General features: G+C 36.6%; 1 long non-coding RNA gene across 1 annotated transcript; it reads left to right on the forward strand.

Moving 5' to 3' along the window:
- The first annotated feature begins 242,701 nt into the window (after positions 1-242,701).
- Positions 242,702-247,138, forward strand: LOC137464678 (uncharacterized). Its single transcript, XR_010994351.1, has 2 exons — positions 242,702-243,558; positions 246,993-247,138. It is a non-coding gene; the product is annotated as an uncharacterized lncRNA (long non-coding RNA).
- Positions 247,139-288,358: the final 41,220 nt, after the last annotated feature.

Below are 288,358 nucleotides of genomic sequence, written 5' to 3' on the forward strand. Positions count from 1 at the left end.
ATAGTCTTACTTTCAGCAGAAGTTTGGAATTCCAGTCAGTGTTTCTGTGGTTCTGTGATCTCATGTGAGCTACAAAATCGGCATGATCATATGACAGCAGTGCAGAGCTATTAAAAGTGACCCAAATTCACCAACAAATTTCTATAATGTTATAATAAATCTACTGACACACGGGAACCACTATTATGTCATTCTGAACAGGAGTAAAAGGCAAACAAAAGAGGAAATGTTTTTCTCGCCCTTTCAAACACTTAGATATAGCATCAGCACTGTACTGGAGAAAGACATGCTAAAATTAGGAGGCCATCAACACTGGCAGTTGCACTGGAAAGTGGGCAGCTTTAGTAGCTTATAACCTGTTGAAACGAATCAAGGACAGACTGTCCAGATTCAGTGCACAATGCAATGAACGGTGAAAGGTGGAATTGATTAAATAAATGATGTTGTTTGTCTTCTTGCTTTCTTATTGCACTTAAAAATCAAAGGACCTGATATAATCCAAATCCAAGACCAGGATCTAACAGCAATAATGATGTTTGTTTTCAAATCCCCACTATTGCTTGCACTACACTCCACCGAACAGACTACCATTTGCAGACCTTGAGTGAAAGAGTGGATGTAAATTGAGCAAACCTTTATTGTTTGGCAAGGTGGAAAACCCGTTAGTCTCTTTTGCTTCTGTGCAGGGCAGTTCTGCTCCACTTTCACTATTTAATGCAGTGTGACTAAAAATCTATACCCTGCAGAAAGCTTTCAAGCAGTGGCTGAGCTTGATGCATTTGTGATGCTCTGGAAGCAGTGAAGAGCAGTGAGCAGAAAAAGTGGCAGGGAACAAAGAACTGCTGAGCACACAATACACCATGCCTTTCCTCATGCTATTTTCTGTCTGTACCTAAACTTAAGTTCTTGGCCATCCATCTATACCCGAGAGGAGCAAAGGTTGTCTTTAAAAGTAACATATTCATAATTAGGGACAGAGTGACCAGGCAGATATTTATGAGGTCTATGTCTCATTTCCTTTGCTAAGGTAAGCAAAATATGGAAACTGCTACGAGTATCTGTAGGACGAGAGAGTGGCCCTAGAGACAAAGAAAGATACAACCTTTTTTTCCCTAGATATCACTAAGATCTGTTGCACTCAGGTCTCCTTTCTCCTGTCTCCTGACTAACATGCTAGTGTAGGCGTACTATCTTAGGATCTTATTATGAAGGCTGAAAAATTAATGCTTTGAAGTTAATCAGTATTGCAGAAAAAGATACAGGTCTCTTCCCTTCAAAGCAGCAGATACATATGTACGTGAGTAGAAACACAGTTTAGAGGAGAGGCTATGATGATGGACATGGGACACCTACCTGACCCTGCTCCTTGCTGGGAGCTACTGGCAGCAACTCCTCCTTTCCTTTTTCCTTTACAGTGGGCTGGAGCTGTGTGCTCAGGCTCCTGTCCTGTGAGGCAGACAGCTGGAAGAGGTGGGGGAGTACCTTACAGCAAAAGAGATTCCTAATAGAGGTCAAATTTTGTTTTTAGTTATTTGCATTGTCCTCTCATCCATTGCTTTATCTAAAAGGCTGAAGGGTGCTGTGTTGTGTATCTTGTCAAAGAATAAATAGGAGCTAGATAGCAAATACACTAAGGAATATCTTCCATTTGTTTCACCAGGTGTGTCAGTATACGTAGATGACTTATACTTAACTTCCCAGGCCAAAAGCATTAGTTTTCTATGAATATCTGGCTGGCATCTGCAAAATCTACAGTATGCATCGTTAATCAGAATATCATTGTGAGGTTTGGTAATGAAAGATAGATTGGGTAAATTAACTATATTAATGTAATATAACTTACTAGAATACCACAAAGCTGCAGATTTTAGTGTGTACTTGAAAAAAGCAATTGCTCTAATAACAGCCTAGAGTAAAGTGTGGTATTTGTATTTAACAAAGTCATCTAATGAACATCTGTCTGCTCTGTACAAAGTAGATATCACATTCGTCGTTTCCTGACATAAGCTGTTGCTTGCTATTAATGCCCTAGTAACTCTACATGGATATAATATACTTGTGCATGTGTATATATGTGTATATATGTGTGTGTTCAGGTATGTATGTGTTTATATAGAGAGAGAGACAGAGGGGCACATCAATACCTTTTCCTTTCTTCTGACCCCTCTCATTTCTCTCTTAGCACACTAATTATAAAGAAGGGATCATTTGTGCTTAAATTTCCATCGGAAACAATTTTTAGTTGCATGCAGTTCTTACCCTGTTAATACCACCTACAGATTCTTATGAGAGTTTTCTGCTATATGATTGTATAAGGGAAGATAGTTAATTCTTTCCATATGTATAATAGGATGAATGAAAGTGGTTTTTGCTCTATATCAAGTTATAAAATACGCTTTTGGTGAAATCAGAGCTAGATGGCATTTGCCATATGTTTCACACATGAAAAATCAGTTCATTTTCTGCCATTTACTAAAGCTGCGGGAAAGGTATTTTTGGCACACTTTAAATAAGTAACAATATAAACTGTGCTTGAAATATAATTAGTCCATTTCACACTTTTCACCTGGTAGAACAGCGGCTTATATATTTCTTTGTGTCTTAGCAAGATTTTAAAGATCACATTTTTTTGATAACATCAATTGTTTTCCACAATTAATGTCACAATTTTAAACATAAAATACCCCCTTCTCATGCACAGGCATGCCTCTTATCAGTTAAGGATCCACCCAGAAACATTACAGAATTAGAGGTAAATTGGTGGTGCAATTGTATTTTGTTTTGAGTTTGTCATTGTTTTTTAATGCCAAGAAAAATCAGTTGGGTTATAATTGGCTTTAACTGGCAATCACACAGGATGGAGCTTTTTGTCTTTACCTGAAGCCAAGTAGCTCTCAGACAAAGGAGTTTCTTTTCAGCATTTGAATACATCAAAGAAAATCTAATCTACACCATGCCTGGCAATCTTTGATGAGGAGAAAATAGTTGGTGGTTGGAAGATAAATAAAGACCTTATCTTTTATCCCCAGAAGTAGTCTCCACACTGCTCTTACCTTTGAGCCAGTTTTTTTTCTAAAGAACTTTTTTATCACAAAGCTTATTTAGTACCAAAGCTGAATAGTTCAGGGATCACAATGGTAGAGGACATAGTCCCTGTCACTCCAAAACTCCTAGTGCTATGCTTCCTTTAAGTACACAAGAGACTCTAAAAGCCTGAAAATAACTACCTTCATAAAATCACTCATCCTTCACTAAAGGTGAGCAAAAGAATCTCTGGTGCTATGTAGGAATCTGATAGTGCCATTCCTTCAAAGGAATTATGAAGAGATTGAGCAAAATGCTTGATGGGGCCTCCATATTTCTGTGACAAAGCAAGAAGCATAGTGACTGACATATATGCCAGATAGCAAAGTTGGCCATGAGCTACCAAAGGCAGAGAAATGACGCAACAACACAATGACCAGATAAAACAAAATTACTGTCATTAGCCTGGATAGTACCATACAACCTATCTAAAGTGAAAAGTTGCTCTTAGAAAGATGTTTTATTCTAACTAGTTCCAAAGAAAAGGAGCTCCCTCTTTCCCAGCTCTCTTCTCTCACTATTCTTCCATGCATTAATTCACAAACATTGCTGAAAAATATGTAATGATTCTGTAAGCATGGCTCATAATTACTTTAAAATAGTTTGAAGTTAATTTTTTCTGGATATTTGCTTATTTACATTCCAACTTGTAAACAATCTAATATAAATTTATGTATAGGCCATTGCTGTATGTAAAGTCCTGTGCTGTTGTTTGGCTTTGGGTGTTTAAACTAAGTATCTATGGTGATGCAGAATCATTTATTAGGGGTTCTATGCCTTTATCTCTAGGTGTCAGTTACGTGTCTCAGCTGCCAAATTAATTTAACATGTTCTTTCAAAGGCTTGTTCTGGTTTTCTGATTTATACTGACAATTGTATTAGAGTATTGGACTTAGAAATTACTCCTTTCTTGGACAAGGAATCAAGGGGACAATGGAATGTGGTTAGTGCCTGATTTCAATAAAACAGAGATTTCTAAAAAGAGTCGTATAACTCTATGCCAAGAAGTTCCTTTTCAATAAACTAAGCACAGGTCCTTTTAGTCTTTCCTATCCTCATATTACCGCTTGTTCCACATTTTCTTTGCAAGTCAGTGGTAAAATACACATGTTCTCTACCATGAACTACTACTTTGAGAAGTGAATTTTAAATATATTACATTGGCACTAGCTCTCCCAAAGTTATTATCTTTAAATTTTGTATGTGTAACACAAGTAACAGCAGAATCAGAATCTGCCTCTGAAGAATTATAGCACTTTACAAAGACTAAAATCTAGCACAGAAGGTTCTTAAGGTACAAAGCATGTCAATGTTTAGAGTAATTTCTAACATAAACAATGATAATTAATAATCCTAATTGATACTTGCACCTTGAAAGTTGTCCAATCCAAAATATCCCTAAATCCAAAACCAAACGCGAGGTGGTATAATAAATCAAATAATAGGTATTATAATCTTGATAAAGACTACCAACAGAAGATTGTCATGATTGTCATTAAAATACAGAGCAATGGAAACAGCAGGATAGCAGCCATGTGCCCCCCACCTCTAGAGAGGAAAGGGCTTGTGATGAATCACTCAACCACAGCTTCATGGTACCATTAGTGCTAAAGCTCAAACTTATGCTTTCCTTGAAGCAGATTACCAAAGCTTATGATTCAGACTTTGCAGTCTGAGATGGAAAAGATGACATTTGCTGGTTCTGGAAGACTGATCATCCTGCGTAATGTTCTTTCATATAGTTTTGCCTGCAACTCTAGTATTTATACTGCATTTTGCTCTGCTGTCACTCAAACACTGCTGTGAATGCTCAGTTTAAGTTTCGTTCCAAAACAAAAGTGGTGCACAGCCTTGTTAACCTGGTTTCTGTTCAGAATTAATATTTGTGCGATGACTTGAATTATCTCCTCAGATAATCACAATATGGCATGCAATTCTGAATGTCATGTTTGTCTCACTCCTGGGAAATGGGAATAAAAAATTGCCTGGAGCATAGTGAATGCAAATAAGTTACCTCTTGGCAATGGTCACCTTCTATTATATTATTAGAATTTTATTAAAGGCACATCTATACTGATTAAATATTTCCATAGAATTTCACAGTCTTATTTAAAATGGACATTTTACACAGAGTTGCTGATAGACATTTTCTGGAATGAGGAGAGCGGAAAAAACTAGTTAAATTTTTACAAAAACACTTCAATCTCTTACTAGGTGAAAGAGTTGTGTTGAAATTAATTATGAATTCACTTCTGTGTGTATCCTTTTGATTAAAAGCAAATATTCTAAGAAGAATTCTACTATACCTTGAAACATCATTTATTTGTGAAATTATAGTCATTTAATGATAATTCTAAAGATTAAAATAATATTTTCAAAATGGATTGATATAATTTTATGTTATACTAAATAGATGAAATTCACGGAAGATTTGATGAAAATTTAAATTATTTAAGATTACAACACTTGTATATCATACTTGTGCTAGCTCCTATTAAAATTATATCGTAACATTTTAAAATTACACTGTTTTCACTTGCACATTGCTGGATCAGCATACAATATATCTGAGCACAGGTAGGCAATCTTGCTGCCAAATGTTGTAATAAGCTGGTTTAGTCTTTTATGTAAAACATCTGAATCATTAAAATACTATTTGTTTTGTGGTGGCCACTCAGATTGTTCTGAAATCTTGCTAGGTTTACTAGAAGTGGCATAGTACAGTCAGATGAAATCTAGGCAGATATTAAAATCTTTATGGAATTACTAAGATCTGCACTGATATTTCTAACTTTATCATAAAAATATGTAGTAATAATACGTGCCTGTTGGCTATATGACTGTTCTGAGAGTATAGACAGTTTCCACGGAGCATGTTATGGAAAGAACATAATCCTAAACAGGTGGGGCTGAGAGGAATGTGAAGACCAGAACAGGACAACCTGGAACATCATCCACTTTTATGTGCATAACCCATTGCACAGATTCATCAAACTTTTTGTTAAAATTTTTTAGTGGAAGAAATCCACAATTTCTAGATATGCTGTGAATGTTTCACTGTTTAAGAGTTGGGTATTTGTAAGGCCTAAGCTCAGTCTCTTCTGTAAATCAAGCCTGTATCTTCTATATTTCTTCTCAGAAAACAACTATGGACTCTGGGACCATTTTTTCTGTATTGGAATATTGTCATAACAGACTACCTCATGGGCTTCTCTCTTAGGTTTTATTTTCAGTAAATGATAAAGGGAATCCATCAACAGCTCCTCAAAGGACTTATTTCCTCAGACTCTATCAATATTACATTTTCTGTCTGACTGCATTGCTGGAGTTTTTCAAGATTCCAGGGTGACAGATAATCTCATCTAGGCTCCCTTCCCCATGAAAATTGTACCTGATCTTCTGAAGTCCCTTTCAAGCTGGGCTGTTCTATGATTCCTATCGCCCACTGTTTGTATTCTTGTTAATGTGTAAAGTTGGTCTTCATCATCTCAAGGGTCTCTTATGACTCGTATTCAACTTGCACTCAAAAAGTCCTTTTTTGGGGACTAGAACTCTTTTTCATATCAAAGGTAAATATTTCAAAATAAATGTCCCACAGCTACTTATTAGTGAGAAGAATAAAATCAAGAATATAGAATTAGTTGTCATGAGTGCTTGACACAGGTTTCAAGGATTTAAAAAAAGCAATCATGTGGGCAGTGAGAGTTATAGGTCTTCAAGAAGTCATCGACTTTGATCACTTCCCTTCACCAACAAGCTCATATTGAAAGATGATTCTGGTTAATCAATAAAAAAACAGCCTCTAAATGTGGGATTTCTCTTAATCTCTAAATATACATAAACATTTAGATACAGGGTGAATATCACTGACTGGTGTAAATAATCAGTGCTTTATCAGTTTCAACAAAGTGATGTCCTTTGTACTAGCACAAAGGGTGGATGGATGATTAAGCTTATTTCAGTCATAGTATTCTTTTTGTAGGAAGTCATACTTAGTGTACTGTGGTAGTCCCTGGTACGTGGTACACAGAGGTTGGATCTCTCTTTCATTGCTGCAAGATAGCTCAAAATTTTGAACAAACAAAAACAAACAAACAAACCCAAAACAAATCACAAAACCATAAAAACCCACAAAAAAAAAAAAAAAAAAAAAAAAAAAACAAAAAAACCAAACAAATAAATAAACAAAAAACTGAAGAAAAAAGAAATCATGATGATTATCTCTGAAATCTGTGAAATCATGCTGATTTACAGCTCAGGAACATGGAATCACCTGGAAACTTTAAACACTGTTTCTAAGAACTTAAGGCCTGTAACTCTGCCATTCTAGACAAAATGCAATTTTATCCCTAGCTAATTCTGAACAAGACCCCTACAAGACCAGTTTCAAGAAGTTTAGATACAAAGACATCCTGATGATTTGATGTTAGAGGAAAGAGCTTTCTGAGAGTTGAGGAAATGGAAAGGGCAATTGATAAACCAAAATTCAGAATCTTAGTGAAGAGTTTCTTATTCTTATTTTGAATCAAATTTTTTTACTGATTTTAAGTTTGCTCTCTGTTTTGCTACAGGTATTTTACTATTATATAAAAATAAATAAACTTAAAAGCAATTTATATGGAAATTCAGTTTCAGAGCTAGTACTAGTCAAATTATCTCTTCGTTTAAATGGAGTGACTATGCTCAATTTTTTTCCTTCTGCTTTACTATGAATAATCTTAGCAAGACCTTTCTTCTTAAAGTGCAATGGACATGGACCCTCTGCTGACCAAAAGAACATCTATTCACACTGTTTATTCTGTCCACAAATCTAGTTCTAAAAGCAGTAGTCACTCAGAAAAAATAGAATCAGAGAATGACAGAATGATTTAGGCTGGAAAAGACCTTTAATGATCATGTCGACCTGTTAACCCAGGTGTCGTGGTTTGACATGGAAGTGAATTCTTTCAGGAAGTTGGGTCAAACCAATCAGTGGTCAAGTTTGGATATTGGCACCTGGAGTGACCACTGAAGATAGGGATATGCCTCTGAGAACACAGGGGGTTAAAAGCAGGAACTCCCAAAAGCTCGCTTTCTTTGGTTCCGGTCAGGATGCAGTGCAGACCTCCCCTGCCCAGCCATGGGACTGGGTGGGGGAGGAGAAGCCATGAGGCCTGGTCGAGGTGAGCTGAGGAGTAGAGGGACTGGAACCGAGCCAGCTCCTGTGGACAGAAGGGTGGAGAGAAGCAGAGATGTCTTTGTCATCCACCCACAGAGGGAAGAGACAGAGAGTCCAGACGGCACCTGTAACTTTGCCGGCGCGGAGGAGAAGGACGTGGGGGGAAGGCGCCCAGCCTTGGCCTTGGGAATCGGCTGCTGGGCAGAGACATCAGCTGCCCAGGGAGTCTGAACTTTTAACCCTTTCCTGGGAAATGAAGGCTTTGTAAAATATTACTCCTCCTTGATATGAAGTAGAAGAGAGACAGTCTGGGATCCGAGATGATGGAAGAGAAAATTCTTGAGTTGAGAGGAGATGATGGAGTGGCTTGTGGCTGGACTTTTCTTGTTAGCCATAGACTGAACCAAATTCTCCTGACAGAAGCTGCACTTAGGGGGGTGCGTTGGTGAGCCAAGAGACCTGCTTCAGTGATTACCAGCAGAGGAGTAGAGAGAACAGAGGAGAGTTGAAGAAGGTGGGGAGAAGCCCTCTGTCTTCGAGGAAGAAGAAGAGGAGAAGACGACCTCTGTTCTTGGACCCTCAGCCCCAGGGGGAAATGGGGAGGACTGTAGTCCCGAGATAAGAAACTGAACTGTTGTCTCTTTTGATCCATGGCAAAGCATCCTTAAAGGAGCCCTATGAGCAGTCTGTCCATGCACGGTGGTGAGAGCACTGTGACATGGAAAGGAGAGTGTCACCATGGCAGATTTTCTCCGGGTGGTTGCCATGTGTGACATGGAGACACAAGGGTGGCAGTTGTGTTTCCTGGGGGGTCTGGCACAGGAGAGACTCCTGTCTCCCTTGAAAGATTGAGTATTTGATTATCTGAAGAGTGGCAATTTGATCAGGATCCTGGGTGGTGTTTCACTCTTGGGTTTGTTTGGAAGTTAGGTGGGAGGAGGAGGAGTGTTTTGGAAGGTCTTCATCCAGGATTTAGTGTTTGTAGTTTTTATAGCAGTAGTAGATTAATAAAGTTATTTTCTTTGTTATTAAGCTTGGGCCTGCTCTGCTCTGTTCCTGATCACATCTCACAGCAATTATTTAGAAATGTGCATTTTCATGGAGGTGCTGGCATTGCGCCAGTGTCAAACCATGACACCAGGTTAACCAAGTCCAGCACTAAACTGTGTCCCTCAATGCCATGTCTTAACATCTTTTAAACGCAACCAGAGGTGGTGAATCCACCACTTTCTTGGGCAGACTGTTACAATGCTTGACAGGCCTTCCACTGAAGAAATTTGTACTAAAAGCCAGTCTAAACCTCCCAGGTGCAACTTGAGGCCATTTCCTCTTGTCCTATATCTTGTAATCTGGGAATGCAGACCAACCTCCACTTGGCTAGAACATCCTTTCAGGTAGCTGTAAAGAGTGATAAGATTCCCTCTGAGCCTTCTTTCCTTCCTCCAGACAAAATAACTCCAGTTCCCTATATGTATCCTTGCAATTTTGAGTTACCCAGACACTTCACTTGCCATTTGAAATTGTATTAATTCAATCTGTATCGTATTTTCAAAAATGTGTTTCCGTGCTTCATTTATTCTAAGAATTCATGGTAATTGTGAAGTAGGGTACTTACTTCACTTCTTAAAACAAGAGTAAATTGCAAAAACAATGTTTAGATCCTAAAATTATTTTTAGAATTATTAGTTATGACTCAGTCACCTCCTAGTTGCTGATGGCTACCAGAATAATTGTTCATAGTTTTTATACAACCAAATGGATTTCTTGTTTGATGTTTGAACCACTTCTTTCATTATTCCTTCTGAACTTGAATAGGTGCCAGAGGTATAACACTATATCTGAAAAGCTGAGACAGTTATTATTTTACTTTTTTTGTCTTGAATTGATATGGTTATAATACTGATTCAGACAGTTAAGTCTTAAATCTTACCAATATTAAAAAGGGGGGGAAAAAGTCTTTACAAGAAAAAGAACATTTACTATAGGCCTAAGGAAATGCTTTAACATAATATTTTTTAAGGAGTAGGATTTTACCCTTCATAACTGTTCATCTCTAGTCATTGTATCAAAGAACTAGGAAATGAAATATCATCAACACAAAAAAAATAGTTATATCCCAAAAAAGTACTAAAAAATATAATTTTATTGTCTCATAATATGTTGAATTACAACCAAATGTAACTCTAGGCAAACACATGTACTTTTCGTTTATACATAAGCTTACTGCAGATACATTCTCATTTGGAATCTTCAAAAAGATTCCACATGAATATTTCCTTACTTGATTTATTACACTCATATAACTAAATAATTAGTATGTTTAGAGAACTACAAATAATAGAGTGGCCAGTAACCCTTCAAGGAGACGTGCAAAAATGACCCTACCTAATCTACTAATCTTGTTAGTTGTTTCAATAGCATTTCAGTTAAAAAAACAAAAGTCTCCATATTCAATTTATTCAATATTGAATACAAGCTTGTTGCCTAGTCGCAGATGAGGACTTTATTCTAACTAAGATTGGTAGAGTCTCAAGGCTCCATCACTAATCCAGGAAATGTAATGTCCACGCTACAAAGCCCCATGCCAATGTAGAGAGGATTTCCACTGATCACTAAGTGGTCTGCAAAGAGGAAACTTAGTATCTAACAAGCAAAAATAAAACAATTTAATTCTGGATGGCTGTAACAAATTGATGTATGAGAAGAGATTTTTCTCTTAGAAATTTCATTTTAGTATTGAAACAAAATGATTCTTATCTCCAGCTGCTGGTAGTAGAGATCAACCCTCTGTCAAACTTTGGTGAACCCCTGCAAATTTCTAAAGTGTGTCTTACCTGTCATAATCTTATAAAATATTAGATTTTTTGAGAATTAATTCAAATTCTGGATCCTGTTACTTGGCATTCAAACTGAATGCAATTTGAAAGACAAAAACTAGGGAAAAGCAACTGAATAAGGCTGGAAAGAAATTTGATAGGGTTAACTACAGAAGTGCTGTGTCTGACTTTCAAATAAAGGAAGAAGTTGCTCCTGAATATTTTCTAAAATATGCACTGATGTTTTTGTTGACTCTTTCACTATCCGTCTTCTAGAACACATAATTTCCCCCCAGTGTCTACCCAAATAACAAAAAATAATTTATTCAGCACGATTGCTAAAGTCTACTCTCTATTTTCAAGCCTGCCTTCCTTTGCCCCAGTTTTATGAATTTTCTCATGGCCTATTAGAAGGTGTAATCTTGGCTGTAACCCTTGCCCCTGTTTGTAAGTTATCACTTCATCCTGACTACAGCAAAGCTTGTTTTAAAATCGTACCTGATCATTATCTAAAATGATGAAGAGATTGAAAGTTTCTCTTTGTTTAAATGAAAGAATATTCTTATAACCTGTGCCTGCATAGCACATTTCCCTGGAAAACATTCTTTTGGTATTTATCCCATGACTACTGGTGGAGCTTTACATAAGTGCAGCATAATTCCACATGTAAATCTCTCCAGCATTTCAGAGACTGCAACACAAGTGTCAACAGAGAGCAAAGCTAGTGCAAATTTTTAGTGGTGAATGTGGAGCTGTCCCAAATGATTCTAGCTACTAAGTCTAACCCTCTGGTTTTCTGTTTTCCTACCACACTTGAAAGATAAACAATAAGCACATCCAAGATGTTGCTTTCTACTTACCTTGGGGCCTTTGATAAAATCTAATGATTTACTGCTCTTGAGATTGCAAACTTCACCAAAGCAGAAGTATAACTGCTAAGTGCAATGGGGATCAATATTATCAATCCCTTTACAGATCCAAAAGCTTGAAATTAGGACCTTATAAAATCTTCTTGCTCTTCTCCAGCATGAATGACTTCTAGTTTCTCAGTGTTTTGTTATACCACAAATCAAGGAAGACGAGATGATATGACAGATAACTGCACTCTTGTGAAAAAAACTGTATGACCTTTGTAGGATTTATTATATGAAACTTTTCTCCAACAAATATTCCTGGATGTTTTCTTCATTGAAACTGAAAGCCTGATTTTTTTTTTACTGCGGCTTTTTTCTATATTTTCCTTGAAATCTGTGTCTTTGTTGGCTTATTACATGCGGTGTTATTTTATTCATATCTTATACTCCTTTACTCTAGAATTTCCCAATGTATTTGAGTCTTCAGTGAAGTCCATTTGCAATCTATTATGCAGGTATATAAATGAGTCTAGTCATTTTGAATCTGATTGCGTTTTTAATTATCCTTTATTTTTTAATGAGACTTCCAGTTCAGTATCATTGGCCTTGGCTGTGACATTAGATGCTGGATCTTTGCACTGGTCTGCCTTTTCTGAGCAAATTGTTCAGACTAAGTGTCTTGACAGAGTCAAGAATGTCTTTTCTTACCAGAAATACTCTTCCAAAAAGCAAAGAAAGAAAAAGCAAGTAGAATCCAGCCCTAAACATATGGAAACTAAAAGAAGACAAGTTTGCCTGATCCAAGTTTGGATTGCTGGAAATAACTTATATTGTAAAATCTTAGTGCTTTACTATGAATAAACTGTCCTGGAAATGAACATACTGAATTGTGATAAATAGGACTAGGTAATGAATTTATAAAAAAACACTGTGAGCATTCTCTGTTTTGTGCAGATGTGGTAGAAGACCTAGGGTTAAGTGTCAAAGGATTGTTCCTTCTTTCAGAGGCTTGATGCTGCTTTCTCATTTCTCTGTTGGCATGTTATGCTTAGAGCTAACTGTCTTCAGTTAAATTTTCAAGTGGCAATTGTTAGGAAGGAGAAGGAGAGTGGCAAGAGAGAGATAGAGAGAAGGAGGAAAGCTTTGTAGAACTACATGATCTAAGGTAACAAGTTAATTTCTGTGAAATTTCAGTTATTGCTATGTGTCAAAAATTTGCCAATTAATGTTATCACAATACAAAGTATTGTGTTCCTATATTACTCAGATGCTTCACAGTTTTTCAGTTTTCCCTTAGCAAGGTTGCTGAGTACCTGAATTGCTGACAAATGGTCTATCTTATTTCTCACAATGATTGACAAACAAGTTTGCTGATCTGATTCTCAAATTTCCTTCCCCAGTAAACCTGAAAAGAACCAGAAGTCATCAGAACTGGTGTGCGAGAGAGTGTCCCTCCTCTCTCTGCCAAAGGCAGCAGGAGCACACTTGTATAAACAGTGGGTGTATTTGTTGGATTGTGCCAACTTTTTCTGACAAATGTTGCTTTTGTAAGATTCCAGACACAAATACCCTTTTTGACTTTTTTTCTTTTTTAATGTGAGATTTCAGTAGAGCTACCATGAGGGCTTTTTTTATTCAAGATTTCCTGTCTAGGAAATGAGACATCCTGGATGGGAGAGTATTTGTACCTTTAATGGGAAAGGAGTTATGTTGACTTCATACCCTCATTGACTTGAATTTTTTTCTGAGAACTAAAACTGCTTCAACTGTAGGAGCAAATTCAAAATATGGCAGCCTTTCTCTTACTTCCTTTGTACTCCATGAGTTGCTGAGTTCATCTGTGTAAATTTTAATATTTTTTCATTCCAAATGCACTCATGCATTGAAAACTTGCTGTTAGTTCTTGTGTAAGGCAAATAGTTTAATCAGCTGGAAAACAGCACTTCCTACCAAAAAGATTGTGCAAGACAAAGGCAATGCTTTCTTAGAGTAGTGCTGTTCAGTTTTGCACTTACCCTTCAAGACGTTTAAGCCACGTAGATTGAAAATATCAAAAATTACTGGTCTTGGGAACCTTAGAAGCAGCTTTTCTTTTTCTTTACTTCTCTCCTTACTAACAAAATGTCAGATGACAGTGTCAAATTACTTAAGTGAGAAATATTAACCAATAAAACTAAATGCTTGCTCACACCCTATGGGCTATAGTAGTATTTAGTAGCATGATTTAAGCTAAATATACATTTTTAAAATAAATATTCATGAAAGTAAGGCTATTGTAATAATTATGCACACTTTTAAGAGAAAAATATTCATGGCTCAGGGGAAAAACTTCATGCTGGACTTAAACTCTTCTAACACTAGTTTATTCTGATTACTATAGAGGTCTTTAACCCCTTCTTGGTATAGATTGATGGCAATATTGTTGATGTCTAGGCACAGATGCTATTTTATTTCTTGTATTTCCTCAACTATGCTGTAATTGCATTCAAATTATACTGCATGTTTTACAGCTGAAACTAGCATATGATGGACTTTTTCTACTTAAAGTAAAATTATATCAATTATATTTAAGAATGTATTTTTGAAAAAAAAAACAATATGGATACTGAATTATTAGTTATATAGTTCAAAAGAGAAACTATAATGTGATGTTTGAAAATTAATTTTGACAGCTTGAAAAGCTTCAACAACACTGTTTATTAAGCTTTTTCATCCAAAGTACACAACAACATAGCCCATGAGTCTTATGGAATTCTCCCTTCCCCTCACTCTCTTCAAGCAAGAGGTGACTTTTAGTCAACAGAAATAATCTCTGTATCATCTAATCAGGCAAACAAAGTAGTAATTGTGGCTTATTCACACCTTCTTCTCTGTCTTGGTGGCAAAATGACCTGTGGGGAAAAGGCACACTGATATGCTCATCTCTTGCTTAATCTGTCTTGTTTCATGGGAACAACTCTTTCAGCTATATGTAATATAAAAAAGGAATGATTATATTTGTAGAAATTGTACTTATCAATGAAATTTGAGATTGTGAACTTGTAAGAAGCATGACCAAAATGCACTGTGGATTTGAAAGGCTGCTTTCAAAATATCTGGAAAATGTAAAAGACATTTTTAGGCTTCAAAAAATGAGAATGTTTATATTTTCTGCTGAAAAAAAAGGAAGGAATTAGAAAACACTGATTTTTCAATTTGTTGAAAATTCTTGAATTTCTTGAAACAAATTAAAAAAGTGAATAGCAGATCTAAAAATCAGAGTATTTTTAAAAGAAAAAAATATGTCTGAGAATACTGGTGATGGTATTTCTTTGGGAAAAAAATGCTGACAATTTACATTGATTATTCTGGGTTCATTTTTCAGCCTGGTATTTTAACCAGTTGTGTTTGGAAAGAACCTCAGACACCCAACTCTCTCAACCAGCTCATGAACAAACAACATTGCAGCGGCTGATCCAGCAGAAAGGAGGAATTCTGTAAATTTTCACTGTAGAAGCAGAGGCCAAACCGACCAGCACACCCACATTGCCAAGGACCCCAGGTGTTGCCTGTCTCCTGTGCTCCAGGGCAAGCCCTGCACCTGGCAGAGGACAGGTGGTCCTGCGGATCTGGTAGTCCCAGGGACATGCTGAGGTGCTCTCCTTACTCTCTCAGTGCAGGAAGGAGCCACAGCTCGGGCAGGGTGTTTGGGAGGTTGTGGCTTGTGCCACAGTGCTGGCAGCCAGCCTGGAGCCTCGGGGTTTAGCAAAGGGGTTCCTGATCCCACAGGATGAAAAGGCCTTTGAGTCCCAGTTTCTCTCAGTTGCAGAGATTGTATTGGGAAACTGAGAAAGGTAGTGGAGTCTTGCAAATACAAGTCAGACTGCCCAAATTTTACAAAGCAGCAAAGAATGATATTTCTTTGTACAGTTTTTCCAGTCCCATTATTTTTATTCTTTTATTTTTCCTCATATTGAAATGATGTCCATGCCAGTCTTAAAAAAGAAATAAATTAAAATATAATAATGTGTAACAGTATAATTCTGAGATATGTTAAATCCAAAAATTAAGCTACAAAGTGATTTATGTATCTTTTTTCCTTTTTTACCATACCTGAATTTTTTCCAATATCCACTCTGAAAAAACCAACCAAACCACTCTGTTTTTTCAGGGAGAATGTTCAGAGCCTTGAAACACTCACAACAAAATTTCATGCAAACTATCCCCTAAGTTTTTTTGCACCATGTAGCTGCAAAACCATGACAACAGCTCCTGCAACAAAAGCACGGGGAGAGATGGAACCCTGGAACTCCTTATAAAGGAATCTACTGACCTAGACTACTCAAATATGCTGAAAAAAACTCCACATAATGCCTATATCTTGACTTCAAAATATTTTTGAAATTTTGGCCTTAATTTATGTATTAAGCTTTTAGTAGAGGTCTTAAAACTATTTAGAAATAGATACAATTCCTTCTTGTAGGAAAGTAAATTAAGTTATCAAATCCAGGGGTCAAACTTTGGTGTTATTTTAAATGACAAAAAAATCCTCCTGTCCCCCAGTGGTTAAATGGCTCAAAAGGAACTCCATAAAAATACGATGACAACTGTCTTCATGAGGACAGGATAATTACTGAAAAAATCAACAACTCTTTTAAGTATGAGAAATTTGTGCTGAACAGTGTTATGAACTAAGATATATGTTGATGGTGAGCCTGTTACCAAACCTTCTGTTATTTGATTTCCTTATATCGACATCCTTGTGTGACATTAGTAGATATTTTCCCCCCCTCATAACTATGGCTGCTTAGAAAAGGTGACTGTGTCCCATTTCAGCAGACACTTAGACACCTTAGCAATTATACAAGCAGCTCTTCCTAGAATTTGGATCAGCTCTTGTTGATACCTTTGGTCATCTGTTAAACATTTTAACAGTTAAGTTTAGGAGGGGTAGACAAAGTGATTTTCAAAGACAGCTTTTTTTATAAAGATGATCCCAAAAGATATATCTGAATGGAAAACACTGCTTTCTCTTCTCACATTTTCATATTTTGCCAGATTTTATCTTCAATAGTTGTGCAATGTCTTAAGCAGATCCATGCTGCAAGGGAAGTTGGGCTTTGATTTAATTAGTAACCTGAAGTCACCCACTACCACTACAGCCAATGCTCTTACAGTTAAATCAATTGGATGAGATCATAGCTCAAATAACTGCAACTGGACTGAGACTAAAATCAGACAATGTTGTAGCATTCATCAGCGCTATTAGTTTAAGGAAAAGTCCTCTACAAGAATAGATAAGCACTTTTCACTTTGGAGGAATAGTATTAATGGTTTGCCGTTTGTTTTAGTTAGGATGTTTTCTCTGTGAACTTCTCTATAGCAAATTAAAAGGTAAGATTGTTATACTGTGAGTTTCCTGTTTTTCACACAATATTTTGAAATAATGAATTACAGTCCCCCTGCTCCTGACTTTTGAGTTGAACACATGCCAGTCATTTCTAGCAGAGTTTAACAATGGAGAAGTCTGACAAAGATCTCAACTGCATTTGAGTGGTCTAACTGGATTTTGTGGTCAGTATGGTCTACCATATGCACATGGTGAAAAGAGCATGCACATTCTTCCATGTGCAGCCACTCTTATTTGTGTACTGGAGCTCAGATATGAAAGCAATGAAAGTATCATTCTCAGGGTCTCAAGCCTGAGAGAGTGGGAATTGTTAAGCTGATTCCTTAGCCCACCTCCTATCCCACTTTTTTAATGTTGTATTCTGTGGGCCATTAGAGTGACTAGTGTTTAGAAGCTGCACCTTTACCATGTGAGCTGAAAGCTAATAACAGACTGGGGATATGAAACCCAGCCTCAGAGAGCTCATCCTGCTGCAGAACATGTGAGACTGCCACTGCTGCACAACTTGTTCTACATCATTTGTAATCACAGAAACAAGAAATTGCTTCTTATTAAAATTATAAGGGAAAAAATAAAATCACATTAAAAAAAAGAGCACATATATGATGAAATCTCACTGGTGAGATTGAATAACACATGACAGAATCAAATCTCTATCCTTGTATAAATGAAAGTACAAGAATTGAAATGCTTTTCAATGTTCTCATGCTGTGGCGTTCTTACTGCACACAGATGAAACTAATAAACTGTCCTGGATAATATTTTCCTTTCAAAAGATGCCCCAAACTTGCTCCTTGAAAAGATAGTCATATATTCATTGCTACTATAGATCCATAATCGTCACTGTCAATAGAAAAAGGAACAAACATATCTTTTCAGACATGGAGAAAGATGACGTGGCCCAAGACTACCAAGAGTTAATATTTCAATTTTTGACTCAAAAGTAAAGACCAGCTGTTGTCTGTCATACAGTTAATTACATATACAAAAGTATTACCTGAGATTTTGAAAGTTTCTAAAACTTTGCATGCATTTATTTGTAGAGAAATTATTTATTTTTTAATGTTAAAACCATCTATGGATGATAAATATAAAAATACTTGGAAGCCAACATATGATATTTTTCTTAATGCAGTAACAAAACATCAGAAAAAAAGTTAATAGAAGAAAAAAGTAAAAATGTTGAATGCAATTGTTTTCTTTTGTTTAATAAAGACTATGGTTCAAATTTTGAAGTATCTCTTTTTGATTCTTTTCCTTTGTTTCAGTGCAGAGTTCTACAAGGATATGGGGAGCAATTACTGTTTGCACATGCAGCAACAGAGGAATAGTATTTTCTTGTCAGAAACACCTTTTGATTATATAAATCTATTTCTCTTTGCTTGTTCTTGTGTTTATAGACTTGGTGATTAATATCCCTCTACCAGTGGTCATTTAGGCAGTACAGTTAGCAGCAGTGGTAGATATACAGATTTAGGGATTTAATTTATCTGTGTGAACAAGGTTTATATCAATTCTCCAAAACCGTTTCCACTTTCTTGGAAATAAGATGTGGGGAAGAGAGAAGAAACATCTGCTGCATTTAAACGCCTCAATGAAACCAGCCCCACAGTTAATCAGCTCTGCCCTCACCAACAGATGTCACTGCAAGCAAAAGGAATTAATTTGTGAGGTTATTGGGCTCAAGGAGCAACAAAACTCTCTGAAATACAAACGTGAAAGATCCACTCTTTCAGAGCATATGTTCATGTCTCTGTTCCTCTGCCACAAGCTGAGAATTAGCAGCAGGCAGACTGGTAAAAATAACAAAAAAGAGGAAGTGGTAAAAAAAGTAAGAAAGTATTCAAACTTTCAGCCATGTGAAACAACTGAAACACACCAAAAGAAAATTCAGTACCCTGCTTTTAATTTTATGAATGATTTACCTGAGAAAACAAAATCTGTCAATTCACTGTGTATATTTCTATAAGGCATACTCAGAAAATTAGACATGGCTGTCACCTGATTCTGTGGGTAAAGATGAGAAAAGGAATGTGTTCATGTAGCAGTTAAAGCAGTTCTACAAATTTTTCTGATTTAAAAATACATATATACCAGAGCACATAAAACTATAAATAAAAATATTAAAGCTACAAAGTAGAGATATTTCAAGTTAAATACTCTTACCATTAGGATTACTCACATGCAATCTTAATTTTCTATTTTTGCATGCATGCTCTGGTACATCTTCTAATTGTACAGTCATTGCTATTTTGTGTTTCTGAAGACAGCTTTAGATTAGAAGAAAATATTAGAATTCCACCACAAAAAATTTTGCCTCGTATGTCAGCAGGTATTAAAATAAAGGCAAGTCACAACTCTCTCTTACGTGTCCTACCATCAACACTGGCCGCAAGTGCAACTGACATCTAAGGAGGTCTGATATGTGTTTTCCATACCTACTCGAGAGCCATAAAGGAATAAGGAAATCCCTGGATTTTGGGATGTTACCCAAGGCTTAGTGGGTACAAAGAAACATTTTGTCACAGCACAAATTCTGCCCTGGCTCCTCACAGCTTGCTACAGTTGTGGTGCCCTTGCCTCTCTGGACCGCCTGCTCCCAGTTCCTCTGTTTCTTTCTCAGTCTGCTTTCATTTCATTACCGTTTGTTTGTCTTTCTCTCTCTGCTTCAATTTGCGTTTTCCTGCTCCATGCTCCTACTTGTTAGCAAGGAAGACTGTGAAGGTTGAGGTTTTTTTCCTGTTCACAATTAATCTATCTGGGGTGCCAGTAGGAAGAATTGCAAAGTTGTCTTGCTAAGCCCCAGTGTTCTTCTCTCTCTCACTTAGCTTTGTTGCAGCAGGAATCTCTGGCAAATTTAGCTGCTGACCCTTGACAAACTTCTGCTAAGCACTTAGAATTTGAGGTTTGTTACTTGCAAACTCAGATGATATTTAGTTCACTTTGTTATTATTAGTAGTAGTATTAGTAGTAGTATTATTACTATTATTATTATTTTCCAAGGGAAAACTAGATACAAAATGTCAGTCTTTGCTTGAAATTAGAGTAACACTACAGGTTTTTCATAAAAGCAATAAAGTAATTAAGATCCACAGGCAAATATTTTTTTTCTCTGTTTCATCAGATATGAGATTATCTTGTTGATGGTGTGAGCTTTCAGGACAGGGACACAGTCATTATGGAACACATGCACCTATGTGGAGAAAATACACAGTGTTTTTTATGGTATATAAACAGTCTCACTACATGTGCTAAATGGAACATGCCAGAAAGATAATTTTTAAAACTGGAAATCAAAATGTGACTACTTAGGGAACCACAGGCTTTGAAAATTATCATTAATTCCCACTGGCTTAGTGAACTATTTTATGTTTTTGAAAATGTGATCACCACCCACAAATTATTAAAATTTTTAAGATGAGACCCTTTTGGTTTAATGAGATTACATGCAGAATAGTTGTGCAAGTCCTGTGTTAGGTTCATCTGCACCAAACCCTGATGTCTGCCTTCTCATGCACTCTTTCTGCTTTGTTCAAGACACAGCAAAGGATTGCCTTCTTACTAAACAGCTGTTTTGTATCTTGTGATATGACAAAATAATTCAATGAGGGTGTGGGGGCATGGGGTGGTGTGTGATCTCCATTTCATAGTCCTACATATTTCCCAGACTGCAGTCAGTGGGCTTTGGCAGGAAGCTGAACAATTCTTTGCATATTTGATTTTTTATTTCTTTATTTTTCTTTCTCTCTCATTCTTCTTTCCCATTGCATTTTTCCTCCTACATGAAAGCTAAAAGCCAGTCTGAAACAGGGCAGCCTTTGCTTTCTCCTTTCTGACTTGTTTTTATCTTCCAAGTTACATGGAAAAAAAAACTGTAACCATTTCAGCTAGATCTCAGAAATATATTCAGTTAGTTATCTTTTAGCAAGATACTCTTTTCTCATATCTGCAAATATAAAGTAGTAGTTCAGTAAAAGAAAACCATATTAATATTGTAGCCAGCATAAAGAAGTAATTTAAATACAGGTCTGTACCCATTAACAAAAGAATGGGAGTTTCTGTTCACATAAAGAAAATTTCTCCTCCCCTGTGTACTGTATGAGGAAATGCAGCAGAAATAGTAGACAGAAATCAGCAATACAAACAAGACTGCAGCATTCCTGGAGTTCAAAGGAAATCATAACAAATCAAAGATTCCAGCCATTTTGAAAGATCCATGAAAATATATAAGCAATTGGCCATCAGCAGAGCTGTACTCCAGTATCTTTGTTCTCCCATGGAGGTGGGGAAATGTTGCATCTATTTCAGCATACTTGCCTTCTACTTAACATGGGAAATCTGGCTGCACTCAACAGAGGCCAGTCTTTTCAAAAGTTCAGCATTGACATTAGCAGTTTGCGTGACTAGTGCGTGCTGTGGTAGACTGGATTTTTGCCATTCTGTGCTGAGTTTGATTTTTACAGTGGCACATTAGAGGAAGAAATTCCCTTCATCATCGAGTGAGGCTCCAGACTTCTCAAAGTTAAAAAACTCTTCTTATCTCTCTTCCAATCCAAAAGTGCAAGCAAGAGAGGAAGCATATTCTCCCAATTCTCTATTAAAACTCAGTATTTTGACAAAGAGATCTGGGGAAAATCTAGACATAATTTACAGGTAGCATGGAAATAACTGCTGCTGCTCAGGATATGAAGTAGTATCAGTAAACTTAACACAAATAAATTAACAGGCAGAGTGAATTTGAAGTAATAAAAGATGTTCCATATATTACATTGTTATTGAAGTGCTAGTATTCTAAACTTTTGCTCACATTTCTCATTTTAATCAATCCCTCTGAAGTCAGATAAGACAAATCTTTAAAAACGCAGCTTGAAAAGTCTGGGAGCTAACCAAGTAGACTGATGCTGATTTTAATTTTTCATATTTAACAATAATATCCTGAAGTATGTTAACCAAGCACACGTTGACATTGAATGTTGTGCTTATCAGAATATTAATGTTATTGTCTGCACAGTTGATACATGCTGCATGGAAATATTTAAAAACAAAGGAATCTGAACTGTCTAGAAAAGCCATTTATTTCTTACAAAAAATGCACTTACTCATAATTTAGTTTAAACTTTCCTCCTTATTTATCAGTATGCAATAGGCACAAAATGGCCAAGTGTGAGCGAGCACTTTTTAATACTTAAGTCATGGTTACAGCATTCTGATGAGTGATATTATCAAGGTTTTTAATAAATATAATTTCACAATATTATATACAGTTTATATAATCCCCCATAAAGCCAAAAATAAAGGGAAAAAAATTAAAACAACCAAAACACACAAAAAACCCTACAAACAAATGAACAAGAAAAACACAAAATGAAACGAAACAAAACAAAAGAAGAAAATAACCACCACCAGCCAAAAATCCCAAAAAACAAAGAAAGGTAATGCGGGATACATTCATCTCTTATTCATATGGGAAATAGAGCTGACATTTCTGACCTCCATGAATGGAAAGATTTGCAAATGTTCAGTTTCCTTATGTGAATTCATCATTTCTAGTAACACCAGCTGCTTGTGTCAGTGTTTATACATACACTACACAGTGAAATGTCCCTCCAAAAAAGTCAATAGCCATTATCATTGTTATTTACCATCATCATAACCCATCATCTGCTGTTGTTTCACACCATGTTTTCCATGCCAATTGTGGGTGTGCACTACCATGTTTATGAATAGCTGAAAATTACTGTCACAATTTGCTGAGTTTCTGCTGAGTTTCTGCTGGCTGGCACAGTAAAAATGGAATGATTTTTCACAGCAATATGCTATTAATATGTGCTACAAAGTTCATCTCTCAGTTGAGAGTTTTCCAATTCTGTTGTGTTCTCATTGTAAAATGCTAGTGTAGTTAGCCTCTAGGTAAAGTAAAGGAAAAGTTTATATTACAAATAACAATTTGGAATAGCATAGTAGTATCTTTTTATGAGTAGCATGAATATGTCTTAACATTTTGGTTTGTTTACTATAACAGACAGTAAATCAGAAAAATTAATATACAAGAAACAACACATTGACTAAGGAAAAAAAAATTAAATTCAGGGTAATCTTTAGCCTTTCCTGAACTTTTCTTTCGCATGGTTGCTGCAAACACTGTGAAATCACCTTACCAGCACTTATCTGTAACCAGTATATTGCTCTACTTTACAATCTCTACTCCATTATGGAAATCTTCCAGAGGCTGCAGAGAGTTTCCCATCTCCACAGCTAAATGGGCTAGATGTATGTGTTAAGGAACTCCTAAAAAATTAATAACTATATAATTGTTTTGCTACTTCCTTAGATTGTTATCTGGTTTTGTTTTATAAAATATTGAAGCATGTATGCTCTAGATCAGTATGGAAAAACTCTTCATGAAAACCTGTAAGCCTAGAATTGCTCAGAATATCCTGAAAATACTTTCTATTGAAAAGTAAGGATCCTTCTACATTTATAGTTTCACTTCACTTCACTTCACTTTTTCACTTCCTATATTACTTTCTCTCTGGCCTCAACAATTAAAAACCTAGTCTTTCCTGAGCCTCCTGACGAGAAGGCTAGGTACTCAAATACACTTGATTTATCTAGTGCACAGACATGAATATAAACCAAGAGGTCAAGCTAATTTGAACACTCTCCTCTTGCAGAGGAGAATGTTGATTTTTAGAGAAAATATGTCTTGGCTTGGTAGGGCTGAGTATTCCAGCAGTGTTGTAGCTTTGTGGTAGGATAGTTTATCTCAAAAGCAGACAGGTTGTACCTTTTTCTCATCTCAGAAAAGGTTCAGACTCAGCATTCCACAGCAGCCAGAAGGTAAAAACCTGATTTCTTTTTCTGTATCTCAAAAGATGAACCTGGGACTTTTACATGGCGTAGTCAGAGTCTTTGTCTGCTGGGTAGAGGAGCTTCAGAGGAGCAGTTTTCTGGGCAGGACATCTCCTAGGCATGGGGACTGCTAGACTGTGTCTCCTGCATTCTCTGTTGCTGAAGTCTCCCTAAACCATTTCCCTGCTTGCTGTGTAAAAGGCTTGCCTGGTATCTCTGAAGTCCGTGACTTTATCCATGCATTATAGAAGAAAGGAAGAAAGGAGTCAAATCCCAATTTGTGTGAGTGCAGACTCTGGCAAAGGAAGGTATATGAATTTTTAGCTAATTTTTAGGTATATTTTATTTTTAGCAAACATGACTTGGAAAACAATACCTTTCAGTGTTTCATACATGGTGTTGAATTTGCACAAACATTTAAAGGCTTTCTTCATTAAAAACGTAAATTATAGCCTGGTTCATAAATGAAAACTGTACAGTGAGATTCCTGCCACACTTAGACAAAAAAGAAACATTATAAAATTTTCCAAGGAATATATTATAGCCACAAAATATATATTTTATTAGCTTGCTATAATTCATTGTTAATCAGAATACAAAGTGCTTTTTAGAGAATCCTAAGAAAACCGGTGTGGAAGAAAAATGTAAAGACAACAGCATCAGTGTTCTTTTTTTAGTATGGTCACACTCCACTATGCATATCATTTCTTTAAAACATATAACAGGCCATATTCATGATCTCAGGACTGCTTTCTGGGAAATACTCACTTTTTCCCCAAAACACTATGTCTGTGACTGTATAAGCAATGAATGTCTTGAGTTCATAACATGAACTTTAAGAAACAATTTTTGAAGTTTGGAGTCAATCATCATTTTCCCCATTGTAAATGGAATAAGAGATGACTAACAGAGTAACTGTAAATATAAAGATTTTATATCTTCAATATGAATGACAACTTAATCCCTGCTAGTCAGCCATTCAGAGCAGAGCAGACCTAGTGTAGCACAAATAAATGGTTTTAATCACTTTTCAATGAAGATAGAAAATTTTCCTTCTAATATGATGCTCACATGAATTATGCTAACATGGTATACTGACATTATGAAAATAATTTTTATCTGTTATTTTTAGGTGTTGGGCTGATTTGTGCTGAAAAATAAAGCCGTAACACAGGACCTTTGTGGCTTATGGATCCTTGGCTTTTGTCTTCTTCATCAAGATTTCCAAAGATGAAATTATAATGAATTTTCAGTTCGTGAACATATGAATTGGAAATAATAATTAGGATAATTAATAGAACCATAGTTATGAGAATGTAATCAACATATTTCAATCAAATCTGAACTAAAGCATGTATAGTCTGACATCCATCTTCACATAGTTCTAAGCCTACAAGCTCTTGTGTCTCCTCTTTTGCCTCCTCTTGTACCTCCTCTTCCTCAGACCAGGGTGATTTCACACTCCTTGCATGCCCAGATTTCTTTAAAAAAAAAAATAATTTAAATTTTAAATAAAAATAAAAAAAAAAAATCCAACTAAAAACCCTAACCAACCAAGTAAAATAAAAAACTAAAACAAAAACAACAACAACAAAAAAACAACCCCAAACTGAGATATGAAAAAGAATAATGGGTTCCAAAGGTTCAGTGTGTAACTGAGAAGTAAAAGAGCCAGGCAAGACCAACCAGGGCACACTGTAGCTGCTCTGCTGTGCAGATATTTTATCACTCTACAGCTGGACAGCTAAGCAGATTGACGTTGCAGCCAGCTTATGGAAGAGAGGTTTAGTGTCCTTTTTTCACCTCTGTCCCAGCTATCATCCATGTGTTTTAGTTTTCCATCAGGAAAATCTGACCTCTTCTCAGAACCTGTGTGACTTTGAACAGGACTACAGAGGAGGGTAAAGAGAACCATCAGTGCTGCTCTTGGAAGGAAAAAGTCACCTAATTGCAGCCTGTTGCTATATCTAATCTGGTTCTGCTACTGGTTTCATTTGTCTTTCATGGCTTTTAACTGGTAAGGACTGAAATTGACCTGTAGTGTGAATATTTCACTCTGCACTGCACTGCACCTTACCACTGAAGTCCCATCTCAAGTAGTTTGAGCAGCTTCAGGTGTCACAATTGTCGTGGTTTGACATGGAAGTGAATTCTTTCAGGAAGTTGGGTCAAACCAATCAGTGGTCAAGTTTGGATATTGGCACCTGAAGTGATCACTGAAGATAGGGATACACCTCTGAGAACACAGGGGGTTAAAAGCAGGAACTCCCAGGAGCTCGCTCTCTTTGGTTCCAGTCAGGGTGCAGTGCAGATCTCCCCTGCCCAGCCATGGGCCTGGGTGGGGGAGGGGAAGCCATGCGGCCTGGTCGAGGTGAGCTGAGGAGTAGAGGGACTGGAACCGACGGCACCTGTAACTTTGCCAGCACGGAGGAGAAGGAGTGGGGGGAAGGCGCCCAGCCTTAGCCTTGGGAATCAGCTGCTGGGCAGAGATATCAGCTGCCCAGGGAGTCTGAACTTTTAACCCTTTCCTGGGAAACGAAGGCTTTGTAAAATATTACTCCTCCTTGATTTGAAGTAGAAGAGAGACAGTCTGGGATCCGAGATGATGGAAGAGGAAATTCTTGAGTTGGAAGGAGATGATGGAGTGGCTTGTGGCTGGACTTTTCTTGTTAGCCATAGACTGAACCAAATTCTCCTGACAGAAGCTGCACTTAGGGGGGTGCGTTGGTGAGCCAAGAGACCTGCTTCAGTGATTACCAGCAGAGGAGTAGAGAGAACAGAGGAGAGTTGAAGAAGGTGGGGAGAAGCCCTCTGTCTTCGAGGAAGAAGAAGAGGAGAAGACGACCTCTGTTCTTGGACCCTCAGCCCCAGGGGGAAATGGGGAGGACTGTAGTCCCGAGATAAGAAACTGAACTGTTGTCTCTTTTGATCCATGGCAAAGCATCCTTAAAGGAGCCCTATGAGCAGTCTGTCCATGCACGGTGGTGAGAGCACTGTGACATGGAAAGGAGAGTGTCACCATGGCAGATTTTCTCCGGGTGGTTGCCATGTTTGACATGGAGACACAAGGGTGGCAGTTGTGTTTCCTGGGGGGTCTGGCACAGGAGAGACTCCTGTCTCCCTTGAAAGATTGAGTATTTGATTATCTGAAGGGTGGCAACTTGATTAGGAATCCTGGGTGATGTCTCACTGTGGGTTGGTTTGGAAATTGGGTGGGAGGAGGAGGAGTGTTTTGGAAGGTCTTCATCCAGGATTTAGAGTTTGTTTTTTTATAGTAGTAGTAGATTAATAAAGGTCTTTTCCTTTGTTATTAAGCTTGGGCCTGCTCTGCTCTGTTCCTGATCACATCTCACAGCAATTATTTAGAAAAGTGCATTTTCATGGGGTGCTGGCATCGCGCCAGTGTCAAACCATGACAACAATATATAGGCACATCAAACTAATAAAGTGTGTCCAGCGAAGGAAAATAAATATGGTGGAAAATGTTGAGGGCAAGACTTACAGTGAGGGGCTGAGGTCACTTGGCATGTTCAGTGGACAGAAGAGATGGCTGACAGACTTCGTCATGGTTTACAACTTCCTCAAGTGGGGTAGCAGAGAATACACTGATCTCAGTCTGGGGATCAGCAATGGAACTTGAGGAAATGGAATGAAATCGCATCAGGGGTAGTTCAGACTAGACTTTTGGAAAAGGTTCTTCACACAGTGTGTTTAGTCAGTGAAACAGGCTCCCCAGGGAAGTGGTGAACACACCAAGCTTGGCACGTTTCAGGGAGCATCTGATCAAATGTCTTAGTCATGTGGTTTAGTTTTATGTAGTCCTGTGAGAAGCTGGATTTGCTGGTCCTGTCGATTCCTTCCAGCTTAAGATTTTCTATGATCCTATGATTGTACTTAAACAACTCTTGTTTGAAGAAGTATCTTCTACTTAAAGTGTTCATTCCCTTTGTTGCAGTTTGAATCACACATGTATTAAAAACGGCCTGGCTTCAAATGAAGGTGTCTAACAAGGAAAAAAACTGTCATTTAATGTACTTAGAAGAATAAAGAAGAATGTCCACCAATTTTAGTGAGAGTGTTGATCTGCTGGAGGGTAGGAAGGCTCTGTGGAGGGATCTTCACAGGCTGGATAAATGGACTGAGGCCAATGGCAAGTTCAACAAGGTCAAATGCTTCCTCTGGAAGACTTTGGACCTTCCAAAGTCCTTCCCTTGGACCACATCAACCCCAGGCAGTGTTACAGACAGGGGCAAGAGCTCCTAGAAAGCTACCCAGAGGTATAATAGCTGGGGCTGTTGTTTAATAGGTGGCTGAACACATGCCACTATGTGCCCAGGTGGCCAAAGAAGGGGAGTGGCCAGTGGCCTCCTGGCCTGTAACAGAAATAGTGTGGAGGACATGATGAGTAGGAACTGTATTGCCTTCTATAACTGCCTGAAAGGAGGTTGTAGTGAGGGGAGGATCAGCCTCTTTTCCCAGGTAACAAGTGACAGGTTGACAAGACATAGCCCCAAGTTGTGCCAGGGGTGGTTTAGATTAGATATTATGAAAAATTTATTCACAAGAAGGGTGGTCAGGCATTCAAACAGGATGTCCAGGGAAGCAGTAAAGTCACCATCCCCAGGAGAGTTCAAAAAATGATATGTGGATATGGCATTTGAAGACATTGTTAGAAGTGCACCTGATGATCATAACAGGTTGACAGTTTTTTGAGTTTTTTTTCTATTATTCTAACAACATGTCCTGGTTCTGGTCAGGAGAGAGTTAACATTTTTTTAGTAGATGGGAGGAGCATGACCAGATCTGGAGGTTATTCTATACCACCTCACATGACTGCTGGGGATGTGGGAAAGGGACTTTCAACTTTCTTCAGGGGAAAAAGGGTTACTTCCAGTTCAGAAAACGTGGCAGGAAGAGCCACCTGGTACTGTCTATTGTCAGTGAGGGTGTGTGGGGTGCGCTCAGTTACTGTTAATGTTCATTTTCTTATGCCATTTGAGGTTTCCAGTAATTTTTTTTTTTAATTTCAATGAGTGATCTTTGCTTTTTGTGCCTCCCATTTGTCACTCCATCTCATAACAAAGGAGAGGGGGAAGGCAAAACTGGGGAAGGGATAGAGACCAGCAGCCTGGTTTTGGAGTCTTGGCAGGTCTCTGAATTGGTGAGTACCATTCCCCAAATCCAACACAACGGAAAAAAATAAATATATTGCATAGTGATATCCTACAAAGCCATGGTAAAATTCTAATTTTTAAAATGTATATTCTAAAGACAGAAACATGTTCTGATCACAAACTAAGCAGAATTCTCTCTCTTAATTGCTCTACAACTGGTTTGTAGACTGTCACTATTCATACTTGGCCACGTAGCTCTTTGGACAGGGGAAAACAGAGAAGGGTCTGCTGTCTCAGACTGAAGTTAATTAGAAGGCCATATGTGAAAAGGTTAAATGATTTTTCTTGTCAAAGTGGCTGTTGGCTTAGCATAATGAACTACCTCCTTAATGGCTGTAAATCCATCAACCTCACTAGGACTACCATGTTTATTTTATCTGTCAAACTGACTCTAATGCAGTCATAGGAAAAGAAAGTTTGATGTCTGCTAATGTATTTACTACTTTTGTTCAGGTCAGCAAATTAAATTCACAACATGTATTCCACAATATGCTTAATTGCTGCTTTTTTCAAGTTACACTGGGCATTCCACTTACTTATCTACATTTTCAAACAAAGCTGTCAAGATGAATGGAAAAGACAAAAAAAAGGGCCATTCTGAAAGGAAAACTTCAGTGGTTAGGCATTCACACATGCATGTTTGGATACACTTGTTGAGCATGTAAATATTTTTCTTTTATCATCCAAACAGCTTTTAATTTTTTTACAGAAGGACGGAGTAAGGCAATTGGAAGAGGCTGGCAACATGAAAAATGGAGGCAAAGATGATTTCTCTTGGAAAGGGCAGTATGGAAACTTTGTAACTATCAATAATTCAAATAGTTTTACTTCCTTTGAATGTTTTCCTTCATTCCTTCTGCTGAACCTATTTGAAAGAAATATTATTTCCCTCTTAGACATACTGAAATTATTTAGCTCTAGTACCATTCCATTCTGTTATGTTTTCTTAAAGCTTCTATACATTTTTTTTCCAAACTTGCATAACAAAATTACTAAATAGAATATGTCATCTTCATTACTTTCTACTCTGTTTGCAAAATTGAGGGGTTTTTACTGCCGCATTGCTCATTAAAGTAAAGACAAGCTTAGTATTCTCGGTGCTTGGTGAACAAGTTGTTTATTCCAGAGAAAATGCAGGTTGCAAAAAATACATTATCTGCCATATAGAAAAGTAAATAAATGAAAAAATCCCAAGAAAAACAATAACAACAACAAAAGCAAAAATCCCCCAATGCCACCAAAAACCAAGCCAAGCCAAACCAAACCAAACCAAAGCAAACCAAATCAACCAAAGCAAACCAAGACCAGAAAATAAATGACAGTACAGAGAAAGGTACAATCACATGAAACGTAGAACATATAGCTGCAATAGTGTAATAATGCTCTCCTGGTAGAAGAAAGTATATGAGATGGATCCTCCACTTAAACGTTTCTTTCTGTGTTGAGCCTGATGAACACTGGATTTTTACATAGAGCTACACTATTTTAGGAGACTGAGCTGACAATTATCATCTTCTACAGAATTTAGGCTCTTACTTTCTGTGATGATACAACATGTTCTATGAATAAAATAATAAGTTAGACCCTTAGTTAACATATAGTTACAACTAGTAATATTGAGCGAGAAATCACAGATTGATTTTTCTTCATGAATATCTACACTTCTTACCTCTTGCATCCCAGGTTTGGGTTCACATTATGGGTTTTTTCTTTGTTAGTTTTCCAGTTCTCTGTACCCTCGTGCATCCCCCGGGTTTTTCCCTACTCCTGTGGTTTCCGTGCCCGTCTCCCCGTTCTCGCGGTCCCACTCACCCCAAAGTCTCGTGCCCACCCCTGCCGTGTTCCCATTGGTCGCTGTAGTGCACGTCATCACCGCGATGTCTGTACCCATTGGGCGGGAGGGCTCCCCGTCCGCCCTGTCCCTTCCCTATATCACCCCACTCCTCGGCATGCTCGAGGCCATTTGCGTCCATGCGAAGCTGGGAGTGGCTGCAGCCTTTCCATCGCAGCTCTCGCAGCCAATAAAGCATCCAGCCACCACGCGGACGGATTTGGACGAATTCCCTGCCTCTTTGTTTCTTCCCTCGCGCCAATGGCAAAGCGTGGCCAACAGCCCACCCCAGAGCGCGACAGCAACAGCGCCCGGAAACTGCGGCGAGCCCCGGCCCCGACAAAAAGCTGAGATGCCCAAGCCGGGCATTTGGGAGCTGACCGGGGCAGACAAAAGTAAAGAGCAGCCGTGCTTACCTTAACCAACAACAATAAAATCCAGTTATTTAATAAAATATTATTCCATCTAGCTTGAATTAAAATATACTATGTTATATATTTATGAAAAATATGAATGCAATGAGTTTATAGTCTTAGTGCGTTAATAAATAAAGAGTATTAGTACATTTCCCGTACAGAAATAGCACCCACTAAAAGTTTTTAAGTGATACTGGGCAGAAGTAAAGATTTCTCTGGGTTTTGACAATCAGAATTTATTTAAAAAATCAATATGGCTATCAATTCAGAAATCGTGTCCTATGTAGACAACATACAGCGCAAAGCTTGTACTATTAGAAAAGGGAGTAAGTGTGGGTGACAGCCAGTGGAACACAGCACAGACACTGCCAATTTTGGCAACAATATTATCTGAATTTCATTGATCTAATGAAAAGAGAAATGAACATCACAGAACTAAACACCAACAGTGCTAGGGAAGATGAAACAAGAAGGCCTTATAGGTATGATTGCCTAGTGGGGGATTGGAAAAGTGCAGAGAATGTGAGCCAGATTGAGATGAAAACAAGCTTTGAGATGACAGACCTTGGTTGCTTAGTAGCTAGTGGGCAGTGGTGTAGCTGGAGGAAGATAACTTTCTTTTTTCACCCACAGACAAAGCAAAGGGTCAGACAAAGTATTCTGTCTCATTCCTCAAAAATGTAGAGTTTATCTCTTTTTCTTTTTCTCCATCTTCTTCTTCTCTATCTTTTGCCTCCCTCTCTCTTGGAACTCTTTTGCTATCTCGCCCTGCCCCCACTCCTTGGGGCCTGCTTCGGGCTGCACCTGGCAGCTCAGAGCAGGACCCCCAGAATAAACCATATATCCTAAGACCGGGCTCTAGAGATCTCTCATCTCCGTCTGTCCTGACCGTCCTGGACCAACCCTTGCCACACAACACTCTTTCTTACATTTTTTTATTACAACAACAAGAAATGAAATGAGAGAAAGAAGCTTGTATCATATGAGAATAACATGGCTCATTTGACCACGTGATAATTCTGGGTTAAAACTTCTTGATCACATCAAACTATACAAATTGTTCAAGGGCAATATTCTACATTTTGTCTGTGTATATATGTAAATTATGAAACTTGCAACCTTTGTGACTATTCCTTTTTGAAGTGTCACTGATCTCCCCAGGTTTATGTGAATTGCATGCATAGTTTTCTTTAGTGTTAGTTTTTGCACTCCTCTGATTCTAATGTCCTTCCATTCCTACGAACTTCCAGTAGCAACAAAGATTCAGAAAAGCAGAAGGAAGACTACACAAAGAGAGTGATAGACTAAATAGAGAAGGCTGAGATTTAGTTTTTTTATTTTCCCTGAAAAGCATAGAATTATTTCCTGCCAGGCCAACATTTTGTCTCTTCTTAGGGCACAATCTATGTGAGGGAAGTCTAAGGTTTTAAATCTTCAGATGAAGTCATCACAAGCTGATGTGCAAAAATGTGATTATTAATGTCTGACACTGAAAGTCACTGCACCTAACTAACCTAGTGGGTCATTCATTCTGTAATATATGTAATTTATTTCAAGAGAGGTCTTTTATTTTCATACAAGCAGTAATACTGTATACCTTATACAAGTGGATAAATGGGACCTTGTATGTGTCTTAAGAAAAATAAAGAAGCACAATATTATTTAGTCTGTTGCACAAAGATTCTGATCACTTGAATATCTGACCTAGAAATAGACAATGCCAATAAATTATTCAATAATGTCAAACATACGATGTGTCTGATAAGGGGGATTCTGAAGTGGTAATATAGGTTAAGTTCAAAAGGGCTTTAGTCTATTGACAGACAAAGAAAAAAATAAATTATATTTCAAAATTCCTTCAATTCCTAGTCCAATCTAAGGCTGTCCTAGGAAGACTCAAACCAGGAAATGTTGCTGTTCTAAGAGAATAAAGGAAAAGACAGCATTCAGATGAGAAAAATGAAGGGAACAAAGCACCTATTAAACTCACTTTGTTAGGAGCAAAAAGTGCATTGTACTGTCATGTCTTTGTCTATGCCTGAAACTATTTTTTATAGCATATCATTCTTGAAAACCATCACTCTGTGCAAGCAGGGAAACATCACTCATTTTATAGAGGGAGGCTTGAGAAAGACAGTACAGATGGGTGATGTGCAATGGGGCCACAAATAGAGGCCAGCTGTTTCTGTTCTCTTCTTTATGCCTTACTTAATCAAGGCCGTCAGTAAGGCCATCAGAGGAAGTTTTTTTTTTCCACTGGAAAGTCAGGAATGTATTCTAGGAGCTTTTTCATTGATCTTAGCCAGGTGTGTAGATAAGAAGGTGGAAACAGCAGTGCTATTTCATCCAGAAATAGGTCTGTGGCAGGTCTAGCGAACTGATACATCACACATTTCTATGTGCCCTGGAATAATACCATTTTTTTCATCAATTCTGTTGAAATGAGTGTATGAATCCAACATCACCCATAATTTATGTTGCTTTTGCAATTGCATCTAGGCATTTTTTGAGCTTGAACTGTTTAGAGTTCCTTGTGCTTCACTTTCCAATATCTCTAGACTATTCTGTGAGCTGTAGACACTTCTGTTAGAGAAAATTTTTGTTCATGTGCTGAAGGACAAACAGTAAAGTAGTTTTGAGAGACACAGCAAAACATACTCTGAAACAGACTGAAGTGAGAGGCCTAGCTGGGATCTCATATCATCAAAGTGGAAAGCAATACATGTATGCTAATTGTGAAAACAGAGCAAGGCTGGGCCTTCTCAGTGCAAGAAAAACCCATATTTTTAGAAAGAATAAATCACTTCACTCAATTGAATCAATTTTAAATCATCTCATGGTTACTGGAGATAAAATACTGAGTTGGAAACTATTCACCTTTCATTTCACTGGTATCTATTAGGCATAGCTGTATGCCGTTACATGCTGAAGTATGTATCCTAAGTGATAAAACATTTAAAAATAAAAGAATAAAATATATCCAGTTCCTGTTCAACTTGCTAATACTCAAGATAAAATTAACCACTTTTATTAAGAGAGGAGATGAATCAACACTGTTGTACTAAATTTTGCCTAGTGGTTTAAGTATTTGGTTTTGTTTCTTTTCTTTAAAATTATTTAGCTACAATTGGCCATAGCTCAGAATAAAATTCTAAGAACAAGAAAATGAGGTAAATGTTATGCAATGACTGTTGGTTTACTGCACATTTTTTGTTGTAAGCAACCACAGGAAAATTATTTTTTTTTCCTTCAGTGTAGCATTTCCATTCCTGGACTGTTATTGGTGTTTAGTATCTCTTTACTTTTTCACTGTAGAAAGCAGCCTAACATCATAAATGAAGTCAAGCATATATTAGAGAAAGAAAACATGCTGAGATTCAGATTCTTGCCAAGGTAAGACTATGCATATTGCTGAAGTGTAGATTTTACAAAAAGAGCTCATTTTAATATTTCCCAGAATGAAATTTCCTTTCCAGTCCTTCCACAACTTTTGACTTCAAGTGAATGAAAATCTATCAGTCCTTCTGTACCAAGAAGACTAGGAAAAAAAGCTTGAAGGTTTGGTGAAATTTAATTTTGAAGTGCTAGCTTTGTTTGCATTTTCTTCACTAATATCCTCTAATATCCATTTTGATCCTTATTTTCATCTCCCTATTTTTCTCTAAAAATTAGTCTATTTTCTTTCCCCATAAAATGAATTGTAAGAAAGATGTAACAATATAGTTTTTAGACCCAAAAGTGAGAAAGTTATCTACTCTATTTGTCTTTCTTCATTGACTTATTTTCTTAGTAATTTATCCACTCATGATGACTAAAGTAATTTCAAGAGAAAATGTCAGATCACTGTAAAAGTTTAATCTTACTTACATGGCTATGAAATAAAATTTTCTTCTCCTTATACTTTTCCTCTTTTTTGTCTGAATTGAAAGCAGAATCAAGTTAAACAGCTGTCATTACTTTCCTTTTGCTAGCAGTGTCCTCTACCATTGTCTCACAAATTTGAAGCTCTCCAATGTATTTCTCTTTTAGTAAATTTATCACTTTTTTCATTCTCCATCTCTCTCTCTTTCTTCTAACTGATTACCAATCAGTAATATCCTGGAATGCATCAAAATGAGCATGGCAAGCAGGGCGAGGGAGAGGACTGTATTCTGTCCCTCTGATCTGCTCTGGTGAAACCCCACTGCAGTGCTGCTTCCAGCTCTGGGGTTCCAGCACAGGGAGGAGAGAGAGCTGTTGGATCCAGCGCAGAGGAGGGACAACACAATGATTGGAGGGATAGACCATCTCTCATATGAAGAAAGGCTGAGACAATGGAGTCTGTTCAACCTGAAGAACAGAAGGCTTTGAAGTGATTTGATTGTGAAATTCCAATACCTAAAGGGAGCTGACAACAAAGAGAGAGGCATGATTTATAAGGACATGACAGGATAAGGGGGAATGAATTTAAACTAAGAGAGAGTAGTTTTAGATTAGATGTTAGGAGGAAGTTCTCTATTGTGAGGGTGGTAAGGCACTGGAACAAATTGCCCAGAGAAGCTGTGGATGTCTCATCCCTGAAGGTGTTCAAGGCCAGACTGAAAGGGCTGAGCAACCTGGTATACTGGGAGGTGCCCCCATCCATGGCAGGGTATTTGTAACTAGATGATCTTCAACGTCCCTTTCAATCCAAATCCTTATATAATTCTATGATTTGTTTCAGATGAAAACAAAAATGATGCTTGAAACATGGATCCACAAAAAGAAAATAACCTTCCATCTCTCCTATTTTTTCTTTCACTCAGAAGATAATTCCAGAAAAAGTAAGATATCACTCTACCTGCCTTTTAATACTCCACCAAGGCAAAAAAACTTTCACCTTGAACATCATCCTCTCCATTATGAGTTCAAATGATAGTGTAAAATGTAAAGTGACCATTAGTTATTTCCTGGTAGCTAGTCTTAATGCTATATCTTTCCATCACTGAAATTATACTGAAAGAATTCCCTCTATATCAGGAACTACAAATCACTGCATTTTATTTTGGTGAATGAAATCTTTATCTGTGCTTTTACCTTTTGTTTTAGATGCAAAAAAATGTAGAGATGCAGATAAATTTTATTAACTAGTTGCAGTATTCTAGCTTCTGTCCCCCAAATCGATAACAACCCCTTCACCTAACAATGTTCTCCTTCTCTTTCTCAGCATATTCCGCAAGGAGTGCTGAGCTGAAGAGTCTTATGATAAAAATGTTTCTCTCATTTACCAAAGAATTCCCATTTTCTGAAAACATAAGACAGTCTTCTAAAAAAACCTTTAGATAGTCTTTGGAACATTTTTCTAGGATTATTAAAAGAAAATTAAAAATAACTTGCAGTCAAACTCTTGTTTTTGAAACAACTTTCGCAGACACTCAGTATTTTCTTACCCTACTGAATCTATCTCTACCTTATAAAAAACATTTAAAAATGCTAGTACATCTAGCGCTAGTACATCTACATGTAAATGCGCTAATGCTCTAGTGCGCTAGTACATCTACATGTAAAATCTTACTTGTTGGCCATTTCTTCATTAATTTTTCTCTTCCTTCAATGAAACTGACCATGGAAATCAACAGGAGACTGCCTTTTGTTTAAGGACCAGTGGGAATGTGTTTACCTTAACATGAGAAACAGACAGCTGGTGGGAGACATGTATAAAGAAGGCAATAGATGTATCATTGTGAATTAGAAGAATCTTCCTTCTCTGTCAACTCCTTCCACAGCACAAAATTCTAGCCCTCTGCATTTAAAGAAAAATTAAATCCTTTTAATTTTTGCTCATCTTTGCCTATTTTAGTCCACCTCTGAATTTTAGTTTTATGTCAAAAAGTACTCTAGATGTTTTACTTTAGTTGTTAATTTTGCCAGCTGGCTCAACCTGGTAAATGTATTTATTAATGAAGCAGATAAAGAGGCTAGGAATGTTGGAATTTGACTTCAATAAAATTCTTCCAGTATAGGTAGCTATTTATGAGCTTTTCTTTCTTTGTGTTTACTGTGGCCAAGACGACCACTTCACTCAGGAGACTCTGTTAAACAGCAACAAATCAGGGAGGACATCATTCCTAGTTGACTTCCTTAATATCTGTATCATGAAGTACATCCAGGTGTTTTAAGAATCCTCTGGACCTGAAGAATCCTCTGTGCCAGCTGTGTGATGTTCCCAGCTAGCCTCTGGCAAGTTGAAATGCCTGATAACAGGAGAAGTTGATTTGGAGCTGTTCCTTTGTTCCTTGAAAAAAATTCATTGGCGCTATCATCTTCCATTCACATTATTTGTTTGTCCCTTAACGCTTATCCAGACACTCTCAATCACACCAATCCTGGCTGTGAGTTTCATACACTACAGCCCCCGCTTCAAACACAGTGCCTCCCCATCTGCCCTGCCTGTCCCTCCTGAGGATTCTGTAACCAATCCCTCATCCAGACCAGTCTCAGCACTCGCTCTTCCCACCAGGTTTTGCTTGTGCCAATGGCGTCACTTGTCTGGGCCAAATCTTTGAGCTCATCTTGTGTGTTTCTCAGGCTGCATGTGCTGGTTTCAGTTGTGGTTTGTTGTTACCAATACCTCATCGCAGATCAGATTGAGGGCTTGCACTCTCATTCAGTTCCTCACAATTTGGTGCGCCTCCCACTACTTATCCCTGGCAATACTGTTTTTGAGCCTTTCCACTTTCCAATTTAGTTTTAAGATCAATCAATGAGTCCTTCTAGGTCCTGTGCAAACTTCCACCAAGTACTAGTAGCCCTGGTGGTGTAGAGACCATTGTCATGGTTTGACACTGGTGCGATGCCAGCACCCCCATGAAAATGCACTTTTCTAAATAATTGCTGTGAGATGTGATCAGGAACAGAGCAGAGCAGGCCCAAGCTTAATAACAAAGAGGAAAACTTTATTAAACTACTACTACTATAAAAACCAGACTCTAAATCCTGGATGAAGACCTTCCAAAACACTCCTCCTCCTCCCACCTAACTTCCAAACCAACCCACAGTGAGACATCACCCAGGATTCCTAATCAAGTTGCCACCCTTCAGATAATCAAATACTCAATCTTTCAAGGGAGACAGGAGTCTCTCCTGTGCCAGACCCCCCAGGAAACACAACTGCCACCCTTGTGTCTCCATGTCAAACATGGCAACCACCCGGAGAAAATCTGCCATGGTGACACTCTCCTTTCCATGTCACAGTGCTCTCACCACCGTGCATGGACAGACTGCTCATAGGGCTCCTTTAAGGATGCTTTGCCATGGATCAAAAGAGACAACAGTTCAGTTTCTTATCTCGGGACTACAGTCCTCCCCATTTCCCCCTGGGGCTGAGGGTCCAAGAACAGAGGTCGTCTTCTCCTCTTCTTCTTCCTCGAAGACAGAGGGCTTCTCCCCACCTTCTTCAACTCTCCTCTGTTCTCTCTACTCCTCTGCTGGTAATCACTGAAGCAGGTCTCTTGGCTCACCAACGCACCCCCCTAAGTGCAGCTTCTGTCAGGAGAATTTGGTTCAGTCTATGGCTAACAAGAAAAGTCCAGCCACAAGCCACTCCATCATCTCCTTCCAACTCAAGAATTTCCTCTTCCATCATCTCGGATCCCAGACTGTCTCTCTTCTACTTCAAATCAAGGAGGAGTAATATTTTACAAAGCCTTCGTTTCCCAGGAAAGGGTTAAAAGTTCAGACTCCCTGGGCAGCTGATATCTCTGCCCAGCAGCCGATTCCCAAGGCTAAGGCTGGGCGCCTTCCCCCCACTCCTTCTCCTCCGTGCTGGCAAAGTTACAGGTGCCGTCCGGACTTTCTGTCTCTTCCCTCTGGTAGGGGGGAATGACAGAAACCTCTCCGCTTCTCTCCACCCTTCCGTCTACAAGAGCTGACTTGGTTCCAGTCCTTCTACCCCTCAGCTCACCTTGACCAGGCCGCATGGCTTCCCCTCCCCCACCCAGGCCCATGGCTGGGCAGGGGAGATCTGCACAGCACCTTGACCGGAACCAAAGAGAGCGAGCTCTTGGGAGTTCCTGCTTTTAACCCCCTGTGTTCTCAGAGGCGTATCCATACCTTCAGTGGTCACTCCAGGTGGCAATATCCAAACCTGACCACTGATTGGTTTGACCCAACTTCCTGGAAAAACTCTCTTCCATGTCAAACCACGACAACCATCTTCTGGTTAAAACCTCCCAAAATTCTACCAACTGCTCCAGCCTTAAAATCCAGTCTTGATTTGGTACACAGCCTGCCTATTCCTTTCAATATTCTTCAAATAGATGACAGTCCTCATAATATTTGATGGCAATGAAGTCTAATATTCAAGAAAAACATAGCTGTATTTTCAGGTGATGCATCTGTTCAAGGTCTGTTCACAAACAGTCAGATTTGATTAAACAGAAAGTAGAGCCAGTTTCCATGTTATGGAGGAACAGTATTCCACCTGAAAAAACTCAGGCTTTTAACTTAGCAAAAATGCTGGATTGGTCCAGAAAATATTTTTACAAATTCCACTTATAACTCTGTCTGGGCTATAACATTAAGTTTAAAAGACTAATAATTTGTCACCAGAATTAATAGCACTACAGTGAAAAGATTTATATATATTTTTTGCCAGTTCTAAGAGGATGTTTCCTCCTTTCTGAGAAGGTTTCTGATGATAGCAACATATTGATTAATTACAAGTTCTTATATAGGTTATAAATCAAATTACAAATTTGTATGCAATTCAAGTTGAGAATCGTGTAAATCAAAATCTGTTATTTTGTCTCCAACTGCAGAGCAATGCTTTTTCCTTAAAACACCAGCATTGACAACAGCAGCCTCAGGTCTGCCTAAGCCCAGGTAAGCTTGGTGCCACTCTGATTTTCTAGCGTGCTTGGGCTCTCAACTCGCCCTGAATATGTTAATAACGTGACATGGAAAAGAACTGCTCAGTTTAATCTCACATTCTAGTTTAAACAAAGCCCCCTTTTACATCTGCTAATTGGAAGAAGGCTACTTAATATTGTTCCTCATCATATTGCAGAATCTGTGTATTTTCAGGCCTATAGAGTTCTTTACTGGGTCACACATTTAGGTCAACAGCAAAATAAACTAGGTGAGATTGTGGTAGTTTTCAATAGACTACAAGAAAGACATTTCTCAGTCCAGTGTGATCAAAGAAATGTGGAAAAGTTCAATTTAATTTGTTCTGTGCAGTTTAAATGCCTATTTTCACTAGTCATCAAATTTGTTGATATTATAACAGGAGACAACCTCAATTTTTATTGAATCAATCATGGTAAAATTTTCTTTGTAAGGCTTAAGCAATTATTTGAAAAAATTATTCAATGCTATGTGGACTAAAAAGGCATGCCAACAAAATAGAATGGTTTCAGTGAAGAAAAACAGTAAGAAATTATTTTCTGCCAAGCACTATTTCCTCTGCATAAAGCCCTTGTGGGAGGATCTTGCCAGAATAAATATTTCCCCCACATGAGGAATAGATTGAGTAACTGATGCTGCTGAATCAGAGTTACTGGGCTCAATGCTCCAAAACAAAAATCCTCCCTCTCTCCCTTGACATTTTGTATTTATCACAGACTCTGAATTTTATTGAATTCATGGCCTCCATGTTCAAATGCCCAGTTCATAATTTTCATTGAATGAAACTGCTGCCAATGCCACTTACCCTTGAAGATGTTCAATGTTCCAGGTGCTTGAAAAGCCTTTCTGTGATGTTTTGCATTGGCTGTTGCAAGCATCTCTTAACACTTCAAAATCTAATCAGGAAAAAAAAAACCCTGATGATATTTGGCCTTCCTGCTTTTGAATATGCTCAGTTATAAAGCTTTGAAATAGTCCTCACAGTATGTCAAGAGACATGAATTAGGTCTTTACACTTCATTGTAATCTAGTCTTTCCAATTTTTGCTTGTTTTTCCAAAATGGATATAGGCTGTGATCATTGAAGCCAAACTCCAGCATTCTATTGCTTCCAGTTTTGAAAGACCCTGAATAAATACTCACAGAAAAAGTCAAAACTGTGTACATTAAGAATATAGAGCCCTAATAATATTTTTGGAGTTATTATGAAGCTGATGATCAGTTTAGCATGCAATTGCTAAATTTAACTGCCTCTTTGAATGGTACTGCTTCTATGCATTTACACCTTACAAATACTTTTCTCTTGTTATTGGAGCAACTGAAAGTGTTAGAGCTGCCCTTCATACTCCCTATTCTTTGTCCCTGAAGCATATGGATTTGGTGTCTTATTTTGCTTTGGGTTTGTTTGGGTTTTTTTGAAGGTTACTTTTGTGCAACAGGTTAATAGTGGTTCTGTGTGCTAAAAGGGGTTTTGTGGGCTTGTGGTTTTTGAAGATGAAAATTTCTATTTATGAAAATTTATTTATAGATGCTCCACAGTGTTTTTTAACTCTCTTATCAGAGCATCTTGCCATGTTTATTGATCAGATTAAATGACTAATAACTGCATTGGGTAAAGAAATAAGAAAAAAGATAAGGAGTTGGGAATTTGCTTATTGTGTCAGCTAACCGGTTCATAACCAAGCCAAAGTTGGTTTATTTTTTAAATTTAAAGCAACACAGAAAATATGGTGAATTGGAGGAGCAAGGGATTCGTGTTTTGAAAAATATTCTCAAACAGACTGGTAGGGATCATTGTTTCCTTCCTGGTTGCATAATCACCTAGGGCTTCACATCAGGGTCTTTTTCACAAATGTATCTACTAAATTACCACTATTTTCAGATAACAGGACCCATGATGTGTTCTAGAAGCTAAATCTAATGAATTATATTGTGACTTGGCCTATGCCTAAGATCTCTGTTCTTACTAATTAGTCTTCACATGAAGGTCACATGGAAGGAAGTGTGGCTTTTTGCTCCATTTTCTTCCAGGGATCCTGAAGAAAAAGGAGTCAAGAGAGGCAGAACAGAGCAGATGGTAACTCCATGCCTGCTCCTGGACCATAACATGCAGGATATCCTGGAGAAGGAAAGATAGTGCTTTACTCTTAGTACAGGAGACCAATAAATTACAAACTTCTTTGGGCAAGGAGTGAGGATTGTAATTCAAAAATGGTGTCTGACACTCTGCCTCCAGAGTCTAATCTAAATACCGAGTAAACATAACTTCTACTCAGCAATGCTCCAAAAAATTGACAGACCCTCCCAAATGTTTAATTAAAACTAATAAAATATAATGCTTTTAATTTTTTCTTATGTTTTCCTTAATGTTTTTTTTTAATGTCCAGCATTACTGATAACAAACTGCAAGAATTTCTGCTCATTTCATTAAAGGAAATGCTTTTTTTTTATTTTAACAATTTGTTTCTGTCTTATTTCCTGTCTATAACATCTCAACTTTGGGACAATTTGAAATAACATGTCAGTGAAACAACTGCTGCTCATTTCAAACACTTCAGCAGTTCATAGATTTTTATGTTTCTTGAATGTTGCACAAAACAATTTATACCAGCACTTACAGATAAGCTGCTTGGCTCTGCAATTCTGTTTAAGTGGAGATCTTGGTAGCCTCTGACTACTGTTCCAGTCAAGCACATTATATAGTGCATTAATACCTCTACTATTGTCACATTACACCTTGAGAGAATCTTTATGTGCATTTATACATGCATATACGCTTGTAAGTACTGTTTAAATTAGTAACAAATTGCCAAAAAGTCTCTCTTTGCTTCTACTAAAGAATGTTGTGTCAGTATTAATATTTTATTTAATGACCTTTCTAAATTACTTGTTCTATTTAGGAAAACAGAGATAGCTGCCCACAAAAAAGTGGGAAAAAGTATCATTAAAAAATACTGGAAAACTTGTGCAAAATAAAGGAAAATGGTACACATTGAGAACTGTGTAATTTTTTATCTTTATCCTCTATGTTGTACAGAACATTTTTTTGTAACAGCCATGTCTGGGAAAAGATATTCAGTATATTTATGTTAATGACAAAACTACAAGCTCCTTAGCTACAGCATGATTTTCATTTTACCTCCTTCTATAAGTCCTTAGCTTATGGAGTGGAGTGTTTAGTACAATCTATTTGCCAAGCAGTTCTTGGATGTGTCAAACCCAGCTGAAACGCTCTCCTTCCCTCTGATTCTTACATGATGTTGGACCACATTTCAGCTCCAATGCTCTCTTAACAAGTTTCCTCTGCAGCCCTTGCTCTCCTGAACAATGATTACTAGCCTTTGGTAGGGAAGACCTGGGAGATCTCATAAAGTCTGTGCTGAGACAAATCTTCAGCATTCATAAATCAGACTAATCCCACCAAAGCAGTGAAGGAAGCTACATGGGTTTACACACGTGCAAAATCCTGCCCTGTAAATCTGTAGGGCCTGACATTTCAAGGGCTTTTGTACTCAATCTCTAGGACTAATTTAGTGCTGAAAGTTAAGAGCTTTGCTGGAGCAGAGCCAGGCTGCTCCTCAGGAGCAAGAACCCACATATATTTCCCATTAATTCATGATTTCTCTCTATATTCAGGATGCTAAAGCAAAATAAATAGTGCAGTAAAATGTAAGTAACTCTTTGAAATCTATATAGTTTTTGAAAGAATATGTTACTGCTGAACTTGTTTTGTCATAGCACCAGCAGTGCACTTCATATTGAACATTATCAATGTTTAATTTAGAAAATTTATTTTTGTTGTAGCATAATTTGTAGACGGGAAGGGCAGAACTAAAATAAATAAGAAACGGTATTGCAAAATATTAACTTTTTTTACAGACACCTTCTTCTGTCAAATGTTCATGGATGTTTTCCTCCACTTAGCACATCTTGCACATGGAATTTATTCTCAGCTACTACATCTGAGATGCTAAGACTGACCTTTGAAAAAACCAAGGAACACCTGTAGAGGAACTGAATAGATGCATTTTGATGAATTATTTTTCCCTCAAAAATAAAACCATTTTTTCTTCGTCTAGCCTGTTAGAACCCAGAGTATTTCCTTTAACTCAGTTATACTTAATACAGTTTAAAGGGTTGTTTTCAGGGTCTATTGGTTCATGTTGGTATTACCAGAAAGGAAATCACACATTATTTTCTTCTGACTCAGTTGTAGCAATATGTGGTTGTACTCTTGGCCAGTTAATAAAAAAAGAATGCTTTTATGAAGGCCACTAAATTAACATTACTCCAGAGCTTTGGCCCGTAACTATTTGGCCGAGGTCCATGAATGACTTTTTTGTGTACACATCTGCACCCCTGCACACACCTCATTAACAGAGCAGGCATTAGATCATGCCAATTAATGCTTCACACTGTGTAAGAAAGCCAGAAGTAGGATCTAGCACTTGAGATTTCAGGACTTTCCAGTTCAAACTCCTGCCTTACAAAATCAGAGGAGTAGAACCTGAATCAAGGGCTATGTTCTCACCTCTTCTACCTCCCAGCCTTGGGGGGTTTCTCCTTCCAGCTAGAAAAAAAAAAGGGAAAAGCAAAGTTAAATACTTTAATCTTTACACTATCTGGTACTCCTCACATCACTCGCAGCCCTGTATGGTATTTTAAAGTGAAAAAGCCATTTTATAGGCTAAATCCTGTATCTAATGGCTTTATTAAATGTCTATGAAAAGTACCATTGAGTAACAGAAAAAAAATAGGAAAAAAAAAATCTGAATTTATAACCAAACTCTAAATGAAACCTTCAGTGAAGGTTTCCTGCAAATTTATGTGCAGAATCACTTCGGGTTTTTGATGCATCTCTGCAGTTGCTTTCTCATTGACAGCAATATTTTTCATTTGTTGCTACTTTGATAACTTTTAAAACTTTTTAATCTACAGATCATATGAACCATGAAGCATGAAGTGGGTGGAGCATTACTAAACACACAGCCAATACATTATTTTGGTCCTTACCTGACACCACTAAGGTAAACCAAAATGATGCCTAAAGATGAATGAAAAATTACCAGACTGCATATAACACAGCTACTTTACAAGAATTATAGGACATGGAGTTCCAAAAATGTATTACTTTAAAATAAAAAGTAAATCAAACCAAAGAAATAAACTTTCATGTTCTATTAAAGACATCATTGTAAACTAAATTTCCATGCAGAAATTAGTTTTTTTTTTTTTTGTTAAAGTGCTTGACTTAAAAGCCTAATTTAAATTACTTTTAGTAGGTTTTTTTTTTTTTTTTAATAATCTTGATTTCTGGAACTGCAATTTCCTGTTAAGGCTTTCTGTAAATATTTGCCCAAGTTTTCCATAAAATCTGCAATCTTGTTCATAGCAAGTCAGTCTTGGTAACCTAGATAAGTCCTCAGGAACTGCGGTACCACTACAGAGTATCTGATATACAATTCTGACATGTTGGGCAAACCTGATATAATTAAAAGCCATTTCCACAAAGGGCACTTTAGCCTTACCAAAAACAGAGAATGGAAAATTAAATTGCTTTAACTAAAAAAAAAAAAAAAAAAAAAAAAAAAAAAAAAAAAAAAAAAAAAAAAACCAAAACAAACATAACTGATTTTTATTGTCAATGTTCTGGGATGAAAATCAATAAAATCTATTTTTTTTTCATCAGTAGCTGGAGTGAGGCAGGCCCACTAGTGTTGGGTTGAAAATATAGCATGAAATCTAACCAGCCACATGGGAATAGAACAAGAGTTTGGAGAACTCATAAACAGTTTGAACTTGAATAGGAGAAACACATAGTGATTAATTAACAAAAAGTAAACAAATTCTTTGGTTTAGTCAAACTTTTAATAGGCAGATGTCTACTTCAAACAAACCACCTCCATACCTGGCACTGATGGACATCCCTGATGTCACTTCCAACAGAGAGGTCCGTGATTTCTATGGGCCTAAAGGACTGAACCCATATGCTTAATTGTGACAGTTGCTGTGTCTTATGATAAAAGAGTCATATTTACAACAATGTCCTGCACCCAGCACAATAGGAATGGTTTTCAACTCTGTGAGCACAGTGTTGCTCCACAAGATAGAGCGTAGCACTCATGCACAAGTAGAACAGTGTTATCACTCATTCTAGCAGGGGAATGGTGTCCTCGTGGCTATGAGTCAGAGGATTTTGCTTTGAAGACTGAATATGACAATATAGTTAGATGGGCTTAGGTCTTTACATCTATGTGTTTGGAAGACAAGGTAGTGTTGACACCACTACACTTTATTGTCTGACTTTCTGTAGCAGTAAAACAATTATGGTATTCAACGGAGGAGTTCTGAATTTCCTATTGTATATAATGAGTGCAGAGCTGAAAAAATAAAATTAAGACAGAAGACTGAAGAGAAACACTAATTTATATTTTTTCCTAACATATTTTTTGTTCTTCAAAAACTTAGACTTTACTGGTAAATGTATCATTTGCTCATATTCCTCAACAGTCATGTTATTGTGCATTTGTTAATGTATACACAGCCTTCATTACTTGACTCCTACTTTCCTAGGCAAGTAATTTTTGTTCTGGTTTACTTGATAGTACAATTTTAAACCCTATGGGTTTTTGTAAGCTGACAGTGCTGTTTCACATGGATATTATTTTATTCATGGAGATTTTATTTCATTCTTTAAAGTTTTTTTCTTTCAAATAACCTTCAAATTTAGGAAAGTTATTCAACAGAAGTTAATGTCTGAGATAGTGTAATGACAGAATGATCACTTGAACATTCAGCAATGGTTCACATATGAGTCTGAAGAAATTGTCAGCATTCATTAATAAAAAGCAGCAGATCATTTATAATACATCAGATAGAGCCCTTCAGGAATGGAATGGGGTGGGGAAGATTTGCTTTATTTTTCATGAAATGAGATAGTGAAAGCCAAGTGTTTTTCTCTTAAACAGGATTTCATTTTGATCAGTCTTTCTTTAGTTGCAGTCTAAAATCAATTTTACATGGATTGCTAATGAAATTGCAAATAAATTCTACATAATACTTATCTGTAAACTATATTGAACAAAATGAGTAAGAAATAATAAATAATCAAAGAATAATTTTATGTTGCTGGGAATAGTGTTTCACTGTAAAGTACATATTAGAATGCACCAAAAATAACTAGAAGCTGGCAGAGCTTGCTTTTCAGTCCTCTGATTGCAAACAGCAGCTTGTAGTTGCTGTACATCAGTTGCACAAAGGATTAATTCAACTTTGAACATTAAGACCACATTAACTTGATGTTGTGTAAATTTAATAACTTATTGGGCTATAGGGAGTTGTAGACTGGAATGGCTCTGCTTTGGTGCTGCTGCTTTGTTGTTAATAGCTTCAGATCTCACTAGGACTTTGAGAGGAACATTGCATCCATCAGGTCAGGAAGGGGAGAATCTCCAAATGCTATGATTGCCTCACCTCTGCATAAGAAATCATCTCTGCAATTCTAGCCCTACACTCTGCCAAATAAAACTGAGATATAAAACGACTGAAGAGATGACCAAGGCTACCAGTTCTGAACACAGCATATTCATTTGAAATAATTTACTTCTTTTGGGCTGCCACTGTAAACATGCAGTACTAGAACACTGCTTTAATTAACCAGTTCCTAATTTCCAGCTAACATAGAATTGTAAATGTTAAAATTATGACCACTTCTATGTAGAGCTCTCCAGTGAAAATGCAATAAGTATTTAAAATAATGCCCTTTTCAAACGCTTTCTTACAAATTTGAAAACAAAAAACCCCTTGATCAGCTGTTGGTACCTGGCTGAACCCATGTTTTTAGTAATTCAAACTATAATCAGAATCCAAACATTAACTTCAAACCAATATTAAACATTAACCTCTCCCTAAGGTACTTTTATTCATGCATTATGTAGCATTATGTGGCTTCTTATTTTTAGCCTTTAAAACCTAATTCAGCTATCCAAGACCATAAAAGTAATAATTTCTGCTATCACATTAATCTGACAACAAGGATAGTAAAGCCAAAACTAAATCTTGATGTGATTATTTTGAAAAATTAATGGAACTGAGAGCTTTACCCAAACCATACAGGTAAATTGAACTGACAAGCCCCTTAAATTTGGTATGTCTGTACCTGAATTTACTAGAGCCATCTCCACACCATATCCTGTGGCCTCCAGCAGAGGTATGGCTGCCTGAGTGAGGACTGCTACTGCTTCTTTCCCTGTGTGTTTTTCCTGGGTTTTGAGCAATTTGGTCTGGAAGTCTTCATTTTCTGGTTTGTTTCTCAGTGAGGGGTGTCACTATAGGTTGCTATCAGGTGCTTTTGGGATATGGCAGCTCAAAAGAAGTTTGGACTCAGAGCTGGTATGGGATGAAGGCAAGACCCATGTGGTATAGCAACACCTTAATCTTACCCTGGCCACTTCCAATTGTGCCACAGGAGCGAGCAGGTGGTAAAATAGCAGATAACTTTGAATAAGGGATACAGCCACAACACTGAGGGGGATGCATGCCAAAACAACACTGGAAAACAATGTCTTAATAATAATCTTTAGCAGTAGTCTCTAAAAATAATCAAGATACTATGCCTTCTGGGGTAGCTTTTAACTCTCTCAGCTGCTGTTGTTTATTTCAGTATCCCATGTTTCTGCAGTCCTTTCCTTTAACAGATAACTACAGCCTTTATAAACAGGCCAGACAAGGAAACAGCAATAAACACTCTTTTCTAATCCACACAAGAGTCAATGTCTTTCCATAAATGGATCAATTAGTAGGAAATATCTTTAGGTCATGTACAGTCACCTCTAACAATAAGGAAGGCAACTGCATGCCCTTTTGCATCAGAATCACTGTATTCCATCAGTATGTTTTTTTGTTAGAGAGTATGTTCTTGAGGCATCAGAGTAGGGAATTTATTCTATAGGTGAAGTTCATTCTTTATCATTCTGAAAGCATGATTTTACTATGAAAGGGCTTATAGTTTCTAGGCTGCAACTTCTAAAGCAAATTACTGCAGTCCTGCTGGACAAAGGAGAGCTATGCCAGAGAGGCAGAGAGGGTCAATCAGCAGACAACATTCTTAAAAACATTTTTATAGAATATGCAGAATTCAATTAAATGCAGTACTTCAATTAAAAGTGTGAGCGGGAAGGAACAGTGATACTCAATACCTTCTGTCAGCCTAGGATAGTCTATATGTCCCAAACCCAAAGAAACAAAACTAGATTACTTATTACAATACCATGTATTTTTCCCATATCCTTTCTGCCACACTGAGAATATTCAACCATGGAGGAATTGTGTTCTTCTGTGTACTGTATTTATATATATTAACGTACCTAATTTCTTTTCTTTAAGCTCTGACAGAAATCGAGAAACTTATTCTCAAGGTTTATATCAGTTTTCTTAACCCCTAATTGGAGATCAGAAAAGAAGGGGAAATATTTGGCATTTTTGTCAGATCATTCTATAGACTAATGGAAAAGAAAATTATTATCAAACTGTCAAGAGAAATTGTTTCTTATATTTTTAGGTGAATTTTATATTTTCACATTTTGATTTTAAAATATACTTTTAATAAGAAGCCTTTAGATTCGTTATTGTTTTAGTAATCTGTTTTTCATTGACATGTTTTATCTCTCTACCGATATTTAGCTAGCAGCAAGAAGAGATTATTTTTGCTAGATTAAGACACAAAATAAAATGCTGAAAACAAGCCCCAAAGCCCCTAACATTACAGTTAGAAGAATCACTCCTCTAAATCACTAACTGTCTATAAATGGTTATTCTAGCTCCTTCACAGATACTCATATTCACATAAGGCATTAACTTTGCAATCCAAATCTAAATTCAAGATGATTATGTGGATTATGATTAATTTTTAATGTGACAACACAGCTGAACATGTAGAGAAAAAGTAGAGCATGTAGCTTGGCCAAGCACTGAATTATCACCTTCTTTAAAAGAAAGAACAATCCTGAAATTTTCTGCAGGGTTTAAGAAGCACTTGTCATCACATTTATAAAACAAAAACTTTTGTAGAAAGTTTTTGTAAAAAAAAAGGCAAAAATAATTCTAGATGTTGAGGAGTATTGATACAAAAGTATTTCTTTTAAGAGGTATTCCTAAAGCAAGAAGGTACCACCTTCCTATTTAATTCTTAAATTATTCTATCAGCCTCATATCTGAGGGCTGGTTTTCAGTTGGCTGTTTTGGATTTTTATCTGTCTATGTGAAGTGATAGTGGCAGCACAATTTGGGCTGATATGAGCAGAAAAGATTTGCAGACAGAACTAAGCCCATCTGTTAGACAAGCAGGGTAACTTTCTGAGCATAGAGACTTGTGTCTGAAATTATAGGAGTATATTCTACCCAGTTTCTGTTTCAGACCTGAAAAAGAGCTTTTGCATCCCAAGCCTTGTTCTGGTTTTTTACCCATATTCTCTGGACTAAGAAAATTAAATTACCTTTCCCTTCAAGTTGTGCTTGTGAACAAGTCTGTTTTTCTATGTCAGTTAGGTTTTCGTAATATATTGTTTCCTTCTACTGAATTAATGCAATAGATTCTCTGCAGATTTATAAGTACAGCTATTCATATAGGCACTATTCCATAAGATCTTGACCTCACTTACTTCAATCTCTGTCCAAACAAAATTTAGATGAGTTTTCAAGGAGTATTTTTCTAATTAAATATGTAGAAATATGCATCAGAGGGAAAATACATCAACTAAACACTACTTTCTCTGAAAAGTCATCATAGTGTTCTTTTTCCTGTTGTTTTTTGTCTAGAATTAGTAAATATATGTGGGTTTTTTTCCTTTCGAGGGATTTAAAATAGAAAATATGGAAACAAAACATGACTGAATTAGAGACTTGCACAGGCTGTAGTAACTAAGATATTGCTGATATAAGAACTACTTAGTGAGCAGTGGACCAGTGAAGATTACCCCTTAGAGTAAATCTGAGTCCACACATTTTGTGTGTGGGAAAAACAAGAGATAATTAGAACATATTCTTCATCATGTTACAAGTAGTAGAAAAGGACAGTGGATCTTCAACTCACCAGCCAACCTGTTTGATGTTTCTCCAGTTTTGCTTTGCCCTCCTTGGCAGGTCTTTGGGCTCTGAGACTTTCATGTGAATTTGGAAATGGGAAACGGTGGCTGTGCTTGTGGGAGCAGCCCGCCTCACATTTCTCCTTGCCCCATGGGCCCTTAAGGGTGACGAAAGCATTGATTCGCTCGTGTCCCTCTCCTTATGAAATAAAAGGCAATTAAGGAAAGTACTATGGAGTGGGCTGGGTTTAGACAGTGTGAGCATGAACAGATGCAGGTGCTCTACCATGGTGAGGTTCACGCTGTACTTGCAGTGCAGCATGGCTAGACTGCACTAATTCACAGGACAAGGATCATTTAGGAAAAAAGTATGGCAAGAGATGGTTCACCTCTTTCTTAGGACATCCGCTTGGTACCTCATCAAAGCATGGCTTATGAAATGATGAGTCTTTTAGCTGTCTTTGCAAAGTACTGCAGTGCGGGCTTCCCATCTTGTTGTGGTTTGGGTTGGTTTAGTCAGGAGTTTAATTAATGTTAGTTAGGTACATTCCTTGTACACCCCTACTTTTCCCTCACAGTGGTTTGCTCCAAGTTGTTCACCCCAAGATTTCCCACCACTCAGATCCACAGTTACCTGTCAATCTTCTCACGTCTCCTGGTTTTCTCCTTATTTGGTTCCATCAGTCAAGGTTTGTTCACTCCCTGCCAGGTGTCAATCTTGTAACCACTCCCAGCTTCTTCATGAAAGTCCTGTATCAATCACCCCACCTTAGCCTTTCTATTTGTCCCAGAATGCTGTACCCACCTCTGTTATGTCACCATCTGTTGTGAAACCCTATCTCATTTGTCCCCATTGAGTGAGATGGGCTTCTACTCCTGTCCGTCCACCCCCTGTTTAATCTGCTGTAACCCTTTGTTCTCTGGCATTTCGAATTGCATCTCGCTCAGAGAGCATTTCCTTCCAACCCCGCATGGGAGAATAAAAGTTCTTTGGGCTCACAAACAAAGTATCCTTCTCTTGTCCCTTCATCTCCCTCTCAGCGTGAAACTACCTAAGCTGCGTTACCCACGCCACAGTGATCAGCATTACCAGGGAGGCAGACGCCAAACCCCTGGAGTGCCGGCACTCACGTATCAGCTACCCGGCCTCATGCGGGCAGTGCTAGCCAGTGCATTTTGACTTCTTGAGGTCGTGGCAGGTAGCCGATGCACCATCTAACTGTGGATTTTAGCCTATATTCATTTAGGCTCTATTACATGACAGCAAGTTAGATTTCAGACCTCCTTTTGCCAGGAATGACTGATCTGTTTGGCATATTATCCAGATAAATTTTAGAAAGGTTGATTAGTGTGGAAGTAATCTCATCAGTGAGTTTTATTTGGATAATGATGCATCTTATGATGCCTCAGTTCTAAGAAAGTCCTTTTTATGGCTGGTTTGTGTGCATAAACCCTTATTCATTATTTCTGTCTTTTTGCAGACCTGTACAGTTTGCTAGTGCTGAAACCTTTGCGTTATTCGCTTTTTTTAACCTCTTGAAAGCCTCTACTAATTCTTTGAATCAATAGTTTTCATACAGTCATTGTATGTCTGCCTGTACAGAAAAGCATCAAGCACAAAGTTATTTATGGCTTGTTCAGAAACATGGACTCAGCAAGCTAGAATACAGAGTATTTTATCAATATAAAATCTGAAGAAAGTCCAGCTCTTTCTAAGACTCTTTAGTCTCATTTCATTGTGCAAAAGAAGCCACCATGGAATTAATCTGTACTTTTGTAAAGTTATCTTATGTATGCAGTAAATCTTTTTAGAAATTTTGCAGAGAAAAGTTTCCTCTGCAGTTTCCTCTATTGAAGAGATCACATTTTTTCTTTAGAATATAAATAAATACAAAATAAATGAACATTAAACATCAAATAATTTTAACATTTTTTTCAGAATTTTTCGAAGTATATTTGTTGGATATTTTCACTTTCAGATTTTGTCATCTGAAAATGACTGCAAGAAGTCAGTATCCCAGTGTATAAGGATTCAGCATGGAGCCAATAAACAAGCCAAAATGAGTTTTTCCACCTGATTTTCCAAAGTAGTTTAGGACCACTTATGGGTAATCAAGACTCTCCTAATGCCCTAGATATACATGTGAGCTTATATCATCAATACAAGAGGTCCTATCCTTCTTTTGCCCTGATTCCTAGTGTGAAAGTGAGTGGTCTTCAAATCAAAGAGCACAGACATTTCCTGGAAATAGTCCAGATGAACTAAATAGGAGAGCTGGCATAGTGAAGCAACATAAAGAAAAAAAAAAAAACCTAATTATGTTGTAAGAAAAAATTGACTCTGCCTGTCAATTTCTTTCTTAACCTGTGAGAAGTACTGATCCATTTATACCATGCTTTATGCTTTACAGCACTATTATCTGCACTATTTCAGCTGTCAATAAGTAGACAATTGCTGGAAATCCATCAAGTTATGAATGAGAGGCAAAGAAAAATGGGCAGACAAACTCTAGACTTGAATCATGCATATTGTTGATCAGCCTTAAAGTCAGAAAGAAAAAATCTATGAATGGCTTTCTATATTATCATCACTTCATTTCTGAAAAAAAGTTTACATTTCATATGTAACCAGAGATTGAAAATTAAAAGTTTTGAATTGAATCAGCCAATGCATTTTCTTAATTTTTATTTGTTTCATTTTGACTGTTTTTCTTCAGATTGTTTTTTGTACTTTTTGCACTCTTTGTGACTCCTGGGGCCAAAGAAAATTCTGTTCCAGTGAGAGTCCTTTAGCTATAGAATATGTTAAAACAGAAATGTTATGTGAAATAAGCCAAATTAATTTTTTTCTGATGCAGAGTACCAGAATTTTCTGATGACAAAGAACAAACAAAACCAAAAATTTCTTAAGAATCTAGACTTTCTTGTAATTTATTTATCTGATTAGTTCATATTAGCCTCATCACATTTAATTAACAATTACTAGAATTACAGAGGAGTCTCTGCAGGATATCTGATAAAAAGCTGGACACTTTATTTTGAAATGCTGCCTAAATCTATACATAAATCTGATCTGCATTATTGAAGTGAATTAATGTAACCATAAGGAGTTAATGAAATATAGCACTACAAAGGCCTGATTTAAGGTGAAGGTTTTCCAGGATGTGTGCCACTGGAATGTAGAAAATGTCATAAATATTTGAGTTCTGAAATAAAGAAAATATTTTTTGCAGTGATGATAATTGCACATTGGAATGGATTGCCCAGAAAGGCTGTCCAACCTCCATCCTGGGACAGTTGCTCTGAGCAATGCTGTCTAATTTCAATATTGGTACTGCTGTGAGCAGCAGGTCAGACAACACTACCCCTTGAGATCCCATCTGCATTATTCTGCAATTTTAAGTTGTAAGAGATATTAAAAATTTATTATGTTGCTGTGATCTAGGTGCAAGTTCATCTATCCAACTACCACTGACAACTTCGTCCTATTTTGTGTAATACATGACAAATTTTAGACTGTCTACTCAAGAAATCAAAGAGCTAAATCATGTTTTCTTTTCTAAACAGCCTCCAAGGAAACTTAATTGGGAGAATCTGGGAAAAAGTCAATTTTCTGTTGAAAGTGGTGTTTTGTGTGGATCTATCCTTAGATTATTTCTGCTCCTAATAATTTTTCTCATAGAGGAAGAGTGTCCATCTTCATATTTAATACTTGAAGCAGATGATTCAGTAATTCTTTAGCTACCAAGGATAATTCTCTTTTCAAGATCATAACTGTAATTAGAGAAAATGTCTTGTTTTTAAAATAATACAAAATAAATTTTAAAAAGAGAGAGAGAGAAAAATAGACTTTTCCAAATAACCCATATTACCCATATTATGATCTTGCCTCTTGCTATTTGTGACCCTCTGGGTACCATGACTCTAAAAGTGCAGGTGGAAATATTCTGATGGCATCAAATACTGAGAGACATTAAGACACAAAAGAAAAAAAGGAAGAATTTTCTATTAAGGAATAAAATAACTGCCGCAAGATTACTTATTAATCAAAGCTAGTAATTTTGTTGCAAAACAAATGGCAACTAAGAGAGCAGTAAGAAATTCAAGCAAGAAATACGTAGCTGAGCAGCTTTATATATGCTTTGCAAATTACTGCTTAAAGATCATTCACAAAACCTTCTTGCAAAATACGTTTTTTTTCTTTAAATATATGCCTTTTTAGCCAGAAAAAAAAAGCATAAGATTCTTCCTTTCTTTTCCTTCTCCTTTTCCTATTGGTGAACTGGAAGATAAAAATTCTGAGAATTGATAAACCACTCCACAACTTAATGAAGTTCCAGTAAGAAATAAATTTTATAAAAATAAGACAGGAAAAGAGCAAATTAAAAAAAAATTAAAAAATCACTGGTAAAGATATCTTTTTATCTCATTTGGTATTCAGCTAAGATTGTTTCTTTAAAAAAAATTCAGACTGCAGTCTGGTCGTGTTAGAAAAAAATCAGCATCCAACTGCTTGTCAGAGAAAGAACAGGTCCACCAGGTTGCCTCCCCAAAATTCAAGAAAAAAAAGAGGAAGTAATCCCCCCGTAAAAAATACCTCCCAACCAAAACAAAAAAAAAAAAAAAAAACAACCACAACCACCGCAAAGAGAGTAAAGAAAGGAGGGATACAGAAATAAAGGCTGTTTGTCAGTCTTACTTTGTAATAGCAAAGAAACAGCAGTTTATGGGTTCCATAGCCTTTTGTGGTTAGGTAGCCCAACAACTTCAACAGGCTGTAGGAGTGCAGCAGCTGCCCCATGACAGCACAGTCTTGGGACAGTGAACTTGTTTTTTTCTTAAAAGGACTGACCACATTATTATTATTATTATTGTTATTATTATTATTATTATTATTATTATTATTATTATTATTTGTTGCATCCTGGGTTTGGGTTCAAATTATGGGTTTTTTCTTTGTTAATTTTCCAGTTCTCTGTACCCTCGTGCATGCCCCAGGTTTTCCCCTAGTGCGGTTTCCGTGCCCATCTCCCCATTCTCACGGTCCCACTCACCCCAAAGCCCTGTGTCCGCCCCTGCCGTGTTCCCATTGGTCGCTGTAGTACACGTCATCACCACGATGTCTGTACACATTGGGCGGGAGGACTCCCTGTCCGCCCTGTCCCTTCCCTATTTCATCCCACTCCTCGGCATGCTCGAGGCCATTTGCGTCCGTGCGAAGTTGGGAGCAGGCTGCAGCTTTTCCACCACAGCTCTCGCAGCCAATAAAGCATCCAGCCGCCACGCGGACGGATTTGGACGAATTTCCTGCCTCTTTGTTTCTTCCCTCACGCTGACGGCAAAGCGTGGCCAACAGCCCACCCCGGAGCGCGGCAGCAAAACCACCTGGGAACTGCGGCGAGCCCCGGCCCCGACAAAAAGCTGAGACGCCCAAGCCAGGCGCTCAAGAGCTGACCAGAGCCGAGAAAAGTAACGTGAAACCGCTATTATTATTATTATTATTATTATTATTATGTGTTTTCTTATTGGAGGTCAGCACAATATTTTTCCTGCATGCATAACACAGCAGATTTACAGCAGGAATATTAATTCTCTCAAGAGGACTATCTCACCAACAACAGAATTAGAATGAAAAGTGGAAATACATCGGCAAATTAAAATGTAATTAAACCCCCAAACTCTTCTTTTGTTTGCTTGTAAGCACTGGTTAGAGTAGACAAGAGTCCAGTTATGTTAGGAAATCCAGGAGCTGCGGTAGCCTCCGCATAGTCAGGTGCCCTCTTCTGTGAGGTGCAGGTCCCAGGGCTCCATGCCAGGTAAGTGACTACCTGCATTGCCCAGAAGGCAGGAAAGAGTGCAAAGCCATTATTGACCAACATCCTGCTATTTCCATTTGGGGAGACTTGTTCCGTCTTAGCTTGCTGCCATGATAAACCCCAATGAGGTTCCTTGGAATAGATTGCACTTTGGTCTAACATATGTCAGAAAAGCCAGTCCCTATCTATTAAGTGAAAGAGAATCTGTAGCCTGAGGCATTTTCAGATAAGTTCTCAGTGTTTATTTCCTGTCTCAGAACAACTTAATCTCTTAGCTGATGAAATAGGTGCCATTCACTTGTGAAACAAAATTACTTCCCTGAAAGTGTGTATTTTCACTTCTAAGGAAATCACAATGTCATAAACTGCTCTTTTTAACTTATTAAGGACTTTGAGGTCATCTGTACCCTAACTTGCAAAGAAACACTGAGAACAAGGCTTCCAGATACATGCAATTTGATACATTTTTGTGTGCATTTCTGTGTATACACACATTAGATCAGCACCTACATACCTGCAAGATATACCCTACCTGCTATATGTCCCAGAAATGATAGATAGATTGCAACTAAATATACAACCAAAGACTCAGTTCCATCTGAAACTAAGATGATTGTAAAATATTAAGCAACTTAATACAATTAAGACACCTTGATATTCTCAAGAAGCACCAGGCTAAGAACTAATGACCTTTATCTGAAAATAACTAGGAGTAGCTAAGTATGCTGTCACTGTAAAGATGTTCAGGATGATTCCCTTCACTGGAATAACACCTAGTTGTCATTACATCCCCAGGGGATATAGGCACATACACCTGAATATTGTTATCGTGCTGCCTCATTGACCAGGATTTTCAGTGAATGCAGATAAACGCAGCAGGGGGAGCAAACAGCTTCATGCTGATTAAGCAAACAGGAGAGAACAAATAGCTCAGTGCTGATACTGAACTTCCCTGACTTTTGAAACTAAAGAAGCTTTTTTTAGATTAGATATAAGGAAGAAGTCTTTTGCAATGGGGTTGGTGAAACATGAGAATAGTGGGTTTTTCAAAGACATGGTAGGTACCTCATGCCTAGAAACACTCAAGGTACTACTCAGCACTGCTGAGGCCATGTTTGCCGTATTGTATCCAGTAGTCTGCTCCTAAGCATAAGAAAAAAATGGACATACTGAAGAGAAAGCCTAACCAATGTCACAAAAAATGAGTAAGGGAATAGAGCTTACCTAATACAAAGAAAGGCTGAGAGATCTGGGACTATTTTGTGTGGCAAACAGAGCATTCAGAGAGAGTCTAACTCTGAATAAACCTGAATACCTGAAGGGAGGGTGTGAAGAGGACAGAGACAGGCTCTTTCCAGTGGTGCCCAGTGACAGGACCAGAGGCAAGCTCTTTTTTTTTTTTCTTATCATATAAAGACATCCAATCAACAAGATTGAGTGTAACTTTCCCTCAGCAGCTAAATGCAATTCTCTCTGAAGATTTTGCTTGCCTGAAAACTCCTGAAACTATCTATGTTCTAAGCCATGTAAAACTGTGCATTAGAACAAAAAAAAAAAAAAATTTAGAGGAGCATTTATTTATGAAAATATTAACAGTAAAATCACTATACCAGCACTTTGAAAGCACATTTTTCAATAAACTACCAACCTGTTACATGTGAGATTCAAGCTAGAAAGAAAAGGAAAAAAAAACAGTTTTAGCCCAGGACTGATGGAACAGACCAAAATACAGAACCAGTCACTTCAATTAGAATGAGAACTACCAGCTAGACTTTAATTTCATCTCTAAATACCATATCTCTTCAGCCCATTGTTGTTGTCTTTTTGATACAAGAGCTCTTTAAATTCTAAAACCTGAACTAACATTATTTCAAAATTATTATAAAGGCAAAAAGCTGACATACTGTATCTATATTTCTAAAAAGTTTGACAGACCTGCTGCACAAGTTCTTAAAATCAGGACAACTTTTGAAGGTACTACTAAAGAAACAATGTCTACTGTACAGAATCAGATTTTTGGCCCCAGTAAAAGAACTCAGAACTAAAATTTGCTGCAAAAATTAAAGACAGAAAAAGTCAAGCCAAAATTCTACAGTATGCAGGTGTCTGTGAGTCACCTTTTCTCTATGAGGCAAAGTTTAAGGTTGGAAGTAGAAAAAATTATTAAAGCAATCATGACTTGTGCTTATACTGAGCCCATCTGTGTAGTTGACAAGAAGTTCCCCAGGTGATTCACATGAAAAGAATCCTATCAGAAGCATCTTCTGTGTATACTAATCCAAAGACCTATTATCTTGTGCTTTTGAGCATTTTTTTGGAAACCAAATATTTTTTTGAAACCAAATAAAAACTTTCGACTTGAAAATAAACTTTATTGATACTACTTAATCTCTAGTTAGTTGTCAAAACTCAGATGTCTCACAAACAAACACCCTGTACCCTTTTCTTTACCTCTGTGACCATCTCCATCTGAAATAACATATGCAGCAAGCACAGGTGTTTCTTTTTTTTCACTCCATCTCCTTTGTAAAGATTAAAATAGCTGTAAACAACCTAATCTTGTCATAATATTTTGTTACCTTTTCAGTTATTAGAAACTTCTGCGAGAGCATATTCATTGGCGGATTTTTTTTACCTTTATTATACATCAAAATTGAGCATGGTATATGCTTATGGTTATTGCAGGCATTTTGCATTAGGTGTAGAGATTTTGGGACTAATGAAAATGGCATATGCTTACAGTATGTCTTTATGTTAACTTTCACTACTTCCATATCTGATTTTTATGTGTTACTCAAGAGACTCAGTGAGTAAGTTTTAGCTTCTTTGCAATGGCAGAGAAATGCTGGGCAATGATTTGGCAAACATTTGAGAGATAACCAGAGAAAAAGAGAGAGGTGACAGTGTGGCTGGCTTGGCTGGATAAAAAACAGCTGCTGTCTGTGGAGGGCCTCAGGGGACAGGCAGCATTCAGAGGAGGTATCAGGTTTTGCAAATTACCAATATCACATTATAGTCTAACCTCAGGTCTCCAAAACATACAGTCAGCTATTACTTTTATTGGGAGACTACTACTGTGGTAACATGAAATTATGCAACTGCAGGGAGTATTTGCATTTACCTACATAGCTTCAGGACATCGATGGTATTTCAATCTAAACAAAAAGAAAACATTTATTTTTCTCTGCCAGAATTCATTTTTCCCTCTTTCTAAACATGAGGAATACTTGAACGTTTTTATTATTTTTACTAGAAAATAAATTGTGACTCCAGTTGAAAAGTAAAGTAAAAAAATTAAACCAGCATCTGTTAATTTGAGTGCTATCATTTCCTTTTCTGTTTATCGTTCAAACCATATCTCCCAACTGTTCCGACTGTCACACCTCTAGGTATCTGATGACTGATGTAGTCATCGTGCAATCAGTGGAAACTCCCTGGCAATTAACTAACTCTCTGGAGCAGTTTCTATGATCATGTAGTGAAGTAGTTTAGCTATTTCTCTTTACAATGACATTTAAAATCCCCCACTGTATTTCTGAGAACTGACAACAGTTCTAGGCCTGGATCTTCCCAATCTCAGTAAAGGCTTGCACAGAAAAGCAGCATTTTAATCTGCTTTCATCACCCTCCAGAAACCCTAAACATTTTATGATTTTTATGGGTAAAATTTAAAGTATATTTTTTTTGTCAGTTCTGTCAGAGAGAAACTTTTTATTATGGTGCTTGCAACCAAAGAGGAGTAACATAGGTATCTGTGTGTGTGTGTGTGTGTGTGTGTGTGTGTGTGTTTGTGTGTGTGTGTATAAATATATATATACAGAGAGGTATGTATATATGTAAACGAATGTATGTATTTCCTGGTCAAAAAAATTGTTGATGCTCCAAAATTCTGTCTCAAGTCTGACTAATATGAAAATCTCCATTTTATTTTAGACAAAATATCTGGTGGATTTATTGTACACACTGGCATCCTATTCAAATTTTTTTATATATAAAAGTTTTTTTTGACCCTTTCTAAACCAGTGTGCCATATTGGACTGAAATTTGAAATGTTAACACATTTTTATCTGATAAAATGAACTGATTAAAAAATTGGAGAGATAATGCATCTTAGACACTATGCATATTAATTTAGCAAGGGATCTGTAAGTGAGCTCTCTATAAAGATGACTTCTGATAGCTTCTGGTGGATTGAAGGGTCCACACTACAAGAGCTCTGACACTATACACAGCATACTAAGAATTAAAGGGGGAACTTCTGCAAATCAGTTGCCTAAATCAAAAACATTCTGCATTTTTGTACTTTCTCTTGATTTGATGTTAGTACCAGAATTTACAAATTTCTTTTTCTGAACTTATCACTGCACTTAAACTAGCCAGCAAAATTAACTTTTCTATCTCTTTGCTGGTTATCTTAATTTTGTTAACTGCCATTCTATTGTTCCCCATATCTGTTTTCTTGAAGGCTTTTAAATTGCTGCCATCCTAGCCTGATACAAAATTTCAAGGAATGGAAAATTCATCAAGGTCAGACAAGCAATTTGTAATAGGAAAACCACTTAAATGATGATTGAAACTCCTGATTCCTGTTCTCAAGACACTTTACAACTATTTTAATTTTACACACAAACAGTATATGGTTATTTGTGCACTACTGCAATTTTGAAATACTTATTTTCTTTTTCTCTTTTCAAAGTCTTATTGCTTCACTCTAATTTATTTCCACTAACCAAGTGATCTGAGCTCAGTGTGAGAATATTCTCTTGACGGAAAGCAAAAATTAAAATCAGATTATCCAGGGCCTCATTTAATGCCATACTTGGTGAGCTACAGGGGTATCTACCACCTGGAGGTCAAGAATATGCACAAAAACCTAAAAAAAGGAATTGCATGTTGCATATACCTGTGACCTTCTCTGTGGCAGGACCACCAAGCTTTCTTCACCACAAGGTTTCACTCTTCAGTTGTGAAGCCAGCTCTGAGAAGTCTCCTGATAAGATCTTTTGGACTCCTGACTCTGAAGAAACAAGTACAAAGCAAACAATATCTCCAGGAATAGAGATTTCTAAAGCATTCTGGCAGCGGTCAGATTATTTTGACAATTAGATATTTTGCAACATTTTTTCTTAACCAGCTTCCTAAAGGCCCGTGAAAACTGCCCCAAAACTAAAAACCCTTCACTTTTAAACAAACTCTTATATGTAGTGTGAGCCTGTGCAAGTCTGTCTTTCAACTAGCTCACAAGCCAATATATGGATTACTCTAGCAGAAAGTGCTATAATGAGAAACTTAGGCACCAAGTTTTTGTGGGTTTATTTGTTTTTGGGGTTATTTTTTTTATTAAGCACTTAACAATTCTGATTTTCTCTTTCGTAAAAAATAATTTAAAAATAATGTGCTAGCAGTAAAAAGTAATACTGAATGAATTCTTCAGGTAATTTACAGTATTCTCAAGAAGAGAGTTCATTTTTTCTATTACTACAGACAGCTAATTAGCTCTAATTACCTCTGATTAGTGCTATGAACAGAAGGTACATGTTTTTATTTTTCATAAGCACTGACTGCAGACAACCCCAGTACAGAGTCAGGCAGCTTCTTCTGACTTCTCTTTATTTCTGTTCCAAACCAAACTGCCTTTGGGATTGTCAAATCTGGGAGCAAAGACTTCTGAAGCAGTAATGAGCAGGAATATAAAGCTGTGGTAAAGATTCAAAAGGTCTGTAAGCCTTCCATTTTACTACAAAGTGGTCACAGAGGACAAAGTGGTTTTATTATGCTTTGAGATTTGCATTGAATATATCTCAAAAAAAAATTAGTTACAAATCTTGGGAGAAGAACTAAGACTAGCATAAGGTATTGATATTAAACCAAGTACTGTCTAATTTTTTATTTGGGTAAAAATAACCCAGAATTTATGCACCTGATAAATACAATGAAGCAAGTCTGGTTAATTGGCTTTAGATTGTGAATATCTCTGTGTCTTCCTGCAAACACTTAACATGAGAGAGTTTAGGGATTAGAATAATAAAAACAAATTATATATGGGAAGGCAATGGGGACATTTTGCCTTTATCCTACACTGATCTATAACACCTGATGAAATACGGGAACTCAAGTTTGTACTCTGAAGAGGAAAGTCGAACAATAATTTTATATTTTTTCCTTTTCTGCTCCTTTTAAACTGCAAAGCCAGCTAAGACAAAAAAAAATTGTGACAAGTAAATTCCTTATGTAGATTTCTCATCTATAGTCATAGAATTTCTTAAGAATACCTAACAAACTTGAAAATACATCTATGAAGAAATCAATTCTACGTCACCATAAAACACTGTTTTAGAGTGGTTTGAGCTTAATTGAAGTTGAAGAGTTGAATGGGTTGACTATATTTCTAAATTCAACACGTATGTGTGCCCCTGACTTTCAGTTGAACAGTTAGCTTTAAAAACTTCAATCCTCATTTAGGCCTCAAAGAAAGTACTGTGGAGGTATGCAATCTTTTGGAGTTTCCCTCCATTTATTTATAATAATAATAATAATCCCTCCATTTAAAATCTTAGTTCACCTGTGCTCTAAGAATCACTGTAAATTAGCTTCCCTGCTGGAACTAAAACAAAGCCAGTATTTAGGAGATATCTGTGGGAGTTTTTTAGGGCCCTTTTTTTCCACTAGATGAATATGGTGATTTTAGTGGAAAACTTTGTATTTGGAAACCTCAGCAGGAGACTTTTTTTTCCTTATGCACTCCCCTTGAACTCCTGCACTCCTACTGCTCACTCTTCTACTGTTTCTTACAGGATTCTCTTGCATACTCCTATATTCAAGGAGTGGTGCAGGCTGTTAATTTGCGGGACTCAGGGATGTTAAGAGACTCCTAACAGTTTTAAAATGGCATATGCTTCAGAATAAACCATGAAGGACTATGTGCAAGGGAGAAGGCTTGGCAGGTTTTGCACATTTTTGTTTTTCATTGTATCGATTTCAGCCTTTCTGCCACTTAAAATGACAAAAATTTATGGAGCCTGGGAGTAAATACAATGGGAAATGTTCAACTTTCAGCCTAACATCCCTGCAAGTGTTTGGACTAAATTGTGAGGTTTTTAAAGCAATAGGTAACAACAATTGTTTCACCCCTTTTGAATAGCCATCATTTTGAGACATTTCTGAATTGCTTGTTTCACTAAAATGGCCTTGTCTATATTCTGTAGGGCATACTGGATGATGAACGTTTTCAGATTACATGGTTTGCAGTTCCTAGTGCCACTGAATTTACTGCTGCTTTCAGACTCAGTGAACTGCATTTGATAAGGCTGTATTCAGTCCAGAACCTTTCTTTAGGTACATAATTGAAACTATTCTACCAAATCTGTTTCACTTAGACTACAATCATGTTCTGCCAGCCACTCAAAAGTCCCCATTCTGCCATAAGCAGTTAGTTAGTGGTGGGTATATGCTATCATTTATTCATTTCCTTCTAAAGCTCTGGCATGCAAGAACAATACTGCAATGATGATCAGGTATGTGTCCAAGTAGTGTCTCAGGCTATTCCAGTGTGTGATCTTGTGGTGTGGCAGCTATAAATACAGAGAGACACAAATGTCCCATTAAGGGATGGTCCAGACTTCGTGCTGTCATTTAGAGGCTGGCATGTGGCTGGTAAAGGACTCAGTGGAGTTTTCCATCTGTTTGACCAGCTACAACCTGCATAGGGAACACCTCCCCCCTTCTTGTTGTCATATTACAGCTCGGAGGCCATCTCTTTTTTTCAGTCTGTGTTGTAATAAAAGGGCTCTGAGAACACGTTTTTCTTATACATTCTCAAAGTGATTTGTTTACTAATTTCTTCCTTCTGTCACCGCAGAATTAATCTTGCTTTACAGATTAATGCATCACCGTGTCCAGACATTTCTATGATAGGAGATTTCCAGTTCTTTCAGCAATCAGTGTGAACTGAAAGAAGAAAAAAAATAACCGTGCTATTCACTGTATTCCAGAAAACTTTCAAAGCAAAAGAAAAAAAAAAGTTGAAGTTTCTTTTTGTTTGTTTATTTGTGTAACCTGCTAATTAGGATACTTAAAGAAATGGGATTATGACTTTATAGAAAGGGGATTATGACTTTATAGGCAGAAAAGGAAATGAATGAAGAAAGTATAAACCACTTTCTTTAGATAAGGATTTTCAGAGATATAGAAGAAAAAGGAGCAATCTTCTGAGTTGTAAATGAGAATCCTAGAAGTCTAAATCTGCTTTCTATTTTAAGAATATTGATATTTCTTTAATTCAAATTTAAAATTATATTTTTGTTAATAAATGTGTTAAAGCAGCTCAGTTTATGTTTTATTTGAAAGACAAGTATAAGAGATATTCTTGCAAGACCACTAATTTTATATTTTTCCAAGCTGTCATAACCATACATTTATTATTTAATCCAAAGTTAGTTCAGTTTATTACTTTGTGTGGAGCAGAGGGATTTGTAACAATTTCCAACTCACTTTAAAACCAGCTGTTAAGTGACAGAGAGACTTGCTGCCATTAGCAGCCACACTGACAGTGACTTTCTCTTGTCTCCCCCAAGGAAAGGTTTACCTATTTCCTGAAAAAGGACAAGGGATGAATTTTGGGATAGATGAAGGTGCCTTGCTTCCACAGGAGGCACTGCACTTCTGCTGGGGAACAAAGACAAGGGGTCATAATCTACATGGTGGGGTCTACTGCATGAACTCTACAGGAAGTCTGGACTCTTCATCTTGGGCAACAATGACATTTTCAGGAATCAGGCACTCAAAAGTTGGATTTTAAGGAACAAATTTCCTTTTCTGAAGGTATAATTTTCATTAGTGATTTTATTCAGTAATATTCCATCAGCATTTCATGTGTATATTCCTTGTTGTTTGGCATTCTTTCTGCTCCTTGGCTGTTGTAAGTAAATGGAGTAAGGAGAAGAGGAAATGGTCTAACCAAAGGGATAACTTTAATTTCCCTATCAGGAAATATCAAAATATTGCATCTTAAAAACCCATTGGAATAACAAATAAATAATATTAAATTTTTGTATTGTTTGCATCAGAAAAGTCTGAAAATTAATTATAATGGAAACAAAAATATATGCGTATAGATGTCTGATAGAGCCATCCTACTGGTGGCTCTCAGTCTATGGTCAACAAACAAATAATTGTCTGCAGAACATTTAATTCCTTTGACAACAAGATGTTTTGAGGAAAGTTAGAATATTAAATGAATTTTATCAAACTTCCCACAAAATAAAAGGTAGAAATGCCTCATATGTTTAGCATACTATTTTTCTCAAGAGTTGTACATAGTGAGTAAAGACCCATCAAAGCCCTTACCAGGCCTGTAGATCCCATTTCAAACAAAGGCATGGCTCAACATAATTCCTGCTCTAAAGAGGATATGGTTTAGGGCACAAGAGAATGTATCAGGCCTCATAAACGTGCACCAAACAAAATAAGGTGCACCAAACAAAACGTTTCTGCACTCCCATTGCACTGTAGAGAAGCAAAGACAGGATGAACACTTCCAAAAACATCAGTATTTCCTGTGGCTAATCTTAGCTTGGATCATTGCTGTACCCATCAATTAATGGATTAGACATAAAAAGCAGATACAGATAGAAAGATATATACATCTGCACACTTAATATATGTGCAGTACTAAGGTGAGTTTTCCAGACTTTTTTGACAGTCTTTTATTCTGAAAGTAGACAAAACAAATTTGTCAAATTCTTCTTTTACAGCAGGCGGAAAATCAGTACCTTTTATATAAATTTTTTAACTCTCAGACATTCATTAGATATATGAAAGGAATGGCCTCTGCAAACTATGGAGCAAGGGTAAAGAGGGTAGCAAAGGGCAAGGGAGACTGAGCAGTTGGAAAGTTGAAAGTAGGATTTGATTGTTTTATTAGAGAGAAGGTTGGGGGTTATAATACAAGGAGAAAAGATAGCTCCTCTGACAGGGAATTTAAGAGACTCACAAAGCCAATTAAGAGTGTGGAAGACTTTCCAGGGGCAGAAAATGCTGAGTGGCACTGCAGGTTGGCACTAGGAATGTGGAATAGAGGAGGAGGAGGGAAAGAATGTGTAGTAGCTCAGCAACCAGAACAGGGAAGGCAGTGCTGTAAATCACATTAACTGCCTTGCTCCTACATGGGAAGAAAAGGGGAGGTCAGTTGGATTTGCTTGGGGTTTCCCATGGTGTATTACCTTGGGTTATCAAATGGATCTAGAAACAAAGTGCCTGTTAGATAGAGCAATTAGAGATGGGATTGTAAAGTCAACTGTTACCCTGAAGTTTACAGAGTATAGGTTGAGGCTAAAAGGAAGCTGAGTCAAGCAAACATATCTGGAGGCACTCTGAAAGTAGATGCACCTGTTTGGGTTTTTTAAGTAATCAGAAAATCCTCAAAACCCCCTCCCTGCTCAGATTCCTTTCTAATCTAGTGTATATCTTGACTCACCAGCTTTGAAAGATTCATCCTTAGGTGTTTATATAGTCTTCCTTGTATCTTTCAATGGAGCTACAGGATACAGTGGGGAGCTGAAACAATTCTAAATAACCAAATAAATACAACTGTATAGCCATGATTATCTGTGTGTGTAACTGTCCCATAGGGAGAATGTGTATTTCTGGCAGAGTGCCTTGTGTCTGACTGTTCCCTCTGTGAAACAATGATGTGTTCAGGTAGTCATGCCTATATCTAACAAAAACTACAAATTAACAACTCTATTCCTGAAAAGTTAATCCTGGGTCAAAAACTGCATCAGAAAAAAACCTTGCCAACACACAAAAGCCATACCACTATTAAGTGCCCATTGCATTTTACATGAATACAAAATACTTAGGAAAAGAAACCACAAGATTAGATATGCTTAAGACATTAGTATTATTTTGGAAAGATCATAACCTGTGAAAGACTTTCATAACCTGAAAGTGCTTAACCCCAAGACTTTGTGCACCTCAGCTCTGACCATGAGCTTCTCAACATGAATAAACTAGCCACGAAGTCCCACCTTTAGGTAATTTAAATTAAAAAGATATAGGCAGACACTATGTGACAATCTTGATAAGAAAATGCTTATAAATCAAAGAATACATCATTTATTTAGGTTAAAAGACAGAACGTAAAGCTAAAATTGATGAATCACAGAATGATTTAGAATTAAAAGGGCTTCTTGCATTCTTCCAGTCCAGTCTCTCTGCTCAAACAGAATCAGCTAGACTAGGTGGTGCAGGACCATGTCCAGCTGGGTTTTGAGTATCTTAAACAAAAAAACTCTACAACCTCTCTAGAAAATCTATGCCAGTGTTTGACTGCCTGCACAGTGAAAAAGATATCTTCTCATGTTCACATATAGTTTAACATGTTTTAACTGTCCTGTTAGAGTGTGCTTCTGGGAAGAGTTTGGCCCCCTCTTCTCCTTTCCTTCCCATCCAGTACTTATACATGCAAAGCTTTTGACTGCCTTTCATATAGTACTCTCAAATCCAAGGAAGAATTTTATTGTCTGCATGTGTGTGCTACCAGATGGAGGAAACCCTGGCTGGATGTTGAACTCAGGTTAATGCCATTGTCAAGGGGACTACTGTAGAGATCTGTACTGGGATATGTCCTGATTGTGATTATGTAACCTGGAGGAGCAGAGGCGCTGTAGTCATATCAAGCTTGAAGCTGATGCTGAATTAGGAGAAGGAATTCAATGAGGAAATTCAACGAGGAAAAATGGAAATTCTGCCCCTGAGCGGGATAATCCTTCCAGCAGACTGCTTGGTTGGGAGGAGCTCTGGCAGAAGGATTTGGGATCTGAGAGTGCTAGCGTTCAGAAACACGCATAATCACGGAATATGATAAATGTCCTTAGTTATTTCATTTATTGCTCTCAAATCCTGCACTAGTCTATACTCACCATTGGGTTTCCTCACTGGAAATATAGGTGTATTATATTCTGATTCACATTCTTCTAAAATTTGGTATTTCAAGAATTTATCAATAATTTTTACTATTCCCTGCTGTACTTCTGATTTTATAGGATACTGTTTGACCTGTACTGCTTTTGCCCCTTCCTTTAATTCAACATGTATTGGTTGTGCTAATTTAGGTTTTCCAGGTATATCTGTTTCCCATACTGAAGGAATTACTGCATCTTCTACTTCCCTAGGAATAGAGGGATCTGTTTTTTTCTTTAATCATTAAAATTTGTCCCGTCTTTGATTCAGGTATTTTCATCAAAAGTTCCCCATTCTCAAAGGTTATTACCGCATCAAGTTTTGTCAATAAATCTCTCCCTAAAAGGGGAGCTGGACACTAAGGGATATATAAGAATTCATGCGTTAAGACTTTATTTCCAAAACACAAATTTAGGGGTTGTAGGAATGGCCAATTCTCCTCCTTCCCTGTGGCCCCAACTATTGTTGTTTGTTTGTCCCCAATTTGTCCTTGCAAATCATTTAGTACAGAATACATGGCCCCTGTATCCACCAGGAATTTTACTGCTCTATCACCTATCTGTATGGTCTCTACAGGTTCCTTTGTATATCCCGTTTCTAGTCAGCTACTGCATTCCCCCAGCATCATTAATTTTGAAATATCCTGATCCTGGCTTGGCTGGTTGCCCTGGTAAAACCGGTTCGAGCATTCATTCTTCCAGTGACCTTCCTGCTTGCAATAAGCACACTGGTTAAATCCCAGTCTTGGCACAATAGTTCCCCCGTGTCCCCTGCCAAGTCCACCTCCCCTCCCCAGTCCACAGCCACCCCTACCCCTCCATCTGATGCCTGGGTTTCCTTTCCCTTGTATTAATGCCAGGAGATTTTGCTGTTGCCTTTTACTGGTCTCTTTTTCCCTGTTATTATATACCTTCCAGGCTACTTTGACCAATTTATCCAGATTTCTTAATTCCTCCCCTTCTAGTTTTTGTAATTTCCTCCTAATATCATCCTGTGACTGCCCCAGGAAAATGAGAGTGAGCTGAATCTTCGCTTGTGGTGCATCTGTTTGGAGATCTGTGTATTTTCTCGCTGCTTCCTTAAGCCTTTCCAAAAATGCAGTAGGGGATTCTTTCTTTTCCTGCCTTATCTCATACAATTTAGACCCATTTATAGTCTTAGGCACAGCATTCTGAATCCATGTCTGGACCCACTCTTGATACTTCTTCAGCCTCCGCATATGCCTAGGTGCATTAGGATCCGACCCTGGATCCTCGGTTGGAAAATTATCATCTAGATTTTCCATTACAAGCCTGTTTCCGATATCCTCCCTTGCCCTTTCCTTGGCTGCTTTAAGTACCATCTCTTTCTCTGTAGAATCCATTAGGGTATCTAATATTACTTGTATATCATCCCAATCTGGATTCTGAGTTTTCATAATCATTTTTACCACCCTTGCCACTTTATCAGGATTTTCCCTGTAAGTTCCAGCCAATTGTTTCCAAATTCTAAATCCGCAGGCGAAAAGGGTATTTTTACAAACACTGGCCCCTCCGCTCCTATTCCCTGTCGTAAGGGGGCAATCACAGTCCGCTTCTGTCTACCCACATATTTTCTGGCCAAAACCGGGGCAGGCTCTGACTGACTTCGAGTCCTATGAGATACCGGTATCTCAGATTCACTTTCATCTCCATTATTGCTATCTCCTTCACTTTCATCCTCCCCGATTCTTTGTATCACAGTTAAATTTAGACCATCTCCCAGGGAAGAGGGGTCAGGTGATGGTGGGAGAGGAGGATTGGGAGAGAGGGGTTGAGTGGGTGAAATAGGACTAGGCAAAATAGGATTGGGTGAAGCAGGTGATGAAGTAGGGGCAGGGGCAGGCAGGATAGGATTAGGTTCTCTTGGTCTTGCAGGGCTACCTGTAAATCAACATCTGTATCATTCCTCTGACTCAAATTTTCTTTCAACGCAAGACATTCTAAACAATGTTTCTCCTTCACACAAGCCCCACGCTTATCACTTGCAGATGCCCCAACCACCATCAATCCACATTTAACCTGCCATTCTGGCTTATCTCCCAAGTAGAAAAACAAATCAATATACAGCACCTCATCCCATTTTCCTTCGTGCTTACAAAACTACATCAATTGCAAAATAGTGTTATGTTGCAAAGTCCCATTCATTGGTCACTTGTCACCACCCTCCAAGACATATTCTGGCCACCATGTATTGCAGTAATCAAGTAACTTACCCCTACATAAGTCTTGCCCAAAACTACCCTGTTTCCAATCTGCTAACAAGCACCACAAAGTAGAAATACGCAGCATGGGGGCATTGCCGCCCAAAAGGCCTTTAAGCTTCTCCATATTACAGCTACAAGACACCACAGAATGCCGAACCTGCAACGTTTTTGCGATGTCTAATGGACGGCGCCTAGGCAATACCACAGTAATTCCTTTAACCCAACCGAGCGTAGCTTTTGCTGCATCTTATTGGCAGGTACCAGACCAGAGTAAAAGCACCTTACCTTTCTCCAGGGGACGTTGTGGGCGGCGGAGAGTCACAGTGCCAATGGGCCCCGCGAGAATCCCTTGTTGCCAGCTGGAGCATGATCGGGTCGCGGGGTCCTCAGCAACACTCGCAGGGTCCCATCTGGGGTGCCAAAATGTTAGTGTTCAGGAACACACATAATCACGGAATATGATTATATGCAGGTGCTTTTATTGCAGAGCTCTGGGAATCAGGAGTACAGACCCAAATCTGACTCCGACATGGCTTTTGAGCTGAACGTATTTTATATTCTATCGTTATATAACTTACATATTAATTATTAAACTTATATTTTTCTATTGTGTACATTGACTTTATCCAAGCATGAATTTCTCATGATCTTTCTCAAGCTCCTGACCACGGTTTCCCATGATTATTCTTACAATTAAACAGTAATTATATTTATTTACTAAACAATCGTCACATCTAACAATTCCATCATTTATCATATACCAGCTACACAGATGCAGTTCTAGCAAGTACAAGGCCTATACTTTCCCAGGGTATTTTCCCAGGGCCTACTAAGCTTAGTTTTCCTTCTAACTCCCCAAATCCCCATGATTTTAAACCCTTTTACTATCAAGTGGGCAGGAAGCTGAGCAGAAAGCAGCAATATGCTCTGGCAGCTGTTAAGGCCAACTGGACTCTGAACTAGCCAGTGAATTAGGGTGTTGCATCGCGGTTTGGGATTTAGGTTAGAGGTTCTGATCTGTTACCTAGCCGTGTTCTGTGTACCCCCGCTCACCCCCTGTGTCCGTTCCCCTTTCCCTCCCCTCGCAGCTGTTCACTCTGGGTCCCTGGCTGTTAGAGCCAATCCTGTGACCACTCCCCGTCCTGCCCGGAGGGTTCAGTGCCCCTCACTCCGAATTTCCATCCCCCCGTCTGCCCCAGTGCCTGCGGTCCACCCCTGTCGTGTCCCCATTGGGCGCCGTGGTCCACGTCATCGCCATGGCACCTGCCCCCATTGGGCGGGAAGGCCCCTGCTCGCCTCACCCTGCCCCAGATATAATCCCGTGTTTCGGGGTGCCCGAGGCCGTGTTTTCTCACGCACAAGCTGGGAGCGGGTTGCAGTGCCTCAGCACAGCTCCCCACGGCAATAAAGGACTTTCAGCCTTGCAAGCGTGGGAAAGGCGGACGTTCCTTCACTCTTTACTGGTGTCTCTCACTCGCAGTGGCGAGAATCCTCTGGCACACCCCCCCAGACTGCAGCACGGAGCCAAGCCCGGAAACACGCGGCGATCCCGGGTCCTGGAGGGAGGCGGCGCCGCTCTAGGTGCCGGAGATGCTCGGGGACTGGGAAAACACGGAGAGACGATGCATTAGGGATAGGATTTTCTCCACTGGTTTGGCTCTCACTAGTCAACACCAAGATACCGCACACAATTTATGACCCCCAACACCAGAAAGAGATCGATAAAATCAAGCCAGATCAGCAGAGGGACACTTTGGTTATTAGAACAAAACAATTTCAGCAAATTCCCAGAAGACAATATCTAGGGGAAAAAAAAACATACCACTCTCTTATACAGAATGGTCATGTATATTCTTGAAAGCAGTGATCTGGAAGAATTAAAGGTCATAGGAGACAAATAATTTTGTGTGGACTTCAATGACTTAAATTCTGGGGTGATATTTACATGTATACAAGCAGGGAAATAAAGAGTCAGGAGAGAAAAGAAGGCACAGAAACCTCTAGGTGTGAAATATTATATCACTGTCCATAAATATTATGTAGAGGACTTTTTCCCCATAGCTTTAAAAATCGGTGGAAAATCAGAGAAAGCAAATAATCACACTCAAGAGCAAGAGAAGTTGTTTTTTTGGTGAGAAACATACAGAGCTTAATCAATTTACTTCATCATATCAGTGAAGAGACAGCTTGATTATCATGTGCAAGTGCTTTAGGGGGACAAGTTACCTGAAACTAAAGAGCCTTTTAAACTACCTGTGAAGTGCATAACAAGAGTGAATTGCTGCAAGTTAGAGCCAGTCACATTCAAATGACTAATACAGCACATTTTTAAATGATGCAGATTATTCAGGAAAACAACCTACCAATAAAAGTGAGGGATTGTCTATATTTTCCTTTCTGGAAAATGCTTTTTTTGGCTTTTGCATATAATTGCAGGTGTGAGACACAGGACATTTAGAGAAATTATGAGCTATTGGCTGGAAGTTGTAATGACATAGAAACTAATCCTGAATTCAGACGCATTTATTGTAAATATGCTACAAAGTGGCAAACCCAAAGTATTGCAATGGACTAGTATCAGCATGTTGACTGGGATGTGATGGCTTTTTCAAACACGGTAATTCAAATATTTGTAACTATATGAGCTTACTCTTAGTTACAAAAAACTGTAATAGATTCTGTTGAGTGAGAAATGGATGAAATATGATGGATAAACAGACAGATGGTATAATGATCCTTTCTGGTCTTAAAACTTCTGAATCTGAAAAAAGCAAAAATTCTATTTTACCTGTGCTTTAGCGTACCCAGATGTATGATATGCCTAATAAGAGCAATATGATTTACTTTGATGATTTTTAAGTAATCTCAAAGCCTTAGATAAAATTTGGGCCATAATTGTCATATTTATTACAAATGATCAATCTGCATCAAACAAATCTGGGATAACATGGAGTCACAGTGGGAGTTTGTCAGGTTTTTGAGGAGGGTGATTTTGTCTGTGTATCCTAAAAATCACCTTTGCTGTGCCATTTTCAAGGCAGGCTCAGGTGAAATCTCTGCAAGGAGGAGACAAAACAACCACGCAGCCCAAGGAGGCTGTGTGCCCGCAGCCATCCCTGACAGCTGCGGATGCACACCATGTCAGCGTTGGTGCTGCTGGGCTCCAGGGGGAGTGCTGTCACCTCCCTCTGGCTTCGGGGTCTGGCATCTAAAACTTGCAGTGAGAAGGTCATGACAGAAAAATTTTTGGGAGAAAATGTCTTCACAGATTACACATATTAATCTGAGAGCTCTAAGACAATTTGTCAACACTGAACGTTATTTGCACTAGTTGAACAATTTGGGGCCTATATCAATTCACAGAAACATCCTTGTAATTTTACAAGTAAAAAGGGCTGTGATAGAAGAGGTAAGGAGTGGAGGGGAAAAGCAACAGTTACACAGATACAAAACCATGTTCAGCCCTCAGTAAATCAGAGTCTAACATGCAGGAAGAGCCCTCAGGTGCCCTCCCAACAGCTAATATATTGATGGCTTTGCCTTCTTTTAAATACATTAATTTCCTTTCTACTGTGACTGTTTTGAACAGAGGTAGTTTTTGTTCTTTGGAATACTGATGCTTTTCTGTTTCCACCCTGTGTTTAACAGAGTCCAACATTATTCACTGCAAGTAGCCCTCACACCAGCATTGCAGGGGCACACATCCAATGGGCAGGACAGTGCCTGGTGCTCTCACAGCTTTGGACAGAGCTGGACATGGTCGCTTTGAAGACCACTGCTTGATTTACAGCTTGTGCACAAAACTGAAATTCATTCTGGCTGAAAGAGTCTGCCCCTCCTCTCTAATAGTGCCTGAGAGGCTTGAAACTAATTTCTGTTTCTAACCTTTGAATTTTAGACATAACTTTACACACTTGATGGGTAGATACTTTCATATTTTATGGGGCATTTCGTGTCTGTGGCATTTAAATTTCTTTTTTATGTGTTGAAATATGCCCACAAAAATATATATTTTATATGAATACATGAACAGGTACATAGGTCCTCATTATACATAGAACTAGAACCAGCAAAATTCCACTTACATATTACCTAAGAGAAGACCTTAATCAGAATTGTATCATAGTGACTCTTTCTATCTCTATACTAAAAAGATATTTCAGAAATACTGGGAAGCAAACATGTAATTAAAAAATAAATTATAAACACTACATTTTAAACAACAGTGACTTTATTTTTCCCTTTGATTTCTGTTTTTCAGACCATTGTTACTAATGCAAATTTACAAAATTTAGGGTTGCATCTTTTACTATCAGCAGAGTGACTTTACCACTTTGGCTAAACAAAAAGAATCTGTCAGGAGGTAAGTCACCATTGCAATTTTAAGAAATTTGGACTCACATTTTTACCTTTTGGGTATTTTAATGACTGCTAATTGTTCAATAGTGATTATTCAAAAAGGTTATGTAGATGGGGCTTTTTAAAGCAATCTTGTGTGCAGTAACCAGAATATCCAACATTTTAATAAACTTCAGGCTGTCTAATGGAAGTGTAACCATGCCTGTCCCTTCAGTTCCCTGAATTATCAGGAGAAAGGGGAAAAGTGCTAGAAACATTTTACCATTCAGCTGTTAGCTTCCCTCTATTCTCTGCTAATGCACTTGAAGCCTTTCCTACAGTAAATGCAGGAAGACCACTGAGAAGGTAATGGAGTTTATCTCTACTCGAGGTCACTGCTCAGCACTTGTGCTACCTGACACGACCTGGTCTTTCAGAGGTGCACAGCTGTAGAAAGCAAGATGAGGATGAGATGGATTTATTCACTGGGGGAATATTTATTGCTAAAAAACTAAGTTGTGAATACAATAGTATACATTTTAATTTAATCACAAAACATTTAAACAAATTGAACTGCTTTGGGGATGTGAGAAGTATAAGCTTTCTGGTCCTTAGAGGTAGCTGGAGGAGTTTAGAGGAAGAGAGTAGGTCAGAGTCCTGCATCTGCGGAGAATACATTACATGTTTCATATGTATGTAACAGTCTCCCCTTGGCAGCTACTCGGAGCTGCAGCTCTCTCAGCAGAACCACAACAGAAAGAAGAAACAATCAACCAATCAAACAAACAAACAAACAAAAAACCCAAATAACTCCAACCCCCCCCCCCAAGAAAACACCCCCCAAAACCAAAAACCAACAATCAAACAAACAAACAAAAAAAAAGGCCCTAGACCAGCACCATTCACTTTTACAAAAAAGACATAAGATACAGATGAAATATAACTGCTAAGAAAACAGATTACATTTATTTACAAACATGCAAAGGAAATTTCATATTTCTCCTCCTCCTTCTTATTTTATTTCTAGAGCATATCACAGCTTGAAGCAGCTCCATCCTGAAAATGGCACAAAGAGTTTTAGCAGTAGCATTTTAACAAGCCTAAATGATTTAGAGTCTGTAGTGATCTTGTTATTTAATTGTATGCAATTAGAATGAGAGACACATGCCTGAATGCGCTGAGTTGTGCACTCTAATGGTCTGACCCATTAAGGGACTTCACTGTGAACTGTACCCTGTTGTACTTCAGGCAAGTAGGGCAGTCAATGATTTCAGTTTTATCACTGAAAAAGGCAAGAGGTGAGAGGTACTCAGGTGATGCTGGCTTTCCCTTTCCCCACCGTAACTTGACCTTTTCTGACTGTTCATGTAAAATTTGTGAACAGGGAGCCAGCAAATAACATGCCTGCAGTCAGAATCAGAAGTAGGGAGAAATATCAATAGAGAGAGATTATAGAAAACTGTAAGATAAGTAAGAATAAATAAACTGTAAGAATATGAAGCCAGCTCGCTCCTACTAGTAGGAATCTTAGCCCTAGATATCATCGTAGCCAGTGACAGTCAATGCTTTATTTTGTCTTTTTTTTTTTTTTTTTAATTTTGAAAGCACAAAACTGAAAATGTTAAACATTTTAGGAGAGCATAAGTTCTTTGCATTCCACTTTAAGTTCCAGAAAATCAGACCCATTGAAAAAAATTAATCCAGTGAAATTTCCCAGCTCATTTTGCTGGGTTTCAGTGCATTTGCTTCAATTCATGTGTGCTTTGAGCATTGAAATAAAAGTTGGCTGCTCACTTAGAGCAGTGCTTCTCATTGTCTGTATCAAGTTATTGCCTCATATGATGATGATTTGGGTAACAGTATATTTTCATTATTCACAGAGTCTAGGCAAGAGCAGATTCTGTCCTATGAATATAATTTCTATTCTCTGTCTTAAAACATGATATAAACAATGAATAAACTTTAGGCTAAACAAATTAATCCACTAAAATTGTATGGATATTACCCCAAGATGAAAAGTAGCATTTGCTAGTATAGTTATTGATCTCCTATGGTCTCAAAATAAAAACACACAAAAAGGATGCTCATAATTCTACAGTTCTTAAGCAAACTGCAAGAAGTTACAGGTTGGGTCATAAAGATTCTTCTCCAGTTTGTACCACAGAGACTCTGGTGAACAACTGAAATTACATGTAGCTTATGTTGTTTAGAGTGTGAATAGAATTTACTGCCTCAGTTATCCTTGGAGCTGGCATACGTGCTCTGTGTGTGTATATTAAGAGCATTGACTGTATCTTCCCCAAAATATCTGACCAAAACATCCACAATGCCTCCATGGACATGTAGAAACATTCAACACCATGACTGTGTTCAATTACTAACTCAAGTACAAAGCTCGAGGCTGTTCCTTAAAGAGAAAGGATCGGCAAGCCAGAATGTGCAGAGAGGGTGGGAAAAGGCAGGAGGGAAACAGAGCCTTTTACCTGAGCTGATTTCATGATAGTCTTAAAAATGAGGCCACACAGTTGGAAATACTTAGTTCTGCAAGATTCAGAATTTAACCTCAACAAAGATATTAATTTCCCAGTCAAAAATCACTCAGCACAAACAGAAGTTTCTGTAAGAAAGCATTGATCAAGGTGCCATACCAAAATGCTGCAAGACAACTCACTTTAGAAAGCAGACAGATTGAGTTTCAGGTTGAAATTTACATTTTCCCTTGGAAAAAAAAAAAATAAACAACTTTACTTTTACTAGGGAAAGGAAAAAAAAAAAAAAAAAAGAAAAGGTGTTCTAAGGGATTAGGGCAATTTGCAAGCATTTGCTGAAGCTAAAAAAATAGGCAGGGCATGGGCAGTAGCAAGCTGATATGAGTTCTCTGTAGACCACTGGACAAGATTACAAGCAAAGGAAATCAGACAGGTAGCCTGAAAAGCAAAACGGAGCATATTGATTTTTAGCTGGAGACAAATCAGTGTGTTGCTGCTGACAGTTATTGGTACTAGAGTGAAAGATATTATGGTGTGGAAAAAACGTGAAGCTAAGTAGGAGACAAATTTATGTTAAAAAATATGTTCAAGAACTAGAAAAAAGGGTGGAATGGATGGGAAATATTCATTTGGAGCTTAAAAACTCTTTTGTCTCCTTCTTGTAAGACAGCACTTCTAGGAAGAATAAGGAATGAAGAGTACTCAACAAAGGTTGGAAAATACCCTCTGGCTATGGGATGGTCGTCAGGTAAGCTCTGCTGGTTCATTCTGTTTTCCACGTAGTACAGGATACTTGTGGGTGTGGGTTGTATTTATACCATTCATTTACATTGTGTTAATAAATTTTGTCTTGGAAAGTATGGTAACAGGGACTGTTACATGAATGACCTCTGGAGATGATAGACAGAGCAGCAGGAAAATATCCATTAGAGACTAGTGAAATGAGGCAAAATGAAAGGAAATCTGTAGAAATCAATATACCATGGGAGATAAATAGTATTGGGAAAGCTTACCAAAATCTGAAAGAGGTAATTGAGAAACAAGTGAGAAACTGATTTTACTGATTTCTGAACCTGATGAGCTTTAAAATATTAACATATTTCCCTTTCATTTGTAGGATTCTTCTGAATCAAACTGATCAAATAATATCTGTAAGGGATTGCCCAAGAGAGAATGATATAATTTAGGAATTTGCTTTAGCAGAACTATAGTTATTGCTTAGAGAATTTCTCTGAGAGAACTGGAGGGGAATTAGTTTTAATAAGATATTCTAATTACCACAAACATATTGTGAGAATCTGGTCTGGTGGGTAAGCAGACCTGTACACCCTGCAGTTCTTAATGTTTACCATTATTTGTGAGGAAAAAAAATTGCTTTGCTTTTGTTAAATTATGTAATTACTTAAATAGCTTCTCAATGAGCAACCTTTATGGCTGGTAACTTATTTGGATCCAGAAAGTCTTCCTTGGGTTCTTAATGTTTACCATTATTTGTGAGGAAAAAAAAATTGCTTTTTTGTTAAATTATGTAATTACTTAAATAGCTTCTCAATGCTTCTTAAATGCTTCTCAATGAGCAACCTTTATGGCTGGTAACTTATTTGGATCCAGAAAGTCTTCCTTGGGTACTGTGAAACTCCTAAGGGAGCATCAGGATTTCATCAACTGTGTTATTAATACTTGATTTTTCTCTATAAAACTGGTAATTCTGCCTTGGGTGATACCAATATGCAAGTCCTCAAAAGAGCAGATATAAAGTGATAAACTTGGGTGGGTAGCTATATTTAAATTAGAAGATATTTTCTCATTTAAAACCAGGAGTACATCAAATAGTTTACTGCAAAAGCAATCTACTAGCCTGCCTGTAATTGTTTCCACATTACCCCTAAAAGAACTCTCTTTATAATCGATAACAAATAGTAAAAAGAAAATGCATTTCAGTGAAGTTCCCATCAAAATCAAAGAAATCACCTTGGTTTTGACTCTAGTTGTTGGCATTTATTCCCAATTAAAAAAAAAAATCCTAGATGCAGAAATTGGTATATTTTGCAATAGTTTTGTGATGAATACTTGGTTCATTTCTGTTGATGTAGAAACCAGTTACTTGTTACTTTTTTACATATTGCCTGTAAGTTCTTTTCAGGTAATTTTTATCTCTCTTGTACAGGTGATATGTTATCAAGGAAAAATGGTAGTCTATGATTTTATAAGTTGGAAATGGAATGGAAATCATCATGTAACAGGGTGTCTTGTTATCCCAAGAAGTTGGCAAGATACTGATAACAAGTGAAAATTTCCCTCTGCTTATGTTCCTGTGTACCTCATGCCTGCCTTTATAGAACATTTGTATTGGTGTTGTGCCAGTGGAGCTACACTACTGAAAGGGACATTTTCACCAAAATATTCATTCAATGAAGTATTATTTTCTGCAGCAGTTTTGAAAAGCCCTGGAGCAATTATAATGTGCTGTCACCATAGTGTACATAAAAACACTTTTAAACTTGATAAAATATATCCCAGACATGTGCAAGGGCACAACAATGTTGTTACAACAAGAAAAATTATATAATAGATTACCTTTTAAACAGCCACTGTGTTGACCTATTAATTTGCCCTTTGGAAAGGAAATGAAGTTTTATATGGTCACAGCTTGAATGTATCTTAGAGATACATTCTTTAAGAAGTCAATGTCAGAACCTCTTTAAGTGGGCTAAGATTTGATACATAACATCAGTAGATGCCATCTAGAACCATCCCAATTGAAGTAAAAGTCATGAAAATCACACAATATGAGAGATTATGGTTGTCTTCTGTCATGCACCTTTATTTCATGCATGTTTTGACTGCTTGTAGAGTTTATTGCCAACTATTTTTTTAAACGTCTTTAGGTAGTAAATACAGGCTGCTGTGTCCACCACAATTTTCTTCTGTTTGGCAATACTTTGATAAACATAAGAGAGAAAGTAACAACTGTTAATTTTTAGAGATGTCTAAACACCCCTGTTTAGATAGGAAAATCACTATGATGTTAAACTCTAAAAAATTTCCTGTAGAAGGAGTTTAGTCTGTGTGTGCTAAAGCAACATATGGTTGGCTGAAATATTGGGAATTCTGTTTCAAAACTACATTGCTACTTTAAAATGATATTCAATGACAACACAATCCAGGAGGACTCATGACACCCAAGTTCAAATGCAGCCAAAGGATGAAAAATGGAAATCGCTCTGAAAGTTTTTTATCTGCCTCCCAGATTTTGCATTCAACACAATAGTTTTCAAATGCTTTTTTACTCATTTGGCCATGTCATGGTTTGACACTGGTGCAATGCCAGCGCCCCCATGAAAATGCACTTTCTAAATAATTGCTGTGAGATGTGATCAGGAACAGAGCAGAGCAGGCCCAAGCTTGATAACAAAGGAAAAGACCTTTAATAAACTACTACTACTGCTATAAAAACACAAACACTAAATCCCAGATGAAGACCTTCCAAAACACTCCTCCTCCTCCCACCCAATTTCCAAACCAACCCACAGTGAGACATCACCCAGGATCCTGATCAAGTTGCCACCCTTCAGATGATCAATACTCAGTCCATCAAGGGAGACAGGAGTCTCTCCTGTGCCACAGACCCCCCAGGAAACACAACTGCCACCCTTGTGTCTCCATGTCACACATGGCAACCACCCGGAGAAAATCTGCCATGGTGACACTCTCCTTTCCATGTCACAGTGCTCTCACCACCATGCATGGACAGACTGCTCATAGGGTTTCTTTTCAAGGATGCTTTGCCAAGGACCAAAGAAAAACAGCAGTTCAGTTTCTCCTCTTGGGACTACAGTCCCCTCAATTCCCCCTGGGGCCGAGGGTCCAAGAACAGAGATCTTCCTCTTCTCTTCTTCTTCTCTGAAGACAGAGGGCCTCTCCACACCCTCTTCAGCTTTCCTCTGTTCTCTCCATTCCTCTGTTGGTAGTCACTGAAACAGGTCTCTTGGCCCACCACTGCATCCCCCTAAATGCAGTCTCGGTTGCAGGAGAATTTGGTTCAGTCTATGGCTAACAAGAAAAATCCAGCCACAAGCCACTCCATTATCTCCTCCCACCTAAAAAATTCTTCTTCTAACATCTCAGGTCCCGGACTGTCTCTCTTCCACTATAAATCAAGGAGGAGTAATATTTTACAAAGCCTTCATTTCTCAGGAAAGGGTTAAAAGTTCAGACTCCCTGGATGGCTGAAATCTCTGCCCAGAAGCCAATTCCCAAGGCCAAGGCTGGGCACCTTCCCCCCCGCCCCCCCTTCTCCTCCGCACTGGCAAAGTTACAGGTGCTGTCCGGACTCTCTCTTCCCTCTAGGGGGGAATGACAAAAGCAGCTTCGCTTCTCTCCACCCTTCCGTCCGCAGGAGCTGACTTGGTTCCAGTCCTTCAGCCCCCTCGGCTCACCTCAACCAGGCCGCATGGCTTCCCCTCTCCCACCCAGCCCATGGCTGGGCAGGGAAGGTCTGCACTGCACTCCAACCAGAACCAAAGAGAGAGTGAGCTCCTGGGAGTTCTCGCTTTTAACCCCCTGTGTTCTCAGAGGCGTATCCATACCTTCAGTGGTCACTCCAGGTGCCAATATCCAAACTTGACCACTGATTGGTTTGACCCAACTTCCTGAAAGAATTCACTTCCATGTCAAACCACGACAGGCCAGGACAGAATTTTTGTTAATATGGAGCAATATTACTGGAAACAGTAATTTAAGTGTCCAGGAAGCAAAGGCAGAAAAAAAAATGGTGTGAAACGTACTTTACAGTGTATACTGCAGATGTATTGCAGCTATGAATTAGCTCCCACCAGAGCAGTTTCTGGCAATCAGGAGACAGGTCAGCAGTCTGTTCAGCAGCCTATCCACAGCCTGTTTTGCAAATGGGCATCAAATACAGAGGAAAACTCTTCCCTGACTTTTTGTCAATCTAGACCCCTAAGCCAGTTTCACAAAAAAATTGAATCTACTCTATCATTTACACCCCAGCTACACAGTTCTGCACACCTGTGTTCTGCACAGTCATCTGAAATTATACAGAAATACCCTGCAGAAATTTTGATTCAAAAACCCAATAATCTGATCACATGACATCACAATCTTCTCATGATTAGTGAGAGAGTTTTAGGAGCTGATGCTATTTACCTACTGTGTTTTAGGTAATAAAATATAATGGTGTCTCTATGTGCTGAGAATATTTACTGAATTTAAAGAATATCTCAGATGTTTTCTTATCAACTCCTGATGTAGTTTAGCACACCTTCTGCAAAATTTACTGAAAGGTCATGTCTCAAATAAGCCTGTCCAGCTTCCAGGGTTTTTGAGTTTTGGATGAGTTTTGAATGTTTTTGAGTTTTGGATGCAATATGCTGTGGAACACAACTGGATGTTACAGCATTTGTTGCCCCATTCCATTGAAAGGTATAATAATTTTCCAAGATGTCTCTGCCTTGATATCCTTTTATTGGAAAAAGGCAGCTTTTTGATTTTAATGTAAAGAATTTTCCAGAGCTTGTCTGCAGAACCCTGAAAGTCAGCACAAGTAACAATGACTAAGAAAAAATACTAGTTCCTCTTCTGGGGTTAATTTGATTTGAATTATTTAGTGTTTAATGAAAATTTGAAGTAGGTACATGGGCAATTTCTATGGATCAAGCAAAATGCAATAGCTTCTCACTCTACAATAAGCAGTTTGTATGTATTAAACAATTATTGCTTGCTTTGCATGGCATCCAAACATTCTGTTTTCCTTGGGTTTAGTATAGAATACTGAAGAGCTGGTGTTCTATTATCTCCCTAGCTAGTTTCAAATAAATTTGTACTGCTTATGAAATTTTTATTTGCCCTCTGCTTTTTGCTTTCTGGAAACCTGAAGGAAAAAATATTTTCTGTTTCATGGAAACATGGAAACCTAGAAGGTTTGAAAAGACCTCTAAGAACATCAAGTTCAATCATTAAGCTAGCACCACTGTCTTCACCACAAAAACATGTCCCCAGGCTCCACAACTTTTGAACTCTTCCAAGGATGGTGATTCAACTACTTCCCAAGAAAATTATTCCAATGTTTTACAATTCTTCCAGTAAAGAAAATTTTCCTACTATATAACCTAAACGTCCCCTAGTACAACTTGGGGATATTTCCATTTCTCCCAAAAATTTTTACTTGGGAGAAGATGCTGACCCTCACCTGGCTACAGCCTCCTTTCAAGTAGTTTGATGAGAGTGATAAGTTCTCCCCTGAACCTCCTTTTCTCCAAGCTAAACAACCCCAACTCCCTGAGTGTCCTCACAGGGCTTGCTCCAGACTCTTCACCAGCTCCATTGCCCTTCTCTGATCATTCTCCAACACCTCAAGTATCTTTCTTGTAATGAACGACAAGAACTGGACACAGGACCCCCTGGCACTGGCCTTACCAGTGCCCAGTACAGGTCGTTGCCCTGGTCCTCCTGGCCACACTGTTGCTGACGCACAGTAAGGTGCCATTGGCCTTCCTGGCCAGCTGGGCACATGCTGGCTCATGTTAAGCTGCTGTTGACCAGTACCTCCAGGTTCTTTTCCATCAGTGTCTTTACAGACCCTCTTTCCCAAGCCTTTAGAACTGTGGTTGTTGTGACATGAACTTCTGATACAGCACTTCACCTTGTTGAACCTCATCTAAGTGGCTTTGGTCCACAAATCCAGCCTGTCCAGATCCCTCTGCAGGGCCTTCTGACCCTCCAGCAGATCAACACTTGCCCAACACTGCAAATGAGAGGTCACTCAATCCTCTCATCCAAATCATTGATAAGGGTATTGAACAGGACTTTCCCCAACCCAGAGCCCTGGGGAACCCCAGTTGTGACTGGACACAGGTTAGATTTGACTCTGTTCATCACACACTCTGGGACCAGCCATCCAGCAGGTCTTTAACTCAGCCAGCAATGCACCCATCCAAACTATGAGCAGCCAGTTTCTGAGGGAAAATAAGAGTGAGAGTATTGTAAATGCAGGTGAACCCGGTGGGAAGAAACTATGATGTCTGACTCTAGTTCAGAAGGCTGAATGATTTATTATAACTATACTATAATACATTAATATACTATTTAAAGGAGATACCAAAAATACATACCTACTTTTTCTAACTACCATATCTAACTCACTCACAACTTGTGACCCTCTCGAGTGAGTCCAGACACAGGTGGATTTGATTGGCCATCAGGCTTAAACAATCCTCACCAGAATCCAATCAAGCAATCACCCCAGGTAAACCATTCTCCTAACACATTCCACATGGGAAACACAAGGAGCAGAAATAGAAATTGTTTTCTCTTTCTTCTCTCTGTGCTCCTCTATGAAAAATCCCGAGAGAGAGAAGAATGTGCCTGCCACATGAGAGAGTGTCAAAAGCTTTGATGAAGGCAGCAGACACATCTACAGCCTTTCCCTCTTCCAACAAGCAGGTTAGCTTGTCACAGAAGGACACGAGGTTGGTCAAGCAGGACCTGCCTTTCATAAAACCATGTTGCCTGAGCCTGATCCCATGGTCATGCTGTATGTGCTACATGATGACAATCAAGATGATCTTCTCCATTGCCTTCCGTCACTGAGGTCAGACTGGAAAGTCTGTAGTTTTCTGGATCTTCCTTCCTGTCCTTCTTGTCAGTGGGCATCACATTTGCTAACTTTCAGCCACTTCTATCCTCTCTGTTTGACAGGCCTGCAGGTAAATGATTGAAAATTGTTTGGCAAGCTTTTCTTCTTCCTGAAGACTGGTAGCTGGGTATTTATCACATTCATCATATTCCATTCCATTTTTAACCAGAACAATGAAGACACATGTGTATGTAATACCATAAAGACACATATGCATGTAATAAAAATTAATCAAAGGAGGATTTCTGAGGCAACTTAACATTTCTGTAACTACAGAAGACGTGAATAAAAGTTTACCAGATTTTCAAGTAAAGATACTGTATGGAAAATTGTCATCACAATTAACTTCATCTTAAGGTGGGGTTATGATGAACCCATATCTAAAGTATATCTTTAGCTCTTGGTACTTGGCTCAGAAATTAATACAGCTGACATTGGCAATATTAAGGTTTTGATATTTTAAAACACATCTTTATGAATGACTAATTTGAACAATTTAATTGAAATTCTAAATAGATAAAATATAAATTGAAACAATTACTCCTTCATAATTACTATTTTTTTTTCATATTTACATCAAGAGATGCATGAATATTATGCATGTTAAAAACATGATTTCACCAAGAACTAAGCTTAAGAGCAAAGCAAATATAATTCATAAATCTTGACTAACCTGTTGAGGTTCAAAGCCATTCTTTCTCTTCAAGGCCCTCTGAGAGCTTTTAGCAAACAATAAAAAAGGGTGCAAATCTTGCTTTATGGAGCTAAGCTTGTCATCACCATGTGGACATTTTCATGAAAACCACACATGATCAGGGTGTGAAAAAATAGATAAAGAGGACAAGAAATTCCTCAGTGCTTTGGTTAGGGAGCTGCTATTGTCCTGTCATATTGTGAGAAGCATGTGGGTACTGTGGACAGCAAACAGACCTTCTAGAAGGCCTACAATGCTCTCTTTCACTATGGCTTTGCAGAGAATTGTACCACCCATGAAAAAGAAACAGGGTAAAGAGAGAAAGGTGTTGTAGGTACTTCCCTTAATCTATGTTTTCTCTGACTACATCTGCAAAAAACACAAAGGCTTAGTAACATCCACTCACTTGACTAAATTCATTCTAATTCCATCACAGAAATACTTGTAATCTGCTCGACTTCTATACATGTGAAGTCTTAGCTGACCAGGCCATCATCTGCACAATATACAAACATGATACGAAATATCTTTTTTCTTTAAAAATAAAATATTTGTACACCTGAAAAACTTCCAAGACGCAAGAAAGCCAATGAAAATATACTTGAGTGTTTTTTGACAAGAGAAGGTACAGCTGATTTGGTTTTCATTGTTTTCTTGATAATACAGCGTACCTTGCTTCCAAATTCCAATAAGCAAATTCTGCTTTCTCAAATTATCTTCTTCATCTCCTATAGTTTGGATAACTTCTGTCCTACAAAAAAACCCCACTGTATGGATCTGTGAATTCATATCATTCTCTCCTTCCCTTGGCACTAGTGGCCCTTTTGGATTAGTGTATTTGAGTACAGGTGCATTAATGTTATTAGATCCAAACCAATTTCCAGCCATTAAGGAGACAGTCCTTCCTCCTCTCTCTCAATGCAAGTCACATTATTTGGCCATTCAATAAGAGAAGTAGAAGAGCTATCACCCAAAAAACATAACTAGGTATTTGATGTGGATGATTATGCTAGGAAATCCAAATTAGAAACCCATTTTCTCTTGATATGTGTGCACAAAATCAGAGTCATTTCCCTACATTAAAACTTTGAAAGGTCCTTTAGAGAATTTAATTCCTGAATGAACCAAACTTTAGGTTTTCCACTAATGCTTACATTTGTATTTTATTAGCAATAAATAGGCACACTAAAAAAGGAGGATAATTTTTAGAGTCCTCTCTAATTCATAATATCAAGCAACAACCAGCTCAAGGCATAGCCTGTTTTGAAATAAAAACACATAGTCTCTTAGTGTGACAAAATCTTATAGTTAAGGGAAAAGTAGATACTGACAGTTTTATCAATCCTATTTGCCTAGGGATTATACGCCTTTCAATTTAATTTGGGTTGAAAGACAGTTTGTGATGATTTGCAAGTCGGTTATAAATACAGATTTAAAAATGTAGGGGTAGTAACTGTTGCAGTGGCCAAGTGCTAAAGCCTCAAAGAGAATTTGAAGAGCTTTGAGGAGTCTGAGCAATGCTGATCCCAGGTCAAAAGGTAACGTCAGACATCAGATCCACTTCCACTGTACTATAGACCTTAATCTTGTGGAAGAAAAGGCTACATCCCTATGTGTACCCCTGCGAAGTTCCTGCAAAGACTGCAAATCTCTGCATGGCAGAAAAGATTTTGTAGGAATCAATGTAACCGTGCAGGAGAAAGCAGGTAAGGGAAAGGGCCTCACATCGAGAGAGGAACAAAGTCTCTGCTGGGGCTGCATTATACTGACCTCAGGCATGGGATAAATCACTCATCAGCCAAACACAAACATGATGGCCACTAGGCTGTTGAAACAAAAGAAATATAAGGCAGAAAAGTAAGGGGAAGGGGAGCTGTGATAGCTTCTTTTAAACACTGCACATTCCTGAAATACATACATCCATTTGTGTGAATGTTTTTCATAAATATGTTCTAAGTGTATGGAGAGATAGAACTTAGTAATTACTGATCTCACAGAGATGATATATACTTTGTGACTTTTCTCAATGTTAATTTCATAGGATGTTTAATACCTATTGTTTGTATTGGCTGTGCCTTGACAATGCTACTATGAAGAAATCTGTTTACATTATGGACAAGCATGGCCTTACTTATGATCTATATTTGAAAATCTTACTGAGATGTACATTTTTGCAGCCAATGAAGCTGGTATGGTCTTCTGGGAAAAGCAGTGAGAAAAGTCCTCATTACTCAAAAGTAAAGAAATGCGGACTTCCTTTTCACAGACACATCAATAATATATTTTTTAGTACAGAATTTAGTTCCTCTATAAAAGTCTCAAAAGAATACATTTATTTTGCTTGTGCAAAAGATCCAAGGAAGAAGATTAATATTCCAATGGGTCAGATTGTATTTTCTGAGTTACTATAACAGTTTATCATAAGATATAAGGGCTTTGGTATGAGGATAGTGGATTTTATTCCAAGTTATTCTCTCAATTTTTACATGACCAAATATCCTGAATTACACTAGTTGTTTTACAATCCCAGTAATTTATAGGAGTGTATTTGGTTTCAGGACTTTTTTGATTGAAATGGTTTCTGATTAAACATCTGTAGGTTGGAACCTTACTTAGACAATCAACTTTTTGGAGGCCTGTTTTGGGATTTTTTGAATTTTGTTTTGTGTCTCCTTAATAAAGAAAGGAAATATACCATTAGTTGGTATACTGTCGACTGTCAACTTCAGAGATCTTGGATTCTAATACCACCGCTCTGCTGTGAAATAACATTAAGGTAAATGTAGCTGTTTCTTGAAAAACTTAGCTTTATGTTTAGATAGAAAAGTGTGGAAGTTCCTTTTAGGGAAGTGAAATCAAACAGCGGTAACAGTACCTGTTTTCTAGCAGGAGCTTCAACACTTCAGTGATACTGCAGAGCGATCAAGTCTAATGATAAAGTCAGCAGAAACAGCAAGTTTTTTCATTGTGGTTTAGAAAAAATAAAGGAAGTGTGTCCAGCCAGGCCAGGGTAAATTTTTTGCAGTAGCCAGGAGAGGGTATGTCCAGGACCACAAGGTTATTCTATACCACCTCACAAGATTTTCTGGGAATGGGGGAGAAGGCTGTCTTCCAGGCAGCATGGCAGCAGAAAGTAGTTGGGTCTTTTCAGGAGTATTGCATGTGAATCATTTGCCTCTTTCCTGTACCCCCTACCATTAGTATTGTTGTTGCTACTCTTTGTTTGGTCATCTCACTGCTTTTTCCAGTAAATTGTTCTTATCTCAACTCATGATCTTTACCTTTTGTGCCTCTAATTCTCCTCTCCAGCTTGCCCCAGTGGAGGTCAGGGAAAGAGGTGAACTAGTGAGCAACACATGGTTTGGAGTGGTTTCAGTGGGAACACTAAATTGGAGAATACTATTCTGAAGTACAGCAGCCTTACTGTTTACCCATGGTTGCAAGCAAATTGACATCCACTTTGAAATACTGAATGTGACAAAATACAAGGACTTGACTAGTAGCAGACAGTTAGTTCGTTATGTGAAATATTTGGGGCTCTCAATTTATTCTACTGAGAGTTATACAGAGGAAACTGCTAATAATAATGATTCAGACAAAGAAGCAATGTCTAGTCCAACTGTAGATAATGTATACACTTTTTAAGAATATATTAATTCAATCTGTTCAGTTAAAAAAATGTACAGCAGACTTATTTATTGAAATATAAAGCCATTTACAAAACACTATATCATAATATTTATCTCTGCCTGAAGCTCAGTTTAAGATCCCAAAACTCTGCCAATTTTTGAACTTTATTTAAAACAGTATCCTTCAATACCCTGTATATTTTAATAAAGCATGTTTCCATCAATTTTCTAAGATTAAAGACCCAGATGGGGGTTTATCCATATATTAATAAAGTGCCTGAAAGGCTATATTACCAAACAAAAAGTTTTTCTTAAAAGTGTTTTATCATTTTAGAGATCACATTGTTTTTAAAATGTCATTTTTCCAGCTATTGGAAAGTCCAGGAAGCTATTGCTTTAATTATCTGATTTAAAAATAAAATATAGCCCTTATTATGACCTTGCTTTCTCTTGAGACTTTCAACTGCAGTTCAAGCAAATCAAAAATATCTCGGTTATAAGGGGACTAGTCAATTATACTGAACTCAGACAGTTATACTTTTTCTCCTTCAAGAACTATTCCTGTCTGTCTGAAACACTGTTCTCATTCTCTTGCATAAAACTGTGTAAGGCCTGAACAGTTCTTCTCACTAGCCAAACGAGCCAGCTGAGGCTCAGCCTGTGGAATCTGGGGTCCCAAACACATGGTTGTGTTAACTGCTGCTTCTGTACAAGCCTGTATAATTGGGCATGGACAAGTTTCACAGTCTTGTGGAGGCTGCTTCACTGATGAAAACAGGAGAAATTAATACCTTATCAAGAATAATCCAACTTTGACATTAATCATGCTCTTTTTTTTTTTTTGCCTTTTGGATGACAGTAAAGACAACATCCATTTTCTTGCTTTTTAAATGGATATATGCATCTGCAGGGTTCATCCAGTGTTGTTGAAAGGGATCCCCTAGTCACTGAAAGGCTATTCCTTATCAACTTTGAAGAGTAATTTCATCAGCATATGAGTGGAAAACAGAAAATGATAAAGGAAGATCTTAGAAAACTCAGGCCCGGTAGCTTCAGTTTAACCTTTGTTCCTAGGAAAATCAAGAAATAAATCCTCACAGAAGCCATCTCCAAACACAAAAGGACAAGGAGGCAATTAGGAACAGCTGGGCTGGATTTTCCAATACTAAAAATAGATCCAATAGCTGGATCTATATTGCTCGGTTTACCTGGTTTAGAGACAAATCGGTTACAGTTTAAGAAAAAATATGGTGAACAAAGAATGCTTTTTACATTGATGTCACAAAGGGTTTCAGTAAAGTAATAAAATAGTTATTTCAAAGAGATACACTGTTCAAAGTAGGCAAAATAAGTGAGTTTTTGAGTCTAGAGAATAGCATAGCTGGAAGATTTTTGTGATATTGCTCAAGGTTTCAAAATGTGAACAACTTCTTCAATGATTTTGTAGGAATATTATCAAGTTGGATGCCAGATTTTGGGGAGTAACTGATAACACAGGACATAAAAGCAATTTCCCTGCAATAAATTGGAGGAATGGCCTAACAGGAGCTGTGTGAAATTTGTGATCATGGTGAAATTATGGATCTAGGCTGGAGCAAACCTGGGATGAGTTGAGACAGGTTGGGGAAGTGATTATTTCCCTTTATTTGACACTAATGAGGTTACCTCTGAAATATTTGTGTCCAATTTTAGACTTCCTGGTGCAAAGAAATTGGGGTGAAACCAGTAAAGGGCCATAGGGTTGATTAGGAGTCTGGGACAGAAGACATCTGAGGACAAGGACGAAAGGACAAGGAAACTGGGTTTGTTTGGCAGAGAAGCCAGCTAATTACAGCCTTCCTCTGCACAATGCTGGGTTAAGATAGAGCCAGACTGTACTCAGAGCTACAAAGCTAAAGGACCAGAGGCACCACAAATGGTTTACAGCAGGGAACGTTCTGTTTGGTTTTAAGTAAATCTGTGGACAATGACAGTAGTTAAGCACTGATTGTCCAGAGAGGCTAAAGCATCTCAATCCATGAAGACTTTTTAAACTTGATATGACACAGCCCTGAGCAGCTTGATATAACTGTCACATTAACTTGCTTTTGAGACTGATTAGCTGAATTCCAGAGGCCTTTTTCAACCTAAATTTTTCTGTGGTCCTATTGAATCAATGGTAATACAAACTAGTAGTCTAGCTATGAAGAGTGAGCAATGATTTTCTCCTAATGATCAGGATCAAAGGCAGCTGATCAGTGTGGGTGGGATGCATCCAGAGATGGGGCAAGGATGCACTGAGAAATCTAATGTACACAGAAGTCTGTGTAATCAATAGAACAGATTTAATCTTACTTGCTGACACTGCCTAGGAGGCTAAAATGGTTCTTCTGTGAATCATGGGATATTGACAGCTACAGTTCTCTCCAGAACACCCAGAATCGGGTAAACTACCTTTTTGTTGTTATTACTGTAACAAGTGATAACAAGCACTTTTGAACACCAATCTTTTGCTGAGGTGCACTTCACTAATGACTAAATAGGGCAGGGGAAATTACATAATGTATCTGGACTAAATTCTGACAAAAGATTACCTTTCAATAGACTAAGAAGTTTCTAGATGGATTTTTGGTTTAACTACTTTAACAAATAGAGACTTTGTTACAGTTTCCTTCTTTTCTAATGCAGATACCTGACTGTTAGATTATATACTACCTTGATGCACATTTCCACCAGAAATGACAGTGAGCAACATGAGTACATTTTTGATTGTAGTTCAAAACTATAAATTGAATCACACAGTATAACATGCCTTTGATACTCTGAACTTCAATAAAGTGCTTAAATAGCTTACATCTTCATTTCATAATGATTAAAAAAATGCTGTGTTTAAAAGGTTGAAAGTGAGAAAGATAATATTTTAAGTTTCAGTGCTTAGGGAATAAACAAGTAATACAGTTCTGGTCATAATGAAGCAGGTCAACAAACCAAGACAGTCTATGACAAAGAAGTTATGACCTCTAAAGTCATTAAATCTTATTTCTTGCTGTTTAAGATTGAGATGAGAAACCCAAGCTGAAATTAACTAATGAGCTTTGAAAGTTTCTCTGGAGGCTTAATGAACTGAAGGAGAGAAAAGGACATTTTAAAGTTGTTATAGCTCAATATTAAAGTTTATATTTCATACACTTACTCTTTAACCAGAAAGCCCAATAAAGAGTCTTGATGCACAGTAGAATTGTAATTCTTTAAAATAGATAACCTCAAATAATACATAATTTCAATGATAAATTGGCACTTCATGGGACTAGCCATTCTAGAGAATCCCCTCATGGAGAAAAGAGATGCTACAAAATACTTATCTGAACTGCAACTTAAAGGATTGTGGTCACATCCCAAACTCGCACTGAGTAATCCCCAATGTCAAAGGACCCATTCAGCCTGTACTAGACCCCAGACTAAAGGTCTAGATGGAGACCAGACTGCTCCCTACATCTAGGGTTAGGGCACAGGATGTGTGAAGAAGTCCTTAACAATTGCATTTTCATTCCTTGCAGCTTTTGACCTTATGTCTTCCAAGCTCACATAAATACAATCAATATTAATCATCAGAATAGACAATCTTATGTCTGCCCTGAGCTTCCAGGGTACCACACAAGGATTAGACCCTGTAAAACAGCCTAGGGTTGATCCAGTACAGATTCAAAATTATTTTTCTTCTCCAGTTTTTGAGTTTTCCAGAAGTCTCTTAATGTAAAAGTGAGGCATGACTAACCCAAGGTTAAAATATGGAAAACTTATTGCAGCACTGAACTTAAAGGATTTTGTTATGGTTGGATCTTTTGTTCTTCAAAATCTATTTAATCCATACACAAAAAAAAATCTGTTTGATTTCAGAGGCTTTTGGATAATACAGATATGGCTTATTGCAGTCACTGTAGCTGGTTTCTCATGATACCACACACTCTTGCAGGTAGCATTTAGATTATACACTTCCCATGAGTTATGTGGTTCTCTAAGCAGTAGAAGGACTTACAAATGCAATAGAAAAGATCCTGTTTCTACATTTTTTAGCAAGACTGATGCTTTCTCCCTGCTTCTTTTGTTCTTTCACCTTGATCATGATGGCAATGACTGTTTTTGCTTCAATTTATTGCAACAGCAATATCTGCAGATTTTTTTTTCTTGATAACATTTGCTTTTGCCCCTGTTGTGGTAATATTGTGCTAGCTTTATCATTCTGTTTACCTGCTTCCGCTCCAATTGAAGCACTGACCTCTTTTGTTCTTTTACCACATCTGATGGTTGAGGTGCCCTATTCACCCTCTGCTGTTACACTTCCCCGTGTCTTCATCAGTCTGATCACATTTTTTTACTCAAGCAAAACATATTTGAATAAAATTAGGAGAATGGAAAACAGGTGGGAGATTTTTTCCATTCTTCACCTTGCTTTTTTATATGAGCATCCTCTATCTAGAGCAACAACTTACTATTTTAAAGTGGAAAATGAAATAAACAGGAGCAAGCCCAGTCCTGTTTGTTTTTTAGACTTGTAATATCAGCTTTTGCTTCAGAATATCAGGAAGTAGTGCTAATATTTTGATGAAAATTGAGGAGTTTAGGCTTTTGCAAGAAGTTTTTTCTTACAGTCCATCCAAAATTTTGGAGAAAAATGGCAAGAAACATTAGTTTTAATTATATTTCTTTATTTTCTAATAGTGTAATTGTTGCTTATTTTAAATTGCAAGATGCAACAGAATTATGCAATTGAGTACTCATATATGACAACAAAATTGACCCATAATCAATTTAGATAAAGCAAGCAAGTGAAAATTCACCTGTTCCTGGCCTTTTTTATTTATGTCCAGAAAAATTCTACAGATTAATAGAACATATATAAGAACAAGAATTGCCCAACAATATCTAATTTTAATTTACCATATTTTTATCTGTCATTATGCTGGGAAACGTGAATTAACTGAGTAGAACAATCTGTAGGGTTACCATCTCTTACAGATTTATTTAGCCTTCACAATCATTTCGTATCACAAGGAAAAATAAAAAGAAATAACATGCTAGAAAACCATTATTTATAAAACAAATATCTGTGCCATGGATTTGTGTCGGAGTGCTCTATCCTTCCTGAAACAGTTGTTTAAAAATATGACTTGTATAAAATAGGTTTACAAGAGAAAATTTTAATTTTGCTTATAATGTAGTTTCCCCAGAATTGAAGTTAATTGAGTCTCAGAAGTACCAAAACTATTAAATGTAGGAAAGAAGAAACATTGAGGGCTTCTCGACATAAACAATGGCCTGAACTTTCAGAGAATACAGTTTACAAATGCCAGCATTTTAACTTGAAATATTAAAAAAAAAAAAGAAAAAAAAAAAAAAAAAAGGACAAATGGTTTGGCCAGCATCTTGCTTAAAGATTTTACAGCCACTAGATGCATTAAGATTTAAATTATTAACAATGTTTCTGTCTATTGCTGACTAAAGCCTAAAAGAAAGCATTTTTTAGTACAAAAATTAAAATTGAAAAAACTACTTCTAAAACAAAACCTAATCTTATTAAACCCTACAGAATTCTGTGAACATTGTTGTTCTATTAAATAACAAGTATGGCTAGATATGAGACAAGAGATATCTAAGCCAGAACGAGATAACATATTTTTTTGTCTGAATTGTGAATCATTTTGATTTCCTGTTATCAAAATACATATTTTACAGAAGAAAGTATCCACCATATACAGCATTTAGTGTTTAAAAAAATGCATAATTTTAAAACAAGGAAAGCTAACAGTAATGTTTACAATTCCATTTCTATAATTTATATTCCTCCATGAATCATATTTTGCAATAGAACCATATTACCCTAGCTTAAAAACCTAAATCTCAACTATTTTCCTAGTATCTGAATCTCAGAAGACATTGTTAAAAACCTGCCAAGTCATTCCCTATGAGTTATTTTCACAACCATAACTGGAATAGGTCAGAATCTTTGTGAGGCAAAAAGCCTCTGGCTTATCTGAAAAATGTGAAGTTTATTTTTTCATCAGATCTGAGGGAAAAAATATTGTAAGATGAGAAGTGTTTTAAACCCCTAAAGATAGATTAAAGTGATTGAACAGCACTTGAAATTTTTTTCTAACTTTCAAGTCACATAAATCTGACTATTATTTTATCTTTTGTTACTTTCAGTTTTGATGTAATTTTTAAATTTTGATTAAACCGGACTAATTTTGCAAGGAGTGGTATAGCACTGCCACCTCCCACCTTACCCACCTGAGAGAAAGAAATTGCTCTCATTCCTGCACATAGAGGTTGAGAAACTAATTATTACTGTGTTCATTAAGCAATTCTCTGAAAATTTTTGTAAAAAGATACCTAAAGACAGGAAATGATGTTTCCTTTCAGATAAATTGAATATACATATCTATATAAAGCCAAGAGTAAAAGACTGCCTTGCTCTGGAAAGACAAGATCAAATGGGCTTAGATTAATTGCTGAAACAAATATTTCACACAACTTTAATATATATTAGAATTGTGGCAGTAGTTATCTAGTGATGAAGGCCATAAATGTGAGAGCACCTGACCTTGGCTCCCATCATTCGTGAACTAATCAGATGCATTCCTGCCCTTGCATGTATCCTTGAATCCCGACTGAATGGTTCAGCTAGTTCTGTGCTTACACAGCTATTTCCAGCTGGTTACTCAATGATACATGAGCCTAGAGGAGGCACAGGAGGAAGAGCAGCTATGCATTTCAAATTTGACCTAGTATATAATAAAAATCTCTTTTCCAGGTGGAAAAAATAATTATCTGTGTGCATCTATTTAGGACAAGAATCCCAGTTAAAGTATGGAAACTGTGACAGTCTGCAGACCTGAAAGTATCCACCAAGCATTTGGTCAAGCACCTCTTCTCAAGAGCTGACTGGGATGCAAAGGGACTTGCATAAAATTGTGACTGTTTAGGGACTTTTGGACCCAGACTATACCTGTGATATTTATAATGACTGTAAAAGTTTACCAAGTCTTCTCTAGAAAATAACAGCACTTGAAAATATCTTTGACCTAACCTGAGAGGCTTTAATCTGGCAACATAATGAGACCTGTCCCGGTTAATACTGCCGTTTAAATCCTGTGAAAAATGACTACCACACTTACAACATGATCCTCTGTTGTTAAAGATTGAGGATGATTTTGAATCTCAACTTTTATGGGAGTTTTTTATGCTGAAAGACAGAGAAGATTCCTTGTTAAATCATTCCCTTCTCTGTAATGGGCAATAACTACAAATTCTTGAGAAGGGGCTACTATGCAACAAAACTCTCTTATTAGTAAATTATGAATAGAAAGTGTCTACTCTGTGTGTGAACCTCAACATATTTTGTAGAAATATCTTCTCCATTCACAACATTTGAAGTATTAGATTTGGAATTTGCACTGGTACAGATTACCAACAGCTGGTAATCATTGCAAATTATCTTTAGTATATATCTTAAGAGTTTATAAATAACCATTGTGGTCTAGACATTTAAAATATATAAGGACAGCACAAGTGATCTTAAGCATCTGGCCATAGCCTACATTACTTTACGAAATTCCTTTTTGGAATACTCTTAGAAGTGTTTGTGGAGGTGCATGGCTCAATTGTTAACAGCTTCTGCTCTGACACCTGAAAAAACTTTATTTTGTGTATATAATTAGCCTTCTTACTGTTGCATGGCAGTAGTTTGAAATGGACTGCCTGTTCCAACATCTGGAAATTGAGAACATATATCTGATAGTTCATAAATTAAGAATAACAAAACCATGGAATAGAACACTCAGGGTTTTTCAAGCAACCACACAAATCAAGACAAAGATTAATCATTTCAACCAGTTTTGCATGACCTCTGATACGCCTCATTACAGTTAACAAGGATGCATATTAACTGAAAGATACTGAAAAAATAGCTAATCAAGAACAACTGTACTAAACCAACCTCTAGCTCATTAAAAATGATAGTCCTTTGACTATTCTCAATGCTTTAAAGTAAAAGAAGCTATGAGAAGATTGTTTTTTTGGGGAAATATATGCAATGATTTGAGAAACTTCACATGTGAGCACTGCTTATTTTCTGATCATTTGTTGAAGAAAACATCTTGGAATTTTAATATTCCCTTTATAAAGACAAAACATTTTGTTCAAACCTTTGGTAAGTTCATTAAAAAACAGGCTCCAAATTTTTACCAGCTTTTCTCTAATAATAAACTACAGCCAGTTTACAGAAGAGTGGAAATATTCAGACTTAGCTGCTGAGGAGCAAATTTTTACCCAGTTCCCAATGCTTCTTTGCTGGCAAATATGAGTTCCTAAATCTCACTACAACTCACCCTGTTATTCTCCTCTAAATAATCAAAGTTAATGTGTTGCTGTTTTTGCTGACAATCAAGACAATATTATGAATTCATTAAGTTGAAAAGAGCAGCTCTGGAAAACTGCTTTTAACTGAGTTAACCTACCTTTTTCCTGCATGACTATCATGTCCCTTTAAGAGAGGACTTTCTTAGTTTAAGGGTTATGCATTCATTTACTGTCCCTTTGAGAAACTGTGCTGGTTTTGCCTTACAGGTGCGTTCTCAGCAGGGTGAATGTTGACTGCCATTTGCTAGTTCTACATGGCACAGACGGCCCATCAAGCAAGAGATGGAAGCAATGGATGCCAAAGCGGGCAAACCCAGCACGCATTGTTTTGTACCAAGCTCCTTTCCAGCAGTTCAGTAGAAGCTGAGCCTTGCACAGGTTCCATCATCTTCTCTGACCATTGATCCCAGTATGACTTTTGCATCCAGACTTGCATCTTGGATCACAGGAAGGAGTTTGACAGCTGATGTGATCATGGAACAAGGTCAAATCAGGCTACTTCCTGAAGACCTCTAAAACTTTCCAGATGATGCATAGAAGAATAATGTTAGAACAAGTGTTCAATGTATATTCCTTAATTTTTGTGTGATATGTATCACCTAAGTAGTCAGATCTGTTAACAGACCCCTGAACATTTAGTTAAATGAGGTCACCTCTTTAAATCTCTGTGTACAAAATATGCTTTGTCAGACATGCCAATAATCCAAATCCCTTAACCGCAGCAAGTTTAGGTTCATTTCAAATACAAGAATGAAAAAACAAAACTTGATTTTTCTAGACATTAGCATTAAAGAGTAGAGAAAAAATGAAATTTGTTTGAAGTTTGTGTGATAATAATTACAGCACCAGCATCAAGTTTAATCTTCTTTTAAAGCCCATTTACATGGAAAATGAATTTATAACAAGCAGTTGAGTCCCAGAGGATATAATAAATTATTGCTTTCCTTACAGTTTTTGGATGTTTTCTCACCCTTCATTGCCTTCAATATATAACACTCATAACACAAAGTCTCTAATAAGTTACAGAAAGTGTAATTTAATGAAAGAATATATTAAATGTTGTGCCTTACAAGGATATCAAAGGAAACCATTTTTCTTTAAAAATGTCTTCCTGTTTTACAAAAAAAAAAAAAAAAAAAAAAAAAAAAAAAAAAAAAAAAAAAGTCCTAATAATTACTGGAAATGTGCCCTCAAAGCACAAACTCCTTTTAGTTGCCCAAATAGATGCTGAGATCAAAAGGTGAGTTGCACACATTAAGGGCAGATGTCGAGTCAGCAGCTCTTGTTTAGTTTAACAAAGATGTATTCATGAGCATGAGTTGAAAAGACCATTTTGTATATGATTACAATCAGTGGTGAAGAGTTCTTCTCATAAATAAGGACTTCGCCTCAGGCTGCATGGTCAACAGCTGGACTTGTACAAAAACAATTATTAAAATCTTTCCAAGATGCTGGAATGCTACCCAGAATAAAATTTTCTGTAGATACTGCCTTTCACTCCTTGTTTTCTGTTTAATTAGCCCTGCTGAGATATAGAGATCATTAACACAGTCAGAGAACAATGTTAGTATGCTGGTTTGTAATATGAGGGCATATAATTGAGGAAATAAAAAGCTTCCTGTTCCCCTCTAAAACTGAATTCAATGAGTTATTCTTGTTACACCACGAATTATAACTAGGAAAAAGAAAATAACGTGATCAGAAGAGTTAATCCTTTTGGCAGAAGCAGCGACAGAAACATTGCCCTTTCCCTACATCCAAAAGGAGGTTTAAAGGGGAAAAAGGAGACTGTACAGTTCATTTCATTGAAAGAGCATATTTATGGGGTTTTTTTTTACTTCTATTTGTGCTTGAAACTGCTGATTTATAGACATTTATTAAACAAGAAAATATTTATTTATCTATATATGGCAGGTGTAAGGAGCAGAGCAGGTCAAAGCTAAGCACTATTTAAACTGATAGCAAATGACATTCCCCTCCCTGAAGTCATTAGAGTTTTAAAATAAATGTTCATAGAATAACCTTCTAAATACAATTTATGTGCAGCATAAAGCATTCTATTTTAAGAGAGACATATGGGAAGAAGACTGCTAATAAGGTTACATCTACACACAAGGTTACAGGAAGAGATGTCTTTTCTCTGCTCATGGTCTTGGATGGATGTTAGCCAGCTCTGGCCTGGAGTGACCAGGCTCTGTCAGCATAATACTGTTGTGGTGGCAAAATACTCAGTCTCTTAGCAGGACCTGATGGCCCTGAAACTATTGGGTTTTTACTAGGCAAGGACTGGATCAAGGCCACACAGTGCATCAAAGAGAACTGAAACAGGAGGTATTAATGTAAGGGTAGTTGATAGTTAAAAGATTACCTCAACACTGCTTTAATAGAAACCTTGAACCTGTAACTAGCACTGTCTTCTTGGTACTCTTTGGTAGAAAGGCATAATTACTCTGGATGTCAAAAAGGATGTCCAAAGGGTGTCAAAATAAGTCTTTCCTACTTTGGCTTAATTGAGTGATTTTGGACTAGGACCTGTCTCTACCCTTACTTCCATTTATTAAGAGTAGATGCACTCGAAGTGTTGTAAGTGTGATAAATCTCAGAATAACCAAGCTTGGAACTGTGCAGCAATATTTTCTTCGTTTCAGAGATGTGAGAATGGATCTGTTGGTCATTAAGGACAAGTTGTAGCACCTTAGCTCTCCATTACTGTTCACCCTCTACAAATTCTGATTACAGACGAGATTAAAAAAAAAGCCACAAAAGTACAGGAAATGCTCAGCAGGAAGGAATTGCATTCACACCAGATGAAAGTAAAGTAGCCTGTAAAGATCAATTACTCAAGACACTTAGTACAAAGAAATATGTTCACCTGGGGTCAGTAGTGCAATACTATCAAACAATTATTATTGAGGTATATAGTGAACTGAAATCTAAGCTATACTCAGCTATCTTTGCTTGGTTAAAAACATGTTTGCCTAAGATCAAAGTTAATTCTAGTCTTGCAATTTGCTGAATCTGAATCCGGATCATGGATCTATTACCCAGCCCTGGAGGGAGTGTTGAGCCCTGAGGAGCAGCTGATGGCCACTTACCAGCCTGTTGGCCAAACCCCACAGCCTTGCTATGCAGTGTCTCCCTACCCAGTGCTCCACCGGCCCACACTGCCACAGCTGGGCAACTGCTACAGAAGGGTGCTGTGAAGGACAGTGAGAAAAGCACCAGTAAATGCCAAAAAACCTATATCCTCTGCATCTCTCAATTCACTGAGCAGGTGACCTTATCCTGGAGGAGATATGGTTGGTTAAACAGGACTTTCTCTTTGTGAACACATGTTGACTGTGCCTGATGGCTATGTTGTCCTTTAAACAACTTTTGATGGCACCCAGTCTCTATCTGTCTCCTCCATAATTTTTCTAGGTCTTGAGGTTAGACTCACAGGTCTGTATGTTTCTGGATCGTCCCTTATATCCTTCTTGTTGATTGAAATTACATGGGCCAGCATTCAGACAGCAGGGAATACCCCAGATTCCTCAACCTTTGGTAGCTGATGGAGAAAATTCCATAAGATCTCCTAGCTCCTTTAGCTCTCTGGGTTGCATCTGATCAGGCCCCATGTACACGTGAACCTTCCCCTAATGTAGATGGTATCTGGCATGCTCAGTGTCAAAACAAATGGGAAGTCCCTGCTCCCACCTCATGGTCTTTTGTCTCAAAGGATTGGGCAGTCCTTGCTCTATCAGGATTTTTTGCAAATGAGGAAAAAAAGCACTGTTTCTGTTTTTGTCTAAACTTACTTCAGTGGATGTGGAACATCCTCGACTGAAAAGAAGAGAGGAATCTGGAAAAGAAAGCAAAAACAGATGCAAAAACAGATGGATTGCTCACCTCTTTTCCAAGTTCCTCCTCTACTGAATCCATCATTCTTGTCTGAAATTCTTTCAGAAAACAGTAAACCTCATTATTGCTTTGTGGAGTAGATCTGTCTTTTTCCTATCATTTATTCACTTCCTATCTTCTTAACCACCCTTTTACTCTCGTGATATCTTTGAAGTAGAGAAGTCTTTAGATGCTGACTCTCAGCATTAACATCGAGTCAAAGTTACGTTGGAGATATTTTACATCTGCCCAAAAGTGACAGACTGTTACTTGCCACCTGAGTGTCCCTGCTCTCTTGAGCTGAAAGTAAAGAGGGGTCTGGTAAGGATACTACTGGTTGCATATCAAAAGCAAGCATTTACGAGCAGACAAGCAGATGGTTGTATTTCAATTAGGCTAGCAGTATAAAGTTAAGCTCTTTGGCATAAATAAAGGATCTGCATTGCCTTTCCTTGTCAGTGGTAACCACTCTTCTGGGAAGTCTTCTAATCTCATCTGAAGTCTTGGGGAAACATCACCAGTGACTTTGGCAAATTTGCATCAGGCAACTTAATTTAGATATATTTTTTACATTCTAAAATATATTGTTGTTTTTCAGACATTGCCTTGTCCCATACACCTCCAAATCTTAGGAGAATTATTGAAACAAATAGTCTGGGTTCACCAAGGATAGAAAAAAAGAGAGAAGGCCTAGTGTGTTTTCACTGTTGTGTGGACCCACCACTGACATCACTATCTCAGAGAGAGTTTGCAGGTGGAAAGATGCCTGTGTGCTACTGCTGAGGCAGATCTGCCTATATACAAATTCTATATTAACTCTGATTTTCTTCTTCTTGGACTTAGCTAAGATGGGATGTAGGTTTTTCTGTATTTCAAAAATTTGTAGTCAGACCTAGAAAATAATTTATTATCACTTAATTTGGTCTAATAATCATACTTTTTCTCATACACAAAATTATCAGGGATCTAGGGCAGCAATTTCAGTTAAACAAATGATGTCATGCTGTCACAGAGTATATTCATGATTAACAAGAACATATCCTCTTTCAGAATTACATTGTGACTTAAAACTTTCATATGATTACATGAGTAAGGAGTTCAAAGAAGCTACAAAGCCTTTTAGGCATTGCTAACATTTTAGTAGCCCAGTCACTCTTTTTTGTCACAACAGATTCAATTTAATTTTGCATATTTCAGCCTGCCAGAAAACTCTACTTCTAGTCATCATGAATACTAAACCAGATTAAAGCTATAACATAAAGAATATAACTATTTATAATTACTTAAAACGCCCCTATTCAGTGGGAGTAATTCACAGTGACAATTTGAAATCAAATACTTCAATTAAACTGTTATGCAAAGTTTTGAGTTCCAGCATGTTACAGAAAAATGAAACAACAAAGCAGCAAGACATCCTTAACAAGGTAAACAATTACCTAGCTACTTCAAATCTATGTTTAAAAAAAAAATAAATAAATAAACCAAAATAAACAAACACCAAAAAAAGCTTAATGCTGATTCCTTGTAGTAACTACATACCTAGGCAAAGAAAAGACAAATCAACAACACAATAGCAGAATACAGAAAATAATTCAAGTTAATTTGGCTCCATTTCTTCAAAACAGTGGAATACCTGGATATTCAAGATGACACATCTGACTTAGTATAATTTGCTTCTTGTGAATGTAACCCTCGGGAACATACCTACTTTGTTTTACATGAGCACTTTCAAATAAATAACCCTGAAATATCTTTACCAGAACCTCTGTTTTTCAGGATAATTTCATGCTCCACATAATAAAACATCTTATCGCTTTTCTACTGCAGAGTGGAGAAAACTATGTATTTGTGGCTTAAAGCAATCAGTCTTTAGTATCCTACACACAACATTTAGGTCCCCTGTGCAAAAACATTATTTTGCTGACTTGCTAATCTGCCCCATTACCTAAATTTTGATGCTTTCAACTGTTTTGTGCAATAAGTATGGAAACAGGCATTTCCAAGGCCAGTTAGATTAGTTAGAAAAACTTACTCCTTTCTGGTGGTACACGTGTCACTTTTTTTTTTTTTTTTGTTATAATATAATATTTTTAATTCTTTAAGGCAGTAATGATAGAAGACTTGCTCTCGACATCAAGCATAGAAAGACAGAGTTGGGTTTATTATACCCATAAGAATAGATTCTGACATCCCAGAATACACATACACATTTATCTCATGTAAATCAGATTCTGTTCTATCTCCTCCTGTGCATCCAGGGCTTGAGTTAGTCTAATTGTGATCTAATTTTTACATGAACAGGGATGATACAAAAAGGTGAGAGTTCTTGACATTGCGTTCTCACTACATAAGTTAAGCATACAAACATATTTTTTACTCAAGCTAAGACTGCAGCTTTGATTAAATGTCTTTTCTTTGAATGATTCAGAGTTGAGTACAAAGCTAAAAACCATTAAACATTTTTGAAAGGATTTTGGGGTATCTCAGTTTTCCTTTTATATAACATTAAATTTAAAAAATGCTCTCCATGTTTTGCAAGATTCCACTGAACCTTGATTGTCAGTTTGCAAGGCAGATAAATCAGTATCCTTATCTAAAATATAGAACAGTCCAATGAAGATTTGAGAACAAATGTATGCCATACAGCACAGAACAAAGTTAGGTAGCTAATGTTTTTCTTTGTTATCCATGCTTTTGAGACATAAAATATTTCTAGCAACACTCAAAGATACAGTCAGAAGAGAACACCATACAGAAGCAGCTCAGGTCCCACCACAACAGATTTTCTCTTCTCTCTAACAAAGAGAATTGCAGCGACTTACCCATTTTGAATTCCAAAAAAGAAAAATGAATGTATGTCAGGAAGTCAAACACAAGTGAATATTTTAGGGGCCGTGTCTGTGATGAAAAACCTTTAATAATTTTCAGCCAGATATACATGCAGTGAGAAAGCCATCTCCAGGAAAGATAGTTTGTAGTTTACATAAAACCTTGTCAATTTTTACACTGTGAAATTTAAATGTTTTCTCTTTCCCACTAGCTTACTTTTCTCCAGCTTGTTCTTGTTCTTTTTTTATACAGAAATTATATTAAAATCAATAGGCAATGGTATTTCCAGTCTCACGTTACAGAGAATATGTTTTAAGCCTACACAAAAAAAGTTCACAGCACATCAGGATTGTAAATACATCAAAATAGTAAATATAGGCTGAATTATTACATCTGTTATAAGGATTTTTGGAAATGAAATACCAAGCTACTGGGTTGCCAAAGTTTTCAAGGTTTTTCTGTGAGACTGCCCACCTGTCTTAGAAACCGAGCAACTCCAGGCTTGCCCCTCTCAGCATCCACTGTACAGCTCTGGAAATGACCATCTATGGCTGTAGTTTGCCAGCTACTCCAAACTTTTAAACAGGCTTGTTTAACAGCCTTCTCCTTGGAGGAGAAGACATTCAAGAAATAAATTTCTCTGACATAAGGCATCAAGCATCCTTATTCATCTTGGTATTTTTGCTCTGCTTTGTCCTTACGTTCCACATGAGCTCAAGCAGACTTGAAAACCAGGAGCTATATCCCAATTTTAAACATCTTAAAATAGAAGGGACTTCCTTACTTCAGCTGTGATCTGACAATGATATAGAACTCCAATTACAAAGATAACAAACATGGTTTTTAAAGTGATTTGACCTTAAGTCTATGAGGGAAGGAAATGTTCTTAAAAGGAAGTTTTTAAACTCTCCTCTTCCATTGTGGTGTTTCAGCACGAGAAAAAGATGGATTAGTATTTATGCAATTCTCTTTAACCAAGTATTTCAAGACGCATGAAACTTATACTATGAATCTATTAATCTTAATTAATAGGCAGATTAAGAAATTTTCCAGTGAGAATGTAGAGACCTGGTGTTTTTTTCAGTTCCATCTCTATGAGTAAAATATATTCTGTGCTCATAGGGGCATCTAGAGGTAATGCTGCAGGTTTCACAACATTGCACCTCCATTCTTTGTATGAATTCAGGGTTCATCCAACCCCTGACCTTTTCATTGGTGCCTATGCACATAGCACCAGCATGGCGCATCCCTGCTGGAGTCTGTACAGAAACAGGACATTTCTCCCTGACAATTCAGCATTATGTGTCAGTGACAAAAGGGAAAGTGAAGTGAACCTTACTGAGAAATGGTCTATCTATAGCCCCTGTAGCCAGTGGGATTAATAAGACCCCTGTGTGAATCTAGTCCTAGCCCAGAGTTTCATCATTGCTATTAACGTCAAACAGATTTTTCATGTCCTTGTGTTCTAGCCAGGTAATAAAATTCCATTTTAATTGGTGCATTTATTCCATGAGAAGTGACATTAAATAAAATACTACCAGTTTCTTTGGTTGTTTCTTTGGGGGGGGGTTTAAATCTGTGGAAAAGTAAGTTTCTTTTATTTTCTTATTATCACTGAAAAAAATGCCAGCTAACAGGAAGAAATTTAACATTGCAAAGCTTTCAAACTAATAAAAGCTGAGATTTCTTAAGTGCCTTTGAGGGCACACTTGCAAAGTAACAGGATTGCATAAGTCAAAACTACAAGAAAACAACCACACATTTTTTCCATTCCAAAAGGATCTCTAGATGGACAATAATGAGCATTTATGTGAAAGCTAATTATCTATCACCTGGAAGTAACAGACCATTATTGAGTTTCATACTATACTTGCAAGATTCTGTTTCCTAACACCAATGAAAGATATTTGGGTTTAGGTCTGGTTTTCGTCTACTTTGTTTTCCTGAGAATTGTCCTAGATACATTTCTCTGAGTTTTCCCTTATTTAAAGAGTTGTTCCTTGAAGAATACTAGTTTCATACTTTTCCTGCTTCTTGTTATGAAATATTCGAAAAGTTTGGATACCTATAACTCTTTTATTGGAAAGCTAGTACTGCTAGCTCAGTAGCAGTACTAGTAGTAGTCTCAGCAATCTTTTTCTTTTTTGTTATTGGGCATGCTGTCCCTGGCCGGGGAAGTTATCTGACCCTTAGCAGAAAGGATGAATCATCAGGACACAAAGACAGTTGAAAAAAGCAAGAACAATTCTTTCAGTTTTAGAGAAGGTTACGACCACATGTATGTACATTCACAGGCAGAGGAACCCACCTGAAATCTCTCAGAATTATAACTGCCATCCACACAAAACAATTTTAATGGAACTTAAGAACAAGAAAACTGGTTTGATATTTGTCATTTTTCACCTCCTCCCACACAAAGCTAGGAGGATTTGAAGCCTGTGTCAGCCCTGCATCCCTAATTTCATCTTCTGGTGATGCAGTGGAGTGACAATCCAAGCATAATTCCTGAGTTTTTACAGAGTGACTTTCAGGGCACAGCAACAGATCCATTAAAGTTCTCATGGCATTATCATGAGGAGAATTTCCCTAACTGGAAATGTTACTGGGGAGTCCCTGAAAACGGCTTTTTTTTTCTGGCAGCAGAGGCGGCCCTCCTGATCTTTCAGTTCAAACCCTGATAAGCACTGACCTCTGAGCTGCTGATTGGTTTGGTTGAGTGCAATCATAAATCAGATCTGAAAACAGGACCCAGTTCAGTGAGATTTAAACGAGATTCACTACAGCAAATGATAATGATAAATAGATGGAAGAGAAATATAATAAGTTTTTCCCAACAATGTTACAAAAGGACTTAAAAAACATTACATTGATTGTCCATAAAGAGGTTTGCAGAAAGCCCTTATCTGTGTTACATCTGCTCATTGCAACACAAATTGCTTATAAAGCTAATACTTTGCATTTTGATAACTTGCTAATTGAAGAATCCCTTCATCCTTTAAGAATATAAATTATATCTTGATTTTACATGCCTCGTTAGATAACAGGTGTTTGGAGGACAGCTGCTTTACAGAAACACTCATCTAACTCTTACATAAGAAATCTTGCAGTCTTGAGGTACTCAATTGCTAACATTGTATAAAAGTCCTTCATCTGCTAGTCTGATAAATTGTTCATCAGCACATAAAGAATGATTTTAGACTAAGCATAAGCTGAGCAAGCTTGTTGACTGCTTTGACTCAGTATGTCTAATCACAATATTTCTTTGCTTTCAGGTTTCATGATTTGGCACTAATTGTTCTGAAATTGCTTCATTTTAATTGCTGCTATTTCTGATTTAGTGTTAAATCAAACTGTATTTACATTAGTACAAATAGCAGTTGAGTGAAAGATAATGGAACACCTCACCTCAATTAGGTGAGAAAATTTATTCCAGAGAAAATTAGATAATTATAACTAAACAAATTTTATGAGGTACTTTAATTTCATATACTATTGTATCATGCAAGTTGTTCCTGTGGGTCAGCTAAGCTTTTATTGTCAGTCTTAAATATAATACATCAATGACAAAAATAGGATAAAATGCTACATGCATGTCCTCTCTTACAAACCTGCATGACAGGCTAAACAAAATATATGATCAAATACCATCATTTTAACAACAAAAGAACATTCTAATAAATCTGAATTCTGTGTTGTAGTCCAACTAAATTAAGATTTCTCCCTGCAGGTATTGGGGAAGTGAAACCGTATTTCCCACCTATCTTGTAATGAGGAATAACATAACAAAGAAAGTGAGGTAAGATCCCAAACACAGACAAGTTTTAACCTTGATTTTTTGGAGTAGAAATTTTGAGTATTGGCTGTGTAGTGTGAAGTCCCCATAAGATCTCTATTTTGGCTATATTAGATTAGTGTAATGTCACATAATTTTTATAGTATATTATGTTTTAGTTGTTTATATTTACTTACCACATGTATTTCATTTGGATGAAAATTTTAGGTATTTCCCCATCAGATTGTACCTTCCTATCAGAAGAAAAGCTTTCTACTGCTTCTTATTATTCAGATTAAACATATTACAGAAGGAACAAAAAAAAAAAAATCAAAACCAAGACAATTCAGTGAAATATTTTTTTTTTTTAATCTTAATGGAATTAAATGCTTTGGCTGTTTTTCCAATTTCTGCAATCACCTCAATGTTTTTACATTACATTATTTCAAATAAGTTGATATTGATGATTTATAACATCAAAATGGACTTATTGTAAAGTCCATTTAAATGAAAATTAATATAATTTTGGAATGGTTCTCATGTACATGAGAACCATTTCATGTACATGTTTCATATACATGAAAGTCACATTTGTGCTTTAAAATAATCTGAAATCAGAAATGAGAGCTTTAGCTAATGTTTACAGAGTACAAAGCATGGATCTAGTTAAAAGGTGTCAGCATTGCAAAAATCATTGAAATTAATTATATTTCATAGGGCAAGAAATCAAAAGAAGCATTCTAGAAGGAATGGATATCTGACTTTTCATTTAGAAGGCAGAGTGATAACCTCGTTACACACCCAGTTTTCTTTTAAGAACAGCCTCCAGTTGTACTGTTGTAATTCATACCAATTTAGTTGGAACTGGTTTTTCTTAGCATAAAAGAAATGAGGTCTTATTTCCTTTCTAATATAGTCTTCTATATTCCAGTCACACTTCAGACACCTGCACCTGAGACAGTGCAGAGAGGTCTCCTGGAAACAGTACACAGAAAAACATCAACAGTTCCCTTTCCAGAAGTTCAGGGCTTTTCTAGCCATTTTATTCCTCTCCATACCACATACTGGTATGTGAGGGGGTGTTCAGTGTGGGGTGTTCAGTGTACCTAAATGCAGAATTTGTTGTTGGGCATTGGATATAGTCTATTATGTGTGTGATGAAGGGAGAAAAAATCAATCCGGTGTGTAAAAAAGTTGTGTTGTTCCACCAGTATAAATCAGGATACATTAACTGAAATGCCAGAGGAGTATTAGAAAGGAAAAATTTCCCCATTTTAGAGCTAAGAAAAAATGAATTTTAAACATTTGTCTGATTTAAGTTTTATAAATTTGAAATGGATTACATACAGATCTGAAAGCAGAATTCACAGGCTCATTTGTTCATTTTTTGTCCCTCAGAAATTCAAAACCACCCTTCCCATGGTTGATTCTCTGTTTCCTTCAATTAAAAATTAATTCTCTCTCACTTTAGGGGCCAAGGGGATAAATCAAAGATATTATTTTAACACTATGCATAAACAGATTCCTAACCTCCACTTCGAAAGTGGCTCCCTGTGTAGAGGGAAACTAAAGAAATGTCAAACTTTAATATACACATGCTGATGCCTTTCAGAAAAGGTGCAGGTGGAAGCTGACTTGCTAAAAATAATGGAAGGATGAGTATTCAGAGGTCATATTTAATCAAAATTAATGTTAGCATATGCTTTTACACACAGGACATCTGAAAGATGGGACTTCAAAATTCAAATTATATCTGTTCTAATTGAGGGAGCAGAAAATGACAGCACATAAAGGCATAAGAAGGAAGGCATAAAAAAAGTTTTACAGGTTTTTGTTTATCTAATGAACACACACAACAGCCCAAACCATGTTAACCTCATGCAACACTTTCCAAAAAGTGAGTCCATCAAAACACTACAATTAAAAAGCTGGAAGAGTCGCTGGAAATGCAATATATATATATATATATATATATATATATACTTATATCAATACTACAGTGCTTAATGATGTTACATAATTTTTCTTTCTTTAAAATACTGATTTAAAAATATGAATTCATTAACAAAGTAGAAAATATTTTTTTTTAAATCACCGCTTTCTTAATTATAGCAAATGTCATTGCAGAGCTGAGTGAAATAATTTTGTGTATTCTTAGGTTCCACTGAGGTACAGTATTTTGATAAGAACGTTCCCTTTGTCATTCCGAATTAAGGACTCAAACAGTTTATGGGCATCCAAGCAATTTTTCAGATTGTTGCATTCTTACCATTGGAAAGGAAAACTTTATTAACATGCTTAACTCTATCATTTTTCACTTGCTTACCTATTAAATAATGGAAAATAAAAACTTCAGTCACAGTAATTTGCACACCTCCCTGGTTTCATAAACAAATTTTCCTATTATTGTTGTTTGGCCTGTGGTCCTATGGAAGTATTTGATGACTGATATTAGATTTTATTTTTCTGAACTAGTGAAATAAATCCAGGAGTAGGACCCAACACTACTGATGGGAGGCATAGAATTTTTCAGATTTAATTTCAGATATCTAAAATGGTGGCCCCTCTTTTCAGTCATATGATGCAATTGTTATTTAATCTTTAGTAATTTGAGCTGTGGTTACATAACAGAGCAGCTGTCCTATTTCAGTGCAGAGGTTCACATTATTGTGCTCTCCCTCCAGCTGCATCTGTGGACAAATGACTTAGAAAAAGTGAGAAGGGGCAAACCATGGTGCTCCTCTTTCTAAGACCACTTGCTTCATACTTAACTATATTTTGCACAGAGGCCGCCTGAGTTATTAGTACATTTATTTGGTAACCATATGTTTTTCACAAGCCTTTAAATAAATTGCTCTTCCAAGAACTTGTGAACTTGTGAACTTTACAATAAAACAAAATTGACAGAGAGCACAGCTTGCTATTTTTCTTATTAGGAGACACCTTTGGTTGTTTTGAACCAGGCTCCTACTAGTATGTTCTGGAGGTGGTGAGAAAATCAATTTGCTTCCCACATAGAATGATGATTTGTGGACCTGCGTTCCAAAATTCTTCTAATCCCAACTGGAGAGTACCGTTTTACTCACAGACATACTACAGAAGTTGCTTGGTGCCTTTTATCACCCTTGTTGTCCCTTTCTGAAGATTCTCCTTTTCTACTAGGTTTTCTACTGTTTTATTTTAAGATGGGGAGCTCATAACAATGCAGACTGTTGAAGAGAGAACTGGCAAAATCAAGCCCTCTTGTTGCACTTCATTATTTTCTAACAGTTTTCAATTTTATATTTGTTTAGATCTGAAAATTGTTTGGATCATGACTTTTATTTTTCATGGAACTATATGGCAAATACACATTTTGAAAATCACCCCGTGCTACAGTCAAGTCTTAGATTTGTTTTGAACATTCCATTATTCTATATTAAACAGCATGCTCTACAACTGTCACAACATTTGTGCACCTCTCTATAACTGTACCTATCCTTACTAATCCTTCTTAGATGGAGAACAAAAGCATACAGGCAGTAGGCGAGACACACAGTACTGACAATGATGTGCATGCACGATGAGCGTCAGATCTCTATTCTGCTGTTAAGTAACTTGGATTAGGCATCGTCTTTCTTAGCCCATCTAGAACCTCACCAGGCTTAACTAGGTTTAGCAGTGAAATGTTTATACTGTTTCTAGGTTTTCATTGTTGGAAGGGGACATCAATGATCATGTGGCCCAGCCTTCCTTGGCAGAAGCCCAGTTTAGACAGGATGGTCCAGCACCTGGTTCAGCCAAATCTTAAAAATGTCCAACGTTAGGGAATCCACTGCTTCCCTGTGATCATTCCAGTGGATGATTATTCTCACTGAGAAAAATTTTCCTATTGTGTCCAAATGAGATCTCCACAGGAATCAACCCATCACTCCTCAACTTTTATGACTCCTGTAAAAAGAGAAACTCTATCATCTTTGCAGCCAACCTTTTAAATACTGTAACATAGTGATTAGTTTTCTATTAAGCCTTCTTTCCCAAGGCAGAAACCCCCTGTTTTACAAGCCTCTTCCCATATGGCAGGTTTTCTGGTCCTTTGGTCATCTTTTTGACCCTTCCGTGGACCCTTGCTAGCCAGCCCACATTTTTTTTGCAGAGGCCAAAACTGAACACAGTGTTCCAGGTGTAGCCTGAAGAGTGCTGAGTAGACTAAGACAATGATTCCTCTATCTCTGCTAGTGGTGTCCTTGATGGAGTCTGGCATCCCACTGGTTTTCTCTGCCATAGCAGGTCTGATCACTGAGCTTGCTGCCCAAGGACATCCAGGTCTCTTTCCACAGAGCTGCTCCCCAGACAAGTAGATGTTGCCTATGCTTATGTTTTCCCAGGCATATTACCTTGCACTTGTCCTTGTTGAATCTCCTAAGGTTCTTGTTACTCTTCCAACTTATTCAGGTGTTTCTGTATGATGCCTGTCCCTTACGAAGTGCCCACATCCCCACTCAGATTGGAATCAGTAGCAAACTTCATTACTGTACACTTGATCCCATTCTCCAAATCACTTATTTTTGTGACAGGCTGGGAATTTTTAAAGGAGCTTTATACCACCACATCCTGGGTGCAACCAGGCAGCCAGTTCCCCACCCACCTCACTGACCACATGTCTATGTGGTCAGTGAGGTGGATGATCTATCTAGGAGATGCTCTGAGAAACTGTATTGAAAGCCTTGGAGAAATCCACATGGACAATGCCCACTTCTCGCCCCACACTGAAAAAGCAGGTTACTTTGTCGTACAGGGAAATCAGTTTGTCAAGCATGATCTGCTGTTGGTAAATCCATGGTGACCTTTCCCAGAAATGTACTTCTTCTCACTTGTAAGACCTCCCAGGAGAAACTGTTCCATAATTTTTCCAGGGAGAGAAGCAAAACTGATGGAACTAAAATTGCTGGATTTAAGCCCTTCCTGCACATAGGGGTGTCTTTAGCTTTCTCACAGGTTTCTGGCTGTCCCCTGACCTCCAGAACTTCCCAAAGATTATGGAGTGTAACCTCACAGCTATGTCAACCTGCTCTCTTAACACCCTGAGGTGGATATTGTCAGGGCCCATTGATTTATAGAGGTCAAGTTTCTGTAATAGCTCAAATACCAATGTTTACATTTCTACTGTTAGATCTACGTTTGCAACAACCCAGAATATTCTTCCCAGAATATTCTTCTTCTCAGAATGTCTGAGACCCTAGAGTACTAGCAAAGACAGAGGTGAAGGAAGTATTGATAATCTCACACTTTTCAGCATTGCTGCAGACTAATTCACATCTCTTGTTTAACAGTAGACCAATATTTTCTTCTGTTTCTGTTTGTCTTTTGAGTACCAGAAGAACCCTTTCATAGGGCAAATTTTGATTCAAGTTGAGCTTTTTCTTTTCTAACTGCGTCTCTGCATACTCTGGCAATGACCTTGTAGTTCTTAAATAGTATTTGTTTATATTTCCATCTTGGTACCTGTCCAAAGAAGAATGTGCCACTGTTCAAGGTTGGACCAATTAGAAATGATGGTGTTATACCACAACCTCTGTGATAAAGAAGAAGAAGAAGAAGAAGAAGAAGAAGAAGAAGAAGAAGAAGAAGAAGAAGAAGAAGAAGAAAGAAGAAAGAAGAAGAAAGAAGAAGAAGAAGAAAGAAGAAGAAGAAGAAAGAAGAAGAAGAAGAAATCTGTGCACTTGTAATCGCAGCCAGAGAAGATTAGGTTGGAAATATGTGACAGGAACAACTCTGAAGATGCCAAGGTCAGTGGAGAAAGAAGGGCAGGAGGTGCTCCAGGCACCAGAGCCAAGATTCCTCCGCAGCCTACGGTGCAGATAATGGTGAAACAGCTGTGCCCCTGCAGCCCTTGGAGGATCTCAAGGATGCAGAGATCCATCTGCAGCCCATATATTGGAGCAGGGGTATGCCTGAAGGGAGGTTCTGACTCCATGGGAGACCTGTAGAGAGAGGAGCCCACACTGGAGCACCCTGTCTTTGAAGGACTGCAACCCATGGAAGAGTGACCCATGTTGCAGCAGTTTGGCAAGGACTGTAGATGGAGGCACATTGGAGAAGTTAATGGAGGAACTGTATCCCCTGGGAGGGGCCCCACAGTGAGCAAGAGAAGGACTCCTCTCCCTCAGCAGCCAGAGAATCCCCAGGTGATGAAATGACCATAACCCTCATTTGCTGTCTCCTTGCACTGCTGGGGTATGAGGTAGAGCTGGAAGGGAGGGAGGGGTGGGGGAAAGGTGTTTTTAAGGTCACATTCTCATTATCCTTCTCTGATTTTTTTTTGTAAAAAAATCAATTATATCCCTAATTCTAACCGGTTTTGCCTGTGACAGTGTTTGGTGAGTTGTCTCTCCCAATCCCCACCTCACCTCATGAACCTTTTGTTATATTTTCTCTCCCACATCCAGGCTGCAGAAGGGAGAGAGAGATGAGCTTGGCAGGCACCTGCTGTCTAGACAACGTCAACCTATTACAACATTCAAGGTTTTCCTTAACATAAAGTGCTACTCCTACGCCAATTCCTCCTAGCCTATATTTACAAAACAACTTATAGCCATCCAGTCATGTGAGTTGTCTCACTATGTTTCAGATATTTCTACAATGCAACTCTCTCGCTGTGTCTGATGTTCCAGTTGCTCCTGTTTCTTCCCTAGCCTGATTGTTTCACTGTGAATACTCTTGAGGTAGCTGGTCTAATTCTCATCCTGGGGTGCAGCTAAGTAGCACTTTTCTGCAGCTCTGGTTGGCCTGATCTATTCATCAGTCTGTTGCAATATGAGTGTTGCTACTCTGGATCCTGTACCCTAAGTCCTTCAGTTTAAAGCCTGCCTCATGAAGTTCGTCAGTGTGTTGTTAAAGGTTCCTTTGCATCTTTGAGACAGGTGGATGCCATCCTGCCCTGACAGTCTACAGTCATGATAGAATGCCCCATTTTCATAAAGACCAAAACCCTCAAAAGAGCACCAGCCCCTTCTGGAAGTTGGTTTCCATTATATGTCTATTTCTGACTGCAGGGTCTGTTGTTGTTGTTGGGCCTCACTCCCTGATTGGGGTGGCCCGGAAAGGTGGAAAAGTCTCTCCTCCAACCCAAGCTTCCAAAGAAAGACTCAGTAGTCTTCAGCCGTCCGGTCTCAAGGTAGTTTATTGTATGTTATCTAAAAGATTTTCTCCCTGAGCTGCTGCGGTCCGTTCAGCAGTCAGGCAAGGGCACACTCCAACGTCCAGGGGGCTGGTGCCCTCTTTTATATCATACATTACGTGTTAAATGTTTATGGTTTTTCTCCAATGCCCATCACCTATATTGAACAGTGACTTTCTACTCTAAACCAATCTGTGAGTGCCAGTATCACAAAGAACATGAAGGTTAGGAAGAAGAAAGAAGGAGGACAGGGCACGCCCAAGTCCCTCCATCTTAGAACCTCTGACCCCCATGTACAAAACTCAGACCCCTCTGTACAAGGCCTAAAACCTCCCTGTACAGCACTCAAAAGTTCTTCCTTTCACTTTGTGACTACTTCTACTATAATATCTAAACTTTTGTGATTTCTTGTTCTTCCTGCAAGGTTGGTAAATTGTTCCATGGATCAAGTTCAAAGCCACAGGGGTCTGTGGCTGCATTCCAGGGTCTCAAATTCTTTTGACCTGGGCCCGGAACATCCAAGAATGTCCAAGGGACATTCTGGGTTTCGACATCTGACTACACCCTCTCCTGTAACTCACAAAACAGAAGAAAAGGTAGCTTGGACACCAGCACTTCTCACTTGCACTCCCTGGGGTCTGAAGCTTTCCCTCATCTGCCCAAACTCCAGATTGCAGTAGCATTTGTGAAAAAGTAACAAAGAATAGCAGGCTGTACTCTGAAGAAGTTGTGGCAGCTTCCCAGCACCTTCTCAAACCTTAGCTCCCAGAAGGCAGAATACCTCTCCTGGCTGCCTGTCAGGCCAGCAGGTATGGGTGCCTTGGTAACCCTTAACAGAGAGTCACCCATGAGTATTCTTCATCTCTTTGTGCAGTTTTCACTGTGTGCTGCTGTACAGTTTATCCTTGCAGATCTTGTTTGTGAGTGTCTATAGCTGTTAAAGCTGCAAATCTATTTTTGATTGTAATGCTGGAGGGTTAGGAATAATGCAGAGTCCTGATTTTGTGGTTATTTTTTCTAATAGTTTAATGGAACTATGCAAATTATATGCTGCTTTGCCAACTCCTATCAAGACACCTAAATAGTCCCAAGAAACCTGAAGAGGCCTGAAAAAGGTAATCAGATTGCAAATGCCTGTACCAAGTATTTCAGAAATGGCAACAGCATCCACTCATCATGTGAAAAATTGGAGATTTTCTTCATCCAGCATCACAGACTGCCTTCACTTCCACCCTTAGACCCAGAGTCAAATTAAAGAGATGTGATAGACACAATATCCTTCACAGATTTCATATGAGCAAATCTCACCAATATATTTTTGGCACAATATTAGCCTGGCCTCATACAGATTACTTATCACTGTATCCTCACACTTCATGTCAGAAGCTAAAAACTGATGAAACATTGAGATACAGCCAGCTTTTGAGGATTTACAGGAAGTCTCTTTGCTGAAGACATGAACTCTTTAATGAAAGACTTTTCCAACTCCATAAATTTCAGAGTCACATTGTCAGAAAAATGTGGGTTTAAGTTCTAGGTAAATTAATAACTTTATCCTTTCTAAATAAGATATCTCACTCATACTTCTCATAAATACAACACTTGCAGTTGTCTCAGAGTTTTCCACATAATATTTAGTAAAAGTGTGTACTCCCTGTTTATTTGCTTTTCTCTGTCAGCCCCTCTTTTGCCTTGTGGGGACAAAGGACAGTCCAGAAGGGGATTTTCTCTCTGCAAATTCAAGCAGGGACTTCCTCTATTGAGCAAAGGGGCATGGCTCCAGAAGGGTGTGAATTTAGAATAGTTTTTTTCCATTCAGCAGATTCTGTGCTAATTTAAAAGATTTCCCTAATGTGTTGCCAAAGTGACATAATTCTAAGTTTTAACCTTTCCCATACTAGTTTTCTTGGCTTGATGACTCTTGATTCCAGCAGACATTGTGGTGGCCAACCCTGTAAGACTTCACATTAAATCAGCACCAGTTTTTCTCTCAGTCTAGCATAACACACTTCAATGGTTGGAGCATCTCTTTTCTGCTCTAATTATGAGCTTTCTAGGACAAGGACCATCTTTCTGTCCATGATGTATGGCACTCTGCACAGGCAGCTTTGGGCTCAGTTGCCAAGGCAAAATGCAGATTAAAGAGGTACAGGACTCATCGAGGCACCTATCTGCCAAGTCATACTTTAAAACACATTTTCCCATCATTTCTTACTTGTACTGTGATTTCTGAGGTACATATTCAAAATATGTTTTCAGTTAGCTGAAAGTTTATGTTTTAGAGCATAGCATGGTAGTCTTTTTCCCTGGTTTCCATGTGGTTACTCACTTTTACAGCAAGTTTTATTTCATAATAATACTACTTTAAGACAAACACTCTTTCTGAGATTTCATACTGTGTTCATTTTTCAAGTTTCTAATGCTAAAGACTAACTGACAGTGCTAAAGCCTCTCCAACACTATGGTTTTATTTGAAGTGTTGAAGCAAAAAAATCTTAATCTACTTTTAATCACCTATTGTTCTTGTAAGTAATCACAATTTATTTAGTCTTGATTTCAAAAAGGGATGTTACCACATGGAATTCTATGACTACATTTCCAATTAATAACATTCAGAAGCTCTGAAATGCAGCATTTCACTATTCACTACTTTAAACTCTAAAGTGTTTCAGTCTCTCTCTAGAGTTATAGTGAAGATAATTTAATAATTCCTCATGTAAATTTTATTAATCATCATCCATTTCATTTCTTTGCAATTGCATCTTAAGCAATGATTCAAGTGCAAAGATAGATGTAGAGTTTCATATATTATTTTTTCATAAAAAAAGTTTTTTTATGACGAGACAGTGATTTCTGACTCAGATTCTTTTTATTTTATGTAACTTTTAATTCCCCTGTAGCACTTTCTTATGCAAATTTTTTATTCCTAATCTACTGAACTGTCATTTATTATTAATTTTAAAGTAATTTTCTTACATGCATCTCATACCCTTGATAGAAGAGCAGTAGTGTTTCACAGAGTCATTGACAGTTTATACTCAGATATATATCTCCCCCTAATTGAGACTTCTTTAAATGGGGACACAAAATTTTAAAAAGTTCTCTGTTAATTGGATTTTAATTCCTATTTAAAGTTTTTTATGTTCTGTCTGCTTGCTTAAAAATTCAAACTCTTAGCTGAGCAAGCAAGTGAACTCAAATTTCATATTCTTAACATATATGATATAACAGCTCAAGTCACTCATGCAATGAAGCAAAAGGAGTTGAAAAGATGGAGATAAAAAATGGATGTGCAACACTTTGGTCTTGCAGATCACATTTGGGCAGTAGCAACTCAGGGACCTGAAAATCAAGGGCAGAAAACCTAATTTGCTTCTTGAGAGCTGAGGCAGCACTCCACACCAGACAGAGTTCCTCTACCTCTGAGAGAGCCTTCAGAAGCCAAGATAGTTATCTTGCTACTCCTGGGATCCAACAGGATCAAATTATCCTATCTGCAGAGTAGATTCTTATTAATTTCCTATCAAATAATCATTTTTCAATCTTTGAAAAAATTCACCTTTTTGAAAAATTAAAATGGATGTTTCTATTTTTTACATTTTAAATACTTTTTCCAGGCTAAATAATATAGTATGCTAATAGGATAGGAAATACTCCGAAAGAAGGGGGAAAAAAGCCTCTGAAAGTATTTACCTTTGCATATGGGTCCCTCTGGTTAAAAGAAGCCAAGTACACACCACCTCAGGTAATTTTAGTTATAAAAGCCAGAATCCACAAGTCAGTGATTTCCTTAATGGAAGAGTTTTAATATTTCTTTTGGGAATATCAGACACTCAAGCACTGTTGAAGCAGAATGCCACTTACAGTTTAAGAAAAATTACTGTCAAGTGAATAATGGCTTCTCAAGGCATATGTTATCTATTTCTGCAATTAGTAGAGAAATCCTGTTGTAAAACTCATTTAAAACATCAGTTTTACTGCCAGGGGAAAGCAGCAATGTGTGTTGCATTTGGCAGCACCACTGTGCTATAGTTAAAGGTCTGTCAGGCTTACTGTTACAAGGTTTTATTTTGAGAACTGTGCAACTATGACATATAAAATTTTCTCCAAACAAAGTCTGCATTCAAGATTTCCCTTGAGAAGGAGTTTCCTCTAACAAAAAATGAGCCAGTCAAGGGGGATTATTTATTTTTTCAATGTTGTCAAAGGTAATTTTTTTTTCAGTGTTAAAAATATTAAAACCTTAAGCCTAAATTGCAATAAATTAAGCAGATATTCATATTCTTCATGAAGCAGTGGATATGAGACATGCCAAACCCTATTTCTCTCAGAGCTAATCCTGCAAACCCAGTGCACTGTTTCCCACCAAGTCACATGCTATATATATATATATTAAGAATCAGATGAGAAGTTTGAATAAAGGCTCAGTGAGTATAGCTGTATTCTGCGCTCGAATGAGGACACATGTCCCTGAAAATAGAGTAATTCCAGAACTATCTCCTTCCGAAGTAGTGGTAAAAAAATCTCACTCTATATACATGTAAAAACTCTGATTAACAGGGAATCTGCTCTATCATGATAGTTTTAACCTAGAAATGGTAATTGCAAGCATATATTCACAACATTTCCGTGCTGACTATTCCAACATTTATTGTGCTATACATAATTCATCAGGGTTGAAAACCTTCAGCCTGCTACTTGCCTATGTGTAAAAAAACCAGAAAACTTTGAATAAATGGACCTCACAACAGAATTAGAGTGCAAAGAGAAAAGAATGTCGAGATGGGGACATGACACAGCTCTTAATGCAGTTTCTACTCCAACATCCCACATCTATATGTAGTGCTGTGTCAAGGCTTCTGAATCCTTATATGAGCTACACCATTTTCTTCCCTTCCTCCTCCTTGGTGCTGCTCAGATCCAGGCCCATAGGACAAATGTCATGACAAGTTCTCCCACCACATTCCTCATATGGATGACACAAAGAGAAGAGAGCGAGGACATTCTCCTATCACATCAAGTCAAAGCCATGAGGGGATCTACTGTTCCAGAAGTTCAACCTGAAATACAGTTTCCACTGAAAGAAAAGTTTGGAAGATCCTGCTATATTCTGTGCATATTTATTTAGCTACTTTGTGAGAAAAAGAGGTCTGTGGCTTTTACCATAAGCTGAGATGCAGATGTTAGCTTTGCAAACACGACATTTTGCACTTTTAATGATATTTACTATCTGTCTACAACATACATGGCAAATAATACCAAACACTTTGCACTATCAAGAAACACCATGAAAACTGCAATGTCTCCTGTGTGACAGTCATGATGGAAAGAAAAAATTGTATGTACTAGCACAAGTATAATAAATAAGCCTTAATAATGTACAGAGAACAAAAAATTATAGTACATAAAATTTTCCGGCTGTCTGGGACAGGAGACTTTCTCTGAAGCAGATTGTCTCCACACTCCATTTTTTTGTAATTTGGCCGGCTCTTTTCTTTGGAGCCTGCACTCAGCAAATTATGTGTACTTCAGGTTTCTTACTGTGGTGATTGATTTGGTGCTAAATAGCACACACTGTGCAAGCAGATTGGTGGAAGGAACATTTTTCTGGGATGTAAAATGTGGCCTGGGCATAGAAGAGTGTGCAGTTCAGAGTTGTGCAACATCTTTTAGACATTAGCAAGATGTGATATGACTTTCCCTGGAAGAAAGTCTAACACAATGCAATGTTCCCATCTAATTTACTGGCATTACATAGTCTTAGATTTTCATACAATGATGTTCACTGGTCTGGCATCTGCAAACATTGTCTCATGTTAACTTCAATACAAATCAGATATACTTCAAGAAGAAAATCTCAAACAGTACATTTTGCTCTCTTATTGTATTTCTAGTATTACACATCAAGTTTTGTTTTTAAGGTTATTACATCATAATCAACACAAACAGTTCCAATCAATGACAAACATTTTTTTTGTCGTAATCCAAGCCCTCATTCTAGTGGAATTCTTTCTTGGCCCATTAAAAAAAAAAAAAAAAAAAAAAAAAAAAAAAAAAAAAAAAAAAAAAAAAAAAAAAAAAAAAAAGTTGCTTGCTGTTATATTAGTTTCACATAGAAACTCATGCTTGCAGGGTTAAAAATAATTTTTAAATTAAAATATTTTGTCACTTATTCCAAGGCCCTGTATACAAATATTCATGCTTCCTTTGAGAAGGTCAAAGCATTAGAGCTTTGACATGAAAGCAAGGTCTGAGAGGGTTTTTGACAGAAAGATTGACAGCTCTCTACTGGCCCCAGCTGATTTGTGGCAATTTCTTGACTGTGTATAGCTGCAGAAGTCGCTTTAACCTTGGGAGGTGTTATGGGCTAATAACCATGGGTGTCTGTTGCTGCAATTTTGGTTTTTTATTTTGTATTTCTTCCTTATATGATTTTTTAACACCTCCTTTCCCTGGCAGTAAGTTGATATATGTTGACAGGTTTAGCTTCACAGTCAATCAAAAGAATAAATTACTAAATTGATCATGCTCTTGTTTCAAAGATATTGAATTTTTTTTATCATTGAAGAAACTAAAATTCACTGTTGCATTTGAGACATTAGTCAACAATATGATTCTGAGCCTAGCTTTTTATTTATTAGGGTCACAGGCTTATCAGAAAAACAAGGTTACTGAAGTGTGAGTTTGAAGACATATGAAAGTGAAACCTGTTTGTGTTACACCCCTCCTAGGCTTCCCATTTTCTTGCTTTGTGAAGCCTTTCCAGTCCAGCAACTTCTAAGAGCATTTCAAAATGTATTCTTCCTCGACAAGTGCTTCTGTTTACAGTAGAGCTTTCAAGAGATGACAGGTATGCCTTAGTGCACTAATTTATTTATCCTATTCACATGCAGAGCTGCACACAGCTTCTTAATGCTGTCTCAGGCTGAGAACTGAAAGCACACTATAGCCCGTTAGATATTGAATTTGACATGGAGCTATCCATGTCAACTCAGCTTACAGATCAGGGTCTCCAAGGGAATAGGGCCTGTGATTTGTAGACTCTTTTTCCAAGAGCAGGTTACCAATAAACCCTGTTTCTTGCAAAATCAAATTTCAGAACACATCCTGAAATACTAGTTTTGATTAAAAAGCAAATTGACTTGCTTGAAGTGTATGAAGCTGCTCAAAGATTATTTATAAAGCCTTTGTAAAAGTATTATAACATTACAACAGTGATTATTAACATCATCACTGACCACAAAGATATCAATCTTTCTATAAAAAGCAGAGAAAGCAGAGTGTGTGCTTTTCTTTATTTAAAACTATAAGATGGAATTAAGTTCTCTCAGGGTCCTAGGTGTAACTAGTTTACCATTTGTGATAAAATTATCCGGCCATTTGTTGTCTTCATTTCTCTTTCAATTGAATGTTCACAGCATTACCTGATATTTATTATGACAGACTCTGAGTTAATGATAAAATTCTCAAAAATGTTAGTAATCCTGATTGACACATAAAAATGTAAATTTCAGATTATATTGACCATGTTTTAGGGCTCACAGTCCAGATATTTCAGTCTACTTCTGAAAAACAAAGAAATTCCAAACAACCACTTGTTATAATACCTCCTCAGGAAGGCTGCAAACAAAACATTCATAAATCAGAATACATTGTTTTGATTTTTTTCTCTCCCTTGTTTTTGTCTGTGATAGTTTTTGCACACACTTCCTCTTTAGAGGATAATGTTAGAAGAAGCTTAAAAACTCTGCAGAAAGCTAGTAAGACCCCCTGCCAAGACCTAAAACAATGCTCATGGAAACTAAAACCATTTATTTTATCCTCATTCTTTCCCCACCCCATTTCACCCAGTAAAAGCAAGTGAAATGAAACAGGAGACAGCGAGAGCAAGACACCCAGTGCAGTGAACAAAGAAAAGCAAGCAGAAAAACATTTGAAGGAAGAGCCAATTAAAAAAATAGCATACCTTTCTTGAAATACCCCTGTCCAATTATTTCTAGTGTTTTCTATTATCTGGTTGGTTATATTATTTTCTTTTTAATGCTTTAGTTATGGTTTTGTGCTGTAACCTGCATAACAATGGACACATTGTTATTTCCTTGTACTGATCATGATTTCAGCATATCCAGTGTATTAGGAATCCATCTTCAAGTGAATCTGGAGCTGCAGTATGTTTTTGTATAGCAGATTAATGGTGTGCCACATAAACCAGAGAATGAGGTAGGTTTGCAGTGGTAATAGTGTAGTGAGGTAATGTGCTGTAGTAACTAAATCTGCTGAAATAAAAGCTCATCTGATTCTTACTTACAATTGTGAGCAGTCAAAACAAACCCTGCTAAATCTATTTCCTTTTCCCACTACTCCTAATAACAGAAAGTCTAGAAAATAATTGTAGAATTTAATATTAACATGAAATGTTTTGTTCAAAATGAAACAAAATATAATGAGGTCTATTTATGAGTAAGACAGAAAAGCCTGCTTACTACTGTATTTTTTAACTTTTAGTGTCACATGGACATGCCACAAGTCAAACTAAAATTTATTCAGCTGTGGTTTGTTCTTTTGATTTTTTTTTTGGTTGGTTGGTTGTGGTTTTTTCTTTTTTTTTTTTTTAATTTAGGTTACTTTTAGTTTTTTAGTTTAGGGTGGTTTTTTTTGGGTTAACAGTATATTTTTTTAGGAAGTAAAAAAAGTTTTATTCTGCTGTAAAACCAGAGTTTGGGAGAGCTAATATGGGAAGTTTCCTGCCTTTATTTCCAAGCAAGCTGAACAGGCATCCTCAGGGTGTGCAGAACACCTATTTTGCTGTTTTGCTTTTTCCTGTTGTGTCTGCCTGTTACACTGAAGGACAACCAGTCAAACTCAACTCAGCAGTAAGGTAGGCAACGTAAGTCCCCATTCAGTGTATACAGTCTGCTGAATTAATTTACCATTGCTGCAGCCCTTAATATTTGCATTCTTTCTTAGCAGGCCCTGGAAATGGAGGACATAGAGCACAGGGTATTTCTGGTATGTTCTGTTTTTCCAAAAGATGATCACACCTTTGGTGCAATAGTTCACCTTATCAAACACAGGCAAGTTTGTTCACCAACTCTGCTCTGGTTCAGCAGCTTCCTGTTGCAGTAGGTGTGGCATGGACCCAATGTCACAGTGAGGCTGATGTTTGATGCACATAACTCAGAAGTAGGACACTGGTTTTTGTTTAGGGTAAACCATTTACCACCCCTGTGGGAATTCATAGCCACCATGAAATGAAAGGTTAATCTTTGAGAATAACTGACGTTACCAATATGATCTTTTCACTCTTCATTTTTTGAATTTCATGGTCTTCTTTATAATCTTCAATGTATTTGTACCTGCCCTTTCTCCTCCTGTTCTGCTTTCTCTGCTTTTTTCAAACACTAAGCAAGGTTTTTCAAACACTGAGCGAGATATTGAGAAAGCACATTTTACTGCTAGAAAGGAATTTTGTACCTCATCCGCTTCTAACCCCCCAAATACATGTTCATCTGTTCTGCACATCCTGGCCTGAGAGGCACTGTGTAAAAGTAAACAACAGTGTGAGACATATGACCAGACCACCAGGCACTCACAGAGGAGCAGTACCACCCCCTGGCACACCATTCCTTCCTTTTTTTTCCAAAGGCAATCAATCATTTGTCAATGAAAAACCTCCCACCCTTGCTGATTTTTTCCTTTGCAGAATATATTAGTTAAATCTTCTACTTTGCAGCCAAAGTAAAGTCTCTGCCTGAAATGGTGTCCCCAATTGAAACACAAATTTGTCATGCCCATTTAATCCTATAATGCTTATCTACTTTACCACCTTTGGGGTGTACAGACTTCTACTATCATCAAAGTCCCAAGCCCTCTCTCCTCCGTTTCCCTATTATAATCCTATAAATAAACATTTGAAGAACAAAGAGAACTACTTTCTGTATGGGTGGGGGAAGGGGCTCCTAGGTGATTTTTGAAAGGACACCACTAAGCTAATCACTCGCCTTGCAGATGTGTGCCCATCTTTTCAGGCTTGCCAAAAGTTGCTTTCATTTGTCTGCTTTCATTTTGTGTCAGATTAACCCAACAAAGTGATTTGACAGCCAGATTCAGATCCAAAATGGGATTGTTTCATAGCCTGCAAACTCAAATTATTCCCAGGCCTTTCATATGTCAGCTGCTGTACACATGCATCGAGATAACGGCAAATATCAGAGGTTTGACTGAGCTGGCATTGCAGCTCTCAGCATCACCCTTTGAAATATTTGAAGGTATATTTGAAGATATCTTAGTAACACAACTTCATCTTTTTCCTAAAGAAAAAAAAAAGGCTGAATGCCTTGCAGACTGTTAAAAATCAAAAAGACTCTCCAATGTGATCACTTATGTGAAGCTGCTTTAGAGACAAAATTCTGATGGAGGATATTTAACAAATGTGGAACATAAGAAATTTTGAAAAGCAGTATATATTTTCAAACATTTCTGTACACTTCATTTTTCACATAGATTTCTTCCAAAATCCTGGTTCAAATTTAGTAATTTCAGACATTATATGGAGGTGTAATGTATGAGTGGGAATACTGTGAAATCTAAACATGGGCCTAGACAAGATGTTAGAATTTATGAGATCACTTATTCCTGTTCACAAGGAATACTGCTGTGTTTCGGACCAAAATTAACATATTTTTGTGTTCTAAACCTGGAAAAAAAACCAGGAAAGTTCATTCACTAAATTAAAAAATTAAAATCTCTCATTCACTTCAATGATCTCTGGATTAGATTTTTTTTCTCAAGACACTAATCATCTGTCAAAGACAATCCTACACACACAGTTAAACTGACACAAGAAAGCTGAATCAAACTCTACCATTTTTAGACTCTGTGAAGAAGCAGGTGCGAGAAAAGAGCTAAAATAATGGTGCCAACTTCTTCTTTAATATGCCTGTTTGTGTTAATTTGAAAAGTCTGTGTCTGGAAAGTCTTACTTAACAAGTAATAAAACTAACTTTAAATACAAGCTGAGTTCTTCATAAACTGCTCACTTCCACACAAATATACATACCTGTACCGTGTAATCTCAGGTTATTTGCAGCCTGAGCCTGATTATGAGTCAGGGAAACCAGGACTATAATACCAGGTGACACTGTGCCACACTAACCTGCACTAAATTCCAGGAAGAAGTAAAATCTAAAGCCTTGAGTTTGAATATCTCACAATTTTGTATTTCCCTTTATTATAAATTGTAAGGTAAACTGATCCCAAAACACAAAAGAAACAACATGCCTTTTATTATACAATCTATCAAATTTCCAACCCTATTCGTTTCCAACTAACCTAATTATTTACCACTAATTATTAGTGAAGAAAGTTATGTCAGTCAGACCAAATAGAACTTCATATACATTTTTCATTGACTGAATGGAAAGAAGCTAGAGATAGTATAAAGCCTGCATTTAGTACTTTTCTACAGAAACCTAAAAAGGCACTCCAACAAGGTCACTGATCTATGACGTATAATCCACAAACTTCGAAGGAAAGCATTTAAGTTGTGAAAGTTTTTGGTGTTCCTGAACATATTTAAATACCTTTCAAATTGTCAAACCAAGAGGAGTTACACATTTTTACTATAAAATTCCATGCCACATGTGATGCGGTTTTTCTCTGTTAATATCTTTAGTACCCCATCAAATGCTGAAGCATCAGCCTGAAATGCCAGAAAGAATGCCATAGTCAACCTCTGCTTGATTAAGGGTGCTTCAGCTGCAATGTCAGTTTAAATTGATGTATAAATAGGATGGGGAGGGCAAGTTCTAAATTAATCTCTAACTTCAAAAGTGTTTATTCTCAGTAAAGTTAAATCTATTTGAAATAAAGGTGGCACTTCTGAATAGTCAAGGGATATAATTAATTATTTGTTCCAGGTTTTATATACAGAAGCAGATGTATATATAGGAAAGCTGAATTTGTATTTTTGCTCTAAACACTTCTGTTTGCAGCACTTATCTCCATTTGAATGACATTAAATTGAAATCTGGTATGTCAGACCAGATGTGTTTGGTGATTCCTTTATTTTGAAGGGAGATGATTGGAAGAGGTTTTGAAAAGGTTGTGCTTTTTCATTTAAGAAAGCAAAGCCCATAAATGGGTAAAATTCTTGCAAATGCAAGAGTAGTGAGCGAGAACACTAGACTTAAAAATTTTTCATTCTTAAACAGGTTTAACATGATCTTTTTGAAATGCTGCCATCTGAAAAAGTTAAAATGTATGAAGTGGAAAAATTAGTATCATGAGGATTTATAGTTATCATTAGTTAAGCTTGTGATTACTAATTTCCAGCTCACTTTAATGAAAATGAACAGCATCACAACAAACCCAAAATACACCCCTACAAAGCTAAGGGCGACAGAATATGTTAGTGTCCACAGGACACCTTGATAGTCTGAGGCTCTTGTGACAGCAAAGTGCAAATATTATTGAGAAATTTCAAAAATTCCTCTCTTGAGAGAGAATTTTGCAATAGTTTGGGTATATAGCCTTAGAGGCTGTATCATAATTTTCATATTTATTTTTTACTGAGCCTAGATGGCCTTGTGATATCAGACTTATGGTAAAGCGTCTTCTGAGCTTTACGTCTTTTGGTAAACTTCTCATTTATGTTGTTATGAAACATAGACGAGGACATTTGTTCTCATCAAAGCTGATGCTTCAGTACTACCTGAAGAAAGCTGACTGTAACACATAAATATATGAACTCAAAAAATGGTAGATGAGTGCCCTGCAAAGTGAATCCATCATGGTTCTTAGGGCATTCCATGGAGAGACTTTCTTTACCATATCCAGATCATCTGGGGACCCAGAGTGTTGATTCATATACTTTCTAGTGTTTCCAGTGCTTTCTTTCAGGAAGCACTTTCTTTAGGGACTACAGAGTCCTCCCATTTTTAACATGGAGGACACTTCAGCATCTCAGCTCAGTCTCCAGGGGCTATGTACCTCTTCAGTCGCTGCAGCCCTGAACAAAAGAAAGTGTTTACCATCAACATGAATATTCATGCACGTGTCTAGTTACATGGTTAACCCTTTCAATACTTTAATACTATCCAAACCAATACTAAGCTTTAAAATTTTCAAGTGCTTCCTTCCATAGTCTTTTTTCCCAGAAATGAGGAAGAGAGCAGATGAAGATCTTACATTTGTTATTTGGAAGTTCAATTTTACTTTTAGGGTTGTTTGGAAGTTCAATTTTACTTTTCACAGTGCCTCACATAATAATTATGTAATAAAGTCATGGCTGGACTTACATGTTCAAGGGACAGAGATATAGATACTGCAAACATAAGGAAAACATTGACAGCCTGGATATTACATTGTTGTCACCAAAATTTGTATTTTAAGGGAAATTTATTAAACAGCCTAAACTGTATGTTCTTCATTACAGAAAGTTAAATTTGAGTCTGGAATTGTTTTCCTTAATTCAAATATTTCCAAAAATTACATTCTTTTTAATTGATTGAAAATGCAATTTTTTAGTTTTTTATTAATTGAAGAACAGGTGTTGCTTTTTTCATCTGTGCAGAGATTTTTTTCCCTTACAGTAAACTGTGACACAGAGACACACAGCAAACCCACAAAGTCAGGACCAAAGTATGGCTTTTAGGAATTTCTCTGCCTTAGCCACACCTTGCAATTATTTACAAGATTACATCTCTTGTAGTCTACTTTTCATTAGTGATGTATACAAAGTTGAATTTATATTCTTGCCCTAGACAACTCTGTTGTCAGAACCTGCTCCCATTTGAACAACATTACATTAGTGTGGTAATTCAGTTGAAACAAAACCTTAATAGATGGTTAATTTATCCTTTCCAGGACCAAAAATACCAAGAGGGTCTTTGCAAAAATTTCTGGCACACAAGTTGGTCCTACTGTCTGGACTGCATGTTACAGACTGAGAGGTAATATCAGCAAGGCTAAATTATTAGGTTTTATTCTGTTGTGTATTTAACACATTTTGTGCTTCTTAATCTACCTATATCCTAGTTTATAGGAGCATTACCTTGATGCAGATGATTTGACCTTCTATCAGTTATTTGTGTCTGCTATACACGTTCTCAAGTTTCTAAATACTCTCTCAGAAGCCATCACTTCCAAGTGGTTAGCTTACTCTCCAGCAACTCCAACAAAAAGGTAGTCTGGAAGAACACAAGTGTCTCTTGCTTCTTGCAAAAATTATATTTAAAAAGTCTTAATGTTTGCAGTATTATTAGAGGATCCTTTCTAGCAATAATACAAAGGTCCTATCACTGCTTCTTGAACTAGTCAGTGAAGTTATTTTTTACTTTAATATATTTGTGAATTATCTGTTCTTTTTCTAAATATATATTTTACAATTATTAATCGTCATTACTGGTGCAACAATAATCTTTTGTATTTATTGCACTTTCATACTCAAAAATTAATAATATGGCATCTTAAATCAACAGCAGCCTATCCCAGTGCTTAGAATCCAGGACAGGTGAGAGAAAGCGAGTAGTCCTGCTTCACAACCTTTTTCCCCAAAGGTAATGAGAGTAAAGAGAAGAGTTGGATTGACTCCTTCCAGAATGTGTTGTTGGAGTGTTTTGGCAGATGGAAGAGGGTTGGAATGGGTTTCATTGTTCAATTAATTTCAGTGGCTACTTAAAAATAATTTGACTACTTAATTAACTAAAACCTAAAGAATCAGTTTGTCCCCCTAGTACACAATGCATGACGGGACACACCAAATTCAAGCCAGTCTCTTGGAATTACATCAGGTAGTAATTCGCAGTTCCACACATCAGTACATCTTTACTCAAAAGAATGCAAAGAGCCTTATTTGGATTGATTGGACTCGCGGCTGCTCTTTACTTTGTCTGCCCCGATCAGCTCCCGAATGCCCGGCTTGGGCTTCTCAGCTTTTCGTCGGGACCGGGGCTCGCCGCAGTTTCCGGGTGCTTTTGCTGTCGCGCTCTGGGGTGGGCTGTTGGCCGCGCTTTGCCATCGGCGCGAGGGAAGAAACAGAGAGGCAGGGAATTCGTCCAAATCCGTCCGCGTGGCGGCTGGATGCTTTATTGGCTGCGAGAGCTGCGATGGAAAGGCTGCAGCCGCTCCCAGCTTCGCACGGACGCAAATGGCCTCGAGCATGCCGAGGAGTGGGATCAAATAGGGAAGGGACAGGGTGGACGGGGAGTCCTCCCGCCCAATGGGTAGAGACATCGCGGTGATGACGTGTACTACAGCGACCAATGGGAACACGGCAGGGGCGGACACGAGACTTTGGGGTGAGTGGGACCGTGAGAACGGGGAGACGGGCACGGAAACCACAGGAGTAGGGGAAAACTCGGGGGATGCACGAGGGTACAGAGAACTGGAAAACTAACAAAGAAAAAACCAGTAATTTGAACCCAAACCTGGGATGCAACAGATTGGTCCTACTTAGACCATTTTATATGCTGAATTAGAAAAGGTCTCCACATTTTGTTTTAAATTTGGGGAATAAAACATCATTCTATTACCAATTCCCAGAAAGAACTTTAAAACCATGATAAGCATTAATTTTCTAATACTCTTTAGCTTAAGATGTTAAAATATATTTCTTTGAATAAATCAAATATTACAAACCATGTTAAACCTGGCTGTGGTGTATTAAAATCATAAAATTTTGAGCTGAAAAACAGATCTTCAGACTAAGGTCTGACTGTCCAACCCAGCAACCCATCCTACCTCCCTACCCCTGTCTAGAATACAAGCAATTACAAAGAGATAGCATTCTACCTTCGTCAGCTTTTCCTGGGGAGATAATTTTCAGCTTTGTTTTGATAAGAACTTCTCCAAATGGTTCATATTAACACCAGAATTGCTCTGAACTCTGTGTGTATTTGTACAAGCCCAAGACAATTTGTTCACTGAGAGCACTGACTGAAAGACAGCTTTGCTAGTGGGTTTGAAGTAAAGCAGTTACATGAAAGAACCTATTCCTCTCTTTTTGTGTTAGAGATCCTCCACTGCATCCTCAGAAGCAAAAAAAAAATCCTCACATTTGAATAAGGGAACTAGAACTAAGCCACAATAGCCAGCACTTTAAAAGCAAGCTCACTTTGCTGCGTTCTGCAGACTGACAGGTGTGCTAAGATTTACCCAAAGCAAGAGACACATTTGTTCATCTCTTGCCTTCTTAGCCTTTCCTCCTTACCTTAACCTTATTTCACACGTAGATATACCATCAGCAGCTATAAAAGATTTTACAGTCTGTTTGTCTGTATTCTCCAAGGAACCTGCTGTACAAAGCACTTCATATACAGTGTATAGATTGTCTTCCCTTACAGAGGAACAAAACTAAGAGAATAAAGTTTATCTTGTGATCAAGACACAAGACCATTCATGCAGTAACTTAGGACAGGTGTGTTGAAAAAAGCAGCAGAAATTGTAGAAGTTATATCCAAATATCACTGAATAAGCAAGGCCTGCCCAAAATATAGACTGTGAAAAACAGATGGAGAAAATTATTTAAGATTTTCTGCCTCTCTTTCCATAGACTGCCAGCTAGAAATCACCTTTGAAATTACCTTCCTATCAGAGAAAGGAAGAAGCCAAGACTAATAGATTTTATTTTGGTTTTTTGATAAAGATTTGTGTCATTTTATGTATTCATATAAGTAGGTAATAATGTATAAATTTGGTAATATATTAAAGGAAATAAAAATAAAGACATTATTCTTCAGCTACAAGAATGATGCAATTTCAAGTATTCCCTCATACAAGTAGAAGCTCAAAGGATTGTAGAAACAGGACAGCTGTTTCTAGGATTCACTATTAATTGCATCCTCATCAGCTCTCTTCTGAGAAATCACTGAAGCTAGACTGAAAATTAACACATGGAGTCACAAATTTCATCTTCATGTACAGCAAAGTCAGATACATGTGGGCTTTGTCTGCAGGATTGCACTCAGAGTAACCCAGATCCAAAGAACAAGATTTAGGAGAATCCAAAACACAAACTGTGACAAATAAGCAAGCAGAAACAAGCCTACACCACTCCTCTGGAAAGCCTTCTTACAGCACAGCTGCAGTAACACAAGCTATTCATGACCCTCATTGTATGTGCTGCAGTTGTCAAGGGAATATGATGGCGAATCATATAGTCATCCAAGTCATAGCAATGTAAAATCACCTTTTTTGTCTTTCCCAGGGGTTATCTCTTCCCTGCAAACCATCTTTTTGAATCCCTACTGGCTGCAGGAGAGCTGACATGAATACTTTCAGCTGTGTACAAATTGTTAGGAATGGCTCACGCTCCTGAAAACTTCCGAATTCATATTACTTGTATATTTGATAATTTTAAATATTGTCATTATTTCCAGTTCATTTCATTCTGAGCTACTATATATAAATTGAGTACCTAGAGCATTAGAGAGATCACATCTAAAAACTTACTGGTAAAGAAAACATATATATATATATTTAAGGTAGGTTGACCACAGAAATGTACAGTTTTTCAGCACTGGTGAACTGTGAGTAGAGTGCCATGTGAAGAACAGCGAAAGGCTTTTTTTCATATTACAAAGCAATTCCAAAAATATGAAGCAGGTTTTGATCTATAATTAAAATTTATGGCATAAGCAGAATTTTCAAAATGTCAATACAAGATATTTAAAATATTTCTGCCAGGTTTTGCTTGAAGAAAGGATTTGGTTCCAACAAACTGATTTTTATGCATCCAGGGCACAATCAACCCTAATATAAAATTAAGAACATTCAGTAAATAACAATGGAACAACAAGAAATATAAGCAAATAAAAATACAGAATTTTCTTTCAGGCTCATCTCAGGTGTTCAGTCACCATCGAAGAAGTGATAAGTAAAATACATTATTTCAGTGAGGATCTGTCCAACAAAGAAAATAAGACCAGAATATCAACTGAAGAAAATTCCATTCCCAGATAATTATATTAAGAAATGCTAAGCCATTGTAAGGAAGCGGCACCACTAAATTTTATAGAGTTTTATTCTGCTATCACACTTTAAAGCTCTTTTAAACTGCGAAGATTTTAAAGTTTCTTTGGTTTTCATCTAAATTAAATACTTTGCTAATTTTTTTCTAAATTTCTTGTCTTTTGTTTCAGAACTCTTGAAGAGCTTACTAAAATTTCTATCAGGATAATAATAATGAATGTTTTTTCATGTTATTGCTTGGTATGTCAATGGAATTAAACAATTTCTGCAATCTCACCTTGAAACGCAGAGACATATTAAAATATTAAGCTAATGGAACAAACATCCTGGTCTGTAAAGTTTTCAAACTGAGGGGTTAATCCTATTATTATGTGCTACAGCATGTTCTCCCACTAGAAGGATATAAAGCCCTGTAATTTGTCTTTTACTGAAACTGTTCAAAACACATTATGCCTTTTATATATTTATAGCTGACAATGAACTGGAAATGGTGTAGAAAATGAAATTCTCATATACTAATCACAGGTAATGGACAGTTCTGAATGTGGCTGTATTCCTGATTACAGTTTTGTAAGCTCAGAAATGATACTACATCACCCATGCTGCTCAGATGTGTCAGCTACTGAACAGATTTTAACTAGGAACAAAAACCAAAGAATGTTTTGAAATGCAAATTCAGAGCTCATATTTTCCTTCTCTACTTACTATTTAATCTTTCCAAAATGTCTGAATAAAACCACAAAGCATCACAATCCTACTTAATTTCGAAGCATCAACATCCTTTAATTTGAAAAGGGGCTCTATTGTTATTTGTTTATGGGAAAGCTACAAAAATATCCATGATAACCACTCACTGAATAAGTTCCAAGCATATAATTTTGCTTCTGTACTTTTAAATGATGAGCAGTCCTTTCTGACTATGAAGAATAAAGTACTATTTAGTGAATTTTCTCCTTGTTCAGTTTTCTCTCTTCTAGCATTTACTTCAAAATAGCTATTTAGATTCAGCTTTGTTGTGGTTGTATTTTTTATGGTTATTGTTGTTCAATTCCATGCCAACTTGCAGCAAATGTGCTCATATAGCATAGATAATTATGTGTGATTTTCTCCTTTAATGAAAGATAAATAATTTGGCAGCTTTACCTCATGTATTTTTTCCATTTTGATACAACTCATTATTTGGATTAGGTCTTATTTGATACAGCTTTGCAAGCAGAATGAAACGTGTTTCTTAGATCTATTATGTAGCTTTTAATGCAAGCTACTGCTAACTGTATTAGAGATCTGCATATGATCATTAATTTCTAATACTAATTATTATTTAATCATAATTATATAGTTCTTTTGTCTACAAACTAAATAATTTCTGTTATACAGGCAGAACAATTTCAAAAGGAACAGCAGAAGGCACATTTATAGCAACTAAATAGAATGAAAGGCAGTAGTCAGTTCTAATTTCCATTAGACCCTATTTTTTCTTGTCAAAAACCCTTAATGCAAAGAGACACAAGTCAGGACAGGACAGGACTGAACAAAGACAGAAATATTTATGTAATAATTTCCATTTCCAAATCAGATTGTACTTCAAGGTGTTAGACTTACAAATCTCAGGCAGTTGTTACAGTTTCACACCTTAGAAACAAGTGCTTGATAAAACTGTTTTTTCATGAAAAATCTTTGCTTCTATTTTTTTTAATTGTTAGAAGGAAGCTTAATAATCTGCCAGAAAAGTCAAAAGCTCTGCTTCAGTGCTCTCCAGTGACCATGAATGATGCACAAAGATGTTCAGTGCCACCCAGAACAACCAGACAAAAAAGATAACAATCAGCTTGGCAGTTTTGGTCTTGTGCTCTAGCAATTTTTCTGCAAAAGTGGGACACCACAAAATGAGGAAACAAAGGGGGTAGAGTGGTTTATGTAGATCAGAGGGCTGGTTTATCATACTACATTTATTTAGCTGCCAGTAAAGAAAGTTAGACAGGAAAAATAAATACTGGAAGAGGTGGAAGGAGGAAGAAATTAAATAAATGAGCTTCCAGTTCATAATTTTCTTAATAATCCTTGCAAAGATAAATTCATTAATAACATTGGGTTCCAATCAAAAGAGAAGTTGTTACAGTTAAGGAGCAATATGAGGAAATCATAAAACTAAACCCAAGAAATAAATTATTTGCAAGCAAAATATATTTATGGAGAAATGGCAAATTTTAAAATACAATAATAACCAATGTATAAACATCCATGTGACCACTATACCTGGTTTTGATGGTGTGCTTTTCTTTTGTCTCAACAAACTGAAGCAGATATCAGCATAATTCTGGCAGCAAAAGAAACAAATCTGCAGGTGACAGAGTGGATATGCAGCTGAATAAACCATTGGATTAGAGCACTGCTGTGCAACAGTTTTTATACGTTAAGTCAAGCTGTGTTGCTCTGGCTGGGAAAAGGAAATTCCGCATGTATCTGCTTGGGACCACCACTGGAGTAAAATATTTAGGGATGACAAGGTCAAGAAAGATTCAGGGAAAAAAAAAAAAAAAAAAAAAAGCAGGAATAACAGTTAAGTACTTGACCAACTAAAGGTTAAAACGTCTTTTTCCTGGTAGCTAAGTTTAAGGTAGGATTTCCCACAGTGGAAATGAATAAGATCATCATGGATGAGGGAGAAAAGTATAAAGCCTACAATCCAATTAGAATTAAACCCAGCATTCCATTGCTAACAGCCAAAATTATCTGCCTTTGAAAGAACCCATATCTATTCTACATATTTTTTGTAAGCATGACATGGTTGTAGAACATATCCAGGAGAAGGAAGGTAGAAGAAATGATTAATAGTTCCAGCATCAGGCACCCAGCACAGTAAGGCAGAGTGTATTTCAGATGGAGCTGTAGGCTTAGTCCATGTAGGGTATTCTCTGTTCCAACTCTTCAGTAACTTCCTTAAAAAGTGAGGTAAATAGAGACTATGTTATCTAATCTGGATGATTATTTACATCCAGAATAGCAGATATGATAAATTCATTGTTCAAATACAATAGGACATTTTACATGGGAGACCTTGGCAGACCATGTATTGACTTCATACATGGCCTTACAGAAAAGTCTCCTGAATACCCAGAAGAACCCTAAAGCATCAGGTCATTGCAGAACACACTGATATTAGTGAAGCTCAGGAAGAGCAGATAGGCAATAGATGAACCAAGTGGCTGAGAAAAAAAAAAGGATGTTCTGAGATGGAGAGGAGAAAGTCAGAATGGGCTTACATTTTGAGTCCTACTTTCTCCAGCAATTTTGTTTCTTTACTGTTAGGAGCTGAAACTCTTTATAATCACAACTGCTACCTTCTTGTGATATATGTAACACCTTCAAAGAAAAAGCCATTATATGCATACCATTGGCCTTCTGCAAGACTGATGTTATGTCTGTCTGCCCACTGAACTTCATGAAGGACAAGCCCTAGTTTTGCATGACCTATTGGTGTCCACATAAGAGGTTTCATTATTATTAAAAAAATTCTTATAAAGTCATCATTCTGTTTGTATAAAAGAAGTTTATGACCACTTTTCCTTTTGCTGCATAATTGAGATCTTTCAAAATTATTGCCAATTTTTTTAATATCTGAGACTGAAGTGAGCACTGAGGATTGTGGTAAAACAACTGTGTTCAATAATTTTTTTATTTGGTATCATAATGCCTTGGGATATTCAAAAGCAATATGTGTTTTCACTATAAACCAGAAAGCATAGATGAGTATAGACTGTTTCTGACACTTCAATGAATTGAGCAGATGGTTTCACTGCTTTCAAAGGTGGTATTGTTGAACGCCTATAACATGTGATGTGTTCCAGTGTCACCACTTGTTCTGTCTAGCCTATGTGTCTCATACAATCTCTTGCAGATCTCCAATCCCAATACTTTTTGGGAAAGCCTTCCCACCTGCCGATCTCCTTTGTCTTTTATCCAGCATACCAGAAAGCAACATGTTTCTGCAATATTTCACTACAGTAGCTTTTAAGGACTCTTTGCCACAGCTGCCAAAATCTTCATGGCGCCTCAAGCAGCTGAGCACTGATTTTGATTGAAGCATCACTCTGCAACAGCAGCTGCTTGGACTCCTTTACCTCCAGTCGTGACCTGACATTAACCCTAAGACAAGAACAGCAGTAAGGCCACTCACATTTTCTGTGACGCATTAAAGACACAGCAGACTGTAGGAGGCAATAACCAGGCCAGAACACAATGCTTTCAGGCAACATTTAAGGAATCCTTGGATCTTGTGCCAGTTCTCTGCACAATAGCAAATTTCACCTGCAATGACTGTAAAAAGCATTGTGAACTGGGCAGGAATGTGAATTTCCTGTTATCACTGTGAAGCGCAGTTTTTCATTTAGCTTAAAAAAAAAAAAGGAAAAATGAAGATTAAAAAAAAAAAAAGTTAATTGATTCTGTTTCTGAGATACAACTTTTCACACTTAAAAGCAGAAGAATATGAAATGGTGTTCATTGTAACAGAATGAATCCTTTATCCTCTGCAAGTCTTAAATATTTAGGCCATCTTTTCTTAAACTTAGAAACATTTTTGCACATTGTGGGTTATAATCTACCTTACAATAAAGAGGAGTTCTACCCCTATTCACAGGCAGCTTTTATGCTACAGAGGAAGACAGATAGGGGAAGAAAAACAAAAGCAAACCAGAAGTGGCATATCATCTGTAGGATTAAAATTAAAGCTGGCCTGTTCTGTTCCATCTACTAACCAAGAGGATTTAAAGAGAAGAGATTCTGGCTTTCAAGATGAAACAGATATGTTTCTTAAGAATGACACTGCAGGAAATGCATCAGGAAAATCACGGCTTGACATTCTGTTCCTTGTCTATTACTGTAGGAAGATTTACTCTCCTCTTATTTTACACAGAAAATCAGGCTTCAATTTTAGACACACTGGACGCAGGAGGACAAGGTGGGGCACATTTTTGAGTCAGAGCTTTGAACTAATAATTTTTGTAACATTGGAAACAGGTCAATTGATTTTCATTTCAGGGAAAACCTTGCTCCAAACTGCCATCTTTGAACAAGTTTGTCGCTATTATTTTTATATTGTACAACTTTTTTTCTTTTTTTTTTTTTTTAATGCAATTTTCCACCTACTACTCAGAAGTCTTTGTATTACTGAGAAGCCCTTGTTCTTAGAGTGCATTTCACGTTCAAAGGCTTTCCAGAAAGTTTTACTGTACTGAAATGTCTTTAAAGATCACCATGTCATTGTTAGCAATATGACCTTGGGAACTTTTCTATGGAAGAAAAAAAGGTTCTTGAAAGATTGGAATGGAATTCCTGCACAGATATCCATAATGTTTTCAGACTCCCAGACATGGAAAAAACAAAACTTTGACAAAGACATGCTTTCCACAGACCCAAACTTTATCATCACATAATTTTTCTGGGTTTTCAAAATATACCTGAGTTTATATGTGGCAAGTGGTTTTAAACCTCTGTGTCTTATGCAAAGAACTTGTGAAAGAAAGGCAAAGTCTCAGCACTTGTGCTTGACAGAAACAATGATCATTTCTTGGTGCATTTGCATGACTGCTAACTACTCCTTGTGAGGGCAAAAATATTCAAATATTCAGGAGGAAGACATCCAACATTATAGGACAAAGTCAGCAAATCCCACTCTGAGTGTGAGTCTTCCCACAACGATTCTTCATAGCCCAAATACATTGAAAATGTCAGGAAGAATGCCTTTTCATAAGCCAGAGAAAAAAAAAAAGAAATTTTAGCTTCTAAAGACTGCAGAAATTCTTTCTGTAAAAATATAATGGTACTCTAACTGAGGCACAATACTTTATTACTTTATAGTGTGCTACTAATTAATTACGTGGTCTACCCCATGCTTTTCCTCATGTATTTAATCTATATTTCAAGAGTTTAGCCCCCTTGATTTTTCTTATTTAATAATGAAGTCATATATATATATATATATATATATATATATATATATATAATATATATATAAACATATATGTAACCTTCTTGAAAACTCCAGAGGAATATTCTCACATATCCACTTAAAATATAGATTTTCAATTAAATAATTCAAATTCAAATTAAACTTCCTTACAGCAGTGCAATAAATAATTTGTCATTAATTTCTATTTCCCTACCAGACCATATTTTTCAGACTAAGTTGTTTTATCTGAATGAGGATTTGCAAAAAAAATTCTCAGAAGCAAACAGAAACAAAATAAATTTCACATACACACATATTGTCTCACCATTTCTAGACTCAGCAAAAAACCCAAACGGAATTTGCTCAAACAGATAAAAAGGGTTTTTCACAGAATCTTAAGATTCTTAGAGAATATACACAGCAATCAAATAAAAATACTGCTAACAAAATTGTGCCTTTATCACATATCATTATAACAGTGTTCCCAGTAAGCTATAAAGACAGGATTTAGTTGAATGAATCTTTCTATTTATTGCAGCCATCATGTGCAACTGTGATTGCTTTCCTTCTGTGTCTTAAACCAGTAGTTTTACCTTTTCAATTTGGCCTTCTAGCTGTTGAAAATATAACACAAATAAACTAGATAACAAGCAAGATAGATAAATAATGCACTCAAAATGAGATGGAACACAAAAGTTGCAGGAAGGAAATGTAGCTGGCAAGACTCAAAAAGCTCTGACAATACATTTTTTTTGAGGCAGGAAGACAAAATGTTCCTTTTCCATTCCTTTCAAGAAAATGCAATTTTAATGTACTGAGTTGCAATGGAGTACAAAACCTCAATAAATTATAGTTTCCCATGAATTTGGTATATTCAGAAGCTAAATTATATAAACTGATTTTGCAGGTGGTTGTTTACAGATGGATGATTTTTTTCTTTTGTCACATCTAGAATATCTCAGTCTCAAAGAAAACTGTTGTTTCTCTTCTCTGACTAGTCTTTATCCTTTAAGATGAGTTATCCCACATAAACTAGAGTTTTCCAGTAGAAGGAAAAACCTGTCTCTCTCCTGCCAACTGCAGTCTCCAAATGGCAGAGCAATGTAGTGGTGGATCTGCACAGACCCTACAAAAGGTCTTTTTGGAGGAAACACATTAGAGTTGGAAAAAGACAGAAAGGATATGCTAAGCTCTGGCATTTCCCAAGCAATGATTAACAGTAAATTTTTGTTATTAAAAAAAAAAAAAAAAACAACTTAAGCTACACTAAACCAAGAAATTCTCTGTGGAAATCTTCCCCTAACACTCACGTGGCTCCTCTTCCCACTATTCAATGAAACCTACTCCTCTGAACTTAAGAGATGCAGTTCAAGACAGACCTCAGGGAAATTCTCTATTGTTTAAATTATGTGTTCAAATAACGCTACCACTCTTCATGATATAAGTAAACATAGCAGTTTCCCTCAATACATTTCATTGTAACATTTAGTGGATGGAAACAAGTTTTTTGTGGGGCTTAGTGCAGGTTACACTTGAGGAAATCATGTCATATTATCATGATATTATTATCAGTGCATGCACTTCATTTGTTTACATGTGCAATGGAGTACAATGGAAGCACATTTCTGATTCATTACATCTTCTCCCATCCCCATCAAGAGCAGAAATAATTTTACAGGCCTAATTGCGTGACTCCTCCTCAGCAAAGACAAGAGAGACAGAGACATGCAGAGAGACAGAGAAAAGCAAGAGTCAGAAGAGTCAGCCAACTTCTCAAAAATAATATTAATTTTGAGGCTGCTCAGCTGTAGGAATCAATTTCATTTATGTGACTTTCTCTTGAAAGTCACATAAAAATGTCATATAAAAGTAATATATAAATATTTTATATTCTTTATAATTCCTTGAGAAATTATGTATTTTTTATACATGTGTTCATATATAACTCTCTCTCTCTCTATATATATATACACTATATGAATTACACAAACATATTGAAATATTTTGAGCAAATTTCTTCATATAATTTTCTACCTCAGGAATGTCATGATAACAAGCTTTAATTAGGATAGGAACATTAGTAAATAATCTATTTCCTTGACAAAATCCATGAGATCAGCGCTTCACAGGCAAAGATCTTCAATATTTAGACAGTGACAGATTTACACAAAGCTAAGATAATTGCCATTGTTAGTGTTATTTGTACTTGTACTGTGAATATTTCTAACCACTTTCTGTGCATACAGGTCCTTTGGGTTTTCAGCAGAATAACCTCCAAACTTTAAAAATGTGTTTTTTCACTGAATAGTTAAGGAGTTTGATTTTATAGGACTCCTTTTCCTTCTAATTTCATAGAATCATAAAATCATTAAGGTTGGAAAAGACCTTCAAGATCATCAAGTCCAACCACAACCAAACATCATCATGCCAAAAATCCATGTCACTAAGCCCCTCATCCAGTCATTTCTTGAACACCTGGTGTTCAATATGGTGACTGCACCACCTCCCTTGGCAGCCCATTCCAATGCTTAACCACCCTTCCAGTGAAAAAAGCCCTTCTGATATTCAAACTGAACCTCTCCTGGCACACAGCCTAAGACTGTCCTCCTGTCCTGTTACTGATTACCTGGGAGAAGAGACCAACCCCCACCTGGCTACAGCCTACTTTCAGGCAGTTGTACAGAGTGGTAAGGTCTCCCCTGAGCATCCTTTGTTCCAGACTGGATAACCCCATCTCCTGCAGCTGCTCCTCATAGGTCTTGTACTCCAAACCCTTTCCTAGCTCCATTGCCCTTCACTGGACACTCTCCAGCACCTCAATGTCCTCCTTTCCAGGGCCCCACATCCCTGGTACTGGAAGGGAACTGGACACAACACCCTAGCTGTGGCCTCACCTGTGCCGAGTGCAGAGGGACAGTCACTGCCTGCTCCTGCTGGCCACACTATTGTTGATACAGGCCAGGATGCCACTGGCCTTCTTGCCCACCTGGGCATATGACTGTTCATGTTCACCTGCCATTGACCAGCATCCCCAGGTTCTTTCCCATTAATATCTTTACAGTCCCTCTTTCTCAAGACTTTAGCACTGCCTGGGGTTCTTGTGACCCAGACTTCTGACCCAGCACTTCACCTTGTTGAATCTCACATAACTGGCCTTGGCCTATCAATCCAGCCTGTCCAGATCCCTCTGCAGATCCTTCCTACCTTCCAGCAGATCAACACTCCCACTTGTGTCATCTGAAAATTTACTTAGGGGACACTCAAACCCCTCATCCAGGTCACTGATAAAGATATTAACGAGGCCTGGCCCCTGTACTGGGCCATGGGGAACATCATTGCTGACCAGCCTCCAGCTGGATGCAACTCCATTCACCTTGACTCTCTGTGCCTGGCCATCCAGACGGATTCTAACCCAGGGCAAAGTGACCCTATCCAAGCCATAAGCTGCCAACAGGACTTCACCTGCTTTCAAAAAACCCATTTTCCTCAAACAGTCAGTTATAATCTAAATAAAGACTTTTCTCATCTAACTAATAAACTGTTTCAGTAAAGGAAATTTTGTAGTACAATATATTATTGAACACACTAATAGAAATCCAAGAAAATCTCTGCAGTTTTAATTTTTCTAATCAATGTTTCTTGCCTAGAAAACCATTTATATTATAACATAAAGATTAATCAATAAAAGAAAAACTTAGGGTGCTCTTTCCATACATGACTCTTAAAATCCGAACTGCATGTACTAAAGAAATATACAGTTTCCAGCTGGTCATATAAAAGACAATAGTGCGGGTTCTTGTCACAGTGTATAGTATTAATTGTCTTATTTATTGTAATTATTTCAATCTGGAAAAAAGTTTTCTTCCTGTCTAAATAGAGATCAATGGGAGGTGAAGTTGTGCAGGCTACTCGTCAGTTATTTTTTGGGGACTCTGACAATCGTAACACAAACATGGTAGACATATTTTGATTTCGTTTTTGTAGTAACCTTAATAAAGAATTTTATCGATGGTCTCTTTTTGTTGAGAGCAAAAGCAAGCCCATTTCCATGCACCAAGTTTTATAGTATTCATAATACTTCTCATCCATTCACACATCACAAAACAAAGTAATAAAAGTCCTGGCATACTGTACAGGCATAAAATAATATACTGTGATGAAAAAGTAGCTGATAGTTTTTGACACCACTAACTCCACATAGATAATGCAAAGATGGAAAAATCATGACAGGAAATAGGCATAAGAATGTATAACACTGTGCCTTGAAAGAATAGCTGTTTAAAAATTAAAAGAACAGTAACATGCTTATGTAGATCTTTATACTTCTTTCATATTACTGAACAGTGACCAAACCTGCCTGGTACCTTTGCAAGAAAAAAAAAATCAAAATTCAATATAGATTGCTACTACTATAAAGAATACGGAATTTTCTATATTTGAGCTCTTTTCTTATATTCACCTCTAATTTCCTACATTTTAAAGCTCCTTTTGCTTTGCAAGTTATTCATGGCACATATATTTTATAAGAATGATGTTTCTCACAGGAATTAAAAGATGTAATTTTCTTTAGTCATTTATATTGGTTCTTGAATAAACACAAACGGACTTAAAGGAGTTTCTGCGTCCAACAGACACTTGGTCTCTACTCAAATCGTCACTTATCTTTCATATCATACAAAAGCAGAAGGACATCAAACATAGTCTAATTATATGACAGTTTTTTTTTTCCTTAAGAGGGTTGGTTAGTAAAGTTGTAGCTCCTGTTATCAGACAAAAATCTAATAACTCTGAAAATAAATAATAACCCTAAAATAAATCTACAAACTTGGAAGTATCTATAGAAATAAAACCTTTATAGTGCAATAAAAGATAAGACATGAAAATAGCTGTCACTGTTTTGTGGAGTATTATCATTGATGATTTATATCCAGATACATATTTCAAGACTGAGAGTATTTCACAAGTATGATTTTGAAATATACATAATAAATACATCTAAAAATTAGTATCTGCATTACCAACAATATGTACTGCTGAATCTGTTCACTTTCTATATATGTAAATATACGTAGGTATACACAATTGTGCCTCTGTGTAGGGTTAAAAATCTTCCTACTTTGGAACATCAACACTTTTTTACAATGAAGACTTCATAAACTGAATTAGCTTTGACCTCAGTATCTGGAGTAAGGACAACTACACAGACATAGAGATAAAGGTTGCAAAACCTTCCTCAGGAGGTGAAAATAGTTTTTGTCTCCATTTAACTTCAGGCATAATACTTGTAATATCAAGTCTAGCAATGGAAGGATGGCCTTGCGTGGTTCTTTTAAAAGCCGGTTCACACACAGATTTCTCAGAAAAAATGCTACACAATAATTGTTCTGTTTTGCTGACTTGCAGCATCTATCTGTGCTTGTGAAAAGCAAAGAGAACTGAAATGGTATATGGGAAATCTTTCCTTATTTTCAACTTCCCTCATGCCTTCTGCTGACTTTATAAAGTCTGAAAACCTCTTCACAAAACGGCTTGGTGTGAGCACAAACTGCTTGATTAAACCAGGATTGCTTAAATGTCTGAAAAGCTGAGAGCTCATTCCAAAACAAGAGTAACACTGACAGTTTCTTTACAAAGGTGTCCACTATCCAGCATGGTATAATAATAATATTTGTTGCAATACCTGCTGCTCCAGAATTACTGGTAAATATTGAATCTCTGATCAGTTTTATATACTATATATTTTGTCTTGGCTTTGATATTTAAGCCTGATAACGAAAGATTGGTAATTTCTAGGCTATGCTTGTAGGCAGATGTGAGTCATTACAATAGGTTAGCAGAAATATAAACCAAATATACAGTAGCAAAGTGCAGGTTAATATAACTGCACTATTTTCACTATAATTGTTTTTGTTGTTATAGTAAAATATGATATTTTAATTAAAAAAAAATAAAAGATAAAATTTCTGCTTTGAGAAGATTAAAGAAGGAATAAAAAGTCAAAATATAAAAAGAGGAAAACCGGAAATTTTTATGAAGAACAGCGAGTAAGGACCAAGCCCTTCTTGAAAGTGGCTTCTGTGCCTTCCTACAGACATGTTTTTCTATCTTTCATCATTCACATTAGAAATTATAAATTTCTATACTTACAAAAAAGCAATTTTACAAAAATGGATAAAAAAATATATGGCTTGCCTGCTGCAGGACCACACCATGGCCTTCCCTGGTGAAGCACCTTAAAATAGGGAAGCCTGACTTGAATAATTTTCTAACTATAAACTGAATGGGATTGAGACTTAAGGGGTGGGGCATTTCCCTGCAACATAGGAAGATACCAGCTTAAGTAGATCCTGTGTGAATCTATTGCAGTTTTAATTTTCCACCTTCAACTGAAAAGAAACGTTGATAATGACTTGATAAATTTCTTATTCTGGCTGTATTAGAAATCTCAAAAGTCACTGAAGAATTTTTACTCCCTTCCTACCTCTCCAGTATTAACATAATTACTGCCTTTTACCACAGCTTTTTATTATGATTATGGAAAAATTTCTTTTTAAAGAATGGATTAAATTATTCAATATTCTAGATTAACAGTATTTTTGATGATATTTCAAGATCATGTTTCTCTTGAAATGCTGTGGTGAAGGTTTTCTCTTGGACATACCATGGAATCACTTTGAGACAACAGAAAAAATAAAGCAGCAAAAAGTGGAAAAGCAGCAAAAGGGTCACTGGGGTTGACAAGACAACTTAAGCTCTTGTACTCAGTTGTACCCTCCAGTAAGGATATGTCTCATCTTCTTAACCTTTCAGTATATATATCAGTTAATGAAGTAGACACAATATGCTTTTGGCAGTTTTGAGTCCTGGAAAGCAAAGGAAAAATGCTAAGAGAACTTGTGCTTGTGACCCCTGTCACTATTAAACTCAGCTCAATATGTCTGGGGAAGGTAAGAGAACTGTTGACTGAGCATTGCAGAAAAGGGGCTGACATGTTGTAAGGTGCAGTCTGAAAGGATTCTTCAAACGTAAAGCAAAGAACCATTCACTGATGTCTATGATCCTCTATGACTAAGTGAAAAACAATCAGAGAGGTACTAGAGCCTGTATTTGCTAGCTACATGCATTTAATAATGCTCAGGAAACAAGTGTTCTGCCTGATGTTTTCTAATGTCAAACTGATCTCCCTAGAGTTTTCTGCTAATGGCAAACAATGAACAAAATCCTCCCTACTGCAAATGACATAATGAAGTGTATTCATGGAGTTAAAAGACCAGCAGTCCTGGTGTCATAGGTTGACAAGGAAGTGAGATTTCTCGAGAAGCTGTAATCAAACCAATCAATGGTCAGATTTGAATACTGACACCAGTGTAACCACTGACGATATGGATACGCCTCTGAGAACACAGGGGTTAAAAGCAAAGAATTCCCAGGGGAACTCTCTCTTTTGTTCCAGACAGTGAAGAGTTCAGACCTTCCCTGCCCAGCCACAGGCTGGGTGTGGGAGGGGAAGCCATGCGGCCTAGGCTGAGGTAGGCCAGGAGCCCCGGGCAGAGAAGGGGAGTGAAGGGAATGGAACTGGGCCAGCCCCTGAAGAACAGAAGGGTGGAGAAACACTGAGACATCTTTTGTTCCCCCTGCAGAAGGGGAGAGAGAGAGAGAGCCTGTGCCACCTGGAAATTTGATATCATGTGCCAGCAGAGGAGAAAGAGAAGGCAGCAGGGGAAGGTGCCCAGCCGTGGGAGCCCTGGGCAGCCTGCTGTGAGATTTTAGTCCTCCTGAGGCCAGAGGTCCCAAGACTTTAACCCGTTCTTGGACAAAGAAAACCTTGTGAAACACTAATCCTCCTTGATCTGAAAGAGAAGAAAGCCTGGTGCCTGAGATGTCAGAAGATGGGAAAGAATCCTAGGTGGGAGGAGAGGATGGAGTGGCTTTTGGCTGGACTTTTTCTTGTGTAGCCATAGACTGAATCAATTTTCCTGTAACACAGAGACTGCATTTAGGGGGATGCAATGGCTTGAGCCAAGAGAGTGACAGGAGTGAGAGTGACTGGCTGCAGTGATGTCACGTGCAGGAGTGAAGTGAACAGAGAAAGATGAGGAGGGTGGGGTGGTGCCCTCTGTCTTCAAGGAAGAAGAAGATCTCTGTTCTCAAGATTCTCAGCCCCAGGGGAGGAGAAAATGGGGGGACTGTTGTCCCAAAATAAGAAATTGTTGTTTTTTGGTACTTGGCAAAGCATCCTTAAAAGGAACCCTATAAGCAGTTTTGGTCCATGGATGGTGGTGAGAGCACTGTACATGGAAGGAGGATGTCACCATGGCAGATTTGCTCTGGGTGGTGCCATGTGTGACATGGAAACATAAGAGGTTTCAACTGTGTTTTCTGTGGAAGCCTATGGTACAAGAGAGACTCCTCTCTCCCTTGATGAACTGAGAATTGATTTTTCCGAGAGGTGGTAAATTGATTGGGAATCCAGGGTTTTGTCTCACTGTGCTTTTGTGGAAACTGGGTGGGAGGAGGAGGAATGTTTTGGAAGGTTTTCATTCTGAATGTTGTGTGTTCCTTTTATTATAGTGTGGGTTAATAAACTTTTTTTCTTTATTTCTAAGCTTGTTTCTCTGCTCTGCTCTGTTTCTGGTCACATCTCACAGTCGCCATTTGAGAAAAATATATTTTCATGGGTGCACTGGCACTGCGCCAGCACCAGCCCATGACACCTTGTAAATCTGTTCCTTGACTACCTGAACAGAACACAACAGATGTGCAATGAATAGACAGTGCAGAGAACCGAAGTGGAGCACTGGTAATATGACGGCTGGGGGAAAAAAACAGGAAGTCCTCCAGATTTCTCAAAAACTGAAATTCCAGTGTTCTCTCTTGAAACATTATCTAGGGACTGCGATTCCCATCTGTGTCTCATTATTGATAAAGATATGCAACCCCTTCATCACTGAGGTCTGACAGTTTGGGAACACAGCACAACAAAAGAGAATGTAACCACAAGTGACACTCTCAGCTACAAGGAAAGAACCACTCAGCACTTCCCATTATTCAGGAAGAAAACCCCAGTGACACTAGAAATACCCAGATACTATGAACAAAAATTATTAATAACAGCTTCTCTTTTTATTACAGTATAATTCTCAGCTGACTGTAGGCTAAAATTTTAAATCAGCCTCCTCTTTTGTACATTATTATATCTTTCTAAAGACTTTAGAGAAATTCAAATTAGCACGCTAGACAACTCAATACGCATAAATACACCATATGCTAGGAAACATTTCCAGCTGTTGGAAAAATGATTTGCTTAAAAGTGAAAAATCCTGAATATTGCTATTTAGCAAATAGTTTGAAATACTATAGAATTGTATTCCTATTCAAATTCCTATTATAATCACTTTTTCAGAGGTGTCAAGGCAGCTATATACTAAGGGATTTTCCGGTCTTCCAATACTTGACACAAATTTTGAAAGCAGCCTCCACAAATAAGCATTTAAGATGTATAATATAATTCTTTTTAAAAAATGCTGTATCTGTTCCAAAGTGAAATATAAACAGATTCTTCTCAGCATCTATGCACATTAAAACACTGGTGGCCAGTGAAGTAGAGGTGTCAGCCTATTTGGCTTAGTTATAGTCACAGAGTAAAAAGATGAACTGATGACATATATTACAGCTCAAAATAACACTTGCAGGACAAAAGCCAATACTTTGCTGGAAGCAATATCTTATAATTTCCAGTAAATGAACACATGATTAGAGCAGAATAAGTGAGAGTTGTCCGTTGCCTCCATTGTTTTGGAATGACATAATTACAACCAATTAAAGGAAATGCATGCAACAGTCAAACAGAGCTTTGTCAGAAACCCTGCCCTAATTATGGAAACACCATTGCCACACAGTCTCTAGATAAAACACATTTCTCTGATCCCTTCTTCTGTAGTACAGTCAATATTAAATTGTTACTGCATAAATGCAATGTTTAGCTTGATTTAAGGATACTGAGGAGTCATAATAACATGAGCAATGTAAGAATTCTAAGAACAGAAAATAGCCCTATGGAAACTACGGTCACTTTGGCACTATTCTTCATAAACAATACTGATACTGGCAAACAACGTAATATTTCTACATGCAAATAAGTGCATAATACAAGTCGTAAGGAGCACTTTCTACCTCTTTGTAAAGAATATTAAATTTAGGAATAAATAAATTAATTATGTATACAATATTTTATCAGATTGATATACTAAACTAATACAAAGATATCTCTTGTGGTGCAGTCATCATCAATTGATTGATACATACTTTTCATTTAACAAAATAATATATGTAATTAATGAAAGTAAAATGCAAGATGGTTTTAACAAGAGAAGATTTCAACTGGTTTTAGAGGTAAACGTAGTTGGTATACAGTACCTCTAATACATCAAGATTGCACACAAATTGGGGTAGTATTTGGCCATGAGATCTTCCCAGCACAGTTAAGAACATGGCACTGACAAAATATACATTTCAAGGCTCCCTCCAAGTTTGTGATAGGTGGATTTGTCACAATATCTTCTGAAAAAAAGTTAATTAACAATGTACTGAGATGTGGAGGATGAACATATAAACAATAGCCAACCACTAACATGAGTAATAAAGGTGTAATAACAATTTTCATTAATAAAGAAAAAAAAAAAGATTACATCATGTGGAGCATGTCTGATGAACTATTCAGCAGACAAAATCTGCATTTATACCTGGGTCATGGATCTTACAATAGACAAAGGAAGTTTAGAAAGATAAGCTTTTTATGGTATTTATATTAATTATTGTTAAAAATCTAGTTAAGAACAAGAACATAACAGAATATTCTGAATGGTAGCAGCAAGGGTTTTCACTTAAGCTCTTTAGTATATGTTAGAAAGTCTTATCATTGAATATTAGAAGACATGAAAGAACTACTGTTCTTTAGATTCAGACCTGGAAAAAGTATGAAGTAGAAAAATACTTGCATAGAAAAACTTGCTAAAATCATGCTTTCAATATTTTACTGTCAGACTTCTGATAGCAAGAAATAAATAAAGAGACAGTAGTCTGGAACACAAAAACAATCTGAAGCAAAGGTAAGGACAGAAGCAGGGCACCCTGTTAAGGCTCTCTGGACAGCATATTATTAAACAGGGAATCAAGGAATTCAGCTGGGCTTGGGTTGGAAGAGACATTAAACATCATATGATTCCAATTGCAATGCCATGGATAGAAACACATTTTACTAGACCAGATTGCTCATCCAGTTGTCTCGAGCTTTTGTCACATTACTATTCTTAAAGAAACTAAAAGTAAGAGGATATCCTGAAAGAAAATTCTTCAATGCATGAAGAAACTCAATTATCAGATAGTGAACAAGTTTAGGTGTTATTGATCTCCAATACTATACAACACTCAGAGGAGTAACTAAAATATAAGAAAATTATTTTTGACAGGGTTAACTATGAAAAAAATCTCTTCATCATTCAACACACCTGCACTAAGATTTGGCAACAAAGCACAAAAAAATATTCAGGAAATATATGGCTTAATTGCCAGCTATTCGCCTCCTAATTTTTTTTTATTGCAAGGAAACCCACGAAGCTGTATTTATCATAGGATCATAAAATGTTAAGGCATTGTAATAGACCTCAAATATCATCTAACTCCAACCCTTCCTGCCATGGGAAACAACACCTCCCACTAGATCCCATCCAGCCTGGCTTGAACACTTCCAGGGCTGGGGCATCCACAGGTCCTCTGGGCAACCTGGGCCAGTTTCTCACCACCCGTACAGTAAAAAAATTCCTTCCAATATATAACCTAAATACAACTTGAACAAATGGAAAACCAAGAAATATTTTTACTGGGGTTTTAGCTTTGAGCTGCCATGAGTTAGTTTCAAATTTTTCTCCCATTACATTTTTTCCATCTAGCTCTATGTGTTAGCCACAGCTGTGGTATTTTGTAACTTCTTTACAAACCTTACTGTAGTGCACTTTTCTATATTGGCCCTGTTTCTGTCTCTCTGTTCCTCTGCAAGTACTACAGCTGTCAAAACCAGCCAAATTAACAATTGCTAGCATTGTTATGACATGCAGTGTAAACCAAAGCTGCAGGCATGCAAGCCACTGATCAAAAAAAATAGCTACCCCTTTTATCTTTAGGTCTGCATTCAGCAGTTTTATTGTGACCTAACTTTCTGGCTGGCTTTGTTTAATGATGGACAGCATCTGTTCATCACACATTTGGACTGTATAATCCTTCAATATATTTTTCCTGATGAGGTTTGTAAAGAGTGATAATCCAACAGGTAAATTACATGGGTAAGGAGTTACTTCTATAACTCAGATAAATGTAAAGGATTTATCAAGCTGATGTAGTTAATACCATAAAAGTCACTGTATTCATATGAATTTCAGAGAAAGTTTTTCGACAAAATTAGAAAACTCTCCAGTTTCTTACCAATCTTTTCTTTATAGCTTAAATACATGTATAAGTAGCTTAGAGACACCATAGATCTTCCAATTTGGTTAAATTCATATCTGTCTAGTTCAGCCCCTTTTTCAACTAATGATTTAAACCTACCTTTGTCATCACTGTCAGAATCCAGATGAAAAACTGTTACATACCCTAAAGAGTTAAGAACTTTAAAAGCAAAAGTTTTCACACACAAATCCTACCCCATGTCACATAAACAAGTAATTTTTAATATACACCAGCATATCAACATGGCTAAAAGTTCTGTTGAATATCACAGAATCACAGAATATCTGAGACTGGAAGGGACCTCCAGAGCTCATCTAGTCCAACTCACTTGCAAAAGCGGGACAACCTGGAGCAAGTGGTCTGAGACCATCTGCAGCTTACGGATGACTCTTGCAGTCAGTAAATATTTCCTGATTTTCAGAGGGAAATCTATGCATTTTGGTTCATGCCCATTGCCTCTTGTCCCATGACTGGGGACACTCAGATCAGAAAGATCCTGGCTCCATCTTCTTTGTACCCTTCCTCCCGGAATTTATACACATTAATAAAGCCCTCCCCGAGTCTTCTCTTCTCCAGGTGAAACAGCCCTAGATCTCTCATAGCAGAGATTCTTAAGATCTACATTGTCTTCACAACCCTTTGTTGGAATTTGAAACTCATCCACTTGAATTTCTCTCCAGCTGAGTGGCCGTAATATATGCTGTTGCATGGAGTGTTTTTTCCCTGATGCAAGACGCTACATTTTCCCTTGTTGAACTTTAGGGTGTTCCTGTCCGTCCACTTCTTCAGGGCGACACTCCAGCCTGTTGAGGTACATCTGGAAGACAGCATGACCTTTGGGTGATTCATCCACTCTTTCCAGTTTTATGTCTGATGCAAAGTTACTGATAGTACACTCTGCAATATTGTCCAATATTGTCCAAATCATTAATAAAAATGTTAAAGAGGACTGGATCCAGGACTGTCCCTTGGGGTACACCACTATTTTAATCGCACTTCTACCTTCCCCCAGATTCTGGAACTCCTCCTTCATTCAGCTCACATCACTGCAGCAAGGCTGCCTCTGGTGTTTACATACTCCTTGTTGATGAGGTGCTGTGCTGTGGTCCAGCATAGCATCTGTCCTTGCTGACCTCTCTATCACTTGGCAGAGGAAGTTATCTTCAAAGTAGTGCAAAATCCTCCTGGATTGTTTATGTGCTGATGTGTTGTCCCTCTGACATTTATCAAGGTGGTTAAAGACACCCATGAAGACCAAAACCTTCAAACCTGAGGTCTGTATAGAGTCTGAACCACTAGTTCTTCATGGTCGGGTGGCCTATTGTAGACACACACTATAATCCTAGTGTAATCCTAATCCTAACATGTAAAATATCCGTTGACTGCTCATCCACCACTAGGTAGATTTCCAAGACCTTAAGCTGTGTTACATAAAAGGATCTTTGTCTCCTCATCACACTTTCCTGTCTTTCGGAAAGAGCCTGTGTCATTCCTTTGCAACATTCTAGTCACAGGAGGCAACTCCCTATAATTCCATCATCCCAACAGAAATATAGTCCTGCAACTGCAATGTAAGTGAACATACGCACACAACATGAGTATTTGTAATAGGAATGTTCTTCATTTTTGATATTCTGCTATCACTGGTGTTCACCTTATGACCCTCTCTGGAAATCTTGTCAGGTAAGACTTATTTCAAACAGATTCCCTCCTGTCCTGTCTCTAATGGGAGAGAATAGCAAGGGAACTACTGAGAAATCAGTGCAAGGGGAAACGCAAAAAATTATAATTAACAGCTAAGAAATAAATAAACAAAATGGCAAATTCCTCCCCCACACTCCCCCCACCCGCAGCCCAACATTCAAAAGCAACTTAATTGTAGCTCAAAAAACTACCCCCAGCTATGCCCAGGAGCAAAAGTCTAGTCAAGAAAATGAGGATGAGTCTGCTGATTTGGAAAAGGTACTGGCACAAAATGTGCAGGAGATTTGGGAAATGCCTGCTGATCCAATCAAGAAAGGAATCAGGAAGTATTTTCCTTTCCTGCACTTGTTTCCAGATCTTTAAAAATTATGTTTTAAAGCCTAACAAATATTTACGGTAAATAATGCAATATTGATATTTGCTCAATGATGACAAATATGTTACATACAGCGCACAACAAATAAAAAGAGATAGAAAAGTGAATGGCCTATACATTACAGAATCCACTTTAAACAGGATGGATTTAGCAATAACTGAAAGGAATGTGGTGATGCCAATAGGGCAGAGATGGCAAAGATTTGGTGAGATTGCAGGAGATAAGACTATACTGTAGTAGAAATATAGGCAGTCATCCTAAGCAGTTGTATTTTTCATTGAGTTTAATTTTACTGTAAAAGAGATTTCTTCCACTTTCATGTATATGCTTTAAAGTTTAAATCATTTGTAAATCTAGCTTCAAAGATTGTTAGCTAATTTGTCATGTCCTATAAAGTTCAGATCTTTAGAATTGCCAAAAGTACCAGAAGTATTAAAATGTAAAGTTAAAAAAAGTTAGCTGGAGATGTTGTTTGTCATTTGAAATCAATACTAGTATTAAGTTTCACCGAGAAATTAAAGTACATTGTTCTAATAGCTGTATTAAGCCCAGAAGCCAATCTCATTTACAGGTAACTCCTAGTGCACGTCAGAAAACATTGGTTTAGATTGCTGCATTCCTTTGTGTTTCACTGCGTTCAGAATTTCCTTGTTTCTTTTAGCAACGTATGAGTTATTTTTGGACAGAAGGAATAGTGTACACCCGGCTTTAGGTGTACACCCTTATCAGGGTCAGGTCTTATTGCAGCACTTTCCTTTTGAAAATAAACAATCCCATGTAGAAAAGGAGCTGGGAAGGGCATTCTTCAGGTGTAGATATCTCCAAATGCATCTCCAACACTTGTTGCCTATATACACTTGATAATTTTCTCCTGTTTAAATATGACAGTAAGAAGCTATTTTACACAGTAATAGTGGCTAGAGCACATTTACACTGTTTTACACAGATTAGTTGGGAATCTAAAGTGGACGAGAGCTAAGTGTAAGGCACTGGCATAAGGTTGAGTAGAAACCATCTCCTTCTATTCTGGTAATTCATAACATAAAGCATTACATCACTTTAATTCTTAAAGCACTAGATGTTTTAATAAAAACAAAGATAAAATGTATCCTGTCTTCCTATGAGCCCTGGTAGACTTGCATACTATGGCTGTGACCTGACTTACTGTGATAAGAGACCTGTTTTATATATAATTTTAAATAATTAGGCATTGAATTAACTTTTGAATAGGTGAAATTGCAGTGTCTGCCTTTTCTAGACTAAGAGCTGATAGTACTGCTGGAGGGAGAAAGTCTTTACCAATCCCAGTAGAAATGGCCTTGAACTCAGGAAATCATTAAGTGAAACAGTAAATGGAAATTACTCAGTAGCTGAGCTGCTGAAAAAAGGACATTAAAGAGGAACAGCAATTTCTTTTCCCCCCATCTTTCTTGCCTTGCCTTTTGAGGGTCGCTGAGCAAGATACTGTTTAGGCAAAGACGTCAGTCAAGGGTTATCCTGAGAGAGAAGTGAGCTCCTTACTCATCAAATACATTTTCTAGAGCAGTGTAAAAAGAACATTAGATTGGTGTTTATGTAAACATATATATATATATATGTATATATATATATATATATGTGTGTGTGTGTGTGTGTGTGTGTGTTTGTGTGTGTATGTGTGTATTTTTATTGACATATAAATATATATTATACAAGATATATAAGATATATAATATAATATATATATTCTTCATTGATAACAGAGACAAGAGAGAGAACATTAAAGCCCTAATATGAGAATTTTAGGTAATTTTTCATGCTCTGAGATTAAGTTTCTTCCAAATTTGTCATATCTTACTACTATCAGAGTACTTTTCTTTATATATTCTTTGGGAAAGAAATTGCTTAATATCGACACAGCCTGGCCTGATTTTTTACCTTTATTAAGGTCTGTATCAACCAAGCCTTAAGGTTAACTCAAGTAAATTTTCTTTGTTACTCTGCCTTACTCTGTTACTCCCTGCCAAATCCAGGGAGAAAAGAGCTGCCCTTTTCTCCCTGGATTTTGTTATGTTTGGATTTTTGGAGGTTTTTTTCCCTTTTATTACCATTACATCAGATCAAAATTAATGATTTATCTTCTGTGGGAAGAGATGATTGGAGCTGTGTATTGACTGGCCAAAGATGCAAAGGAAAACAGCTACTGGCACCCATCAAGGAGTTTAAAAGATGAGGGAGAATAGAGGGAGAACAAAAACCTTTCTGAGTAGTTGCCTTACTGTATTCTGTGATTTCCTTTTTATTATTCATGTGTGTTAGATTTGTCTCCCTTGTAATGTTAATATAAATGTTGTATTTTAGAACATGACCATTGATTTCAAGATGGATCCATTAATTTTCCTTAGCTGAGAATCAATAGATTTAATTATTTTCCAGTGAGATAATTCAGGATGGTATTCAGAGTATGATCTTTATCCAGTATAAATATCAAAGATGTTGACAAAATGAAATTTAATTTTGTTTACTTTCAGCAGACATTTTACTCAAAAACTGTGGTTTTTTTCGGTTTTAGGGTGGCTTTTCAAATGATAGAAATACTTATGGGGTTAAAAAGACATTCTTTTACAAAAAAGGAACATATTTCATTGTAATCACTATGAGCACTTAGAATATGGTCAAGTTGTGGTGGTCACAGATCACTGATATTTTATAATTCTGAAAATATTTTCAAAATATAGCAATTGCAAAAGTATTTTAGATAATGTGTTCCTTATCCATTAAAAATTTTCAGGATGTATCTGTAATTTAATTATGGTGCTTGGGAAACTGTGCAGAGTAGGACCAAGTGACTTAGAGAAAGCCCTATTATTGCTCAGTTTTTTTTGTCACATATGATAAATTAGGTATATGTATATTTAACTTCACTGTGATGCAGCTCTAGAAAAAGTTTAATGTAAAGCTCCACAATAGCTATTTTCCTGGGGAAAATGTCCTTCCTTATCTTGGACACATTTTTTAAGTAATATTTATTCTTCCCCAGTGTGGAGATACCATGCACACATCCATCCTCATGCTTCTGACCATAAGCCAACACAGTGTTTATGCAGAGATCTCTTGCTTTTCTACAGGAGGGATCATGTAATAAACAGCAATTAACAGCCAACCAAAGGAGGTTCTTCTGATTTTTTAATTCGTTTATTGCAGTAAATCTTCATGACTTTGCTGGATTCTGTGACAAATTAATTCATTCACTGTTACTCCTTACAGATTTAAGTGTTTCTCCCATATGCACTCCAACCAAGCTCACAATTGCCCTAAAAGTTTTCATTCTTTCTATATGTAGTCTGTCAGTTTCTGTTATTTGTATAAAATATATATATTATATGATTTCTTAACAAGAAATGGTTTTTGTGGTCCCAGTTAAATATCTTGTTATGTAATACAGAGATTTTCCTAATGCCTCCTGTCCTCTCAAAATGTCCCCAGAGGAGTGATCAGTGAAGGATCCTGTTTTCACAGCCCTGAGTTGGAATTCAAAACACAGAAAAAAACCTTTCTATCAATGTCTTTACAGTCCTATCTTTATAACTGTCTGGTGCCTGGCATAGGGATATTCCTGAAAATGGGGTTCTAGCCCTTTCTACCTTCCCAGACAATTGTGTTCTTATGGAAGCAGTTTAAGTAAAACTTTGGAGCATCAATTGAAAAATTTACTAGTCCCTTGGGAAAATAAGTCTTAAAAAAAAAAAAAAAAAAACAAAAAACTTATGCATTTTAGAGGGTGTCCTAAAGAACTGTTTGGACATGAGCATGGCAGAGCAAGTGCCAGGGTAGAGCTGACTTGGAAGTCTGGTGCCATGGGACCTGTCCAGTGGCACAGGAACAGCTCAAACTGTGCAGACCTGCCAAGGAACTGCTGCTCTGTCTTACATGGCACAGAGCTCACTTCTTCTCTCCCAATTCTGATTCCATTAGTCATGCCTCAGCTTAAGTAACAGGAAAAACAGAGGAAATCATGCTCTAGTTAAACAAATGAAAATATATGCTGAATAATAAGAAATTAATAAAAAATAAAAATCAAATAAAAAGGAATATAAAATGAAGCAATATGTGCCTAGAAAGCAAAATATTACATATTTTATGATGTTTTTCAAAATATCAAGCTGTCTTATGATCTTTAAATTGTTTAAAAAGATATATGTGAACATGAAATAAATAAAAAGTAACTGCTGAATATACAAGTGTTGGAAGAGTTACAGTAATATTGCTCAAAATTCATGGACTCCTACATTTTTTAAAATTCATATATGTCTATATTTATACCTATACCTGCAGTCACACATACACATAGGTATGTGTATATTTCAAAGGCAAATTTTCAGATACAAAGTCTACAACAAAGCAAATTCATACTAGAATCTGTTTGTGTCAGGTACAAAATTACTGTTAGACAAAATTCATCAATTATCTAAAATTAAGTTGTCTACAATGAAATATATCAGGAATTAAATACAGCAGTAGAAGTGTTTAGTTAGGAACTTATCTCCTAAAACAAAACTCTGACAAAGTATCTAATAATAATTAATTATAATTTCATAATTTTAAAGGAAAGTATAACTGGCACTATTATCCTACTGTGTGAAAAAAATAATTATACCTTATGAGCATCCCTTTTAACAAGTTCTTATGAGGAGCACAGAATACAGTTACAAAAGACTGCAAAAATGCTATTTTATGCCATATTCAAATATAAGTCCTGAACTTTTCATTTGCCAGAGACACAGGGAAGAGTCTCCTAATGCTCTTTTTCCTACTTCCCCTGATTAGCATCAGTTTTTATATAAAATCAGACAAATTAAATGCTCTGTGGAAGTGTTTTTTATTGAATATTGAAAGGGACTAGATTTCATATATGCAGCAACGGATTGAATCTGCCTGAAGAAAAACATGAAATCAATAAACTACTAGCTTATAGTTTATGGTACCATATGTTGTCATCAAGGCGGGTGAACAGGAGCCTCTGAAATTCAGAGTCTCAGTGCTGTAAAAGCACTATGTGCTCAAGAATGAATGCTGGCTTTAGAATTCAGCATGAGGTAAAATAAAATTAGAATTCAGCACTTTCCAACCTAAAATCAGGCTCATTAACATATTCTAATTAAATGAACAAAAAAAAAAAAGATGTATTAACATAAGTTTTCCTAGTTATTTTGTGTAAAAGTCATTAAGATAAAAATGGAAGGACCTTAGAAAGAATGAAGAGTATGGCTAAATAACAAATATTTTACTTCGGATGAAAACAACTTTTCCATTGACCAGTAACTAAAAAGAATACAGAAGTTCCAACAAACTCTCCTAAGCTGTGGGCAGTTCAATAAGTTTGAGGAAACACCTCAGCCCCAAAACAGAAATAAGTATATTTTCACTACTTTTTCCACAAACAACAGTATCTTGTCATTTAACACATTCCAAACAACTTCGTTATATCTGCCAGCTGTGGTTCCTTATGACACATACACACATGAGAATTGTGTTCTGCATGCAACTGTTTATTCTGTGAATTTGTAATAGACAGGCAATAGACAGGTGTTTTAGACACTGTAATATTGGAGAATGAAACAACAAAAACTTGTGTGAACGAACTGCATTAAAATATTCATAGCTTTTGCAATAAAGCTGAAATCACTCTTTCGCTCCCTTTTTGCAGCACATTTATTAGTTACTACTAATGTTATGAAATGGTTTTCTTCTGAGCAAAAAGGTCACTTTTTAATTTTTTTTAAAGTGTTTTAAGTACAAGATTGACCTACATATTCCCTTTTTCTGTTAGCTTAGCTAATATCTCTAAATACTGCACCACAAGCACATCAAAGGCAGGATTATGTTTATCCAGCCTAAACCTGAACTTCTCATTCCAGTGAATAGAAGGCCAACACATACATGTGGATTTAACATAATTATCCTTTCTGCAATCCATTTAGTCATTTGCTTACGCTTTTCCTTTATATTTCCCAAATATGTTGTTATTCCCTCTGTCATTCCAAGTCACATAAAAAATTTAAATGCAGAACTTAAAGGAGCAGAATATTTATATCTGGGAAAACTGGTCCTAATCTTTCTCTTATATTTTTTTACTCTCCTAGTAGTGACAAGCCTACAGCAGCACTTCAGATTACTTTCTCATAGGACATTAGACAAAATGACAAAAGACAAAAGATAGGAGATGCAATTATAATTTTGGCATAATCAGTTTCTGAACTATTTTCTTAAAACTTTAGTGTAGGAATTTAGAATTAATATGTCACAACATTATTGCTGGGCAATGATCCTCTAATCTGAATGGCTATTCACTACACAAATAATAAATATTAAGTACTGAATATATTAAAAAGTCTTACATCTTGATAATTATTGACATGTAACTGTATTTTATTTGCTTAATAGTGAGAAAACTATGTAGATAAAACTGGGCATAGTGTATATTATTTGCTTTATAGTGAGAAAACCCTTAAATTATTATCACATCTTTTTATATTATTATAAGTATTTTTATTACCACCTAAAATTAAGAAGAGTAAGTCATCTCAGAGAAATTACTGAAACATATAATTAGATTATTTCCATGGTTAAGTGGTAAAATAAATGCTAAGCACTGATGCTAAGCAATGGGGAATTAATCAAATGTCATACCCTTCTTAAAATATGTCCGAAGTAACAGCTCAAGTACAACAGATGATAGATCAAAACCTATGCAGAAACAAGTGTTCCATGTTGCTCACCAAATTATTAAAACATAGCTGCATCACCTGAGAGAGGTGAAATCTTCATTGGATATTATTTTTACAACAATTTTCTCCTCTGTTATCAAATGCTGGTTGAAGTACTTCTTGCCTACTTGCCTACCTTAATTATATTCAGTAACAGTAATACTTCAAACATTTCATGATAAGGCTGTCTTGCGCTATGATAGTGTCAACACCTCAATTTTCTAAGTGTTAAAATAATACAGTTTGTAAAGAACAAGATATAAAAGAGGAAAACACTGAAAACAGCATTTCATAATATTACTGAGGATTTATTTTGGAAAACACAGAGATTTTGCTCAAGTTGAAAATGATATTTAATTATTTAACCAAGTAATTTTTCCCCTTATATAAAAGATAAATTGTTTTCCCCATTAGCAAAGCTGATCTTGAACATAACTTCTGAAATACTAAAGCAGATGTTCACAATGGCTCTATTTCTCTCATAAGAATATTGAAAGTGAATTTTTGAGGATTATGCTGGCATAATTTCTTTGCATCAAATGAAAAATATCTTTTTCCATAGCTTTGTTTACCAGAAGTCAGAACACTATCAAGGTGACAGAGTTCACTCAAGTTCTATTAGAAACACTCAGTCTCTTTATGGAAATCATCATCAGGTTGCCAAATTATCAAAACATCTTTAAATATGAGCTACCTTTTTGGTTTCTTATGACAATCATGGAAGATCTGTTTCCATAATAACAATGACCCATCAAGCATGGAAGAAAGTATGTGGGAGGTCCTTCAGATCACTTGGTTTAGACTTGCTAACAGCAAATTCTTGTGTTGCAATACTAGTAGGGTTTTACTTAAAATGCTCTATAACTTTTCTTTTTCCTAAAATGAAAATTTAGCCCAATTGGGAAAATTTCTGGAATTTTTGACAGACAAACCTAAAGCATAGTCCTATATAAATATGTAAAATATTATTCACCAAAAATATTATTCAAATATTTTTATTGGTTTTGATTGAACTACAGTAACTGTTGCTTATTGTTGAGATGCAGCAGAAAAGTAGGGAAGCCTACTTTATTGTCCCCATCGAAGTCAGACCTGGCCTGTCTTCATGACAGAAAACTCCTGCCTATCGAACCTGAATTCATTGCATGACAAGGTTACCCACCTAGTTGATCAAGGGTAGCCAGCAGGTGTAACATTTTTGAATTTCAGCAAAGTTTTTGATACAGTCTCTCCCAGTATCCTTCTGGATGAAACATAGCTCACAGCTGGATAAACATATCATGGGGTGGGTCCGGTGCAAAGGGTGACATCAGTGAATGGGGTGACATCAGACTGGGGACACTTCACTAGAGGGCTTCTGCAGGGCTCCATCCTTGGCCCTGTGCCCTTCAACATCTCCATTAATATCCTGGGCAAAGGGGTGGATGGGATACTCTCCTGGGGTGATTTTATGATGCTGAATTGTATCTCCATTAATTTATCTAACCAAGAAATAAGTTTTGTGTCTTTAACACTAGTTCCGAGAGCAAAGGGGCAGAGAGGGAAGAGTAGTGGAATATTTTTGCATTCAAAAACATAGAGATAAGAGCTTCAGCTTTCTGTCTGGGTGTTGCATCCCAGGTTTGGGTTCACATTATGGGTTTTTCCTTTGTTAGTTTTCCAGTTCTCTGTACCCTCGTGCATCCCCCGGGTTTTCCCCTACGCCTGTGATTTCCATGCCCGTCTTCCCGTTCTCGTGGTCCCACTCACCCCAAAGTCTTGTGTCCGCCCCTGCCGTGTTCCCACTGGTCGCTGTAGTACACGTCATCACCACGATGTCTGTACCCATTGGGCGGGAGGACTCCACGTCCGCCTTGTCCCTTCCCTATATCACCCCACTCCTCGGCATGCTCGAGGCCATTTGCGTCCGTGCGAAGGTGGGATCAGCTGCAGCCTTTCCATCGCAGCTCTTGCAGCCAATAAAGCATCCAGCCGCCACGCGGACGGATTTGGACGAATTCCCTGCCTCTTTGTTTCTTCCCTCGCGCCAACGGCAAAGCGCGGCCAACAGCCCACCCCAGAGCGCGACAGCAAAAGCGCCCGGAAACTGCGGCGAGCCCCGGCCCCGACGAAAAGCTGAGAAGCCCAAGCCGGGCATTCAGGAGCTGATCGGGGCAGACAAAGTAAAGAGCAGCCGCATCTGGGCACATGTTGTCTGTAGCGTGGACAGGGAGCGGGAGAGAGCTCTCCTTGCTTTTAGTTAGTTTATTTTAGTTAGCTGAGGTCAGAAGTTTTTTGGAACTGTTCAGCAACGGTTCAGTCTAGGAACACCAGGACTATCATCCAGGGGCTGCAATTCAGCCAGGACATTCGACCTGAGCCCCCAAGAGACTGAGAGACGGCTGAGGACACATCCACAAAAAGGACCCTGAACTACAAGAAGGCTCTCTGAATTGGGCCTCTCTGAATTGGGCCTCTCCTCAGAACAAGAGGTTCCATTGTTTAATATTATTCACTTTCTCAGGTTTTTGAATATTTTGCTTGCCAAATAAACAGGTTTTTTCCACTTTTCTTGAAGGAGAATTATGTCTTTCAAACCAGCTGGGGGAGGGGCAGCTTGGTTTTGCTTTATAGAGGAGACCACTTCAAAAGTTTCCTCCCAAATTTACCCTAAACTAGGACAGATAGTTATTGATAGACAGATAGCTGTTGATCCCTCAGAGGCAGAGAGGCCCTGAAGAGAGACCTCAACGTTTTAGAGGGTTGGGCAGTCACCAAATTTATGGACTTCAACAAGGGAATATGCCAGATTCTGTGCCTGGGGTGGGGTAATCCTGGATGTACGGATAGACTGGGGAATGAGAGACTGGAGAGCAGTGCCATGGAAAGGGAACTGGAGGTCCTGGTTGATGGCAAGATAAACATGAGCCAGCAGTGTCCTGGTAGCCAGGAGGGCCACCATGTCCTGGGGGGCATTAGGGACAGCATCACCAGCTGGGCAAGGAAGGGATTGTCCCACTCTGCTCCACACTGGGGCAGCCTCACCTTGAGAGCTGGGGGCAGTTTAGAGTGCCACAATGAAAGAAGGGTCTAAAGTTATTAGAAAGTGTCCAACGGAGGGCAGTGAAGAAATGAAGATGGTGAAGGGCCTTGAGGGGAAACCATACAGGGAGCAGCTGAGGTCACTTGGTCTGTTGAGCCTGGAGAAGAACAGACCAAGGGGAGACTTCACTGCAGTTACAACTTCCTCGTGAGGGGAAGAGGAGGGGCAGACACTGGTCTCTTCCCTGTGGTGACAGTGACAGGAGCCAAGGGAATAGCCTGAAGTTGTGTCAGGGGATGTTTAAGTTGGATATCAAGGTAAGGTGTCTCACCCAGGGGATGGCTGGTTCACTGGAACAGAGAAGTGGTCACAGCCCAGCCTGACAGAGTTCAAAGAGCACTTGGACAATGTTCTCAGACACATGACATGGTGTGACTCTTGAGGTGGCCTGTGCAGGGCCAGCAGTTGGACTCAATGATCCTTGTGAGTCCCTTCCAACTCAGCATATTCTGTGATTCTGTGAAAATTCTGTAAAAATGTATTTTGTAATAATGATAATAGACAGAAAATACAATGCAGTTACATTTCCTCTGGGCATTCCTAACAACAAGTTTAGTCTGAAGTGTGTCCAGACTTGATTCTTTCTGATTTAGTGATGAAACCATAGCATCTGAAATGAAGCCAAAAGACAAATGCCATTATCTTGCAGAGATTGCAAAGATGATTTCTATTTCCCTACCAAAAAAAAAAAAAAAAAAAAAAAAAAAAAAAAAAAAAAAGTAAGTATCTCTAATATTTCTCACAAAAATAGAACATTGAATTTATCATTTAATCTTCTTTTCTTTGTGTCAATTTATGGAAGTAAAAATCAAAAGAAAAAATGTGTGAGATAAATAAGTGCAGATTTGGAAAATGGAAAAGTAGAAGTATTCATTTCAGAGAAGGGAGAAAAGTACTTTGTCCACCGGTGCAACATTATAACAATGGAAATAAGGTGCAATAACAAGTCTGAAAGTGTGATTGTCCTTGTGAGGGACTCAACAGATTCAAGATAATCCATGGCCCAGTAATAATGTAGAAAAATATATTTAAATATTTTTTTTTTCAATATCATCTATATGGGGTTTGGTCTTTTGGGAAAACTAAGAAATCTATGAACTAGATAAATGATTTGTATATGAGCTTTTTGCCTTTAACTAGTTAAAGTAATAATAAGCAACACTTCTTAATTTTATTATCTATGACAACACTGTAAGGGTAAAATGCATTCCTCATTGCAGCTTCCAAATTACACTGTATTTATCTGTCAGAATGGGAAGGCTGCATCTCCTAATCTCTTTTCCCTCCCTGAGTACCTCTACTGAATAAATATTAAGCAACTGTTGATTAAAGATGTATCTTTTCTCCTCTTGTAAAAGACTGAATGAGAGTGCACAGGTCTTATGTCAACATTCAGTGCTAGCTATTTTTCTTCCTTATTTCTACTGAGAGCTTTCATTTAAAGTGAAAACTATAAATGTATGAAAACTTCACAGAGATATTTTATATTAATTAAGTATCTGCTGTTTAGAAAGATAATAACACATTGACTTTCTCCACCACAATGCTGTTGATTTCAACATTCCTGTTACTTTGTATTTGCTCTTCTAATACAGTAGCTACCAAAGTGATACTACATAGATAAGAAAGATTAAGAACATCTCAGTGCATCTTTTTCAGAAAAAAAAAACCACCTTTCTTTTACCAGAATTTTCCATTAGCAATTATTTCTTGAAAAGATATTCCATATAAAATTTTAATATAGGCACAGATCCAGAGGAGGAGTTAAACACTTCCAAGAAGCTGTGCTTAGCTTTCAGTGTCAATCGTAAACTGGCATATGATTTTAAGATCTTTCTATCATATTAAAATGGAAGAAAGATTCTGAGTAGAGAGGAATGATCACCACTCCTGACCTTCTGGTTATACTTTCCCAGTGCAGACCAGGAGACTGCGATCTCCTTTTCACTACAAGGGCATACTGCTGATCCATCTTCAGTCTGAGTGAGATAATATTGTCTTTCTTTTTCAATTCATCTATGCCTGATCTATTTACAGATTTCTGTGACCTGAGAACTTTGTGTAAGAGAAGAGATTATACACAAGTTTCACAGGTTTCAAAATGTAAACAAAGAATAGAGACAGGCAAAGGAAGAATAAGTGATGACAAGATGAAAATTAATTAAATTTGTCAAAACATCACATCTGTTGATTAAAAGCACAAGTTAAAGGATTAAAAGCACAATCAGATTTTCAATGTATGCTGTGACCAGTGTTGTTTTGCATATGCTTGCATAAAAAGACAAAGATTTCAAAAAGAGCATATTTATAAATAGGTATATTTTCATGTGAATGACAAATCATGTGTAATGCACTCCTTCAGTTATCATTTGATATTTCTAGCACTGTTGGTATGATTTGATAACTGGAACTGCTAAGTGGTAGCTCATAGTGGCACTTGTCAGCACTTTCAGTCCATCAGCTAGTGCATTTAGGCACTTTTGCAAAAACTGGAACTTCACTATGTATATATCAGTACAGCACAAGAGCTCAGAAAATCCTATTAATTAAATGTGCACATGATTTTCACAAGGTATATTTGGTAACTGTAGTAAGAAAATACCCTATGACCATAATTATCCAGCAGAAATAAGAAACCTCTCCCCATGTCTTCTTTACTACCTTCAGAAATAAGAAAAGCATGAAACTTGTTTCTTTAAATTCACAACAAACTTTTTGGCTGTTTCAGTTTTGTCTCTCCAGTAAGAAAGATTCATACTTGTACTTTTTATTATTGGTTTTGCAAATCAGATAACATCTGTTTTCCTCTATGTCATGGTTTGACACTGGCGCGATGCCAGCGCCCCCATGAAAATATACTTTTTAAAATAATTGCTGTGAGATGTGATCAGGAACAGAGCAGAGCAGGCCCAAACTTAGTAACTAAGGAAAGAACTTTATTAGACTACTACTACTACTAGGAAAACTACAAACACTAAATCCTGGATGAAGACTTTCCAAAACACCCCTCCTCTTCCTCCCTAATTTCTAAACAAACCTAACAGTGAGACACCACCCAGGATCCTGATCAAGTTGCTTCCCTTCAGATAATCAAATACTCAATCTTTCAAGGGAGACAGGAGTCTCTCCTGTGCCACAGACCCCCCCCAGGAAACACAATTGCCACCCTTGTGTTTCCATGTCACACATGGCAACTGCCCGGAGGAAATTTGCCATGGTGACACTCTCCTTTCCATGTCACAGTGCTCTCACCACCGTGCATGGACAGACTGCTCATAGGGCTCCTTTAAGGATGCTTTGCCGTGGACCAAAAGAGACAACAGTTCAGTTTTTCATTTTGGGACTACAGTCCCCCCCATTTTCCCCTGGGGCTGAGGGTCCAAGAACAGAGGTCTTCTTCTCCTCTTCTTCTTCCTTGAAGATAGAGGGCTTCTCCACACCTTCTCTCTACTCCTCTGCTGGTAATCACTGAAACAGGTCTCCTGGCACACCAACGCACCACCCTAATTGCAGCTTCTGTTAGGAGAATTTGGTTCAGTCTATGGCTAACAAGAGAAGTCCAGCCACAAGCCACTCCATCATCTCCTTCCAACTCGAGAATTTCTTCTTCCATCATCTCGGATCCCAGACTGTCTCTCTTCTACTTCAAATCAAGGAGGAGCAATATTTTACAAAGCCTTCATTTCTCAGGAAAGGGTTAAAAGCTCAGACTCCCTGGACGGCTGATATCTCTGCCCAGCAGCCGACTCCCAAGGCCAAGGCTGGGCGCCTTCCCCCCCGCTTCCTTCTCCTCCGCGCCGGCAAAGTTACAGGTACCGTCCGGACTCTCTATCTCTTCCCTCTGAGGGGGGGGAATGACAAAGACATCTCCGCTTCTCTCCACCCTTCCGTCCACAGGAGCTGGCTCGGTTCCAGTCCTTCTACCCCTCGGCTCACCTCGACCAGGCCTCATGGCTTCCCCTCCCCCACCCAGGCCCATGGCTGGGCAGGGGAGGTCCGCACAGCACCTTGACCGGAACCAAAGAGAGCGAGCTCTTGGGAGTTCTTGCTTTTAACCCCCTGTGTTCTCAGAGGCGTATCCCTATCTTCAGTGGTCACTTCAGGTGCCAATATCCAAACTTGACCACTGATTGGTTTGACCCAACTTCCTGAAGGAAAAAAAAAAAAAAAATCACTTCCATGTCAAACCACGACACTCTAAAATTTTCTTCTAAGAAAATCTGTGGGTAATTTGGGGGTTTTCTTTGGATTTTGCACAGTGAAGTAATTCCACCTATCCCCACACCATAATATCAGAGCAATTACATTTTAACTTTTCAAGACACCGACCAACAAAATTCCCTCCATTTTGGAAAATGAGAGTCTATGAATACCAGTGCAATACTGCCTTCAAAATCAAATGTATTTGGGGGTTAGGTGCTGTTCCCAGAGTGTTGATTTGCAAGTCTAGCGATTTTAACAAAAGTGGATGCAGAAGTTATGGGTCCTGAATGACTTCACCTTATACCTTTCTTTGTCATATCAGTATAATTTTCAGAGAGACTGAAATAAAGAAAACAGATTAATTAAAGAAAGTCAAATAATACACTACATTCTTGGGTTATCTTCTCCTACTTGTTTGATGATGCAGCCCCACACCCAAATGGTTGTGCTGACAAGCATGTGGTGTTACTGCATAGGAACAGTTCCAGAAGTTCCAGGAAGCATTAAAATAGCTTACCCACTGAAGCCAGCATCTCATGATGCATTCCTCTAGCCTACAAGCCCTTTTTTCCCAATTACCCCATTAATTCTAATGAGCTTTCTCAGCAAGACCATGAGTTGCCAAAGCCGGTTTGAAATATATTCTCAGCAAAAGACTACATGTTCCAGCAATATCATTTTTAATAAGGGCAGCAATCAGTATAATTTTCCTTAAAATTTTTTTCATAAACTAAATAACACTGTAAACCAGTAATTGTTTGTCTTTGTTCAGGTATAGTCATGTCTCTGTGAACAACAGTTTATGCATTCACAGGTTTATATGGACATAGAGTATAAATATAAACATGCATCCTTATTTAAGGATAATGTACAAACAAGAATATCTCTTGTGATACCCAACAGTCCTGCATCTTAGTAATAATGGCTTTCAGGGATAACTTCAAAAAGCAGAACCTTGAAATACCATAACAAAGTCATAATTTCTAGCCTGTTGCACTTGTAGTCCAGGAAAGCATACTCAACATACATAATTTCTGAATAAATTGTGTGATATGTGTATCGGCTGCACTGCAGAAACGGCAAAGGCCCAGGTTACTGATTCTCTGCTTCACTGCTTTTAATACAAGTCATCTAACAAGGTAATGAGGTAGACAACAGGAAATTTAATATTAATTTTCCATGGCCTATTCAAACCTCTTTCTTATAAGTCTTTTTGATTTTCCTTAACTAATATCATCTAGTTAGAGACATCATTATTTGGATCTATTTAAACAGAACACTATAACTTAATGCAACACAGAATTTGAATTACCTTGCCTACAGCAAGACAATAAAATCTTGGCTTTCCAAAGCAAAAGCATTTTTATGCAATGCTGCAGTTGATTTCCTTTCTACAACTGATTTTTATTATATTCCATTGCAAGCACTTTCAGCAAATTTAAAGATTATCTGCAATATGTATTCTTGGAATAAAGGTGCTGTAGTTATACAAGGATTTCTATAAACTATTCCTGTAGATGCATCTTACAGTTTAATATCCTTAGATTAAAGAAATTATCACAGCATTTTATATGCTGATGTACGCAAAACATTTACAGTGGGACAAATATTTGGTAAATATTACTTCGAGGCTTGAGCATCTATTCTACATATAACTTCAGGATATAGTACTGAATCAAATAAACTTTTTATTTTTAGAAACATCTTCATTTGGATCTAGTCTCTATCATAAAAATGATCTTTCCAATGACATCTTTTTCTATGAACATTAATTAGGCAATATGTGTTAATGAATAAACAGACAGTATTCTCAGTACAAAGTTTCTCATCTCCCAGCACCATAACAGATAGAAAAACAGTCATCAAAACCTCTTTTTGAGCAATGGGATATTGGCTGAAGTTTATTTCAGGTTTCCATTCAGTCTTTGAAACAATGACGATTCCAAAGAAATGTCCCCTGATCTAGAACAGCTATTATTTGCCACATGAATGAGTTGCACCATTGATTGAAAATACACAAAAGTTGAAAGGACTTGGACAATGATACAAAGAGCTTGTTCACTGTAATGTAACTAGCTTGTAGCATACTGCCTTGTGATGTTGGAGTTAGAAATGTCAAGGGTGGCCTCTTAGCCACAGACAAATCCTGCATTCTCAGATGGCCTGCTCGGCACAGAAGGAGCAAGGATCTGCTCTTGGACAGACTGTGAGAGGATTATACCCAGAGATCATCAGAGTCCCAAACACACCTTTATCAGAAGAATGTGGGCATCCTCAGCTGACAAAGTTCCTGCCTTTGTGCAGGGATAAGAGCAACAAGTTGCCTCACCATCATTTACTAGCCCATCATAGCCTGTGGTGCCTTTTGATATCTTGCATCAGGCAAGGTTTCCGTCGGTGGTTTTGAGTTAGGACAGGTTATTTTTCTTGGGTATTTTCTGAGCCAGAGGACATATGTGTACTTTAAATGCTTTCTTCAAACATATCTTCTAAGGAAGCAAATTTTTTTTTTATATATAATTCTTGGCAGTGAAGATGGCTTCTTTGCTGGACTTAGGAAATAGATCCTTTAGGACTAATAATTTAAAAACATTCCCTCTTTGTTCTCTGTTTTGCCAGGTAGCTGTGCTTTTGCATTTTGTTCATTGCAGAAGTGCTATCTTTTCAGTTACTCAGTTCATTAGCAGAGAAAAAGACCGGAGGCTCTGGTGGTATAATTTTTAAAGAGACATTCACCTTTCTCAAGGATCAACAGAAAAAGCAAAGTCATGACATAATTTCTCATTTTATAAAGGGGAATTTATTCAAACATGTTTTGATTACCATTTATCACTGATGACACTTCAGAATTAAATGCCTTCATTTGCACATAAGTATCCCTGAAACCTTTTAAATTCCTGTGAAAATTTTTCTGGATTTTCTTTCCTTTTTTTTTTCATTTTTACTTAGTCTCTCAGCTCTGTCCTGCAACAAGATAGAGACATGCTGACATAATTAACAGTTTTTTTCTTGCATGTTTGAAGAATCAGTATTTAATTAATAACAAGAGGTTTGTGAAAATTAAAAAAGGTTTGTTTCGAAGGTTTTTTTGAGAACACAGGGACAAAGTAAGTTTTCAGGATGGAAACTATCCTTTTTCTCTTTCTTTTGAATTATCACTGTATGAAATAATTGAAACAGTTGCCATCTTTTGCATAGCAGCCAGAAAATCAGACACTGCTTAGAATCATGAAGAAGACTTATTATTAAGTGATACAAAACATTTTCAGATGAACATGACAAGTTAATTCCCAGGAGTCCAAACAAAATATAGAGTCCAAATTCCCATATTTATACAAACTTACTTTCACATTACTGGCTGCCTTTTTAAATCATTCTCATAATGGTGTTTCATTACACCACTATCATTAAAATGGTCACATGAAAGTATTAGTCACACTTTTATCTGTTATTTCTCTGCTTATAGATTGGGGTTTTTTATAATTATGACATTAATAAAATAGAGAGAGAGAGAGAAACTGAAATCTATCCCTCTAGTGATTATTTCCTTTGGACAGTGGTTTGGCTGCACAGCAGTATCCATGCTGAGAACTGAACTACTGACACATTAATTACAGTGTGAAGAGCACAGATGCATTTTCTTTGAGTTACCAGAGAAGTATGTAAGGACTCAGCTATATAGGAGCATCTCAGCTAGGAGCACAGTGAAAAAAGCAATATTACCAGTGTCAACATTATTGCAGTTCCTGGCAGCCAGTTAGACAAAAGTTCATTTGAAATACAGTTCAGAAAAAGAAATGTGGGGATCTAACAGCTAACAATAGATTTCTCCCCTCCCCACCACCACCCTCACCGTGCACTTAAATCCTTCTCTCTTTTTCTCTTGAATGACTTTTCTCCACACTAACCCTTCTGTATAATATTGCAGACCACATTTTTTTGCAACAATTCCTACCACCTCCCATCTCCCTTCACTTTGAAACTGAAGCTCCATGTTGTTAATATGTGCAATCTCCTAGTTTTACCCCAGGAACTGAGGAAGTGGCATTGCTCTGTGCTCTCTAGTAATGCCAGGAGATGCCACAACCCATAACGACCCTGGACAGCACTGGAGAGAGATCATTTGCAGACACTTGACAGCATTGTGCATATCAGACCACTGTTGATAGATCTCAGGGTTATTGGCTCAAGAAGATGAGATGGCTGACAATATAAAAAGACGTATTTATTGATTTTGGCTAATCTACCTCAATTGTCAATATATAGTATATTTCAGTTTGTTCAGATTTGTGTGCTATTTCACAAAACCATATCATATCATATAAATCATACTAATATTTATTCTACACTCTCAGTAAGGTAAAACATCTAATGAATAAAAATAGAGATAGAAGTGTGATTAACAAGACAATTTTCCAAAGGAAAGCCAAGCCAGGTAGATTGTCAGGAGTGTGTCTTTGCACCCTGAGAAGTAGCAAAGGCATTGGAGGTTCACTCCACAAAGCAGGAATGTTTTTTCTAGGAAAGCAGAGGGATTTGATAACCAAATTTCCTGGCCATCTGTGTGTTATTTCACATACCTCAACCCCTCCTGCTACCCAGCCACTGCCCTAGAGCAGTAGGATGCTGCACACCCTGCTTGGTCTGCAGCTGCAAGCACAGAAAGCCACCATGACCCAGCAAAACCAGAGTCATGTGGGGGAACTTGCTCCAGATGCTTCTCCCAGGGAAACCAATGGGAAAAAAAATTTAGAAGTCACCTCTGCTTGCCCTCCTGTTTCCTTTGTGTTGTCGTCTCACAGACCTATTTCCTGACTTTCTCCCATGCTGTTCCCCTGCCAGAAACAGGATTTCCACTCTCATACCTATTTCATATTAAACCTGTCTTCAATACGCTTTCAGGGCCCCTGAAAGACATTTCAAGACATTTCCATAAACAAAACTCTGCAGAGTGCAGCTTTTTAACAAATTACGACAGCCTGGCATTTGTGTCATATGCATATGATGCAACTTACAGAAGATTTTATTACCTTTATTTTTCTATCACATAAAGATGTGTTTCTTTGATTTCATCCCTGCTTCTGTTAATTGCAGAGTACTTTCAGGATGGGCCTGCCTTTTACATTCATGTGTTAAAATATTTTGCACAAAAACAATATCTTTTTGTCTCCAGTAAGGTAAAAATTGAACCATTAGCTTTTTAAAAAAATATTTCTCATTTCAGCTGACACAATTCAGTTAATGTTCTTTTTAGGTGGAACATTCATTTTGAAGGTACAGATTCATTCCTTTTCATCTATTTTGCTGTGATCAACAGGAATCTTTACCCTTTCTCTGTTCTTGTGGTTTGCTGTTCTTTTGGTCTTAATACAAATAAAACAGCACTAACTTGACTGAATAGTCAACTGATCCTCACCATTTGCTTCTAGAGACCCAGAATAAAGCAAACATTCTCGTTTATTTTTCTTGTGTACCTTAAATTATGGAGGCATCTTGCCAGTCTTTGTGAAGTTTATTCTTTTGTCTGAGCAATACTTCAGGTTATCCTGATAAATAAACAAAGTGAAATTTTTAATACACTTTTCCTATATCTTTACTTTTCCGTAAATAAAGACACTTTTTTTTAACACTGTGAAAGGAAAAGCAGAAAGTAAAAGAAAAACATCAGTAAGGAAAATAAATTTTGACAAGGAGCACAGAGTTTTCAGCTGCAGACTGTAATGTAATATTTTAGTTCAAACAAAAGCAAAGGAATTTCTATGTAGGTGTAAACAGTAGCAATGCTGTGACCTGTCATTTTTTGTTTCACATGGGAAAGGAATATCAGTAGAGCATATACATACATCTGATTCTACTTACTAACATAAATAAACACGAGCTATAGAGAAAAAAAATCTCTTCACTAGATTACTTTTCACTGAAAACAGTAACTGCTCTGTTAATGTTTTCTTTGAAAATTCTGTTTCATGCTTGACACTCTAAGAACAAGTAAAGTATTTTGTCACATATTTCATTAATAACACTAGAAAGGGATCTGTTCTGAATTAACATTTATCTGAATACAAAGATCCAAACAGGAGAGACTTTTATATACAAGTCATTTTAATGCCTTTCAGAAAGACAGCCAGCTGTAAATGAGCTTATTATATTAATTCTGGGCCAAAACTGAAGTTGGCCTAATCAAGGAAAAAACCTTTATCTTGTGAAAGGTTTAAAAATGTTTAAAAAAGAAAAAAATACGCTCAAAAAATGCTTCATGCAAAAATCTATTAGATCTAGATTGGAATTTAAAAAAAAGACAATAAATAGTAGTTGTATGAGTTGTCTGGGTCTTATTTCAGGTCCTCATGTGCAAAATCTTTCTGTAGAAAAGCCTTTTATACATCTTTGTTTGACAAAAAACAACAAACAAATAAACTATAAGTATTCAATGCTGATGATGTGCTAGGTACTGTATTTTGTTGTGAAAATTATACATGCTTCTTTTTTATTTTCTTCCCCTTCTATCATATAACTATTTCTAAGGAAAGTTAATGCCTTCTTACAAAAAGAAAAAAAAAATATTAAAAAAGTCTATAATTTAAGTACATTGGTTTTAGTACTTTGATCCTGTTTCTCTCTTTTGTAAGGAAAATGCGGTGTTTCTCGTTACGGCCTCAAGCAGCTAAAGCGCTGGCTAGCACTTCATTGTGAGGTCGTAGCCGCTACGTTTACGGGCACTCCAGGGTTGCGGAGTATCCCGGCATGGGTTAGCAGCTTTGGTGGCTTGACGCAGAGAGGAAACGAAGGGAAGAGAGAAGGACACTTTGCCTGCGAAACTGAGAACCTTTATTCCCCCATGCATGTTCTGAGAGAATGGCTCTCAGATCGGTGTAATGCAAAATGGCCCCAAACAAAAGATTACAGCAGATTAAATAGAGAGTGGTCGGACAGGGTGGAAACCTGCCTCGCCCTATGGGGTTAAACTGAGGTAGGGTTTCACAACCAATGGAGACATAACTGAGGTGGGTACAGCGTTCTGGGACAAATAGGAATGCAAAGGTGGGGTGATTGACACAGAACTTTCATGAAGAAGCAGGGAGTGGTTACATGCTTGACACCCCAACAGGGAACAACAACCCCTGATTGACAGAACCATGTAAGGAGAAACCCTGGGAGGAGTGAGATGATTGACAGGTGAGCTCTCATGGTAACCAACCTGGAGCAAACCATTGTGAGGGAAAATAGGGGTACAAGGAACATGTCTAACTAACATTAATGAGATCCCTGACTAAACCAACCCAACCCACAACAGGAAAACATTAAAATTATGATAAAGCATTTTTGGTTTTTTTATTGCATTATTTTATTAACTCAATTTTTCAAATGTGGGGGAAGGATATGACAAAAGAGAGAAATTTAAAGTTCAAGTCAGATTTTTTTAGCAATTTAAATAACTGCTTTTAAAATAACATATTTGATAAATTGATTTAAATGTATAATAAAGTAGGAAAAAACCCAAATCTTTCTAATATTTTGACTTGCACCATGATGTCAGAAAATAGACACACTAGAGGAACACATATAAAAGTGCACTCCAAGCAGGTTTCCTGTTAAATACCTGCTTTTTCTGTCCTCTAATGAGGAAATTACAGTTTTGCCTACAAAGTTACTGTTTATTTCAGCATAGTGAGAGGGTTTGGCAATGCATCTGTTATAATAAAATACCATAGCAGAGGTGTTTCCTTTTCTTCTCCATGGTAAGATTTTCCACAGGATGACAAAACATTTAGTCTGTTGCTTTTGAGCAGGTAATTACCCTCTTCAATAACAGCAGGAAAATTTTCAATTTCTTTGCATGCGATACTATATCTCAGCATTAAAATTCTGTGGATGCATTGTCCCTCAGAGCTTAATGCAGCCTGTCAATCATCACTTCAAAGTCACCAGAGCACTTGGACTTTCCTATGTCCAGAGATACCCAACCTTTGTTTTTGCAGGATAACCTATTGCATCTCACTCAAGACCAAATAATAACAATATCATCTGATAACCATAGAAGAAAGTAACTGCTTATGCAAAACAATCCACGCACAATTGTTCATTTTTGTCTTTGTCTCATTTTCAGTTATTTTAAACAGACTTCTTCATTCAGGCACACACCTTCCTTTACCAATTTAGCATTCATATTCACAGTATACAAGCAATACTCTGAGACTACTGCTGGAGCTTCGCCATCCTCTTCAGTTACAGAGCCACAGTCAAGGTCACCTGTAGCAAGGTCTAAAACTGACATTTCTGAAATGACACTGCATGTATAAGTACAATGAAAAAATAAACAGAAAAGGCAGAATGGACAGAAAGAGAGGAGCTAGTAAAGGAATGAGAACAGCAAAGGAAATTAAAAGAGGGGATACACAGCTTATCAATACCTCTCCACACAGTGGGGAAGATTGCTTGCTCATTTGGTTCTCAGGTTCTCATGCACAGATTTCTTTCAAATTAGCTGTTCCTACCTGTCAATTCCCATTCTGCTAAACTGAAAATATGTGGGGGTTTTTTTAATTATTGTTTTTTCTCTTTATTTTATGATATCTCAGTCACTTCTCATCAGTCTTTGACTAGCATTTTAAATGTTGTGGCTACTTCAGTTCATGGCAGAGAATTTAGTTATCAAGGGATAATGAAAGCATTAAAGATCTTTCTATACCTAACAAAGATTTAAGCATCAAGCAGTAATGGCTGATGGTGCAATATTTTATGCATATGTTTACTTTACTAGAAAAAAAGAGTTATTCAACCTTTACATTCAAGGTAGGGATTGTAACTTATTAAAAGACTTAATTTTAAAACTAGGACAAAATAAAGCTCATGCTGTGATGAGTGATGTTATATTTCTTCTACTTCCAACTTTCATCCTCAAGAAGCATGCAGAACTGCATATTTGCTTCTGAAGCATTTGCCAGGTTGTACTTGTAGCAATATGAAAAAATGTACTACTCTTGGAAAGTGTGTGAAGCTGAAATTATGTAAGATGGATTTAGAACTGGTGTCTAGCACCCAAGTGTAACTTGAAGAAGGACATGATTACTTCCTTGTGCCACAATTTCTACTTCTTATTTACTCCTAGGATGGTTCATTTTTTTTTCCCTAGAAAAAACTTCTGCAGCACACATGATGCAGAAGCACCATATCCGCAAATGATAGCATTTCATCCTTGAATATAGCAATTTGGGCTGGTATTGACATGTTCTTTATATTCCACAACTCTTTTTTGAGTTCAGTGAGCCAGGGAACACTACCCTGGGTTTTTGACTGTATGTTTTGCATAAAGACGTGTAAATATGTACATATACACATATGACATGTGTAAATATGTTATCTGAATGGGCTAATACACTTACTGAGCCTTCTCTGAACATAAAATATGTGCATAATCCCTCATGGCTCGAAAGCAACAATACAGTTTCTTGATTTTTTTTTTCACCATTTCATTAAATTGACAGGAACTTGCAATCTTCTCTTTCTCAGCTTAGTTTAAACTGACCTATGATTAGAAGGTTTTAGAGGATAAACAAGAAAAAACTTTTGAATAATCTTTTTTTACTCAGGAAACTGAGATCTTTGGTGTCCCATTTTGTATTACACCTAGCAGATGGGAGTTCCTTTATGGAAATTCAGTGCAAGAAGTAATAATAATTGTAAATATGCCGATTATTTACTACTACAGTAAAAAAGTAAAGGAGTACTCCTCTTATGTATTTAATATATTACTTGGAAAGAGATATAAATTAAGCTTTAAACAACTATATGCTTCTTAGATACAGCTTTCAGTTCTCTTGTACTTTCTAATTTTCATTTCATTTTCTGTAGAAGAGAAAATTTCTTATATGCAAAAATATGCTAGTTCAGAAATTCTATACTTTTTTTCTGTGAAAAACTTAAACTGTTTTATAAAACACTATTTGTGTTAGAATTCACAAGGAAACAAAGGAGATAGATATAAGTAGAGAAAAAAGCTAGTGGAACAAAAGTTGTTTTCATAATATTTTTTAACACTCTTTACAGAGTGATATGAAATACTGGACATTCCCCTGAGAAAGTGTAAGATTATTGCTAAGTAACAGTATATCTATGAAGCAGTCATGCATGTTTTGGAACAGATGTAAAGTCTATGTATGAAGAGAAAGGGAAAAGGAGTACTTTCCATGCTTCCATGCTTTCCGTGCTTCTGAGCCCTGGGATTTTTCTTGAGAGACAGAGATATGTAGCATGGCAGCTGCCCATTTAACCTTTTCTGAGCTATGCTAACAGTAGTAGAGAGGTGGCAGCTTCATCATGTTATTCCATTTACACTGAATAATGAAGCATCATAGAGAGCTATCAGTGTAGAGGTAAAGCTAGCTCTGAGATGGCAGAAGTCCTCTGATGCATAATTTTCCCCTTCCACTCTGATGTCTAAAAATGTTATATTCTTGTACAATACATCCATGTAGTGTGGGGACCTTGCCAGGTTTTCCATCCCAGCAAAACTTTGGCCATCTCTGCAACATACCTCTAGGTGGATACACTGAGTCCTACTGCACTCAGGAGAACTACTCACGTGAATAAAGGCCATGGCATCATGTTAGTGCTATACAAGATTCAGAGCTCTTAGTCTTCATTGTCCTTCTAAGCCACCAGTCAGTAAAAGATCTCTCTCAAATTCTCAGAATGAGAAACCTCTTTTGAAGGAAAACATGATTGTTCTGGCACCATCTGAAATACAAAAAATGAATGCTACTCATTGACTTCTGCGTAAAATTAATTTTTATTCTGGGTACCAAATAAGTCACTCTAAACCACTGTCCTACATGTTCAGTGTGTGTTAAAATAACACCTAAAATGATAAGATAGCTGACAAGAGCACATCTTTATCAAAAATAGAGGAATGGATCTCCAGGACTGAAAGTAATATAATTGAATTCTTTGTAAAGGGAGTAGTCCAAGCTCATATTACTCATTTTTAGTGACTTTAAAAGAATATGCAAATAAAGTCAGCTCTTTAAAGTAATTTGAATGCTTAAAGATTTGTACTATTACTAAATTGGTATTTTGGCAGCACCTGATGTCTGAATCTTATTTAAACTTCTGAAAAACTCTCTGCCGGCATCCATCATCATTCTGTTTAAAAGTCTGGTCCCAGTTCCGCATTTCAAAGATTTAACAGAGACCTAGGATAAATTTTAAATCCTTTCTTTGTGATTTGAGCCCACTTTATGAGTAAGCTTCTAAAGGCATTGCTTACATGTGTTTTTCTTTCTCAAGTAATCTACTGTTTCTGAAGCCTGAGAAAAGCTGTGATAGTAGTTTTCCTTAACTACACAATTGTTTTCCCTTTTAAAACAACAGGGAATGAAATATCACTATTTCAAACTGAAACCTAATTACAAGAGCAGCCATAACTGAAGAAAAAATATAAAAGCCTCATGACCTCCACCACCAAAGCCATCATCTACTAACATTACTTTTGTCACCAATTCTGGATGCAAGTATACCAAATTGCCTGGCCTTCTTTTCCCCTTTCTTCACTCCTGACTCCGAGCAGATATCAATACTGTATGAATGTTCTCTTCCAAGCTTGTTGCAGACAGAGGTACCCTAAAGGAAACCATGGAGTGACTTATGCTTTCTAAAGTCAGTGCTGTCCCAACAACAGCCATATGACTTCATGGAGTTTCACAGATATGGCTCTGCCCCTTATGTCTAATTTTACACTGAGGTAATTCAGTGCAAAAAATACTGTTCTTTATGATTTCTACATTGATCAAACTTATCTGTCTCCTGACAGAAAAACCTATAGAATACTTTTCTAGTAATTTTTGTGATATAAATAGTTACTATAAATAGAAGTTAATTTCTTTAATTTCTATGCCAAGCTACATATAGAGTTTCAGTTTTATTTCTATTTGTGCTGAAGTGTTGAAATCATTAAAACATTACAAAACAGTGAGAGGACACAGAATAAGGTATTTTATTTGTGCAGTATCTCAGAGATGTGATACCTTTCACTGGATCCTCAGCCAAATATACTTTAGACACATTGAATGAATTATTTGATTTCAAAGCAAATTATTTGAACATCATTACTACTGAATACTCCTGCAGTGTTCCAGTAGGTTTAACACGTGTGGTTATGTCATCACTCTCTTTTAAGAGCTGGCTTCCTAGTCTAGACTACAAATCCCATGAGGCCTCACAGAAACTCAGGGAAATGTAAGTTTATGTCCAAAAGATAGACATAAATACTTCATATTTGACCAGGAAACCTCACTGAAACCTCTGATTTTGCAAATGTCAAGTCTTTTGCTGATTTGTTTGTTTCTATAAAAAGTTCATTTAGAGTTTCATAATAATTTATTCTATGAAAACATTATTTCAGATCACCAAAAAACAAATAATAAACCCATGTCAAACAATCAGAAAGAAACTTCAACTTCAGTGCAATCCTTTCTAAATCAGTTACACTTCATCTTCTCAATTTAACAAGAAGATATTCAAACACAGGCTGCAGTTTTTGAGAACATACCGCACTTCACTCATTTCTCACACACCAAATATAACATGGAGAATTTTTGCTTGTTCAGCTCAGTTCTCATGGAACACTTCAACACTGCAAAACTCCTTTTCATCTTCTTATTTCTGTATGAAAGAAAAAAAAAAAGTGCTGTAGAAATATGTCTCCAGTATCAGTAAGCACCTCTTCAGTGGTATGGCCATATTCTAGAATGACAGATTCTGTTATTCCCTCCAATTTAGAAGCATTTTGCAGACTATCAGCGAATCTTCCTTGTTTGTTAATGCTGATTATGATTTCTTCTAGTGCTACAGCCTCACATCTTTCAGATCATGTCAAGATTCCTTTCAAGTGTGATGAAGAATATTAGGAATTAGGTATTTGTTATCTTCTCCAAAAGACTTAATTTGCAGAACAGTTATTTTTGTTCTTGTTCTTGTCTAGTTGTTTTGAAAATTGGTCAGCTGTGCTGGTTTTGGCTGGGGTAGAGTTACTTTTCCTCATAGTGGTTTAATATGAACCCTCAAAACAATGTGTTTTGGATTTGTGCTGGACACAGAGTTGATAACACAGAGATGATTTGTTACTGCTGAGCAGAGCTTACACAGAGCTGAGGCCTGTTCTGCTGTTTGTGCTGCCACACTGGCAAGAGGGCTGGTTGTGCATGGGAGGAGACATAACCAGGACAGGTGACCCCAACTGACCAAAGGGATATTCCAGACCTTGTGACATCATGGTCAGCTCTTAAACTGGGGGGAAGAAGAAGGGAGAGATGTTTGGAGTGGTGGTGTTTGTCTTCCCAAGTCACTGTCATGTCTGATGGGCCCTGCTCTCCTAGAGATGGGTGAACATTTGCTTGTCATGAGAAGCAGTGAATTTATTCCTTGTTTTACCTTTGTGTGTGTGGCCTTTGTTGTAACTGCCTTTATCTTAATCAATAAGTTTTCTGGCTTTGAGTAGGATTTGAGTCCAATCCTACTGGTGAGGGACTGAACGAGCAACTGCTTAGGACTTGGTGTCAGCTGGGGTTAAACCACACCAGCAGTGCAATTGAGATTAAGGTAAAGTACATGGAGAAATTCAGTTATGGAACACAGAATACACCACAAAGTTACAGACAGAGCTTGCTTACAAGTGCCAAACAGTTTTTTTCCATTCCATAAGGGTCCTCACAAAAGAGGAAACATTGATTCTGATTTTGGAATTTGCATACTCGTTTGCTGAAACAATTTCCACAGTCTCCCATTTCCATCATTTTGACAGGATATTCTTTTATTCTAGTCTGAATGTTCCTTTCTCCCACTTGAGCTCACTTAGCTATGACTGGAGAAAGTTAAAGAAAGATGTATTTTGTACAGGCAGGTAAAATAACTACTACCCTTGTTGCAAACTTATCTATATTTTCCACATTCTTTGGGAAGTACTATTTGCTTATCAGTAGTTCTTATTTGCCAGAAACACTGTAACTATGTTATGAGTTCATGAAAAAGTACCTTTCTGACACAGGAAACCAATGCAGTGGGAGATTGAAATTCTGCAAATTTTAAAAGTCTGTTTTCATTTTGACAGTATCAAAATGCACAAACACATGCCGGCTTTATAATATGATAGTCAGTAAATTATTTTCACCAAACTCATAGAAACAGCTGTGATTTGCAGAGAACATCCCCAAAATTGTCTGTGTTTTTATTTCATATAGCATTTACTTTCTGTATTAATTATAAAACTATAAAGGTTCAGGAAATGAGAGTTCCTAGGGTTAGATAGCTCGTACATAAAAATATAAATCCTCCACTAATGAAAAAAAACAATAAATCTACTCAACCTGTTACTGCATCTTCAAGTCATATTGTCATATTAAGCATATGGGCAAAATACAGAACACAGTAAGAAAACCACATTTTTATTCATTTATTTAAAAAATGAATTAATGAGCAGCTTTCTTGTCCAGATTAGATCCCTTCTAACCTACATATTCTTTTTCATTCCATTTAGCTTTAGGTGTGGAAGAGAAACAGGATTCTTAAAAAAAAAAATCATAGACATTTCTTAAAAAAATGTGAATACATGGCATTACATTTTGAGAGAAAATTTATGCCTGAACTTCCAGATAAACTAAAATATTACTATTCCAAAAGTGTACTGTATCAGCTAACAAATGTCAAAAAATTCCAAAAAGTGAAACAGGAAAGCAGACTGTACAGATACAATAGCTTCACCTCAAAGCAGAAATAGAAACAGGAAAAATCCCATTCCTTCCCACTGCCTATGGATTTAATAACAGATGGGCCTCTATGCTGGAAAGCATATTCTCTGAGGAGAGGCTAAGGACTCTGGGCTTGCCTAATGTAGAAAAAGGGAGATTGAGGGGTGACCTCATTGCTCTCTGCAGCTTCCTGGTGATAAGGATGTAGAGAGGGAGGTACTGATTTCTTCTCTGTGGGATCTAGTAACAAGGCATTTGGAAATGGCTCAAAGCTGCTGTAGAGCAGCATCTCTAATGGGAGATTCAGACTGGGCATCTGGAAGCATCTCTTTACTGAGATGGTGATCAGACACTGGAACAGGCTCCCTTGAGAAGTGATTGATACTCCAAGCCTCTCTGTGTTTAAGAGGCATTTGAACTGTGTTCTTAACAGTGTGTTTAGTCAGCCCTGAAGCTGGGGCTCTTGCCTTTTTCTTATCTTTTGTTTTCCTCCTTTAGCAGAATAACTCTTTGTGGCCCTCAAGAGCTGCAGGCAGTAGTAATGCATCTGCTGTAGGGGACAGAAGATCTGGGACAAGGACAGTGCTCGGGGTGTGTCAGTGTGTGAGGTGAGAGGCTGAGTAGCAGCAGCAGCACTGGGGGCTGTGTCACACCACGCTGAGCTATCAGGACTGTGGCTGTCTGGGCTGCAGAGAAGCTCTCACCACCCCAGCTGCATGACTGGGACTGCCATAAAGATTGGGCTGCATCACTGGGATTGCCATAAAGATGGTGTAGGTGGTCTGAGTTTGGAGTAGACCAGCTCCTCGGGCAGCAAGAGTGAGGAGATGGGGATTGCTGCACTGGGGATGGCACCCCAGCACCATCAAGGTCCTAGGCCTGGGGCCACTGCCAAAACCATCTTGGCTGATCCCTACCACCTCTGCATTGCAAGAACTTAGGCTCTCTTTGGAAGGCACCTCTTGGGGCACTGCAGGCTTACCTGCTGAGTTCCTGAGGAATGTCATTTCCTGGGAATGCCCCTAAGGGGATCGCTCTGACAGATGTCATCATCACTGTCCCATATCTGCTGGTGCCAGCAGTGCCCCCAGCACAGAGATGCTGCTGGCACCCTCCTGTCTGACACTCACCACGTCCAAGGAGCAATAAAAGAGCCTTAGGGCTGCATGGAGAAGCATCACCTCCGATATCCCTGTTATGGGTGCAGCAGAGGTGCAGGGGGACTATGTTGCTGGTGTCAGGCATATGGACTAGATCAATGGTCTGGATCCCTTCCAACTAAAATATCCTATTCTATTGTACTCTAGTCTAGTCTAAAGTATTCATGACATCATTGCAGCTAGCTGTAAAACACCTGAAAATTCACACAGCATTTTGAATTTTCAAGAAAATGCACAATATTGTTGCTGATTTTTTTAAGCGTCACCTGTAGGGGGACAAGTTAGAAGGCAGAAAACAGCTTTAATACAGTTTATTTTGAAAGAGAATGTACTTCAAAACTGTGCCAAAACTGTGCCAAAGTGATAACGTGCCATAGAAGTTAAGTCATTCAGAGCTTCAGACTTTACACAAGAAAACATACACTGTAGGTATTAAAAGCAGCATTTAATTTAATTCTTTATTTTATCACCATATTAAACCAGTCAAATCATAACTTTCTTTTTGAAACAGCAGTTCATCTTCAGATAATGAACAAAAGTTTATAGTTATGTATACTCCTAGTTAAGACATCCATAAATATATAGCACAAGAAGTTCTTACAAACTTATTTTTATAAGAAAAGCCATCAGATAAGGAGCTGCACAACACCAAAGTGAGTAATTTAAATTAAACTGTTTTGTCTGAAAGACAAACCAAATTCGTATCTGAACTTTGAAACTACACTACATGTGTCTAATTGTTTAATAATTTCAGGACTTTATCCCATCAATAAACAATTAAAGAAAGTACTTACAAATTTAAACTTAAGTATTTAATATCTCAAAATGTTAATTAGTTTATATAAAATTTAAAATCAATATTGAAAAGCTAAAATGAAAGATTTCTTGTGTACAGCTGACAAAATAAGAAAAAGTTTTCAAAGCTTCCTGATCTAGTCTGCTTGCTTTAACTCACAGAAAAAAAACTCATGTAAAGTATTTCTTGAATATGAATAACTTAAATCTACCTTAATTAGTCTGAATAGATTGATACAGTGTCCCATCCACAGAAGTGTTCAAAGCCACCATGGGTGGGGCTCTGAGCAACTTGGTCTGCTGGAAGGTGTCTGTGGCAGAGGGTTTGGAACCAGATGATCTTTAAGATCCCTTACAACCGAGGCCATTTTATGATATGGAGGAAAAAAATAATAAATTAGCAAGTGGTGTTTAATCCAGTTCAAAAATACCTTGCAGATAAAATACAAGTTCCATTTCTCTTTTAAACATCTTTGTGAATTAACTATTGTCTAGACAAACTATAAATATACAAATATGAAAGGAGAATATACTGAGACTAATATGAAAGCAATTACTTAAAGTCTTTGGCTCAAAGACCTTACTGAACTGTCATTCTAATTCTGCATGCAGCTTAGACAAAAAGTGGTAAATAGACTGCAACATACTCTAGTCTAATCGCTTACACTGAAGCAAATAGCTGAATCTCAATTTTAAAATTCTTTACCACAACAGGAAAATAAATCTTAGTTATTTATTTTACTATGTTACACAATTGATTTTAAAACAGAATGCATGGGACACTTTGTCCAGGTTGACTGACTACCGATAGAAAAGTATTGTTATGTGTTGAATGGAAAAAATAATGTAAATAGGATTATCTATGAATCAAACCAGACACATATGACCATAGGTGGAAATCAAGAGTAATATGAAATCTAATCAAGAATTTAGAAGAACTGCTCAAAAAAGTTTCATATGCTTTTGATTCATATACTTGTTCCATATACCTTTGGTGCAAAGGACCATATACTGTTGGAAAAAGTATCTGGAACAAAGAGAAAAAACCAGAAGTTCATTAGTAAAATGACAAATTAATTGGCATAAAAAAGACTAAATTCAGGCCATTATTCAGATGATTATGGTGCAGATAAAGAAGGATATATCTCATAGAAGATTTTAAAAATTGCAAAAAAATCAAAGAAGTATAAATCTGCTTCACTATTCAAAATGCTGACGGTCTCTGAATATAGAAAAGACAACAAAGAAGGCATTGTTGTGGTAGGGATCTGTTGAAGAAAACCAGATTCAGAAAGACTAGTAGACTAAGGCTTTCTTTGTACAACAAACAGAGTTTCAAGGTCATCTAGAATTAGAGCTCACTAACTGCTTCATTAGGAAAGGAATATTGTAGAATACAGGTTGTCCAGTGAAATCTTGGAATGAGTATTCCACTCAAAGCAGAATGTTTTTAAAAGACTGTTACTATAAAGGAATGAAAAGCAGCAGCCTCTTTAGAACACAAGAGGATAAAATTCTTGGTTTCACCTATCTTCTCATTTAAAGACAAATAAGTAATCAAAAAACATGGGAAAAAAACTCCCTTGGGGTTGTTTGACGAATATGGTGGAGAGGAAAAAAAATAGCAGAATTCCAGTTGTAAATTTTTATTATGCTTAATCACTCAATACACATAATGCATGTATTAAAAATCTAATGAGAAGTTGAATTTACCTCACTACAGGCACTGTTAATTGTAGGTGAATTATTTTCACACCTGACATACTGTGAAATGGAACACATTGTATTTTCATTTTCTAATTGGGAACTGGCTACATTGAGTGCTGTTCTTCTAAAAAAGTGAGACACAATGTGTTCAATATGCTTAGAAAGAATTTGGAAGAGGCACACCATACATTACCTACTCCAAGCCATTCATTGAACAGACTAGTAAAGCACAGAACAAGAATGCTCTTATAGAAGTTAGGGTTGCCACACTAATTATTGAGATAAATAACCTGAGTTTTATTTCCTTCATTCCAAGATAAGAATTACTTATATTCTGTTAGTGTAATGGAAGTTGATGTGCTAGGTTCCTATGTGGACACTGGCTAAACTTACAAGTGAAAACATGTGAGTACTTTCTAGTCTGCAAATACAGACACAAAGATATAACACTGATTTGTGATATTGACTCATAATCACTTCAGTGAAAAATTGAATGAAATTTTACTTTTAAGTAATTTAAACACAATTGCTGTGGCCAACAGAATCACTTGATTTTTTTCCCTTGTAAGCCACATAAATGCTGTGGTTGTCATCACTGTCTTACTTTTGTATGCTATTTACAAACTTTTGGATCGAGGTATTTTCTGCTCTTCACACCAGAGTCCTTCATTACTAGAACAAATCCCACACAAAATACACTTCAAGACATCTGTTCCATGCATTCGCTGGCCTGGTATTGTTTTTCTGCTTTTAGGAGACTACTTGTTGCTGGACATAGATGTGATTAAAGTGTACGGTTGTGGTAAGCATCGTTCCATCAGGTTAAGTGGGAGGAATAGTCAAATATACCTTAGTGTGGTGAAAAGTGGAGGCTATTGCCATAGGGATTGAGCACGTGGTACAGCTAATGGGTACCTAAGCCATATAAAGAAAAGTGTTTCCCTGGTAACAGACTCTTAACAATATGGGGGTTATGGAATGGATGTGTGTACCTCTGTAAGAGTCACAGGAGAAAGTCAAACAAGCAGTAGTCCTGGGGTGAAGTCATGAAACAAAGCAACCTTTGAGCAGAGTTCTTACAGGCGAAAAAGATTCTGATTTCTAAGTAGGACACACTCCTTTATACATAGTTTTTCCTGAATGCAGAAAAACAGAACTTTGTTTAGTCTCAATCATGAACAGGATATCAACAAACCAGTATATATTCACTGTCAGTTCTTCTTCCGAAGAGAAACAGATCAGCAAAAGGAAAAAACAACCCTGTTATTTATTTAGCTAACTAAAAGCACTTAATATGCAGTAGATGTTACCGAAGAGGATAGCAAGGGTGTTTTCCTTGAAGGCAATGTGGGTTTTGTAAATGGCAGTTGTAACATAAATAAGTCAAAAGAAAAGCAGATGGTTATTCTAATTCTTTCCAGCATGTAGTTCTTATTATTAATAAATCATAGAGAATTCATGAAGACACCGTTACAGATGTTAACAGAACCTACTTGAATGGTGGAACTATTAATATAGTTAATAAATTTGATTTATCCAGATAATTTACTGCGGTAAAGCATGTACTGACTAAAGGGTTAACAGAAATAATAATTTATTTTTACAATTCATTTTAGTGTGGCAGTTCAACGAGATTAGTAACAACAAAAATCATCCTTAGAAACAGTGCTTTGGGGCTCTTCATAATACAGCTCTGAAACTTGTAAAATGGGTAAGTTCAAATACTCAGCTTCGCAGGTTTTACTGAAGGTTTTCTGTAATATGCTCAAAATAAAGGAAAAGAATAAAGATTATGCTCAAGGAGCCCTAACTATGGGAAAGAGATGGCACTTCAGAGACACAGCTTAAGAGTGCCTAATAACAGGCTATCTAAAGTATTTCTTCAGCAACCCCAAGGCATTTTGTCATCTGAGCAAAATTCATCACTAACATAGTTACAGCAGAAGCAGTTGGATAGAAGATTTAGATAAAAGAGTACAGAATAAGGAACCTTAGTACTCCTGGGCTTTTGACCTATGGAATGTATGAAGTCAATAGAATCTTCAAACAGTCAAGGAGTCCTACAAGCCACTGGACATGAGAACTAAAGAGGTCAAAGAGGTGATTTAATCTATTTTCCTTGTCCATTTGTTAAGAAAGTGCATTGTATTTTCAAGTCTATACAGTTTTAAAATGATAGAATAATAGAGTTCCTTGTATGATAGGATGAAGGAAGTTATGTGGTAAACTTAATGACAACATATTTGAATTCTTTTTTCTCTATTTTTCCTATCAAGTACTTGGATGTGTAGCTTAAGCATCACTAGAGCTAGTATTTTCAGCATTTGTATTTGCACTTTATTATGAGATCCCTGACTGAATATTAAAAACAGGACTGCTTGCTGAAAAGAATCCAGAAACCTAAAGAAAAGTATAAATGCAAACATAAATATTACCCAAAAAATTGATTTAACAAGACTTATCTCAAACAATCCCTAATATTCTTCAAGATTTTAGCTTTTGCATATCCCTCCTGTTCCCAGTGCTTTCTGCCATATGACCCACATAAAAAATATACAGTCAAAAGGTGGAAAGATATAGAGGTTTTGAATTTTTTTATTCAGTAATATAGTAGAGTCATTAATGTTAATTTCTGCAAGCTGTTTCTATAGGTATGAAATATTTTATTCAGAACTGGTCAAATATGCAGGAAGATATTAATGCCCTATCTATAAGGAATTCAGCCCATTATTTTGAGATTGAGGGATAAAAAGCAGAATATTGTAAAGTGGGTACAATGTGCTTCCATCCACCTGTGCCCACATTTGTGACTGTCTGACGGCAAATCTTCCCTTGGGAGGTAAGACTTATGAAAGTCCTGGTAGACATCCTCAGTGAGAAATAAATATCAGGGAAAGTGCACACACACACTCAGCATACATGGAATTATCCTTTTTTTAAAATCCAAATAAGAATTGGACTAATTATTTCTAACTAAGAAAATTGATTTGCTGCCAGGTATCAGTAGTTGCCTCTGGACATAGACTTTAACAAAAACTAAATGTACGTATATGTGACAGAAGAGATCTACAGAAAAACTGAAAATTTAAACATTTGTGATAGATCTTTTATTTAGAGCATAGTATAAACTGCTCTGATAATCATAGGAAAGTCAAATTGTGTGGAAAATCTTGAAATTAGGTGCCAGATGTTATTTCATAAATATCATCTATTTCTCTTTAAATGTGTTGCTTGTTTCACCTGGCCACATTCTATACCTAAGACCTCCTCCTTATATTGCTTTTATTGACACTTTTTTTTTTTTAATTAACACTATAGTTAATTATAAAAGGTGTCAGACTATATCCTTTGAAGATACCTCTTTCTCTGTTATAACTCTAAGCTTTTCAACTCAAAAGATAGGTCTCTGCCTATCACTTAAAGCTAGTTAGCATGAAGGCAAAGGGCTGTATTCAGGATTAGATCTTGTCAATTATAAATGAGACAAGTGACAAAATCCCATTAAACTTGAACAATTTTCAGTGGCTTTTATTTACCTAGTGCCTTATCACCTATCAGATTACAGGTTTTTCTTTCTTATTGATTTCGATCTCATTGTTTGTTGAACTAATTTCTAATATCTGCCATATTGACTACTGCATTTTGATAAGCCATAAATTTGTCTTTTAATTCCCACATTTATGATTGCCTTATTACTTGTCTTAATGTTATCTCTAATGTTATTTAATATTGTCTTTCTATAGATTTTCCTATTCCTCTTAAGGCAGTTATCTGTCTGACTCTATAACCTCCCCTTTTTGCCTTTCCACTTATCTCTAATCTTTTTTTCTCTTTCATCTTCAAATTATTCAAGTTTTCTTTAGTTAGTGACAATAGATACTGAGCTATTGATTTTTTCAAGCTTATAATAGAGTCATAGAATGATACCTTTTTCCACTGTCCAGCTAAGTGTCTGATGTATTTTCTCATTTGACTTGTACAATCCACCCTTCACCCTACACCCTTGCTTCCGGAGAGGGAATGGCATCTTCCCCATCTTAAACAGCAGTGTGTGAGGAGGAAAAAAAAAAAAAAAAAAAAAGGAAAAGCTTTTCAGTATATGATGTAGTCTTGTTTGAAGCATTTTATCTATCTTGCTGAGGACAGGAAAAAATGTTATGACTCAGGTGGCCATTTATTTATGTATGAATAGCAAAAATCTCAAATGGGAAAGACTTCATATTCCATCCATTCACTAAAATATATTTGAACAAACTGCTCAGAGTACAAATTAAAAATGTATTCTTTCAAAACAACACCCAGGAAAAAATTACAAAACTGAAAAGGAATAGGTTATATTCATCAGATAAAAACTGTCAGATGAAAGCTCTACTAATTACTGTCATTGTCTGTGCCTCTCATGCTTCACAGCTAAATTCTTGGTAGTGGAATATATAAGACCACAGCATTTGATGGTCTTATATATTGATGTATCTTGAGATTTGTGGGTTTGTTTTTTTTTTTGGTTGGGGTTTTTTCTTTGTTTGTTTTTGTTGGTATTTTTCTTTTAGCTCTTGGAAAGCATATTTTGGAAGTAAGCTGGTTGCTGTCTTTTGAAAAATGATGTGTTCTTTGGGCTTATGAAAACTCAGAAGATCAGTCTCTCTGCCATGAAAAATATTCATAAATTAAACAAATTACCCAGTGTACTTTCACAAGTTGCTTTAGAAGCTTCTTATGTTTGTGAGATTAGTTAATTTTCTTTTCTCTTTTAAATTTTTCAATTCCTTTCTATTATTAAATATATTTTCAACTGTTGGCCTGGAAGTATTTATTTTGATTTCAGCTGAGAAGTTTGAAACTGTCACTTAGAAGCCTGAACATTTTGGGGTCACCTCGTGCACAATGTAGAATGGAGTAGGAACACATCTCTAGCTTGATGCACATGGCTTTCTGCCATTGTTTTTCATCTTTTTGGATGCTGTCTCACAAGTTTGACAAATACTTGGTTGTATAGTAAGACTTTATTGCTGTACCTTTATACACTAAGTTTTGGAAACCCTGGCAGTACCGACATCATATGTTCTGATTCAGAACACAAAGGCAGTGAGTGGATATTAAATTAAATATTTAATTTAAAATGCATTTGAACTTGTCTTTCTTCTTCATTCATGCCTTATGCCCTCAAACTTGAGAAAATTTTATTTTAAGGTTGTTTCTTCTCTTTGGGTCTGTGAGAATTTTTCCTGTGTCTCTGACTGCCCCCATTCATCTTTTTTTCTCACATTCACTATAAAGTTCAAAGATCTATTCTTGCTATTGAAAGTACCACTCACTTCCTTTTCTTCTTGAAATAGTTTCTGGCTTTTATTCTCCCAAGTTATCTTTAACTACTATTGATGCATTCTCCCATTCTAATAATTTTTATAGTGTGGGTTTTTTCTCTGTGTGCGCCAAATGTTCTTTATCTGGGTTTATCTTTTTATCAACAGTAATCAGATGTCCTAGTTCTCTTTTTAGTACATGTAATATGTTGTTTTTGATACCATGAGGAAGATGTACTGTAAAATACACAATTATTAAAATGAAATGGAAATACTGGAAATTGAGTTAATAATTATATATCTGTATCTTCTTTGTATGGGAATCAATTTCCTCTTTCGTTAGGAAAATATTTTTCAGTAATTTTATGGAGGACCAACTCTGTTTCATGCTTCATAACTTTCTGCCATGTGTGCAGACTGTTTAAATTTACTCTTAAAAAATAGAGTCTGTCATTTCCAAGGTAATGAAAAATATAGGATGCATGTTATGAGCAAAATTACTCCATTCATATATGAAGATGCCCTGAGCATTAAATTGTTTCTTTGGGTTTTTTAAGCTTTATATATTCTATAATAAATGTGGTTTCCTCTCTATGTTAATCTGGGCCCTAATCTCATACACACTGGAATATTTTATTTTGGTCAGTCACAAACATATGCATCAAATATCAATGAATTGTGCTGTTTGTACAATTTTTTAATAAAATTATGTCTTCCAAGCAACTTTTTAGTAAAAATTTTAACAAGTATGATTGCACATATTTTTTAAAACACCTATAGTGTACTTAAGCTTAGTCAGATATTTTTCCTGTTTCTGTACTCCCTCTACATATGTTATTCTTGCTTTCTGGAAAAAAATCCTTTAATTTGTTGTAATTTTAGAAATTCTAGGCACTTTTTTCTGATAGAAACCAATAAGACCTATACAACATATACCATAGCTCACTAGGCTGGTAGATGAAATTTAAGTTAAAGATTAGGAAGTCTGGTTCAGAGCAAGTTTGCAGTTATTTTACTGACTTATTACACTAGGCATTGGACCCCTGGTTCACCACTAAAAATACAAAATTCTTCATACTCACCTTTCATGACTAGTTGAAATGCCTCATCCTAAAACATGAATGTTGCAAAGATTAATTTTTGTAAATGGTCCTGAACATGAAGACTCTTTACTATAATAATGTAGCTCTTAAATTGTAATGGGCATTAGAAATGCATATCCCATTTTAACATTTTTTTTTTCTTTGACAGTGTTTTTGTGTATAAGTTTCTGCTGCCTTGTGCTGTGATAACTTTATTCTTCCTGCCTTATTCTTTTGAGTTTCAACTAAAGTAATTCTCACAGAAAAGGATTATTAGTATGTGTAGCACTTAAGTTATTACATTCAATTAGTCATTTGTGTCATCTCAGTCAGGGTAAAACATGTTTAGTAGCAAACAAAACCTAGAAAAATGACAGCTCTTTTGCCTTTCAGAAGTTATATAGTAAAGCCACAGCAGTGAAATCTCATACAATAAAATAAATTATTTTCATTATAGAATACCAAAGGTTTTCTACCAGTTTCATCCCAGGTAATGACAAACAAACCATGACAGGATAATTGGCATTGCAAGCTGACAAAGATCAATGATTCTCTTTTATTATGGCAGATAAATAGCCAGACTCTTGCTTTCAGAGATTCTACCACAAAAAAAAATTCTATTGGTCAAATCATTTTCACAAAAAACATCACTGAAGACTTGTAGTCATCAAAATAATTTTGCTTTGGAAAAAAAATAACATGTAAATTTACACCAAAAAAAATACATTTCCTTATTGTATTCTCAGGCTGGCAGTCAGAGGCTTAACTTGAGCCTTAATCCCTTCTAGCTGAAAGCTCCTTTAGCTGGAAGTTCATCTGTCAGCAGTCTTTCAGTCCAGATATTTCTCATGTCAGGCGCTGATGAACAATTACTGACACATTAATCCTGTATCACTTCCTCACAGACTGGGCTTTGTCTGAGTATGAACAGAATGAGATGAGATATAGCAACTATTTTGGACTACCTAGGGGTAGTGGGGTGGAAAGGAAAAATAAAGTTTAAGGAATGTAAATCAATGAAAAGGACTCTGACCTATTTGAGCATGAATTATTAAGATCTTAAGAAATAATCAAAACATTTTCAAGTTTATAGTGAAAGTATGGGAATGAGTTCTGAAAAATTAAAAAGCTCTACTTTTTAAATAGGCTGCTGCAACCAAGTAGGAAGAGTCATTCACAGAGGCAATAATTTCAGATTTTTTTTCTGTAATGTTACTGTAATTCAGTTCCCACTTTGCCATAGGGTTTTGTTTGTTATTAACTATATGAATTTATAGCAAATTAAGAAGTATTTGTGAACCTCAGATAAAAAACACAGCTCAACACGTGGCAAACTGGATCTTCCACTGGATTTTCCCTCATTCTAAATCTTTGTTTTTCAGAAGGGATTCATTTAAGGTGTAGATAATAAAACTGTTATAAGTGCATCAATTTTATTTTTATTTTTATTTAAGTGATTAGCCAAATAGATTATTGTTTTGCTGGTTATTAAAATAACATTTCAAAAATTATAGTGCACATATGTTTTATAAAGTAAAAGTGCAGTATACTGCTCTGATCTTTCCAATATTCTGAATCATGATTGTTGCTCTACTTGTCTTCTTCTATTGGTGAGCTCTAAACATAGAAAACTGGTTATAAGAGCAGTCAACCCAATTAATAGCTCTAGAAAAAAAATTCTAAGCTTCTAGTCTGACCCAAAGATAAATATGAAGGTGAGGGGCGAAAAAAGTAAATCCATCTTTTCCAGAGGAAAATGCTTATAACCATGTGTTTCAGAGTATTTTGACACATATAAAAATGAGGTATTTAGCAATCTTTCTTTCACACTCTCTTGTTATCACTCAGTTCCAGCCACAGCTGATTTGTAGCTGGCTTGAATTTTAGCATTGCATCATCTTAAGAACTGATTGTTCATTTCCAATAGTCAAGTTATAAACCTAAAATTTTAAGATTTCGGTTTCGGTAGCTGTAGACCCAAAGGTATCAAAACAGCCACTTACATTGTCACGTCTGACCCAGTCAATGTTTCAACTACAAATGCCCATGGAGAGGTCTGTCATTTTATAGATTTTCATGCCCTATCAATGGGTTCTTTTGTTTACAGATACTTCCTTTTATGCTGAGTATTTTGTTGCACCCATAATAGCTTTTTGATACCTGAGGAAAATGCCTCACAAAAATTATTTAGTTAACTATTGCGAACGCATAATTAGTAAATGGCACTGTCATAGGATCTTCTTTCACAGGGTAGAAAAAATAATGCCTTTGGCTTTAAAAAAACCCCATATTTCTGTTTTTCTTGGAAAAACATGCCTGTATCTGGTTTATAATACAGAACAAGTTATAATATTATAAGAATCTTACAGCGGCCTAATAATTTTATAGACTTATAATATTTCAAAGAGTTTATTTTAAATAATTGCCAACAAGCTGGAAGAGTTTTCAAGACTTTGGCTTTAATTGTTTTCAAACACAAACTGTTTTCCATTACTTTGTGATACTTTCAGTCACACTATGTGTAAATGAATAAGAGTGGGTGGCTGGTTTCCCAACCATTCCTCTTTCTCCCACTCTATTACAGCCTGTAGATAACTCAGACAAACAAGGAGTGAACTGAGTAGTAACTCTTAAAAAAGCTATAAAAGATTAAACTTAGAACGTAGAATGCTAAACAATCAATGACATACATAAATATAAGAGTCAAGTTTAAAATTTTTATGGCATCATAAAAATCTTCATCATAGCTAAGAATGAGAACCTTAATAATGGTGTTGTGCATTAGTTCAGTATCAAGTACAAAGAGGGATAGTGGGAGCAGAGAAAATAGTTTGTGATCTACATCTCAAAGAGATGATTTATTCCTCTTGGAATAAATTTTTCATCATACAACCTCCACAAGGAGGATGCAACTATATATAGCCTGTAACTTTTTACTTTTCTGGGAATACATGGGCTTTTGATTTGACAATTGGGAGTTCTAGAATTAACAATGAAACTACTTTGCTAAAATATCTCATTAATTTAGTCCTTTCAGTTCATTGTTTTTAATTTAAATAAATTATTAATTTCTGCAAAATGAGGAGAATTATACACATCAGTTGCTTTTCTGTTTTATCTCAAAGTTGTCTCTTTTTAATATAAAAGAACACACAGGATGAAACATTCTAGTGTACTTCTTTTAAAATGTATTATGGAGCAGTTTATCATATGGACTACTGTATTAGTTTAATGATGAAAAAGCTGCAAGCTGTGAAATTGTAAATTAATCAGTATATCAATATAAATTGTAAATTAATCAGCATAATGAGTATGTGAAAGTGGGGAAAACATTTTCTTTTTCTTGCATATGATTAAGCACAACTTTCTAACCAGGCTCTATTTTCAATTTCACATCATTTATTAGTCAGGAATTTACCAATCATAAGCATCTCAAAAGCATTCAGATCCCTACATAAGGACGACTGTCTGTTTCCTTGCATGAAAATGACATTACACAGTGCCATAAGAGCCCATGACCAGAATCTGAACCCATCCTATGCATACCCAAGTATGCATAAGATATTCACCCTAATAGTGACTCACCCTATTAGTGACTTTGCCTTCAAGAGGATCTATCTGGTAAGTAGCTGACAAAGGTCATTAACATCATCTTTAATCAAATTTACTTTTCCATTTCTGTGGATAATTCAGTGGAGGATAATACAGGTTTTAAAAAAATAGAAAAAAAGAAAAAAAATTATGATACAAAAAAGGTACTTGGAGGACTTCTACTCACAGCAGAAATTCCATCATTTTTTGGCAGTCATCTTTAAACAGACTTAGACATGATGTGGTGGCTATGAGATTATACTGCCTGAAATATTTCTGTGACAGTCATGCTGTCTTGGATGCAAAATGAAATGCGCAGTTTGAAGACTTAATTCTGCATAATCCATTTTCCTGTAAGGAGAGCCCTCAGTTCTTAACCTGAATGTATGACTTTCTGTATGACTCTCGGAACACAACGGTATTTTAACTCAGATTGTGTAATAACCAGTATCCCAGTTTGCTGACAAACTTTCCATTTCTTGTGTAATTTAACTTCAATGAAAAACCAGTAAATTTTCACATATCTATAAATAGAATTCTCAGGGTAATAGAGCCTTGCAAAAAGATATTGCTGTATTTTGAGAGTCAGCACAGTGAAAAGTCAGCCAAGTTTATTAAATATGCCTTTGACATACATAAGAATCTCTTATAGAAGAATAGATTCTTTAGAAAATTCACAAGATGCTTTTAATGGAGTTCATGAACTCTAAGTCTCCTAGCTCTGCTCAGACCTTGATGCTGTGCAAGTACTGCTCAGCAACATCTAAAAGTGGTGATGACATTATTAGGAGTGTTTTGGCCACAAATCTGAAGCACAGTACCATAGAGGATGCTATGAAAAAAGTTCACCCCCTCCCACTCAGACTCAGAATTGCTGTAAATTTCGCTCATACTAAGCCAGAGACATGGGTTTGACAGCTGTAGCACTCAGTGGATAAGGAATTTGATAGATGGTTGCGCTCAAAAAGCTGCAGTCAAGGTCTCCAAGTCCAAGTGGAGGTTACTGAGAAACATTCCTCAGGGGTTGGTGTTGGGACCGACGATGCAATGACATCTTTGTCAGCATCAGAGACGGTGGGATCAGAGCACCCTTAGCAACTTCACCAACAACATCAAGCTGTGGGGTGCAGCCAACATGCTGGAGGGAAGGAATGCAATCAAGAGGGACCTTGATAAGCTTGAGGTGTGGGTTCATGGGAAACTTATTAATTTCAGAAGACCAGTTTAAGATCCTGCAGCTGTGTGGGAGCCATTCCAAGCACAAGTACAGCCTGAATCTAGAATGGATAGAGAGCAGCTCTATGGAGAAGGACTTGTGGTTATTAGTGGATGAAACATAGTAGGGACATGGATCTGCTATAGCAAGTCCAGAGGAGGAACAGGAAGGTGATCTGAGGTCTAGAGCACTTCTATGAAGACAGACAGAGAGAGCTTAGCCCAAAGAAGGCTCTGGGGAGGTCGTGTAGCACCTCCCAGTACCTGAAATAAACAGCTGGAGAATGACTTTTACAAGGGCATGTAGTAATAGGAAATGGGGAATGGGATTAAAGGGAAAAAGTCTAGGTTTCAATTAGTTTTTTGGAAGAAATTCCTTACTGTGAGGGTGGTGAGGCACTAGGACAAGTTGCTCAGAGAAGTTGCAGATGCTTATCCCTGGAATTGTTCAAGACCAGGCTGAATAGGACTTTGAGCAACCCTGTCTATTGGGAGAAGTCCCTACTTATGAGGCTGAGGAGTTGAAACTAGATGATCTTTACGGTCCCTTCCAACCCAAATTATTCTGTGATTCTATGATAAAAATTAGCAAAACAACAATCACTAGCTTTTCAGCAGCTCATTTATCAACTGTTTTCAAGGTGCATAGTAAAGTCAGACTGCATAGAGCATCCTACTTTCCACAGAGTTTGTCTCAGAAAATAGTTTCTGTGTGTGATCAGACCACTGGAGAAAAACAAAAACTTAGAAATCTGGGAGCCAGGAAGTTAAAAAAATGCTTCTGAACTGTTAAAAGATGAGTGGTTTTCAGTTTTCGAGACGAGGTTGAGAGCAATGGCTGCAGATACAATATGCAGGATCAATCTGGAAAATGCAAAAGCAAGTTAACTATGAGTGTACAAATAACAACAAAAGTAAATGGGTTAAGGCCTACAAGCATTTAATTCCTCTCTCTATTTTTTTTTCTTTACTGTTAGCTCTCTATATGAACTGTGAATGCTGCACTACAGGGATGTCCTGTTAGTTCTGACCCCATTTCAATGACAATAATTATTTAATAACATCACAGATAACATAATTAGCTCCTCAAATCTGGGTTAGTTGCATGACATATTTAACAGAGAGACCCAGAGTAACTCTCCCTTGTGAGATGCTGTGCCTTAGCAAAAGGAGAAAATAATATCAGAATAAGTGCATGAATAACACTCTGCAATATTAACACATCTGTTACACTGCAAGCAAGTAACATGTTCTGGAATTATAAAGTGTTTATATACTGGATTTTTGTTGAATAAAGATAATTAATTAGACCAGAAATATCTATCAAGAGGAATTAATTAATGGTATAGTTAATGTCCTTGTTATATTAATTTTGTACTCATTTCCCTCTGCCTTTTTTTTTCATGATTTATTATTATTATTATTTATTTTTATTTTTATTTTTATTTTTATTATTATTATTATTATTATTATTATTATTTGGTTTATGAATGTTTACTAAGTCCTTTACTGTTGCATCCCAGGTTTGGGTGCAGATTAGGGGTTCTGATATATGTAAGTTAGTTGGTTCTGTGTACCCCTGCGTACCTCCATGCTCCCCCCATGGTGGCCTGCTCCGGGTCACTTACCATTGGAGCATCACCGTGCCAGTCCTGTAACCACCCCCCCCGTCCACCCCTGAGAGTTCTGTGCTGTTACCCTGCCCCTGCATTCCCATTCATCCCAGAACCCAGCACACACCCCTGTCGTGTTCCCATCGGTTGCCATGTTCCACGTCACTCCCCCGTTGTCTGTCCCCATTGGGCAAGAGGGGGCTTCTGCCCCCGTCGGCCTGCCCCCTATAAAATCCCACATGCCCCTTTGTTTGGGGCCACTCCTGCCCATGCTGGCGTGGGAACAGCTGCACTATCCACCGCTGTAGCCATGAGGGAATAAAGAGTTCTCAACCATGTGAGCAGGGTGTGCCATCTTCTCTCACCCTTGGTCTCGCCTCAGCGTCTGGCTATGGCGCGGCAGACCCACGCGGAGGCTCAGCCCTAGAGCTCCATACCCACGCAGCAGCCCCGGTCTGGCGGAGAAGCAGCGCTCTAGCTGGACACCCCCGCTGCTTGGGACCAGGGGGAAGAAAAGTGAAACACAGCACTTTACATTACTGACTTTTTCCCCTCTCATTAACAAAGGTGTAGGCAAAATTTGGCTGACTGAAGTCCATCATTGCTGCAGCAATGCCATTGAGCCCTTAGTACAGGCAGATTTGTCACTGCTGGGGTCCTGCAAGGATGGATGCTCCATCATGTGTCAGGCAGGAGCAGGAGAAGCAACAGAGTAGTGAGGAGATAGAAGGCTTTATGTCTGTACATCTGCAGTTGGAAAGTTAGGAAGCATGCCATGAAGAGATAGAGGATCAAGAGCATGTGTTTGTGTGTGCTGTATTTGCAGTTTTTATACTTTTCACAGAGGAAATCAAGGCCTCAGCATGGTTCTTTGAGGCATTCATAAGGTACAAGACAATTGCAAAGAAGGGACAACAGCTGTAGCAGCGTGTGGCTACCGTGATGATTGTGATCCAGGGAGGCCACTAGCAGCAGCAGGGAAAACTGACAAGATAAGTCTCTGTTTTTAGCAGGGGAGTCCATTTTATTCCCCACTCCTGCCCCCCCGGGCCGGGGGGAGTAGGGGGGCAGAAGCCTGGGAGCCTGAGCAAAGCCCAGAGAGCTCAGAGCCGAGAGCAGAGCTGAGAGCAGAGAGAACAGACCCAGGGCCATGGGGGGAATAAAATTGACTCCCCTGCTAAACAGCAGAGACTTGTCTCATCTGTTTTCCCTGTCACCATTGTGGCCTCCCTGGATCTCGATCGTCACAGTAGCCACACGCTGCTACAAACAGTAATGCAAATGCTACACAGAAGATGAAAAAAGCTTCAACATGTCCATATTAACGTCTGAGCAAAAATTGCTTCGCACAAATTTAATAGGCCACAGTGAACCAATGCAGCAAATGAAAGCAGTCACATTTCCCATAAACCACTTTTGACAAAGTTATATTTCCTCAGGAGAATACATAAATGAGTTAAAAAATGCTTTTTCCTAAATGTGTTATAAGAAATAAACCTAACTGTACCAAATAAAATGTAAAATATGTTTGATCTCCATTATCTGTATGAAAACACAAAGTGCTCTCCGGTGGAAGATGTTCAAAAAACAAAGCAATCCAAAAAAGGAAAGAGGCAGCAAGAGCAATTTGGAAATCACTCCGTTATTTGATTTTACTTTTTATATTAAAAAGTTCAAAATATTTTTGCAGGGATACATACTGCTCATGGCTACAAGGAAGTAACTGCACAGTGTATAATATTCATCCAGAGCAAGCAGTTAACCAAAGCCGAAAGGCTCTTTGGACTGCTCACATTTGAGCCTGACTAGCAACAAAAGTATTATTTAATTTCTGGCTCCTTTTCATATAAATGCATATATAAATATATATATAAATATATATATAAATATATATATATATATATATATATATATACATATACACACTAAATACTTTCAGAGAGTGTATTAACTACACATTCTGAATAAATGAACATATATGAAGCCAAAATTTTGCCTCCACCAAACAAATCAATTTTAAAAAATTGAAATAGAACATTATATCACAACAAAAACATTCATCATATTGATTTCTACTACTCAGGCGACTATTCTGAGCATGGAGAGGAAATAAGGAAAGTTGTAGAAATGTGCAACAGAAATATGTGATAAGATAAAAATCATAACAGTTTGTTCTAGTCAATTTTTTATTTTAAGAAAAAAGTGTCAAATTCCAAAAATTTCTTCAGAGACTAGCGATTACTATTGATTTTACACAGCAAACATTCAGATATTGTAGCAATAACTCAAATTTTAAAAAGCCCTTAGAGATAAAATTTATTTGTGGCTAATCAGCCAAATATTTGACCACAAAGAGAACATGAAACCTTGAAACCTTAAGCACATGTGCGGGTTTGGTTCTTCTGTTTCAAAATTACCTGAGTGATGAAGTACTTGTGTCCAGAGACATCTTGTTAACGTGACAATTTTTATTGCTGAAAGAGCAATATCTCCTACTTATATTTAAGAAAAATTCAATTTTTTCACAAAACAAACCAGACTTACAGGACTTAGTATAAGATTCTCTCCTCCACTTGTGTTCAAAAAGGCCAGACAAAGGGCAATTGCAAAACATAATTTCAACAGTTTCATTATGTATGTAAACATATAACATCTGATTCGTACTTATCTATAGTATCAATTAGGTAAACACAAAATAACAAACAACATTGACATTTTCTTCATAAAAATTTTAATGGAGTTGTTATGCAGAACAGATTTTGAAGGAAGTGACAGCTGGTTTCCACGAGAAAAGAATTTATTCTTGGATGTCTTTTTTCCCAGAGAAACTTATAGGTAAAAAAAAAAAAATCTGTAATTTTTCTAACATATTGCACTCCTCCTAAACTAACATGATTTAAAATTACAGTCAGTCTGAGAAGCTGTTAACAAACTAGACAGGATGTGAGACATTTTAGAAAATTATAATTTTTTTAATGCTCCACTCATTTTAGAGAATAATTATCATCCAGACACAATGTTTCAATCATAACTAGCTCAGCATATTTATTTTGAATCTCATATCATGTTTTTCAAATTAAATTTGAAACTAAGAATAGAACAGGACCTGCATCTGTAGATGGGTAGAAATTGTCACATTTTGTTACTCTTCCTGACAGAAACAAAAAGAAAAAAATATCACGTAAGTCATGATTGTTAATTCAATCTGAGGTGGCATCCATTAGCAAAGTTAGGAATCCTGAAGAAAAGATGGTCTGCAGATTTCAGGTCATTCAGGGTTTCAGAAAACAAAAAGCAGGTTCATCCCTGAAGGACCGGATTACAAACAAGACAGATGTTTCCAAAATAAAACTAGAACTGAAGCTTTTTCCCCTAAACGTTTTAGAGCATATAAGTACAAATAATTTAGCAAATTTTAACTTCCCTCTGCACCCAATCTAAAGAGATCCTTATTAGTACAGACCAACTGTCCATTTAATGCATTTACCATAATTCATTTTGTCTTTGACAATAGCTTTAGGTGCCAAAAGGTGTAGACAATTATATGTGAGAATAAGGACTGGATGCAGAAGTTGGCATTTTGAAAAATATAAAAAAGACTGCAGCAGAGTTAACTATACTCATGCGTTTTGCTTTTTTTTGCCAATGGCTGATGATTAAGTTACTCTCAATTCTGTACATTTGACAATTGATGTCAAGTAGATGCTACAAGAAGTAAAACCCACAGGGACATTTCCATTCATGTCACCCCATATTTTGTGATTTTCCTTTTTTTTTTCTTTTTTCCAGGTCCATTACTTAATTTAGGTTATCCCATGCAGTGCCACTGTCAATTGAAAACTTACCCTCACCTGCATCCACATGAAGGCATGAAGTGACTGTCTTCCTTAACATGAGATCTATGGGCTAATGAGGCTTGGGACCACACAGCTTTTTCTCAAGGTTAAACGTCCAGATGACTAAGAAGGTCTTTCAATATCTGCCTTCTATCTGAAGGACAACTGGGTAATCTCTAATGTTTTGGGGTTTCTTTATATTAAAGCTGCTAAAATTAAATTTCATTACATTTGTTGTATAATTATTTATGTTAAGTAATCTGGAGCTCTGATTAAGATTGTCTGTTATTTGAAAGCTTAATGGATACCCAAAATGTGCATTTCCTTCACTGCAGGACTTCACTACAGTTTGTATAGTATACTTTAAATTCTTAATAGCTTAATAAAAAATAGCACACTGTAAAAAGTCTGTGGAAACTAGAAAAATATTTGGATATGATATGCCTATTTGTATAGCAGCATCCCATGCCTCGATTTATGCTGTGACACCACTGAGTTAACTGTATATATTTACTAAAAATGCATGTCATTAGAGATTGTACATATCTACAAAGATAATTCCTTTGTGAAAGCAGGTATTTAAAGTGAAATATAAAACTCTATTCTTCCAGTTCTTATATCATATGTTTGGAAGTACTATTTCTTATGTACTGTAACATCTGTTACAGCCCAGCAGATGTAACACACCATGTTTTATTATTGTTCATTCCTCTTGGAACACTGCATTTGCTTCCTTTGGTTTTAGTAGAGATTGCTACATAAGAGAAAGTTAATTATAATAATTAACTTAAATAATCCAGAAATTATTTAGAGCAGTCAAAAAAGTCAGATCAACTTTAGAAAAATCAAAACAACTTCTTGGAAAAATTAATTTCATGAATTTTTACATGAGACTTTCAAAATTCCATCTTACAAATTATTCCAAAAAGCAGAATAATTGTAGTTTGCCATTAACACTAATAATTATATACACTAAATAGCAGAATATTATTATAATCAGATATTATAAACCACACTCACTCTAATAAAATCTAATTATATAATAATTATAGGGCAATGCAATACATGAAAATTACATCATGTAATGCCACAAGAATTTAAATATTTAGATTTTCTTTCAAATAAGCAGAAAAGATGTGTACCAATATTAACTTCCAGTAAATTCTGGTGTGCATGTCTGTGAAGATTCAAAACATTTTCTGGATAGGCTAAGGGAAGGTACTGTTTTGGGGCCTTAGTGGCATGTTCCACAGGCTAACATACATGAGGTTAAATTTCTAGCAGTACCTGCTTTACATTTATGTTACGCAGTAGAATATCAACCACATCAAAATGACTAGGGTGGGATTTTATGTTTTCTTTTATGTTATTTTCTTAGAAATGACTGTCTATTTGAACACTGTTATTGGAGTTTTCTCTGGATACAGAACTTCTGGTTGTAAAACTAGCTATGCTGCAACCTGCCTACCAAACTTCTAGCTGCTTTTGTCTTCCCTTCACAGAAGGGCGAGCACATGTTGCAACCGTCTTAGATCAGTCCAACGAACAGCGTATTACAGAGAAGCATTAACACTTGCAGTGTTATTTGTAGCCTACAGAGATTTATAGCCTTTGTGGAACACAGAGCAAGCTATTACTTTTTTCAAAATAACAACAAAAATAATTGATACCACTCTTTTATTTGTAAAGGCAAATATAGTGGTCTTAATCTCTCAGTTAATATCAATCATATGAGTAACATCAGCTCAAAAATATGGGCATTTTACATATACAACATAATAATTTGGCAATCTTGGCCTCAACAGACAAGACAATTGCAGTTTCTAGACTATCTGGTTTCAAAAAACATAGCATGGTTTGCTTTTTAATCTTTTAAGGGGCAGTATTCTAAAAGACATTTAAGCATGGACTTGTTTTAGAAATATAAAAACCTTACAAATTCATAAACCAGAGAGAATTAAAAATAGGTCAGTGTCAGTAATAGATTAATTTTTCAACACAAGAATTCAGTTCTCCAGCATACTCTTTTCAGGACCCTTTGAAGTAAACAGAAGTAAAATTGGAACATGTTTGAGTTCAGAATTTGCGTATTACATTTTTTAATGGAGCTGCTTTTGAGTACAAAGGAAATTAATGAGTTCTTTAAAACTACATCATTTTATGTTTTGCTTTGAACATATAGTTACACTGAGTGGCAAGGTTTGTGAAGACTGGAATAAACAAGAAAGAGTAAGTGTCTACGTCTCAGCAGTTCAAAGAAATACCATGGGGAGCCTTCCTCAAACCGCGAAGTCCCTATCCTTCATTACCATCATCTTCAAGAAGATATTTGGGGTGTGTAATTGCAAAGGGGGGTGGGGGGATTAGCTTTTAATTTTTTGATTATTTGGCTCTTCTTGAAACTCTAACTGCATGAAGATTATGCATATGTATAAAACCAAATTTAACATCAACCATGAATCATTTATAGGAAGTCTGTCCTTCAAAAAGTCATACAAACTTCAACAAATCAAACTATATGGAGATTCATGAATTAAAGACCACTACATTTAGCACTGTGATTCTTTTAAATCAATTTTGCAAGAAGGTTACTGGTACTAAGTTTCTTTTAACTGTACAAATCATGGTCTTGTTTTCAAAAACAATTAAATAATATGGTAGTAATTGTAATTGTAAACTGCAATTGTAGTAATATTGCAGTGCACACCACAAAATAACCAATTGACCCCATGTGGAGTTGGATAAGCCAATTTACAATTTGTTGCATTGTTTTTCTGACCTGTTCTCAGAATATTTGTTATAAAATTAATTCAATATCATAATGTATAGAAATTTGACCAATTTAAAAATCAAAGCAAAAATAAATACTAAAAAAAAGGTATTTCAGGAAAGCCTGTTATACCTGTTCATCAACCACAAAACAACTAGAGACAGTAGCAAATTTCAAATGAAATAAAATATCTTACCTCAAAATTCATAACTCTAATTAAAAATGTTCAAGAAAGCATCCTATTATGAAAGTCATAGCCATGAGTAGATTAATATCTAGACCTATATTTATAATTATTTATTGACAATATTTACATGCAGTTAACAGTAAATAATGGTAAATTAATTTTACATATATTTTTTTTTCTAACAAGTAAAAAAATATAGCTTCATCATATTCTGGATTTCTCTTTTCTCATTGATGCTTGGTTTCTCTTTTACGTGATAACTTTTTCAGAAATACCTACTCTAAAATCCATGTTGGTGTACTCAAAAATGTTATGAGATCAAAACGGGACTAATAGTTTTTCCTGTCTTTTTTTTTATTATTCTTTTTGAATATGCACACAGAGTAGACAAAGCTTTGAAATGGGCACAAGGCAATGATCTGCTTTTTCATTGTCACACTGGATAAAAGGATTATGGGTAGATTTGAGATCTCAGCCAGAACACTGTCAAGACAATTTTCCATACATACATGCAAACATAAAAAGTAGAAATATGTCTGTGCTTCACTAAAGAGTATGCTAAAAGCAACTAATCTCTCCTACACACTCAGTTTGCATAGCTTAAAGATTACTTATTATTATTTTTCATTCTGCAACATTTTCCTCTAAAAAATTAAGAAATTATTTCATCATATTTTTGTATGTAAGGCTTTGAGTATAATTGAATCACAAAATCAATTTGCATGTTCTTTTACCCACCTGAGGCAACTGGTCCTGGCATAATTTAGCACTAAGTTTTGCTCTGGCCATGATTTTGATGAAAAGATTGCCAGCTTGTAACTAAATAATTGCCTAAGAGATTTCATACCCATCAGCCATCACTTCTATTGATTTGAGTTCACTGTGAACATAAATCTGACTCAAAAGTTCATCTATGGGTGATGAACACCATATATCAGTGCCAATCTCCTAACTTTTCTCTTTTTTTCACTGAAGTAATTTCTCAGGGCATATCTCTTTAGACCAAAGCTTGGAATGAAACTTTATTATTTACAACAGCACTTCTTCATGGCCTAATAGTGATTACATCATTTAGCTGTATTATCAGCAAATTAATTACATAATACTGAAATATTTTTGCACTTTATGCAAACCCTCCTATAGAAGAAATCTTGAATCACATGTCCTGTTTAATTGTATTGTTAATAACTTCACTGAAATCAATGAAATATGTTATTTTTAATAATGTTGCAAATTATTTTTTCACAGTGAAAGATGGAATATATAAAATAAATTAATAATATATTACTCATAAATAATACATCTAAAAACAAAGTGTATAAATAAAAATATATAAAGCTACAGCATAACCAGCAGAAGAAAACAAAGCAATATCAATTTTTGTTTTCTGTTTTTTCTTTCCCTGCCTACAAAGAAAAACTTCTTGCCCTTCATTTTAAATATCTTTGAAACTTGTTTATCCATGGTAATGTCCCTGTGGGCTGTACATATTCTGTTCTATACAATAATTAAATATATGTTTATCCATATGCTGCTAATGAAACTGGAAGTAAATGGCTTTGTACAGAAAAAGGAAACATAATTCATTCATAAGGCACACCTTATGCTCAAATCAGCATGGTCCAAATAGCCTCCTAAATGGAAATGGAGAGCATACTCAGCTAAAGTGTGGCTCTGCCTCACCAGACTGGGAAAGCCTGAGCCTGTGTGGCATTTCTTTAAGTCTCTTTCACTGTATGAGTTAATGTTGAGCCTCATGTAGCAAACCTTGCTCGAGCTGGAGGATGAGTTCCCCCATGATGTTGCTGGCCTTTGGATGAAACTTTAGTTAGACTGCTACTCTAATCAGTATAAAAATAAACAAAATGCTTATGAGCTGATTACATTTCATAGGCATGTTATGCTTAGACAACATCATATAAATCAGTATAAACTCCCACCTGGCCATTATTTACACTTATTACACCTTTACCATGCTTCTATTACTCTTTTCCTTATGGATGATTCACCTTTTCTTTAGCTCTGTTCCAAATCCTTCACGCCCAAAGCTATTTACTGGTTCAAGGTCAAAATTATATCACATTATATATGTGTGTGTGTATATATATATATATATATATATATATATATATATATATATATAGTGAGTGCGCGGGTCTCCAGGACGGTTTGGATGGATGAGAGATCTCTGAAGTCAGGTCTTAGAAAATGTGGTTTATTAAAAGGGGGAAAGGCCCTGCTTGGAGTTGCCAGGTGCAACTCGTGGCAGGCCCAGGGAGAGAGGGAGAGGGAGAGAGAGGGAGGGTTCCAGGTGAGGGTCCCAGGGGAAGATGCAAGAGAGCGTCCGGTCCCTTGGGCACACCTTATCAGGGGGCTTCAAGGTGGGCTGGAACAGGACTTGGGCCAATGGGGTCACAGATACCTGATACTTCAGGGGAGGGTCACAGGTGTGGGATGAACCATACATTGGGGGTGAGACAGAGCATTCCATTTGACCTTTGGACCTATCTGCAGGTAAAGGGCATTGTTTAATCAGAAAGGGGGATTGCTTTTAACCTGGCTATACTATTGTTTTCTAGTTATTCAGTAGTCAAGGTTTGCTATTTCAAATCTAGTTCTCATCTCAATGTCTGTATTTTCCAAATCTTTTGCCAGGCAATCATATTTATAAGGTTTTCCTATTTCATCTTCCCCAACAATATATATCTATATATATCTATATCTATATCTATATAGATATAGATATAGATATAGATATAGATATAGATATAGATATAGATATATATACACATGTATATATATATGTACATGGTATGAAATACTGTATTGTTTGTTAGATTTATTCTCTCTTACAGAGCCAGTATCTGTCACAAGAACTAAGGATCTGACAGATACTTTTAGTTGCTTTAAGTTTGGCTTCTTCTTACACCAAGAGGTAAACACCTACAGTTACCCTCAACTCCACAGTTTCAACAATAATGAGTGGCAACTCAGGGAGTCAGCTTCAGATATATAGTATTTTACAGCAGAAATTTCTTCTTAATATACAATGAGATATCTTTTTCTAAAATCCCTTTTATTCTCTCAGTATTTGAAATCCATATCAACTCAACACAAGAAGAGTGTGGATCTGGTAAAGGTGGTCCAAGGGATGGCATGAATGTGATCTGAGGCACAGAGCATCTCTTCTATGAAAACAGGCTGAAAGACCTAGAGCCCTTGAGCCTGGAGAAAAGAAGGCTCCAGGGAGTCTTCACTACATCTTTCCAGTGCTTGAAGGGGGCTTGTAAAAGGCAAGGAGAGGGAGTTTTTATACAGGCAGGACAAGAAGTAATGGTAAACTGAAAGAAGACAGGTTTAGATTAGATGTTAGTGGGAAATTCCTTACTCAGAGAGTGGTGATGTGCAGGCACAGTTTGCCCAGAGAAGCTGTGGATGCCCCAGCTCTGGAAGGGCTCAAGGCCAGGCTGGATCAGACCATGAGCAACTTGATCTAGTGAACAGCAGGGTGGCTGGAACCAAATGATCTTTAAGATCCCTTCCAGACCAAACCGTTTTGCACTTCAGTGATTCTTTGATGCTATGTATTTTCAAGGCTGTTTGACTTTTACCAGCAAACCTATTTTCAAAGATGTATAACTTACCATAAGTGATAAAATGAAATCTAATACCAGGCAAAATCTTTTTGCAATTGACTTGTTGTAGAAAATGAAATAAGATAAAAATGTTTTCAGTTTTTCCTTTATGATGCAAAAACACCTATTCTTACTAAATTATACTTAGGTAAAATAAACAGCTTTGCAAGAAACATACATCAGAAGGGGGTCACAATATTTTATAAATTGTCTGTCCCTTCAACAGCCAGGTGAAATATCATACTAATCCATAAATCTAAGTAATTTCATACTAATCCATAAATCTAAATCCCATAGGATTACTGTTTCCAGCTCTCAAGAAATCCACATATCTTCTTTTTAGATCTTGATGAGATATAAAGAGGCAAAAAATTCCTTTAACAATTGACATATTTAAAAAATAATAAAAGAAGAGCCTTGTGTGCAAGTCAGGAAAGGAACCAGACATCCAATATATAATGAAGTTCATGCAGCCAAATGCAGGAAAACCTGAAAGTTTCAGCTACAAAATCAACTTTTAGGAAATAAAATCCTTCAAGTAAACGTGATGCAACCACTCAGATTGCTGTTTACTCAAGCCAGTTCAAGTATCTGGTGATGTCCACCAGTATGAACTACAATATGAATGCTCACTTGCACTTTTTTCTCCCACTGTCATACTTGAAAAATCTCATGTCTAATGCCCTAATGCTTATATATATATATTTATTTATTTATATATATATATATATATGTACTTTTATATATACATATATATGCACATATATATACATATATGTATACATATATACACATAACATATACATACACACACACTCTCATATATATATGTATTTATATATATATAGTTTTTATATATATATGTTTATATGTACTTTTAGTTCAATATAATTCCACTTCACTAGTACAAAATTACTGTCTTAGGTTGAAATGCAAGATGTGGCTGGCGGTGTGTATTCTATTATCATCTGTTAGAGGTGGGGCAGTTATCTTCTGTTAATTGGGCCATTGACTACTCTCACTGCATGACTGATAAAATTACATCTTCCCATTGGGAGATGCTCCGCCCAGAGGGAGGAGCCAAACATTCTTACCTGGTTATAATCTGACTTTTGGAACGCCACAGGCAGCTTTTTCCCACTGGATTCCCAGAAAGGCAGCTTTCTTTTCCACTGGATTCCCAGAGGAGGACCAGGCCCATCTACATCACCACTGGACCTTCAGAGGAAAACTCTATCCTTCTACAGGATCACTGCTTCAACAGAACCACAGCTGTCACTGCAGGAGGACTGAAGCCATAATCCAATCAGACTGCTACCAACACCCTGACCAACAGGGTATCGTGTCTTATTCTGATTCTGCCAGTGTTGTTTGTATTACTGCATTTTTATTTTTCCTAATAAAGAACTGTTATTCCTACTACCATATCTTTGCCTGAGAGCCCCCTTAATTTCAAAATTATAATAATTTGGAGGGAGGGGATTTACATTTTTCATTTCAAGGGAGGTTCCTTCCTTCATTAGCAGACACATGTCTTTTCAAACCAAGACAATGACAGTTTAAAAAGTGCTTATGTTTTAGGTCTGTTGATGTAGTGCAGAATGCTGCCATTTTGAGGCACTCTGTTTGTTGAACCCAGGAGGGCACAGCACTGAATTCAGTTCTGCAATCTTCTCTAAATTGTTGCCTTAAGTTAATATTTTAGTAACGGAATAAGAATTAGTCTTCTGCTTATCTGAAGAAGCAGTTATGCTCATTGCCGCATGATCCCGTAGCAGTTCCTGAGTCAGCAAAGCCAGGGTGGAACTTCCCTTTACCTTCACTGGGTCAAGATTAGTACTTTGTCATGTTTAGCTGAATGAAGTGTAGTGGTACATTAACACACCAATTTCTTATGACAACAAAAATTAATTAAGCCAATGTAGCAGAAGGTCAGATGAAGATCCTGTCTGACTCTACAGACAGAAAGTACATTTAGACTATTTTGGCAGAATCCACAACTGTAATATAAAAGATGCTGGATATACTTAGAAAATAATGCACTTGGTTTTTGAAAAAACAGCCTCTCCAGTCCATTAAATGGAAATCTTAATCTCATTTTTTTTGTACTTCAGGCTCTGATGAAATACTTGTCGTTCTAAAAAGTTAAAAACACAGTCCTAATATTTTTTTTCTATAAGCAAAAATTTGCTTAAAATAAACATGGATCAAAGAACAAGACCATGAAAACAGATACGTTTCTTGTCAGGATTTTGTATATCTTTTCCCTCAGAAACACCAGTTTCAAAAAACAAGGTTTTCAGGTTTTGTGCTTGTTATTAACTTAGTTGAGATTCATCCCACAGAAAAGACACCATTAATTTGCAAGTAATTTTCTTTCTTTTTTATATAAGACAAAAGGCTGAGTTCTCTACTGGCCACAAGGAGTTAATTTTAATTTATGTAATGAGTGAAAAGTATATTTTATGATCTCTGCAGAATTGGAAAATTCTTGAATCATAATTTTTTTATATTGAAGCCTGCCAAATATTGTTTTATAGTCTCAAATGCTGTTCATATTTTTATACACTTAAGGAATTAACAAAAACATTACCACTCAATGATAAATAATTCATGGTCTTTTTCTGTACCTTCCAATACACTGAATAATTCTTCTGGGTTTTCTTAAGGTGTTTTGCAACCAAATATTTCTTACATGTCACAAAGAATAAAAGAAAACATGTTATAGGATATAGGAAAATAAGAGAGACGGTAACCTCAGAAAGTCCAATGGAGGATTAATGAGGTCTGTTGCAACTCTGGTGAAGTATTTTCCAAAAACTTTGGTGGACCATATTCAAATACTTGCTTCAACCAAGTATTTTAGTGTAAAACCCTTTACGATGTGAATGGTGACTACTCCATCAAAATCTTTCTTTCTGTAATTTTACTTTTTTTTTTCTCGTCTTAATCTCAATGGTCATGAAGCACATTATACACCATTCATCTCTCAAGCTTCTATTTAGTCTTTGGAGACAGATAAGACTTCTTCAACTTTTCTTCAGCTATTCTGTTATTCCATGAGTGTTCTCTGGAGCCAGTTGGCTAACATCTTTCTTGAACTGCAGTTATCAGGAAAAAGCAGAAATACCAAGACAAAAATCTTTAGCTCTCACAATTTTTTTAACAACATGACAGGTCTGAGTCATGTTCTGCTTGTTATTCATGATAAACTGCAAGTTTCCTGCACTGCTTTCCTATTTGTGTTGCAGATTGTCTGAGCTAACTTTAGAAATTTGCTCCTGTTCTTATTTCTCTTCTGCATAAATTAGATTGATTTATCAAATTATTTTGAATAGTAAACCTTCTCTATGGTTCTGGTTTTGAGCCTTAATGGTTTGATAGAATCTGCAAAACCAGTAAATGGACTATATATACTGTGGATTATTGCTAAGGAGAGTAAAGATATGCTTTATATTTGCATTGAAATATGTACTTTATTGGAGCATATATTTATATGTTGGTCTGTAGTTCATAGCAAACTCCCATGGAACCCTATTTACTACTCCCATTTACCCTATTTACCCTTTTGACAATGAATTAAAATCAATCTTAGATACTATCTCTTTATACAGGTTTCATCTAAACAGTGTTTTCCTTCAGACTTCCAGGTGGGAAGACAATTTCTCTCCTGGAATGGAGCAGAAGTGTAATTTTCCTCAAACAAGCACAGGGCTGTTGAATGTGAATCAACTAAGTTGATTCTGTGAATACATTCCCTGACTAGATTATATCTCTCCTAATGTAAACAGCTGCCAAAAGGGATGGAGGAGAAATAACTAGTGAGGGAAGTGGAAATAGCTCAAGCTCCCTTACTGTTAAATTCATACATATTTTTATATGATATGTATTCATCTGACAGATTCATCAAATATATATTTTGTTAGAAAATCATTATACATTTTATAGTCTTTAAAAAGAATATTTGGGAATTAGATATATGAGTGTGGAGAGTTCATACACAGAGATCTAGCAGAGTCCAAAGTGTCTCTTTTTTTATATCCAACCAAACCAAAAAACAGGCAACAAAAACAACAAAGAACTTTATTAAAAATATTTATCAATAATACACATAAAGAGGAGGAATGTTAAGGACAGAAATTTTTCCTTTTTCACCTGCAAGGTGAAATGTGTTCAGACTTCAATAGAATGACATTTTCATCTGAGCTACAGTGGCCATTAAGTAAAGAACACTCAACTAAGAGTATGTGATAAAAGGCAAAAACGTGGGATCTGAAAACAACTGAATCTAGTGGTTAGGGGGTATCATAACATATGTCCTAAAGCAAAAGCTGCTGCTGTGTCCAAAATACGTTGATTTTCTGATTTTGCTACCATAGTGTCACTTCGTATTTCAGAAAGGTAAATTTTCACACAACCTTCTTCTCAAGATCAGAGAGATGCAGCCCTGCTGCTTCGAGAGATTGGCTGTTGAAGCTGGCATTTAATTAACTCTCAATTCAAAAATTTTAGTTTAGTAATCTTTCATTTCTTATCCTCTTCCTTACCATTTTGTGAGACTACTAAGTGCAAGAAATGAGTGGAGCTATACCATCTATACCCCCTGAATATCTGACAGCACATTTCAAATACATTTAATTCTGCTCTTTTAGGGTCCATTCCTGTGAAAGAATTTAAATGCTCATATTTTCATGCAGAAATATATTGCAGCATTTATAAAAATAGTAGATTCTACTCAGAGGAAGTAAAGCAGTTTCCAAGATTTTATCTTTCAAATATATATGGTTTGATTTTTTTCTCCAACTGTTTTTTTGTTTCTGCATTTTCAGTGATTGTTGCTTGGTTGGTATTCTAGAGTATGAGAATAATCACAACATTTCATCAGTGTCATAGCTGACATGCTGCCTAGTGGAACAGTAGGAGAGAATGCCAGCTGAATGCAAATTGACATAAAGTTCAGGAAATAATTAAATTTTTAATCTTAAAGGTCTTCAGAATGTTTCTGGAGCTCCTACACAACTGATTTCTCCTTAAGAAGCAGCAAGGCAAAAAACAGGCAATGGTATTCAGGGTGGGAGGAGAAAAAACTGGAAAAAAACCCCACAAACTGTGGATATTTAAAGGAACAGGAGCCAATGAATTCCTAAGATGCATGCCATCACCCAGACCTGCTTGGTCACGGGAGTGGAAAATACTTTTTTTCATTAATATCCTGATCATAGACCTGAGAATATTTATCTATCTGAGAGAGAATTTTACAGCTGACAAAGGACTGACATATTGAGTGGAGTACTGAAAAGAAGTTTGCACTGTATCCTTATAAAATAGTAACTACTTTAGGATCGTGATAACACCCTGCCTCTTTTATTAAGGCTAAATCTATTCACTTTATAAAATGAATCTTTTTTTTATTTGAAATGTGAAAACATGCCTTTTTGGTATGTAAAAACATGGTGTGTGCTGAAACAACTTTCTGTTAACACACATGGTTCAAAACAGCATAGGTCTCCTGGCTTAACACAGCAAGAGCACATTATCCATAGCTGACTTAATACCACTCATACTGTACTAACTCTAATTTTTTAAAACTAACCTCATCTTAATTTTTTATACTGTAAGCATATTTAGATCCAGAATTCTTTGTCTTGATTTCTTAATTGTATGTGTCAAACTACACTTTGCAAAAAAAAAAATCACTATATTTGTGCTAATCTTCTTTCCAATCTGCTTATATTGATTATATAATATACTGCATCGGTTTGAGACAGGACACATACAGTTCTTAAAGAGTGGACTGGCCATGCTTTCTCTGGTTGTCCTTAAAATTTTCATAGAATTAAGAGAAATTTCATGTATTAAGGGGATATTTCAGCATATAATTTGGCATTTATATAAATAAAACAGAAAATGTACTCACATTCCCACATTAAAAATTGATGGAATTAATGTTTCACAATGGTAAATTAGTTACAAAGCATATGCTTTTCCCTATGACTTGGTGTCTCATGGTTCTTTGGAGCAGACAAGAGAGTGTGGTTTTGAATGGGGAATCCACTTCAAATGATGAGTTAATAAACAGAGCTTGTGTCAATAACTAGAAAAAGAATAACTAGGGCAGGGGAAGGTAGAGGTAAGTGGTCTATCTGTCAAGTCATAATTTTAAATTTTTAATCTGAGTTCTTACCAGACTTTGATCAGAATTCTCTCATGCATAATGGCTTGCACTCATGTCGAGCACACAGGAAACTTAATTTGTCTCATCAAACAAAGAGGGACACAAAAATGTCAACATACTAGCATTATTTTTAATCTCCATTACTATCTTTAATTGAGATGTAAGAAGTTACTGAGAAGACAGAATTCATAAATGCTGTATTAAGCAATAACTATATATATATGTGAGCACAGATTGACTAACGTCTGTATTCATATGACTTGAAATTATGATTTTTCAGCATTAAGAATGCTTTGTTGTTGCTCCATACTCTTGATCTTTTGAAGTGGGATGATTTCTGGTTGTAGCTTGTGTTAATTTTGAAGGTAATCAGCTTACCAATTTACCACCAAATCGAAACACCTGCTCTTCATCCATTTAAAATCCCTTAGGAGGGATATTTCTGTTGCATAAAAAAGAAATATCAGCCCAACACTATCTTACAATAGGTATTTCTGTTTAAAACTATGAAAGCTCAGTCCAGAAATATAGTTACTACAGAACTCAGGTTAAGTCATTAAAGTTTCCACAAATTATTTTAGCATTGCCTAAAGTAATTTATATTCAGAAGAGAGGTCAGTCCTTGCTTTGAAAAGGATATACCTTATTCTCAAAAAGAAATAACATGCAATATTTGGGAATGAGTAAATTAATGCTTTGAGAGCAGAAGCAGAGTTCTTTTTGTTATTTATCTTTGCTATTCAGTAGCTTACACATTTAAATGCACACATACTCACATGCATCTCTCACCCCCAGACATGTCTGGAGAATTTTAATACTGGAATGAAAATTCATTTCTGATTGAGTGTAACATTTTTCTTTTTGTCACTTTTCCTTTTTCTGCATGGCAGGGAACAGAGAAATTAAAAGCTTTCTGCACAGTGTCTTGCAATCTGATAGAGATTGATAGCTTCTGCAGAGAGACATAAGATAAGGAAAGCAGACTTAGAAAACTAACACATGAGGAGTGCTGCCTAGCATCTTTTAAGTCAAAACAACTCCAACAAGCTAATGCTAGGACAAGGAGATGAATTCTAACGAAAGCAATAATGTTTCACTATACTATACAAGCATTACACAGAAACCCTCAATGCCTGGAATATTCTAGGACATGAAAGGATTTGGCTATAATGAGGAGAATACAATTAGAGCTTTTACACTCAGCCCCATATTGTTTTCCCAGTTATCACTCATGAGACACCTTTTCCAAAACTAGTAGACCTCCTATAATATTTCTGCTGATTTCAAAAGCTTCTGCATCAAGCCCCACATCACCTATCTAAATTCTTTTTTTTGAAATTCATATAAGCCTTGGAAATAAATAGTCACAAATATTGCCAAAACCTATTTTGTGTGTTCTCCTAAGTAAAGACATTGAAGCTCTGATTAAGTAAAAAAACTTTGTTCCTTCTTATTAGAAAGAAGGGGGGAATGACAGAACTGGTAGCAAAATACATCCATTTTTTCACTAAATATGTGGCTGAGGAATGTTTGAATACAACAGATGGAGTTGAAATTTTAGGGAAACTTTCTTTTATTTAGAAATGCATTATTGCTTAATTGCACTTTGTTAAAACTGTTTATAGTTTATCTCATTTTCAGGTCACTAAACTAGGCTATAAGCTATTTTATATTTTTTTTCATTTCATCTTGAGAAGGAAGCCATTACAGATGGTAAGCTGTGAAAGTACAAGGTGAAAAGTCAAAACTTAACCTGACTGGGGGTTCCATTTTTATTTATGGCATTAAGACAGAGATGCTTTTTGACAAAATTGGTTCCATTGCTAAAATGTGAAAAGTTTCAAAAGAGCAACTGAAGGGATATTTGGGATTCAGCAGCAGGAAAACATATAGAAGAACTACTACTTTATAATGTATCAAAATGTAAAAAAAGTGTTAAAGAAAAATAAAATTGCAGTTTCCATGTTCTTATTCCTTCTGCTCAGATGTCCTTGTCTCATATTTACTATCTACCTGATCTTTCCTACTGATGAACTGACACTCCCTTGTCTTCCTTTGAAATTCCTCTTTCCAATATCTTTGGCCTCCATCTGCTCTCATTTGCTTTTGACTTGACATCTGAAGGGCTTTGCACTCTCAGAAGGCCAATGCTATTGATGCCTGAGCCTCTGTACCTTCATGGATCTTCTCTTTTACTAGTATCAGAATATAATTTTCAGTCTCCCTGCAAGTGACCTTTATTTATTCTCACATACCAGCTTTGATGATATTCAAGTTTTTAATGAAAACCAATTTGCAGTTTAACCTCTCTCAAAATGCTTTCTATAAATTATTGCTTATTTTTACATAGAAATTAATCAACTGTATATTTTTCCTTCTAGATTGTCATGATATGTAAGAGTTGGGCTCAATACATTTGTTATGAAGTGGGCAGTTAACTTATGTATAAAACATACATCCCTAAAAAGGATCAATAATCTCTCTATGGTTAATGTTTGCATATGGATTCAGTAAATTTTGGAATATAAAATAAGTCTTTGGAAGCTGATAAGCTGTTTTTAGGCAGAAACTCTTCTGTGTCTGAGTTTCGTTTTCAGAGAACTACCTTAAAACACCTTGAATCCCACTCCTTTGAAGTAGGTCAACAAAGTAATTTCGTAAAAGGGAAAAAATTCCTAAATGTAGGTGGAAATATGGATGCCTCATGGGCAGACTGCGCAAATCTTGAATTTATTTTTTTTTTTTTTATATATACTGGAAGAAAAATATGAGCTTCAAGGTCTCCTGTAAACCTCAGGGTTTCTGTGATTTTTGGAGTAGACTGCAGATGATGATGGAAAAGGGACTATTTCATTAATAGGTAGGTGAGCAGCATTTCAGGTCACTGTCACAGAGTTGCATTCAGCTGTGGTGGAGCAGAGTGTGGCCAAGAGGGTCAGCACTGTGTGGTATACAAACGACAGCGGGAGCAGTGATGCTGTATGAAGTCCACTCAAATCAGCATATTGTCAGATACCCTTTTTCAGCCTGATCTACCTCTCCTTCTGCAAATTCAGAGGAAGTCTACTCTGAAACCTGGTCTGGTTTCTGGGCTACATGAGTAAATAATAAGAAGTGGCAGACTTACTGCTCAGATCTTTCCAATGATGAGAGGGTTGCAACTGGCTGAATTTGAAGCTTACTGGAAGGCACACTCTAATTCAAAACCTGCCAAGAAATGCACCGAGAAGAGAAGCCTCATTTTTGAAAGAAGGCTTTTTTCAAGTGTATCACTGGTGGTTTCTTCATAATACAAATTTTCTTGGTGCCCACAAAATCATTGGAGTGCTTTCAAAAAGCTCAAGACAAATAGTGTTGACAAGTAAGGACAGTGCTGAGAAGGGGTTGGAATTAACACTGGGAAAATGGATATTTGGCAGGTCTAGCATAAATTGCCACATGAACCAAATATTAAATTAACTTCCTAAGGTGTACACAGTTCTCAGTAACCTTTAAGATCAGGTAGAGCAGGAGTATGATCAAAAGGGAAATAATCTGAGCAGATAAAGCACAAAGAAGGGTCAACAGGAAGGCTATGCCTGTTAGCACATATGATTGAAACATGATATTAGTAAAAGATCCAATGGTCAGTCTGAGGAATGGGAAAGAAATTGAAAACATGCTTCTATTTTTTTTAAGAATATCTGATCAGCTGTGGTCACTTAGGGATGGATGTTGATGTATTTGATATTTTGTAAAAAATCTTTTCTGTATCCCCTTGCAGGGCTTGCACTGCAGACAGCCTGCTATTAGAGTTAGAGTCTAAGCATCACTGAAACCAAATCTTTATTTTTCAACAACACACAGATATCTCTGTGTGGAAAATGCTGGTAGTTTGCTGTTATACCCCAGGGAGCTAGATCCAAGAACTTTTGATGATCATTCTGCTACATACCTTTTATTTTTCACCGAGAACTCTCAGGGCTGCAAATTGAATTCTCAGCTGAAATCCACAAATATTGACTGTAGACTTGGTTTGCCAACATAAACCAAACCAGATTGTTACAGCAGATTTAAGATGTTCTCTTTTATAGTAATCATTGCAAGTATCTGACTTAAAATATCAAACCACTCAACAGTTTGGAGATATGCATGTACAGAAATAGTGTGATATGTGTACCTTTTATGATTGCTTAATAAATCCTTATAATATTACATTTGCATAATACTCTTCTGTATTTTAATTTTCGATTGGTGAATTTTCTTTACAAGATACTACTTTTTGCTATAGTCAAAAACACAAGCAAGATTTCAGACTTAAAACTGAACTTAGAAAAGTCTATTTTATGAATCTTATCATAACACAGTTGCAGGTAACCTTAGGTCAGAATTTCTCCTGGAGTGCAGTTGGAAAATAAGTATAAACTTTTCACAGTTCACTTAAGACTTTATAAAGTATTCTACACAACACAGCATGGGATATTAGGCCTTTTAAACCAGTTTTCTGTTCTGTTTTATTATTCGGCTATATGTTTTAGGTCAAAACTATAACATCATGCAGTTGATTTTACTTTTTAATAAAGTTGAGAATGTAGATTTTTTTATTGTTCACTTGTAAAATGTGTTGTATAAACAACATGCTATAAGCACAACTGACCTACAATTAATCTTTTGGAGCTCTGTGTGGAACACAGTAACTGCATCATTACCATTCTCTACTTTGTATTGGTCCAAAGCCATTCAGAAGGTCATTTCAAATATTGTCTCCCACTGCGCCTGACATACCTTACTGAAAAATAGTCTTTGGTTCCCACCATTGCTATGAAGTTTTCTGCTTCAGACTTCACTAAGTTATGATGTCACAGAAATGTAGAAGTGTGACTATCTCCCTGCCTAGGATATTTTGGTATACTACCTTCTCTGAAATAGGGGTTTGGAACCCAGCTCAATACTAAAGGAAAGTTCAAACTTTCTAAGCATGAAACAAGATAGCAAAATTCTACTGGTCAACCTCACTTCAGCTTCATCCAAAAGCTGTTGTCCTAGATGCATATCTTGGCTGCAGGGTCCAGTCCAGTCCACTGGATGACCATGGCATCAATGCCAAGACTCTCGTTTATACCCTGGATTCTGTACCAGATGACAAAGTTCCAAGCTGAAGTACATTGGTGAAATCTGCATTGTGCCATGGGTGAGGTGTCAGCTAAATTAATTTCAATCTAGATGAGATCAAGGACTCTGATAGCATTCCAGATATAGTTAATCATGCTCTCTTGACTCAGAACTCAGTACATTGCAAACCTGCCTACTTCATCCTCTATCTGTTCTCACAAGCTCCATAGATTCCTGGTTCCTATTCCAAAGAGGATTTTGTAGCAGCTTCACACAAGATGATCCAACAAGATAATTTCTACTTTTCAGAACTTATGGATGATTAAGAGATAAAGATATAATGTTTCAAAAATACAAGAGAAGAAGGAAAAATATCACAAGATTATGCAAGACTGATAGAGCAGATTTGATGGAAACTCTGTGTCTAGCCAGGGTCAACATATCACAGTACTTTTCAATACTCAGCATGAGGCTCAAGTAATATGAGGTAACTCAGAGACATAAAGGGCAGAACATGGATGGAACGTTGTTACAGAGCAAAATGATGGTGAGGAATTTTGGTTGTTCCAATTTTGAAGGGACAAGGAGTGTATTTTGTGTAAATTGTCCACTTCTTTCAGTGTTATGAAGATGTTATTTTGATTTTGATCTGCCAAACTCTTTTTTGTTGATTGTGAAGATTGTGCGATAAATATGACTTAAAAGTTTTAAAAGTGCTGTTCAAAGAGACTAGACATGGAATATATCGAGTTTGCATGGCAAGGTTTTGGTGGCAGAAGGGTTGCAGGGGTGGCTTATATGAGAAGCCACAAGAAGCTTCCCTTGTTTCTCATAAAAGCAGTACCAGCTGACTCCAAGATGGACCCACCAATGGCCAAACAGCAATAGTGATAGTGCCTCTCAGATAACATAGTTAATATGTAGGGATGGATATAGGCCCCTACAGTGCAAGAAAAATGCCATAGCACTCAGCAAAAGTGTACCAGAATGTCTTCTTCTGAAAGAATATGAAGCTTGGAAGTTGTTTCACATTTATTTCTTTATTTTATCTCAAAATAAACATCAAAACTAGATTACACTGAACTGGTCCAATACAGCAATCTATAAACTCTCATGTTCTGTGCCTTCGTTGTGGACAAAATTTTCCAGGAACATGACACTCAGGAAATGCCATCTATGAAAAAAATAATAGATCACTCTGATTTTTTATTTTAGTCCAACTATAATAGAAGAGCTAAATGTCATCTAGTCCAAACCATTTGCAATGGGCAGGGACATCTTTGACTAGCCCAGGTTTTTCAGAGTGCCATTTGACCTGACCTTGAAAACACAGGGAATCTACCACCTCTCTGAAAAACCTGTTACAATGTTTCACCACTCACATTGTAAAAAGTTTTACTTTTTATTTAATCCAAATCTGCTATCTTTTAACTTAAAGACATTGCCCCTTGTCCTGTTGTTTCAGGCCCTGTTAAAATATCTGTTTCCATCTTTCTTTCTAGCCCCCATTAATTCTTGAGAGGCCACAAAAATGCGTGTCTGGAGCCTTCTGTTGTCTGAAAATCCACAACTCTGGGTCTTTTCCTCATAGGAGATATGTTTCTGATAATTCTCATTGCCCTCCTCTGGACTCCATTCAATTGGTCCATGTCTTGAGAGGAGGAACCCAGAGCAGCACACAGTACTCCAGGTGACGTCTCATCAAAGTGGAACAGGCGGGGAATGTCACATCCCTTGACTATGGAGGCAGTAATTTCTTCTCAGTATTTTACATGCCAAAAGTTGATCCTGTGACAAACCTGGAAAAAAATTGGGAGAACAAGGACATTCCACTTCTCATCACATATTTTTTTCAGTGTGATAAAATAAGTACTTGAATAAATAGCAGTGTTGTGATTCAGACGGGGTTTTAAAACAAAAATTTTACTTTTGCACATATATTTCAAAACATAAGACTGAGTTTCATTTTTGTTTGGCAGAGAAAAGAATATTAATAGATAACTGTAGGATTGAATCTAGTTGTACTGAACCTAGAGGTTTTTCTGGTGTTGTAAACTATTTAAACTGCAGGTTTGTACCTTAGGACATAAAACAGAGACTCTTAAGGAACACAGACTTCTGTGTTCAATCTGAATTTGTAATGCATATTGTTAACATTGTCTCTTATAATCAAATTTTGGAGAACTGTACAGAAGAATGCTTAATCATTGGTTGGATTTTTGGAAGTGGTGGTGGAGGAATGAGGTATACATTGCCAACACTTCTCTTGGCACTATTACTGCTTCCCCATTTTCATGATCACAGACTGGGAGTTCATTGCAAGCTACTTCAGAATTGCTCACATTGTTCATGCAGTTTATTGAAAGGTGTTGACACCATTGCGTAAGGAAATTGAACTCATATGTTTAAGTAGGCAAGTTTATAATGGCCTAAATCTTCTTGGGGTACCAAAACAAAAACAAACAAACAAACAAACAAACAAAAAACCACCCCAAACAACTTACAGTGACCAATACCTACTTGCTGGTACCAAGGGTCATTGACCCCTGTTTCCTTCAGAAATCTTAAGACAACCAATAGTATTAAACATGCAGCAGCAAAGTGCTTACTTCTGTTTTGGTCCTAAGCAAGGCTGAGACATGTAAGACCATAAGACCCTTTAAGTTACACAAGTATTCATAATCCCTCACATATCATTCAAATAAAGTCTTTAGAACCACCTGACACTCCCTGGTCATCTGTCACTACAAATAAATTGACTGTAACCATAAAAAAACTAAAACTAAATCAAATTAAATTTTTATTATGAGAAGACTGCATAATTCTACAGTGTAGCAAATAAATAATTACACCTTCACTCTCCTGAAAGGCAGCAGAGACTAAATGAAACAGTGGATAAAATATTACAGTTGTGGATAAAATAACAACAAACCTAATGCTGTAAATACTGCACTTCTTAAGTTACTCTGTAAAATTCAGAACATGATGAATATTATTTGTACTCAGTACCATGAAAACAACACTTATTAAATCAAAGCAAATAGATTTGGATCCTAATGTAAGAGAGTACATTCAGAGAAAGTTGACTTCCTCAGCTGTTTTCTAAATAATTAAATTAACAAAACAAAGTTGTGATGAAAGGAAAAATCTGTGATTAAAGGAAAGAAAAATTTTCTTTCTTATAAAAGAATATCCAAGGCATAAGAGAAGGCATTTCTTTAAAGAGAAGAAAAATTAAATTGTATTTATTTTCTGATTCCAGTGTTTTAGAACACATATTACAATAACTTAATTTTAATTTATTAAATTTAAAGGAATTACCTTACTGTTTCAATCATAGTTCAATAAATGTGGATTTAAATCCAATCTAAATCTGAACTGCAGACACTATGAAACAAAATAATACCTGGGGCTTAGAATTCATTTATATTTCCAACTGTTTCTATCTAATTAAAGTGAAATTTCAATCCTGAGAGGATTCACTAGGATCAGAAACCATTGTCAAGAACATTCATGAACCAAACTAATTAGACAGGTACTCTACAATTTTTAGTGCCCTGCAAAGAACATCAAATGCCTATATTTATTACTAGAAGAAAAACCAAACAGTATCAGATCATCAAAGGTCTTTCTTACTGAGTAAGCTCTTTCTGAGAGTGTCCCAAGTCAGAAATGTAAATGACGGACAAGCACTAGAACAGGGCAAACTGGATGTGATTCTTCGCAAAAAAAAAACCAGCAGCTCCACCATTTTCAGTTAAGAAACTTGCTGGGCTAGAGTTAATTTTTCTATTTATGGATTACTTTCCATAAATTAAACTTCTCTCCTCTTGAGTCCATATAGAATTCTAGAGTCTATAATAGACCCTCTTGCAGTAAGAAGAGTCGATTTCTCTTCACAGTTTTGAACTACTCCCCTACTATGTTTATCAAGTGCATCATGGGGTTTCTTTTCAGCAGAAGTACTAGTAGACAATAAATTACTTTTTTCATTTTCTATGCCATCCAAGAGTTTAATCGTCTTTCAGGTTTTCCCTTCTGGACAGACAGCTGCTTGCTTATCTTCATTGTAACGCCTGAGGAAGCTACCCTTGATCTACCCTTGACCTACCCTTGATCACCTTCTACTACATCTATAGCATTTTGATGCCAACAGTAAAGGGAGATTTGAAGAAAGTCCCCTGTTTGTAGCACTCACTCCACACTGAACAATTTTGACACATAAGAACTAGATTCTTTCCAGACAAAAAAAATCAACCTGACAAGGTTTGCAACAAGCAGAAAGCTTTGAACTGTGTGCATAGCAGAAATATATGGCTGTAAGGAAAACTCTCAAGCTATCCAGCATGTAGGTGTAGAGTCCTTAGCATTAGCTGCTCTGCTCAGTCCACTTGTGTGTCTCATCTCCTCACTCTGAAACTTTTTTAATTCTTATACAATGTCTTGGAGATGTAAGAAGATGCATTATAGTCAGTGTTGAAGAAATTGGTGTGCATTTTAGCAGCTTAATAACTTCCACTGTCCATTTGTTAATAATTTGTAAGATGCTGACTTTTTGACCGCTACTAAGCTTTAGGTTGACCTTTCCATGTAGCTATCTCCTAACAGCCTGTATTCTGGTTGAAATCTACTACTTCTTACAATAATTAAGACTTCCTCTGAAAATTTTACTCAAGGGAAGAGCATCAATATGTGCTACAACAGAACCAAACACACTAAGTTAATAATGACTCTAATCCCCAGAAAAAATGTCAGATGACTATGAATATGTGGAATATGCTTTTTTCAGTCACACCTTAACTTCCTCCTTCTGCTATAAAATGAGGATCTAACATCCCACAGAAAAGGCCTTCCTTGCTCTCTGCACTAATCCACAGGTTCTCCTGCTAAGGAACATTTTAATTGTCTTTCTGTATTAGATTTACAGGCCACTTTGCATCAAAGAAATAAAAGAAAGAGATAGAACACCATGCCATCAGATATCCAATGTGAGTATGTTACAGATCACCACCTTTGGCAGGGTTGGCGAAGCAACAGCATACATAAAAATATGGCTACATTTTATGTTTCTAGTTATATATTCTTTCTACCAATTAATAATAAATCCAATCTAATCAATGCACTTAGGCAGTATTAAGGGGAAGAAAATAAAAGAGTTTTTTAATCTCTTCCTATTTTTTCCTTAAAGCAAGTACTTTTTGAACTATGATCATGAAATTCCTGGGATTAATCAGTGGTGGCAGCTGTCTGGTGGCTGTGCAGGCTCCAACTCCCTTCAGGGGTCTCAGGTCCCAGAAGGACAGAGCCCTGAGCAAGCTGGCAAGACCCATGCTTGACTCTGCTGCCTGCAACTCCCTTGCATCAGACAATACTTCATTTTTCAAGCATATAATATTATGCATATTAAAAGCAAGTTGAGATGGGATTGTGACACCCTGTTCCTCCACATCCAGAGAAATGAGTTCAAGAGTATAATTCCTGATTGCAAAGTAGGTAGGATTTCAGCAACTCTTTTAACAATCATTGAATCACAGAACAGCTTTTGTTGGAAGGGATGCCTTCAATCATCTTCCTGTCCCTCCTCTGGACCTGCTTCAGCAAGTCTGTGTCCTTCCCATACCTAGGGCACCAGAGCTAAGTGGTGAGATCCCACCAGAGCAGCACAGAGGGGCAGAATCCCCTCCCTTACCCAGATGGACAGACTGCTTTGGATGCATCCCAGGATGTGGTTGGCTTTATGGGCTGCCAGTTCACATTGCTAGGTCATGCCAAACTTTTCATCCATCATCACCCACAAAGTTCTTCTCCCTAGAGCTGCTTCCAATCACATTCTCCATCTAGCCTGTATTTGCATGTGGAGGTGCCCCAAACCATATACAGAGCCTCACACTTGGCCTTGTTGAATTTCATTAAGTTTGCACAGTGCCATCTCTCAATACTGTCAAGCTCCCTGTGGACAGCAATTCTTCCTGCACCGCCCAGCTTTGTCTTGTTGGCAAACTTGGTGAGAGTGTTCTCAATCTCACTCTCCCCATCAGTGACAAAGATGTTAAGCAGTACTGGTCCCAGTACTGACCCCTGAGAAACGCCACTCTTTACTGTTCTACTCTTGGACACCTAGCTGCTGACCACATCTCTTTGAGTGCAAACATCCAGCCAAGTCCTTATCCATAAAATGTGTGTCTCTCCAGTCTGGAGAGAAGATTGATGTGTGGGATAGTGTCAAACTCTTTACACAAGTCCCAGCAGCTGATACCACTCTCTCTTGCCTCATTCAATGCCTCTGTAACCCCATCATAGAAGGCTACCAAATTTGTCAGGCACAATTTGCCCTTTAGGAAAGAGTGTTGATTACCACCAGTTGCATGTTGTGAATCAGTACTTTGACATATGCCCTGTAAATATGTCACAAAAGAAAAATCAGCTTTTTTAGACTTATCTTTTTATCCTTTGATCATCTTAGAGTTCACTATAGCTCAGCTCTTCTGTCTTCTTTCTCAGTAACTGTTTCTCACATTCATTCAGTAGAGGATGAACTTAAAAAAAAACATTCAGCATGGGCTAACAGTGCCAGTTTGAAACAACAAAACAGTGAATTAATTTAATACCAAAAGCAAAATAAAATATTTTCTTTGCATTGATTATGTTCCTTTCTACCTTAATTCTGCCCTAACAATATGGAATTTATAGTGTTGTCATGGGCACTTCTATTACCAAGTTACATTTTCCTTTCATTAACAATCACGTATTCATCTTATCTCAAAAAAGAGATCAATTCTCCTTTATGCTTTACCATTATCCTTTCATTTCCACAGTCATAAATGTATCGAGCTGTAAGTATTCCTAGCTGATTTCTAACTTTTCTCCAAACTCAGGCGTTTCAATTTTTTTTTTTAATTAGCTGTTTGCTGTTTCTCTTTTTCAGTATACAGTTTGGAGTGAATAAGAGTGAGTGAGGAGGCAGAGGTGCACTGAAGATCAAACCCTTTTCTTGCTGATTGTGTTTCTTTTCTGACCATGATCAAAATTACACTACAAAATCAGGACTAAGTTGAAGTGACAATGCAAGTGGGTTTGGTTTTAGCTTTTACTGCACTTTTGTAGGGCAGAAAATGAAGATAATGGGCACCTAAATAAGCCACATAGGAGCAGAATTAAATTCTCTGTAATGTAGTTCTAACATTTCTATGTCACTATAATAAGATTAGCCTTGACTGTGTAGCTTATCTAACGTGGTTTAAAAGCCTTTGGTGTACAATTAATTTGTGCTAGATGTTTTAAAAATTGTGTCCCAAATTCCTCCCTAGCATTACTTCATACTTCATTACTGATTTCAGCAGAGGGACACAAGGGATTAATTTGGTACTAGAAATTTACTTTATAAAGTTCCTATTACCTTTGATATTTTCAGGTGTTATGGCATTTAAAATGCTCCTGATAATTAGAAGACAAAAGTATTATAAGTATAGTGCTACACATATTTTTGCTGTTACATTCAGAACAAGGTCAACAGCTAAGTGACAGGTGGGGAACTAGAGTTTTCTTAGGTTCATAGTCACTTGCTATGAGAATGAGGAAATTTACTTCATCTATTGTCTCAGTGCAGGACTTCTTTACACAACACTGAAATAAATTGAGGTAGTCACTAAACAGAGACCAAGAGCATAAAATATCTTCAAAAAGTCATAAGCCAAATTCATTAAGGACAACTTTTCCACAACTGAATATACTATCCAGCTTACAAAATATCTTCAAATATCTTCAGCTTACAAAATATCTTCAAAAAGTCATAAGCCAAATTCATTAAGGACAACTTTTCCACAACTGAATATACTATCCAGCTTACAAAATCCTGAACTTGCTGCCTGTCACAAAATATGATGAGGGAAAAGTTTTTCCATGTGTGCTGTTTCTTATATTCCTTTTTACACTGTTCACTATTAGAGATATTATAGCAAGACAGACAAAATATCTCTTTCTTGCCTCAGGTACAACGGGTGTCTATGTATTACATATGTAACAATGCATTATATGCTTGCATATGAATTCAAAAGCAATAAATATACCATTTTAAGAGAGTCATTAAAGCACTTACTCCTATGTTTGGCCATATCTAACCAGTTTGCGGGCTGAGGTGAATGATGGTAACTATACAGTTCTTATTTTTCAGCTGGCTTTTAGATATGGAAGTAGGAGAGCACAGTATTTTTTACTCAGCCCAGTTATATGTTGTCAACTAATCAAAATGCAAAGAAATGTGAAACCTCAATATTGCTTACTTGTTCTTGCAGCAGGGAATATCTTGTCAATCCCACTTGCACTGCTTTTTAAATAGTTCACTGACAGTGAATTTTATCATACAGAGCAGTGTTGGTTTCCATGTCATTAAGGCCCTCATATCCAAAAAGTTCTATTTAGTGGTGTCAAAGCCAGTAGAATTATTTTCTTTTGCCTTGCTTTTATTAGGGAGCTGTAGCTGGTTGAAATTTAATGAAAATATAATAAAGTCGTGACCTAATAATGTTACATGGACACTTGGGAAGAATAAAATAAAATTAAAATAGTTCATTTATTCTTAGTGTAACCTGCAAGAAAAGTTTCAAGAGAACCCAGCTTTCTTGGTTTGGAAAGACAGGTGTCTGCTAAGGAAGGCAGGAGCGTCCCCTGAAATGGAAAAATGTTGACCCCTTCCCTCCTAATTGCTATAATGGGGGCTCTCAGGAAAAAATGTGGGAGTAGGAATAGCAGTTCTTTATTAGGGCAGAAAATAAAAAGATAAAATAAACAATGCAGTGAACCAAAACAACACTGACAGAGTCAGAATACAACCTGACACCCTATTGGACAGGGTGTTGGTAGCAGTCCAATTGGGAATTATGTCTGCAGTCCTCCTGAAGTGTCAGGTGTGGTTCTGTTGGAGTAGTGATTTTGTAGAAAAGGGTGTAGTCTTCCTCTGAAGGTCCAGTAGAAGAGGCAGCTGTTCCTCTGAGAAATACATGGCAGAAAAAGCCATGCTGGTTTCAAGATTATATTCAGGTACAAATGCTTGGCTCCTCCCTCTGGGCGGAGCATCTCACAATGGGAGGACATGACTTTTATCAGTCATGCAGTGACATTCAATAGGCCATTAACAGCAGATGTCTCCCCGGGGGGAGGATTGGTTTGTGGAAGAAATAAAGAAAACTGCACAATTAACAGAAGATAACTGCCACACCTTCAACAGATGGCAAATAGAATACATCTTGCCTTGCAATCTAGGACACCAGCAAGGTGTTTTCAGTGCAGCAGTTTCAGAGAAATGTCAACAGTATGGAGACAAAACAGTATGGAGAGAAATTATCAACAGTAAGGAGTTGCATGGTTCAGCTTGCCCACGGCCAGAAGAACAGTGAAACTAGCATGGGAGGAGAAACAAAAGTATCAATCAGGATTCCCAGTCACAAAGTTAAAGCACTTAATAGACTCTTTGGCCATTGAATAAATCTCTCATCTTCTCCACAACAGCTCAAACACAGCACAAGTAGATGTTGCACTTGGGTGTTAGACTGAACCTCACTTGGATCCTACACTACATTTATTTTTTTATTATTTCCTTCATAACATTTTTTATGATTTCCTTATTTTTTATTATTTCCTTCAGATGGTTACACTTGCCCACCAAATCCAACAAAGGTTTTTATTTCAAATGTCATGGTAGGTGCCATTGTGATTGCCTCCAAATCATGAGGCTCAGAAGTTCTGCAAGTATTCAATTTTTGTTGAAGCCAATATATTTTTACTTTTATTGCTTATACCATGTGTGGCTGGGCATCAGAACAGTAATGATCATCATATAACATGTTAAATTTTACCCATAATATGATTTACAATGCACAAAAATACAAACAAGACCAAAGAATTGTTTTGTTTTTCTCCTATCCTTCACAAAGAGGACCCATTTATACTCTGATTTCTTTGTGGTAGTGCTAAGCCAGGAAACACTATATACCTTTAATCAGGAAAATTTACAGTTAATATCCAGGACTCCCACTGAAAAGTATGCTGTATTTTTTGTTGCTCAAAATAAAATATTTTACACAGATGATATATAGAAATGTTCTTGTTGATGCAGTCAGTAGCAGAAATGGAAAGTGAGCTTCTTGAGCTTGTTCTTGTTGTTTGAAATTAGAAGCACAGGTCATTAAATTTTTATTGGTGTCTTTCATAGCGTACCCCTTATACAAAAGGTTTTCAAAGAACCTGGATATCAAAGCTGGCTGGCCTCCCAATTTAACAGTACTAAGCAGGTGTTTCCTGCATAAAAATGTATTAGTGCTGCACAAGATGACAGGATCTAAAATTCCAGACAGTGTGAGACAGCTGAAGAAACAAAGTCCCAGGGCTGTTATTGATGAAAATGACATAATAAAAAAATGTATGCTCACAGCAGGAGTTTTTCCTGTTGAATATAATCCCTGTTTCACACTTTAAAAGAATAATTTCAGATTTCTCTGAGCACAAATCTATAAATTTTTGCAATAATTAGTGGCATATATTTTTCTTTACTTCCTTGTTTAGCCTTATCTGAACACATTTTGCCACTGGGATAACATTAAAAAGGCTGTATAAAAACCTGTAGTCAAGCAAACATCTATTGAGACAATTTCATAGCATTTGGTTGGCAGTAGGATTTTAAACTATGCCTTTTGGTCTCAAGCAGGAGCAGTCCGATTACTCACAGCTCCATTTGAAGAGATATAGTGGTTACTGACTCCCCTTGACTTCCTCTATTGGCAAGCAGGTCTGTGGAGGAGTAGGATTTTGCCTAATTTTCATTATTTAGAGTCATGAGGCTTGAATCAAGATGTATAAATTGTCATAGGTCCCTTGTATTCCACAAATTGTCTTGTTCCTACATCTTGTGCAGAATTCCCTCCTGTTCTCCAATTATAAAGTCTTTAGTATCAACATAAACAAGATGCACTGCATTACATAACATTACAATAAAAGGGTCCTGTATGATATTATATAAAAGGGATTTGGAAAGAGACCTTAATTACCTTAGAATTTTTTTTTTTAAACAGTTAAGGTCGATAACAATTAAGATCTACAATTTTTTTAAATTATTGTTCATTTTATCTATATAGAAAAGAGACAGTTAGCTTTTTGATGTAGCAAAAATGTGTGCAATGAGAAAACCAGCCTAGCTAACATTAGAGTCCATCAATTGCTTTTGTATTTATTATTTATTGAACAACTTTTAATTTTTCTGGTGCTTCAGAGAATCAAACTTTCTGATTTATAAAGAAGCAAAATAGTAGTGAAAAAGCTTTACTCCACCTTTCTAGCTCTGTTATACAATAGAGATACCTGTTTCTCCTCAGCAGTATTTCCTTAGGTCCTTCTAAATCTGCAGGGCTAGAAACAAGTCCAAATAACAGGACCTACTCATTAGCTAATTATGAAATCCCTCAGTTTTTCACAGACAACTGAGCATTGTCCAAAAACATCGACCTTCATTTGAAAAACATTTTTAATATATTTCTTTGGAAACCTGGCCCCCAGCTACAAACGGGGTTAGGTACTTGACTGCTGGAGCATAATCCATGACATCATGTTAGATGCTGTTTGCCATACCCTGCACCCAAAGGGATCTGACTACAACCAAGTGGTAGATGTAAAACTACAGTGCACAGTCCAGTTTAAATATGTCTGCCTAAATTCAGAACTTCCTATATTAGACCATGACAAATACACAAGACAACTATGCAAATCAAAATTCATTTTTTCCTGTGGCTCAGATACTTCGTTCATTGTAACTGGAAAGCACGGCTTGCACAGAAGATTCACAGCTCTGTTTTCTGTCCAAAACAAGCAGTAATAGTGTTTTTAGAAAAATACACTTGTGGTTCCTCCAAGCTTTTTCCTGAGTCCCAGTACTGCCGCACTTGGTTACAGTCAATATTGAGTAGAGTAGGCATGAAATAAAAATTTAATTTCTTTATATGTCAATACTTTCCACTTTTCTCAAAATGTAAACAATAACATGTCTAACTTATGTGAAAGAGTTTTCCACCCATTTTCTTCTTTCATTTAGCAGAGAGATTTTAAGCATTTGCTGACTTAAGTACAAGAGATGTCTGATCCCGTTGACATTTGGCTGTTAGTAGATTGACATATCTTCCAAAACCTTCTCTGAGGACTGTTCAAGGATTCTAGGCTACTGTTTCAGGTAAAATATACTCTTGAACATCACCATTTCATAAAAGCCCCAGTTGCTGAGATATTAAAAAAGAGGAGCTCTATTTACTCCTCTGGCTGTGATTTGTTGGTTTTTTTTAAGTAAGGGCCACAGAATTCTCATCTTGATTACTAGTTTTAATTCTGTTACCTGGAGTAAGAATCATGGAGACTTAGTACGAAGAGAGAGTTATTTGTATAAACTTTGCTAGGTCAGGATGATATGTTATGATAAAGAGACAAGAGCATTATGTGTACTTGACTTGAATAATCATCAGAATCTTTGATCACTTCCAAAATAACCAAAAAAAAAAAAAAAAAAAAAAAAAAAAAAAAAAAAAAAAAAAAAAGAAAACAAATCCAAAACTATTTTTTTAATCCCTATCATATTGAAAAATTAGGCAATTCCATATAAGGGCTTCTGGAGGAGAGACCTTATAGAGTGAATCTGGCTTTCTGAGCTTTTTTTGAGTTTGCTTTTTATGCTTTTCTCATTTGGCTTGTAGAACATTGCCATTTCTGGCATGCACACCAGATGGGCAGTAGGAAATAAGTGGATAAATAAAATCTTAAATGTCTGGAGCCTATAAATTGATTAGTATGTTAGTTAAATACCAAATGACTAATTTGCATGTGCACATTTCATCTGAGCAGAATTTATTTTATTTAAAGGTCTGACATATAATTGAGTTTTGTTTGCCATACCCTTTGACGCCCAGCTCTTTACATAAACCTAGCTTTAAATAACACATGCAGCTGGTGAAAACAATCTGTGGTAATAACATAGTTACCTTGTATTCCTTCCCAATGCAGAAATAGCTCATGCTGCCTGCATGATTAACAGATATGCTGGGATATTAGATGTCACAAGGAAAAATATCTGCTCTGTCAAAATTCATAGTAGAATTAGAGTTCTAGATAATTTCCTACTCTGCAGTATAGCACAAGTGAGGCAGGTTGTGAATATATGTGTGGGAGGATGTGCTAAAACCCTGTCACCTAAATATCAGGTCCTTTCCCTGTCAATCTCTTTTTATTTCTGAACAACCTCTGAGTTTAGAACTAACTTGTTTATCACATGGATATAAACTTACACTCAGGGGGAAATGCAGGGGTTTTCTGCATCCACCATCACACATGACTAGTTGCAGTGGTCCAATAAGCACCTTGTTTTACAGCTGACTTCCTTCTGGAAGCAGGATACAGTGACTCAGAGGATTCAGGATACAGCGACTTGGTTTAGAGGTGGAGTGTTGTAGCAGCACAGTGATGCATTATACCTCTATTTAACTCAGCTTAATCTTTGACCAGAGCAAACAGGCACTAATCTACAGCAGCAAAGGAAAAGTCACAACTGATATGTTTTCAATATTCTGATGCTACAATGCCGAGTGGTGAGTACCTGTAGCACCCATGTTGGCAGCAGTTAAAGATTTGCCAGAAGAACCTGTATGTGCCTGCTTCTGCATCCTCAGACCCAGCGCCATGCTCTCCACAACTGCTGAGGTTTGCAGTGGGTTTTAACTTATAATAAGGCCTTCTCAGGCAGTTGGATTAAATGATCATTATAAGTTCCATAAGTTCCTCCATACTGAAATAGTCTTTCCTCTTTTCTTTCCCCTTTCCTCTCCCTTTTCCTCTTTCCTCTCCTCTTTCCTTTTCCCCTCCCCACCCTTCTCTCCCCTCCCCTTCTCTCTCCCCTTCCCTTTTTCTTTTTTCTTCTTTTTCTCTTTTTTCTTTTTCTTTCTTTTTATTTTTTCTTTTTCTTTCTTTTTATTTTTTCTTTTTCTTTTCTTTTTATTTTTCTTTTTCTTTTTTCCTCTTTTTCTTTTGCTTTTGCTTTTTCTTCTTTTTCTTTTTCTCTTTTCTTTTTCTTTTTTTTCTTTTTCTTTTTTTTCTTTTTTTTTTTCTTCTTTTTCTTTTTCTTTTGCTTTTGCTTTTTCTTCTTTTTCTTTTTTTCTCCTCCATTCCATTCCATTTCATTCTATTCCATTCCATTCCATTCTCCTGTTTGCAGGGTTGGCAGTCCATCAATATCACTATTCAATTTTACAGGAGTAAGTTGGTGAGCTGTGGTGATATCCTACTAGCAATCAGAAAAGAAATTCTGTGGTGAGAGATGCCATTCAAGACTTGGCCCTAGGCCCCACAAAACTTTCTGATTAGTCCAGGTTTCATGTAGGCTCCTGCACCTGGCAGGAGCACTGTAACAGCATTCCTAAAGACACTATTTTTACACTTGATTTATTGACATTTTTTCATTCAGAAACAGTGTAGTTTATAGTCAAGCAAAATATATTCTTTGTTGTGGAGTTCTTCCATTGTTTACCTTGTTTTCCTCTTTTTCAGTCAAACCAAAAAAATAAATGGTTTACTGTATTTCCAGTTTGTAGATTGCTGCTGTCATTTTTCTTTCCTTTCCATTATAAATTAATTTTTTTCATTTATTCAAGGGCTAACAACAGCCACTTTTCACTTCTTATATTCTTGTGTTTACATTAAAGAAAAAATACACACTTCAACACTGTAAGTTCCATATAACTGCTACTGTGCAGCTATATACCACTCATTTAAAATAAAGAGCAGAGCCAAAACCATTATTCTGAAAGGTTACAAAGATCTTTTATCTTTCCAGTTATTTACAACTTTTTTCAAAGTAACAAATGTTCAGCTATAAATTCTTGAGTTCAGTTGTGAACGAATGTGTAAATTTTCCCATTTGAAAGTCCAGAAGGAAAAATATGTGAATGAACTGAAGTTCTAAAATTGAAAGTTTATTTTAGCTGGAGTGAGTGTACCAAGATTCATCAGTCTTGACAAAGTACTGGGAGAGAGGAAGAAACAACTCATAGAAGGAAGTTTTAAAAGTTTTATAGCAGGATAACATCATTCTAATTTTGAAGCTTTTCTGTCCAATATAAATAAGTACTACAGATTATCTTGTCTCTTTTCCATAAGACCACTCCTACGTCTTCCTGTCTTATTTTTCATCCACAGAATTGTAAAGTACCTCTATTTGTATTTAATTAATTTTCTTGGCTTCTCTATGCTTTTCACTAACTGCTTTCCTTTTAGTCCATGCACAGTTACATGCTTTTAGTTGGGACTCTGTCTTGTCTAGTCTTTGGCCAATCTCCATAAAATTAGCAAAGGTCGGAAAGCTCTGCAGATGCCAAAAAAGCTGTTCTATGTACTTCAGATCGTTGTGGGGTTCTGATCTTTAATAATGGGGGAGGGAAAGGTGCCGGAGTCAATTTTCATTGTCAGCTCCTGACACATTTAAACAGAATCACAGGAAGGATATGAAGACCATTTCTGAGCTATGGTTATGCTCTCCTGCCTGTAGCTTTGGAAAGCAATTTTTTTCATTTCAGTTAATGTAATATTTAAACCTCAGACAAGTACATTGGAAAACTCAAAGGTGGAAGTGGGAGGAGAGGGGACGGAATGCCTCAAACACAAACACCCCCAAAATAAAAAAAGCTATGATTTTGATTCAAAATTACTCCTAATCTGTTCGGTGTTATGTAATAAATTAGGACTAGGTGAGAGACAATAAAAAATATACAAGTCTCCAAAAAAGATCAAGAAACTGCATGAAGAACATTTGATATTCAACTACCTGTCCTGGGGTGACTTTATGATGCTCGTATCCCCATTAGTCTGTTTAGCCCAGAAATAAGTTTTGAACCTTTAAGACTGGTTCTGAGAATGAAGGGTGCCAGAGAAGAAAAGCAGAGTTTGTTTTCAGAAACTGCACTCACTCCTCCACATTCCTGCTGCTGGACTGTGTTGTCTGTGAATGGACAGACAGCGAGACAGCTCTCCTTTGCTTTTTAGCTAGTTTTAGCTAGCTGAGGCAAAGAAGTTCCCTGGATTGTGGTTTTTCTTTTTCTTGGACCTGCTCAAACCTGCTCTGGACTGAACACCCAGAAGAGCAGCGGCAGCTCACACCTGTGGCCCAGCGGGCCGGGCCTGGGCCGCGGCATTTCCAGCGCCGGAGGGACTGAGAAGAGACTGAGAGAGCCGAGCTGCAGCCTTGGGGGGGACAGTCTGAGTTTGTCATCTCTTCAGAGTGGCAAGAGGTTTTATTGTTTAATATTTCTCATTTTCTGTACTGGTCAATGCTTTGCCTGTTAAATTAACAGATTTTTTCCGCTTTTCTCCAAGGAAATGCTTTTTTCCCGAACCAGTTGGGGGAGGGGCTGCTTGAATCTGCTTTCTAGAGCAACCCCTTTAGGGGTTTTCTCCCTGATTTGCCCTAAACCAGGACAAATAGATTTTTTAGTGTCCCACATGGGGCCTCTGGGCCAGTCACAATAGGGTGTTTCATTACCAGTCAAGCTCATATCGGTTTCCACCAAGGTAAACTCCTGCGATGCCAGCAATGGAGACAGATTCTGCCGCCACATGTCTCGATGGGAATAATGTGCATTGTGCACCAGTGTTGACCAAGGCCTCATATTTTTGTGGTTCTAATATGCCAGGTCAACAAATTCACACAGTCCAAAAACACAGTTTTCCCAAGCTTCTACCTGGCCAGAGGTAAGGTTCCTCTAAGCCTGGTTATCCTTCTTTCCCTGGGCATATGTCTTGGAGGCTCCTTCAAGGAGATCAGGTACATCATCATCATCATCATACCTGGTAGTTCGGCTACCAGCAACTGGAGCTGCTTTCCTTTGGGTGGAACTTCCTCTCTGAGTCTTGCCTTCCCTCAATTCATGCACCTGTTGTGCCAGAGCAGCAGTAGATTTCCCATCCTATCTCCTCATTTTTCTCTGCAATCACACAGGAAGAACCACAGCTTAGCTCGTGGGGTGTACCTTCTCTCCCTGTCTGGGGTAATGTCTGCATTTGGTACTGAAACTTCTTATCTGTACTGCTGAGGTTTGGAGAAGGTTCTCTTTAATCTCCTCCCTGAGTTTCTTGTGAGTCTCCTGCTTGATCTGGCCAAAGGCTTCTTGCTCTTCAGGGCCCCACTGGAAACTCTTCTTCTTGCGAGTGAGCAGGTAAAGAGGGCTCACAAGACCCATTAGAGGTTTTCTGCCAAATTTGTCCTAAACCAAGAAACTACCATGTACAAGTTCAGTAACTCAATTTAACTGGAAAATGTCAAGGTTTAGACTATTACTGTTAATCAAACAGCCATTGAAATGTATTGTTTGTGGGACTCTAAAATAGTAGAATATTTGATTTGATTTTTTAAAAAATATTTAATTTTAAAAAGTACTCAGATTGTGTTAATAAACTGCTCCCACAAATTAAGAATAAAACAACAAAAATTAAAATTAAAAAAAAATCAAACACAAAGAAAAAAGAAAAATTAAAAACTTTAAACCTCACAAAACATCAAGATTGACAGTGGACCCTATTTTTGTATATGGTCAGCAAATAAACAGAAACAAATCCATCAGTAAGCTATGAAATGCAGCATTCAAGCTAACAATGTACAATAAAAAACAAAATTAATTAGTAGATGTCTAAATAAATAAGTTTTAAATAAACAAATAAACTCAGAACAAGCAAGAACACTTTTCTAAGCAAAGATCCAGCCTTAGAAATGGTTTGGGGTTTTTTGAAGGCTCTACAAACATATTCATAAAGTGTTTTATTTGTTACAGTCTGAATTTTCTAAAGACTTCTGACAAAATCAATCCCAAAACCTTTTGACAAAGGATGTTGTGACCAAAGGAAGTTCAAATGGGTTCAAGAGAGAATTTGCTAAGCACTTGGAAAGCAGATCCACTAAGTCTTATTAAGTAGACAAATCATAGCAGGTCCAGGAAATGCTCTGCACTATATAGAGTTGGAGGCTTCACATTTATCACAGTGAAGTATCAGACAAGCTTGCCCTGGCTTTACACTTCCTTTTCCAAAAAACCATCAGAGAAAGAGTCTGTCTCTTACAGGCCTGTAGCCTAAAGAAATATGACTATTTCCATATTTTTGTATTAATAAATAGGGTTTTCTTGTACTTGTCCTGTACTTCTGACTGTGTGGTATTAGTGCTCTCAACGAGAAGTGACAGTACTTTGATGTTAACACCTTTCTCTTTAAAACAGACTGGCTACTTAATACAGGTGCAGATAGTGTTTATAAGAGGGACAAATAAGTAGGCCTTTCAGGTTGCATCTAAGTTCACTACATAGCCAGGTCTGTGATTCGAGGGGTTAAAGTTAATTTAAAAATTTGGTTTTTTTAAAAAACACCATGGGATTTCTTTTTCTGAAAAGTGACGGTAATAAAATAACAGGAAATCCTGAATTGTCCTCCTATAGCTGAGGGGATTTTTTTCCATCCTCATGCAAAATCAAGACACAGAAGTGTTGTCAAGTAAGAGTTGCAATCTCACACAAATTTGGGAGGATTTGTATTTTTCTTGGAGTAAATACAATATTTTTAACACACTGGATTGGGCTTTATGTGGCTTCATATGGCTTTATGTATCCATGAGTTTATGTATTTGTGCAACCAAAAGTCTGAGATTAATCAAAAGAGACTTCAGAGCCTTGCAAAGAGTGGCAAAAAATATGGGAGCGCAGGAAATATTTTCCTCAGTCCTAGTAGTAATAAAGGGAGAAGCCAGAATATATTATCGAGGCCAGGATATTAATACCTGTCTACAGGACTTATGTCTCTCACAAAAGTATGTTTTTTTAAACCATGGAAGAGCCTTCAAGAGACAAAGTATTTTGGATCCTGTCCAGATTTGTCAGTCCTGATGGGCAAAACATGCCTTTTGGCATAAGTGAGCAGAGCTGATCAAGAAGTCTTTGAGCTAGAATTGATGGTGGAAAGGGATGTAAGAGCCCGTCTGAAGCCCCTTGTTCTCCATTCTGCCTTCCGATTGCCACGAGAAAGAATCTCTTCCCCCACTGCAGTTCCGGCTTAGAACAGGACACAGTGCAGGTGGAACCACTGAACCATCATGCTAGCTGTTCCGAACAAGGCCTGGCAAGAACTTGGCAAGGAGTTGGCAAGGACTTGGCAAAGACCTAACATGGACCCAGCACAGGACAGCCTGATGCGCGGCCTGCTTCTAATCTCCGTTCTTAAGCCAAATGAACTTTTGGGGTGACTCCTTTGGTCCTTCATTGAAGACCCCTCATCTGCCTCGTTACCACTGTGACAAATAAAGAATGAGAACCCTCCTCCCAAGGACTGAGACTGAGACCCCTACTATAGGGAGGAGGGGAAATTGGTGGTCTGACCACTAATGACATGACCTGTTTCCCTTCAGTAATTTCAATGGACTTATTCTTTATTGTATTCGTCTTGATTTGGTGGTTTCTGTGGACTCACCTGTTCCCTCGTGGTGATTACAATGGACTTTCATTGTTACACTTGTTCCCCCCTCTTTCCTCTGTGGACTATAACTGGACCCCTGAGTCGACCAGAACTTCGGAGACTCCCCCGACACGATAGACAGATCCCCATCGTCCGGACCACTGAGGATCCCGCCTGTGTTGGTAGCTATTCCCATCCCCCTCTTCTCTCTCTCTCTCTCTATTCTTTTATCTCCTTTCTGATCCCCACTATCGCATTTACTGTTTTGGCCCCTAATAAAGGTGCATTTGTTGTGAATAACTGATAGTCCCTTGTTGTTTGCCTTTTTTGCACTTTTGGGATCGGTGAAAAGAACCATCACGACACCCCGCAATAAGCGGATCGTGACAAGGGATACCAGCAGAATTACAGTAGGTAAGCCAAGGGTTGCCATGGCATCACTGAGGGAAGGAACTCCAGTGGGAGCATTTAAACTGCTCCTGGGAGCACAGAGGGCTCAGGAGCACATCTGAAATTCATGTACACCATCACACACAGTGTGAGAAAAAGACAGGATGAAACTGTAGGATTAGTCATCTTCCAAACCTACAACCTCACTATCTTGGCTGCTTATGGAATGGTTGAGTTTAACATTTTCAGTGTGATGAGGTAAAATCTTAACAGACTTGTGACTACAGGAGAGCAAACTTTAAGTCATCCATGGAGCTACTTAGCAGAGTAACCTAGAAATCTATTGGATGAGGAGATAATGAGCACTTGTCAATCTTAAGAACCTTATTTTAGAAACAAGAAACAATTCCACTGTGCCCTAAGGAAAGCAAGAAGGCCAGTTGGGCTGAACAGGGAAGTCCTCACAGAGCTCCAGAGGAGAAAAGGAATTGTAGGGTCTCTGAAGCAAGGTCAGGCTTCATAGGAAGATAACAGACCTAGGGTGTGTGTTTATGTCATAGGAAGGCATGAAAGTCTCTATCCAGTTTGAAACTGGTCGGTTTTGTGTCTGACAACAAGAAGACATCTTTAAGGATGTTAACAGCAAGAGGAAGTCTAAGAAAATACTGGAGTTATGCTTGTTGGCAATGTCAACCGGAGGTGGTCACCTGACAAAAAGGTGAAGATTTAGTGAGGCATTCAGTGGTTTGTTTGGGTTTTTTGCCTCAGTCTTTAATTATCCTGATAGACCTTGGACTGCCTTTTTCCAAGAGTGTGGGAACAGTGACTTCCTATTAGTTTGGACACTGAACTTGTCAGAGGCCAGCTATATCAGCAGAATGTTCACAAGCCCATGGGGCCTGATAGGATACATCTCAAAGAACTCAGAGATGGGGGATGTTATGGCAGGAATTTTCTCCATCAGCTATCAAAAGTCTGAAAAGTCTGAGGAACTCCTCTGACTTGGGCACTGGCCCATGCTGTTCTAGTTTAAGAGAGGACCCAGGAACCTATATATATGTTAGTCTAGCCTCAACACCTGAAAAATTGTGGAGAAGATGGGTAGACTGGGTGCCACCAAAAGACATTTAAAGAACAACTCAATCAGGCACAGTCAGCATGTGTTCACAAAGAAAAGTCCTGTTTAACAAATCTGATCTCCTTCAGGGTAAGGTCACCCATCCAAGATGAGGGGAACATGGTGGATGTGTTGTTTTTCAGCATTTAGTGATGCTTTTGTTACTGTCCTTCACAGCATCCTTGTGTACTGAGCAGCCACCAGTGGTGTTCCTCAGGGCTCAGTCCTCACTCCTGGGCTGATGAATATTTTGATCCATTATCTGGATGTGGGAGTGGAATGCCCCATTAGCAAGCTTCTTGACAATACCACATTAGGAGGTGGTGTTGACTCACTTGAGAGACAAAAGGCCTTGCAGGGGGATCTGGATAGACTAGAGCATTGAGCAATCATCACTGGCATGAAATTTAAAGAGTCCAAGTGCTGGGAGGCAGTAATGCCTGGCACAGGTCTCAGCTGGGAGAAGAGTGGCTGGAAAGCAGCCCTGCAGGAAGGGACCTGGGGATGCTGGTTGGCAGCAGGCTCAAGTGGAAGCAGCTGTGTTCCTAGGCAGCCAAGAGGGTAAGCCACATCCTGGAGCACATCAAAAAAATTATGGCCAGCCAGTCAAGAGAGGGTATTGTCCTGCTGTGTTCAGCACAGGTGCGGCCTCAGCTGGGCACAGCACTGGGCCCCATCACTGCAGAAGCATGCCAAGGTCCTTAAATGCTTCCATAGGAGGAAAACCAAGTTGGGGAGAGGGCTGGAAGGTATATCCTCTGAGGAGAGGCTGAGGACTTTGGGCTTGTCTAATGTGGAGAAAAGGAGGCCTGGAGTGACCTCATGACTTTGCAGCTTCCTGAGGAGAAGAATGGGCAGAGAGAAGTTCTGAGCTCTCCATGAGGTTCAGTGAGAATGGCTCAATGTTGCAATATGTGAAGTTTAGAAGGGATGTCAGGAATCATTTCTTTACCAAGAGGGTGGTCAAACATTGGTACAGGCTAACTTGAGAGATGATTGATGCCCCAAGTCTCCCCATGTTGAACATGCTTTAACATTTGGTCAGCCCTGAAATAGTCAGGCAGTTGGACTAGGTGATCACTGTAGGTCCCTTCCAGCTGGAACTATTCTATTTTTTTATTATTCTATTCTATTCTATTCTATTCTATTCTATTCTATTCTATTCTATTCTATTCTATTCTACTCCGTTCCATTCATAGGTCAAATGATTCAACAGATGAGTATTTTACTTTTTTGTTACTTTCTGTGTTGTATGTTTACCCTCTATGTACTATATGCTGTGGCTGAAGCTTGCCATTGCTTATAAGACTGATGGAATATTATTCTACCTTACTAAATGTAAAACTGACTTTTGAAATGAAACAATAAAATTAAACCATAAATATTAAGGAAGATAACTGTAGGCTTTTGTTCTTCAGTCTATGAAAAAAGTATACCCTTCATGATTTTTTCTTTCACTACAATGGTTGCCTGGTGGTTGCTTCAGCAATAACAATACCCAGAGATTTTTCAGCTACAAACACAAAATAGGGGGGAAAATTATCTAAATTGAAACTCTCAGCATCTCTGATTGATTTAAGAATGAGCATACCAATGACCCGTTTTTATCAACTTAAGATCAGGCCACACACATGAATGTTATACACTGATGTTATTTCTACCTTCCTCTTCCACTTTGTCAGGCTGAGGCAAGAGATGAAGAGTGAAGTATTATTTATCCTACTAACAGGCTACTTTAGCAAAACAATACAAAGATTTTACCAATGAGCATCTGAGAACAGAAGTAACTGCTGAAAAAATACCACCTAAATTCAAGGAATACCACCTGCTTTTTTCTTACACCACTTTTACTGATGCTACTTTTCTGCCTTCCTATGAAGAAAAGTAGCTTTTGTGCCTAAATATGCAAGTAAGGACAGATAAGGGCTGCAGAATTTGCTGCAGCATTTGGACTCCAAAATCCTTTCATTTTGATGGCACAAAGCCAAAGAAAATCCCACCATATGTCTGCCTGTAATATTAGGTGTGTAAACAATATTGAAAGGCAAGCACTCAGAGACCAGCTAGGCATTCTTTCAGAGGTCTTGACACACATAAAGGTCATGAGATTAATCTGTCAGATTAAATTGGTGGGCATCTTAAATGAGCCCATTTTGCCATGTGATGAGTTGCTTCATTTCACCAGACAAACAATGTCACGTGAAGTTATATTCCAATTCTGCCTTGCTATCTTGTGCACAAATCCAGAAAAGACAGATAAATGAGCAGGAGTAAGAAAGCAGTTGAAACTGCATGACAATGTTGCTCATCTTGCAATTCAACAGTTTATCAAATAAATAGTACCTGTACTTAAACAGGTTCACACATACATGCCTCTTTTCCATGCCTACCTGTATTGATTTTATGCCAAGCAATGTTTTTCAGCAGAGGTTTCAGCTAAGTCATGAAGTAGGTGTTAATCAAAATTGTTTGCTTATATAATTTTAAGAATTTTCACCCCTGGCAATTTCTGTTTCTTCTGTGTTTTAAAACTGACTATCTGCTTTCCATGAATGGGTTGTTCAAGCAATTAAAAAACTTATGTCTCACTTTTGAGCAGTATAATCTTACTTGCAAAAATAAAATTATTTAGAACTCTGTTAAAATAGGTAAATTCATTTCTGGAGAAAAAAACCCACCACTATTTCAGTACATCTGAATGGTCTCGTCTTAAAAAAAAAATCCTGACCATCTCCTGAAGCCTAATTTTATTTTTTCTTTGTATCAGATGAAGAGGATAGAATTTTCTTAGAAACTAGCTGCAGGAAGATAAAGATTCTTCACTTATTTTAGGCATTTTTACCTGAATCCATAAAATTTGAGGGAAGGGGTTGTGGAGTAATTGCAAAATACTTTCCATTTGACCAGATATGACAACACAACTGAAGTTTTCGCTTTATTTAATTTACTGTACTCAGTCATATATTAAATCTTCAGATCATTCCTTCAAATACATTCATTGCAAGAGAGACAGAGTAGAGAAATATGTTCTGAGGACAGCATATGCCTCATCTGACTGGGAAGTTTTCTATGATGCTAAAACACATCCAACCCTTCCTACACAGTATAATGGTGCAGCGCTATGTTTAGAAGAAATTTTGTATCAAAACAACTAACATTAAATTTTCATCCCTTTATTTGGCATGTAACATTATCTGATAGATATTTTCCTTGGAGTAGATCATTATTATTTTCACTCTTGGAATCTAACTGAAAAAACACTGGTGGAATTCTTCGTGGAATGAGAGATTATTTTTAATACTTCAATAAAGGTGTTCAACCAAAGGTTTCTACATACCCTGTGATCCATATCAGTCATCAACTGAAGTTAAAATCAAAGCAGCTTTTTGCTGTGCTTCAAACTCTTCCAACTAACAGGTTTTACATGAATGAATAGGAGGAGAAAAAACCGATTGCAATATCCTTAATTAATTTTATTGTTATTCCTTGGATGGTTTATTTAACGTTAAATGGTAAGATGTGATATACAATGTGTGTCTAGGAAGAATGAAGCATAGCCTGAGGCATCCCTAGTCTCTGAAGCATTGCTGATAGACTGAATTTTCTTCTCCTTTTTTTTTTAAGTGTCAAAAATCACTTCATATGGCATGCCAGATAACATTTCAGGGTTCATTACATCTTCAAATTGCTTCCACTGCTGGTGATCTACAGAGATTTCATTAGTCTCCCTTCATTCTATATCATCATGGAGTTATGGGTTTGGTCTTCATACCAAAGGGATACTTTTCATTTGAGAATAAAGATCCTAATGACAATGTTTTTCTTAATGAGCCACTGCACATCAGCCTCTTTTCCAGCAATACAGTCAGAAATTCATTTCTGACCATCTGCCATGTAAATGGACCAAACCCTTGCAATAATAAAAAATTAGGTCATGGAAGATTCAATGTATAAATCACAGAAGTACTTTTCCCTTCCCTTCCCTTCCCTGAATTCCCTTCCTTGAACTTCCCTTCCCTGAACTTCCCTTCCCTGAACTTCCCTTCCCTTCCCTGAACTTCCTGGAACTTCCCTCCCAATTTTCCTTTCCTTTCCCATTCTTTTCCATTTTTCTGCCTTGCCTTTTTTCTTTCCTTACCTTGCCTTGCCCTTCCCTTGCCTTGTTTTGCTCTCTAATGAGCAGGTTGAGGACCATCTGCTTCCAGGATTACCTCAGCTCCGGATTCCAGATGGAAAATGCATATCAACGAATTCTCCAGCCTATATAATCCATTAAGGCTGGCTTTTAGAGTGGGTCAGCCTAATAAAGTCTACCGTTGGATAACCTTATGGCTGTGTCTTCAGTGTATAATTGTGAATACCGATGGTTTATCATTATGTTTCTCTGTTGCCAGATGAAAAATGGGGACAGTATGGGAAGGGAATGAAGAACACAGAAAAAGCTCAGAAAAATATATAGGATATCAGTGTGGGAAACTGTTCTTTGGTTTTGAGGGACAAGATGAATGCAGACAGGTCTGAACTCTTTCATACGATCTAAAAAGATGCCTCTTTTTAAGCTCCAGATATTTTTAATGTGTCTCCAGAATGAACCTCTTGAAACAATCCCTTAAAAACCTCAACAATATTTGCCTTTAAAGACATACAGTACAGCTACATGAAAGGCTGGTGGTGGAATATTTTACTATACAAATTCACTGCAAGGATACACAAGAAATGTAAATATTACCCAAAAATGAAGCACAAATGAAAGCCTAAACAAGAAATGTAAATATTACCCAAAAATGAAGCACAAATGAAAGCCTAAACAGATCTGTACAAAAATTTAAGGACTATTTAATTACATTATTTAGGCCAGAACTGATTTAGAATGCCAAGAATCAGAAGTATATATCAAAAGATGGATCATGATCCAGCACGTCTCAAGTAGTCAAGGTTTTCTAAGACAAACAAAGTTTTGATTTTAATTCCAAATGAAAGTGTCCTGAATGTCTGCACATAGTTTTCCATTAAATAAAAGGAATATTGGAATTTTTTTTCAGAGGAAGCAAATTGTGTATTACTCCTAACAAATTGTTAACTGTGGTATGTGAGTGCATATCCTATTACCGGCAAACTGTTCAATATATCAGCCAAACACACACTCACAAATTTGAAGACAGTCCTTCACACACAGTGAACTCCAGATCTTACTTGAGGCAGGAGCCTACAAAATTCTATTAAATAGTTTGCTCTTCATCAAAGAGACAGCATCATTTGTGTTGGGCTACTACCTGCATAGCAATCCAACTTTGCTTTGTGTAACTTGACCATACAAATGGTGTAATACACCTTAGAAGCAAATCATCAACCTTTCTGAGAAAAAAAAAATTAATGGAGTTAATCCACAATGCAGAAACATGAATTATTGCACAGTCTCAGCAATAACCTCTTACTCAATTATGTCATCCCTTTAACATGTGTGAATTGTTAATTTTATTAGTACCAGATGAGGAAATAGTTCTTATTTACAGGTGAAATTATCATTATTTTTTGGCTCTTAGAAATTGTTAGATATGTGAAAATTCATCAACACAGATTTGTACACTTCTCCCCATTTGTATGAGACAATTAATACCTGGAAAGGCCTTTTGTTATGGAAGACTTTTAAATGGCAACATATTTTGAAGATAGGAAATAAAATAAACTTTGGATTGCAGTGGGTGGTCTGTCATACTGAATTTCAAGCTGAAATAAACTCAGAGAAGATTTAAAAGCTCTTTTCTTTGAAGCAAAGGATGAATAATGCCATCCAGTACTCAGATGTCCCTAACACTTGAAGGAAATCAAATGGAATGACAGAATCCTTTTTAATGTCTTTCCTGAATCCCCAGCGTGCACACACACATAAACACATGCACACACACACATTCACACATTCAATTTGCACTGCAGGAAATCTATTGTAATATCTGAAGTATTTTTGAGTTTCATTTCAGCGTAGAGTTGCTAGGATTTTAGTCCAGAGTTTAGGTTCTTTCCACACAAATGTAATGTGAAGCCCTTGGGCAGCTGTGGATGAAGTCTTCTTTCATCAATAAAATTGTGTAACACATTGGCATTAGCAACAATTTATGACTCTATAAATATTTATATCTTAGCAATTATCAGCATCTAAGATATGTTCTACAAAACTGAAAAAAATTACAATTAACAAACTATAGTGTTTTGAATTAGGCAAAAATACTATACATAATCTGGAAAGCACAGCAACAGGGTCACAATGCTTGTATAAGGGGTTCCATAACATAAGCACAAGCATTGGAGAAATTTCTCTTCCAATGCTCTCTGGTTGTTTCCCAATTTTATTTGCCTTCTCTGTATAAATAAAAGTAACTTAAGAGTATTGGTTGGTCTTCAACACAGGGCTCTCTGAGAAGAATCATGAGCAAAATCCATGTACAAAATTTCCATTCATTAAGAAACCATAGAATTTTTAAAAAATTTATTCTTGTAAAATCTAGATTGCAGCAGATTTCTCAGGGGTCTTGCAGAAAGTAAATTGTGGAGTTAAGGCAATTAATATGATAGCTACATTCTGAGACTTTCAGAACCAAAAGCTACAGTGAATTTGAATTTGGAAAGCACAGCTACCCTTTAAAAAGAAATTCACAGGGACCAGCAGAGGATTTTATTGCATGCAGATGTCACAGTAACTGAACTGAATGTTAGAGTTATTGAAACAGTAAATTCAAAGTAGTTATCTTATCTATCTCATCTCATCTCATCTCATCTCATTTCATCTCATTTCATCTCATCTCATCTCTCTTGTGTTTCTATTTTGTTGTTTGTTTTCTTTTAACAAGAACTAAGAGTTAACTATGGGTCACCTTGGATGACTACCAAAGAGAAATATCACATCTCTAAAACCCACATAATAGTCTAACCAAGTCAGTGCCAAGGTGATTGACAGCACTGTTCTGTCTCTTAGAGAAATAAAAAATAATAATAAAACAAAAAATCAGCATTTGATCCCTGAAATACTAAGAAAATCTAGAAAAGTAACAGATATAAAAAAGTTTTATCCCTTTCTTCAACAACTGCAATATCATTTCCATTACTTCTCCAGGCTCCCATTCTGAATTCAAAGCAATTTATCTAAAGTTCAGACATTGTCAGTGTGATTTAGTTTCACTTTTATGGCAACTGCAGGTCTCTAATAAGTATGCTCCTTTCATTGATTTTGTTCCCCTTCAGCTGCTGCTGTAAATGTAATTGAAATTTTTGGGTTTTTTACCCTGACATACCTTTCTTTTCCACTGATGGTACAGCAATCAGAGAAGATTCCTATACCCTGTTAATAAGAAATACAGCTTCTCCTGGAAATGGACTTCCATAATAACCATTATGATGTTGATATTAAAATATCACTAATTTTGTATATACAATTTTACAGATTTTCATGTTTTCATTAATAAGTGGCCCAATGAACAGAGTCTGAATATTACTTTTGATTTATGCACACATAATGGGATGTTATCCTTTACTTATCTAGTGTGCCAAATTTACTTTAATAAAAAAATTTACAGGTATCTCAAGCTGTCCCTTTAGCATTAAAACACTGCTTTTTGCCACCTTGGAACAAAGGCTGATTGATGCAGAGGTGCATGTCGATGCTTTGTGCACCAATGTTCAAGACAGTATGTGGTGTTGGACTCCTATCTGCTTCCACACCTATAGATGGCAAAGGAATGAAAAAATTTGTTGAAGGAGAGTCTAAATGAAAGAAATTAATTATGGTTTTAGTTCTGAAAATGGTCAGGTTACTCTTCTTCCCAGACAAGATATTCTACAGCCAGTTCCTGAGAAAGGTTTTGTGCTCCCCACTGGCAAATCTCCCGAGGTGCAAATCTCCCCAGTGACAGGTGATCTAACAAGACCTCCCTGTCACAGGGGGGCTGCTGACCAGGATGAAACTGAGATTTCACACTGAGCTAGAACTGCCCTTATAAAAACCATAAGGTTTTCAACATATCAGGTATATCTAAAATACAACTTAAATGAATATCAAGTGCACAGAGCAGAGCTGCTGGTTGAGATGTTTGTAGTGGCAACTTATGTGGCCAAGCAGATTACCACATGCAGGACACAGCTACAGATTTTGTGTATGTGTGATGCTCTGATAAAAGATATGTAATGCAACAGGAAATAGAAGTCTCAAATGGTAAAATTATCTTGCACTTGTTTGCAGGCAATCTTCAGTGACACAATAATCACAGCACTGAGGAATTTAAATTGATTAAAAGGCAGCAGAATGAACTAGAAACCTATAGCCATAATAATTAAACAGTAAAGAATTTAATTTCTGTTCCCTACACAGTTTAATACTGTCCATCTGCTATCTTCTTCATCTAGAGGTGAATGTAGCTGCATTAGCAAAAAAAATAGCCACTGCTTCCCACAACATTGCAAACTGCAATCTGTGTTGGAAGTATCCAACAACTCACCCATAGAATCCATTAATAAAAAGGCATAAATGGTGTGAGTCTTGTCCACACATACTTCCTACAATCATTGCGGTTTTTGATTTACCAAACATTTTAATTGCCTTCCAGGAGAAACCACACTGTTCACAGTTAATTGCACCTAAGACACTCAACATGGAAAAAGGTTTTACATGGGTATAGGTAGCAAGTATAAGCAGAAGGAACAGGTGTTCCTCTCAGCCACAAATCTAGATTTCACAGAGAATGACCCAGAACACAAGAAGCTTTGGTGTTTGTGAGGGGTTTTTTGTTGTTCATCTTAGCATTAGAGTAGATATTCAAACGCCTTTAATCTAAAGATCCAATTTGCAGACAATTCTTTGCAAATCGTTTGCATTTGTCCACCTGTCCTGATGGCAGACAAAAGGTTTTGACAGAGCAGCTGAAGAAACTGCCTGGGCTCCTTGGTGGTGTGAGACTGTTGCCGTGGTGACCAAAGGAAGCAGCCCTGGTCTGGGGCAGTGCAGAGAAAACAATGCCTTTTAGCACAGAGGAACACTGAGTCCTGGTGCAAGACTTTGGACAGCCCAGTCAACACTATTCAAAAATTAAAGCCCAGTACTGCACTGTGACATTCTCTGCACTGCTATCTGTTATGCACATCGGGTACTGCTATTGCACAGAACATTTAATTAAGCAAGTAATTCAGTTTAATAGGGTGATAAATGGAGCAGTGTGGTAGTACAGTCCTGTGATATACAGAGAAACAAAACTTACTCTTATCAAAATCTTAGAAAAGCATTGAACAGCTTCCAAAAATAGGGATAAATTTTAGTATTTTCATACTCATGCATTGCTCCTGTTTCTAAATTACTGTGGATTTGAGGATTTTTTTACCATCAGTGGGGCTTAATATATTGATTTCACTCTGGCCCACTCTGGGTGTTGCAGTTAATTAGCAACCTCACAGTGTGAGGACGTAAGTCTGGCGCTTCAGTCTCTGCTTCCCAGGGAGAGACGGTTATCCTTGACACAGGGCAGCTGACAACTCTGTCTTTTATTAGCCAAGCCTCAGACATCTGTGGCTCCACAATCAAAATCTTTGGATGCATATATAAATAATGTAATCAAAGTGATAGCACATGAAGTTGCAGTGCCAGATACATTTCATTTCCACAATAGCTGTCAACCCCCTTGCAAAATGAAAGCACTGAGAATAGTAAATTATCACCTCAAAATGTGTTTGGGAAACAAAATTTGTCCAGCAAATATTTTACACAGATAAGCTAATGGTCCCTTTGGTCTGGATCTTTGCTATAATGGATATTAATGCTTTTTGATGTCTCATTTCCAACCCTGATGAAAAAAAGCCAATGAATCAGCGGATTAGACTCTGAGAACTAATGACTGGAGATAATCACTTTCAGAGCACACACAATAGGGATTGCAGTTTCCTCCAGCAGTGGAAAAAGAGTGTGATCCTCTTCCTGTTCAGTCTGCCTTTGTTCATATGCTTCTTTCTCATTTTCTTTCCTAAATCTCAGAATAATACCCTGTCTTGTCTGCTGCCCTAGAGGTTTGCTTAATATATAGCCATAAAAAGCTGCCAGTGTATTTTAGAAGAGTCAGAATAATAAATGTTTAAAGCCATGGTGGGGAGAAAGTTGTAAACAATCAGCACTGATATTTATTTAAAACTTTGTATTTAATCTAAAGATGAAATTAAATAAAAACACACTCTAACCAAGAACACATATTTGGATCCTGATTCTGCATGGCTACCAGTGTTGCCTGATAGCAGTCCTATTTCCTAGATTTTGAAATAGAGCTTATTTAACATTTTGTAAGACTGGGCCCTTTGATACAAACTCAGCAAGGGGTAAATCTGTCTAAGGAGTAAATCTGGTCCAGGATGGTTTATTGCAGTAACATGTAACAGGAATTTAGCTTCCCAGACAGCAGGGACACATAGAAAGCACACAGTATCATCCATAGAGCACACATCTCTAGTGCAGAGGACAAAAGAATGCAGCTAAATCTAGATAAGACTTAAACTAAAGAAAGAATCTTCCTACTGTTAGAATGGAACGTTTGCTGAGAAAAAGAACTTCATCATTTATTAGCAAATGTCTAGCCCTTGAGAAGTCCCTTCCCTAATATTTTTCTTTTTCAAAGTAGCTGTCTCTTCAAGCTTCCAAACATCTGGCTTATGCGCATCACTGGCACTTTTCCAGCCTTCAGGAGAGAAAGCAAGGCAAAAACAAACTCAAACTGCTGTGAAAACAGAAATGTGGGCAAAATGAGAGATATGTTTCTTGTGCTTTTGGGTTTGTTCCCTTTTTTATTTTTCTTTACCTGTTCAGCTTATTCCAAATAAAAAAAACATGTAAAATACGAAAAAATAAGGAATACCTCCTGCCTTGGGTGCTATAAAAACTATCTGAACCTTACAGACAGGGGGGAAGAGAACTTTAGAAACTAGCACAATGTATACTTGCCAATTGCCAGTAGCACTCAGATTAATACATTCTCAATCAGCAATATTGCCTGGCAGATCCTTCTGCGATGCTCTATGCAATCAAATTATATCTTTCAATATTCTTAGTAGTTTGGAGGACACTAGAAGCAAAGGTTTCTTAAAAAAAAAAAAGTTGTAAAACATATTTTGCTTCACAATTTGCCTCTCAATTCACCTCTTAATTCAATACAGAACCAGTGAAAATAGTTGCACAGTCTTCATTTTAGGATTCATTCTATTCAGTTTATATTGTATAGATATGTATTTTAATCTTCTTAATGTTAGCTGGTATGATTTCTGTAATGCTAATTAGATGCCACAGACTGTTCTGCATTCAGTATATCACCAAAAACTGCTTTTCATATCAAATTAGTACTGTAATATCTGATTCCCACTGTACTTAGTATATACACTTAAAAATTTCTTGCTGGAAACAAATAATCAATCAATAATCAACAATCACTCAGTGAACAGATTAAGTAGAAATCTCATCTGAGGTATATTTAGGTAAAGGTAAATACAGCAAAGATGCAATAAAGCAGCTTCTTTAATACTATTAGAAAAACAAAAAGATACCTCCTGCTCTTTCTGGAAATACATAATAATATAAGCTCTATTATATATATATAGAGTATATAATTATAGTATATAATTATACTATAATTATTCTCAGCTGTAACTAACAGAAAGTTTATGGATATGAATAAAACACACCACAAGAGAAAAATTTGTCAAAATCACACCAGATAACTGATGTTAATTAACCTTTGAGGCCCTTGTTGCATGGCTAAAAGGATGACACACTGATTCAGCTGAATACATCTTCCCCTGGCTACCTACCTTATCTTATTTGTTCCCTTTCTCATCACAAGTTTCTTGAATGTCCCTGATTTATATAGTATATTCTTAGAGATATATATGTGTTTGTTTGGTAGAAACAAAGAGAATGTCAAAAGTATAAATTGTTTGAAACAAACTATGCATGTTAAATATACCAAAATGAGAAGAGATCAGGCTGCAGAGAGAGGGAGTAAAGGGATGGATAAAGAAAGTAAGAGCCACTGTACAAAACTGTCAAACTGAGATAGACAACGGGTTCATGTAGACCTATACACCACCTATGACTGACCATTGCCTTCCTTTCAGTATGATCACTGGGAGAGTTTTCCCCTAACATCTTAAACCCACTCAGAAGGACACATCAGATGCAGAGCCATTCAACCCTGAAGGCTTAACAAGTTCTAGTCATAAACATCTGTCCTTCTGTTGTATTTTTTCAGAAGTAACCCCAGAGGGCCCTTGTTTGGGTTGGGATACCAGCCTAGGCAAGAGGAATCCTGAGGGAGCTCAGGCACAGTAAGTTTTTCCCCTTTTTCAAAGGACAGCGGAGCCAATTAGAAAAGAGATATTTACATAACCCCTGGAAAAAATATCAGTCATCTATAGAGTATGCTAATTGATTTTATTTCTTACTGTGAGTCACCATTTTGCCCCATAGAAATATGAACAAACTTTTTTAATTTTCATTTTGTATGGACATATAACACCAAAATTTACTTTGAAGTTCATGTGAGCTTGTATTTGCATAATCACAGAGAAGTGAAATTATAACCACTAGGGTTTGTGTCACACCTATGCTATTCTATAAATTGACCTTTTTCCAATACTTGCATATATAATAGTGCATGATCACTCATGGCACTAAATTGTATAAAAAATGGATTAATTTCTAAGGTTCGTTATTTGTGTTTTGAATTTGCAAGAACACAATAGTTATACATTAGTCCAGGTTTCGTGAGAAATATTTTTTCATCCCTGTATGGTACTTCCTATGCTTTCATGGTATAACAATCAATACAGACACATTTTTAAATATACTAACAGGAAGCACTACATAGCCAAAACTCAGTAAAAAATAAGCTGATGCCATTTTCCAACAGCAATCCAATTTATTTCACTGAGTTCAACAGTATGGGCATTACTTAGCCAGTCACCTCTTAATCAAAATATGAACAGAGAAGACATGGTGCAATAATCTAAGTGGTATAATAGGTAATAGAAGAAATATTTATTAAACAATAAGTAAATAATAATTAAAATAATTAATAATAATTTTTAAATAGTGAGAATCATTCTCATTTCTTTGTGGTTTCTAGCAGAGAGTAACAGATAAATTAATATATTGTTAAAAAAAATTACTGCAACAGAAACTGCTCCAAATGGGTAATACTTTGACAGCTTTAGTTAAGTAAGTATTCATCTAAGTCAGCATATACCTGACAGGACCTCCTCTTTCATGAACAGGTGTCGAGGATGTAGAAAAGAAAAAAGAAAAAATTATTTTAAATAATTTAATACAAAAATGATAGAATAAAATGAAAGAAAGCACCAGGTATGAAACTTCAATGCAAAACAATTGTCATAAAAGTACAGAACAACAGCCATTTTCTTTCAAAAACCTGAATCAAGATAGGAAACACAATAAATATCACCATGGGGTTGAGGTAGCTACCAGATGCTGTTCATTACTTGCTTACCTAGGAGCTAACGGGGGCTCCAGTTCAGTTCCAGGATCCATGCAAATGAGCAGGAGTATTCTCACTGTCCAGATGACTCCTCTGAGTTTCACAGAGGTATGAGCATCCAGCTGTGGAGGCACAACTGCAAGGCTAGAGGTCAGCTGAGGCTCTCCTGTCAGAGAACAGCATGTGACACCTTTACAGTGTCAAGGGAGGAGGACAAAGCAAGTAAAATAACTAAATGGGTTTAGTTTGTTCCCTGAAGTGTCATGGTACTAAGAGTCCATTCAAACTAAGTATTTCTACTTTATTTACTTACTTTGGAAGCCCTTCTCCATACTAACACGTCATTGATCTTAAGAATCACTGGATGCTAAGTCTTTGGCTTAGAAAAGCAAAAAAGCAGTATTTTACAGACAAAAACACTTCCTAATACAGTTCAGAGTTCTTTTGTTGTTTCTAATTGAAAAAAAAAAAAAAAGATAAGAAAAAAACACCATTTTTCTTCAAAATCACAATTTGTTAAACATAATTGCCAAGAAAGTAAAATACAAAATAAATCTCTTAGTTACAGTCTTTAAAATCAGGTATAATGGCACATACCATTCTTTTCACTTTCAGTTGTACAGGATTTTCAGGACAATGAGTTATTTCTAAAGAAGTTGCAAGTTAAAATTGATATCATTGGTCTTGGTAGCAAAAAACCTTCACCTTTTTTTTCTTACAATAAAGATATCCTCAGTAAAAAGTTACAGTGTGCATTTGATTTTATTATTATGCTAATGATTATAAAATACATAATCAGCTAAAACACAATTGATGTTTTTCTCAACCTAATAATAGATTTCACCTGCACAATGGTACAGCAAAATTGTGCTGGCCAAAAGCTTGTAGGCTACAGAATTGTATCCACTGTAGACTATGGGGATCATTTGCTTAACAGTTCTTCTCAAGAGCGACTCAGCTCTGTTATTCATAAAATATTTTTTTTATGTAGAAAACACTGGGGTTTAGGACCTGTGTATATCATGTTTTGAGACGGCTAAAACTTTTTCATATATCTACTTGGAGGAGGAATTCAGTATGCTTCTTCCATATTTCATAAGTGCACTAATAGATTAGTCTCATTGAAAAAAAATGACTTTCATCTTCTTTAAATATAAAAATTAGTTTCGTTGAGGTATATCTCCTCCTAGATTTATGAAATTTTGCCCCCAGCTGATCAGCATGAAAAAATTTCCTGTGTTTTCATATTTGAATTTTAAGTTGGTGTCCTCCAAAAAAACAAATAAAATAAAAACTTCTGCTAGAACTGAACAACTGAAATTCCTTTTTTCCATAGAAATGCATAGTCTGGATAAGCTTTGGTCTTATACTGTAAATCCATATAACATGTATAATCTACTAAAATGACATTTTAAATATCTAGAGAAATTAGGTGGATTTAGAGACATTCTGTGAGCAGTGACAAGCTTCAGGGTTTTTACATATGGTTCTTGCAAAGTACATTAATACTTATCTCAGTATGGTAATTCCTGTTAATAAAAAACTTACAGTCTTTATTATAACATCAGAGATGCCATAAATTCTTATACTGAAATCACAGCAGATTTTTTTTTTTTTTCAGGGATTACTTGAGTGAGGTTTGAACTTAAATCTAAAAACATTGAAGGTACATTAAGACCTCCACAGTATAAAATTGAATCATCCGTCCTTGTTTACTTTTTTGCACTCAATATTCATCTTTTGGTAGTTTCAGGCTTCAAGGCATGAATAGGCAACTTTTTTTTTTACTGGGAGGCTGAATGCATCTTTCAGACACATTTGGTATTCAACACATTAATACCTCCCTTCCAATTAACCAGTTGTAGTTCTAGAGGATTTTGTGGCTAAGGGCTGTGTTTGGAGGGAGGGATGCAATCCAGTGTATTCATCACTGTGTATTTATCAATCCACCTGTGAAAAAACCCAAAATTTTTCTCAAAGAATTTTATTTTCCAAGCTACTGTTCCAAACTTCAGAGCTTTTATTGGTTTTTTGTTGGTTTTTTTTGTTTGTTTGTTTTTTGTTTGTTTTTTTTTTTTTTTTGTTTTGTTTTTGTTTTTTCCTATTTTCTTTAGTTTGGGGCTTAGTAAAGAAAAATCTGAGCCCATGTGTTCATGCCTAAGCATTTGAAACTGGAGCCTGGGCAGGGACTGTGCAAGTGACTTTGCTAACCTTCCTGTTAAAGGTGCAGCCCACTCTTCCTACATTATTCAATATTATGTCTTTCAGTCCCACCTTCCTTTTGTCCAAAACTGCATGAACAAACAGAGGTACAAACTAGCTTTCTCAGGTTTTCAGTCTTGCAAGCAGTGGAATTTATTTCTGAACTTGACTGTGTATCTAACTGCATATCTAAGCCATTATGACAGCTGTTGAAGTGAAAAAAACATGTAAAAACATTTAAAAAATAAATTTCTCTGTAATTTTTTTTATATTGATATTTGATGCTCATCTCGATAAGTAGGTTGGCATGATTCAAGATACTACAATTTATTTACATAACTGGATTTTGTCTGGCCCCTGGCCTATGAAATACAAGTGGAGAAGACTACTTTGCAAAAGCAAAGGCAGGTGCTTCCAAGCTCAGACCACAGCAAAATCCTTGCATTTGCTGGAACAGACCAAGAAGCTTACAGCTGTTAAAAGAATTTTACATCACAGTTTCAGTTAGTTTCTGTGGGATGCAGTCCTGGAGACATTGGAGGACACCACCCAAAAAATGCAAGATACAAGTGTTTTGTCTATTACACAGAAGATACCTGCAAATAAGATTACCATAAAGGTATGTGTGTACATTAGATGTCCAAAAAAACATCAGTTCTTATTTCCATACCTAAATACATAAAGCACTGCTGGCCAAAATTAAGCTTTTTGTACTTTTCCTCAATGAATCTGAGGACTAACTTTTTAGTAAACCAATATTTTTCTGACTAGTAAAGAAATACAAAGAGACCTATAGTAACATGTCCAAGGAAAAGTTGAAAGCACCATAAATTAGATCAAAACAAGTAGCATCCCATAAAAATAGTATGAATATATAATAAAATCAATAACTTTGCAGTAATTTGCCACAAGGCTGACAGCTAATATGACACTGTTGCAAAATCAGTCCAGATCTTAATAAAATTGCCTGGTTTATCCATTATTTTGAACAATAATCTTTCCAACACTGTCACATCGGGGATTTCAGTTTTCCAGTACTGAATTAATAAAGTAAAAAGTGGCTTTAACTTTAAGAGAAGTAATTTCTGTGTGGTGGGAGAAGTATCGAATATTCATCTTTTTAATGGTTTAAAGTTCTGGGAAAAATATCTAGAGCTACAGAAGTAAATAACATCAAGAGAGGGAAAGTTTTCCTAGTGTTTACATAATCTCAATGGATTTAAACTTCAAACTCCAGATTATTTAAAATGAAATAATGAAGAATAGATCCAAATCTAAGATATTTCTGAACATTAAGTTTAGATTGCAAATGAATTTGACATTTGAAAAGTTATCTGCAGAAAATTTTACATGGTCAGTAGAAGCAGTATTCACATTAGAAACCTCTATTCCATTTCCCTTACCCCAAAATGTCTGAAAGAGGGTTTCAGAAATTATACTTGATGAAATTATATTTTAGTGTCTAAGATTTATTGTCTAACTTTTTTATGAAAGAACTAAAAGAAGAAGACAAAACTTAATATATTATTTGGGCTTTTTGTATCCAAGAAGAGCTATAGTTGAGTTCATATAAACTTTGGGAAGAATAAATGCAGACACAGGGCTTGAACTTGTGCTTACCTCTCTAGAAAGTGTTCTCTGACTCATTGAGGGAAATATTCTGGAAATGTCAGTTCACTGGTCAAGAGATAGATGTAAACATTAGGAATCTTACAAAAGAATGCAAAAGTAATATGGAAAATGAATGCATGCACCCATATATTAAATTCTGTGAACAGTACCAATTGCTCCAACTTAGAAAACAAATTATATATAGTGAAAAACTATGTATGAGGTGACAAAGATGATTGCCACTATGAAGCATCTTAAAGCAAAGGAATAAATAAGTAAATAAGGATTTTTCAGCTCAGAACACAGAGTAGTGATGCACATTCTAACTGGTACAGAGAAATCAAATATGGAACTTCCTCATAATACAACTTTTTAAATCTAGTGTTTCTGCTTGATGACCTCTTTGGACACCTAAACTCGAGGAATGCATATCACTTGACTTATTCTTGTAGGCTTTTCCTTTTCTGCTAACAGCTGCTGTCAGACACTGCATGTTATGACCTTTGGTCAAAGGTAGAATTGTCATTCTTTCAGCTTTGGAGCCAGTACCATACTTGAGTCTTGCACTATGTTGGTGCCTCTTCAATACAGGTGCCTCTTCAATACAGTAAAATTTACTGTCTCTATCCATAAAGATATGCATATTTAAAAAGAAAGAAAGAAAGATCTTGTGCAAAACTGCTCTCAGTTCAGGAGTATTAGTCTATTGCCATGTTTTTCCAAATTTAGTATTAACTACATTAAAGAAATATAATTTTAACTACTTATGTTGCTATATTATCAGAAGGCTTAATACATTCTCCTAAAGGTTTTTCTTAGAGGCTTTTCCATAATTTCACTTTAGGTAAAATATGTTTTTGTATAATTCAATATAATCCCTCTGCATAATTCAAGTTCATCACCCCTTCAAGACAAGATCACTCAATATTTAAATATTGATATTTCTTCACTTACAGGGTCTTTTCATCCCAGCTCTCTGTCAACACCAGAAGTCATTCTTATGCTTTTTCTATGCCTATTTCCATGGGCAAGAGTGACGACACAAAATCTTCTCAGCCAAAAAAAAAGTCTGTTTGGTGTTTAGAACAGTTCCATTGTAGGTAGGTGATGGAAGCAAAGTTGCAGAGTCCAGCTTCAACTTTCACAGGGGTTGATCTGAACACTGAAATCCTGATAAACCAAAGAACTCAAATAGTATAGGCAGAACTCTGAGACAAAAATATGTCATAGAGTCTAGGAGAAATTGTAGTTGTAGACATTGATGCTCTCCAAAATAAAGTCTGCAAAGTCTCCCATGCCTGAGTGTTCTAGGGAGATGTCTTTCACACTAACACTTCTTTAGCTGTGCCCTTTTCCAACATTTCCTCTGTCTCTTTTCACAGCTGCATTGGGCAGCAGACACAGGAACAAGAATAACCTACTCTTGCAATGCTATTCTACCAGTTTTTCAGCACTAAGACATCTCTTGCATTATGAGTCATATGCAGATGAATGCAAACATTAATTCTCCAAGAAAGTCTGGGTTCTCCAGATATATTAATTTACCTTCTCTAATGATTCTATTATTTTTAATTATTTTTTTTATTCTGGTAAACTTTAATTTTTTTGATATCACAGATGTGTTCAGCTCTTTCCTATGACCTGTAATTGACAACACTCTTTTCCAGAGTAGTAATGAGGATTTTAAAATTAGGCTTTAACTAATTCAGGGCAAATAATTCCCCACCAGACTCACAATATTTTTGCCAGTTCTCATTAATTTTTTGTTTAAGTCAGACTGAAAAGCATGTTCTAATGTTTGTATTCAGGCAGACCTAAAGCAGTTGTCAGATCAAGACTTCATCATACTTTGCCAAGGCATTACAGAAATTTATCCCTATTCACTCTGTTGCTTTCATGCCTTAACTTAGTACTTACATAGAAAGGGAATGTAGACTTCTGAGTTCAAATTTGTATCATCAATGTCAGTGACATAAAGACTTGATTTTTTTTCTTATTCTACTTACAATAAGTCACTTTCCTCATTAAAATAAGAATTTCTAGACATTTCAGGAAATTTGCCGGCATCCCATGTAAATCTAAACAATAAGTTATTTCTAATATTAGGATTTTTTTATAAAAATATTATCAAAATACCTAACTTCCTCTAAACATGTTGCATCAGCCCATAAAATGAAAGGATAAGGTGAAGGGCTTTTAGCAAAGCAAAAAAAGAACCTGCTCATAAAGTCTCTTGTTAAATGGTTGTGGAAGTTTTCCTATAAATTCTTCTTCATTAAATATGAATTATAGTTCTTTAAATTGTGATGGTTTGAAAATTAGACAGGCTGAGCTTTACTGCTACATATCCACAGGAAATATAAATCTATTGTAAAATTAGCTTTAAATGTTAACTTGGCAAAGGGGATCTGTGATGATTTGATCCTATGCTATGTAATTAAAAGCATGTTTCACTGAACCAGGAAATGTTCATTCCCAGAATACTTGGGAAATATATTTTTTCTACTTTGAAGATTTTGAATGTAAGAAGCTTACCACTTCCAGGGCAGATTATTATATTATAGGAATATACTAGGAAAGGTAGGGTTGCTGGTAATCTGCAATAAAATCCTGATGTAATTCCAAAAACTACAACAGAGTCAGCATCCTACACAGGATATTTTTTTTCCTAAGACCTGACACAAAATTGGGACCCTAGACATTAATATGATTTATAAGTCTCAGGAAAAAAATATCACACAGCAAACTGCAGGTAATTTTTTTTTTCAGTGCTAACTGTCATAACAAATACATGTGATGTATTAAACCAGGTTTTTAGACACTGGACACCTACATTACTATCAGTTTTCATGGCAAATACATGTGTCTCATTAATGTTGCATTTCAGCATATTTCATAGTATAGTACTAGGTCATGTTTTCCTGAGCTGCATTGCATATAAAGAGGCATCATTAAAGAACACTTTTAGATTGTTTCACACTTTCCAACAGAAGATAAATCCTTTAGACAAGCCTATCATTTCCCAATTTTTCCTGGGTCAAAGTGAAAATGATTCATATGCCAATCATTTCATCTTGGGACCTATAACACAATAACATAGTATCAAACATGACATCAGAGTTGATGGAAAAGAAAATATCCTACTATACTGACATTATTATTTTAAACATTCTTTGCTCTCAGCAAAGTGACATAAAATGATTTCTTTTCCATTTTTCTGTAAATGGAAAATTGACTTTTGTGGCACAGTGTATTAAGAAGAAATATCTCTTTCTAGGTGCATGTCAACTTAAATGTCCAAAAATAGAATTCTTTTCTTGGTTTATTTATATTTCCTGATTTTTAGCAAATAATGGAATATTCTGGTAATTTACATACTTTAGTTTAATAACAAAACAATTTTTGTCTACACCTAAATATTTTTCATTCTATTTTGACTTAGTAGACGCTAATGCAAATTTCTGTCCACATTTTCAAAAAACTCTGTTTAGCAAATGAAAATGTATCCTACAGTGTTCAAGTCTGTTTAATGCAATAGCAGAAAGGCCTTGGTGAGAAGTTATGCAAAAAAAGCACAGTAATAAACTCCAACACAGCTGATTTATGAGGAGTTATTAAAACATCTTTATATACACAGTTTTGAGAAACAGTAAGGAAAGGAAGGAATGAAACCTCCTAATTTTAAGAATTCTCCAGGAGGATATATTCAAATATAATATATAGGACAAAGCTAATAAAAGAGAAATTACAGAGACCATTATTGAGAATATTTCATCAGACTGATGTGTTCACAGAATTTTCATGTCAAAAATATTACCTGAGTGTATATTAGTGACCAGATACTTAGGACTAGATAATTAGAGTTTCTTGGGATCAAAATAAATATTTAAAACCAGACTGTACAAGGCAGAGGATCAGAAGTTTGTTCAATAGTTCCTGTGTAGCTCTGAAATTCTTCTCATTTTAGCCTGCCTTTCTGATGATTTCCAGCTCATGTTGCTAAATTCTTTTCTCTTCAGGCTCTTGACAAATAAGAGTTTGAAGAATGGAGCAATCATGTAAGGGAGAAAGAAATATAGGTTTTTTTCGGTTGTCTGGAATATTGATTCCATATTGGATTTTACTGTCACACTCTAGTTCTCCTTGAGGCACTCATTTCATTCTATTTTTAAATTAGAAGAGGGTCACTGAGAATAAACATACAGAAGGTGAACTCATGTTCAATAAAACTCAGAGACTTATTTTTTAACTGAGGTAGAAACTATTTTTTTTCCAGAAAAATTTGTATTATTATATTTGTGGAAATGATAATGTAAAAGAATAACTAGTATTCCTACACTACTAGTAAAAGAAACTGAATTTCTTCAAGCTAGCAATAATTTGCATACAATTGCTTGACAAATAACTAATTAGAAAACCTGTGAGGTTTTTACTTCCTTCAATATTTATGTTTAACTCCCTATTATTAGGATTATGTATTGCCAGAATGTCAGCTGAGATGCTTGGTTGAAATGACTCTCAGTTGCATTATTTTTATAAGCAGCTGAGAGCCACTTTGCAGAGGGACACACTGAGATTTATTTTATGAACAGAGCAGTATATGCAACACAATGTCAAAATGCTTACCAAGACAAGTACAGTATCCTTGCTCCAACAGCACTCAGGAGCTGCTGTCCAGGATAAAGGGAGTGGCTTGTACCAGAAAACTGAACATCACTCTTTTCTGTAGTAGGAGACAAAATTTCATAACAGTTCTTAAGAAAATTAACTAAAGTTTCTAAGTCAGGAGATGTGAGCATTCATATCTCAGGATCTGATCCAGAAAAGCTCTTAAGCATAAGCTTAACTTTTACCATAGTCTTAAGTGATTTGTTGGATTGGGGCCCTGAAACACATAACTACAAATCTTAGTCATCTGATGAAAGCAGCAATTCTAATTGGTGTATTAGTCAATATTCTCTATTTTTGTGAAGGGCGCAACAAGAAATTTATGTCAGTGATATAAATATAGGAATTTTTTGTTTGTTTTGGAGAGGTTTAATTTAATTTTTAATCTTAGAGTTAACAAAAAATGTCTTCAGCTTCAAAGCAGTTAATAATAACTCTTATATATAAGAATTATATATAATTTAAATTTAAATTTATATCTATATTTAAATATATATTTATAAACACAAGTTCAAATATAATAAATATATATATAATAAATAAATTTTAAAATTAAATAATTATATAAACTGCTTATATTTATACTTTGTATATACTGTATATTTAAGTGTATTTTTTGCTATATATCTCCTTTTACTCTCTAGTTCACTATGAGGAAACTAACAATACATCACATGTCTGTACTTCTGCTATATAGAACATTATGTTTAATACTGTCAGGGACACTGCCTCCAGAGAACAATCAGAATTAGGCATGTTTTCCATACTGCTTTATAAAGATGAAGTTGACCAGCAGGTACAGGAGGTTCTATTTTAACTTAATTTTCTATTGAAAACATTTAAAACAGACTATTTGCTTTCTTAATGAACATCTAATTCTTGGAGAGACATTTCAATGCCAGGCACATTGTTTTCTCATTTAAATGTTTTAGCACCCAATGCGCCTTCCTCCCTCCTGCTACTTCTCATTGCACTCCAGGGTCTTGCCTCATTTTACTTCTGAATTGTATTGCCTGGGAACAAGCCGAGTAGTTACATGGTGCTTGTGAGGTTTCCTCAATCAGCTGAGCTAATTCCATAAAACAGAAGAGACTGCAGAAAATCCTGTGACTCATTCCAAGGCAGAAAAACCTCTCTGCAGCTCTACATGCTTCTAAAGGCACTCTTCCATGTGCTGAGCAGTTGGCCTCTCTCTCCAAGTTATTGTGAAAAGTATTGTAACTGAGTTTTCCCTCCAGACAGCACAGTAACATAGATGCAGGGAATTCTTGAACATTTATTTCTGTATCCTGGAATTGATTTGATATTAAGAAATTAATAATTTTGCTCATTTGCAATGTAACAAGAGAAATCAGCCCAGGATCTGAGAGAGATCAAAGATGAACATACTCCTAGAGGCTATTTTGACATGTCTAAACTCTTAATTTTTGCATGCAAGGAGCTGTTGCATTTTCTTTTGTTTAACATTATTTATATTTCTTCTCCATCACATTACAGTACAATATGTCCTAAGGGCAACCATTCTCTGAGATCTGAGGACTCAGTCTGCTGTGCCACTCTTTCCCTATAACCTCCAGTGAATACAGTGTGTGATGGGAGCCTGAATAATGAGTGAGGACAGTAAATGTAGGCCACAACACTGTTAAATCTCTTTTAATTGTATGGCTCAGAAATTAACTGGACTGTAATCTATTTGACGTTGTATTCAAGTCCTGCATCAAGTATATACTTTCAGGCTTTAAATAGAATTATTCAGAAATAAAAATCACACAGCTTTTTGAGGGAGCCAAAGAGGGATGTGCAGTAATGTAAAAATAATAGATATAGTCAGTCTGCTCTTTGATTTTGTAGTCTACAAAGTCTGCATGTCCGTCTTAAAGCAGTAGGAAAAAATGAGTCATAGGAGAAGCTTTCTTGAGAGATGCAGTGATATTTTGGAATAAGGGTATGCTGATACCTCGTCTGAAAAGTGGTCTGAGGAAAAAGCTGGAAGACACTCATGGGAAGCAAAGCTATGTGAAAAGCAATAGCCCATAGGAGAATATTACTTTCCTGTTGTCCTCTTGAAACTACAAAGGAGGAAACTGTCAAATGTCCTCCCAAATCTCATGAAAGACAGAATGTCTCACATATCACAAAATTTTGCACAAAAGACAGAATGACCCTGTAGTTCATGCAGGAAGGTCTAAGGTTATAGTAAATTTGCCTCTGTCTGCTCATGTCTTCTACAGCCAACAAGAGAGAGAGGTGTGTATAAAACCAAACAGGTTTCTAAGCAAAAGAGAAAGACGTAGGTGAAGTTTGTTTTTCTCAACATGATGTTGTTGGCATACCTTGTGCCATGCTTTAAAGAAATTGTTCCTGGTGCCAAATGTTTTCCTTCTTACAAAATAAAAATTAATCCCACCAGACTACTTTCTTCTCAGTTTTCTTTCTCAAATCTGTAATGCTTACAAACAAGTCAACACAATGATCACTTCCCATAAAAATGGGAGATTTGTGTGTTCCTATTCATTACTCCAAATACCCAGCTGGGATCTTTATATAACTTTTGTGTCCTTCCTTATGCTTTGATCATCTCATTTTGGAGCATACATTGAAAGACATGGCTAATTTGATCACAGCCCATAATGACACTTGAAATATATTTTTAAACTATATTATTTTAAACATCTAATTATTTCGATTTTTCTATATAAACACTGACGATATATTAGATTTTGGGGGTATTTGGGTGATTTTTTTATTATGCTTTCCATTGAGATAGCTGAGGGTTAATGTATAAACATTATACATTATAAATGTATAATGTATAAATGCTCTATTTTATATAGGCGTTCCTAGGATGTCATTTTCACAAATATTTTTTTTCAGCAATCTCATATAGAAAATATTGCAATAGTCAGGCAAAAGGTATTAAAGCAACCCATATTTTTAAATACCTGATGAAAAGTCATAAGGATATTTCTTGTTGCATTTTCCCAGAATGTATAATGTGCTTACAAACCTCTCCACAGGATCTGGAGTCTAGCTTGACTTCAGGAATGGAAAATATTCTGTAGTCATAAACCATTTCATTCATCTCAATGCAGTCCTTTTCACCAGAAATCAACAGAGAAAATAATAATATTATAATTTGAGCTTTTTAAAGCTTCAAAACTCCATATCTTTAAAAATATTTGAATAAAAGTTGTAGTTAAAGACACTAAATAAGAGTTAAACCGTCAATTAAAAAGTTTTTAACACATTTTAGGCTGTAAAAGAAATAATACATTAGGCAAAGTATATTCATTAAAGGACAGTAGGACTATAGAGCAGTATTTGTTTCTATGGAATGGAAATGACTGAACAAGTATTTTAGAAGCATGTGTAAACAATGGTTTTCATCTCATTATTGGACAGAAGCAGTTTCACCTTTAGAATGAAATTTGTATTTATGAATAGTCACTGCTTGAAGTACAGATGTTACTTTGAAGCCACAAATACAGACTGCAAACACTGCTGGACCTGAAAAGAGTCAAGCGACTTTTCTGGTGGTGATCATTTCAGTAGAGCGACGTCAGCATCTTGTTGGACTTCACAGGAAACCCAATGAAATATCATAACCAATTCATTACCTAGCTCTTAAGCAAGGCCTTTTCCTGGGATTATCCTGTGAAATATGCTTATACCTTTGTACAAGCTTTTGTTAAATTAACCTCCTTTTTTTCTCTTTCTACTAGCTATAAGAAAAAGCTCTTGTTCTATGTCAGTCTGGTCCCCAATCAACATCCACATTCTGATTATTAAAGAGAAGTACAATGTCCCTTATGCTTACTTTGGTTACTCTTTTTTGCTCTTCTCACCAGGTCAAGCATTAGTCACTTAGCTCCAGTCTCCTAGTGTGATAGCTCCCTATCTGTTTTGGACTAGACTAACCTGACTATTAAAAAAACATTGTTCTTGTTAAGGGAATTAGCAAGGAATGTAAGGGAGCTTCAGCTAATACAGAAGGCTTTGCAGCCTGCAGATCAGCTAGAACTTTGACTCCTACCCCTTGGGAGCACTTCAGAGCATTTATTAAAACAAATTATTCCCTGGTAAGCCTTTGTTTAAAATTCAAGCATGACCTACTTGGAATTGTTTTCAGCTCATTCATTTTTTTGTAAATTGCATAAGAAATATCTATTTATTTTTATGAATGTCACACGGCAAGGAGGAACTCTCTAAATTATTGATGGCCTTTGAACACTGGGAAGGATGTGGAGGTGTAAGACAAAGGGTGGGTTTTTTCATAAATTACTTAAAGTATTAATATTGTAAATCAGGGAAGAAAATTAGAGTTCTCTCCCTAGTAAATGTTCATTAAAAAAAATAAAATTAAAGCACTTGAAAATTACCCAATCCAGACCAGTAGTATGATTTTCAAATATGAAAAGGATACTGTAAAGGTAAATTAAAAATAAATCAAAGGAAAGATCACAAGACATAAAATTTGTAGTCTGCCTACAAAAAAATCCTCTCATTCTCAGTTACATTGTACACATCACAGAAAAAGTCCCTCTCATGGCTTAGAATTCAGAACAGTCTGGAAGAAAGGACATACAGCTGCCAAGAACAAGGAATGCAGAAAAAAGCTTGAGCGGGTCAGGAATAACAGAATACCCACTAATGGCAGGCAGCCACACTGCACAGCCCTGCAGGACTTTCTCAGACAGTCTCAGCTCAGTGCTCAGTGGTGACACAGCCACTGTGAGCAGCAGGACCTTCCCAACAGCATGGGTCTTTGTAAAGCAAAAACCAGATCTTTCCAGGGCTTGTATGGACAGGGTCAAGTCAGAAAACTGGGCACATGCTGGGGATGGTATTTTACTGCACATTCAGACAGCAGCACACGTGCTTGCTCCCACAGGTTAGGAAGAAATTTCTGAGATTTCAAGTTTCTTGTATGGAAGAATGCAATACACTTAAATCATTACACCACAATGAATGGCCATATTTTTCACTTGAGCACACTCATTTTCCTTTGAGGTACCAATAAAGGGTTTGTTCTTTAGTGTCTGCCAGTCCTACATTTTTAGTATATTAAATTTATTGCCTGTACACTTGAGTGAATGTGGGAAAAAATGTGCAAGCATATGAATGACATTGCATATTAATTAGTGAAAGTAAAAAAATTAACTATTTCTGTCGGCAGTGGAAGAAGTTCTGTATTCTCCCAGTATCTTCATATAATTAAGATCACATTTACACAAGTTTATTTTTCATAAGAATAGAGAAACTGAAAAGTTTTTAAAGAAGTGTGACTGTAAATTTGAAATATATACCTTGAAAAGTTTTTAATGTGTAATCACAGTTTGGATGGCAAGACTTTTCCATCTAATGAAAAATTTTTTCACCTGCAATTTAGATAATTGCTATGATTTGGTTTGATTACAGCTAATACATAGTGCATCAATCATTACCCAAGAACAGACATTTGGCAGTAGTATCTGAGATTTTGGTAGGTGACTCAAGAGGTTTACGTAACAATAACCTATGGTCTGGCACAATTTTTTTTTTTTGTGATGTAGCAGTTTTAAACCTTTCAGATTGCAATTTTTTGTATGCTTATCTTATGTGTAAAATTTATTCTTTAAATCATTTAATGTTTTTATGGAAGCCATGATTCTCCCTTCATCTATAAAATCCCCACTGCCTATTTGATGCTTACTGCACAATTGTATTTGTGCCTAGTGTCTCCCTCTGCTCCCTTATAAAACTGCATATGTTTGAGTGAACTGCTGGCAGAAAGCAACTCTCTTTGCAAACCAGACTGTAACTCAAATGAACATTTATCCCAGAACAATTACATGAAAAAACTAATTCTGTAGTAAGGAGTAAGAGTTATTTATTATAGCTTCAGGAAGTTGAGTTAATAAAAGTGGAAAAGGTCTTTAAGTTTAAATAAGTTCACTATTAGAAAGTAAAGTAGAAAAAAAATTATCAAGGCTGTTTTCTAATATCCTTCATCTTAACAGAGTCCATTTGGCATATAGTGCTACCAAGAGATCAGCTATAAAGCATATTAAAAATAAATTAAATAAATAAAAACAAACATTACCTTTGCTTAAAGAAGCTGTGTTTTTAATAACTAGTCTAAGGTAAATATATTCAAATACACTTAGGAAAACAAATAATTAAAAAAATAAAACGAGTTGCTATTTCCTGGTTGATCAAGTTAGATAGCAATTTGAAGTAGGAAATGCATTTTTCAGATTTGATATCTTCCATAAAATTTAATAAAGATATAGTTTTTTTCTGAGTTGTATTATTTTAATGATTTCTACTTAGAGGTAATTAGCAATATTTTGAGCTACAAGATGCCACAAAACTAGTAAAAACATTGGAAGAAAAATCTTTTAAAAGTTAGGGGTTGTTTCCCAGGTTGACAACAAACAAAATCTCCTTCAAAAGAAAAAGTACATTTGAAGAAAAAACACAGTCGGTAATTGGGACATTGCATAAGATCTCATATATACATCAAGGACAGCCTCTTTGCATGTTGTTTCACGTATTTTCAGGCAAATAAGACAGAAGTGTTTTCTCATTAAGAAAAATTAAACATACTGGATTTTATTTTTTTATACTTATTAATTTTTTTATTTTGTCAGATGCAAAAGTTACCAAAAAAAAATTAGTAGTATACAAGAAAATAAAATCACTTGTAGGTCAAACAAAGCAATTTAAACAATGTTTCTTTATAATGGAATAACATATTTATATATACACTATTATTTCTGGAGCAAAGTGTCTGGGATATATAGAGACAATGATATGCAATCAGAATACTGATTTGGAGTTCTTTGCTAATATTTTCTTCTGTATTACACAGCTTTTTTTCTTTCTGTAATTTGTTGTTTAAATAAAAATTAATGACTCTTGTGTGAATTTCCAAAATATGTTTGGAAATTTTAATTCATGTTGTAGGAAAGCTCTTTTCTTAATCAGTGGAAAAAACAGTTATTTAAGGAGAGTAGCACCTCTGCCTTTATTCTCTTTCCCCTTGTCCTTACTTGCTGAATGCAATCCACCTTTATTATCTACTGGTCACATATGCAGCCAGAAGGCAAAAGAAACCACTGCATGTGCTGTGCTTCTGGCCAGGGGCTGGGATGTCCTCTTCAGTTTCTCCTTTTAAACCGAAATCAGAGCCCATAGGACAGAATCAGCTTGATGAGCAGTAATTGAACTTTTAATATATTGAAATACTCTATATTTTACATTCTAATATATTTCACTCAGTGTTTTATGCAGTATTTTTAAGGTAGTCTATGTTTGAGACTCCTAGGTACCTTAAGAGTAAACAAAATCAATTTAAAGTATAAAAAAGAAATTAGATGCAGACTTTCTTCTTTAAACTCACTTTGAAGTTCACCCTTACTCTTACAGAAATACATTTTCATCACAATTTTTGCACTTTAGCAGTTCCTATAAAGTAATTTGTATGAGTAAGCATTTAAGATATTATCTTTAAGAAAAGCCATGCAATATAGAAACTGTTTATGTAGTTGAAGAGTTCTTTGAAAAAAAATAAATGCATGCTGTGAAGCACAGCTGCAAAGGAAATTTCAAAGTATTTACATAAAGCTATGATCAGTATTTAAAGTTGCCAAAAAAAGACTAATTTTTTCTTTATCCTGGTGGATGATAGTATTACATTTTTTTCTGTCAACTAAAGTGAATACTTAGCATGAAAAGCACAAGCAGCAATTTACTCCAAGGTAAATTTCCAAGCAACAAAAACAGTATTTAAAATACACTTTCTTAATAAATTTCTGCATGTACAGTCATAGGAAATTCTGTCCATGTTAGAGAAAATTATGCTGTTTTTCTCAGAGACAGAAATAAGGGGCGTAGGAAGTTTTCTTTGTTTTTCAGGTTTTATAATACCTGCAGCTTGAGCAATTTTTTCCCACTTAATGGGCTGAGGTTCTTTAATATTGTAAAATACCTCTGATATTCACAGATCTATGGAATAATGATGCATCACAAAGCTGGGCTCAAGAGGAGATCATCCTATCATCAGAGGGGAGAAACATGAATGAAAACCTATTAAATATACTAGAACTTCAGGGAAAAAGAACAAGTTAGAATTGCTTAAGTCAACACATTCTAGATGAGGGGGTTCTTGCTATGGAAAATAAACTCTTCAAAACATTGTTATCTGCTCCCGGCTCTCACCATGGTCTAAGGTCACCATAAGTATCCTAGCAACGCTTCTAGAGATGTCTCAATGAAGTTTATTTCCTCATCAGCATGCTCTGAAAATTTCCAGTTCTCCCAGTTTCCTAGATAGGCTTTCATGGACATTAGCTTCCAATTAAAAGAAGAACTAAGTAAAGTTTTTTGGGGAAAAAAATACATCTGTAAGTGGGAAAAAAACATTAATTCTTTGAGCAAATATATTTCATATTATCACTTATACTCTTGTTGAGTTATTGAACTGTTTTACATGAGAAAATTTAATAATACCTTTTCTGATAATTTTTAAGTAAGTTTTTTTTTCAAGAATTATATACTTCATCACAAAGGTAGATGAGCAATAGCAGCATTTTACATTTTGTACTGTAGAATTCTGTGACAGACCAAGCACAAGAAGGAAAAAAAATTATGTGTCAAATAGACAAAAGCCCAGTCCAAGGAAAGATGATTTAGGTTGGGTTTTCTTTGTGGAGGAAACAGAATTTGTTTGGTCAGTTTTATTTCTTTTTAGAAAGTGACTGGGACCTAATAATTTTTATGGTATCCATAAAAATAACCAATATAATAATAATCAATATAATATGATAACCAATGCTATCATATTACCATGAAAGTCACATTCTACCTAATCCAGTCTCCATTTCTTCAGTACTTGCATCAATGAAAAAACATCTCATCCTTTGACAAATCAATTTCAATTGTGCCTTCACCAAAAGAGCTATTTTCTCATTAATATATCCCCCAACGAACACATGTGGAAAAACCCATCACAATGTATAAGAGTATTACAGCAAATTTTCTTTTATTTTTATTCAGTTAAAATCTCTTTAGTCATAAACAAGAGAATATTAATTTATTTTATTAACCAACAATCCTACATCACTACATCCTATATCACTATGGACACACCTGGATATATGCTGCATCTACAAAAAAATAAAAAAAACTCCTCTGCAGTAATGAAATTCCTGAATAGTTTATGATATGTAATTTGAGATTTAAAAAAAATATATATTATCTGTAATTAAGCTACAGTATTATCTTTCCTTGTTAGAGAGAGACCAGAGTTATAAATTGCCATATTTTTAAGGAAAAATACTATAAAATCTACTTTTATAGATACAACTATAGGGTTTGGCTGTCTGTAATAGATGGATGTGGCCCAAGAAATGAAGCATTTGGAAAGGCTGAGAGAAACCCCTTAGTAATCCCATCAAAAATTTGTCAGCTAACACTATTTCTTGGCATCATGAAAATTTCCTGGTAATATTAAGACTGTAAGAAAGATAAAGCTCATATTCCCTCTCTACAAAGAAATTGGGAAGGAAAATGCACAACACTTTTCTGTACTCCTCTCTTTGAACATTACAAATCCAGCTTGGAGCACCACAACAAATCTCCAAATGCTACGAATTGTGGCGCAAAGGGCTAGAGGCAATATATGTCCCCGGTCTGGTGTAATAGGGGTGATAGCTGCTGCTTCTCTGCTCCAGGCTCCACAGCAATATTCCCTGCATGATGTAGATGATAACTGCTGCTAGTGAGGAGAGTAAGATGTTAGGAGAATCGTCAGCAATTCAAGGGAAATCCTGAAACAAGGCACATGCATGGGTGGGTAAGAAGGACATTGAAATGGGATGGCGATGGACTTGTTGGATGAGATGGATTGGGAACAAGTAAGGTTTTACTGATATCTAAAGCAAGGAAAAAAGAAAATAATTTATAGTTTTGATAACACAAATTATTTTCTTCTACCTGCAGAAAAGAACATTTTCTCTTTTTTTTATTACGGTTATTAATTCTAACTTGCTATTGATTTTTAAGAAGGAAAACCTGCTTTTACTGTACTTCCAAATATGCCTCAATTCTCCAGGGATGTTTTCTGAGAGGCTCCAAAAACCATAAATATCTTTGACTTTTTAATGCATCACAATATCAATAATTTAAAAGGTTATTCTAGAAGAACTTTAAAAATGCTCTACTGGTTTTAATGTTACAAAACAATATCCCTTTCTGCAGTAAAATATTTGTGCATATGTTAGACCAGATATCTTTACTGAGCTATTTAGATAAAGCTGGGACTTTTTGCTTTGTAAACCTTTTTATCTTCATCTTTCAGTAGTCCAAACTGCTTTCATCAACTGGAAAATACATTTGCCTTCTGGGAAATTCCCCACAGTGTTTCTGAGTTCTGCACAGAATTCTAGAGTTTTGTATAGATGACTTTAATTTCCTCTTCATTTGTTTCATGGCTTAATTTGGTCAGCAATTGTGCTGCCTAATGGATAGTTCTAAAATTGCCATTAAATAATGAGCAGATACAGGGTTGAAGTAAGTTACAGAACCCTGCTAAGATTTTTGACAAGGCTTGGAACTCTACAGCTAAAGAAAAACTTCCTGGATCTGAGTTTTTATCTATCCTTAGATGTTCAAAGAAGAAAACCTCAGAGTTAAACCTGATAGTTATGAACCTTGGAAATTCAGTATAGGTATCTAAAATTGTATTTTCTTCACCTGCCATACAGGTAACTATGTGTTGCTCTTTTAATTTCCATAATGTTTAATGGCAGAAAAATCACATAGCTACATCCAAATTTATATATATATATATAAAAAAATTGGATATATATATCTATATATATAAAATATAGATACATTATAAATATATATATAATGAATATATAAATATATATATATACAAAATTAATTTTATTTTATATATGTGTGTGTATGTGTGTGTATATGTATAATGAATGATATATGCATATTTTTCATTTCATTCATATATGAAATAGGAGATATATATCATATATCTGATGATATAACTAGGAATATTAGTACAATTATAGAAATGTAATTAATCTAAATATATTTTAAATGCAAAGAATCAGTATGTTATATTGTATGTATATTTTATTTCACAAAAGAATTAGTTGTTCTAAACTTTTTAATTACTTATTCTTTAAAATAAAAGTAAAATCCACATAATCCACATTTTTTTAAGCTCTTAAGTATACCTTACTAGAAATGGTTAAGAAATATTATGAATCACAGATAAAAGAAGAGAAAAATGAAAATTTAATTTTGGAAAAGGTACAAACTAGTGATTTTCTAAAGGTACAAACTAGTGATTTTCTATCTAAAAATTCACACCTTCCTACAGAATAGTACTGTATAAGCAAAAATACTCTAACTTTTCCAAGAAAGTTATAGTGGTTAACTGCAGTGGCCTTTCACTCAGGGATAAAATTTGTTTTTAAGGTTTACTTTTGCTCTTCAGCTTGCATTATCATTGCTTTGTTTTTTATCAATTCCCTTCTAAACATAATATCTCCAAAGTAAACTTATTTTTCCCTGAAAGGAATTCCTGGAAATGCAGTGACTTATTCCCCTGAAACAACTACTCAGAAAATTTATATAAAGCTATATAGTATATTTCAATTTCTTTTGCTGCATTTTGTTGTGACCAGCAGAATTTAATGTGTTGCCTTCTACGTCAGGAAAAAAGAAACCACAAACCCGACACCCAGTGCAGAGCATCATATGAACATATTTTTTCTTATTAATCTGGCAAAAATTCTCATTTTATGTTTTCCCTGGCACTTAAAAGTGCACTTAAAAGTGACTCAGGAAATATGTGTTATTACCCTTTTTTCAGCCTTTGCCATGCATAAGTCATTCTTTTTCTCATATCTTTCAATAAGTTTACTCACTGACATATTCTCCTGAATACTCACACTTGGTGTGAGTACACACTTGGTGCCTGCGTGACAAAAGGTGGAGTATGAAAATCATGTAATTTTTCAGCTCCAGAGAGTTAAACAAGCTCTTTCCAGAATTATGGAGACCTATGAATATTGAGCTTTGATTTTACTGTGCAAAAAATTAATTCCTTCACCATCATTTATCTTTTAATTAGAAAAATAATTTTTGCACTTCATACAAATTGAAGAGGAAAATTTGTCTCCCGCAAATGTCAGTAGCCCATTTGCCACTCAGTTCAGTAATTTCAAAATAGATTACTGCTTGATGCATTTTTTCCCCTCAGGATTTCTCATTCTCAGTCTATTTTTATATTTAATACATGATAAATTCACAAAAAAAAAATATTTCTTTCTTGTAGTTACTGAGAGACTTTGCATAAGAAAGTCATGTTGCCAGCACTGGATGAAAAAATCTCTTTGTACCTCTAAGCTGTCAACACCTAACTTTTGGTATTTCTTGTAAACTAGAGTGAAATTATTAATTTCTGCCTGATTAATGTATACTGATGAATCCAGTCTATTGCTGTAGACCTTACCTACATTTTTATTCTCAGCACTCTATAAACCAAAATAAAAAGAAAGCCCAACTATATTTTTCTTAAATTTCAAGCCTCAAGTTTCAGTTGAGGGTCAACCCAGATGTTCTTGCAAGCCAGCTATTTACTTTAAGTTTTTCATGTAATATCCCTCTATAATCAATGCAAGTTCAGGAGGCAGTTTCACCCATCGTAAGTCAACTGACAGAAATAAATGGACTAAACAACCCTCCACAAGTATTGGCTGGGATTCACTGAGTGCAGATTGAGCCTAGCTAGCATAAACCAATCATCTAATTGTAGGTAATAAAAATTAGGTAAAAAATCTCTCATCCTAAGTTTTGGAGGGTTTTCTGGTATGGAATTACAATAAATTATTATTAGTCTTTGTAGGATAAAATGGTAAATACTCAAAAAAATTTAAAAGTACACTTTTAAGACCTTATATGCCCAAAACCATGGACATCTACAAAATTTTATCCTTTTTACTTATATTACTTCCAGTCATTATTTTGTATTAGCTTTCCCAACATTCAGTTTTGGTTTTAATTCTGTTAATGAATCCAGACATTGGAAAAACTTCTTTTCAATTTCCACATCTTTTCTTGACTAATTTCTCACCTTAACTTCCTCTATACAAATAAGTATGGCAAAGCTTAACTTATTGTGTAGATTTATATTTTATGTGTCACCACTCCCTTCAACACTCTGTTCTCTCCACTCCAGGTTCACAATGGAGCACCTGGACTCTGCAGTCACTCTCCCTTGTCCCTAAACAAATGTCTGTCATCATTCAAGTACAACAAGCAGTACATATTACAAGGCCCAGGTACTCACTTATGATAGAAAAGTAGTGTTACTACATTGTAGCTTCCAGTACACAGATATTTCTTAAGAAATTATTTCCTGTTAATTAATAAAGAAACTGTGAATTAGCAGAAAAACTTTCAATCATAAGTCATATCAGCTAGGGTACCTAATAAGTATTTGCTGTGTCAGAAAATCTTTACATCGAGCAAAGACTGTTCAATTTCTATACTTTTTTAGTATAGAAAAAGTATTTCTATACTTTTTAAAAGAGAGAAAATATTGCTTTTTATTTTCAAAAAAAGGCCAGCCTTTCATCCTGCAAAAGATCAATTTACTCAAAGTGAGGCTTTTCTAAAAGCTAAAAGACTTTTAGTGTCTTCAATACTACAAGCTTATGTTGAGAAATCTAGGTCATTATATGTAGTAAAATATGATTACTTCTTTCATTCCTTGCATTATGGTTGCACTTATCCTACAGAATCAGGCATGAATGACTGTAGTATGTACACAGAGTGAATGAACAGACACACAGTGTAGACCAAATTGAGACTAACAAAGCCACACAGAGAAAGTGCCCATGTATCTCATACTTTTCTCATTCACTGGGGCTTCTTTTAAGACATGAAAGCAAGCCTCAAAAACTGGGAACTTTTTTAGAGATCACAAAGCACCTTTAATTAAATGCAAATATTAGAGAGCCTACATGGTTTTCCCAGACCAGAAAAGAGCTAATGGGTGGAGGGGAGGGGAAGGAAAAAATTAGTTTCTCTACTGTGTATTTAACTTGTCTGGGCTATATTTGCTGATGTTTGATTTAACTATACACATGAACATTAAAAATCTTATATTACACAGCTCCTCTGCAAGCAGTGCTGTATTTATTGATAAGTTATTTACTAGATAAGACCCTTCAATGAACTTCTAAGTGACAGATATTATTTAAGAAACCTTTTTATATTATTTTTGATAGTCACAGGTTCTGTCATTAGTAGGGCAGACTGACAAATTATCAATGACATGTTTATGCTACCACTGGTATTCCCTGGCAGCCAGGACACGGAAGCAAAATTTTTTGAAAACATTATGTATACAGTACAGTGGATGTTTGACACTTGGTTATTTGCACCAAGTTTTGCATTAATTAAAAGGGGGTGATGGTGGTGTGCTCCTAAATTGGGCTACTGGCTTTGTTGCAAGCAGAAACGCCATACTTCTTTGGTCTTTTGTGGGCAGCTTGTCTTTATGACAACCATTTCATTTTGTACTTCATTAGAGACTCGAACACAGCAGGACTCCATGATTTCTGAATTGCAATTGGATTTGGATTGCATTTCACCTTTTCTTGGTAGAATTTTCACTTTTTTTAGGACTAATTCACTGAAAAGGAGAGGGCCAGAAGCTTGCTGTGGGAGGTAGTGAGGGAGCAGGGCAGGCTGTGGTGGAGCCAGAGGCACCCCCAGTGCAGGGCATCAGGCATCAACCCTGCGCAAAGCTGGGACTGCTGGAGTGCTTAAACTACTGGCAGCTGATTGGCTTCTTGCTGTGTCCCAAGGAGCCAGACATGCCTAAAAGCTACGGGATTAGCAAATGCACAACACATTTGTGCTGCCTGAGGAGTTGCCAGAGGTACGTATATCATGGATCCTGGATTTGACTATGGGTTGCTTGCAACATTTCCTCTAAATCAGAACATTCACTCTATTTTTAAAAAGTAGACTGAATAAGACTCTAAGGCTATGGAAATACAGTGTGTAATTTCAAGACAATGGAGCCACATCTGAGTTTTCTTCATTGGGGAATAGTCCCCTGTGCTTTCTGCTCTGTCATGTTAAGTATTTCACAGTCCACACAATGTGTAGTAGTTTTCTGATCGCTTACAATACTGTCATAAGACCTAATAATAAGTACTGCACAACAGTATGAAGGATATCTTGATAGCTGGAGGCAAAAAGAAGTGCAAAAGGATGGGTATGCATTTAATGTTTGCAATCTAGTAAGTACTGTAATTACTGTAATTTTATACTATTCCCAATATTGTGCTCTGTCTGATAGCCAAGCATCCCTATATATCATATTTATGTAGCAACCTTCTCTACAGCTAAAATATTTTCATATTTTGCACAAACCCTGGAAGATAAAATCTTCCTGTCAGGGTAAGTAGACTCTAGAGTTTAGGGCAGTCATAAAGCCACTGATGATAAACTAGTTGCATTTAAGTTCTGAAATTTGAATTTTAACTGTTTGTTTCTGAAACCAACTCAGAATGTACTCTTATGAAGCAGGTGGGTTAAAACCATTAAAGTAAACATTAGTCCTATCTGGATTTGAAGGAATCTACAGAACACAGTTAGTATCATCCCATTTCTATGACTAGAATTTCCCTAAAATTATTTAACTATGTGAGATAAAAAGAGAAATTATTTAAATATTTTTTCTTAGAAGATTTTGTGCTTGGTGGTAAAACATGGGATTGCAGTCCTTATCTAATCTGAAATAAAGTATATTAGGCTTTCTATAAGGTACTCAGCTCTGCTTCCTCATCAACATGTAAAAGTTTGTTACTTAGAAGAAAAAGTCTGCATGGTTCATAGACCATATTATGTCCCTGCACTACTCAATAACTACAGTGTGATTACACCCTTTATTCTCCAAATTTATCTTTAAATGATAAGAAATCAAAAAACAATGTGATAAGAATAAGCTGAATAAGAATATTTTAAAACTTTAGCCCAGACTTTTGCAAGCACAAAAGCCACAGTTACTTTCTTAATAATGTACCATTTTTAACATATTCATTCTTAAATATATAGAGAAGAAAAAACAGAGAAGAAGCCTGAACTAACTCCTGTCCTGGTAACCTAAGTAACCTAAATGTCTCCTTTCATTTTGGAAAAGTCATGTTCAGTTCTGATATCAACATCCAGAGATGTTGAAAAGGAAAATTATTCAGAAAAGTGATTTAACTGGACCCAGTCAAAAGACACAGACTTCTCAAAATAGCCCTAGCCCTACACCATCAATATTTTCAACTTGTTAATTTATCTAACAGGTAATATAACTACATTATAGAGGGATCTATACAAAGATGAAAATATCTATCATATTAAGGCATAAATGCGTCAAATTTTCGTGAAACACAATTAGACAAAGATGAACTGCTGAATATAGGTTAGAAGTGAGAACAACTGATGGCTCTGTTATGGTATTACAATCCACCCACTGAAAGGCTACTTTAGAACACCTGCAAATTCTGGTCCTGATGTAGAAACTCTGTTCACAGATGACTTTATAAGAACTATTAAAAACTCTCTATTAATCTATTAACCCCTGTTGAGGTACTGTAGACAGTGTAAATGGTATTACCAAGGAAATGTAAACAGTTGGGTATTGCTGCCATTATAAAGAAAAACTTGAAGTCAGGAACAGTGCTCCTTTCAATACTTCAGTAATATGATTACATAAAAAAATCTGTAAACAAGAAGGGATAAAATCAACACTCAATTTTAGCAAGAAATTGTATATAATTACTGAAGTTACTGTTCTTTCCTTGAAAAGCTTAAGTTGCTTAAAAACAATTGAAAACAATTGAAAACACATGTTTACTTGAAAGCCTTTTGTGAAGGATGATTAGCTGCAGCATGAAATCACTATGTATGTGAATGTAAAATCTCCTATAAGGCACAAAGTGCAGGTATAGAGGCTATGGTGAGCTCACCTGCTAAATACCATTCAAATCAACATTAAAATCAGTCCCATTTGTAATGATAACCTACTTATCCATCAAATGTAGCCCCAAGGATTTGTCATTGGAACTGATCACAATCATAACTGTGTAGCACTTTGAAATTTTTTGAGAAGGCAGATTTTTTTTTTCATTTTTTTATGGTACATCTGAATACTTAATATTTATTATTTCAATTTTCTGCTTCACTGGTCAATGAAATAATATGATGGAGTATTTCTTTTTATTCTGTCCTTGGATTATATAATTGTGAATTACTTTCAAAGAAGGGGAAAAGAAATGGATAATTCATCTGAGGTTTTCTCTCATGGAAGTAAAATGAAGACAACTTGCAAGATAGACATGACTGAATGGGACAATAAGAGCAGAAAAACAGGTCCAGAGAAATTTATAGCATTTAAGTCCTATTTTTCTCTTTGACAAAAAAGAACACTGACAACTATTTTAAAACATATAAGTTTTTCTTAGTATAAATAGAAAAAGACACATTAACTGTCCTTCTGGAAAACCAATGCTACCTTATCACATATTTAGAAAGTAAATGCACTAATGTATTCTTGAAAGAATGTATATAAAATCATCTTTTATTACTCCTTTGACTTTATTTATGTTTTACATTATTTTCACCAAAAAAGAGACAGAACAAAGACACAATAATATTGTTTACAGCCTCAAAAGAAACAGCTTGTAACCAATAATTCATTTTCAATTCAAAGTTCAATTGTGGACAGCCTAAGTATCATGTCTAGCAGACTTAGGTTAAGTATGAACCTAATTAACCTATTAGGACGACCTAAGCAGGTTGGGTTAGGTATATTGTGGAAGGCTCTCACAAGGAATGGTGTGCTGTTCAGCCTAGTACTAACCAACAAGAAAGGCCTTGCTAATGCAAAGGTTGTGGGCAGCCTTGGCTGTAGTGACCAGAGACATTGTAGAGTTCAGTACTACCTGAAAAGGTAGCAGGACAGAGAGAAAAATTATGGCTGTGGGCTTCTGGGGAGTAATTGGCCTCTTCAGGGACCTACTTAGAGGAATCTCATGGGATAGAGCTCTAGCAAAGAAAGGAGTCTAAGAATGCTGGTCAATATTTAAACACCACTTCCTCCAAGCTCAAGACCAGTGCATCCCCATGATGAAGAATCAGGCAAAGGTAAGACTTGCATGGATGACCCAGGAGGTCTTATTGCCACTGTAATTAGGGCAGTAGCTGCATATGGAATGCTTATTTTAATGGCAAATAAAAGCCTTATAATTAATAAAAACTAACCCCTTAATACTGGTGTATTACCAAGTAATTTCAAGATACTATATAAATGTGCAAAGACCATTTTCAAGTGGAATAGTGACTGGAAAATATCTGTTATTGAAGATCTCAGTATGGTAGTCTCATGTAGTGATATAAAATTAAATTAGTATTTATATACTTAATATATAAATATTTAATTTTCAATTTTTTTTTCTTCCCTCAGAAGAAGAAATTCAGGTTGCTATTTTTTTCCCTTTGTCAAGTCCCTGTTCAGAATATCTTCTTTCCATCATACTCCCAGATCTGTGATAATTCTCAAAACATAACATCTCCTTTAAGGCTTTGGATTCTTTACTGAGCATATTTCTTTTTGAAAGCCAAATTTATCCATAATGCATATATTTTAGTCCCAATTGTGTTTGTCTTCTTTTCTTTTAGTTGAATAAACAGAGAATAAGTGACAGCTGTATTCCCAACTTTGAATCCTGTCGCATACTGTTCCAGAGTGTATATTTACCCACATGTGCTCATTGAGACTGGGATAGAGTTAATTTCCTTTACAGTGGCTGTCATGGGGCTGTGTTTTTGATTTGTGCTGAACACAAGTTTGACAACACAGAGATGTTTTGTTATTGCTGAGCAGGGCTTACACAGAGCCAAGGCCTTTTCTGCTTTTGTATTTGCACACTGGTGAGGAGGTTGGGGGTGCCTGGGAGGTTGGGAGGAGACACAGCCAGGACAGGTGACCCAACTGACCAAAAGGATATTCCAGAGCATCTGACATCCTGCTCTATACATAAAGTGGGGGGAAGAAGGAGGAAGGGGTAGATGTTTGGAGTGATGGTGTTTGTCTTCCCAAGTCACTGTCACGTCTGATGGAGCCATGCTCTCCTGGAGAGGGCTGAACATCTAGCTGGCATAGGAAGCACTGCATTCATTCCTTGTTTCATTTTCCTTGTGTATATGGCTTTTGTTTTCCCTATTAAACTGTCTTTATCTCAACCCATCAGTTTTCTACTTTTATCTTTCCAACCCTCTCCCCCATTCCTGCTGGTGTCAGAATGAGTGAACGACTGCCTGGCTTGGTGTTGACTGGGGTTAAACCATGGCACTTCATTACCTGCCTAATTTGTCCACAGCTCTATAGAGTGCATTTGAAGTGCTCACTATGGAATCATCAAGCACCATCTTAGTTGTCATTTATGGATGATCAGGTAAAGCTTGTTCAGTAACTCTCAATAATTAATACACTAGGTAAAGGAGAAACTGAAGAAAAATATTACAAGTCTGACTTACAAGACTAATGCATCTTTAAAATCTTTGCCCTGAATTATGTGAGACACTGAACTCCATAGAAGGCACAATGAGAAAGTTTGAAACTGACTCTTGGATGCCTATCAGCTCTTTTATGTGTCTGATTATAGTCAATAGGGATAGATAATCAATACAAGCAGTACTGCCTCAAGCCATTTCAGGTCAGAATGGAGCTGCCTACCAGTATCTGCAATACTTTCTCACCTTACTCAAACCACCATCCAAATGTAGACATATGAATTTAAATATTTAAAAATTAATACAATCCCCATAATAAGGGGATGCAGCTCACCTGCATCTTAGTTTATATCATCATATGATGTAGTTGAAATTATACATTTCTCTCTTTACTACCCCTCCTCTGCCTGATGGAGACCAAATCAAGAATGATTCACTTCACAAACATCTCTTCTTCAACAAGTCCCATGACATACTGATTTTTTTGGCTCAACCAGCCAGGTGTGCTGTACCTCTCAGTATAAGCACTCAGAGATGACTTGTGTGTTAGAAGCAAAATAGTGTAATTGCTTTCCCTTATCTTTACTGTCTGCACATTCTTTGTAGTGGTTACCTGCATATTGCTGCCAGTTCTTTGCACTTGTATGAGAGATTTAATCATGAATAACAGAGAGGTAAACAGCAATGATAAATATGACACAAAATCACAAACTATTTTCCTTGCTCTTACCTGAGTGCTTCATGCCTTTGTGTTTGTCTGGCTTTTAGGTAACTCTCAGGATGTGATAAAGGCAGGCATACTCCTTTTCAGCCCTGTGAGAACCCTGAAGCACTGACCACTTAGTTAAAGGGGCCTGGCACCTCACCAGAGCAGACCCCATGAGACACTTCTCTTTTGAGATCAGTTAGAATGAGTAGAAGAACAGTTTGTCACACTATTCAATATTCACCAATACTTTCATATTTCTAGGTCCAGAAGTCAACAGGGGAGACAACAGATACCAAGTGCTAGGCTACCTTCCCTTTCAACCACAAAGAATTAAAGCTTTAATTGATGATAATGATTTTTTGAGCCCTGCCAGTATGACAGAAAATGCAAAGGGTAGGCCTAACTAACAGAGAAATCTAAAATGGAAACAGCTTTTTTTCATTATTAGGCAAAACATTTCTGTGACTGCCAGTACTTACACATACACAATACTTTCACATCCTCTAACCCAAATCAGGTAATTTTTCTTTTCACGCTAGCTAATCCTATCAAGCAAATTATATAATGAGAAAAAGAGGTTCTACACTTTGCTTTTTTTATTGAAACTGCTTACTTGAAACTCCAATACAACTCTTACCTCCCTGACGAAGAATGGACAGTCAGAAGATATATACTTTCAGCTGTTAACTGAGCAAATTACCATGGAAATTCCAGAGACCAAAGTACAGTACTTACACCACGTTAATGTTGCATAGCCTCCTTTCATAGCAGGATCCCCTTATTTTATACTGGCCTAACCAGTAACAGAAGCTGGCTGGGAATGACTGCTGAAGAACTGGAAAAAATTAGAAAGAGACACAAAGATCTCATTTGCAATGAGATTTTAATTCAATCCAGGCTATACAAAGGAAGAAAAAAGGACTTTTATTAATTTTCTGAAGTTACTTGCTGATACAGGACAAAGGAGTAAAAGCCCAATCCAGTGAGTCATTCAGAACATTTTGTTTCCAATGAGTCACTGAGCTTCAGAGCACCAAAGAACATTCCCCTATTTTTCCTTATTTCCTCTGAGAAAATTGTGATCTGCCGAAAGACACCTGTTTAAAAATAGCAATAAAATATCCTGAATGTCTTCATTAGTGTTTCCAATCAATCTTGAAGTTTGATTTTGCAAAAACCTCTGAACAGGAGATTTTATTACCAACAGTTAACTCAGATTTTATCAGGTCTCCATCACCACATTTCCTTGTGCAGTCATAGGTTGTGTCAATGCCTTCCCTTTTTCTTCCTTTATATCAAGACTAGATACAAATTCTAACTAAAATGTAGTTGAGTCAAAGAATAAAATATATTGAGAAAGCAACAACTCATCTGAAAAACTGTTGGAAAAGACAGTTTGAAGTCAGCTACTGAATTTTCAGGATATTTTCATAACATCTTCATAATACTCCCATTTCAAATACTTCCCACTTCATAACATGAAGTGCGAAGTATTTCTAGAAAGGCAATACATAAACTTGGTTGCTTTTGTCTGTATATCTGTAGTCTGAAGCAATAAGCTTTATTACTAGTTTCAGCCCCAGCATTAGGGGCAAAACTAGAAAGGGATCACAGTGATATCCCAAATGTTGCATAGAATGTATTAGATGGAGGAGAAGCTATACTCGGTCACTTAAAAACATTAGCTGACCATTATCCCTACTTCCTCTTCCTGACATTTACTTGCTCATGATATCATGAGTGAACAGTCCCTGTTCACTGGTTACTACCTTCACAGTATGATGTTTCTAAACCTGTCCTGGTTCAAAGGGGACAAAAAGGTTCAGAACACAGAGAAAGTTCAGGCACCAATAAGAAACACTATCATATTTCATGTATTTCTTGTGAATTGTTAAAGTGATTTCACATAAAGTCAGAAATTACTTTAAAAACTTGCTTTTAACCTACGGTGTCCTCTGTGGATACAGTTATTCTCATTTAACTGAATCTCTATTCCCCTCAAATTCCACTTCAGACTCTGAGTCTCTGTGAAACGATTTGCCAAAATGCTTGTATATATATATTGACTTTTATGACTGGGAATTCAGTGCTGACTGCCAATGGCATATTCAAATTTACCAGGTGCCCATTCAGCTGATGCAGTAGCAGATTTGTACTTCACATACCCTCCAAAGGCTGTCATACAGAGCCGTCTAGCCACATCCTTGACTTCATGTCTCATCAAAGCCTTTATTAATTATTTTCTCAAGAATCTTGAATCCAGAGTTTAAGATCTCTTTGTACCTTCTTCTCTACCTCTCTGACTTTATCAAAGCTTGAATTAGCTCATCCCTCTTTCTGTTGTTTTAGCTGATCTTCCTCAATGTCTCCAAAAAACTTTCTTGAATTGCATGAGTTTCAGGAGGACATGAACATTAGTGTATTCCCAGAACCTGAGAAATGAACACAGTTTTATTATCTTAGAATACTATTTTTAAATAAAACCTCACAATAGTTAAGAACTTGTTTAAAATTACCCCCAAAGCCAAGTTAATTTCTTTGTAATGTCTTAAATTTCCACATTTATTAACAATGTCTTCTGGCATGTCCAGAATTCAGTAAAAGAGGGCAGTAATGAGGTCCATAATACAGTCTGAAAAAAATCCTATTAAAATCAGGTAGATAAAACGTATACTATTTTAAATACTTTTATTGTATTGGCTTTAAAACAGAATTATTTCATGAGCAGTAGAAATCCCTTTGTTTATGAAAATGAAATATGCCAGGACTACATCTATGCAGTGTAAAGAATTTAAAACATGAAATCCATACCTAATCTACACCCAGGCACACATTTTCCTTACAATTCCTCTCTTTGCAGCTACCACAGCCCAATTGTTGAGAGAAAGTGTTGTGGTTTGACATGGAAGTGAATTTTTTCAGGAAGTTGGGTCAAACCAATCAGTGGTCAGGTTTGGATATTGGCACCTGAAGTGACCACTGAAGATAGGGATACGCCTCTGAGAACACAGGGGGTTAAAAGCAGGAACTCCCAAGAGCTCGCTCTCTTTGGTTCCGGTCAGGGTGCAGTGCAGATCTCCCCTGCCCAGCCATGGGGCTGGGTGGGGGAGGGGGAGCCATGCGGCCTGGTCGAGGTGAGCCGAGGGGTAGAAGGACTGGAACCGAGCCAGCTCCTGTGGACGGAAGGGTGGAGAGAAACTGAGATGCCTTGTCATTCCCCACCAGAGGGAAGAGACAGAGAGTCCGGACGGCACCTGT

Source organism: Anomalospiza imberbis, chromosome Z, assembly GCF_031753505.1.
Source record: "Anomalospiza imberbis isolate Cuckoo-Finch-1a 21T00152 chromosome Z, ASM3175350v1, whole genome shotgun sequence".
In the NCBI taxonomy this organism is placed as follows: domain Eukaryota; kingdom Metazoa; phylum Chordata; class Aves; order Passeriformes; family Viduidae; genus Anomalospiza; species Anomalospiza imberbis.